We start from the raw sequence: 288,358 nt of genomic DNA, 5'->3' as shown, positions 1-288,358 counted from the left end.
CTTTTTTGCATGGGAAAATTGCTCTCTGCGCTGATAACTTCTCCGCTGGAACCCGAGCACGTTAAAGCCGAAATAAAAAGTGAAAGAGGACGCGCGTATTCTACAAACATTCTGCGTGAATGTATAAAATACACTGTATTATTTTCTTTTTTTTGAGTTGATTACAGAGTGACCCGTCAGTTTGTACTTACTTAGAGGCAGGAATACAAAGCAGAAATTTAAATGAATTGGCTACAATTTTAAAGAGTGCCACAGAAACAGTAAATGGAAGATAAAAACCTCAAACAGACGGGGTTAGTAACACAACAATGAAGAGTCAGCACCAGAGAAAGTGTATTTGGGGAGATACTTTACCCACAGTGGTTCTAGTGTCATATACATGTAGTCATTAAACGTCTGTAAATTGATAGCTTTCTCCAGGGGCGTGTCTTAAAAGGAGCTGGGGGTGCCCTTTCACCCCCACCCAGCCCACACTTCTAGGAATATAGAGTGCTCCCTCCATCCCAAAGCCACTGAATCAGTGAACGTTTTTCCATTTTTAAGTGTGTAAATATTCTGATACTCCACTTTACTTTGCTGTAAAAATTGTTACTTATAGTTGTTTTTTGTTTTTTTTTTGCTGTATATAACTGATGCAATGTTACTAAAGATTAAACACAAAAAGGCATGAAGTAATACAAAATTGCTCCAGTTTCAACATAAAAGTGGAACATAAGGGCATTAATGTTTATGTAATGTATTAGTAGATGACTGAATAATATCATATAAATGATTTCTATATAGCTGTTCTGCATAATGAGTGTCTTTACTGTAAATGCCTATATTTTCAACATTTTCAACGCTTATACTATTGTATTTATGATTTTGTTAAGTGGAAACTTTCTAGAAGATTATTATTACACTGTAGAATTGCTACTTTTGAATAAGAACTGAATCTACATGGATCTTCAGTCAGCATGAAGGAGTTTTTTGTTTTGTTTTTCAAATACACAATTATCTTTAGACTTATGCAGTAAAACGTCGCACATAATTCCCTCTATATACAGCACAAGCCACTGACTAAATGCTCAAAAATTCTGGCCAATGTTATCTAAGATAATTTTCAGCACAGTATTTATTTCTGATTAATTGTATTATTAACTATTGGCCCCATACAACTGGTTTTAGTGTGGATTGTGCCATCACATTTAGATAATCCAGGAATTACCCCTACAATTGTCTTTAACAACAAACAGCAGTGGTCAGCTTTAATTCCCTCTAATTTTTCTGAGTAACATCAAACCAGTGTATCAAGCTAAATATCTTATGTCCTTGGTAAACCTCTTATTATATAGAGTACCATAAAAAATCTGATGCTCTGTGTGACATGTACGTGTTGCATCTTTCACAGATTGTAATGAAATTAGTTACGCAAATAATAATATTTCTGATGATTCCTTAATTGTTTCCTTCACATCATTATATGCGAGGTCCTGTTCAGATATTCATATAAAAACACAGAAAGGATTTTGCTCACACTTAGCCAGATCCAGTATATACAGTATGTCTATGGTAGTCACAGATCTGATTAACTTCATCTCATATTTGATCCCGACACCTGCTCTTTTGTGACCTATTAAAAAGGAACATGTTACTGGTACCCTCAAAATACAAAATACACTGTGATGCACTAAATCCCACTATCAGGGAAGCATGGATCCAACATTTTAGTCCAGATATCGATACAGTCACCTTGTCTTTGGCTATAAGCCAGTAGTAAGTATCAATCCAATACCACTGGAAAAATTATAAGCTATATTGTTTACTGTGAACAAAAGACAGCAGATCATTCTTATTTGTGGACGACATCAGGCTTGATTTAAATAATAAAAAATACAATCTGATAAAAATGCACACACAGAGTGGAGCAGACAAGAGACCGATGAAGTGAAGATAATAAAAGAGTTGCTGGCATATCAGGATACTGAGCCTTTGTTGTTAGTTCCTCACATGTTATTTTAGCTGAATTAAATAAAATTCTGACTGATATAGAGAGACAATAAGCAAATATAAAGACAGAGATAAAATATCTTATTGGGAATTAAATATTGGAATTAAGTATCTTAAGGGAAGGTAAGTCTTACACAACATTAACTTAATGAAAGATAAACTGATATAAAAGCTATAGACAAGATGTCAACTTTTCTTTTGATGCACAGTTTGGGAAATTTGCAGCTATAGCATATGATATCTGTTTTGGCCATTCAGTTAATGGATGTCTGCCAGTAATTCAGCTACAGGTGCCAATGGTTGCAAAGAATACACTATTTGTGGCTTGCAAATGGAAAAAGTCTCAAAAGGGACACTTCTTGTCACTCTGTCAGCACTTATTATTAACTTATAGCTTGCTGAGCAACTGGCACAAAAACACAACTTGCTGCTCCAACAACAGTTGCAGTTTTAGCTGTAACTGTGGCTTTGGTTACTACTGTGACTTCTGAATATAACAAAGTATTTGCCTATGTGATGCAATACCTTAGATAATTGTGAAACACTGCCCAGAACAAATTATCTTACCTATCTTACCTCAATATGGCAATAAATACACTTAATGCTACATCATTTAAAAGTGTGTGTTACAGCTATGATTACATCATGAATTTAAATTACAGTTACTTTAGCTAGTATATTATAAGTGCAGTAGCTAAGATTGAAATCTGAGTGTCAAAATCTGCAATTAGCCAAAATGACATTTAAGGCCAAAATAGTCCAAAAGAATAACAGTGTTTAAGAATTGTATGTTAACATACTTACCAGTCAGAAATTAACATTTTTACTGCTAGCATGGAAAAAGGTTTCTTTGACCTGCATAGCTGATTTCCCAAACCAAGCATGCACAGGGCACTGACCAGGCTCTATGAAGTTACTGCAGAAAAAACAGACATTGCATTGTATTGATATTGATAGAGGAATGGTACCTGGTTAAAGACCAAAATAAATCCAATTTTTCTTGCTTTTCTTACTACTACTACTGGAACATGGTCAACTCTAGGGTGACATTATTCCCAGCTCTGGCAGCCAACTTCCAAAGTAAATGGAATGCACCACAAATGTATGACAAACTAGAGTGGAAAGGATATTCCTGACTAAATGTAAAATGGAATGGGGCTCAGTTTTCAAATCCATCGTTCATGTTGGAGTTATGAGATTTTTACTTTGAAACCAAACCAGATTGATATCAATATACTATTTATGCCTCCTCACAGCATTAAATGTTTCACAATTCAGTGCCAGTGCAGAGCATCATGGTGATGTAGTGGTTAGCACTGTTGCCTCCCAGCAAGAAGGTTCCTCAGTGCGATGCCACCTAAGTTTGGATGTTCTCCACATGTTTACGTGGGTTATCTCTATTTTCCACCACTACAGCAAAGTAGGTATGGAACATTGTCCACTTGGACTCAGTGTTGACAGCTTCCCTCTCAGTATGCTGTCAAAGCACTACTGGATATATGAGCTAAAGATCTCTTGACCAGGGCCTCTTCAAGATGATCCCAGCATACCCTCACTACATATTTGGGCACACAAGGAATATTCCAGTTTCCCCACCACCTGATACTTCTCATCAGTTGACAGCTCAGCTCCTCTCTTCACCTCAAGTTTTCAAGACATGTGATCACAGTTCTGATGATAAAAATGGCAAAATCTGTTATTAACCTGCAGCCAAGTGCACATATGAACGCTTCCAGTTTCTTATCAAGCAGCCCATTCCTACCAGTCATACCCCCTCTAGGTTACACTAGTATTGTCACAAAATTGTTGTCCCCCAGTAGAACAATGGCGTCCCTTCTGGTGCACTGTCCAGCTCCCCAGTGGACTCCATCTGAGTATCCAACTGACCTGTTGTTCATAGAAACAAGCACTAACAACAGTGATGAACTGTTTTCTGACTTGAAGGCACAAGGAAAAAACTTTTCCATCTACAGGGTGGGCCATTTATATGGATACACCATAATAAAATGGGAATGGCTGGTGATATTAAAGTCCTGTTTGTGGCACATTAGTATATGTGAGGGGGCAAACTCCTCAAGATGGGTGGTGACCATGGTGGCCATTTAGAAGTCGGCCATTTTGGATACAACTTTTGTTTTTTCAATAGGAAGAGGGCCATGTGACAGATCAAACTTATTGGTAATGTCACAAGAAAAACAATGGTGTGCTTGGTTTCAACGTAAATTTATGCTATCATGAGTTATTTAGAAGTTTCTCTTTGTTCACAGAGGAGCGGATCGAAATTGTGTTGATATCTGGTGAACGCAGTAACCGGGTCATTGCAGCAGATTTCCTACAAGATCACCCATCTCCCATGCTACAGTTAGCAAACTGCTTGCTAAGTTTCGTGAAACTGATTCAATGTTGGATTTGCCAAAATGTGGACGCTAGAAAACTGTCACCAATGAAGAAACATCAGTGGCTGTCCTAGCTTCATTCAGCAAGAGCCCACAGCGTAGCACTCGCCGCATGTCACTGGAGAGTGGCATTAGTCGAACATCCCTTCGGCAGATATTAGCTACTCACAAATGGCACCCTTACAAACTCCAGCTACTGCAGCATCTCAACGAGGATGACCCAGATCGGTGCACAGAATTTGCAGAATGGGCAAAACAAAAATTGGAACAGGACCCTCAGTTCACGCAGAAGATTTTGTTCAGTGATGAGGCAAACTTTTATGTGAATAGTGAAGTTAACAAACAAAACCACCGCTATTGGTCTGATACTAACCCACATTGGATGGATCCCTCCAAGACTGTTGGAACAACAAAAGTGATGGTTTGATGTGGTATATGGGGTACAATGATAGTGGGTCCATTCTTCATCAATGGAAACCTCAAGGCCACTGGATATTTGAAATTGCTACATGATGATGTGTTTTCCTCTTCATGCACTGAAGCTGGCACGTTCCCTGAGTTTTTCCAGCAAGATGGTGCACCACCACATTATGGGTGCCAGATCCGAGCATTCCTAGATGAACAGTTTCCTGGAAAGTGGATTGGTCATTGTGGGCCAGTTGAATGGCCCCCAAGGTCTCCCGATCTGACCCCCTTAGACTTTTATCTTTGGGGTCATCTGAAGGCAATTGTCTATGGTGTGAAGATACGAGATGTGCAGCACCTGAAACTACGGATACTGGATGCCTGTGCTGGCATTTCTCCTGCTGTGTTGCTATCAGTGTGTGAAGAGTGGGAGAAAAGGGTTGCATTGACAATCCAACACAATGGGCAGCACATTGAACACATTTTATAAGTGGTCAGAAACTTGTAAATAACTCATGAAAGAACAAAGTTACGTTGAAACCAAGAACACCATTGTTTTTCTTGTGACATTACCAATATGTTTGAAGTGTCACATGGCCCTCTTCCTATTGAAAAAACAAAAGTTGTATCCAAGATGGCCGACTTCTAAATGGCCACCATGGTCACCACCCATCTTGAGGAGTTTGCCCCCTCACATATACTAATGTGCCACAAACAGGACTTTAATATCACCAGCCATTCCCATTTGATTATGGCGTATCCATATAAATGGCCCACCCTGTACTGTGGAAAACCTCAGCATACAGGGGTTTGCTCTGTGTTTGTGGGATGTAAGCATACTCATCCTGCTCAGAACCTTTAACCATGGCGTACTCCAGAGCAGAATGAAGTCCACCCCTCTACAGGAAACTCATGATGTGCATTGAGGTGACCCCGCTGTCTACTTGATCCTTCTCCAACAGAGAAGTGATGTTCAATGTCACCAAAACCAGTTTAAGCAGCAGGGGAGTTGAACCACCAAGGCCTCCACCTTCAACTTCTGCCCAGTCAACAAAGCATCGGACACTCTCAAACAAGCCCCTGCCCCAGAACTGGCTGCAGGGTAAGACCCGGTATCCCTGGTCCACATGAGGTTTCTTGACTGCTGTCATCATCATTATAGAAATTTAGAATATATAGTCTAGTCTATATAGAAGCCTTAAGTCAAATTTTGCCACAGTCTTGGCTAGAGGGTCTATAGAAAGTACCTTAGCAGAGTTACTACCAGACAAGACTTTATATCACAAGTCTTGTCTGGTAGTAATGGCATATTGTATATGTCTTACAGCCATATACAATATGCCTGTAAGAACTGTAATTACTTTTAGTTTAAAGTTGCAAATGGAACTCTGACTGCACAGAAGTATATGACAAAACAACCCTTTGTTTGCCTTTCTCCATGTAATAAAGAAAGGCAAACAAAGAGCAGAATGAAGTCCACCCCTCTGCAGGAAGGGGTTTTATCTAGCTGATGTAAGTTTCATCAGTTAGATAAAAAGCATGTATTTACACATGGGTGACTTTGATACTATTTGTAAAAAAGAATACAGTCACACAAAGGAATTTTTTATGTTTGAAATTGAGATTTTCTGTACGTGTTTTCTTGTTGGTAGCTTCCCAGCTTGTACTGGTGAAGTTCTGGTCTAGGAACTGAAATATAGATTAGCATGGCAAGTTTGGTTAGGCCATTTGATTGATTTAGTTCAGCATGTAACAATACACAGTGGTATGGCTTGGGGTTCAATTAGTAGCAGTCTATTAAAGGCTGCCAGTTAACATCAGAGGCTGCAGAAAACAAGTGCCACCTGTGCACAGCATCGCTTTATTTTATTTCGTTATTATTTTGTGTGTTCTTTACTGGTGCAGACCAATACTTGGTTTGACTGCACCTTATCTCTGCCTCAGGCCTGCTACTTTAATTCAGCCACTATTGGCCATTCTAACACTTCTGATGAGGGCTCTGTCACCAATGTCAGGTTTTACTGAAGAAGTTCTACTTTATGTTGGACAAATCACTACCGTATGAGTGTTTAATGTCCCTCAGTTTTAAATTTAGATTGTGTATATATGTAACTGCTCAGGTCAAAGCTTCAAAAATGGTAGCTCACAAACCAGCTGGTGAAAACATGGTGGCATGTCATTTTTTTTTATAGACATTCTATATAATCTCATTAAAGCCTGGAAAGCTAAATGAATATTTAAAAAATCAGTATATTTAAAATAAATACATAAATCTAACATGCATTCAGTGTACTTGTTCCTCGGTCTAGACAGAGGATCCTAGAAGCCCCACAAATGACAAGCCTCTGTGCCTAATCCATTTATTGGAAAGTGGGCATACAAGTGTATACAGAACTTTCAGGTCACATTGTGTTGGAAACCAGTGCATCCCATCAAAGTTTAATTAGAGCATGGTTAATGGAAAACGTGAGCCATTTAAATTTAATTTCCATCATTTTGTAGCTCATCTACATGCAGCACCATTATTATCTCCCCCAAAAGATCTCTGAAAGCACTGTACAAGACGCTGATTTTAAGACACCATTGTAATTATCAACTCTTCCATCATGTTAGTCTAAGCACATATCTGTTAGTTTTGTCCAGAATGAGTGAATGCCACAGTTTGGACAACTAATGCATCTCCAGGGAAAGAGACTGAAGACCCAAAACGCAATGCTGAAAGTCTCTTTGGTCAGGCAGTGGCCTGGGAGATGTGTAATTGACTTTCAGCCATTTCGGCCACCAGCTTTTCTTTCTTCTTTTTCACCCATATGGAAAAGAAATAGAAAAAAACTTATAAAAGACTTACTTGCATAAGATGTGGCCTACTTCATATAATGAATCATATAAGGCTTATTTGATTTACTCGTGAAAGTGGCCACTTTCTCATTACTTTCATGTATTGTTTTAGTAAGTATCCAAAACATACAAGTTTCATTTATATAATTTTTCAAGGGATCTTATATCTGTTTTCACTCTTGTATGCTTTTCATACAAGTTTCACACAAGACAGATACAAACTTTATAAGATTTATATATTTTCCATATGGGCACTCTCACAAACATGCACCTATATATATACAAATAAATAAATAATTAACTCCAGTAACAACAGCTTGGCCACATGATTACTTACTGCCCATTACTTCACTCCAAAGTGAACTCATCAACTGTTGAATGATGGCAACATTTTCCTTTGTTTTAGATCAATCTTTATATCAGTAAAAATTCACTTGTCTTTTCTGTGAAACCACCATACACTTGACTTTGACTGAAATGTCTCAAAAACTCTTGGATGGCTTTCCAATAAATTCTGCATGCATTAATTTAATTGTGGTGCTTCAGCAATCTAACTGGCATTCAAGATAAACTTGACATTAAAATAAACTTGGGTGCACATTCCTTTCATTGCAACTAAATCAGTATTTAAATAGCAATTAGTGAAAGCAAACTTATATTTTTTCACATGCTCTGTACAGGCTGCCCAAGGATGGAAAAAACAAAGTTTAATGATGAAAAATCATAAACATTTTTACCTCTTTTCCCCCCAGTGAATGAATTACAGATGATTTTCAAAGCAGTTTTTTTTTCATGAATTAAACAGAAACGGCATGGTGTCTGCCATCAAAGCAATTTATAATGTACTTACTGGAAGTACTGGAACATGTTTTTTTTTCTTTAATTAATTCCACTTTTTCATCTTTGTTTTCAGCAAATAATGGGCATTTTTTATCCACTCTAGCTTTTATTGAGCACCCTCAGGCTAGTGCTGTGTTCACATTCCCACTAATGAATATCACAGCTATATAGTTAGCTATATTGGTAATTTTATGTGCAACCACAAACGAAAATATAAACATGGGAATTTTCAGCTATTGGCAGTTTGTAATGTTTGTTGAAGGGTATATGGGAACATATTGCACAAACTAAATAAATATAATGCTTGCTTTGCATTTGAAAAAACCTTTGTTGCACAGTGAAACACTGTAAAAACTGTTAACACCTACTATAAAATCTGTACTTTATAATAGCATGAGAACCACTAGCACATTACATTAATTTGGCAGACAGTTTTACCTGGAGATATATATTTACGGCATAAAAATGTAACAGTGCATGCACAATAACCATTTTGTATTTAACGTTGCAATTACTGAGCAGCAAGTACTACTAATATCGATACACTATCCAGTATCAGCATTATGTTCATGTCGTGTGCATGTCAGACGGGTTACTTCATTTGCTGGATCACACGCTCAGTTTTTACCATTCAGTCTGTCACTGAAATCAAGAAATCGTTAGAGGGGGAATTAATTCTCTCTTGCATATGTGTACCGGGTGTACATAGCTTAGTTATAAGGGTAACAGTAAAATGTACAGTGCTATGAAAACCTATTTGTCCCCTTCCTAATTTCTTTTTTTGCTTGATCTTCTCACACTTAGATGTCTCAGATCAATAACAAAAAAACCCCATATTTTTTATATTAGCAAAAGATAACCAGAATAAATACAAAATACAGTTTTTCAATGGTTATTTATTAAGGGGGAAACTTATTTAAACCTACTTGGTCCTATGTAAAAAAGTAATTACAAAGCAATTTCTAAGGACTTGGGACTCCACAGAACCACAGCGAAAACTATTATCCACAAATGAAGAATTCGTGGAGCAGCAGGGAACCTTCCCAGGAAGGAACATAAGACTAACCTTTAGAGAAATTATTCTGTGGACTGATGAGACAAATCTTTAACTTTCTGGAAAGTTTATGTCCTGTTACATGTGACCAAAACTAACACACCAACAATCAAGCATGGTAATGGTTTTGTGATGGTTTGGGGCTGCTTTGCTGTTTCAGGACCTAAACAACTTGCTGTGATTGACAGAACCATGATTTCTGCTCTCCACCAGAAAATCCTGAAGAAAAAAAGTCCTGAATCCCAAGGTTGTGCAGTAGGACAATAATCTGAACCGCCTCAAAATGAAGGTTTTGGAGCGGCCTAGTCGAAGTCCTAACTCAAGTCAGATTGAGATGCTTGGCATGACCTCAAACAGGTCGTTGGTGTTTGAAAACCCTGTAATGTGGCTGACTTACAAAAAAGAATTATGCAAAAGATAGTTAACCAAAATTCCTCCACAGCCATGTGAAAGACTCATTGCCAGTTATCATAAACACTTGACTGGAACAACCACTTAGTGTAGGTTTAGGGGGCAATTACATTTTCCCATAAGACCAGATAGATTTTACTAACCCTAACCCCCTCCCCCACCTGTTAATAAATGAAATCATTATTTAAGAACTTAATTTTTGTATTAACTCATGTTATATTTGTCTAAAATTAAAATTAGTTTGAGTTTCTCACAACTTTGTACCAGGCTTCATGAGCCACAGACCAAACTCCCGTGAAGGCCCCGGTGTGCTCATGCTCCATGCTGGCTCTTCGAGTGGACACTCCCCCATCTTGGCTGACACACCCTCCGTGCAAAGACAGGAGCGACTGCCACAGGCTGTTGAAACAGGACAACACAACTTTCAAGGTAAGTACACCAGTCTCTGTCAAAACACGGAGCTGTTATTCATTCACTTAGCACTTCTATAATTTGGCCTCGCTTGTGTGTACAAACTCTGGCGAAACTTGGCGACCTTGCTTTAGTTATCTCGGTGAACTGCAGGGCGCAGTAGTGTTAGCCCTGCAAGCTAGCGATTACACAAACTTAGCTGCAACACCTCAAAGCTAATGTATATGTATATGTGTATTCATTTATTATAGGCTATTTAGTACATGTTGGCTGAAAAAAGCGATATAAAAAACCTGTGAGATAACTATTAACGTCAGCTCGATTCTTGCTGACGCCTCCGGAAAGTTGTTTAGGTTTGCTAATTTGAGCTAGCAAGGACAACCTACTTCAGCTTAGTCACTGATGAAGTTTAATAAAAAGCGTTTAAGTGTGTTTTACAGGTGATTTAAGAGGATTGGTGTATGTTTTCTAAACGTCAGTCAAAACATGTACCTATAGCTGTTAACGAGCCGCTGAAGCTGTGAACGCTCCTCTGTGATTGTTTGGAGCTGCTGTTGCACATACATATACAGAAGTACATGCTTTATAGCTCTACAGTTTAACTAAAAATGAGCCTCACAGAAAAAGTATTATTAAAACTTCTGGATTTATTTCGGGAATGCTGTATTATACTGCGGCAGTTGTTGCACAATGTACCTAATACATTGGCAACCGAGTGTGTATTCACAACTCATTACTGCTGTCAACAGGTGGAGAGGTAATTTGTGAAACGGCATCAGAGGAGGGTCCCAGTAACAGAGTAACCTACACTCCTTCCTCTTCATCAACATGGGGGCTGCGGTCTCACGGTGGAGGGTTTGTATTCAAACCTTTATTAACCATGTCATGTGAAACAAATTACAGTGCAGTTAGTTAGTGTTACTTCTGCTTTTTGATAGTTTTGAATCATTTTCAGTAAACTCTTACTTTGGAAGCATGACTTTAACAGGCACCATTTCTACCACACCAAACGTAATACACAAGCAATGATCTCATGGTTGGATAGATTTACATAAATTTTGTATGTCTAAACAGTCCATCTGTGTTCTAGTTGGCATGACATGATGCACATTTGCATGATCAGGGTAGCCTGTTAGTAATAGAATAACACACATAATGCACGTACAAAAGTAGGAAGAAGAAAAAGGAAGTTTCCAAATCTTTTCTCTCTCTCTCTCTCTTTTTTTTTTTTTTAAAGTTCCTCACAAAGAGCGCTATTGTTTTGGAAATCGTAATTGTACAATACCTCTTATTCAAACTTTTTGTCTTATAGGCGAAACCATCCACTGTGGAGATTTTGGAAGGAATTGACAAGGTACGCTTAACCTATTTTAAAAAAAAAACAAAACAAAAAAAACTATTTCAAGCTACAATATGAACTTCCTGTCTTTTATTAATGCAAATCTATGATAAATATTGGTTATTGCACAATTGGTTTTTATGCTCAATCAAGGCAGATTTTGATGCAGAAAAAATGACTTAAATGTGTTGTATAAGCACCGACCTTCAGTGACTGCCATAGCAGCTCCTTATTTGCTAAGTGATAGAGCTTTACTGCTCTTCTGCATTGCAGCCAGTGTCAGACTATTTAAAGATCCTGTCCTTGGAGCACGGACATGATGACATCTTCCTGTCACAAAGACATCAATGACATTGAAGTTGCAATGCAATGGGTGTTGCTGCTTTTTGTTTAGCTTCAATTATTCACCTGTGAAAGAAATATGTTGTGAGCGTGTGTGTGTGTGTGTGTGTGACATATAGCACACAGCACATTCGTAAACACAAACAGACCACTGTGAGGTTAAATGTGAGACCAGCTTGTGCTTAGAGTGACACACACACATGTTACAGTGCAACCATAGTGGCCAAGAGTGGTCCCATTTTTGTCCAGTAGCTATTTTTAGAATATGTAGTCAGCAGCCTGAAGCAGTGGTGTCACATTTCAGTTTAAAAAAAGCATAAAGTACCTGTTTATGTGTGACGTAATAATGGTTGAGGTGAGAGAAAACTCATGTTCTGACCAAATGATTCATTTCCAGTTAAACCCTATGTTAGATTACACATCTCTTTAGTCTGGTGAGCTTAGGTTATTTGCTAAAATGTAGTGAGAGAAATATCATAAAGGGAGTGATGCAAATGCTGAATGTTGGATGAAATTCTGCACTTAAAGTTTGCATCTAAGAAAAATAAAACTGTTCCAGTATTTATAACCCTAATAGTTCCCCACTGCAAGATTGCATCTAGCTGTTTTTCCACAGCATCTTACTGCATTTATATTACCTTCTATTAAATTAAATTAAGATAATGCAGGATCATGCCCAAGTCGTAATGGAAAAGCCTGTTGTGAAATTTTCAATACAATTTTATTTATATTAGACCAAACCAAAAGGGCATTTGAGGCCTTTTATTTTATCACTATAAAGGCAGAAATGCAGTGATCACTTGTGAGCAAGCACTTAGCTACAGTGGAGAGAACAAAAAGAAAAAGACTACCTTTTAACAGGATAAACCAGACTCAGGGAGGCAATCTGTCTACTGGTTGGGGTGTGAGGAAAGCAAAAAAAGCAGACCACAGAGAGACAGAGTCAGTGTGCATTTGCATTGATTCTAAAAGTCTAGGAAACTTGGCACAAGTTTTCCAAAAGATGTATTTGGTATGGTGGCGATGGGGCTTGGTTCCAAATGTTCAGTGCATGTTAAATTGGGTTGTGAACTAGTTAATATATAATCAAGGCCATAGCTGGCTCATAGTGGGCCTTTGAGGGGTTTCTAGTCAGTGAGTCTGTTACATGAGCTAACTGAAGAGTGAGCTTTATGCTGTTATTTCTGGCTGACAATAAACCAAAATGTATGTTTTGCGTAAATGAAACCCCACTTCAAAACAACAACAACAACAACTCAGAATAACTTGATACTGATTTACAATGACTTCCTTCTTGGGACACAAGTGGACTTTACAGTGTCCTTGTATTGTCATAACATTACCACACAAATAGCAACAGTTTTTTGTTTTGTTTTTCTTCACATCCATCTCTGTAAAAAGTTGTAAAAACAGCAGTTTGCGTACAACATTGAGGGGGCTCTGAGCCTAAGAATTTCATTGCCAATGTTATCTGTATGTGACAAATAAAGCTTGAAACTTAAAGTTGATGGCATGTAGAAAACCAGTTTAGTAATGATCCAAAATAGGTGAAATGGCGTTAACAAAATGTTAATAATTTTCCTAATAAATATATAAACTGCATTTGAATGACTTGCATTACATGAGACTGAAGTTAAAATATGTTCAAAACATTAATGGTTATTTTTATAAATATGTTAATAGAAGTTTGAATATAAAATGTAAGTTCAAACTCCAGTTTTGTTTTTTTAATTTTTATTATTGATCCTTTCATGATCCTTCCATTTTTCTCCACAGGGCATACAGGTTCTTGAAGAATATAGTGAGAAAAATCAAAGGCAGCTGAAGATATGGGTTGGACGACTGCTTCTCTACTCGTCGCTTCTCTACTTGATCACTTGTGTAGTTGTGTATTTCTGGTATCTGCCCGAACAGTTAATGGGACGGCTCATATTGTCTCTTCCCTTTCTAATAGTTCCGTTATTGTAAGTATAAGAGATAATCTATCATATTTTCACTAAACTGTAATTGTTATTTATTGAGATGGCTGTTTTTTCTCTTCTGTTTAGAGTGTGGTTACTTCGAAAATTGCTGATAAAGTTTTTTTCCAGAAGAACTGAAAAAAATAGTAAGTTTTTTTTCCTCTGTTGTGCAAGTTTTTTTTTTTTTTATAAATTTATGTTTAAACAGATGTTGGATTTCCTAACGTTTTCTTTCCAGATGAAAAGTTAGAGGATCTTAAAGCAGAAAAGAGGAAAATAGTAAGTGATGTTTTTATTTATAATACAGAAATACTTTTATGTGCAGTGCTGTGCAGAATTGAGACACTGTTGGATGCCTGGGAAGAAAATTATGAAGTGAAAATAATAAGTTTGCCTGATATGATTTATGTTTACTGATGCTGTTGTGCTAAATTTTATTTGACTCAACTTGAACGTGAATTCTGTCATAATGTCGATGATTCATAAAAAGTTTTGCGAGGTTGAACATGACCTTTTTTCTTCGGGAGCTTTTGAAGATGGCCTTGGCACAATAGAGAACCTGAGAACACCATCTATTACAAGGCTCACTGTGCTTGTCTTTGAAGATGATTTATTTTTATATTTGCTTTTTGTTTTTGATTGTTTCAAGTAGTTATAAAGCCTCTAAGATTGTATGTATTCAGCCAAAGTTAATAACATCTTTTAAACGGGCGACATTCCAAAAATCTAACAAAAGTGTCAGCAATCAGTTACGTAAATTCAAAAACACATTTCAAAACAGATATTGCCATGCATCGTTGCACAATGATCTGTGACTCTACCTAAGTGTGTAATGTAAGATTTCAAAGGCTTGATCATTGAAAGCCACAAAATGTGTGATCAATTATTTGTTGTTAGTGTTTTATTTTTTTCTGTTTAGGGGATGGTGATTTATATTGGTAATTATAATCTTTGCAGTGGTTTAGAGTTTTAACTATAAGTAGGGCTGCTCAATTAATTGAATTTTAATCACGATTACGATCTGGGTTTTCAACGATCATTAAAAATGACTGAGCCGATTATTAGCCCCTCCCTCATGCTTTACTCTCGCGCTGCTCCGTGTGACCCGAGGGAAGCTCGGAAAGTTAAGCAGAAGTTATTTGGAGAGAAGAGTGACTGCCATTGGTTGAAAAGAGGTAAAAAAAAACTTCAGTGGTGTGGAAACATTATGGGTTCGCGGAGTCAGACGTGGATCAAGTAGACACAGTGTGTAAACTTTGCTATGGTGTAGTAGCTGCACCACAGAGCAACACTGCAAAGTTCACTAAACATAGATGTTTACATTTTTCATTTATTTCTTATATTGCAAACATTTGCACTGTTATCAGTATTTGCACACTATTTTATATTATTTTTTAAAGTCATTATTCAATACATTGTTATTGTTAACCCTTTAAAGCCGGTCAGAGCAGCAAGCTCTGTTTTGTGTAACTATTTTTAAATCCCGCTAAGCCGCTAAGCTAGCACAATAAATTTTTTTCCATATGAAACCAGAGGAGTTGTACTTACATCTTATGCCATCAGCTTGTCCTCGGTCACGGTTTCCTTCCACATAAAGTTTTGCAAAAATTGCATAAAAAGCGCTTGCAGGAACAAAAACATAATACTCCAGAAACACGCTTTGCCGATCAGCTGTTCGTAACACTTCCCACATTGAAAAAGACGTCAACGCGAACTATCGCATTTACTGCCCGAAACCGGAAGTGACGTCATTTTCGCGGAAAATGTAGTTTTTTACTTTTAGGCCTTAAAAGCCTATACTGGTGTTTTTATAAGTCATGTTTGACTTTTCTGAATAGTTTCTGTGATGCTTAGAACTCTAATTGCACTGCTGGAAATAGTTTATTTTGATGCACCTGCTGTTTTCTTTGCAAATTTGCATCATAGGATTGTTTATTTTTTTGTTTTTCCTGCAGTATATAAAAATTGCTGTATCTCCAAAATAAAACTGTGAAGACACTCAAAATAAATTTCCTGTTGTTGTAAACTATTTTTTGCAACTTTTTTGTATTTAAAGTTTTGAGGGATAAACCTCTTAAATTTATCCAAGTAGAAATATATGTAAAAAACAAAACAAAAACGATTTTCAATTTTTTTCTAGTTTATTGCACTTTTTTGCAATTAATGTAATTACTATGGACTTAATACATACATATTATTAAAATATGGGCTATAACAGTTGTATTGATGTATAGCAACTTGAAATGCTCCCACAAATAGCACTACAACATGTAAAAAAAAAAATAATATAATCTCTGGCCGACTTGGTTCTATGGTAGGTCTTAAAGGGTTAAATAAATATCGTCAAATAATCGTGATCTCAATTTCAGTGAAAATAATCGTGATTATCATTTTTGCCATAATCGAGCAGCCCTAACTACAAGTGAAATGGCTTTTACATTCTTTACACTTAGTGTTTACCCACCAACCATTTCATTAGGTGCATCTTGTTAGTACTGGTTTGGACCCTCTTTTGCTTTTCCAACTACCCCATTTCTTCATGGCACAGATTCAACAAGGTGCTGGAGATATTTCTCAGAGATTTATATTCATTTTTATATGATAACATCACACACTGCAGATTTGTTGGCTACAGAACCGTGATCTCTTGTTCCAGCCAATTCCCAAAGATACTCCATTGAATTGAAATCTGGTGACTGTGGAGATGATTTGAACTTGGCCCTTTACGCTTTCTTTTTTTTTATATCATTCACTGCGGTGTAAATCCTAGAGGCGATTGCATGGGAAAATTTCAATACATCAGCAGTTTCTGACATACTCAGACCAGCCCCTCTGGCACTAACAACCATGCTGCATTCAAAGTCCCTTTTCTTCCTCATTCTAATGGTCAGTTTGAAATGTAGCGGGTTTTTATATCTACATGGCTAAATAAACTGGGGTGTTGCCATGTGATTAGCTGATTAGATACTTGTGTTAAAGAGCAGCTGAACAAGTTTGTAAAGTGGTTGATGGGTGTATTTGTCAGTGTTGAGAAACTTAAGTCTGCTATGAATATATGAGTTGAAATTGAGTAGAACAGCTCAGTTGGTTTTGTCCTGTGCTGCTACATCCTTGATGTGACATAAACAATGAATGAGTTAAATATAGTTTGGCATTTTTTTTATTTTTTTTTTACTTGTAGCCTGAAGTCCACTTAAAAAAATTGTAATTTTGATTCTTCACGGTCCACTCGTAAAGCCAGGATTGACATTTAATGCCTTATAAAATTAGTTTTGGTTATCTTCTCAGCAATTTTCTGTAAGATACTCTAAGCTCTGTGAAGACAACATTTGATTGGTACAAAACCTTGATCCAGTAAACTACTCTTCTAATGTCACTTTAATTAATTGCATTTACTACAGGAAAGAAATAAATCTGAGAAATTGCTTGTCATCCTCTGTCAAGTCTAATAACTTTCAATAATTAGGGCTGATGGATTTTCACACTCTCCATTATCGAAGTAGTGAATGTAATTATTCCTCATATTATATGTAAACATTAAGAAATGTTCTGTACTCACTCTAAATGAAGATGTACAATGTAGTGAAGTTGCTTTAAGGGCTTCTTTTCTCAGTCACTTTGACATGCGATGTTATTGAAGGTGATTCTAAGATATTTGTGTGTATTTATAAATGCCAGTTTATGACACACATGATCAGCAAATGATTACTCTGATATGTTAACAGTGATAAATACTTTCAGGCAATAAATTAAAAGATAATTTAAGTTTATTTCTTAATGTTTTTGCATTTATTTCCAGCTTGAAGAAGTTATGGAAACTGAAACATATAAAAATGCAAAAATGATTCTGGAGAGATTTGATCCTGATTCCAAGAAAAATATTGTGAGTTCTTTTTTGTTTTTTTTCTCTGCTGTATAAATTGTCTGATTGCGTTCGGTTTATATATATATATATATATATATATATATATATATTTTTTTATATTAAAGCATGTTCTTGTACACTCCTCTGTTCTGTATGAAGGAGCTTGAATCGACTCCAGTTGCTCCTCAGATAACTCCAAAACCAGGACAAGGTAGCAGTGAGTTTTGAACATTCTCAGGAGACAATACTATTTGCCCTACTTCGACTCTGGCATTTCCTATTATGCTATTAAAGCATCCTGCAATGTTTTCTGTGTTAGAACTCCGCCATCGGAATGTCATCCCAAAGGCCCCCCCAGTGGTGGTGAATCCTGCAAGCGAAGCTGCTGCCCGCCCTCCTCTTGCCTCCAGGCCCACCTATCCTGGAAGATCTTCCCACTCTGCTCCAGGTGGACCCCCAGAGAGGAGCCTGTCAGCTATAGCTGCTCAGCAGAGCTTGATGAGGAAGCCTGTGACCCCTGGAACACCTGTTCCAGGAGTCGGTGAGTTACCTGCACACAGGGGGACCAGATCATAATGTGGTCGATTAAGGTGTGATTTACTCTTTCCTGGCTCTTTGTCCCCAGTTGTTCAAAGCTCTGTGGTGTGTGTTGTCAGAAAGGATGTAGTATGTTGTACAGTAAGGTAGTGGATAATTGTGGAAATGTATGATAACAATATCTAACTATATGGTCTAACTTTTGTCCACTAAGTGTCTTACTTGGGCCTGAGATTGCAATTGATAACTTTTGTTACTATGACCATAATATTTGTATAATATTTACCTCAAGAGGATATGATCTATCATCATTGGCTGCTTTTAAAGATTGAAAAGGAACAACCAGAAAGATAGATGAAACATTTCTCATAAAGCAGTTGTTTTATATGGAAGACATCTGTGGGGTATAGGGGTATTGAATATTCAATATCAGTAATTTCTGGACTGACCACTCAATAGAAAAAAAAATGCAAATAACTGCAAACAGTAAAGGAAAATGTGCTCCTAGAGTAGTGGAAGCTGTATGCTGTAATTGCCATGTGGAATGCCAACTGTGAGGTATGCACGATGCAGTATTACATTAACTATGATTAATTAGCCAGACCTGCATTTGTTCTCTGGGCAATGGTGGTAGAATCTCACTAAATGTCTTTTAATGCTTAGTGAAATTGCCTTTGGCATTGGGAACACCTCACAAATGGTTTACATGAGTTGATGTTATCACCTGCTTCTGCTGAAAATTGAAAGTGAAAAGCAATTTGATACAAAGAGTCACCACAGAGTTTCCATATGTTGGTAAATTAATAACCAGCAGGATACTGAGACTCTGCCAAGTCTCACAGAAATGACCAGTCATCTTCCTATGATTGCTCTTGATGTTGGATTATATTAATTACTACTCACCAACGCAGCAGGGATTCGGGACGTGCTTTGCAAGTGCGATCCGGTGTTAAGACATTAAGAAAAAGAGGCAGCTTTTTGTAAAATTAATCATGGTTTGTGCACCACACTATTTCACAGATTTATTACTGTAAGCAGCACCTGTTTACTGAAGTATGCATTCCAAGCTGCAGAGTGCATCTAACAGGCAAAGATGCTATGCTTTAACAGGGATGCACCCCCCAGGCCCACCGCTGGCCAGACCTGTGATCCCAAGGGAGAGAGGTGCTATGGACAGAGTCATAGAGTATCTTGTTGGAGATGGCCCTCAGAACAGGTAAATAAAATGGGAAAATGAGTCTCTTCAGTAATGCAGTAAAGTAAATGCAACCTGTGTATCATGTCATGAAAAAGTTGTAAACATCTAAAGTGCATTAATTTGATAAATATTAGACGATCGGAATATAGCTGTGTTGAAATGTGTAAATGAATTTTTTAGGCAGAATCTGCTTTTTTTTTTTTTTTTTTTTTTTAAATGCTAAACCATTTAAAGTTACGTTTATTAAACCTTGAAAGAGCTCTTAAAAAGGCGAACTGAAAACAACTCTTATTCTTCTTGCACCGATCCTCCTTTTTAATATATGATGATCATGCTTCCCTTAAACATTAATTTAAACTTGTCCATCATTGCAGCTGCTCAACACTGACTGAAATATAGTACTCTTTTGTAGTAGCCTGCAATAGTTGTAGCTTTATCAGCTAAAATCATATAGTCTGTTTTAAAACAATTTTTTTACAGTTTGTAGTTGTTTTTTTTTATGTTGCACATTACTTTATCTGGAAATTTTAAATCTACTTTGTAGATTTGTGTTAGGAGTGGTAATACTGAGTTATCCAGTGCCTGTTCACATGCTATGTAATATCTTACTAGATTGTTTGTTTGTTGTTGTTGTTTCCCTTCTTCATAGATACGCTCTCATATGTCAGCAGTGTCTGTCCCATAACGGCATGGCATTAAAAGAAGAATTTGAATATATTGGTGAGACTTTGAGAATCACAGCACACTTTGTCAGTCTCCATCAAACACTGTGCCTTCATTTGCCCTCTAGCATTTGGCAGCATAGTATATCATATGGCTCTTAAATGCCTCTGCCACTACCAACTCCTGTAAGCAAAAAGAAAGCAAGATTGAATATGCAAAGTAGTGCTACACATCAATCTGAAATGTTTATGCATCTGAGGCATTTTTTTCCCATTGGTTCATATTCATGTATATTAATCTATGTCTGTTTCACAATGTATTAGCATGGTTACATAAAATATATGCGTGGGGTTTTATTTGTTTCTTTTCAGCCTTTCGATGTGCGTATTGTTATTTCTTGAACCCTGCAAGAAAGACGAGGCCTCAGGCACCCAGGCTCACCGAGGTCGCTGGTAACCATAAGATGTCACCAGAGGCGACTGGTACTGATGCAGATGATAACCAAACTGTTTTAGGTAATAATGAACTGCAAATGTAAATCAAGTTATTAAGGTGTATTACACTAAAATGTTAAATTAATTAATCTAATACAGATACAGATCTAAAATGGATAAAATAGCATTCTTTTGTACGCATACAGTAGTAGTCATTTTCTTATCTTCACCCTTTTAAAAAAAATACTTGTTCATATGCATTTCAAATCTAAACGTAAAAAAAAAAAGAGAAGAAATAACTGTTTCTAATTATCAGAGAACACGAAGCTTACTGATGTCCCTGCTGGTTCAAATACCCAAGAGCCGGCTATACCAACAGCCACAGAGCCCAGTTCTGCATCAGATGGCCAAAACACCCCAGAGTCGCAAGACCTGCCCTCTGAGAAATCTGACGGAGAGCAAGATTTGTCTGCCATGGAAGTGGAATAAAACAGCGGCGCGGTAATTTCACCACAAGTCAGACTGGAACATTTTTGTTTTCATTGAGGAAATGTAGAAATGATTAGCTTCCAAGTAAATGCCGTAAGTTTGAAGAGCACAATAACAGATGTTAATGCAATCTTCAGCTTACAGAGTGTTCTTTCTTTTGAAAATTGCAATAGTAATTAATTAAACATTGAACTTGCATAGTAGTAGCATTTGATAGCAACTGCCAAACACTCTTATATTTTTAGCATGTTTACAGGTCAATAACAGAGCTATGAGGGTTAAGCTTGTCTCAGTGTTGCATAGGAAAAGTCTCTCTCTCTTTTTTTTAACAGGGTTTTGAAGGAGTTTCTGTCTTTATTCTAACAAGGTACAACTTCAGAAACAGAAATATTTTGTGGAAAAATTATTTATGGGAAATTATTTATAAATATTTTTTCTATATTGCTGCGCCCTTTTCTGACAGTGTTGAATGGAATACTTTGCAGCTTGGAGGTGCTTACATGTTTACACTACCACTGTACCAGAATGATGATGATGATAATAATAATAATAATGCACATGCACTATGTATTTTTTTGCTAAAGGAGGAAAACAGGTTTGTCAGTCCTGTTATACTGACTGAAGTGCCTTTTTATATGTCAAGTCCCTATTTGAGAACATTGTCTATTAAATGTTTTTACATGTAGACGGTGAAGTCATTCAGCTGTTTTAAGTCTTAAAAGGCAGCGTCTGTTTGCTAAACAAGTTCCCGGTATGTATGTATGTATAAATGATATTAAATAAACGTTTGAGAAAATCTATTTATCTGTGTTCACAATCACAACCACTTTGTCTTCATTGCTATATTTATGAAAGCACCATTTATTTCTGTTGTATTTTAAAAGTGATTCTACATCAGCATTAAATTAACATTTGAGCAACAACATGAGAAACAACTCCCCGGGATCTCTCTAACCTGTATTGTTTCTTCTTGTATATGTTGTATTTTAAATGGGTACCCATTTTCTTCTTTGGCTGTCTTCTCAATCAGGCCCAAATTTAAGCAGTCCGTTTTCATTAGCAGGCCAGTTTTAGCTTGTGATCATTTTATTTTAGCTCATTGATCATTTCAGACAGTGTAAGATAATGGTGCTGACACAGAGCCTGACCAGTCTTGATTGCTTGACCCTCTTCATTTGCAACAGCAAAGTCATTGCGGCTACAAAGTTGTTTTCTACCGTTACATGACCCTTTTCCCCTGAAGATACACCGTAAACTATTGACGAGTTCAACATCCCACATCTTCTATGGGTTTTGATAATGTATGTTTACAGAGACGTGACCTCCCGGGCCTTGTAATGCATCAATCTGACACCAACAGTAACGCCTGATTCCACCGCATACTGTTTGAGGTTGACCTCTGACAAGAGCCAAACGGGGGAAAAAAAATGGGACATCAATAGGACGATGTTTGGATGTTTTCACACCACTGGGAGGTTGTTCAGTATACAAAGTGTGTGTGTGTGTGTGTGTGTGTGTGTGTGTGTGTGTGTGTGAGAGAGAATCATCACAAGTAATATTTCATGAAAGATCTCGATGCTGTGTGGTTTGAAAATTACGTGTGTGTGTATGTATATATATATACACTTTTTAATTCCAAAGCACTGAATCATTTCATGACAGTTTGTATTATATCAGCCAGTGAAATTGTGTGTGGGGTTATCAAATCTTCGTAACAGCTTTCAGTTTTTTGTTTTTCTTTCGTTGTTTTTGATGCATGAAGACTTTCACAAACAGATGAATGATCGCAGGGAGAAGAGTAAAATTGTGGTCTCAACTGTTTAACATGCCTTTAGAGGGGTTGCAGTTACGCTGGTACTAGCATTTGCGTAGTGTGATGATTTTTATCGGGTGCCAAATTGAAGGCCTATTTAAGTACAATCAATACTTGGGATAGCCCTTCAGCTATCTGATTTATACTGTAGTTATCATTGTCCGCACCTAATTGACCACCATCTCAAAATCTATTATATGAACAAAGAGTATTTCAAAGAAATACTGTTTACATAATGCAAAATCCAAAGGCACATTTTTAGTTTTTGTTTTGTTTTTTGTTTTTTTTCGGGGTTCTGCTTGATTGTCCAACCAGTCAGAAGATTACATCTGGATTGCTATCATGGAAACACTTAATTGATTTTCAAGGATGACAAATGACACACAAAGCCCCAGTGCCAAGGTAATTTTGAGCAAGAGATGAAAATGTACATGGTGCTGTCCCAAGGTTCATAGTTCTTTTCATACTCATCTCTCACATGTGCATTCGAGGCCACTTGACTTAAATTTATACTGATCTTTTATTTATACCCAGAAAAAATGGCAGATAAGAAACATAAGTGTTCTTGATATTGTGTTTTGTCATATCTAGCAGCCAAAGATTGAAATCCTGCGAAACAATTTTCTGAAGAAATGAAAGAGCGTGCCCTCCTGAACCCTGGAGGAAAATAACCCCACGGTGCGAGGCAGAATATGAAACAGAGGCACAGAATAAGTAAAATAGACAAGTGCACCAGGCTTGTCACTTTTCCATTTGCTGCCCCCGAGTGTGAGCACTTCAAAATTCTCCTCATCTCAGCTAAGACCTTCATCGTTATGCTCTATCTACTGTACTGAATACGAAAAAAGTACCATATCAGGCAAAGGTAATAAGGACGGGAGTTTTAAGCATTTACCATGTTTCTGTCAGTCATGAAGTAGAAAGCAACAGGAAGAACAACAAAGTCATAAATATGCAGCACATGCCATTGTGCACTGGAGACAATGTGGAAGAAAAAAATGCTGCAATGAGTGTCACAGAAGTAGTTAACTTGGTTGTGATATTAGACATTACCAGTGGCTCTTGACAACAGCATCATTACACAGAGCACAATCTCCTTCAGAGAAGCATTAAAATCAAATTAGATTATACAAGCGCTTGGCTTGATGAGCTGCGAGGGGTGATGGTTCCTAAAGAGTGGCTCTCTGGTTATTACTGTAAAGCTCTTCAGGTGCTTGGGCTTGAATTGCCACTTGATAAAGCTTACCACGAAAGGTCATCAGCTTTCAAGAAATTAGGGTTTTCGTTTTTCTTTTATTAATAATTCAAGTCAGATTAAACTTTCACACCCAGATGGATGGGCTTCCGTTTTTTCCCCCCACATTCTATCTGTCATATCATTGCATGCTGCTGAATGCATGATGCCAGCAATAAACCGCTGTGTTGTGGTTTATACCAGAGTGACATTCAGGGATCAGAGAGCATTGTCATTCTCTGTCCTATCTTGAACTCATTATACCACTTGAACGATGGCATCTGTTCGAGCACTGATGCAGTTTGACAGTTATTACAGCAAACAATCCACTTTCCTACATATATGCTATACTGGAAGAATAATATAGAAGTAAACTTTTGGAAAGAGTGCATGCAAGTGAAGTGGATAGTATCAGAATCTTCTGTATTATAGTGCTGTAGATTATTTTGATTTTAGACTTAGTGGTTTTAATGTTCCCATGCATGCATGATTTTGTGCATGAGGACACACGTATGTATAAATGTGTATATATATTGATTCATTTAACGCAGTGTAAGGATCCAACATGCCACAGGAATCAATAACATAGAAACAAGGTTATCCTGAATTTACAAATCCTGTCGTGTGCTGGGTAACATTTCAGCAACTATAGAGCACAATCAAATCACACAAAAAATTACATAGTTTAGTATGTAATGCATTTAGAACATATTTTGATGGAAAGACAACCAAAAAGAGAAGAGAGAGGAGAAGAAATGGAGAGCTACGACAACATAGCCCTTCACTATCTCATGTGGAAATCATACAAAGCATCCTGCAGGCAGCAGGTTCATTTTATAGCTTCATCTATTACCACACTGTCATTGTTAATTGTCTTCTTTTTACCTCTGCAGGATTCTCCAAATTGGTCCTATCGAATGTGACAGGAGGAAGAGCATTAAGCATCTGACAAGATGATATCTAAGTTCAATTTCCTACTCCTCACCTGATTTATACCTGCAGCAGATCATTTTCCTTTCTGTCATAAAGACCTCTATAAATCAGTGGTGCTTATGGAAGCACTACAGAACAGGGTCCCTGGATTTGTTTCCCCTGTGTTTGCTATTAGGAAGCCATTACAGCCACATTTTCCTCCTTCAAACAAAAATGATCAAATCTAATACTGGCAAGATTAGAGAGATAAAGAGAGAAAGGGCTGGCGGAGCCGTTCAACACAGTCCCCTATCTAAACAATATGCTCTAAACTCAATAAAAACAGGGCTTTTTGCTGGTGACACCATTATCCATCTGTTTGGACAAAATTGCTGTATCATGGTATAAATCTGCGATACAAGTGACATATCCTCTAAAATAAAAGGGAACATTAACTGCTCTATCTTCTAGAGGCCATGGGACTAGCTGGCTATAAGCTCAGTCAAGTGTGATGGCAGTTATACTGTGTTTTACTAGACTGCAGACAATTATACTTTGCTCCTATCCCCTAAGAAGACAAACTGCCTTGGCTTCAACTGAAATGATTTCAAATAGATTTTCCAAAATGTCTGTCGCCAGATTGCTTCCATACATTATTTCACTTAAATGGAGAGAAAAAAAGAGGGAGCAAATCCACAAATCAATCACAAAAGCCCACTTTACCAGATGGAAAGACGGCTTTCAGTGCATGTGTGTGTGTGTTTGTGTGAGTGGGTGTCTTGTGGAACCACAGAGAAGGACAGTTATAGGATGTGCAGTCCTGTCTCTGTTATGTCTCACTCATACTGAAGGATAACATAGTGTATCTGTTTCCAGTGTTGAGCTGGCAGTGCTGTGAGAGTGAAATAATGTGCCCTATAATGAACTGACCCGCCTGAACTTTTAGATTCTTAAACAATTACTTAATTGAATTACCAATCATGTGTAATCCAATAGGAAAAAAAAAACCCTTTAATGCAGTTATCTCACACATGACAGACAACTCACTGTTCACTGAGGAAGGTACTTGGTATCACAATTTGTCTTTCATAGTACTAAGCTTATGCTACAGAAAATACAAAGGTTCTGTTTTTTAAGAACAATGTGTAAGAAATGTAGACTTATATATTGACAACAATACTCAACGCAAACTTAAATTGCTGCATGATCAATGTAGAGCAAGCTCAACATTCAGTTTAGCTTTATTTGTACAATTACAAGTGTCTACAGCACTTAGGAGACAAAAACGCTTAGTCTCAGCCAATAGGAAAACTGGATTTCAGCTCGGTGGCCCGTACACCCAATCAGAGCACGACTTTCGAGGTGAAAGTCAATAGTGTTAGCATTAGCAACAAGTTTTTAGCTGTTAGGGATTTATGTTATGTCAACATTACAGAATGCTGAAAGACATAGCATTTGAAAAAATTTTCTAGTCGGGAAAAAATGTAGCTCTGTTTTAAAACTCCTATCACTACTTTGCTAACAATAGCATAAGGAGCGAAATGAGCTAACCTTTGGAGCAGCTCTTCAAAGACTGACAGGTTAGTGCTTTTAAAATAAGTCTTGTATGTTGTACTCTCTGTGGGGGATTTTGTACACTTTATAGCAACTATGGTAAAAACTCTGCTTCTAAAGTCAGTGCTTAAGTCTTGGACGAATATAAAATTAGGCATTTTAAGTAATTAAAAGTTATTGCTAGAGGTATTACTATGTTTTTTGGCCATTTATATTGGAATGTGTCTCATTAATAACAATAAAGTCAATTGTTTATTTGGAGGACAAGAGCCAGGTTTTTGTGATTTTTTCTTTAAATAGTAAGTATAATTTTATAGCTTACCATCTTTAATGTGATCCATAACAATTGAAAATAATAAAAAAGGAGATATCTTTAGGGCAGAAAAATGAATTAAAAAAATGTAATTCAGCATTTAGTCTCATTGGGTAGGAGTTCATCTCCATTGCACATCTTTGCCTGGCAATATTTGCACACTATTTTGTGTAAAATCACTCCAAATTTGTCAGATTGTGAGGATTTTGTACAGCCCTCTTTGGGGCACCATTCACATTTTTTGAAAAGTCTGGGCTCTGACTGGGCCCTTGCAAAACTTTAATCTTCTTCTACTGAAGCCATTTTTTGTCATCATTGTTGTTCTGAAAAGACAAATTTATCTTCAATTTATATATAGTGTTCAGCTTTCTATCAGATGTCTTTTTGTCTCAGAGTTGACTGGTATTTGGAGCTGTTCATAATCCCCTCCACCTTGACTAAAGCTTAAGAAAAACAACCCCAAAGTTGCCATCAGCATGCTTCTCCATAGGTATGGTCTTCTTTTGGTGTTGTGCAGAGTTGTGTTGGTGCCAAACGTACCTTAAATAACCATGTTTTTGCTAAATTTTTAATAATATGATTGTTTTATTATTATTATTGTTGTTGATTATCTTCATTGGGCTTCCTGGTACATTTTGATGACTTAGATAGTCTTTTGTACCCTTCATCTGACTGCTGACTTTCAACAATGATATCCTGTCAATGATTTCTAAGCTCTTTGCAGATCATGGCTTTTGCTATGAGATTCAACTAAATAAACCTCCAGAAAGTCCTAGAACAGCTGAACTTTACTTGATTTTAGTCATTATTTTGCAACATTTGGATTATTGGGTCAGAATTTGGTAATAAACAACATGAAAGCATTGATCCATTGTGCCTCGATCATTAACTGAACATTATTTCAAATTCACAGCATACTTTTCGTTGCTGACCGCGTCCATCCATTATCACCACAGTGTACAGTGTTTCCAGCACCTTACTGAATCTTTGCCACGAAGAATTAATGCAGTGAAGGTAAAAGAGGGTCCAATCTGGTACTAAAAAAGTGTGCTAATAAAGGAGCTATGGATAGGAGCTATCCATATTTAGCAGTTTTTAATGTAGATTAACTGTATAATGGGTTCAGTAGCCTAAACATTTGGCATAAAGTTCTATATTTGCAGAGTACAGCTACTTCATTATGTCTCCTCACTATCAAATGATTGCTAAAACGTTGCATGGTATTAGTTTTTTTTGTTTGATAATTTTATCAAGCTGCACAGCACCACTGTGCACAGCAGATTAAATATAATCGAGCCTGCTAAATACATTTTTCTGTTAGTTTTATCTCTGCTTTTTAATTCACCACGAAAACAAAAAAATAGGGGTGAAATAAAGAAGACGTTTTCTGTTTTTACTGTTTTACTTGTGCACTCATTTTATGTGTTTCACTTGGTTCCCAGTTTAATTCAGTTCAGATACTTTGTCCCTTGGGTGACAGTTTGAAACAAGCTAAACTGAAAATATGAAAGTGAGATAATTAATTCACTTTCATCTATTATTTTTAAGTAGAAACAATGCCCAATGACTTAAAATTGAAGTCAAATTTAAAAGGCAAAAAGTATCCAATACTCCAAAGTTAGATTTAATAGAGTGATTGGAACATCCGCTTGAACAGCAGCAGATGTGTTCCTGTTTTATCATCTTATGAGATCATGCTTGAGCAAAGCACCCACATTTTTAAACAAACATCTGCATGAAAACTTTGTGCCTTAATTATATCTTCCAGTCTGCTCTGTTGTCGTGTGTTGAAAAACAATTAACACCCTATAAAAGGATATAAAAGGACATTGTGACACGTTAAATTTAGTTTAAATGTCACTGACTGCACGGTTGACACATTAGCAGTATGCTTACAGAAGTCTTAGGCCTGTTTTATAGTAGGGTGATGTTTGATCCAATTCTCACCCCTGTGTAAGTAATCCTCATGTACACGCCTTACAAATACTCCACCTACTTTTTAATGTTCTCTGCTTGTACAGAGGTCCTATGTGTGATGCACTAAGACAAAGTGTTTAATATTTTATTGATATCATAATTCGTGCTCTGCTAAAATTATTTAAAAATTAAATACAAATGTATGACCAGACTAACTATAGCATAATGTTTAGTTACTACATAATGACCTGTGTAAAAATATCTAAATTACAAATGTGTACACTGTTATCATACACAAGGAAGATCTTATCTGCCTTTAAAACTATGAAAATTATGGTTAGAGAGTATTATTGAATTCATGTGATGGTGTCAAATTTATAAATGTCTCCATTGCTAAAGTCTATTTAAGTGGCATCCATTGTTGTGTTTATATTTTGATGTCATGTTTTGTAGTTCTATGTGCAGGCATGAACATTATCTTGTAGCATCTTTTAACCTGCAAGGATGCAGTGCTGCATATTAAAGGTGCTGCAGTTCAGCATTAGCCATGAACATTCATTACATTTACTCTGAATAGCTTAAACAGCCATGCATGACTTAATCCATCTCTGTTTTTTGCAGGTAGGAGTTGTGTGAGATAAATATATGTAAAAAAAACAAACCTGCCACAAATGTGCAAAAATTTGTGCTGAATTGAAACAACAGATAAATTAAAGAGCTGCATCGGTGATTTCCATTTTCTAAATGACAGAATTACAGCCTCTCATGGTTCTTTATCATCATTTTGACAGTCTGTGCCTTTGTCATAATGTCTATATTTTATTGTAATGTCTGGAGGAAGATGCACAATCATCTTTCATTTTAACCAATCTTATGTTTGACCTGTGGTTATTCCAAATATACTACAGCTGAAATGAGCCTTGAAAAGGATTAGTTCAGGACAACATGATTACAGTGATGCGAGGATGTAATTCTGTGTATAAATTAGGCAAAATTGCAGTGATGGAAAAAAAATGTCCAGTGTTATGTTTGTGGCAGTGAGAAATATAATAATAGTCATTAATGGTATCAACAGAAGAGTCATTAATATGTAATAACTACACAGCAAAATCTCCAGTGTTAAATTAACACTGGAGAGTGTCTATATGGGTCCACACCTCTGAGTGTTAAATACAACACTGTTGAGTGTTAAATTAACACTTTTGACAGTGTTATATGTTTAAAAGTAACCTAGTCAGTTTTGAAGATTAACAATGGCTAACACTGAGCAGTGCTGATTTTCTAACACTGGAAAATAACTCAAAATGTTAGAAATATTAGAAAATCAGCACTGTTGTATTTAACACTCAGAGGTGTGGACCCATATAGACACTCTCCAGTGTTAATTTAACACTGGAGATTTTGCTGTGTACCAGTACACAGGGTTTATTATATGCACATAATTCACCTCAAAAGAGAGACTTGCATTTGCTTGAACAAGTTAAACCGTGTACTGCAATTATTTATATATTTCTGTCTGAAGTGAGTGTGGTCATTTGGCACTAGGTGATCCACTTTGTAAAACCCTCTTGAAGGAGGTCAAGCTAATGGAATCAGTGCTGAATCTTTTCTCACGACCCATAGTATTCCACAAACATGCTTTTATGTAATCATGTTTCTCTTTTCAAAAGCGGTTGTGTCTTCTTTTTCTTGTGAATGTTATCTCCTCAACTGTGACCTTTCTTTAAAACAGTCATAAAAACTTCAAAACCTTTTGAGCAAATAACAGCTGATTAGCTATCAGTTTATGACAAAGGGGGAATATTAATTTTCATTGTTATGAGCTAATATTAATAGTAAATACATACAATAGAAACAGTATTATGTATATTATCTCTATCTGCTCTGTCATTCTTATTGTTATGGATGTTTTTAAATTTGTACACTTCATAGACTGGTTGGTATTTCAATTTAGATTTGGTCTGGTAATCACAAAATGCAGTTAGTTCTTGGTAAAATTTACCCAAAAATAATTGTGTAAAAAAAAAAAAGAAAGAAGAAGAGAATACTAATATTTCAAACATGATGAAAAGTAATAAGAGGCAAAGATAAGAGATTAAAAAAATTGACAAAATATTTAGTCAATATTTGAATGCCTAGCCCAATTGTGCATTGTCTTTTGAAAGGTTGGATGCACAAGTGCAGAAATGATTTGTAACACCCCTGCCCCCCCAAACTGCTTTTTGTTTTGGTTTTTAATGTTATTTTTAGAAAAAAAAATGTAAAAAACAGTATTTGGATATGTTAGCAGCACAGTGGTCAGCACTATAGCCTCTAGCAAGAAGATCTTGGGTTTGAATCCACCATCTGGCCAAGGCCCTTCAGTGTGGCGTTTGCATGTTCTCCCCGTGTCTGTGTGGGTTCTCTCTGGGTACTCCAGCATCCCACACGGTCCAGAAACATGCAGTTAGTGTGATCAGGTTAATTGGTGACTCTAAACAGCCAGTAGGTGTGAATGCAAATGGTTCTCTGTCTCGCTGTGTTAGCCCTTTGACAGATGGGATAGCCCCCCAAAAAACCCTAAAAAACCACACACAGCAAAGCAACCCTAGAGGTTATTTATGGAAAGAAGGGGAATGTTCTTCAATGGCCAATCTGAGCACGAGTTTGTTTTTTTGTTTTTTTACTGAATACAAAACTGAAGAAAGATCCACAAAAATCCACAAAAAGTAAAGGCCTAGCAAAGGGCCCCCAACAAGAAGATTTCATGGGTTCCCAACGTCAGGCAGCCACTGATGGCAAAAGATTTACATCAGTGTTTAAATTTAATCTTTATTATTTTGTCCATTTACTTTTGACTCTGTGAAACAAAAATCTTCTGTATTTTCTTAACAGTTAAAGCAAATGGAAGCCAAAACCATCTATGAGGATGATAGAAGGGAGGCAACAAAATTTTAATGTCACTTTTTTTTATTAGATTACCAATTGTATGACAGCCTGAGACAACATTCATGACTGTAAGTATCTCAATAAGGGATAGAAAAAAAAATCAGTGCATCTTCTTTGTGGACATTAGCCTGTTGGCACTGCTGTGCTGTGACTGTGCACCAGATAGTCCTTTACAGGGACATTCCCTGTTGCCAACTATAATTAATTACTTTACAGTCTTTGAGGCCATAATGCTCATCAGTTATTAATTAGAAATTCATTTCACTGAATAAATAATGCTCATGATTGATGATGAAACTTGTAATTAGGTTCTCGGAGTAATGCACTAGGGAGAAAGCCTTTACACTTGAATCCAGGCTATTAAATACTGCTCATTTAAGGGACCGCAATACCTCTTGTCATAAACCTGCAGCTACTATGGCAGCATCTGGATTCAGGGAGCAGGAACATTAGTTTTAATTCACATAGGTTATGTTACACTACCTGCATCAACACCAACTAATGATCTTTCATGCTACTAAGTCCTTTTGTTGTACAATACTAAACGAATAGTTCCCAAGCATCACGTTAGAGTAACAATAACCTGCTGTCTAGTGTGAATACTATGTTAAAAAAGTCGTGTGAGTCCTTCCATCATGTAGTCTACAGTCTTTTTAAATGACGAGAGAGAACTGTGAAAACTCAGCTCGTCTATGGCTCACTATTGATTCCACACAAAAGACCCAACCATTGTTGATAGCCTTTTTGATATATTTTCTTGCAGCCACCAACCCCTTTGTGGAAAATAAACCAGTCAATATACACCTATTAGGATTTCTTGATCTGAGCCTATAAAGCGTTTCTCCTGCTCGTTGTGTCATAATAGCACAGAGACCAAAAGCTATGACTTTTGGAGGACAAACCATCAACACTTTAATGGCCTGCAGTAATATTCAAGTTTTGGGCCAATTAACCCTGCTGACCAGCAGAACAGAGAAAGGTGCACCATGTGCCCCTCAACTACAGGAAAAAAAAGGAAAGAAAACAGCTGATGGCGTAGCCTCATCAAGCAAAAATACTGTAATTGGTGCTTTTCACCTGTCATTGGGGTGGGAGTGAGAAATGGTAACCTACCCTTCTCCCCCCTTTTGTTAACCAGTATCTGCTCTATTAGCAGTTTATAATGGAGATCAAGAAGTAGTCAGTGGAGAATGAAGACAACTGTCTGCACCCATTCCTAATTGGCTTTATGTTCTGTTTCTGATAAATAACTCACACCGACTATAGAGTCCCGTGGATTTTGTTGCCCTAATAGGGCTCGGTAACTGGATTTACTAACAGATAGTGGGTCAAAAAGGACATAGAGAGCAAAAATGTTAATTAATATCAATAATGGCCAATTATTATTTTGACAGAAGGATCCAAGCTAGCTGTGTGCTCTAATGACTCTGAGCTAACTTGAAGGGAAACACTGGTGAATTAGCATAACTGTGTATGCACACTCCATGGAGGTGCCCAGCAAACATCTGTTATGTTAGAAATTCAAATAGAATTCCTATTAGTAACCCTGGCTGTGGTTGCATAATCAGTCATTCTTCTCTGGCCATTTTGGAGGCGCTAACAATGCCCCTGTGACTGGTGGAACTCCTCCCTCTGGGCTTTCCAATCAAATTTGGTCCCATGTGGACCGGGTCCTAACAACAGACGAGGCAGCGTGGACTTGTGTGGGGAGCTTTGTGCTCTGACAGGAGCTCAATCCACCCATGACACATGACCCAAGAAAGGAAAACTGTTATTTATTGGAATATAGCAGATTCAAGTTAAGGAATTAATGTTAGCTTTTTGACCTCCTGGGATATATCTGCATATTTTCCTATACACTGTGTTTTTACTCACACACATATTATATTTGCATGAATTTTACTGTTAGAAGGATGAATTCTGCTTTAATATTGAATAAACAGGCAGTAAGTTGCTAAGGTGGAATTTATTAAATGATACTGAGAGCAGCTTCTCTGGGATATTGAAAATTTAATATATTCTGCTAAGGAATTGATTTTCTATCTGAAGCAAATAATTAATTCCCATAAGGAGGAGTACGTTATCTCTATCTTATGGGAATTAAACTGCATATTACTGTAATATATGGATGGTAGCGGGAATTTTGTGCTTATAGTTTAAGCCTGTCTTTGTATTCAATAGCAGCTGTTATGAGAATTATGGAATCAAAACCAATAAAGATCAAAGATCGAAGCTCAATATTGGAATTAAATGACAACCAACAAAGAAGAAATACAGTAATCATATGGATTTTATTGTTTTCTCTTGTAAGTCTGCTACAGTGAAAATAAATAGCAATCTGTTAAAATCAGTTTCAATGTACTGCTTTACAATGAAATCACTTTCTGTGTTATTTATTTATTTTTACTTATATTTTTATGCATTTGTTATGCATGGAATTTTAAAATTTTGTAGAAACTCCCATAAACTTCAGTTTAAAAAATAGATAATGTACTGGCAGAAAATTATGTATAATGCTATGTTATACTCTAGTTGAAAGAGTGGACTATTCAGTACAACATTTATCGCTTTAATATATCAGTTATTCAGTTACCTTCTTCTTCAACCAATCCATATTCAAAAATCAAAAGCACCATGATTAGTTCAATCTATTGATTTTAGTATACCTATTGTACTTCTTAGTTTGAAATAGCTTTTCATTCATATGCTCCTGTTGTGTTGGACATTCACTATGAGCCTGCATTATCCTACGCTTTATCTTTGTCACCCATTGTGGTTGCTGGATGTGTAAGGGAAAAGGTTGTAATTACTTACGCTTAAGGGTGTAAATTCTTTATATGTCAGGGACATTTTTATCCAACCTTAAATTACCAGCCTCCTTGACAAGATTTGGAACCCTGTTTTGTGCCAGGGTTAATGTCACTGCATTAATGTTTAAAGTAATATTACCCGTCTCTAACTGCAAAATAGTGTGACTGCTGTCATCATCTACAACTCGGTGTGACCTTCTCCTGTATAATCTGAGCATGTAATTCCCTCCAGTGTAATGTCATGTTGGATCAGAGGAGGTACCAGTGTCCTGATCTGAGCAGCACACAGCAGGAGGTGTGGAGAGTCAAATGGACAACCAGAGGTTCCCCTTAAGGGCAAAACTGATGTTGTCTGCATATTCTCCCTTCACTGCGGTGGCCTTTGTGGGGTGAGTTCATAGATCTAAAAATAACTGGGATCAGTTATTGCTTGTGTGCTAAATGAAAGTGCATAATCTGATTTTTTTAAAAATTTTTTTTATTTGAGTAGTTACTTGAAATTACTCCAAAGAGGGGGTTTACATATTTTTTGTTTCAATTTCTGAACATTTAAGTTCAATGATTTTTTTTATTTGCTTAGCTGTAGTTTTTTTTTCATATTTGAATTAATATCTGACTCCTAAATGAATGTCTGTTTGTTGCTAAAAACAACATATGTTTGGTGCACAGTGCTGCATCCAACAGATTTGGGTACAGTATACATGACTGGGTGACTCCATGGTTGTATATATGAAATAGCTTCAGCTTTACGCTCCTCTCCATTCCACGGCCTCGGGTGTATAAATTTACTTGATGGTTTTCGTTTCTCTTTCTTAATTCATTGCAGTCGGATTCCTCTTTGATGCAGTTCTGTTGTCCCCCAAACAATTGAAGTGGAGACAATGGAGGCATAATGATAGATCCGTGTACCCACCATCTGTAAGAGCAGCTGCTCCCTTGCATCTGTACAATATGCTGGAGCGGGGAGCCTCAGTAATCTGCATAATAAGGAGAGGGCTTATCTCAGTCTAGTTAATAATCACAAGCAATCGATGCACTTCATTCCCTCACTCTTGACTGATGAAAAAAAGCTGCAAAGTTTTGGTATGTTTGCTGTATCCTCAAGATAGGCAGGGGTCACGGAGTAATGCCAAGCTGTTGATTTTGCCTGCAGCTAGAGATTTAGTCTGCACTCACTTTCATCTTTTCATGAATACCATAATTACAGCAGGACATTCTGAGTTATCATACTGCATCTTCCCTCCTCAGTCCCTTATAGGGTTTGTAGCATTTGTAGCAATGCTGGAGCCCACATCAGATTTGGGTGTATGATTGTAAGTCTGCGATAAACACATAGCTTGTGAAGTGTTGATGAGAGTCATTCTGCAACAGCAGTACTCTTAAAGCAGAAGATTGTCCTTGTAAAACACTAAAAATTCATTTGGAAATTTCACCTGTCTGAAATGGCTTCTTAGATATTACTACCTCTGTGCATGTTACCACAGACACAACTACAGCAAGTGATATTCCACAGGGCATAAAATCTCAGCTCAAGGATATGTTCGTATCTTGAATTCAGAACAGATAAACAACCTTTGTATACTGAATCTCCTCTATTTTCACCTTTTCTAACTTATCAACTCTGTGCAGATCAGCACAAATATGGCTGTGAATTCTTAAATTTTATTGGAATAAGTGCTTCAAAAACAGCACTATATAAACTACAGGAAATAAAAACAATTCTTATAGTTCCTATTATTCAGCTGGAGGATTTGAAAGTCAATTTTGGCTTGTTGACACTCAAAGAGTGAACAATCTATCCATTGAGCAGGCTTTTCCCCATATATGACATTGGAAAAGTCTCCATGAAATTTAATAAATACCCCCTATTCATTACTCTTGGTAATGGCTCCTAAGCAGGCACCAAATTGATTGGCCAGAAAATATGCAATAGTATCGATCAACAAAGTCTCCCCTTGGTATTCTCTTTTTAAATATGCTCAAATGTGCTCATTAAATTAAGTCTTTTTAATACTCTGCAGTGTGAATAAAATTGAATACACAAAATATGAATATGCTTTAAATCATTCATGGTTGTTTAAAATAATAGTGGAAAAGGTGGCGATTGAGAGAGGAATACTACATACAAAAGGACAAAAAATAAGGAAAAAACATTGTTTTAAGTTTGTAGGCAAATGTGTTACCAGAGCACTTTCCTTGTGCCATAGTATTGATGCTACAAGTCGTTTGAGCTTTGCTTGTGGGAAGAAACATGAATAGTCCAACTGTTATTCCATTATGTGGTGAGGTGCAATGCCTAACACGCTGGTCCTCTACAGGTGATCAGTTGGACAGAGATCACAACAGCCCCAAAATTTTATTCTCATTGTTCTTAAATCATTTGGTAACCCCCTATGTCCTGTGTATAGGAGCATTGTCATCTTGGATGATACCACTCCAATCAAGATAGAAATCATTCATCCCAGGATAAAGACGATCCATGAAAACAACTTTCTATTGATTTGCAGTGCCTCTTTTCTCAACAAGGGAGGGTGAGTGTCATTCCAGCAAAATGCTCCCCATTGCACTTCAAATTGTTAAGAGTATATATAAGATGCATAAAAAAATTGCCTCCTCCCATGGTTCCTCGATCCTCCTAATTAAGCATGCATGATGTTTCTCTCCCAGCTGCTAGACTGCTGAAATGCACTAGGCAGGTGTATTAAGCCCCCCCAGTGAGGCTCGAGAATGAAACTGGTATATGTAGAAGTGCAGGTGTGACATGTTAGGAGGAGTCCAGGTGCTTATTGAGTTATCAGAGGCAGCCGCTGCACGTTTGATTTATCATCTGGGGCTTGGCAATGCCATGTCTGAGCTTCAATAAATCAGATAACGAAATAAAATGTTCTGAAAATTACCTTCCGGGGCGCCGCAATCGTGATAACTTACATCTAGCACAGAGTTGGATATAGTGTAGCACCTACTGACAGTGCTTATTGAACCTGTATATTGACTCCATACACTAAATCATGAATGCAAAGGTTTTAGCCAGACTGAAGATTCACCTTGAATTCACCCTTTAAGTGTTAGGATTTGTCACTGATTTGTGGTTTCTTTTTTGTTTGTTACAGCAAAGCTACACTGGGATACAGGTGTCATTAAAAATACATTAAGACGATTAGATTATGTTTGAACATCTCGTAAACTTGCCCTCAGGACCTCGTAATACAATGTTTACTCTTTGACATGAATGCCATGCTTACCTCTGCATTCTTGAAAGCTTTAAACTCAGAATGAGCCAGCCAGTCTCCATGAGCACATAAAAGGTACCCAGATTTATGGGGAGGTTTTTATCCTAGACTCAGGCACCATCTGATAAACCACCACTCTTTGCTTGAGGCTAAATAATACTCTTTGAGGTCCTGATTTACAATGCTGTGAAGGATCCATTTGTGGTTCAGCTCTGAGGCATGCAACTCTTTGATTGGTCATCCGTAAGCTCAAAATTTGGCCTCAGATCTGCAGCTCACGAGCTTGAGGATTCCTAAATGGACAAATGCATAAATGATGGTAGGTTTTTATTCAGAGTTAATAGATGAAGAGAAATGAACTTTCCAGAGATGTAAAAGGCTCTTAGATTTAACAAAATCCTCCTCAACTCCCTCTGATTGAGGCTAAGACTGTGGCAGCATGCAACCAATCTATTCGGAGCTTTTTAAAAGCAAACTCATTGGGGTATTGGTCTAGTACATAGACTCCTAAGAGATCTGATTAAAGGGAAATCCCTCAATGTTTTACCCTCACCTTCTCCATAATAAATCAGTTGCACATTGCAAATGCCTAAATTCATCTTACTGTGCCTGGCTTGACATTAGGAAGAAAGTCTCCAGTATCAGTGCTCAGAAATACTAATCGTAATTTAGCCAACATTTTTCCATAACTCGAATTGTAGATTTTACGTTGACAAAAAAAAAGGCACTTTATGTTGGGCCATTGTGACCTTCGAGACCTTAACAGGCACTGATACTTTGATACTTTACATCATCTGCAGAGTAAAAAAACATTTCCTCAACATTTTTTTCATTAGATAGTAATCAACATGCAAACATTGCCACATAACGCATAGAAGAACAGACACAAGATTGTGTGTTGACAAGTACTTGTGCATTACAGACTTCTGTAGTTTAGAAACTGTGAATTAATTCAGAGTGAATTAATTTAATTTGAAAAATCTATAATAATAATATCACAAATCATTTAAATAATTACATTTACTTAAAAAGAAGACACAATATTAGGTAACAACTTTTGCTTTTACATTTTAATTAAATAAACAGTTTAACTGCAAATGAAGTTTTGTCTAAACAAATTTCACAAAGGCCCAACCTGTTACTCTCTTAGCCTGAACAGGCCCTAACATTATTAGGAAATTAAATGTGTCTAAACCCTCCCATACCTGCCTTAGTGACCTGCAGCTGTTACACGTCACCAAAAGCAGCAGCAACCTTGACTCGTTTTACAAAAATGAAAACGCTGTCACTGTAGTTCGAACAAATCAAATTTAACTCGTGTTTTTTTTTTCTTTATTTGATGCTTAGGGGGTTGTGAGAGGGTCATGACATTGTTTGGTGATATTTTGACACATTAATTGGACTAAGGGCTTTTCGTCACAGCTGTTGGGAAATTAAGAGGAGATTGAAAGCCCCTGATGTCTTGTAATTACTGTTTCATGTTGTGTAGCCACACTTACCAGAAGCCGTGCTTTCTGATGAATGGGCAGTAAAAGCAACAATAGAGTGTCTATAATGCAAAGGATTTGATCTGGAAATGAGTGCTTTTTGTATCAAAAATTAAGGTCAAGAAAAAAGAAGAAATTTAGTTTGTGTCACGTAAAAATGAATGCAAAGTTATATTTTTATGCTCCGAATAAGCAGCGGTAATGTCAGTAAAATTACGTGGTTAAATCTGGCGTGACCACAATCAAGTATTAGCACAATTAACTACACAATTTTGGCAGTGTAATCGCATGCTTGGCAAAGGAAATGTTCCGCCCAGCGTGTTTCAGGCCATGCTGCACAGAGAAGGAGCGGCATTCAAAACAAACCGCTGTCCTTGATATCAGCTGGTTAATCCTCTGCTTTTAGTGGCTTTATTGGTTCATTCAAGAGAGTCTGTTGACATTCCCCCTGCCCTGTTAAAAGGCGACTGCATCTCAAGTGAAATCTGGAGTGTTCTTTACACAGGCGGGGAGCCCCATGTGGCTCCTGCCTCCCAGTGGGCCCGTGATTTTCCTGCTTTAAGTGTCTACTGTCAACACTAATTTGTCCCACTCCTCCTCCGCCCCCCTCCAGAGAGGGACGCTCTCCTAAAGTTTTAATAAAAGATCAGCTATAACTCCCTGTTTTCTGGGCGTGAGACAAGAGCTTTAAAAGCCACAGAGGCAATAAGATGCCAGGTAATGATTACAAGGCTTGAACAGAAGCAGTTACCAATACCACATACTGTTTTACACAGCACACTGCAAGTGTGTGGTACAGCTTAAGGCTGTCTCCTTTACAGGGTTCATCTACAAATCAGTGATGGAGGCTCAGCGTTATATTATCGGACTTGTAGTTTTTTTTGTTTGTTTGTTTTTAAGGACTACACTGTAATTAAATGACATTGATAAAAAACTTAAACATGGTTTAAAATGCTTAGCGTTGGGTGTGTAGTGGGATGTCTTCCAAACAAAAAATCTTAATCTCAGTGGCATGCCACTTAAATAATTTTTTCCACTTACAATGATCTCAGAAACCAATTCTCCTGTGATGTTTATGTAAGAACTTTGTTAAAAAAATTTTTCCCTTCATTTACTCTGCGTGACTGCACGTGTTTCTCAACACTGTTTACGGCCTAATACAGACTGAAAACGTGTTGTAGCCCAGTAAATCCCTTTGTGCGTTTTCATTTATCCATTTTTCCTCAGGATTAATAAGAGCAACATGATTGCAAATAATAGTTTCTGACATGTTTTTCTTGAATACCATTTCAGGGCCTGATAAAATAAATTGCTCCATTTCATTTATCTGTCTTTGAAGTCTAAAGGAAAATCAATGAAAGAAGTAATTTCTCTCCTGCCATTTAACCAAATTCCCATCTACCTGAATGATAGGTCCCAGGGAAAGCAGTCAGGAGACTTTCTTTTCAATTATCCCTGACTTGTTTACAGAGTGTTTTGTTCACTGGCCTAGATGTGAACATACAAATCTCATATGGGTTTTGCTGTTATTGAGGAAGCTTAATACAATTCCACTTCGAAGGTAGGCAAGAACCATGTAGGAAATTGCTCAATATCTCAGTCGAAGCCCAATTTTCACCGCATTGTTTTGTCGCACGGTGTATTGTAGTGTTATGGTAATGTAATATACATAATTCATACACCTAGGGCCCCCCTCCTCATTTTTGATTCTGCTGTCCTGCCTGTTCATCTGAAGCTGAATTAATGCTACATTGTCCATTAGGTGGCCATAACACAGGGCAATACTGTCACACGTTGTGGTTAAACTGAAATTCCCTTGAGGCGAACGGTATTTGTTATTTATTTAATTTTTATATACAGTCTACACAGGAATTGTTTTGCAAAACACAGCTTTTCTCATTTTGGGTCAAGACTGATACGTTTTATTCCTGGGTTGAGACAATAATTCTGCGTAGTAATTGAAAATGTTTTTCTTAGCATCCCGAGTCCCGAGAATTTTGCTTTTCTGTGTGTTATCTTTTAGCTTCTACTATTCTCAGGTGAATCAGTGGCTGTGAGAGCACAAAGAGAAAGTGTTAGATGTGGCTTGTTATCCTCTCCAGGGTTCACTTAGAGAGCCCCAGACTACTGCAGTTTTGACCTTCATAAGGCACTGTCTCCCTGCTGGGAACACACACACATACACCAAGCACATCCACTCCACAGCCGGCACTCATTGGGTCATGATGGGGCTAAGCAGCCCCATTAAAGCATGCTCATCTAGGCTGGGATCACGTGCACAAAGCGTAGAGATGGACTCTGGCCAAGAGGTCTTGGTCCTATAGTAGATAGTTCCACAGCACAAGTGTGCCGCACGTAAAGTTGCAGGAAGAAGTTGCGTAGCCATAAGAAACTGCAAATTAATATTATTTTTTCTATTCTGTATCTGTGTCAACTTTTCCTCAGGATACCACTCTTGTGATGTTTCAAGCTGTGCTCAGAGTATTATAAATCCATTTTTTGGACATGCTGTGGTCAGTTTAATGATCATTATGTGGCTCAGATGGAAAAACAAGGGAATAAGGTGAATCAATGATCGATTTTACTGCGTGACTTGATTCATGGCTACTGCTGTGATAAATGGCCATTGTATCGAGCTTGAGGGTAACTGTTTTGAGATAATATTTGTATGTCGTGAAAGAGACCTCATAGGATAATACTTTTGCCTTTGCTTTCAGTGTTTCATTAATTGATTAGTCTCAACGGCTCATAGCATCCTATGATGCACTCTGCTGCTCAGGAGAAGATACTATGTTAGCTAATAACTGTAGATTATGCAGCAGTACTGCATAAAGGTAGCTATAAATCATTTTAGATATTTACTATGGAACTGTTGCTGCAGATGTGATGTGCCCACCAAAATCTTTCCACATCCAAGCTTTAAATCCCCAAACTCCATATCACCCCGTGTTTTTCCCCTGTTTTATTTAATTAGTCAAATGAGATACAGAATTGCCTTCCTCACTGTGGTAGCTGTGTAGCTTCTGCGCCAGCTCTGTAAAAACACGGGCATGTACAATATCAAGCAGGGGATCTGTCTTTGATTCTGGCTGATGGGAGGGCGAGCTTCACCTAAAGGTACTGAAGCAAAGAAATAATGGTATACTACACTGCTTGTGAAGAGCAATAGGAGAACGAAGGGGGGTTCACATTAAAAGTGTCTCTCTAGGTAGCTGACATGACGCGACTAGTCAGACGTAAATAATGACAGACGGAAACTATCATGAGGTCTGTGAAGCATCCGCGTGCTGCCATCATTTTCTGTCTAACCTTGCATTGCCAGCAGCTCACCAGCTCTGGAAATCATTTAAAAGGCAGACTAACGATGCTGCCAGACCTAACACCAGTCACAAGGATTTGCATCAGTTCAGATCAGCTAAATAGATTTCTAGTTTAGCCATAGGTGATTTTTTTTTCTTACCACCTAGTGACTTTTGCGTTGATTTACCATCATATAATTTACAATAATTCATGTAAAGTGTGGTTTTTAAGTCTTATAATTTTAAAGGGTTTTAAAAGAAAGATGCGGCTAGTGTGGCTTTTACTGTTATATGAATGTTTACCAAACTACTGCTGATGAGGAAAATTGGATTCATTTTTCTTTTTAAGTGGATATGTCACTTTTCTAGTGAGGCTAAAATGATGATGCAAGGGGACTAAAAGTTAATATCAATTCACTGAATGACGTGGTGCTTCCATGGGCTGGCTTTTTAATTAGATTTAGCTCATATGACATGCAGTACCTGTAAATCAAATTTAGATCTGATAACATGAAGGTTCAATTGAGAAAGATGACCTAATTCTAAAATGTTTATTTTTCTGCTGCATTGGAAGAGACAAGGCGAGTGAAAGGCTTTTCTGTGGAAAATAGCTTTCCTATGCTGCTCTCTGTCTGTAATACCTTTATAGTGTTTTTATATTCCTGATTAGGTCATCTATTTGTAGCTTCAGCCAGTAAGCACATGGCCATATTTCATGCAAAGAGTATGTGTGAGATATGTTGCATTTAAATGATATAAAAAATAATTTGAATATCAGTGTACACTCTCATTTATTGTTCCAGTTAACTGGTTCCTTACTGTGGGACAATAACAATGCAAAACAGGAGACCATTCTGCTATATAATTAAAATCATCTTTGGGGACATGTTTTTGCTCTGCAGATTTGAAACTTAAAAATTGGCACAGTGTTGTATTTGCATAATACACAATGAGTCCCACTCAACAAATTTATTAGTCTAGATCCTCAAAAAGCCATGGCAAAGCAACTTTCATTCTATAATTGGCATCTTGTGGTTTGCTTTCCTGAGGAGAAAGTGAATTGTATATGCTTTTATAATAAATAGCATATTTAAGCACCCAGGAAATCACTGCAAGACATCCATCCTACACGGTTTCATTTATTCTAGTGTGTTTAATTAAAGCTGGGAAACTATAAGCAATGTGTCTGAACGGTGTCTAATGTCTAAGACTGGTTATTAGATATTAAATTGATGCATAATTCAGGCAATTAAGAAAGTAATCACACAAAGTAATGTAATGGAAGTTAATTATTACTGCATAAGCAAACAGTTCATCAATGCTAGTTAACGCTGCGACTGCATCCCTAATATGCTCACCAAGCACGGAAATTCCTCTCCCTCAATGTTTTGATGTGCTGATTAAACATTGTGGAGGCAGATTATTTGAGACAGGAAGTGGGTCTCTCACCTCTGCTTTTCTTGAGTGGCAGGATTTATTGTTCTATCTATCTATCTATCTATCTATCTATCTATCTATCTATCTATCTATCTATCTATCTATCTATCTATCTATCTATCTATCTATCTATCTATCTATCTATCTATCTATCTATCTATCTATCTATCTATCTATCTATCTATCTATCTATCTATCTATGCTGCATGCATGTTGCCTTATGTGTGTACAGGACAGCTCAGTGACAACACAGCCCTTTCCTCTGTGGGTTCAAAGATCCAAAATCACGTAAAACTAACAATTGGCCAGCCAGACGTGCTCGCTTTCTCTCTCTCTTTTGAAGACATCCGATAAAACAAGACCTTCCAGCCTCGGGTTGTTTTCCTGAGTAAACATGCGTGTCACTGTTGACCTTTCCCGGGGTCAGGCTGCTTTTATATTGGCTGACATGTTTCCAACTTAATAGAACTGTTTAGCGCAGATCCCTTGGGCCCCTATATTTATTAAGCTGCAATGAGTTGCATCTGTCTGGTTGAATCAAGAGGACCAATCAACCGAGGTCAGACACATAGTAACAGAGAAATATAGACATGTAGCTACACACTGATGCATGCTTTTTATGGACACACACATGTATGCAAGCACGCACGCACGCACGCACGCATACACATGTAAACGTGTAGACAGATGCACGTTCGCATGTGTGCGTGTGGACAGTTATTAACAGCTTTTTTTATGCACTTACACAACTATTGTGTTAATTTTAGTCTCCCTTTATTTTTTTATTACTTTATGTGTAGCACTGTGTATATGTAGTAGTATATCATGAGGGATTGCAGCATGGGGTCCATTGTAACTCTCTTTTGTCTTGTTTTGTAAGCAGTTTCTGAGGTGTATTGATTTATCTTTGTTCAGCCATTGTACAACATCCCATAATGCCGGTCATTTTCTTAGACTGATTTTAAGCCCCTGTCTGGTAATCAGGGATAATTGTCAATTATCACAAGGAACCATCAGATCAATTACTGCGAAATCAATGCAGCCACTTGGCTTGTACTGCCTCTTGTCTTCCAGCAGAACTACCACCTGGAATCGTAAAGAAGCCTGTAAATCTAAACATGCATATAAAACAACTAAAAAAGTTTCTAGCATTGTTTTGTGATGCTGGAGCATCAGTGGCAGGTAGTGTTTTACAGTCATGTCTCTGAAATGGGGAGGCACCAGATGCACTTCTCACTGCTGTTGTTTTATCGCATCTAATGGAGACAAAACTATTGTTACCTCTTAAACTGAAGGCTGTGTATTATATCTTTTCCTTTTTATGAGCAAGCCTGAGAGAGCCTCTATCGCTGGTGGATGAGATGACTTTTGTGATGAAAGTTAATGTTGGGGAGTCCTGATGTCCTTATTTTCCTCTCAGAGGCAAGATTCCACTTTCACCTCATGAAGGAAAGACGCTATCCGCTGAATGGCTTCCTCCGTGTAGGGAAACAAATGTGCTGCCGTAATGGAATAGCCCGGTCAGCAGCCTAATGTATTATCTCCTCCTCAACATATTTATTTACACTCAACTACTCCACAAATTGTCTTGTCATCTTAATGGGTGAGGATTAATCTGTTGCCATGCTGGCTTAGGTGAATGAAAGAGATTGACTTTTTTCAAACTTTGTGGGCTTATAGGGCAAGTTAACACTTTAATGGCCAGGTTTTGACATGCTATACAGTGTGTTTAGTTCCCTTTTGTTGTTTCTGTTTGATCCACACACAAGCATCCCTCATACACTTCATAGTAAATAGCCTGGTGTATGTTAAACTACAATTAGCACAGAATAACAAATGGAAGACTTGCAGTATATAGACTTAATGCTTTTTTCATTGTAACCATAAAGTGTGTTGTTCAAGGACAAACCTTATGATTCACCAGTGAGGAAGGACAGGCTTTATAAAGACAAATGGTAAGGTCATCATTAAATCTATTGCAGTATCTGTAAGGTTTATTACAGAGCATATTGTGTCTACATATTAGATATTGAATCCTTGTTTAAGACGGGGGCCCAAATCATGCTGTCCATTTCGATACATGTCAATTGTACAATAATCATTTTCAGTGAATTTAACAGAGATTGTCATTTACCAAGTGTCCAAACTGCTCATATTTCATCCCCACCTGAAAGAGGCTGCCATTGAGTATAATCACATACACACCTACTGCATCAGACCAAGAGAAAACAGAGTGTGCACTTTGTGCACAGCTATTTATATCAATAAGTCCCGTGCTGAGAGGCACAAAATGAGCGTTTAAGCTCCAGGGCCCAGAGAGCTCAGTAGCAGGTGGGCAGGCTGCTTTGAGGTGCCTGGGCGGAGGGGGTATTCACTCCTTTACAGGTGTTGCCCATCTCTCTGTGAGTCCACGGTTCTGGGAAGGTTTAGGTTTGGGGAGGGAGTGGGACAGCTGGAGCAGGAGGCGTTGGGGAGATAGAGAAAGAGCCTCTTCACACTGTCGGGGCCTCCGCAGGTCAGTGCCTCTACCCAAAGGGACGGCAGAGCGAAACGCCATCAATTCACAAACAAAGGAGCCACTTCACCCGCCACAAAGGAAACATATGTGATAGAGCTGACTCCCGAGCCGCAGCTCACTTTAACATGTCAGCCTCTCCTAATTAGCTTTGTTAACTCCCTCTGCTGTCTGCCCAACTGAGGCCTCTCCCAGTCACATGTGGGCTTTGTGTTTACAAGGGCAAATGCTCGGGCTCACCCCTGAAACAAACATTTTTCTTTTAGCTTGATATATTGGATTGTATAATCATTCCTAAAATGAGAATTATCTTGCAGACGACCCCCTAAACAACTACTCTATTATATATGGATTCTATTGATGCAGTATTGATATATTGATTTCTTCAGGGCAAACATGCAAAACCTTATAGTCCTTTTAATGTTTTACTACAGTGCTTTCCTTCATTGTGTGTGTGAGTGTGCATGTGTTTGTGTGTGTGAGATGAGATACTTTAGATGAAAACAGCTGCCCCTCAATCTTTATCGGGATGTTTTGGAGTCATTACAGGCCAGTCTTCAGACTGTGGTCTGCCATGCGTTACATGTTGCAGTCCACACTGAGCCTCATGTGACCCCTGCTGCTTACCCACTGGCAGTGCAATTTAACCAGGCTGATGACATGCAGCATGACATCCCTTAGAGAAGCGTCCCACTCGCAGCCGTAGTGGGGGTGCGAGTGAATCTTAGGAACCCTTGCTGACCTCTCTGGAACACAAATAAAAATGGTCTTTGATTTAAGGGGAATATTGTTTGGTTCATGTAATTTTTCACACTGAAGCCATGCATAGCAGATATCCCCTTTTAAAAAATGCTTGTACAGACAGAATGAAACTGCATCCTTCCTTTCACTAAGTTGAGGAAGTTTCAGCTTAATGAAATGAAGGGGGCATCCTGTATACATACAGCAGATCGTGCTGTGAATGAATCTTATTATCATAAGTCAACCTCAGTTTGAATTCAGCCATAACTAGATGTCTCGGGCCTGAACACTAGGTGGGTCTGACAACTGACACGGCTGAAATATTTATAGCTTTCGTGATGTTTACAATTTGCTCCACTCTGTTTACCTCCAAACAGTGGTGGTAGATTTCTTTTGGTATAAAAAAGGACACCGCAAGCCTAGATGTTTGGACTTGAATTGAATCCTTGCTTAATAATTACTAAAATGACAATTCCTTAATTACAAATGGATATTACTGGATTATATGAACATAGCTTTCATGTTTGTTGCAGTACATTAAGAGGATTCCTCTGGACTTGTGAAACTCAGTCTCTGGCTCTGCTGGCTGCTACATAGTCCAGCACTTGAGAAGCACCCGGCCCAGAGCTGTGTGACTGCTGCTGACTGAGTGTCATGATCCCAAGATCTCTGCTTTCTCTTTGACAGGAAGGTTTGAAATTCTTGGGTTAAAAGTTCTCTGAGATTATATCTCAGAAGGCTTTTGTGATGATGGTTCATGACAGGTATTGCTTTCAAGTGGGTGAAGGAATACTACTGAATGTCTTTACTGCAGAGAACTTCAAAGAACTACATCAGTTGAATATATTATTAGTAAACAATACATGTTATTCAGTTTCTCTTTTACTTTTTATTTTATTTTAAAGCATGATTGGACTGGTGTATTGATTAAAATTGAAGTTTACATTTGCTTAAACCCATTTCCTGACTTCACTCAGTAAAATCAGTGTTTACATAAATTTCAGGTCTTCTGAGAAGTGTTTTTCTTCTCAGCAATAAAGATTATTGTGCTCCTAAGAGATGAGCCACTAAGTAAATTATTTCTCCATGGATCCAAAAATAATAGGCATTACTGTGACCTAATGCACTGCAACTGCATTTGTCTCACACTGCTTATATTATTTATCACTCAGGTATGTATTCATTAATATGCATGCTTATATATAGTAATGTTCTATATCACGATTGCAGAAGCTGAGGGTCTTGCTAGAGAAATGTAATTAAATACATTTATTTTACAGATTATTTGGAGGTTTTTTTAAACTGTGCTTTTCTGCAGTCAAATCCATTTTATAAAGAGTAAAAATAAGAATATTTACCAAGCAAATGTGTATCAAAATATGGCATTATTCTCTGATAGGTGAAGCATACTTACTTTGACATGCCTCAGCAACCCAATGTATTCTACACACTCACTGCCAGCCATGACAGCAGGCTGCTTTTTGTTCTTTTTCTCCTTTTTCCTGAACACTTAGAATAAAAATCAGAAGTACTGTTGTGGAGGAATACCAAGGTAACAGTCTGGAGATGTCTGGCCAAAAGGGATTTGTCCCTCTCGGTACAAGGCAGGGGATGGTGTGCCCTACTATTTTGCATTTCTGAATTGCTTAGCTGCCCAAGCATGCTTTATGTGGGCCGGGCTCCTGAAGTGTGTCATAGCATCCTATGACCGCTGTATGGGAGGCTTGCTGTTGGACTTTACCCAACAAATATGGATTATGTTAAAGCGGGCTGTGAATTGACGAGGATATGCTAATATGTCCCAGATGGGTATGTGAGAAGCGGACGGCGGGGACATGCAGACAGTATATAGCAGAGGCAGTGTTTGGCAGGTCCATCATTCCGTCATTAAAGGCCACATTATTACTTACAACAAGGCTTGCATGACAATTGCTGGAATAAATGCAGTCCCTCTGAGAGCACCCTGTTGTGCCCTTCAATTCCTCTTTGCGTTTCTTTTTTTCTTTTTTCTTTTTTTTTTTCCTGTTGTTTTCTTCATCCTTGCAAATCTCCTCTCAGCTGCTGATGCTGTGGATCCCGGTGCTGTGTAAGGGGGTTTGTGCTTACCTTGTTCAAACATCAATAAGACAGGCTATTACTAGCTGAGGCCATTCATTAATATAATGAGATGGTTTTTGCTTTAATTGATAACCGATTTGTGTTGATGAGGCATTATGCACTTGTGGATACAATATTTTTGTGTATTTTTTCAAGTTGAACCGAAGCACCTGCATATTTGTTTTAGAGAGGCAGCACTCCTTTGGAGCCATTATTCTGTTGTACCACTGGGCTACCAATGAGCTGTCCCCTCTGCATTATTATTGAACTAAGGTATTAGGTTTTCAGCTGCACAAGCAGAAAGATAATGGTGGCTTATGTGTAAGTACGCTTTTGGGACAGTCTTTGTGCTTTTGATATAAGCAACCACCTAAATGACAAGATTAAAGAAAGCAGTTAAATGATAAAAAAAAAATAATAATAACGCTGTAGTTTACTGCTGAGATTTTCACAGGATTCATTGTAAAATTTTTCACTGAACAGGAGACAGAGGTTTAACTTAACAGTTTAACAGTTTGACTTTCTAATAAGCCTAAGTTACAGTGACAATTTTCAGCATCCACACAGAGATTAAATGTTTAACTTTATCTACTTTTTATAATTTAGTAATTAGTAAGTAAAAATACCAAAAATATCATGTCTTCCAGCTTCTCAAATGTAAAGAGTTTTTTAGTAAACCAACGCACTGACACAAAAGATGTGATGACTTTGCATCAAACGCAGTTGAAATTTATCAAATTTTATAGACTGAAAGCTGAACAGAAAACATTTGTTAGTTGTCTTCTTATTTCTCTAAAATGTTTTTTTTTTCATGCACTTTTTGACAAAACACACACAGATTTAATCTTTTATTAATCGACAGTATTTTTTTGTGCACCACAAGCCTGTGTAAAGATGTACTTTGGTGGGGAGCAAATGACTGCAGACAGCACATCCAAGCACATCAAGGATTATCATCACAAAAATTACAGAATTAAAGATGTCAAGACTGGCTTTGAACCTCCCTCTGGAGACATAGCTGGGTGGGTAGAGAATGAGGGGCTGGTTAGGGGGTGTTGACATTTGTTATACACTTCTACATGTTGTATTTGCTGGGGGCATTGTTAGCACACACCGCCTCCAGCATAGGATTTAGGCAGGCCCCCAGCAGATGCAGACTGCCCTGCACACACACACACACACAGACACGGTCTCTACCACCACCTCACCCCTGGAAGATGAAGAATAGATGCCCTGGGGCAATTCAGCTAGTGTGGATCAGTTCAGATGAGGCACATTAAGTGGCTAGTGATAAATTTGGCATGACAATTGCAAACACCATCGCTTTTGTCTGTAATTAATTCCAGTGGTGCCTGAGGCCTTCCCTGTGTTACTACTGGTGTGGGCCAGCAGTGCTTTCCTAACGAGGGCACATTACAGCCAGGATTATAGCCCAGATAAAGGTGCTCTTAGAGGGAGGTTAGTGAGATGTATTTCTGTGTTGTTAAGTTAAGCGAAGATCTGGAAGTAATTTTTTGAATGCCTTGTGCAGGAACAGAAACAGTAGCACGAAGCTGGAATCAAACAGCAGTGGTCGTTAGCTGTTCACTTACTTTCAACTTCATGCACTCTTAAAAGCAACCTATGCATAATAATAAAAGGTAAACCAATATGATAATTTAAACCCTTCCTAAATCCAGTCTGAGTCTAATAAGGAATGATTTGCAGCGCAGTAAGTTTCACAATACTGGTTTAGAATTTTTAGTACAGGCATCTTACTTAAAGGCTGAAATGATGAATAGGCACAGAGCAGTGGAAATTATGACTCCACAGATTGCACCTTTAATATTTGGTCCAATGGGTCCCACAACTCAGTTATTTTCATTCAGTGGTAATGTGGATGCATTAATTAACGGCTTGTACTTCTGAGTAGTTTTATTACAGCTAATGTCCCTCATTAAGTGAAATATAGTTACTGAAGGACATAAAAGAATCCCTCAGCAGCACCATTAATCTTGATTTCACTTGTGAGAGCACTTGGATATCTTCTGTAACTTGCTCTGCAACGTGGTATCTCTTGTCGTGGCTCAGGCAGTCTCGTGTGTTTACCATCTCCTCTGTTGCCTCCAGCAGAGGGGAAGCTGAACACACCACCAATCTGTGTCATTACTCTGTCATTGCATCAAATCACATGATTAGCTTCATGGGGCAGTGGAGGAGGCCCGGTTGGAGCGGCTGGCCGTTACAGTCCCTGGGTAATGGTCCGGTGGCACTGTGATGGAGGGTTGTGTGCTGTCCCCCATGCAGGGCCAAGGATGCACCATCATTCAGCCTGCTGGAGATGGCCTCAGGGTGAATCGTCTTCTTTACTGCTCAGTCCTTTCACTTATGTTATGACTGTAGCAGTGCAGTTTCCTTCTAAAAAATACTGTTTTGGGGTAACAGTTCTTTTCTTGGACATGCTATCGTAAATAAAGGAACAGAGCTGTTTGGAAATGGCTGATACTTTGAATCATTTGCTTGGATCTGCTACATCTGTGCATAGAAAGGCTTTCCAGTTGATGTTAAAATAAATTACGAAACCATTAAATGGGATAAGTGGTAACCTATGTAAGAGTACCTAACAGGGCTAGGTGCCTCTGTGGAAGGCCAATCCGACAGTTTGTCGATGCAGCCTTTTATAATGCAAAGGCTTATAATTATCTCACGCACGCTCATTTCACACTGACATATCGCTTTCCTAAATGTCAGTAGGAACAGCCAATGCACTTCTCTTCCCCCAACTCAAGAGAGCCTTCTCTGCACCCTGCACACAGCCATGATGATGGCAGTGCTTTAGCCCTGAACGTGTAGTTCTCCGCCAGGGAATAGCAGTTCAGGCATCACCGATCGTTGACCTGGCTATTGTTGTTTGTGATACTTACTGGTAAACTTTTGCAATCAATACAACATCAGCAAGCAGAACCCCTGGGAATGAAAACCTGAAACAGCGCACTTAATCTTGGAGCCGGCCCCTGCTCCCTGCTCTGCCGCTAAACTAGGTAGTTGGCCTACTTGATGCGGCATTATTGCCGCAGAGGTCAGATGTGAGCTGTCTTGCACAGCGCCTGATGAATGGCTGTTTTTGATAAAGCGCCTCTCCCATCCAACAAGAGACATTTAATAATGATGGACCATAACTGCACACAAAAAAATCCTTGTAGAAGGAAGAAAAAAAAATCCCCTCCTGCCTACCTTTCCCCATATCAGACAGCAGCTAGCTATAGTCAGTGCACTTCTGGGCTTTGATATAAAGTACTGCAGAAATGTGGAGTTTACAGTCTCTGTTCAGTGGAATTTGCATGGGCAGCTGTGCACAGATACACAGCAAAATATCTGTTTTAATTGACTATATATATTTACTATTTTTTAAATAGTACAAAAATAAATTGTGAATCATTTATTCGCTTAAATGTTAAAATTAAACTAAGCTTTTATTTGATTGTATTTTATTGCAGATATACCGACTTAATTGGGAATTAATATGCATTGTACTAAAAAATATCAGTGTGCAGTGCCACAGAAAAGTATGGGCGTATGCACTGTTTTACTTTGGAAACAAAGCTCACAAAGCTAACAATGTTAAGTGCTAGCATTATATCCACAGTCATGCAATTTAGCATCCACTCAGACTGTAGGATCCTCCTCTCAGCACTCATCTCTAGAGGCACACATAGGATAATTGAATGTCTTTTAAACTGTGGATGATCATAGCTCAGTGGTCAAGGTAACAGCTAGCAATTTTGCAATCTGCCATTGTGATGAGCAATCAAATCAAATTTAAGTGTCTCCAAATAAAATGCACACCTTTTAAATGAGTATAGTTATGAAAGTATACAGCGAAATTAAATGCCATTCTCCAGAAAACAAAGCCCAAAGCGCTGTGACAGTTTTGACATAGACAATGCCTTTAGTGACAGGAATAACAAATTAATTGGAACCATAACACATTCTCTCTAAAGGTGAGGTAAACACACCTGACTGTGTATTTTTCACCATCAGTTAAATCTCAATTGAATCTAAAAATAAACCCCAAGACATTGAACAGTTTAATGGATTTTGACGTCTCTGCATTATGCTGTCACTCCAGTATAAATGAATCATAACTTTGCTCTGCACCAAGGAATTACCATGCATTTTGAGAAAATGCATTGTGCGCCAAGCTGTGAATTATGATGCAAGATCAAAATAAATGTGTAATGACTCTGGAGATGCCCAGAATAATTTATTGGGTGGAGATAGTTCCATATTGAAAAGAGAGCCTAAGTGGGATACAGAAGCACTGTGCACTGACACTGCCCCGAATGTGTTTGAATTCTGAAATGTCAGCGTTAGATAGGCAAAGAATCTAGCCTGTTTACTGAAGCTTGGTAAATGAGGGCTTCATTTGAGATGCAGCAGTATTCAATTATATGGTTATTTATTGATCAGAAACAATATATGTCTGTCTGCCACATGTAAGGATGAATTCAGAAGATAAAAAGAAAGTGTCAGTGAAATTGGCCGATGAAGGATTGCATTTGATCTGGGTGGGAATTCAAGAATGGAGACAGAATACCCTGGTGTTAAAAATGGGCAAGGAGTGTATTTGCAATTAAAGTTTTCAACAAAGAACTGTCAAGTGGGATTTAAAATGAGAAAGAAAAAACGCATAACAATACCAAAATAAGCCAGCGGGAAAACTTTCTAAGAAGAAAAAAAAATACTATCCATCTACTATAATCCGTGTTTACTTTATTGTAGAAGTAAAAAAGAAAATGTTTGTGTTTTTTTTAATTAACAGATCGTTTAAATTAGCTCAGGCTTAATTTTCCCACTTTGTCATCAGTTTTATTACTAACTAACATTTTTTTTATTTGCTAAATACCCCTGTTAATATCAGAATACCACCTTCCAACTAAAAAAAAAAAAACTGATCAATTTTTAAAGCAGTTGCAACTCAATATTTCTTTCATTCTCCACCCTTTGCTTTCCTTTCTTTTGCTGTTTGATGATCAAGAAAAAAGTTATGAAACAATTCATGGCGAAAACCCTCTGCATATTAATCTATGATTATGTTTTATTAGCGGCAATAATAATGACAATAATAATAATAATTCAAAATAATAATCATCAAGAGAAAAATGAACTAAACACCTTGTGAGGGTCATCTTTGACTGTCCGTGGCCAACCCGTTCTCACTCCCAAAGCGTAACATTTTACGCTAGGTGACAAATCGTCACCATATTACGTTTTCGGCTACCCACCACGTTCCTAAATGACGACCTCGGAAAAAAGAGGACATATGAGAACCATCTGGACTGAATCTACACATGTTCGCTCTTTTTCTTCAAATCGCTTAGAAACACGCTATTTAACATCATTAAAGACCTGGTTAAGGTCAGGAATAAGGTTATGGTTAGGGCTAGGGATAAGGTTAGGTTTAGGGCTGGAATACAGGGCTGGAACGTCTATTACCGCGGGAGTGTCATTAACTGGATTTCAGCCATAACCCGCCGCGTACCATAAGAACGCCGAAGGTCTCCTTTCGCGTTCCCCAGGAACGCCGCGGGACGTGACAAAACGTCGACATGTTATGCCTCGGGAGTGAGAACGCTCTGCCGTGGCACTGGGCCATCCCAGAGCTTTTTGTCGAATAAACTGTGAAACTTTACATCCTCTGCCCCTCTGTTAGCTCATTTACAGGGCTCAGCTGAAGTGTGCTGGGGTGTGTGATGCACCAGCGCACTCACTTTACATCCCCACTGTAAACACTGTCTATTATTCACAACACTGTCCTCCAGAGAGATGGATCCCGGTGAGGCCTCTCTGAATATGGAACACCAGCTATTGTGCTTACCTGCTGCCCCATATCAGCGTGGCCCACAGTGGCCCTTAGATGGTTCTCGTTCAGATCTCTTTAGCTGGGCTGGAGGGTAATCCCTGGGCAGCCAGGGCTTCTCTGTTGTCTCCTGGTTGTTTTCTGTGTAGTTCATAAATTATAGATGGGCCATGTCGAGGGCCATCATGCTGCCTGATCCCTGTCTGTGCTGACAGCTGTATGATGCGCACTGAGTGCAGCAGATTGGGAGCTCAGAGTTTCATCAATAAATATCACTCTGACCCTCACACTTGGCCTCGTGTCAGCGGTCAAGGTAATGGCTTTTTATTATCGTGAAGGGCAGCCCAGCGTGGGGTAGTCTTAAGGTTGCTCGTCCATCTCAGGTTTGGAGATGCAGCAAAGACAGACAGAGAGGGAGAGAGAGGAGAAGAGTTGCTAGCCTGAAGTTAAATGGACTGGGTTGTTATCGTGTGAAGCCCGAGGATAAGTGTGGATGCGTTGTGTGGTTCACTGTGAACAGTGGGGAGCTTTTTGTGTGATGCTCTAGAGGAAATAGTGATTTTCATGGACACATTATTGGATTAAATTAACCTTATTAACCAGCTGTGATGAATTCTATTGAACTAACAGCTTCACACACATCTTCAAAGAAATCGTGTGTGTGTGTGTGTGTGTGTAATAGTGTGCAGCCCGTTCTGCTTTTAGTGTGTTTGTGTTTGATTGTGGAGCCTATCTGTCTATGTGTGCGTTAGCTGATGGTTACCTCTAACTGCCTGGCTTATGGATGACAGGGCTTGAAATGCCATGATTGTGTACTGAAAGCTCAGGCAGCTGTACATGCTGCATGATGTCTTCAGAATACAGGTTTTTAGACAAAACAATATAGAACAGAACATCATTTTGTCTAAAGTTCATTCATCAAAAAAGCTGCATATTTTGAAAAGGGTAAAAGCCACACACAGCCCTGTCAGGGAAGTGCAAAGGCTAGATACTATAGATTACCTTAATCCCCTGCCAGATATAAAAAGGATAATTACATATTTGTGGTGGAGGCTGTGTGGTGAAAAAATCAATACAGCCTTTTTTGTATGACACTTCATTAGTGTGAAAAAATCTTGGAGCTGAGAAGAACTGCACTGCAATTAAATGGTTCTGCTACCTTAGACTTTGTAATGGCTCTATATTATTATCCAGTTTATTTGAAATAGTGGTTGCACTTGTGGAGTAATTGGAAACCATTGATTATGTACTTTTATGTCTACACTCTTGCACATCATTATGGAGAGAAGCAATAGTTAGTTAGCCTCTCTAATGAAGCACTAATTGCACTAAGTAGGTTAAGATGTTAGTCAAACTGCACTCAACTGAAATCACAACACAAAGACTTCCAATTAATCTGCATACTCCGACAACCAGATGTTGTTTTGGACTGCATATCTTGCAGATTTTATTTGCTTTGTGTCTGATCCTGTTGCGTAAATAGAAATTGTATTTGTATCAGTCCATTGGCAGCAGATGGAATTGATTGGAAAACGGGGAGATAAGGGGTGGCTGGAGGAAAAAAAAAACTAAGGTGATGGAATATAAAGTGGCCGCTTTGCTGCCGTTTTCAAGAGGAGTACCATTTGTAATGTAGATTTCCTTCTGATAATGTCAGCGGTGTAACCCTGGCTGGTAATTGTACAGGAGTGTCTGTTAACTCATATCACTGTGTTAACATTTATTTAAGGATGTGAGACCCTTGCACTTAGTTTAGCCGGAGACATAACTCCAGTGTATCCTGATGTAATATAATATATTGTATGGATGTCTGTATATAATAGAATGTGAGATAGCATCACATCAGACAGCACAGAACAGACTCACAGCATAGTAAGGACATAGAGAAGACGGCAGGGATGAAAGCCAACACAGGCCACAAGCCAGACCTAAAACCACAACATGACAACTTTTCCCTGAGCCTTGTAAATATAAAAATAATAATAATCATTTTCTTTACGACATCCTAACCTCGGCTACCTCGTGCAATTCCTGGGTTTAGTGTATTGTGGCTATAGTAACCCATAAATAATGCAATACAATTAAAGCTGTTAGCAATGTTAGTTTTATAAGTTGATTGAGCTCGTCCTTTTCCGTTGATAATAATTTAGATTATGTTTTTCTCTCACCTTTAAACCATCTCACTGTCAAATGAGGCTATTATATGCCTCAGCAGGGCATCTTGCTTCTTTAAGTATCACTTATAGAAATTCCACTGTAGCCCTATTGATTTCTTTTTTTGAAAATACCCAATTATTTTTCAGGATTGTATCGAAAACTAAATACGGCATTCATTCAGCGTGGGCCAGAATTTATTGTGTGCAAAAATGTGATTGATTGTCCATTTGTGCAAATGAATTACCCCGTCGAAATCTGAGCGCAGTGCATTAGCTATTGAGGTCATTACAGGAGACACCGGACACCTCTGCTAGTGGTGTGGGGGTCCACATCAACTGCCCACACTCTGTCCCCCCATCGTGGTCCTCTGTGAAGGGGAGTGACGCTGACAGTACACTCCTGGCAATCAGTCAGCTCGCCACCCACCACTATGCGCTATTTGAGATGTGGAGAGCAGGGTCTGTGCTGGTTACAGCTTAAACCCAGCAGCAGCAGCAGGACTTGCCGCCTTTGATCTTTTTTCTTTCAAAGGGCTCAAATGCTCACGCTATTGTACGCTTGAGAGACACGTCAGCCTTCACTACCCAGGAAGAAAAAAATATATAAAAGTCCCGTCTGCTTGTTACAGATACAGAATAATTCAAATTCAAATTAAAAGGCTAAGTGGAATTTTAAAAAATCACAGTATTGTTGATTTTATTAATAAGAACCATCTGTTGAACACGTTGAGCAGGGTAGGTTGGCGTAAACTGGAGTATAAAATGTGAGGTGGAGACCTCTATCAGGATCTCTTATTAACAGAAGCTTGTTCTTGGTGGGATGTTAAGAAATCTCCTGGCTTTATATGGCTGTCTGGGGAGAGGGTCAAACCCTGTAAGCTGTCATTGCACATGAAAGGATTAATGTCATCTTATAAGAAGGGGGGGAAAGCCGTCTTATAGTTATTTATTCTGTTTCATTCACATTCTGCTGGCTCTGTAAAAGAAAAAGGCTAATGTCAGGTCTAATTTGTAGCCCTTTAAATTCCAGACAGAGATTCTTTACATATCTCTGGAGCTCATGGCTCCTCTTGGCGCAGCCCCTCTCCTCCTCTCCATCTGGGATTCCTCTTAAACCCGACCAATTTACTATTTGAAGCAAAGTGAAGATTTACATGAGTTTGTACTTGAATGGCTCCAACTCTGGCTTCATGCACTAAACACTCCCACTGTAATTACCATTCGTGGATCTTGCTCTCTGATACCTCTCTCTCTCTCCTCTGCACCTAGGCCAATTGAAGGGGAGAGAAAAGGAAAATACTTATTCCCCAATGCTGATTCTTAGTGCTCCTTGTTCAGGATCTGTAATTGGATCTGTGTTTTCGACTCCCTGCTAATAAGCAGCTTACTTTGGCTCCCTCTAGACTTGACCCACCACATTTTTGTTTTATGAATTTTACAAGGGGATTTTAATAGATGCTTTAGGCTATGCAAAACATAGGCTGAAAGGGAGGCATAATGTGGGAGCCTTGACACAGAGTACGCCTGAGTGGCTGCTTATCATTGAGGACAGGTCTCATAACTTTCATTAAGATTGATGTAAGACAAAAGGGAATGTGTAAGAAGAGGGACATGAGAGAATATTAACCTGTGCTCCTGTAACTAACTATAATTGTTTTGCATTCAGTCTCTCCTCAGGCAGCCGCCCTCATTATCTTTACCCGTACATGACGGCACAGCTGATTTTAGTAGCCGGGCTTGTTAGAGGAGATTGGAGGTCAGGGCAAACTGTAATCTGCCTTTGGTTATTTTTATGGTAGAATCCGACGGCCGGAGGCTGAAGCAGTGTATCAGTGTATTTTACAAACATAAGACCTCATTTCTTTTCATTTTACATCCATGTAATTGTTTCTGAAGTTCACCGCTTGTGGCTGTCGGAAGTTCAAGCAGGTTAGAGTGTGTTATTTCACAGTGGAGTTTGTTTTTCTATATGCTTTGCCTTTTCTTTCACAACTCGGTAGAGTAAAATGTTTCATATTTTTTTTAAAAATCCCCCCTTTTGTGCTATTCGTTTAAACAGACCCCAGATAGAGAGGTGTAGTCTTCATCTCTCTTGCTAATACGGAGTCTGGTGTTAGTCCAGTGCTCATTTGGAAAAGGCAGAATGACAGTGTCACCCATTCAGGGTCAGTGAAATGAGAGGGAATAAAAAAAATGTAAAGACAGGTGCTGACCCGTAGCCTACCCACAGTTTCTTCAATCATTAAAATACTTCCAGAAACCATGAAGGATTCCATTATTCATTATAGGTTATCGTATTATAAGTGATTTTTATCGTGGCTGTCTACATCTCTACATTGAGCCAGTTCATTTGTCTCAAAAAGGAAGAGAAATTAAAGAACATTTCCAACATATCTCCCGATGAATGAGGCAGGTGCAGTCACAGAGGTGAATATTCGGTGAAGATGAAGCTTCCCTCAAAGGTACTAACTAAGACACTCTGTTGGGTATAGGAGCACTAATGACCAACACAATCACCTATCTTGACATGAATACCAAAGATAACAAGGAGAGGTGGGAATAGGTGTAATGCTCTCTTTCATCCTCTCTCTCCTTCCTTCTCTCTCTATGGGAATCTACCAAGCACGCTTTACTTCATCACAAAACTAACGTGGCATAGAACTTTTAAAACCCGCCTCAGCTTTTGTATCCACACCCCCACACCCCACCCCCATGCTCCCTATCTCTCTCTTCTCCCTCTCTCTTCTGGTTGGTAATTCTCCCATCTGGAGGATGTTTGAGAGAAACAAAGAAACAATAAAAGGAAGTTGGGAGAGGGGGTGTCAGGCTGTCAGTAATCTGACAGCTATGGTAACTACCCTCTAATCCAGACGGCTCCAGCCACGCTCCGGCCTGACACCCGCGCCTCTGACTGACAGCTGAAGACCGGGCACATTCCACAGGCAGAAGTGACATCCAGTCTATTAAGGCAGACAAGCACAAAGCAGAGATTTGCCCTGACTGCCTAGTACTGAAGCCTACTATGGGGGTGATTGGAGAGGTCCTGGAGAAGGTGTCAGACTCAAGCTCAGATGATAACCATATTGTAATGATGCTGCTGGACAATGAAGTGCCATGATTGCCCATGCTGACAGCAGAAGTTTATGTCTGGATATCCCCCGTCTGCATTCGCAGGCAGCTCACAACACACACAGTCTCCAGGTCCCAACTGCCAGTCAAAAGCCTGGCCGCAAACGGGTGCACTTCTTATTCCAGCACAAGAGTGCACCAAACAGTGATCTCTAATGGACTGACCCAAGGCATGCTGTGCTGACAGGGAGAGCAGTATAATTGTTGTTTATCTTCTTCCTCTTTAGATATCTCTCTGAGCATAAAGAGGCTTCTCAGTGTCCATTTGTTGCTACAGAATAGCCCCGAATCCTCTACTTAGTTTCTTTATCAGCAAAACATTCCTGGGGAAAGCCATACATGATTGCTTTTGGAGGCTTTCACGATGGCAGAAAAGTATGTAATTGGTTTCACTTAAGGTTAATTATTTGCACTGGCAGGTCACATTGTTGTAAGCCATTCATTAGAATACACATCCAACACACCGAGCAAATGAGATGAGCTGGCTGTGCTTTATTGTAGGTTTGCTTTTAAAAGATTCCCAAAACCAAGCCAAACCTTAATGATGCTCTCAGCAGCCTATATAATGGAACAAGTTTACATAAATTAGACCACAGAGCTGCAGTGGCATCAGACAGGCTGGACTGTTTGTATTCAAATACTTTGGCTAATTATAAGTGGTTTTTAAAAAAAGTGAACTGAAAACATATACTCTGCTTCACATTCTAGTCCAAGTCTGTACTGCATACATAAAACATTTTCCCCTTGCTTTCCTTTATCAGATGGCTATGGTTTCAACTTTATTTTTGTATGAAGCCTGATGGTTTAAGACATAGATGATTTGATTTCCTCTCCTTCTGGTGTAGTTTGCAATGCCAATGCATGGTAGGAGATTTAAACAGGGAAAAGATGAGCTACAATAGGGATTTTCCTGTGAGTGCTTCCAGCATGAAGTAAATCCCTCAAACAGCCATACCCTAACATTTCTACAATAGAAAGTGAAAGACACACGCTCTGTAGCCTCTCACCCTTAGCACAACATTCAAATAAGTCTGAGAGATTTGGGTCCCAGGCGAGTTCACCAAAGGTGGCATTTCCCGTCTCCTTTCCAGCCAAAGCCTGCTCGTCTTCCATCTTACTTAGCTCGTCTTGATGGAGACTCAGGGTGCATGCCTTTCTAAGTGACAGGGAGTTAAGTATACATTCACACCATCTTGGGCTGCTAGTTAAGCTGACAGAGAGGTTCTGCAACCAGTCGGTCACCGTGAAGCACATTCACACTCCAATCAGACCAATGATAGAGAACAGGGTTGTTTTAGAATTTCATTTAGAATTTTGTGTTAAAGTGTCTTATTTGCTTATCACACTTTACGGTGCTTTCATGTTTTCTCGCACAAAAGCAATCACTGCATATTTGTGCTATTCTTGCTGTAACTCTAATGAATTTGATTTTTTTCCCCATTAACTTTAACTACTTAAATGTAAATAGATAAAGTCAACGTTAAAAAAACAGAAACTTGTTTTTGTTGGTCATTGTCTTTGCTCTTTACACATGCAGGCCAACATAGCCATAATGAGACAGATAATTGAGGATATTTTTTATTCAATGGCTAGTTAATTGGTTGCCACCAGTGTCCCGGGAAAGGTTAAATTTATGGTAGCATGTCGCTAATTACAATCCCAGCTGGCTTTGTTCATCTGGAAATATTTATGGCAAAAAGTCAATGTTTTGGGCGACAAATGACAGGCTGGACGTGAACACAATGCACAACCGCGAGCCGCGTGTTACATTCTCTCGCAGCATCTTACGGTCTGAGCTGCGCATAATCTTTCCTTTTTGAGTGTAGAATCAATGTGCGCATAATCAAATTCCTATTGACAGCGCTCATATCCTTCTCCCTGTGGCAGAAAAGAAGATCTTGAGGTGGAGAAGGATGAATGCATTAACATCCTTTCAGTCAGTCTAGCAGATAACAAAGCTCCTTGCCTCTGTGTTAACACTGCAGATTAGGTCAAGTTTTTACCCCTCTGAGTTTCTCTCCTGTAAATGACGAGTTTTGATGTGAAACAAGCAGCATGTCAAGGCGAGTTGAAAGATGTAGGCATTTTCTGCCATGTCACAATGACAGGCTGCTGAATATTTGGGCCATTAGGGGCTTATTAGTGAATAAATGACCAGATGGTTCAGTGATGCACAGAGATGGACAGAACTGGATGCTACTAATCAGCAGTGCCTGTAGCTCGGTGTCAAATCACACGACATGGTAACCCATGGCAACGGAATAAAAGTTAACATTAGCAAGTCAATTTGAGATCTGGGCGCTGTAAACAGGGCTTCGCATAGCCCTGCTTTGCTTGCTTGAAAAATAGAGAATAAGTATGTTCCCAGACAGCAAATTCCATTTGAAACAACTGAAATCTGTGTTTTTCTTTTTATCCTTTTCCTTCATGCAGGTCTCCATTTCAATATTTTTTCCTTTCCAGTGAGACTTTTCATAATCTTGCAGTAGATATTATATTGCAAATGCTCATCTTTACCTGGCTTTACAGTTATCAGTGACCAGTGAAACACTAGTAACATTTGCTGTATAGAAAGCCTTTTCGGTGATGCTTTTTTCAAAATAAAAGGGCCATTTTTAAAACTTCACCATTCGCATTTAATGCACAAAGACAGTAGGATGTCTCGCAACATCTCACACTTGTTTAATTTGGCTGCACCTCACTTTTGCGTTTGTCAATACATCCATTCAGTTTCTACTTTTGAGGTGCTTTGATTAGTTTGATTCCAAGATGCCCCACCATCTTCTTTACAGGAGGTAACCGACAAATTTCAAAAGCGGCCGTGTTTGTGCTTCAGTATAATTGGTGATGGGTTGTTTTGTGACAGATGTGGAAACTAAAAAAATAAATAAAAAATGCATCGTGTGCTGCATTACGCAAAACACAATACAAGATGCTCCATGTTGGAGCTGCATATGAATGTGTGTGGGTAAACATGCGGGGTCTCTTTAATTGTATGGTTTTCTTCCAGACCCACAGCTGACACAAACAGGCAGCCTGTTTAATGGATGAGGAGAGCCGTTTGAAGACGGTCTGTCACTTCTGATTGCTTTGCCTCTGTTCTACAGTATAATTGATCACTTGTCTACTAATACCCCTCCGTTTAACTTGAGTTCTTGCAGTCATTATTTTTAATAGATAAATTAGGAATATACAGTAGGTAGGAGGAGCTAAAAAAAAGACTCAGTAATTGCCTATTTGACCCATTAACTCGGCTGCTATACAGGTTTGTGTACATATTGCACTTAAAGGTTTAGCAAAAAAAAAAAATCTCTGTTTTTCACACATACACAACAAGGCTGAAGCTCTCAAAATTAGATCAAAATTTGCTTCTTTTGCCGCGGAGTATAATTAAACTACGGTCAGGCTTTTTGCAGATTAAGCACTTTGATGTATTGTAATTGTGATATTTCCCGATAAACATATTAATTTGAATAATTTATGCACACGCAGTACACACCACTCCATTATACCTATGAACAACAGCGTAGGCAATAAAACATAGATATCGTGAGCTTTATGTAGGCTTGAAACAGTGGGATTCCATGTTATTATCCTACCCCCCCTCCATTACATTGAATGGGTGTGCATTGTTATTATTTGTCATCATATGCTAATTACACATCATTAATGTTAGACCTTAATGGCCCCAAGAGTGGGTAATAGTCTGTTAGGCTGAGCTGGCTGCTTGCAGGGAATCTGAGTCTAGGGGGAGAGAACACATGCTAATGAAGCTGAGACCTTTTATCTTTGCAGATTAAAAGGGAAAAGATCACAACCCTCAAAATAAGCGTTTTGACATCTGTAATTGGAAGAGACAACAAGCTTTTGTTCTATTATAGGGAGCAGGAGGCGTCAGACTGGATGTATAAATCTCTCCAGCGAGCTTTACTCCCTCAGTGCCTTCAGTCAGTTAGCCAAATGAAATCTCACTGCTGCTTTCATGCTTTTAGCTGCAGTTAGACAGAAGATGGAGTGCTGCTGCTTCCAAAGCAGTGCGGAGTCTGTGATCTAGGTGCATACATGTGTGAGCATGGTAGCTTAGCCTTTTCAAATTAATGGATGCCCTTGTATGCTGAATGGGAACACAGAACTGTGACCGTGTCAATTATTGGAGGTATACTGGAACTGCGTTCACACTCTGTGCTGTTATGCAGAGAACCAAAGTTGGCAATGATCATAACAAATATGTCTGATTATTTGTTGCAATGATTTTGGCAAAATAATGCCAAAGCACTCTGGTCAGATAGCAAAACCTATTTTGCAGTGAGCTGTAGAAGAGTGACTGAGTTGCGCATCTGGCCCCCTCCAACGGGCTTAGCTCAGAGCTGGGGCAAACAGCAAAGCGACAGCTGGTCCAGCATGGCTCCATGTTTGACCCCCAGCACCATGTGTAGTCCCGGGCAGCCAGCAGCACTCCATACCCTGAAGACATGTATGCCATCCTGAACACCTGGTGGGAGGGAGTCCACCTCAGAGCCTAGGGTCTAGTTGTGCTTACATCGGGTTAGGAATGGTGTTGAAGTGTGTGAGGCTGGATTTCAGGGTCCACGACCCCCTCTTACCTTGACACCTCAACGACCCAAAAGGCCCAGAAAGCAGGGGGCCTGCTGACTGCCCATTTGCTCTGTCTCTGAGGTCCAAGCCCAGAGGTCCTGTCATCATGGAATGGCTCGGCTGGAGGCCATAAGTGTAATGACCTACATCTATCCTTATAGAACAATATGTATGGCATCATCAGTCTGTTAGCTTGACTTGACCTTTGCCAATTGTACTTGCATTTCATATCACAGTTCTAGACTGAACATGCAAATATCTAAAAGATTTAAACTGGAAAAAGTCTGATTTACTCAGAGGAACTTTGCAAGCTGCTGTGTGCTGGAAATATGATGTTGAGAAATGTTCTTACTTAATTTATGAAATCCTGACTTTGATAGCCCCCGTGACTTTCCTCCTTGTGTCTGTTTATGATAAATGTTTTATGCATGAAAGCAGAAAATGTTGATCAGGGAAATTGTATAGAATTTGTCTCCATTATGCATGCTTATCATAATCAAGGCAAGATTATGCAGTAACAAAAAAGCAATGGTAATACAATAAATCTCCTTGATAAGACAAAACAATGAGGAGAAAATGATGGTGTGTGTGATAGGCACACCGTCTCCATTCTTTCTGTTTTCACCCTTAAATACACATACAGCTTTTATAATTATTCTTTAGCGTAATGCAAAAAGAAGAGAAGTATTAGGGAAATGATGGTGCTAAGATGTCAGTTTGTTTAATTATTGCTAGTTATCACAATTGCCTTCTCTTTGACTTATGCATGTATGTAATAAGAATGTTTCAGAGTGCCTCAGAGAAATGTGAAAGGTCAGATGTCAGTTTAAATATGACTAGAGCACCTCTAATGAAACACTGTTGCAATATGTGTTGAATACGAATGCATTAATTTCTTAAATGTCTTTCATATTTGCAGGCGCCTCAGCCTTTTTAACTGGGATAATTTGACAGCAGCCCCCTGCCTTCCTCTGACAGCTTTGAGAAGCTGGGGCTCAGCACCTGCGTCCACCCAAGCATTAAACCTCAGATCCTGAACTCTCCTCACAAATGAACTGTCAGATCATTACTGCGCGTGATGCAATATAATCTGTCTCAGAATTAGCATTTGGCCAAGTCCACACTGAGTTTTTTTTCCTCCCATCTCTCTCTTCGTAAATCTATCCCCCTCAGAAGGTACTGGTTTGAATATGCATCTCTTCACATTTCCATGAGGGACCCACGGGAAGTACAGGCAGAGAGCAGCTTTCAGCATTAGCATGTCAGGAGGGAAGGGTCCTTTTTGTTCAGGGTCCCACTGCAGATGCTCTGCCTCACTTGTTCATTACAATTGCATTTCATCAGCTTGATGATGTCCACATGTCAATTGAGTGTGAGGATTTTGCACACAAAGGAGCCTCTGGGAGAAGGACTTCGCTGGCTAATCAGCTGATTATCATACCTCAAATGGGGCTGTACTGTTCTGTTACAAACGGCAGCCAGAGAGAACGAGGTGCAGGAGACAGACATACGATGGGTGAGTCCAGCTAGGAGGGCAGCAAGCAAAGCTGATTAAACATGCTCTCTTATGAACACAGATAGAGGAATGCAAAGTAAGCAAACAAAGCGCAACTCAAGCAGAAGAGAGCATTAGAATATTTATAGTTATATTTTTTCATTCTTATGACCTTAAAACCCTAAAGTGTAAATCTGAGTATGACTATGTTATCCTGACATTCATTTTGATGCCTCAGACATTGAAACTTTTGGTTTTAAAACTGCCTTTTTGACCTACAGCAGGAAGGAAGTGCATAAATCAAAGCAGGATGAATATATACAAATGTAAGTCTGGCATCACCGGCACCTGGAGAGGGCATCACATGGGGATCACATAGTTCTTCTGGGGGACCTCTGTGCTTATGTGACTAATGAAGGAGAAATCTAGAGAGTTGCGACTGGGAAGTCGTGACTGTAACAATATCATTCCTATGGTGAGGCTGAGGCTATTTCTAAACCTGAAACCAAGCTTGAATCTCAGGGCCAGCTCTTGTTTCACTGATAATATTTAAAGAAGCATGTGAGTAAGTGCTTTTCTTTCTAGTCTAATTTTCTTACCAATACTTACACCGATCAGGCATAACACTATAACCAGCTACCTAATATTGCGTTGGTCCTTACCCATCGAGGCATGGACTCCACCAGATCAGAATCAGAATCAGAATCAGAATCAGAAAGGGGTTTATTGCCAAATGTTGAGCAGGTTTACAACATTAGGAAATTGCTGCGGTGCTTCAGTGCAAACATAGTGTCATAAATAGCACTTAAATAGACATGAAAAAATAAAAGTAGGAATAAGAATTAAAGTGCTACGTAGAAAGATATGTGCATGAGATATACATGAGATATATACATGAGAATAAGAATTAAGAGTGCTACGTAGAAAGATATATACATGAGTGCAGGTGGTGATCAGTGCCAAACATGGAATGATGCAGTGAACACAGCGTAGGGTCATGTGTTAGTGGCGGGGACAGTCATATGGTTATTGTTCATGTGTCCAACAGCAGAGGGGAAGAAACTGTTCTTATGGCGAGAGGTTCTGGTGCGAATGGACCGGAGCCTCCTGCCTGAGGGTAGCAGGTCAAACAGACTGTGTCCAGGGTGAGAAGGGTCAGCTGAGATCCGAGCTGCACGCCGCAATGTCCTGGAGGTGTACAGGTCCTGCAAAGATGGGAGTCTGCAGCCAATCACCTTCTCAGCAGAGCGCACAACACGCTGCAGTCTCTGTTTGTCCCTGATAGTGGCTCCAGCGTACCACACGGTGATGGAGGAGGTGAGGATGGACTCGATGATTGCAGTGTAGAATTGCATCATCGTCCGTGTTGGCAGGTTGAATTTCTTCAGCTGCCTCAGGAACTACATCCTCTGCTGGGCTTTCTTGATGACGGAGGTGATGGTGGGCTCCCACTTCAGGTCCTGGGTGATGGTGGTACCCAGGAAGCGGAATGAGTCCACAGAGGTGATGGGGGTGTCAGTCAGGATGATGGGGGGGAGTGGGGCTGTGTGCTTCCTGAAGTCCACAATAATCTCCACTGTCTTCTGGGCATTCAGCACCAGGTTGTTGTGGCTGCACCAGGACACCAGACGTTCAACCTCCCTCCTGTAGGCAGACTCATCCCCGTCCGAGATGAGCCCAATAACGGTGGTGTCATCTGCAAACTTGATTAGCTTGACAGACTGGTGGGTGGAGGTGCAGCAGTTGGTGTACAGGGAGAAGAGCAGAGGAGAAAGAACACAGCCCTGAGGGGAGCTGGTGCTGATGGTCCGGGAGTCCGAGACATTCTTTCCCAGCCTCACATGCTGCTTCCTGTCCGTCAGGAAGTCAGTGATCCACCGGCAGATGGGATCAGGCACATTCATCTGGGAAAGCTTGCCTCGGAGATGGTCTGGAAGGATGGTGTTGAAGGCAGAGCTGAAGTCCACAAACAGGATCCTGGCGTAGGTTCCTGGGGAGTCCAGATGCTGCAGGATGAAGTGTAGGGCCATGTTGATGGCGTCGTCTACAGACCTGTTGGCTCTATATGCAAACTGCAGGGGGTCCAGGAGGGGGGCCGTGAGGGTCTTGAGATGGGAGAGAACTAGGCGCTCAAATGACTTCATGACCACAGATGTCAGAGCCAGATCCCTGAATGTGTGCTTTTGTATCTGGCACCAAGATGTTAGCAAAAGAATTTCCTTTTGCTAACATCTAATTTTTCTTATCAATGGCTTTTGTTGGTCTTTTAAGTTGCGAGGTTGGGCCTCCATAGATAGAGTTATTTGTTGCGCACGTCTTACAGATATAAATTGGATAAAGGCCTGGGAAATTGGGAAACCAAGTCACACCTCAAACATTGTTGTGCTCCTCAAGCAATTTCTGAACCATTTTGCTTTGTACCAGGGCACATTATCCTGCTGAAAGAGGCCACAGCCATCAGGAAAAAAAATGTTTCCCTAATGCCTTAAACCATACATGGTCTGTAAGAATGCTTGGGTAGGTGATACATATCAAAGTAACATCAATGTGGATGGCAGGATCCAAGGTTTCCCAGAAAAACAGTGCTCAAAGTATCACACTGCCTCCCCCAGGTTGCCAATTTTCCATAGTTCATCCTGGTACCAGGTGTTCCTCAGGTAAGCGACACACCCAGCCATCCATGTGATGTAAAAGAAAATGTGATTCATCAGACAGGCCACCTTCTTCTATTGCTCTGTGGTCCAGTTCTGATGCTCAGATGCCCATTGTTGGCACTTTTGGCAGTTGACAGGGTCAGCATGGACACCCTTACTAGTCTGCACCCATACAGCTCCATACACAACAAACTGCGAGCCAGCATGAACTTTTTAGACAATTTGAGCTACAGTAGCTCGTTTCTTGGATCGAACCACATTGTCCAGTCTCCACTCTAGCCATCACAATCTGGGTTTTATCAGACTCGCTTAAATCCTTACACTTGCCCATTTTTCCTACTCCCAACAGCTTTGAGGACAAAATGGTCACTTGATCCATGATATAGCCCAACCACTAACAGGTGCCATGATTAAAAACAATATATCAGTGTTACTCACTTTACCAGTCAGTGGTCATAATATTATGCCTGATTATAATAGTGTTATAAAGTGTATTATAACTTTACAATAGTATTATAAAGTCATAATATTATGCCTGATTGGTGTACAACAAAATGTCCTTAATAAACTACAGTCAAACTGCATTTGAATGTACTTAGTATTGTGTATTTGGAGTACTAGTGTTTGTACTCTACTTGTAATCTGAATTCTATTAAGCAATCAATGAGCAAGCATTGGTTGCTTGTAAGTAAATAGTCTATGTGGAGAACAAGAGTGATTCTGGCTAATGATGTTAGCTTTTTAAAAATTGACTATTAGATTGAACAGGAAGTCTTGGAAAAGACTGCCAAAAATTTATGATTGCATGGTATTTTCATACTTGTATTTAGTAATTTTGGTGTCATTTTATTTTATTGTTTTTTTATTCATATATTATCTATTATATATTCTCTGTATTTCTTTATTCATAAATTGATGTCCTATGAAATTTGTTCACTGTTGATCATGGTGTTCAGTACATTAGGGCATGTATAGCATAATCACAATCTGGTGGAGGAACAGCTTTCTAGATTTAAATTTGGGGCAAATGTTGTAAGGATTTTGGCTAATGTTTCTATGCATGTACCTTTATGTTACAGTAATTAAAGTTATGTTTTGCTGCCATTCATTTAGATAGGGGTGTCAAAATAACTGCCTAGAAGTGGTACAAAGATTGCTGCTAAGTTTTGAGGCATACTTGTGGAAGGATTTTGGTAAACTTAATTTTCAACAACTATCTATGTATTTATTTAGTTATTTACTGCATATTTGAGTATATATCCCTCTGCTTGCCTTGCTTTGTCTTCTGGGATTCATAGAGTATATGGTTTCCATTTCAATGACTTTAACAATTTTTTGGAGATTTTGTTTTGCTTACTTCATACTGAAATCACCCACACCAGTTTTGAAGCTATAATAGTCTCTTAGAATATAGTGAATTTCCTCCATTGAGCTGGGACTCAGTTGCAGTGAAGGTTTTCAAGTACCACATGATCCTGTGAAGTAAAAGTAAAATGAACTTTGACAGCAGTGAAGTATTGGCAGTGATTTACACATTGCAGCTGACAGCTGAGTTTAAAAAAGAGAGCTTAGATTAGAAGCATATCTCTTCATTTGCCACTCAGTCTATATTCTACCCAATCATAAGCTCTTGGTAGTTGGGAACGGCAAGAGTTTTAATATCTGGGTCAGACCTAGACCACTAGTGAGCTCAAAACACCTCGGGATTCCTCCAGAGGATTAACTTTTTAAACAAACATCTCAACAATTCGCCATCCATCCATTCTCTTCCGCTTATTCAATTTTGAATAGTAGGGGGGCTGGAGAGTACAACAATTCTTTAGTCAACTTTAGTCACCCTCTTTACTAAATGAGAGGTAGTGATTTGGACATCATCTCTTTGTCTCCAGTGACCTCTCGGTCTGCTGACACGATCAGCTCACATTCACCTTTTTTCTCTAAGTTACCTTTACATTCTATCATGTGGTAACTAGTGGTAATACATAAAAATATATTTATATTGAGTATTATTGGTATAGATTGAAAAATGCATTTTTTTTTCATTCAAGATTGAATTAAGTCAAGCAGCACCAGTGTCATTGTGCTAAGAATATCTGACTTCATCTGTTTCTGTTGAATAGTTATGCTGTTCTTTGAGTTTTATGGTGTGCCTTACAATCCATGGACATTCTACTAATTCCATGAGCTTGGTGGGAATGTGTTTTTGTTATCAGCTTCTTTTGTTTGAATAGAGATCATCAGCCACACATAGTAGAAGTGAAGTCACAAGTGACCTGAAAGCCCAATTATAAAGTCTGCAATCTGCATTGTTCTTGGAGCGAAAAACAATCAATGTGCTGAAGGCATATCCCCATCAGAAGACCTAATGATGTCTTTCTGGACCACAGCCTTGCACACTGCATAGTAATCTTCTGCTAATTAGGTTTATAATGCCTAGGCAGGCCTCCGCATCAGCACAATTCCAGGGAGGACAGTGAAGTTATTTATTTATCTAACTGTGGCTCATTGTTATAATTAAAGCAAAATTATTTAGATAGGAAAAGGGCTTATTGGAATTAGCGATGCACTTTGCAAATGCATAGACTTCAACTGTGTTTTCAATCATAAAGTCACATTAATTCAGATTGATTGTCTATTAGTCATGCAAATCCACAGAAAGATATCCTCTTACAAAACCTTGCTCTTAAAGTGACACTCTTAAATAGAGTATCATTGAAGTTAAGAAGCTGGAGCTACTGGAGAGATCTATCAGTTAATCTCGAAATATAACACTCAAGCACTTGAGATCAGTTTCTCCATGAGGCTCGATACAAACAGATCAATAAGTCAGATTCATTATTTTAGTCATGAAATCATAGTGATTAAGTGGCATACATTTTTGGTCACGATAGGTTCTCATCAAGAACAGCAGCACTTGCAAAAGTATGACTTCATGTTCCTTGTTAAATTCCATATCACTGACGTGTTAGGGCTTATTTTCTTTGTGTTTGATTGTCAAACTGCATCATTGGCTTATGGCTTATGTTACTAACAGGTCTCCAGAGAACCCTTTTATACTAACATTGTTTGAAATAAAATAAATGTAGCATGTCTTGATTGAGCGATTTATGCAATGCGTAAATGCAAACAAAGCTTGTCATCGCCTCTGTAGATATACTTTAAAACAAGATCCAGAAATGCCTTCTCTGGATATGAGCTCATTTTAGATCGACTGAGGTGTGCAAATTGTCCTGTGGTCTGACGAATCAAAAATTGAAAATAGGAGAGGGACCTTCCGGCTTGCTATCAGCACACAGTTCAAAATCCAGCATGCGTGATAATGTAGGGGAGTGTTAGTGCACACGGTATGAGTAATTTATAAATCTGTGAAGGTAACTTTAATGCCAAATGATATTTACATGTTTTGGAGCAACTCTGGTGCCTTTCCAGATGATGCTAGTTCAGCTAAGCAAATCGAGACCACATTCTGCACTCTTAACATCAGCATGGCTCAATAATAAAAGAGTCTGGTTGCTCCACTATCCTTCCAGCAGTTCAGATATGTCAACTATTTTTAAATACTTAGAATTAAAATGACGAACACAATAAGGCCTTGAAATGTTGAGCAGCTGAAATCCTTTCAGCCGATCGAGTTAGTTCTTGAATGCTTATGGATGCTTTTAAAATTATAGGTGATGAATGTAGACCTACTCTTATCAGTTTTTGATGTCACATCCAAAATAACCATATATTTTTCAATGTTTTATACTTTGTCTTCATAAAATTTTCAGTTAGATATGCCAATCATGTTTTATAAAGTGTCTTAATGTGTTTCAAAACAAGGTTGTAACTTCCATATGTCTTGTAGATTGTTAAAAACATTGATGAAAAACTTTTAAAAACTCTCCTTGGATCTTTTCTTTTAAAACCATCAAACCATTTTATCTTGAATTTAATCAGTGTAAAATACTGCTAATTATTTTTCTCAAGAAAGTCTAAACTTTCTTTTTATTGTTCAAAACTTACCTTCGGCCTTTGTCTTTTCTTTGAGAGGTTAGTAACTGTCCACCTTTTTTTTCTGGCAGACTGTTAACTGACAAGCTTCGAGCATTTGGCAAGATGTTATCCAGCAGCAGAGCTCATCTACAGCTCTGACAGCCCAAAGCACCTGCCAAAGGATCTCCTTACCTTTGCTATCTGCTGTGAGTGAGCAATGCTCAATGCTGAGGGAACTATTTCAGGCTCCCTCATGTTGGAATTTTTCAGCTTGTTCCTGTGTTTCCTTTCTCTTTGATTAGACCGAGGAAGCCAAGAAGATAGTTTCATGGATAATGAGACACTGGACAGAGGTTTTATTTGTTTCCCAAGCTAAGGTCTCCATTGGTGTGTTGGCAGATGTGCTGAGTCTAGAATGACAAAAAGCTGCAGTTTGGTTGCTTTGCTAATAATTAAATGGAGATAGATAAAATATATAACAAGAATTTCTTTTTATTATGGGGAGCAAACATAAGACAAAGACTTACCCCTGAACTGCTAGGTGCCAGTTTTATCCTCAAGAGATCCTCTTTTTTTTGACTGATGCAATCTGGACACAGCTGAGGAGGTAGATGAGAAGAATTTAATTTGCTCTTCTTTGTGCTTCAGTGCCTACAAACTTAAGGTCTTATGTCTAATGCAGTCGTGACCATGATAGATAAGCCTGCATAAGTCTACAAAGCCAGCTTCAATGCATCAGAGATTAGCACATCGTCTCTGTCTGTATCTTCGGCAGCAGTGGAGATGACCCTGGCCTTGGTGACAGGACAGCTGGACATAAAAGTCTCCAAGAACCCAGGCAGTTCTTCATAAGATAAGATAAGATAAGATAACTCTTTATTGTCATTGCACAGTCATACATAGTACAGTAGTACAATGAAATTGGAAAAACTGTCCTACGTCGGCACTACATATAACACAACACGACACGATATGACACATCACAACGTAACAAACAACACAACACAGTATATTAACTTAGTATAAAAAAGAAGAATAAGTGTATGTGTATTGCACACTGTTATTATTGCACATTAATTATTATTGCACCTTGTTATAAATATAAATATTATTGTTATCGTTTTAAACATTGTTACCTCCCCCTAAAAAGTCCAGGGAGGTATCCAGTCAGGTCAGCTATTTACATTGATCAGGGCTATTCATAAGAGCATGCGCCATAATTAGAGCCATAATGGCATCTGAATGCAGTGCAGGTTAATGAAACTCTGTCTCTGCGAGGGAACAAGGGGCTTTTGGGTAAAGAAAACAGCAGGGTTCTGCCAGGAGCCCGATGATAGCAATTTGCAGAGTGAGTTATGTCCTATAACCTAGAAGCAGCCAGTACTTTGAGCATGTTTTGTTCTTAAATGGGGTATAGTTTTCCATTTCCCACCCATTAATATGCATAGAACAGCTAATGAGGCTGAACCAACTAAGATAATAAGATTCTGAGGCTGCAGCACCACTGACTGCATTAATGGTGTATGACTTTATGGTGAGGCATTTGTCTCAGATGCCTTTAGACATAAGCACAAAACGGAAACCTAAAGAAAGTGAGTGATGAATACAGTGAAGATTTGATCTGCATTTTGCAGTTATTGCCCTGCTGGCATGCTCCAGACAAAAAAGGAGTTTTATCAATTAAGATGATCTTTTAATGAGTATTAAAGGACTCATTTAATTAGTTCTCTTTTTTTTTACATTTTAATTTGTCCCTGCTCATTATGTGTGCAAACTGCAATCACACATTTAAGTTATGTTCCTATATGTATATCATTGAATTTGAAATTATAGGCCTTCTAAGTATTTTGTATCTTTAACCTTTAAAATCCTGTCTTTTCTTTTTTTAACCTGGTCGTAAAAGGTATGTAGGTTTTACCACCTTGAAGACATGTCTTTACTTTCATATGTCACTGATTGACCTCATCAGTGTCAATGCACTCCTATTGTAGAAATGGAGGGAAAAAAAGTATTGATCTCCTCAGATCCAACACCTTGTAGTTGAACCGGCAATGAGAAAGCGACTGTGGAGGTTGTCTGGAGGTGTATTGACAGACTGTGGGATGCTATTAAACATAACTATAAATATAAAAGAAGTGCAACGTCCTCTAGGAGGGAAAACCTATGATTTTTGCCCTCTTCCTGTCAGCAGTTTTCTGCAGCCGTGTATTAGCGTTGTCTCCTCTCGGTAAATAATGTGTCCTCATTCAGTCACAGTGAAGAGAAAGAGCATTTGACTACAATGGGCTATTATTGGCTATAATAGGGATGAAGCAGACTCTCAGGAGAGACTGGGAGTCTTGTGAACTGGAAATGTCTGCTGTTCATCACAGCATTTTACAGCCAACGTTTTCTCTGCAAGAGCAGCATCACTGCCCCAGGATAGCTTACACTGATGCCTCACTTCATTTACACAGTGCAGTTTTGCTTCTGCTTGAACAGAAACTGCTGTTAGATGTTGGAAAAACTAGACAACTAGACCATTTGACCAACTCCCTGTATAGATCCATATATAATGCTGGAAAGAAATCCCTCCCCCTCCCCCCCAAATTTGAGCCATCCATCTTTGTGAATGAGGATCCCCATCACTCTCTTACACAGACTGGACCTTCCTCTTCTTCTCATACAACTTAACCCAAGAGCTGTCTTCTTCTCTTCTCAGCTCTGTTTTTCTTCTACGGTGTACCACCCAGTAAGGTAGCCTCACTCACTTTATCAACTCCTGTTTCCTTTCTTTCATGCTGTACGTTTAGCAGCCTTAATACAGCCGTGACCATCACTATTGCGCCCTCTTTAGCTATGTCTCATCCCTCCCTGCCTTTGAAGCCCCCAACCTCCCCCCTTTTCAGAACCCTCTCCTTGTTTTTTCTCCCTCCCCCCATACTGACCCACCTCTCTCCACCCCCTTAGCTGGACCCCTCTCTCTGGTGCGGGGCCTGGCTGTCAGGCCCTCTCCTGTGAGTGCGGCTGCTGTGATTTCCTCTGGGCCATCAGGTGGGCTGCTGCTAACTAGCCAAGCCTGAGACAGGGTGACCTCAAGCCTCAACATGATGGGTCTGAATCAACAATGTGTTCGCCTAAACAGGGAGGGAGAGACCAAACAACTTAGAGGGCTGCCTGCCAGCAAGTAAACCAACAACGCTGCATCTCAAACTTGTCTACCTATGGACATTTTTTTAGTGCAAGTAAGCATTTAATTCTTTTCCCTAAGAGCGCCTATTAGATCTAACTTATGTCGTTTTAATCTATACTAAACTGTTTTCACTTGAGTCTGTTTGCTGCAGTGGCTGTCGCAGTGGTGCCTCGCAGTAGGTGTATTGTAAATCAACTGGGTGCTGCGTGAACTGTCATTATAGTGATCATTAACACTCGTGATATCATCAGCGCATGGCAGATACTTAATTATCAGATCCCCTCTTCTGTTTCAGAGGCCCTGGTGTATTTTTCTTTTTCAGAACAATTTCTGATGTCTGCAAAATCCATATAAGCCTGTCTGATTAGAACAAGCTCAGTTTAATGAGTTTCTCCTGTGCCACTGTTTCAGATGGATCTCATTAAGGGTAATCATACTGTAGTATGAGTTCTAAGGAGGACTTTATACACAAGCCAAGGCTATCTAAATTGATTTCCCTTCTCAGTATTGAGTATTTAACAGGTGTGATTCTGTTGGTCATGAGAAAAATGTCATTCTACTAATCAGATATAAAGAGTGATCAAGTAAATGTTTCTGTCAAACTCCACTGTGGTGTGACTGCAGAGCATTTGCCAGCATTTAGGTAATAATCAAATTTAATGATGGCATTACTGAATAGCTGAGGCTTGCTGCAGTCGCTCTTTTCTCTGCTGGGTCCTCTTCTGCTCCTCAAAATGTTTCAAAGTTTTTCTTTTCCACAATTCCCTGGAGCTAGCCTCCCATCATATCTGAAATGCGCTTACAGCAGTGGCCGTCTTTTGCTTGAGAGCTCTTTGCCTTATGCTTCCATCAGAGGAGACTGAGTCTCACAGATGCACTGCTTAACAATGCCATCCCCTGCTCCCATCAGAGGGGGGAAGGTTGCGGAGCTGCGCCCCGCAGAATAAGGGGGGCAGGTCCCCTGTGATTGGCGAGAGCTGAACATCGATGCCAGCTTCCATCTGTCATGATAGCCTATCTCTGAACCTTCAATCTGTCAAAAGCTTGCTGCCTAGCTGAAGGCTCCAGGAGATTTGGCGTGCTAAACAGATTTGACAACAGGCATTATCACTGTGAGGGGCCCGGCGAAAAACGCCATCAACGTGTTAATTGTGGCTGGAAATGTAAACTGTCACTTCTCATCTCATTTAACACTACCTTTGCCAGTTTTTTTCTCACCTCCTTTTCCCTTATGTTAGCAAACATATGGAAATATTTAGGCAGATGCTTTAATCCTTGAACTATATCAGCTTTAGGATATTGACTTGTACTCATCACCTACAGGCGGTGAGACCTAGAACCACACGCTCTGTTGTCCTTGGTGAAGAAGACCGTTCGCTCTGTGCTCAAAGAAATGCAGTCTGAATACAGCTGTGTTATTTAACTAAGTACAAGAATCTGTTGCAGTTTCTGAAAGATAGAAGCAAAGCTACATTTTAGCCAGTTGGGTTTTAGCTGAACCAAATCTTACCTCAGCCCATTTTCCCCTGTTAGCATCTAGAATGTACATATTTGAAGAGCTAGAGGTTAAGAAAGGAATAGGTTTATTTTTCGGATCATTGGGCACAAACAGTAGTAAAGATTTGGTGTATGTATTATGGTGCTTACATCATTATCTTGCAAAAAATTAAGTAAAATAGCATTTTAGAGTGAGTAATGTGACAATTAGTTGATTATCCAAGTGACAGAAAAATTATCTGCTACTATTATGATAATCAGTAAGTAACTTTCAAAGTAAAAAATGTCAGCAGCTTTTCGTTTGTGAGGATTTGCTTCTTTTCTCAGTCTAATGGGTCACTAAATTTAATATCTGGGACTGTTCAAACATGGCAGTTACATGAGTGTGCCTTGGGTGTTTTCAAGAACACATCAAATTAATAATTAGTCTAGAAAATAATTGCTGACTGATTGACCATGTAATACTCTTTCTTAGATTTCGATCTGTACTTCTTTAAAAATAAGGTTTATTGTCTTTAATAAAAACCTTAAATCTAATTTCTCATCAACATTTTTTTGCTGTCTTTCTTACTATTTCCCTCTTTCTGGTACATCTCAGAATGTCAAGCCTGTTCCTATTATCTCTAATTGATTATCCTCTATCAAAGCACCTAATTATTTGTCAGTTGTAGCGATCAGCCCTATTATTTGTGGGCTTTCCCCTGACAGGCCTTTAATGGTGATGGTTGGTTTAACCCCCAGGCCTTGCTAATAGGATTTAGCAGCAGGTGACTGGTAACACAGACACACACACCCCTCTAACCCCTTCACCCCTAGGAATATCAGACCCTCCCACTGCCTGTTCACTGAAAAGGCGTACAAACACTGCACTAATACAGCCTTGTCATTCCCTCTGAGCTGAATGTATCTGTATGTAGCAAGGCAGGACTGTAGTGTCACGCCTGGTTCTCCCCCTTTGTTTTGATGCTGCATAGTCACACCGTAAAAAAAAAACCTAAACAAACAGTAATATTCCGGCAGCTGGGGCAACAAAATAATACCAGAAAATAACAGAAAACAACTTTCCCATGAAAATACGGTTATTTTCAGTAATGACAATGCAGTTTGTTGCCCTAATCTTACATGGGATTTTGCCTTTTTCAAGTGCTTTTAAACATTAAATTAGGAACAATTTAATGTGATTAAACAATGAAATTACCTATTAAAAAGGTCAATGAATGCAGCAATATGAATAATAATACTTAAATGTACAGAAATACACAGTTAACTTAAATAATAATGGATTGCATTCATATAGCGCTTTATGAGACCCTCAAAGCGCTTTACAATTCCATGTTATAATTCCCCTTTGGCTGTCACCAGTAGGTGGTAGGTGAAGTGTCTTGCCCAAGGACACAACGACCGAGAGTGTCCAAGCCGGGGCTCAAACCGGCAACCTTCTGATTACAAGGCGAACTGCCAACTCTTGAGCCACGATTGCCCTGAATAACAATAATAGTTCAAGTTCAATCTTTCAAATAACGGACAAATATTTGTGAAATTATGATGCATTTGTGAATGTATTTTAACAATCTAAATAAGCATATGTACAGACAGATACATTTAAAAAACATGAAAATTATGTTGTATTACATTTACAGTGATTTTACGTTAATTTACATTTGAAATGTAAAATCACTGTCTATATATGTGAATTTAATGATATTCTAGAAGAAGAGTACAAAACTGTGAAATAGACAGTAAAATACTTTTATATCACGATTTTTTTTTACAGTGCAGGATTCATGCAGCAACGCATACGTATGCAAAATGCCAATGCAAATAAAGCCGAAGCAGACACGGCGCCATCTTGGAGGTGACAGACGACGGCTAGACGGAGAGGCCACGGCCTCTATGTGCTGGTCGTTTCCTGACGGTGATGTCCTTACAAGCTGCGCTGTTTGCAGTGTCATACAGTAAAGATTTGAATGTTTATTAAATATAATTTCTGGACACTTGAAGCAAGAGAGCATAGATTTAGTGTTGCAAAAATATTGCTGTGATGATGTAAGGAATGATTTAGTATTATTGACAGTTTATTAGGATGATTTACCTGTAAACTGCTCCTTTATCCCGGTGAGGCCTTTCTGTGACTATAATGTCTGCCCGTCAAGCACAGAGCTGCTAACTCAGACAGTCGTTCCTTCAGCTTTTGTCACTTTATTTGGTGTCCATCCATCCACTCATGGCAAACAGCAGCAAATGCCATTCATTTATACTGATTGGAAGGAAGAGCGTAGGAAGCCTGGGAAGTGATGGCGTTGCCCAAGGAGTGGGGGTACTGTGAGGAGAACAGGACAATGAGGAGCAGGGAGGGGATGGGTTTGTTATCCTGGTAATTAAGGACAGAGTGGCTTCCATGCCTGGTGTGCGGACAGGATGTGGCAAATTACTAGAATCTTTGTGAGGAAAAGCTGCTCCCTCTCTACTCTGTCCATTCTCAGGGGACCTCATCATCTTCTCTAACAGTCAGGATGGGATTTTGTACCCTCTATTCCCTCACCTTCTCCTTCTCTCTTTCTGTCTCCGTTCATTTCCTTTCACTTCTCTCTGTCAGCTTCCTCCTGAAGTGCAAGTCAAAGTCTGAAGTAACATTGCGGGTTTAGAATTGTAGATTAGTATGCCGACTTCTTGGTAATGAAAACTTCTGGCAATTATTCATGTTTATCTTTTTCGGTATTTACATGCTGAGGAAGAGCTAGGCAATTTTTCTAACATCTTGAGACAGATTTTGATAATTAACTGTGTGTGTTTCACAATGCAATTCCCCTGACATGCAGAGAAGGATAGAGAAATAGACAAACCATAAACAGTACTGTATGTTCTGTTCCCTCTGTGAAACTCTGCGTGCGTGTCTCTCACTGACACTGCTGTTACTTTGATATCATATATTAGGGAAAAGAGGATATTATTTCTTCGTTTCTCTTGGCATTTTGCATTGGGATCCTCGGGCTGTGGTGCTCAGGTGGGGTTAGAGAAAACAGTGGCCCTCACAACGACAGGATAAGCTAGCAGCAGCATGGCAAGACAGCAAGAGAACACTCTGGGGTTTAAAAGTACCCAAAGCATCCTGGGTAATTAGCCATTACAGTGCTGTCACAGAGGGTTCTGCAGTCAATACAGAGATAATTTGGGCAATGGTGAATGACAGTGCTGTCCAGGCTTTTGGGATGATCAAGGACAGATCCAGCTGCACCAGGCATCTGTCAGGCCCATGAATCACTCCTCCAGCCAGCAGCTGGGTGAGTGGAGCAGAGAGAATCGCTGGAGAAGCATGTGCAGACACACAAATAAACATGTTCCCCCTCTCTCCCCTCGCCACACCGGGAAATGGCTATTAAAGGTCTGCCGTTACAGAGCACCGAGTGGAAAAGGCTTGTTACCTTCAGTGGCAAATGAATGACATTGGGAATAAGGTGAGGAATAAAAGTCAGACCAAGGGGACATTTTTCACAGTTATTTCAGCTGTGTAGCTAAATCCAGGGAATGCAGTTAGGATGCATTTTTTCATGTTATAGTGATATAAGTAATATGTTTTACACAAAATAACAACAAGGCTTTATGTTATTACAAAGGAAATCTGGAAACTATACCTTGTTCTCTCCATTGCTCATTGGTAGTTGAAGACTGTTTGCTGTATTCAGGTTGCAGATTCGAGATATTATGTAAAGTGTCAACCAAATCCATAGTAAAGCACTTAAATTCTTCCCCGTTTTTCCTGTAATCCCCACCAAAACAGGGAAGAATATAAAAGGGACTGAGCAGCATGACAGATCAGGGCTTGTGTAGCAAAGTATACACATCACTATATAAAGCCCAAACCTGCCAGGATTGAACAAAGTATTTCAGGTAGCATGAGTTTCTAGTTGCTATTTTTCATTTTTACTTCAAACGGTTTCTTTTAGCACACCTGCTGTCATTAGGTTGTGCAAATTACAGGTACATTTTAATATATTTTAATCCTCTGCAAAAGATTTTGCAGGAGATTCAGTATGATGATACTTGATGGACCATACTGGTGTGAGTTTTACATACAGTATCAGTTCTCATGCAGTAGCTTATAAGAGTTTATTCTTAGGCGGTGACACAACCTTTGTTGGCTTGATCAGATCACAATAACCAAACTTTCATATTTATTTATTAAAACTCTTTGCTTCAATTTAAGATTTTATACACCAGTGTTAGATGTATATTGGTGTGTTGTACATAATAGTAGAACATAATTATATTTTGATTATGAAGCTGAGCCTCAACCATTTCAGCACAACAAATATGCATGTATGCAAACGTTTAGGAAGATCGTACTGATGGCATTTATAGGTCTCTGAAAATATCATTCCAAAATATGTAATATAATATTAGATGTCAGTCTGAGATAAATGATCATATACAAGCTCTACTAAATGAAAAGTTTGGTAACATAAACATTTTTGTGAATTGAGGTCATTTCAGAAACCGAACAGCAGAGTGATGCTTTTGCTGCAGTCTTTAATATGCCTGGAAATTCTTCTCTCTGTTGCTAATGATTATGCAGATGCTCACAATCTGTAACACAACACTAGTTTATTAACAGTTATTTTAAATGTCAGAGTAGTATGTTAGTATACTAACTTTTTAGAAACCTTTTCAAGGGTTTGGATTTCATCATTTCAGTTGTTGTCTTATTCCACAGACAAGTTACGACCCAAAGTTGAACCCAAAGTAAGGTGCTATAATAGACGCTATTTTCTTTAATGTGAAAACAGCTATTTTTAGGATTAGCTCATATGCTGTATATAGATGCACAAGGTTGGCTTGTGTGTGAGATATAGGTCCTATCTCTGTGCACCCTATTTAATCATAACTGTGGAGACTCTGCCCTGGGACTGGAGCTTTTTCTTATCATACTTTAATCAATATCTTTCTCGCTATGTTAACACAAAGCAGTCCTCTCAACACTGTGGAGCTGCAGTGTCCTTATTTTGTAGTTGATGAGTCTATGGAAATGCATGTGTATATTAAGCATGATTCTGCGACCTGTGCCAATGCTGAAGCACTTAATTTGTTTAATGACACTCAGAGTACAATGAGCTAGTTTTGAGAGTGCATTTAAAAGGCAGACATTTCTGTATTCGTCTTGTTAATACACAGATTGTCTCTGTTTTAATTTCAGATGATTTTCAGAGCACATCCTGTAAAACCACAAGAATAAAAGCAGCGTATTATGAAAAAGGGAAGCTGATTTCGAGTAAGTCACCTTTCTTCAGCGTTATCACTCCAATTCATCTCAGAATGGAATTAACTTCATGATAGGCAGTGAAAGTACCTATCCATCTTTGATACAATGAATTCAAAGATGCACAGCACTGACAGTCAATTAAAAATGAAAGATAATCCACCCCTCCCTCGCAGAGGAATATTCAGTTTGGCATATGCACTATAAATACCTGCCATCATTTTACATCAGTTTGCTATTTATCTGTCATTTTAATTTTTTTCCAAAGTGGATGAGCACACATCTGAATGTTTACCTGCTTTTCAGCAGGGCTAGTAGCTTCTTGGTGACTGCTGTATTACCACATTTTAGTATTCCCACGGGATCCATTACCATATATGTGTCTATAAAGGGAATTTGCAGAGAGCAAAGTGAACATGTTATGTCGGTCATTTGCTGTGCAAGGATATTTTCCTACAAACTGCATTTTAAATGCTATGTTTCTCCCCATTACTCTACACCGAGAAACATTTAAATGCCCTTTAATTAGTGTGTCCTTCCTGCTATCGATAGGCCACTGGTAATCACTCAGAGGACTAATGACTCCTAATTGAATTGCTTTAAAGAGGAACACAATTGGTCCTGTCATCAGTACCCAGACAGCAAGATTTGGGAGCAAACCCAAAACGGGGGTCATTTTGTTAAGCATCGCGCTAATCGAAGTTACATATTTTCACAGTGGCAGAGAAAAGCCTGATGCTACTGTGGTGATGTCAGATCATGTTCTCTCAATAGAGCCTGGGGAAGGAGGGACTGGGGGGGAATGGGGAGGTGGGAGTGACTTGTGGATCATCAAAATTTCAGTAGATATTGATTTGATCTTTTCATATTGTCAAGGAGAAATCTAATCATAATAGAGCAACATATGATATCTCCCTCAAACACCTTTTAACAAGCTATTGCAGCTTATTATCCAGTTTGCCTGCACCAAACCCTCATATCATATTACGAGCACTGCAGGACCTGCGAGGATGTCCTTTTCATCCGCATGTCCTGAAATTCAAGCGCTGCAAAACTTTCATCCTGTACTTACATTTCAAAACAAGACTAATGGCTTTGCAAAATAACTAAGACCGGGCAGGTGTGCCAAAAAAAAAAGGATGAAAAGCAGCCTTGTATTTGTCCAGGAGGTCAAAGCAGAAATTATGCTAAATATATTCACAGGTAGTTATAAAGATAGTTAAAGTGCCTACATTCTGACATTTTTCTAAAACAGAGGTAAGGGCTGCACCTTAAGTTAAACAGAGCCTGGTTGCAATGAAATGAAAAGTTGTAATAAAAAGGATGACTATGACGAGCAATTTTAAATAGATACACCGTACAGTGATTTTATATAGAACTTAATGATCCTATATCCTGTAGAGTGTCATTGGCATTGCAGAAACTTTCTGTCCTAATTATCCATTTCAGCCTGCCTGTTTCACATCTCCGCAGTCCCTCATTATCCCCACATCCACCTCACAGTCTGCTCAGTGTTACATTAGTAAAATAGAGCCTTTGATTTGTCCTCAACAGCGCAGACGTTTGAAAAACAGAAGAGCGAATGAGAGCGAGAAAGTAAAACAAAGAAGGAGAAGAGTAAAGTCCTCTATATTAGCCTGGAAGTGGCCTTGAGTGTTGAATATATTGACCGTGTCACCCTCCAGTTTTGGGGGGAGAAACTAAATTCAAGGCCACACCAGGGATTTGATGCATCACAGACATAATAGAGGATATTTTGGTTTGCTCTCTGAAGTATGAGAAACATTTTTTTCCCTCCCACCCGATGTAGGGAGTGTGAATTGCTGGAAGGCATTTGTAAAACAAAATACTTTACTTGACTGTGGAAACAATGAGTGCCCACACCCCCTGCGGTTGTAATGATGCAGTGAAAACCAATTCAACGGTTCTTAAAACAAAACCGCCCTTATTCAGAGAGCCTGGCGCTCGCCTTATTCAGATGTTATGTTGAACACATTAACCTGTGTTTCTGAAACCAAGTTGTGCTGCACTGAAATATCCCTGGGCTTCATTTGCACTACATTAATAGTATTGGACTGACTTGCTATGACATTACGTTGGAGTTTTTAAAGCGCTGCCTGTACCTTCCTGGCCATATTTCAGCACAAAATGACAGCAATAAGAATCTGATCATGTTGGGTCACTCTGTTTGAAAGCAGACCCTGCCTCTGTTTCCCTTAATTAAACTCACACAGCGCTCTTTCATCTTTGCATATTCCGCGGCTGGGACATTGATACTCATTATTTCTTAAGTCTAAACACCAAGACTCTGTCAAGAATGCATCCATCACCGGCAGGCTGCTCGGCGTCAGCAGAAATTTTTCGCACTCTGTCAGCAAATTTAGCAATTTGCAATTTTCTTACTAGAGGGTTGTGACGTATTTTTATCTCCGAAGATGACTTTCAAATGCACAGATCATGAGGAAGTTGGCTTGTTAGTCCTTTCTTCTAACCTCGGCTCTAATGACAGTAATTAACAGGGCCACATTAGAGAGCCACCTCAGGAAGCATCTGACTGTTCATTTGCATGGCGTTAATACAGGAGGATGCCGTGCTGTGAAAGGCTTGCCACGAGTGCAGCAGTGCAGCTCTGCCTGTTTGGCAAGCCCTCCTGTTCTTAACAGCGCCAGGGCCCATTCTCCCATTCATTATGTGCCTAAAGCTTGAGTTATCCTCTCCTTGGTACGGGGATGAATGTTATTAAAGGCATAGCTGTCTGACACAACTCTAATGAAAAATAGGATGTTTCTGAAGGTTATGTTGCCAGCGAGCTCAGAAATGCCTGCTTCATTTTCCCACCCCAGCACAGGGCAAAGTAATTCCCACCTCTTGATAGATATTTTTTCTTAAGTTTTTTTTTGTGGCTCTGCACGCAGGAGCCTCATCATAAAGAGACCTTTATTATCCGTGTTTCTTCCTCTGGTGATGCTCAACAAAGGGCGAGGCTGGACTTTTTGGCAGATCATACAATTGTGAAAAACTACATCTGTGTTTTCTGAAGCGACGGCTGCTACTGTGTGGATTTAATTAAAAGGCATTGCTTGTATATGGTTTTTGCACCGATATTTGTTTTCATTTGCTGTAGCTTAGAGATATCATCGCGATCTCATGTTTTACTTCTTGCACAACATTGTACAAAAGCTCATGATTTACAAGTTACACAATCACACACCAAAAAATAAAGGATCATTACCAAATTAAAGTAAAAGCTCTCTCTTCAGATGACGCAGGCTTGTGACAGTGAGAGATGGCTGCTCAGCAGCAGGGTCACATTGCACTTTTCAGAGCTCCATCAGAGGTGGCAGGTCATGCTGAAGATGACCCGATCCGCCCACACTGACGGATCCCAGCTCTGGCCTTAAGTGTAAATCCTGCTCTCCCCCTCACTCTCTGCCCTGTTTTGGCCTTGCCAGTCCCTAACAGCCCCATCAGAGCCACATGGGAGGCCGCTGACAGACACGCAAGATACCAGGCTACTCCAATTTGCCCCAATATTCAAATAAAAGACTGCAAAGTCGCCATGTCGACATCTTCGTAAGCTCACGATGCTTGGTCCATTTCCATGAGCAACTGAGGATGTTGCAGAATTATAAACTGCACCTAGCTGCATGGTGTGCTGTTCACTATTGATTTTTTTTTTAAAAAACAAACATTTTGAGGGCATTTTAGTGCTACATACGTGCTTGAATTTTAATTTACGCCTTCCCTATAAGTGGATATAGCGACTGTCTTTTCTTAAAGTGGAAATTTACCTCAAGGTAAAAATTGTGTGTAAATATCAAAATTCAAAAGAAAAGAAAAGAAAAGCTGCCATCAAATTAAAACATAAACTATGTTTTTTAAGATCCACATTTGCAAGCTGAATTAAACACATTGTCACAGTAAACCACTATATTGAAATAATTTCACAAATATTGGAAATCTTTAATTTAATCTTGGTTGAAATGGTAAACTCTTATGGAAAAATAAGCTGTTTGAAAAAAGCGAATTAATGGGGAGAAAGCGGGGAAAGCACAACCACAGATATAAGAAATAAACAAAAATATTATTAATAACAATTTCCTATAAAGAGTGCTAATTAAAAAACTCTGAACCCTTTTTAAAATAAATTACAGATTTATATTTAGTTGTTTGTTTTTTTTATCCTTAAACTGAGTTTGAGGATAGTGGCTAAAAATAGTCCAATCACATCAGTTCATCATTTTAAACTGGAAAATAAGTGTACACTATTCCCTATACAAAACAACAAAAATCATTTGTTACACACAGCTGTGCTTTAAGCCTGGAAACTCACTGTGGCAGTCCTGGCTGAGAGATTTATATCATTAGCATCAGAAAAAGTGTTAGCGTCAAAGAACGGGGAAATTCACCTTCAGGCATAAAGATTTACCAGCAATTATTAATCTTTGAAAAATTATTTTTGACAAGACAGCAGACAGCATGATGTAGTCGCTTCAGTATATGTGTGTATGTAGATCTTTTCATAAAGACTTTTTCTCTATTTTTTAAAATAATGTTAACATGTGTCAGCTTCACTGAAAATGACATTAAAAATCATATTATTTCTTGCTGCCATTTAAGGAAAATACTTTTAACTGCTGTCTTATCTGTTGTGTAACAAGCAACAGACCCTGAACACAGATGTTTCAGGGTCAGCCAGAAAGCCCTCTAACAATTGGTTACCACCTCTTACTGTGTGTAAATCACAGCCAAATTCAGTGTTCCTAAAAAACCACAGGCATGCTGGTGTTCCCCTTGCCAAAAGTTAAAAAAACAAAAAAAAACAAAACCCCAAAACACGAGTCATGAGCTGATATTGGTGTCAGGTCACTTTTCTTTCTGACTTGAGATTTTCATACGGTGACCCTTGTTAGCCTTTAAATACGATATCCACTGGAGAATGAAGAGAAAGTTCAGTCGTGAAAAATATATTTAGTTTTTTTGTTTTTTGGGGTTTCTAATCCTCTTTCATTAGTTACATACCTGGCTAATTTTGTTGACTTTCAGGTGGCTGATATTATAACTCGATCACCTGTGGAGCATTTAAAAACATGCAACCATGGTCGCTGTTGTCTGGATTCGTGGTTTGTTAGGGATGTTTTTGAAGCGGCAACTCACCGTGTCAGATTATGCCACATATCCATTTGACTTTCATAAGCTGTTTACGCTTCAGAAATTGTGGCAATGGCTTCTCTCTTGTGCAAAGGTTTTTACATATGTTGTGTGTCTCAGAAATGCCGCCCCAGTTATAGCTATCATTCTGAAAAAAAAGAAAAACAACCCCTGAAGGCTACATGAGGCTTGTCATTTTGTGATTTCTCCACTTATTTGCATTTTGTTTGGCTTTTGGATGAAACATGTGACGATAATTTCAGTGCAAGGCAAAAATAAAAGTAGCAATGAATTCCTAAGTTGTGCCATAAAACATTTATTTTAACTTTATTATTGTTAACCTAATGACAGCCCCATTAGTCCTCCTTTCCCATAAAGAACTATGGTCTTGGGTTTATTTCAGTGAATGTATTTATGGCTTATGTCTTACACAAAGCTCACTAATAATGTGTTTAATGTGGACAATATTGCTTACACATGGGCTCTTATTAGTGAGTGGTAGTCTGGTCTCAGGATCAGTGGCAGTATCCTTAAGGGATGGCCTCTCTTAGGAAAGGATGAAACAAGTGCATGTGAAAAAAACCCAGCGTGAGTCCTGTTCAAAGGCACAGACGAGTTCTGACTGGATTAACATTTATTGACCGCTCAAGCTTTCCTTTTTTTTCCACCCACTTTTTTATTTTCCTTTTTTTCTTTTCTTTTCTTTTTTTTTTTTTTTGCTCCAGGACAAAGATTCAAACTTAATTGCAGTGGCTGTTCCACCAACTGATCACCAATGTGCCAACAAAAGCCTCCCTAATAGGCGCTTCATTAAGGATTAGAAAGTCTCTATTACAAAACAAATTAAGCATGCTCTGATCTTAACCTATAGGTCGAACGGCATTACAGCAAAGTTTAAGCTGTTAGATGGCTGAAAAACTTATTACGGGTTAGCGCTGAGGTAGCAGTTTGGTATTGATTTTACGATAGCTAGGTATGATGATTTATGGAGTGCTTGTGTCAGTATAACAAGCTGAAGGACACACAATATCATCTCCAACATCATTAAAATTCAGAGGTCTCCAGAGCTAGCTCATCAAGTACTGTTCACCTCCTTGGAATTTCATACGCACACACATGCACGCACACATGCACACACACAGCTATATATATATTTATATATAAAAGATCGGGGGAAAGGTATGTATCTACTCAGAAATTTAAGTTTTTTGCACCTCTTTGACATTGCATGATATTACATTATGATTTTTTTTTTTCTGTTTTAACTATTGTTTACCCCATTTTGGATTTAATTTGCACTGGTTAATGCTTGTATCGATTGTATAGCGTAGCAGTTCAAAAGGTCTACCCTTAACACAATCACTGCCTTGGTCTCTGAGCTGCACTTAACAGATTCTGAGCAGTAAAATCTGTGGTACACTAGAGCCCCCTGTGGGCACATGAAAGTAATACCAGCTGGTTATAATGAGTTCTACTTATTTATATTTGGATGAGGATTTATTGTTGAAAATTTTGCCCAGGGCTAATGATTAATATAATGCGAAACACTTTTTTTAAATTGTTTCCAGCCAGTTGTTACAAATATTCTGCTACAGTTTAACATCAGTCAGGTTTCTTAACACGCGACTTGCTGTCTAACTGAAAACGTGGATGTAAAATGTGGTCCTCTTTGCTTTGTAAGTTAGGGCTCGCTCAGACAAGACATGTAGCAGAACGTGGTGCTTCTCAAACTTTGCTCGTTTGGTAAATCTTCTCCATAAATAACTATGAAAAGATTACACTGTGTTAATGGTATTCCTAATAATAATTCATTAGAAATGCATTCTCAGCATGAATACCATCTTACAGTTTTTGTGCTAAGAAAGATGCCTGTAGACTCAGTAGCACAGAAATACGTGAAAGTGATCATACAGAACCAAGTAAGTCAGCTGTCATTTCACACCCCTTTTGCACCCTCGCAAAGAAACCCAACAAGGAGAGATTCAGACTACCATTTAAGGTCGGGCTGTCCGAGGATCGGCCTGTGGGATGAAGGTAAGCTTCTGGGCTTCTGTCTGTCTTTCTCTGTCTCTCAGATTCCTTTGGATCCACCACCCCCCTCCAGGATCCCAGATTCTCTCCATCATCTCCTCCAACCGTGAGGTCTAACTGGCAGGGCAGGGGCGTGTGGGCGGACATGCTGGGTGCTGGCAGCATGCTCCGTCTGCTAGTGAGTAATGCGAGTACAGCAAGGACCCCCTCCACCCCCCCTAAAAAAACACACACACACATACACACACCTCACACTTCTAGAAAGAGATGGGCCATAGATGGAGAGGCAGGCACTCCTGCTGTGACTTGGCGCACCCCACTGGACAGCTGGAGACTTAGGGAAAGAAGACGCTGCCAAACATGCCCGACAGAACAGGGGAGTGGTGGAGGTGCAAGGCTGGGCAAGGCCTGAGGTGGCTCCCATACCTGCAGCTGATCACCAGCCCATCATCTGTAATTATCTGCACTTATATACCAGTGAGATAAACAGTAAGACACACGTGCACTCAGACACACAGTCATAACCACATTAAAAAGGTATGATAGGGAAGGGCTAGATTGTTATGCTATGATTATGCTTCATATACTTGTGCAGGTGTAATAGCCATAACGAGCTCCTGTGTTGTTTAGCTGATGAAAATGATATTGTGTGACGAATACGGTTCGCTCAAAATGAGATACTTAGTATTTATTTAAACTAAGGCAACAGCTAGATCTAGTACCGTCTCATTTGGGTCATAAATATTATATATATTAAACAATTTTAAAATTTTGTTTTTTGGTTAATAGCAGCATAGCACCCCCAGATATGTTGTGAAACATGAGTAACATGAGTACTTGATATATTATTGTTATTGTTATTTTCTCAAGAATATAATCCAGAAAAAGGTGCTTGGGTTAATCTGGGTTAATAGAAATGGTTTCATCACATGGTTTCTCCAACAGAGCTGCCTTTGTTTAAGATACTGTCATCGCTTGTGTGCAGCGCATGTAACAGAGTAGCATAGCAGCTCCAGACACGGGGATGCAGAGTCAAGCAATGGCTTCACTTTGAATTGATAATTGTGGAATACATTGGTGGATAATTAATGCACAATTTAGATATAACTCCAACATACTATATTTATATAGTAAAATATGTATAAAGAAAATAATTTGCAGAGCAGGAAATCTTCATGGAACCTGATGTGACAACACATTTTCTCATAAAAAAGAAATTTCTAGAGAAAATATAGCGACATTATTGTATGACAATATATGAGGATTCTTTATCGGTACTGCAGATCCATGCACAGTGCTGATACTCTTTATGCTGCAGTCGGGCTGAAGCTGTTTTCCACTCCAGATTTCCAAACTGCATTAATCCCTCTCTGTGAGGAATATCACCACTTTAATGTTATGAATATTAGACTAAAGCCCCCTGCAACATGGCTGAAGCCCATTTTCTCCTCCTTCATTCTCAATCTAGTGCTTAATCTTGATTCATCAGTTACTGCAGCTTATTATGGAGCCTTGACAGCATGCTCAGGTTCTTGATAAATGACACCACTCAGGCCAGATTCAAAATGTGAGGCTCAAGTGCCAATTATCTATGCAGACCTGGTTAATAAGGGGATCTCTTGTTAACTATCTGATCTCAGCATGAGCATCATTTGTCATGAGGGCCCATGTTTACCTCTGAGACAGGAGTTCCTGAGACCTCCCCTGCCTAACATATGTAAAACCTGGATCTTTGTTCCTTTAATAACCTTTTATTAACAGCCTGACATCATGATTAAGTTTGGTCCAAACACGTGCACAATGAGGTACACAATTACCCACACCCGCTCGCAGAACTGCAGCAGATCACAGTCAGAGAGAGTAATGAATATTGAGCCGACGTTTGAGCCATTCCACATTGGAAGCCCAATTTGCTCGAGCACCTGGAGCTGTGCCACTGCATGCAGTTTTTTGAGGTGATGATGGATACTCATGGGAGCTTATTTCCATGCGCACATCTTCTCCTGATTTGTAAAGATGATAAGTGCTTTGACCTTAGCTCATCATTACAGCTCATTAAAGCTTTTGTTTGTACCACCTTGGAAGAAGAAGATGGTTTTAAATCAGCTCACAAAGCATTATGGCTCTTGACTGTTAAGAAGTTGGATTTGCTGCATGTCTCTGTTTTAGTTTTTATTTAGCAACTTCTCGGAGGTCTCAAGGTCTCAGATTAATAAACACTCGCTGTGGTCAGAAGTGCAGAGCAGCCCAGGGAGGCGAGATGCCGCCTGTCCTCTCTGAAACCCAGCATTTCTCGTGGCTATCCTGTCAGCCACATCTTGACGTCTGGCTCACAGGCTCGCTGCTCTGTCTTAGTATGTATTCACTTCCTGGGAAAGTAGCAAATAAAACCTTTTGCAAGGCTGCCTAGCCAAGGGACTTTGTCTTCCATCAAGAAACACCTCTACCTCTTAAGCACAGAAGTTGTAAAATACTTCCAGACAGCACTTGGAACATTCCTTTTAACCTTAGTTGTCGAGCATGAGATACAGAAAAAAAAACAATATCTTGAAATAAATAATTAATCAGTGTGTTTTCTATTATTGCTTGGATATGGAGTCAGTAGGAAGCCAGGTGGAGCGATCAGATCTTCACAGCATCCCCACTTCCTGTCCCCCACAGAACGCTAGACTGTCTAGGTAGCATCTGCTGAGGAAAATAAAGCCCCTTTTCCTTCTCATGTAGAGAAGATGATTTGCATAATATCCCCCTCTGTAAGGTGAAAACAGAATAATAATTGGTTTGCCCTTTTCTCTCTGTGTGTTGTAAAACAGTTAGGAATTAATTTGAGGATAACTGTGCAATTAATTCTAAATGCTAAAGATGGTGTGGGGGCTTTGATTCAAAGGAGGGGAAAGGATACACAGACTGAGGTCATGAAACAAAGACTTTGTGTTTCTGTTGCTGCCAGAAAGTACTCTAACTGCATTTAAAGAGCGCATAGGGGGTCTTTGAATATTTCATTGACAAACAGGGGCAACATGCACACACACTTATCCCTCCACATTTACTATTCCACTTTAGTCCTTGCTACTATATATATATTCAGCTGTGTAGTTGGATATACTTGTCTTAATGATGAATAATAGTACTGCAGGGGGGGAAAAAAATGTTGCGTGAATACTAGAATTCATGAGGTTGTTTTAACCTTGTTACACAATGCTGTAAATTCCACATGTATCCCCATTATAGCTAATGAGCAGCACTGTAATCAGTACTGTTTTTATAGTGAGGGAACATGTTCTGGCTTCCTCAGACAGATGCCAATAACGGCCCCTGTGTGCACACCCTTGAAGGTCAACATCAAAAAGGGTAGTCTGACATGACAATAGACTTGGTTTGACATTAGAGTTAAGGGGATTTGACACATGCACAGATCTCGCTGAGCTTCCATTTAGGCCAGAAGTGTGATATCAGGACACAGTGTTACTGCTGTAGCAGTGGCCTGGACGTGTCTCCCTTCTGTAGCTTTTTTCTGTACCTATTAGAGGAGTAGCAGCTCCATTCCTGATACTTCCACAGCAGAAAAAAGAACATGCCTCGCCATGAGTCCCAATTACACCTAATGATAGCAAAAGGATGGAGCACATGCAGATTGTGCTGCAGTTCCTTTGTCATGCCAGGCACAAGGTGTGATCATTTATCACACTAGTCATATCCTGCACTCCTCCCTGAGCACAGACAATGGATCCCAGCACATCATCCATGCTGTTATTTGTGTTTAACTGCCAGGAAAAGGAAAATAAAAGCCCAGTTAGAAGGCATTGCAAGAACACGTTTGTATCCTGTAAGCAGTCGTGAGAGTCGGGGAGGAAATGCTGCCATCCTCTAGTCCTCAGAATAGATCTGTGCTGACAAAGGCACACAACCGGCCACCCTCACCCCTCGTGTTTAGATAATTTTGTTTGCAATCAATTTTGGCTTTGAAATGTAAATGAGATGACAGCGAGGTCTGCGTGTTACACGTTGCAGGGTGAGAGTGAGAGCTTAGTGTGAGATTTGAGCGGTGCCGTGTGAGCGTGTGCGCTGCGGCAGCAGAGAGGCGGCTCTGCGCTTGTCAGTGGCTTTCTCCTAATCCTGGCCTGATCTTTGTGTTTGATCCGCAGCGTGGTCCTGAGACAGCATGAGCAGCAGCTATTGCTGTAATTTAAAGTCAATATTGTACTCATGATCCCTCTCCCTGGGCTAACAGAACAGCCTCTCACCGCGATAGAAAAAGTCATCTCTGCTGCTTTAGAGGGAATCCTCAGCTTGAGCAGTTCACTTCTCTGTGATTCTCAAAAGAAACCTCGCATGTGGGTTGTGTTAGTTTGTGGAAAAGACAGAGCTGAGATTATAGCTGATGTTTTTCTATTTGCTAGCGTCCTACCACACCACTGACATTCTTTTTAACACAAACAATGCACTGAACTAAATCTCAAACCTTTCACATTTTAAAGCTTTACCATCTTGCATAATCAAGTGTGTGTTACTCTTTTAGAAGCATCTGTTTGCATGACTCCAAGAATCAGCTAACAAGCCTCCACTAACATCCACAAGCTTTCATGATTCATTCAGAAAGACTCGGAAAGATCTAAGATTAGCAATGGGGGTCTCATCCGCAAATCTTCTCCTTTGTTATTACACCGACCGAGAGCTAAGATATTTATCCTGTGTGAACAACGTGACATATATAAGGATGGCTCAAGGGCCCATTAAATCCATACATGTCATGATTTGCAATGTGTTGCACTAAAACTTTCAGCAAAACGCGTTGCTGACAAACATTTTGATAGAGGCTGCACAGAGCAGTAAATTTAAGAGCCAGGGTCAGTGAACTCTTTATAGATAGAGGTGAAATGTCAGAAATTGATTCCTTTAGTGGCTACAATTTGTTTTGTTATAGTGAGCCTTTTGTTATGGAGCTATTGTACCATTTAGCATTTAGTGTCTTTTGGCAGTCTTTGTTAATTTTAGGTGTTGGGAGATTAATAACACTCATGTATGTTCATGTTTCATTGCACTGATTACAATTACCTGAGAGTGTGGCTTTAAACAGACCCCTGAAAATGTGTATGTTCCCATGCTGCAGATCTGGTAGGTGAAGAGTCCACCTGAAATATTTTTTTTCTGTTACTGCATCCTGACAAATTCATGTAAACATGAAGTATAATGGAAATAAATTCCTCATAAAATTACAAATGTATTCAGGTATTTTGGGCAAATACTAATCTCTATAAACACGTCTCCACATGAATATGCAGAGTGTGAAGGCAAGGGACAGGAATTTTGGTATTTCAGGTTTGCAGCTTGCTTTTACTTCTACAGGTTATTGCAAGTATTACTTGGTATTGTTGACCTACATTAACATTATAAAACACTGGGCCATAAAATTGAAGACATCAACAACCTAAGTATGATTTATTCAATTAGAGTCCACTTTACTCTGTGCAGGCACTTCTACTCTATGCTCATGTACAGATTTACTGAGGCTGTTTTCACTTTTAAGGCACACGCACACAAAGCTAAACTGGAGATAATTAAAAAAATTTAATTCTTCCTCTCAATCAAATCAAAGATAATATTCTTAAAACATCTTTCTCTGAATTATCAGAGAAACTCCACTGCTCTTATACCTTGTAGACCTGAAAACACTATGAAAAAGTCAAAAACAATATAATCCTACACATTGATAAAAGTACTAGATAACATTTCGAGTTATATTCTATACAGCTGATGGCAGATAAATCCTAAAATATGCTAAACGTCCTGTTAGTGCTGTGACATAATTTTGCTTATATGAAAAATACCGTCACAGTCTTAAAGACTGCATAACCACAGGATGCCATATAAATAATGGAACCACCTAACGGGATGTGAATATCAAGCTCTTAATCAACAGTTGTCCTTGTATGTTGTCATGTATGACCTGAACTGTGCAGTGAACTATTGGGCTGTTCATCGGGGCTGTTTTGAAACCTCGAATTTGTGTAATTTATGTTGTTGTGGCATTTTCATTCCGTAATTACATACAGAAGCATCTTGAGTGAACAGTGCTGACACCCTTGGGTGCACCCATTCCTGGAAAATATCCTCGTATTCCCTATCTATTAAGAAACCTTATAGAGCTAATTATGAGTGCTAATGACTCCTGCGAATGGCTGCCCTCGCCAATCGCAACACTCTGTTTTAAGTGTTTGTGATTTTAGGTTTCCTCTGTTAAGCTCGTTACATGCAGTGAAACGAGAGGCTGTTATTTAACCGTATTCAGGGTTGTGAGCTTGTTACAGCAAATTATGCATTATGGCATTTTTAACACATGCTGTTTTATTGCACAGCAGCAGCCCAGCTATAGGATGATCATGGTACATAGATTTTCTTGCATTAGGATTTTAATGCCTTTGTTTTTGATGTTGTATCTTTAAGTACATTTTACATTTCTTTGCACTCCTTCTAGTGAGCCTCTTCATTATTGCTGTCTGTCTGCTTCTTTGTATGCGCCTTTGTATGGGTCTTGTCCACTTTATGCACAGGAGCAACCTTTAACTTTTTCCCAGCGACAGTTTAATGTAATCCTCAATTTTTTTTCCATCCATCACAAAATTATTTAAGTCAACATGAGGCTAAATCCAGCATAATGTCTATGAAAAGCAGCTGGAGTCAGCGCAGCACTTGGCATAATCCATATCTGTGTATGCAAACATACGCCAGTGGCCCACTTATAACTTAAATGACTAGTTTAGTTAACCTTACTGTTTAAGCGTAACATATTGTTATGACAGCAACAGAGCACTGCATAATTTCTATGGCATTAGCATCAGTCATCGGGCCGCCTGCTATAAATACACCTGACAGCACAACTGTTTCAGAGGTGTTCGTTGCAGGATAGCGCGCAGGACTCCAGAGGTGAGGTACTTTGATATTGCAGCTCATGAAATATTTGCTGACTTCTATCACCTATGGGACTACTGTTCTGATGGAGCCAATGATATGTGCCCCTATTAGTCTCTAAGGATTTTTCCTAGCCCACTTTCACCCGATCTGTGCCAATTAAGTAGCAGAATTATGTATATTAGTTGAAGTCACTTGTACTTCCATGCAAAGGGGTGCATATAGGGAAGGATGACAGAGGGATACTGTTGAATAATTAGAGTGAATTTTCACAGCCCTGGAAACTCAATCATACGCTGCCATATGCTAACTATTTTTAACCTATTCTTTCCTCCTCCCCTACCCTCTTTTTTTCATATATGCTGCTGCAGAAATGAAGAACAAACTTAACTCTCTTTTCATACGGCTGCTGTTACTTTGCCAAAAGTAATTGTTCAAAAGGACTTTATGAAAACAAAGGGCGGAAACAGTCACTTCGAAAAAAGCTGCTTTCTAGCTGAAGTTGAAGGCATAACAGGTGCTTTCTTAAAATAAACTTGTTTTAATCTTTTTTCTCTTCTCATGCCTAATTTTCATTTCCCTTCATCGATGATAAACAAGTAAATGGATCCCAAAAGTTACGCATGAAAAAACCGTAATTGAGCTCCTCAGAGTTTCTCTAAACTCATTAAGTCATGCTTGACTTGCCATCCATACAATGCTCACAGCAATAGCTCCTCAGTCTTCTTTATGTTGCCGGGTGGTTTGTGGAAATATGGAGTGTCACAAGCAGACCTCTCCTCCTCACAGACACTTCCCACAGTCATCAGCATTCTAATGACTCACCACTGCCGTCCCAGGGTGTTTATTTTTAGAGATAGAGAGATTGATGAGATGCTCATATCATCCTTAACCACCAACTAATTAACTAATTAGGACATTCAAATGAAGACTTGCTCTGGATAATGCAGCGTGGCTTTGGCATGGGCAAACAGCACTTGATTCTAACTGCTTGACTCAGCCGAGGAGGGGTTCAGTGTCGTGGTTCACGTTTGCCTCGTTGGTGCCAAATAGTTCAGCCGCATTATTGATGTAGGCGGGTATCGATGAGACAAAATGATGCCGTATCGGGTGACCAAAGCAGCAGCCGTGACACCGACATTATCAACAGAGCATCTTTTATATTTATGTATTCATGCACTAATCAGAGCATGTGTTCCTCCTTACAGTTTCTCACGCAGGTGTTCATGAAGAGGGCTGTGTGTTGATCAATGAGGTGTCATCCAAACCCGACCAAACCGATGCACCACTTTCACTGTCTGAGGCGTACTCGTATTTGTCCAAGATTTCCAATGATTTTCAATCAGGCTCCACTTAGGCTGACTTTGAACTTTGAACTCTTGCTTGCTCAGGACTCTGAAGCTTACCGAGGCAAATATCTCACTGTCTGTATTCTAATGAGTTTTTTACCATTGACTCGTTCACCCTTTCGCCTTGTTCTCGCCACGATTAGATCCTCTGTGGTCAGATCTCTATCATTATCCATCTATTCACACTGATTGCTCACCCACCAGGTGTAATGTGTCAGCATTTTGTGGACTTTAATTGGAAGAAGATATAGATGATGGCTTATAGCTGTTGTAAGTCAGTTCCTTGAAAAGGCTAACATGTAGTGGAGCCATGAGACATCTGATCAGCCCTGTAGTCTCCTGATTATGATTGATATGATGCATCCCATTCTCGGCTCACTTTAAAAAATAGAAACAGAAAAAGCTTTTGACACCAGCGTTTGAGGGTTTAATCCCACATGTCTCCATTTTAAAGGTTAATAATCCTTTTAATTAAAGGATAAGCCTGTATTGAACACAAAATGTAATCACCAAAGGATTACAGAGAGAGATGAATATAGCCGTAGCAATTAGTCCAATAATTAAGGCTTTAGTGCCGGACAGAGACGAGAGAGTGCTGGTGATGTGTCATAAAATTCATAGAGTTGTTAGGGCGCTGTGAATGCGTTTGGTTGCAGCTTTACAGCAGCATGCCTGCATGTGCACTCGGGGTGTTGGTGAAACATGGCGTCCCAGTGGATGGAGCTGCAACAGCTGTTCTTGCCTGAGCCTGGTGTTTCGCACAATATGATCGCTCCATCAGCGAGCCCGCTCTCCTAACTGCCGCATCTGCATTCATCAAACACACTTATCAATAAAGAGGACCGTGCAACAATAAATGATCTCTGAGAGGAAACAAAGTAGCCAGGGTGGAAAAAAATGTCAGGCGCTCATTTTAATCACTGATGTTGTTAATCAATAAAGCAGCTTCATATCTTTTAATTAAAGTTTTATTCCCAGCAAATGTTTGCCGACTCTGCCTGCATGTCTTTTGGGGGGGTTTTTTCTCCTTCATTAATGGAACCAGTTGGGACTGGAGAATGGAGGTGGCAGCTGCTGATGACCAGTCACGATGGGGCACTTGTGTTTGTAATTGCATTTTGTCACCTACAGAGGGTGTTAAGAATCCTTGTTAAAAGCTGGGGGAAAATCTCACAGTAACAATTATTGTAGAGCAAATTACCAGGTAGGCAATATCTAAGCTGTCAGGAAAGGTTAGGAGAAATGAGAGGAAGAAGATGGACTATTCAGACATTCATCATGGCCATAGTTGCCACTTCCAAATTGAAAATTGGACGGAATGCATCCTCCATTTTCTCAAAATCTGAATGAGTTAGTTCTGATTATTGCTGTGATTGACAGAAAGGCCTGGATAAATAAATAGGATGGTAATTCATTTCTGTGCTTGTGTCTTAGATCCTTTCCCAGACATCACCTCTCACTGTTTTGGCATTTACATTAATGATTCAGCCAGGATCAGACAGCCCACACGGACATGTATGTGAGCAGGAACATGATAGATGCACATGAACATGTATTAATGGATCTAATCTGGCCTTGGATGGTTTGGGGAGGATTTCTTCATTGGCACTAGCTGCACTGGTACCATTGCAAGGTGTTGCCATGTGAGATTTCCCCTCTACCATCTGTCTCTTTCAACTCTGTATATTACATTTACACCACATGCTTGGAAATGTAGCTTCCTGGTTTTAATGGGAATGTGAGGGAACCGTAAAATAAATATTCTCCTTCCTCTGGCACGCAGGGTGTTGCCGGAGCCAAGAGCATCGTCTGTGTTCATTTGCAACAGCACTGTCCTTTGAATTCTATTTATGGCGAGCTATAAATTGAATTATTGAAAAGCTATTGTTTGTTGCATGAAATCAGCGAAGCAGTAAAGGGGTTAAAGTCAAAGCGTTATAAAAACAATAAGCAAGGGCGTGAAAAAAATCGACTCCAATCAGGACTGGGTCAATATTTAGACCCTCACCATATCACGGGATTTAATAGGACATGCTCCATGTGTATTTATAGATTGCAGACATCTGCTGAAAATGGGAAAAGGTTTAGGCAGTATTGATTCAGATTTTTTGTTTTGTTTTATTCAGTAGCACATACAGTATGTAGCTTAGTTTTGGGGAGGGGTACGTTTTGGGACATGATCTAGTTTGGTGGAAAAAGTAGGCCTGACTTAGAGGAAAAACTTGTAAAAAAAAAGAAATCCTGTGGGTACCGAGGACAGGCTGAGTTTTACCTGCTGTACGTCAGCCTGAAGTTTAAGATCATTTTTTTATTCTTGTAGTTTAGGTGCACAGTATTGTGGTAGTGCACTGAATCAGCTGTCTGTTTGATCTGTAACTGATCTAATAATCAAGAAAGGCCAATCATTCCATCATTCAGTATTTCCAGCTTGAGGACTGTTATTGAGATGCAACAGGAACATGTAAAGATGCTGATTTTAGGCTTTTTGTACCATGGTCTGAAATTTTATGAGCCAGACAGTTAATTGATTTATCCAGAAAATAATCAGCAGTAGATTAACTAATAAATAAAGACCTCTCAAGCGCCATATTCCTGCTAAAATGATCTCGTAAAGACCTCCTCTTTCAGCTCTTAGCCATTTGCAAGCTGTGGCCATTGTTGATTCAAGGTGAGACCTGATATTATTGCCTTATAGGCTTGTGTTTTTATTGTTGTTATTTTCAAGAATGGGCCCATTTTGTCATTTAATTGAGGCTCATGGGCTCGGCTGCGAAACGGCGCACAGGGGAATAAGACGTCAAGCGGCTGAATTTCCACAGCCATTAACTGTTCCACACTCAATTAGAATGCATAGGATCCTGACATTTCATAACTTATGGGTCTCCAGGCTGATATAACCCCCCGCTATAAAGGAAGCAACATTGTGAAGACACCGAGCCAGATACTTACATCCTCTCTGAGGTTTTAACCAATTGCTTTGTGAATTTTTGCAGTGTAAAAAAAAATCATGGTTGGTTAAGAGCAATGCATGATGTGATTTTTAAAAAAAAACCATTCCAGGGGCTCCGTGTTGCAGCTGCTGTTTCTGTGTAGGTGTGGCGTAAAAATATTGTGCTGTTTTGCTCAGAAGAAGCCAGATACTGCTGTTTATATGCTACATCATCTCAAACTATCAATTAGATCCAGTTTCATGGCAACATTCCCCTCTTTCCTTATCTATTAAATCACACTGCATACCAGAAATAACAAGAACGGAGGATACACGTATGACACTGTTGTAATGCAGCATAAATATGAAATATGAACGGCAGCAAATTGAGCCACTTAATAAAAACTAGGATTTTTTATGCTATGAGCCATCTCGGGGAAGGTGATCCTGACAATCAGAATTATGATGAAAGAAATGTAGTTTGATTGCTGTTTAATTTTCTTTGGTGATCTCTCGCCGCCGCTATAGCTCAGGTTGAAAACAGACAGGTTCTATTTGCCAGGTAATTAATAACAGTCCGCTGAGGCAAGATTCAGCTATTATTTCTAATATGGTGTGCGATTGTAAAAAGTACCTTTTCCAACGGTACGATTGCATTCATTTATATCTTGTTATATTGTAAATGCTTTTCCAGAGCTCTAATTTATACAAAGTGAAGGCAAAATTTCACCAGAACCATCAGTAATCGAATTTAAAGGGAGGCTGCAGCTATCTGAAGGGTTACCAATTAATTCAAATTGATTGCCTATAATAATTTAGTCTATTACAGAGCAGCATTAAGCTTTCATTACATGGGCCGTGACTGTTCCTCCTTTGCGTTTTTCAACTTATTTTTCATCAAACAGGTCTGACCCTTAATAACTCAAATCATGAATACCTTTATGTAATGTAGAGGTGATGAGTTTTAAGAGAGTTACTGCGAACATAAAGTACTGAGCATGGATAGGACGAGAGCAGAGAAATTGAAGCCAGAGGTTGGGCAATAGATCACACTTTCTTTGGGCTCTCCGTTGGTGGCAAACCAATAAAGTTAAAATAGGTGAGGCCCTCTGCCATGAACAACAAAGCACCATCAGCAGTGCCTCCAAGACGGAGCCTTCTATAGGTCACCGCTGCTGTGACTCTCGACAAAATGACAGATTAACGACAACAGGTTGAGCCCCGTACTTTCGGCCGCCCACAATCTCAATTATGTCTGTCTTAATGTACACTGAACAGCCACAATCGCAGGGCCATGGACAGGGTAAACACACTTGCAGGAAGCAGACTAGTGACAGGATAATAAAGTGCCATGATTGATTCAGCTTGCTGTGTGCCACATCAGTTTATTGTGTGGGAGGAGTGGTACCAGATTGTGTGGGGTTCTGTGATGAGCTATCTGTTGTCTGGGGCTCTGAGCTGGGATTCTATGTAAATGTAAAGATCAAGCTCCTTATAGCTGCTGTGTAGTGTTTTGTATTGTTTTCAACTAGTCTTTAAATAGCTGTTGTATATTATCAGTGTTTATGGTAAGAGTCAGATCTAGTATTGGAAAATTAGGAAGAGCCGAGAACTAGTGAATTATAATAAAATAGCTAAAATTCATAAATGCGCTTCCACCAATGTATTAGGATATTTTACTTAGTCATGTTTAGGCTAACCCCCCTCCTTTTTTTTTTAGATCTCCATAATATCTTTTCATAGTGCAACAATGTAACATGTTTTCAAAAGGGTTTTAAAAATCTGTTACCTAGTTAATATGTGGCCAGGAGCAACTGTTTGGCTGTGCACGTACACTGGAAAAAGAGTTAATGCATATTAATGAGGCCTATAAAAGCAACTAATTGAGCATTCCGGATCTTGCTGAGTTGGGCATCTGTGAGTGACATTGTGCAGCACCAGGACCTACACCAGACTGCCCTTTATTAGCTCTCTGAACTGGGATGTAGGTCAGGCCATTAAAAGCAGGAAGGGCTCTTTCAGTAAATATTGCTGTGACAGCCTCATACTTGACACCACAGTATGTGAGCACTGTGCGGGCGGCGTTTGCAGCAGCCACACGGTAAATACCTCTAAGTAAGGAGACGTTGTCGAATGAATTGCCGCACCAAAAAGTTGATCCTAGTTTAAAGCAATTTAATTGAGCACAATAAAAAGCAGCCATATGCCTCCCATAAAAATCAACAGCGTTCTGTGTCAGTGCTAAGTAAACACGCCTGGAATTTCAGTTTATGCCGAACATATTATAAGTCTCATATCCACTAATTTTGCTGATGATTGAAACAAAACTCCCATCCACTTATTGTTTAGTCATTTGGAGGTAATATTCACATTAGTTAAAGGGCTGCTTGTCAGTTGCATATCATAAACCCATCATTATTTTAAAATAGAGACTTGTTTTGTTCATGAGGAGTACAAAGCTTTGTCAAAGCATCGCCACACTCAGGTAAAGACACATTTAGCAGTTAAATGCACTTTAAATCAACACCCAGCCATTAAATTTCAGAGTGATGACTGAAATAAACCGAGCTAGACAGAACACTACACTAAATCACCATCTAAAACTATAAGTAGTAGGGCAGTAATATCTCAATAGGGGGCAGCACACTGTCATTACAGATTGGCCTTTAAATCATATTTAATTGCTCTTTTGTGTAGTAGACTGAAACTGCAGTTTTCCTCGAGCTTGAAATACACCTTTCTTATAATCTACTATACAGTGTGCACCATATAGTGTCTGTCTATCAAATTCATTCTCCATATGCCATCCTTAACAACCTTCTGTCTGCTCACGTGCATATCTGTGTTGGTTGTTGTAATAAAAACAGACGGCAGCACATCCAGTCATGGACCACACTGTGAGGTCAAGCAGATTCCTCCAACGCCATCGCCTTCGTTTCTTTTCCTGTCATCAGCTTTGGCTGGTTTTTACTAAAGTGTCATAAGCCATTTGATTGTAAATCTTAGTGACCTTGAAGTCACTACAGAAAGCAGAGATCCGTAAACCAATCATCGCACGGCTGCCCCTGTCAGCCACGCTCCTGTTCACGCAGTCGCTGACTGAATTTCCTGATGTTAAACAGAGAGAGGAAAGGGGATTAAAGCTCGGTTCAAGCTGGTGTTTTGTGAAAAACAAAATGTCAGTTTTTAAACTTTATTTAAAATCCAGCCAATATTGGCCAATAGAGTACTTCTGCTAAGGAATAATTTAATAAAATCACCCTGTTCACTGGAATGCTCGTAAGAACAGGGCATGCAGTGGATGCAGGGGTGTTACAGACTTAGCTAAAAAGTCAGGATGAAGACTAATGATACTGCAGCCTTCAGCATTTCCCAGACCACGTCCAACTGCTCTGCTCAGCAGCAGCGCAAACATGAGTGTTATTATGGATTCGCAGAAAAATTGATTTCTGTGAATGTCCTTTAAATCTTTTCGAGATAAAGAATGCTTGCTTCATTTCTGTGGGATGATTTTCAGCTGTATCAGGAAACTGCCTGCATACTCCAGCTCTGGATTATTGGAGCCGCTGCTTGAAGGCTGTCTGTACTCTCGCTGAATATGATTCTCAGAATCTTTCCACACGAGTTAAAGAACTGCTAAAATTTTTCACAACCTGCGGCTCTGCAGAGCTGTGACCTGGATTCAGTCGCCACCTGATTTCACACCTGTTCTCCAGTTTGCTTAGGGACTAAAACTGCAAGTGTTATGATAGCGTATGATCATCAGTGCATTAATTACCAAGTGTGCCACCCACGAGAAATGGAGCAGTCACATTTTTTAGCTTTGCTGGGCTTGGAAATTTTTTCTCGTGAACATATAATGATTAATAAACTGAGACCACTTTTCCTGCTACATATTGGCTCTTAGCATTCGAAAATGTGAAAGTGGTTTGATAATTATAGACCAAACTGCATGAATACATTTAGCCAGAATAGTTTCTTTCACTCAGGATTTTTTTCATTTGTGAAGCAAAACTACAAGCACCAGAGCTACCTAATTTTGTGTTAGTACTAGAAAAAAACTGAAGTTATAGGCACTTATTTCTTTAAGGACTTTGTGTTTATATTTCTTTGAATTCGAATAATATTTTAGCAAAAATGATTGGTTTATGTGCCTAAATTGTTTTGTTGCTATATCAACTCTTGTTTGTTCTGTTCTGATTCTCGGGACAAGCATTTGTATGATGTTGTGAGAGTGCAGTAGGGATGGGATACAATATCACTTGTCGATTCTCTTATCTATTGTTATTGGGTCGTCATTGGCTTTGTTTTGAGAGTCACCACCATTGCTAAGCAGCATTCATGCAAATTAAATGCACGTTGGAGGTGAAATGTTTCTGCATATTTGTTGAGGTATTTCCCTTCTTTGTTTTGTTGGAGTATTGTGGTCGTTATTCAAAAAGTCATTGTTACACAGAACCCTTTTCTTAAAAGCAAAGCAATGAAAAAGTAATTTGTTATACTACTCGTTACATTACTTTAATGTTACTCTGTAAAATGTTCTGAAACACAGTCATAATCATAGTCACCATTTAACAATATAAACTTGAGGCTAGAACTCCAAACCAACACAAATCCCTAATGGGGACACACTTAGCTAAGATCTTTCTCTTAGTAGAAAACAAAGTTGACCACACAAAGCAAAGATGAACCCCAGCACAAAAAAGCAATTTCCATAGTAATTCTACTTTAGAAATGTGAACAGGTAGAAAGGAAGGCTGCAGCCTGACTGCTCATCTGCTTGTCACCTGTTGAAGTTAAGGATCTGGCTGCTGGATTCACTCAGCTTTTACTCTTGGTTCTTGGCTAGCTTAGCGTTAGCATGCTGTCTTGGCAGATGCTTGTAAAGAACCGAAGTTTCGTTAGCACCCATAATGCAGTTGTTTCTGTCCTTGATGCAGTTTTCCACTTCCATTCTTCTCGTCCTTTTGTGCAATAAAATAAATGTCCATATCCACGCTCTAGACTCCATCACTATTTTCCTCCTCTGACACACAAACTGTAATCAGCTGATAATACTGCAAGTGCAAGAAATGATTAGCAGGATCAATAGGTAGGCAGACTAATGATTCCAAGGAATTGGACTACTAGGAACCGGTTCTTGATTCCCATCCCTAGAGCGTAGGCTATGTTGGTTGCGGCTTTTACACATATAAACACACAGAGATAAGAAGGAACCAGCCCAAGGAGAGATTTGTAGATAAAAGTCAACCAGTGGGAAAGTCTATGGATGTACAGAGATGACCATTTAGCAACAGCATACAGAGAACAGTTTCCACAGCTAGCAATAAAACGTGAAGCACAAGGATAGACAGCATCCAACCTTTATAAGTACTGGCCAGGTGCATTCATAAAAAGCAGATCACCATAAGCCAATACAGGTTAGAAAAATTGAGAGGTGCATAACTGCACATGCACAGTTGCGCCATGTGACAGGGGTGTACGGTGAGCATAAAAACACGGCTGCATCTGTCACCCGCTTTGCAACCCACCAAGCCCCCCAGCTCCTCATTTCATGCTGTATTTGATTTCATTAAAACCTGCCCTGTTCAGTACTCGAGAACCTTGCTGCTAACTATTAATTGGCACAGAAAGAATAAAACAGGCTTATCAGACTGATGTGTTGATGAACACATAGGGCTATATACTTGGTTCCCTTTAATTTACATTTTGGCTACACAAACAAATAAAAATACTGAATGAATTATTCTCAGATAGCTAATTGGTACAATCACAGTCTCAGCATAAAAACCGAAAACATTGAGAAATGTACTATTGCTTTTTTCCATCATTAAAGGTCTGCAGATTGCTTGTTTTAACCCACTTCCAGTTTAAAACAAGCATATATTTGTAAGCTTAAAGCAGACAAGTAAGTAATAAGTTAAGAAACTCTTTGTTAGATTGAACATGTGTTTATGTGATCTAAACCATTCAACAAGTGTTCCCATCCTACAATTTACTGCTTTTTTCTCTCCACAGACAGATTTTAAAAGGTTTACATATGAGTAAAAACACCAGGAGCAGAACACAAGTGAACTGTAGCCCTGCAGGCTGTGTTTCCCTGTTCTTGACAAAGAAAGGAGCCTCAGTAGTTTAGTGCAGGATCCAGCGATAGAGATTAGCATGGAGCCATCAGCAGCGCTGCAGTCCCTCCCTACCTTGCTTCTGCTGTCAGACCGCCTCCTCCCTGCTTGTCAGAAGCTCCGACGAGGAGCTGTAAAAACCTTTTCCCCTCTCCTTAACAACTGCAAAACAACACGCACACACCCCGGCTGAGGTGCCTGCTTTTCTGAGGCCTCTGACAGGACGTGCTGCAGGCACAAATTGTAATTCATAAAGGTTAAGGGGGTCAATGCCTTTTATTACCAGTCTGAGTGCATCCAGCTTGATGGGGCGGGCATGCAAATGGAATGTCTCAGAGTGTTCTATGCAAGAACTCAGACAGCGAGTGCGTGCGTGCCTCTGAATGGGAGGAAGTAAAAGGTGGGTAAAGGGTGTCGGGGGGAGGGGGGTGGGATCGGCTGCTCTCTCCACCCTCCACAGCCATGTAGGACCACACAGCCGCTGCCCGGTTAATTAGACAGTATGACATTGACCTCAGGTAGTTAACGGCCACTTTGATGTGTGCCGTCTTGCAATTAATATATTGTAAATCTTCGTGTTTTATCATACGGTTAGCTCTGACCTATAAGTTGCTGCGCAGCACTTGGACATAAAGTGTGTTCTGTCATTCTACATTGTGCATTAACACAATTCAGTTGCAACGGGGTAAATTGAATCTGTCAGATGGTAATTTTGCCAAGAAAGCTCTCTATTCATGCAGGGCAGCTGTGGCTACAATGTAGCTTGCCATCGCCAGTGTGTGAATGTGTGTGTGAATGGGTGAATGACTGAATGTAGTGTAAAGCGCTTTGGGGTCCTATGGACTAGAAAAGCGCTATACAAATGCAGGCCATTTACCTATTTGTCTTTTGTGCAAGAGCTCTAGTCCAAACCAGACATAGAATCAGAAAAATATATAAAAAGTATTTTACCCACAGGAGTGTTGCTATGTCACAATTAATGACTAATTCACTAGGAAATTTATAACAGTGTCACTGTGGAATGGGTTGGTGTCTCTCCTCTTTTGTGCTGTTACCATGACCCCAGCAACAAAGGCTCTGATCACATCAGACCCTATTGCTCCCTCTGCTGGACCTCAATGAGAATGACCTTGTTCTTCGTTAGAAAATCTGTACATGTTTCAGGCTGTACTCACCATACAATGGTTCAATAACAAGATAACAAGTTTGTAATTTGAGATATTGCCAATCAGTGTGCAGGTTGGAGACAGCGGCAATGAGAAAAAGACAGGAGGGCAAGTTGGAGGTGTTAGAGTTAAAGATATTAGCATTTACATTGGGATTGACCAACATGGAAAAAAATGAGAAATTAGTATATCAGAGGAAAAGCTCAGGTTGAGCAGTTACGAGACAAAGTTAGAGAGGAGAGGGGGAAATGATGTGCAGAGGAGGGATAGTGGATACTTTGTACAAAGGGTGTTGAAGATGAAGCTGCTAGGCAGGAGAACAAGAGGAAGACCACAGAGAAGGTTTAGAGATGTAATGAAGGAGGACATGCAGAAGGAGATTGGTGTGACAGGTGGATGATGCTGGGGATAGAGTGAGGTGTGGCAGATCCACTGTGGCGACATAGATGCTTGGCTCTGGTCTGTAATGCAAGCTTCCAAACACCTTTCACTTCTGCAATGTAAAGTTCAAATAAACATAGGTCACAGATTCTGATCAAATACAAAGATATAAAGATATAAAATAGAACAGAATGGAACATTTAAGAACAGAATATCATTAAAAAGAAGTGCATACAACAGTATAGAACAGAACAAAATAAAACTGAATGGGTTAGAATAAACAGCAGTACAATTGTAGATCTGAAGGGAATAGTACATAACAGAATAAAACGAATTATACCAGAACAGAGTCAACACAAATACAATAGAATGGAGTAGCATGCAGCTGTTATGTGTTTCTCAATGCATAAAATCTATCACTGTCTTCCTCTGTGTTTCTGGTACATATATGATCTACTGACTGATCCCACTCAATGGTTATGAGGTCAGAAATCTGTGGTTTCATGTTCATTGTAAAACTGAAAAGATCATATCTGAGGAGCCAGTGGGACTTTCCTTCCTTTAAGCCAGCTTGCAGCAAAGGCATGCTCCCCATGCTCATTACCTTTCCATCACAGACCAGCTGCTGTGGAGTCATTCATCACGATTACAAATCTGCCTGGTGCTGGTAGCCTGCAGCTCCAACATCAGCCTGTGAGGAGCATAGATAGGCCCTAGTCATCAGTCCCCCTGGACAGAGTGTTAAATTCACACCACAACAGGTGATAGAGGTGGACAGCAGCGGGCAGGTTTTGTTATGAGAGAAAAACTAATGCTGAAATGTGGGGTTGAATTCTACCTCTACCTGAAAAATGGTCTCACAGTGTTGGCCGTGTTAAATTCAAATATATTACACGAGAGAAAGAGAAACTAATCATGTATCTGCACTTAAAAAAAAATCACTCATTTTCACAGCAGGACTGAGGATGTGTGTGGGTACACATAAATATTTAAGAGTGGATAAATTGATGTTAAGTATCCCTACTCAAAAACTTAGCATTGCCACTTAATTATTTGAGTTAATTAGTTACATGATTTTGTTCAGTAATGAAATACATCCTTCTTCTAAACCTGTTTAAAAAATATAGAAAAGTATCAAGTAATGCTTCAGACTCAGTGATTGGTGATAAGAAAGAATTGGAAAAGCAGATAAATGTAATTGGGGTTTTTTTTTAACTTTAAAAAAACCTGATTTCTTAACATTGAATGTAGTAGAACTGGCCATTTCCAATAGTATAAAACATTTTTAAATGTCCATCTGAACTTTTTTTTCTCACATTAAAATTTAAAAAAACGTACTTAAAACATTTATTGATAAAGTTTCTTCCCGGCTGATTTTCAATAAAGTTTAATTGAAACGACCTGCCCAGTCACCATCCGGGCATCTTACGAACACCCCATCGCGCATGCGCACTCTTCCACTGTGGTTCGACCTCTGCAGTCGGTAAGTGTGTAATGGCAGTTTGAATGAGAAACGTATCTTTATAAATCCCTTTTCATCCTCTCTTTAAGCTTCGCATTGCAGTGGGCAAGTGAGGATAACATACAGAACGGATGTGAATGCACTTATGAATGCTGTTATTTTCTCTACTGGGCATTTTTACACCCGTTTGACCTTAATTCTCTCCGATCTTCCCTCCATAGAGAAACCCGGGATTCAACCAGATTTGACCGAACCGGTTAAAACTACCTAAACTAGAAAATGTACGCCTGCGCTAAGTTCGTCTCCACGCCGGCTGTGGTGAGTTTCTCCTCGTCTGTGTGTTTCTTTGAGTCGGACTTCTCTTAATGTAGCAAATAAAGCCGGTGGGCCTCTGGTTGAACTTGACTGCAGCTTTCCTGCAAGGGTATCAGACTAGGCCGGGAGCTTAGCCGGCTAATGCTAAACCAGTAATTCACATTCCTTTTTAATGGCAGCAGAATGGGTGCAATGTTCATGAAATTTACGCATGCGATTTTTAAAATTGTTAATAATAATGCATCTATAATCCTGCGTTAGCCTTTAGCACGTAGCTCCCATTATGGCCGCTAGCTAAGGTCATTTAGGCCTTCTATTAGCAGAACAAGGCGCAGAGTGCACAAGACCTCGCACTTTGCAAACAATACAGAAATGGTTACATTTTCCGTTTGGGCTGCCAGCTTGCACGTACATATATCCTGGAGTGTCTTTATCCAAGGTCATGATACTGGTTTTGGAGGCTAACCAGTTTGAATGACAACACAAATGGGTGTTAGCTAACTTGCACTGGATTTTTATTGTAATATGCCAACATCATTGCTCAACAGTAAACTTTTAATACTACTTGCAGTCATCACTAAGCGCCACAGGTCACACATTGCAATGAATTACACTGTGACATTCAAGGAGTCATCCACCTTCAAACATATCCACAAATGGGGAATAGTTGCCACTGTTAAAGCACATGTGTTGTATGATACTGAGCATACATTCATGTAAATTGTTTATCTGGACTCATTATTCGTGTTTTTGGTGTTGTTGTTGCAGGTCCGTGCTGGTTCCCGGGTTCTTTACCGACCTCTGTCTGCCTCTGTGCTGTCCAGGCCTGATGTCAAATCAGAGGTAAGAAGAAATGCAGGCTTTCTGCAACTTCTACAGCCCTTCTTAACAGTGCAGTGTTGGAAATTATTACCTAAATTACCACTGTCAATTTTGTATAGCACATTTCATAATACGTAAACTCCGTGTGCTTACCATAAAAGATAAAGACCAGCTATGCAAGTCTACAGTGTCTGAAAGCAACAGATCAAAGTTTTAAAAGAAATAAAATACAAGTTAAAACACACATGCAATAAATAGTTCAACCTTTATGTGTGGATTTCTGCTCTGTAGTTTATCTTTACGTTTAAAACTTGCCAGTAAAATGGCAATTTTTTTGATTAATGGTGTGACAGAACTGCTTAAAATTTCCCTAAATTTCAGACTGTGCCTCCTATATTACTCCTGTCATCTGTTGCCACACTGTTTTAAATGTCAGCTGATGTTTACATTGAGGCGGGCAGCGAAAGGACAGTGTTTACAGTGCCTCTTCTCTTGTTACAGAGCAGTGTTGCTCTGCTGCCTCAGAGCCCCCTGAGCCAGGCTACACTGAGAGGCTTCCAGACAAGCGCTATCAGCAGGGACATTGACACTGCCGCCAAGTTCATTGGTGCTGGAGCCGCCACAGTCGGAGTAGCTGGATCTGGTGCTGGAATTGGGACAGTGTTTGGTAGTCTCATCATTGGCTATGCTAGGTTTGTTTTAATTTTAGTGTCTTTATTCTTCACTATAACGCTAATTGATTCCTTGTGTGTTCTGTAAATGTGCTGATATCTTTCTTCCTTTCTTTGCAGGAACCCATCTCTGAAGCAGCAGCTGTTTTCATACGCTATCCTGGGATTCGCCCTGTCTGAAGCCATGGGACTGTTCTGTTTGATGGTGGCTTTCCTTATCCTGTTCGCTATGTAAAACTCTGCTGTCAGACAAAATTTTCATTACAGATGTGACTACATATTTTATTGTGGCTACCAAAATTGTTCCGTGTTGGTGTCATGGGAAATGTACATTTTCAAGTCTTTTAGACACTGTCAAAAAAGCCAAGACATGTATTGTACAAATGTAAGAAATTACGTGATTAAAATACATGTGTTTGACTATTTAACAATGGCAGTAACTTTTATGTCTGGATTATAAATGCTAACACAACAGAAAGCACTTGGCCTTCATGAATGTCATCTTTTCTGTGAAGCAGGTGCTTAGACTTGCCATTACTCAGCCTTGTTTTCATAGACTATAACATGCAAGCTTTTTGGGGTCCACCTTAATGACTTTTTGGTTCAGCTGCACTTAAGTAATATTGTATTCAGACAGCAAGTGAGTGCTTGCTTTTGTAAATGCCACTGAATAAATCTAGCTGATTTTAATTGAGCTAAGTAATGGGTTTTGAATTTTTTGACTTGTGATGAAAGCCCCCGGTTTCAAAAGCTGACAGATTGTAGTCATTACACCTTTATTGTTGGCTGCTTTCACTGGCTGAGCTTAAATTTGAAGAGGTAAAATCAGTCTTAAAAAATGCCAGAGTTGATAATCATTAAGTCACTTATCAAGCAGAAATGCTTAACATTCATTGTTAAGGGTGATCTTTAAATATCTCAGTTTAAGATTTGGCTCACACAAACTGTTGCTGTACAATCCTTTACTATGATAAGGTAATATTTGTCACTTGTCATGACAAAAAATGATCAGCATAGATCCAAATGTATAACAATATAAAATGGTGATCTATATTGTGTGTGTGTATATATGTATGTGTGTGTGTGTGTGTGTATATATATATATATATATATATATATATATATATATATATACATATATGTATGTTCAAAATGGAGTGTATATTGTAAACTAGTGCAGTTAACTAGGGATGGTTTATGGTTTATATCCACCCTTTTTCTCACACATCCAAAACAGGTCATGGGGGACCGGAGCCTTTCACAGATTGCCTGAAATCATGTTTAAAACCTTGAAAGTCTTGAGCATCAGCAGTGACAAAAGGATTCTGGTCAGATAACATATCGGATCTGTTACTTTTTTAACGCTTAAAAAAATTCTTGGAAGGTTACAACATTAAAAATAATAGTAATGAAAATAAAATGATTAGAGATTGTTTTATGTATAAAAAATAATAAAAGGGATTAAGTTGGAGCCTCCAGAAAACACTGAAAACTAAATCAGTAATTTTCTGGAAGGAGAAACATCAGAAATATGACTTTTGTTAGCAAGGATATTTTATATGCCTTAAAACATGTCTGCTCCTAATTCTTTTCCAAAACTACTTGAAGGTCAATGACAACAAGAGCAAAGTGTATGTGGCTCGTCGGTCCGAATGTGACGTTTACGGAAGAGTCATAGCTGTTCTCGCGATGCTTTAGTACGACCGTGGGATTTTGGAAATCGAGGGTTGTGGCTGAGGGGGTAAGTGACCACATAAACTGATAGCGAATGGGTAAAAAGCTGCGGTAAAAGACATAATTACTGGGACCGTGAGGTACTCGTGCTCCGTTACGACGAGACAGCCTCGAAACAAACGCTGACATCTCCTTTGTTTACAGTGATATTTAGCTCCTAATATGGCGACGCTAGTATGTTAACGCAGGGCTCAGGCTATTCCGTGGAAGCGACTGGAAGAGATGAGCGCTACATATGTAGTAACGTAATAGTGAGATGTTCATGTGTGTGATGTCTGTTAAAAATGAGCTGCTATATTTACAGCACAGAAGCTGTCAGATGATGGTAGCCCTGGATGCGTGGCTCAGTCGCTTGTTGTGCCAAAACAAGTGAAGCGATAATCCTCTTTATGATGACAACGAGTGTAAACAACCAAAGCAGCCGCCCTGCATCCATAGGCTTTGTCCAAATTTCCAGCTCTGCTTTATAACCACTGCATCCTCCAACCACCCTGTATTTACACATTTATGAGCTACATTTATTCTCACTAATTATTATTTGCTATAGCCCTATTTGTATACCGTCAGCTCTTGAACTATACATCATTGCATATCTGCAGGTGTGATATTTATTTACATATATATATATCTATCTTTTATTTATTTATTGTTATTTCAGGGCGAGGTAACAGGAATTCCTTAATATGAGTGATGATAAACCTTTCCTATGTACTGCTCCTGGGTGTGGACAGGTAAGTGTTTGATCACAGGTGTTTCATAAATCTCACGGTACAGATGAACATGACTGGATCCACATTTCCACATCCCCCCAAAAATATATATATACATTGATATACATAGATATATACATTGCAAACTGGTCACTTTTTCATTGACGTAGTATATAGACCCAAACATTTTTTTTTTTAAGTGCCATATGAGCACATTATAAACTAAAGCAAAAATGGTTTTAAATAACTAAGTTTAAAACCTATCCCATCATAGCAATACTGGAAACATTAACAATAGGGTACACTTCCCAACACCTACTCATATACATTGATTTGGGGCTCTAAGGGACTTAATCACAATGCCTAGCTGGTAATCAGGTGCTCTGTTTTTTGTTGTGATTTTTTTAAAGTAATTTTGACATACTCTATGTATTATATGATCTAAAACCCACTAAAGTGTAGGTTTTGGTCAAAATTTACACTTAACTATTTCATTTTTGTGCTAAAATACATAAAATTCAGATGAACTGAATTCAAAAAGTATTGAAATTTTCCTAAAAGACTCACAACCTGTCATCTAAAAAAAGATGCTCCACTTGTGAAATGTATGCAAATACCATTGCCAGTGATTTAAATGACAATTTGACCAATAAGCAATGATAATCTGCATTTTTCAAATTTAGTTTTACTTTGTAGTTATTCCCTCTTGTCTGCATAGGAAACAAACAAATACTCATTAGAAAAATAAAGTATTTTGGCTCATCAAAGCAAAATTAACGTGACTAAATAGATCAAAATAAGCTTCTTAATTTATTTACTTACTGCTCATCTAATATCTGGAGATGCTTAATTTGACTTAATGTATATAAATGGGTCTTCAGAGTCCTGAGATCCTTTTCACAGTTCTGAGGGCATGTCTAGTGTATCACAGGTGTTAGATGTGTATTTGCTGTACTCAGTGAGTTTTCTGATAAGTACATACGTAGATCGTGCTATTAACCTTATGAAGTCCAATGTCCAGTGTTTGTTAGAGTCCATTTTACTTAGTCAGGTCTGCTTTCATAGTAACATTAGAGTTGCTTTGTTGCTGCTCAGTTGCTCGTGGTTTTGGTCAGCAGGATTTGTTTCTGTTGTTTAGTCAATACTCATAAAAATAAACGGGTTGGGCACAATTATATAACAGCTTTCGCAGTTAAAGCTTATAATGAGTTTCGACAGCCACACATTAGAGGCCGTAAAGCTGTCAAGCTAGAATCCAGCCATGACGTAGAAGACTAAATTATTGGTCAGAATTAAAATTTTAAGGTTTAAGTGAGACTTCTTTCAGTCACACTTGCTGTATTTTTTGAAACCTTGCATAGAGATTCACAAATGAAGACCACTTGGCTGTCCACAAACACAAACATGAGATGACCCTGAAGTTTGGCCCTGCTCGGAATGACACTGTTATCATTGCAGGTGAGTGCTCTGTTAGATGGAATATTCAGAGGTGATGGATGCTTTACATTTCCATCTCTGTGCTCAAGAGTTTCCTCCCTTGCAGACCAAACCCCAACGCCTACTCGCTTCCTGAAGAACTGCGAGGAGGTCGGGCTCTTCAATGAACTCGCCAGTCCTTTTGACCATGACTTCAAAAAAGCCACTGAAGATGAAATTAAAAAGGTGGTTCTCGCTGTTAAATGTGTAAGCAGATCATCTGAGCCTTGTCTGTGTTCATTCTTGTGATCATTTTTGGCTTGTTGTTGTTCCACAGCTACCCCTGGATTTGTCACCTCTTGCGACACCTATCATCCGCAACAAAATTGAGGAGCCCACAGTGATAGAGACACATCGAGATAGCCCTCTGCCTCATCCTGAGTCTACTACAAATGATGAAAAGGTAGGCACTTTAAGCTGCCTCTGGCATTTTTTCTAACCATAGAGCATTTACAACGCTCTAATGAAGGGCGTTCTCTACTCCTGCGATCAGAAATTTGCAAATCCGCTTTGTGAAGCATTGGGACTTTCTGCTTAATATAATTTAATTTTGAACTCTTAACTTGTCTTATTCTGTTGTTAATACACTAAAACTGAAAAGATTAGCAGTACTACACAAATATTAGTTGGATTCAGACAAATACCTTTTACTTGATTGCTCATATTATTTATTCCTGATGTTGAGGAAAGAGTAACAGCATCTTATTATAGGAAACATTCAAGTAATCTGGTGTCAGTTAAACACTTCATTCAGCTAAGATCTTCTATGATGTTTCCAGGATTTATCTTTGCAGCCAGCCTCACTGCCAACATCCACTATAGTCCATCCTGCATCCCTCCAAGTTCCCAATGTACTCCTAGCAACCTCAGACGCTAATGTTGTAATACAGCAAGCTCTCCCATCGCCAACATCTAGCTCTGTTATTACCCAAGTCCCATCTACTAATAGGCCTATAGTGTAAGTAACCAAATGTGTCCGTTTCTTAAGATCCTAGTTCTATTAAATCATCGTTTCCTTTTCCAAATCATTTTTGTGCAGTTTTGCCATGGTGAGCTCATATTTCATGAGGCATGTGCTTATTTGTTTTGGGATTTATTTGCATTCTGCAGGAACATTTTCTTTTGGCTCTAAGTTCCGTCTTTGAAGAACAAAATCAGTGTTGCTCAAATATACAAATATCGATGAAAAATCTGAGACTTAGAGAAAAAAACATGAACGGGGTTTTCACATAATCATCACCGTCACAGCAAGTCTTGTGCTTTATTTTCCTCCAGTATCCTCTGATTATTGTCTTTGGCAGAGAGCCAAAATCAAAACCTAGTTAGAATTATTTATTTATTTATTTTTCACAAGGCTAACCGAAGAAAACTTCATTCAGTCGGTCGCAAAATGCTAACTGCACTCACAATTATACTGAGTGGAATGGTTTTCTTCCTGCCGATGTCCCACATGTTAGTCCATGCAACCTCTTTTCTCTCTTGAAAGACTAATTTTTTTAGTTAATCAGTTTATAAAAACCCACACTGCAGCTTTTCATCCAGCAGATGAAATTGACATAGCAGCACCTTCATTACTTTCATTATTGTGCACATGATTTACTAAGCAGGGCAAATTAGCATGGAAAGTTCTGCAGGCGATCTGCTAACAGTGTTCATGTTGTTCATCTTTGAACACAGATGCAGCTATTTCATTTTAATAATGACCAGTGTGATGTACCAAGAGCAGTGGGAGTCACAGGCACACAGTAGGAGCTGTAGGTTGTGGGCTTTGCACTTTATGAGTTTCTTTCCAGAAACTGCTTAAAAAGTCAGATAAAAGAAAGATGGCTGAAGGAGATTTAATATGTTCTGAAAAAAGGATGAAGTCTGATTCATTTGCATTCATTTTAGATTTGAGCTCTTTATTGTGTCATCTTTAATTTTGTGAGCTCATCACTTTTTTTGTATTTCCTTTTTAACTGAGCTCCCTTTTTTGTGGAAATTCTAAACTTTCCGAGCTTCATTTTATTGAACTTTATTGAGTCTTTGAGAGCTATAACAAGGTAATTTCCCAACTTTGGAGATAAATAAAGTCAGAGTCTCAGTCACAGCCTTTGACACTGAACCTTAAGCTCTCAGTGAAGATGTGCAGGAGAAAGCCAAAACTTTGACACCTGCACCCAAAGCTTTGAGTGACCCACCCCAAGCCAATTTATCCTAAATTAACTCTCCTATACACAACTATCCTTGCTATGTCAGGCACTGAAAAGGGCATGCTTATTTCAGGGTTAAATAGTGTATGCCACAAACCACAATAAGTCATGTTTATATAATTCATTGAAATACTCTCCTCTCAGATTTCTCTCTCTAAAAGGGAAACACCTTTCAGTCACAAACTTAATGCTAAAACAGGATTTTTTCGCTGGCATAGACGGTCAGTGAATCAGGTGCTAAATGCTTGTCGTACTCACAGTAAGGCTTCAAGAGGCCTTTCCCTTTAATAGTAGATATTCTTTAATATTTGAAATCCTGACACAGATGATTTAGTGAAGCCCTGTGTGTTTTCTTGACAGTGAAATCAACTTGTTACCAGAAGTCAATATCTGGGCAATACTGATGTCATTTATTAGGTCATAATATAGCAGTAACACTGGATCTTTTGAAGATATTGTTTGACTCTTTTTCTTACGGGTGCTTTTTCTGTTTGTTTGTTTGTTTTTTGTCTTGATTACACCTTAATTTCCATCAGTTTGCCTGAATATGACATCATGTCGTATATTTGTAGTCGCTCCTGTCTTTAATTTTGTGACATATTCCATTTTGTGTTAATCACAAAGCTTACTGTTTGCCTCACTGTGATTTCCTCTTTCCTCTTTCAGCCCAGTGTCTGGTACCTTCCCTGTGCTCTTACAGCTGCCTAATGGCCAGACCATGCCAGTTGCTATACCTGCATCTATTACAAGCTCAAGTGTACATATTCCAACTACAATTCCTGTAAGTTTTATGCCCAGTAATATTCTGTCAGCATTGTGTTTCATTGTGCTTTTATGCTACTTTCACACATGCACGGGGCAGAACTTTTCCTGATATCGTCTGGCAGAGGTGCTTTTGTGAATGTGAATGTTAGCCAGTCTTTACCCTTAACCTGCCAGCTCTGTGATACAAAGTCTTGTGTTGATGTGAGAAGCACAGGTAATATTTCTGTGAATTCACAGCTAGCAGGTAGTCGTCTAGTACCTGTTACCTGCATGCTCCAGTTAGGCAGCTCCCCCACCGAAACCACACAGAGTATTTCAAGGAGTGAGAATGCAGCTGAAGGAAATTATCTTATGCCGTATGCTGTATTTAAAAAAGTAATTTTTAAACGGTGTTTATCCTGACATTTTCTGGAGTTCATGTGTGAAAACACTTTTGTGTAGAAGCTGAATATTTTGGTGTTTATTTGATTAAACGGATCAACGCGCAGCACCCATTATTTACAGGACAAATAGAGGAGTCAGAGCTATTTATTACTGAAATAATCTTGTTGTGAAGTTTATTTAGTAGCTGTTGTGCAGCTTTTGAGCTTCTGCGGCAGATGTAATGTGCCCGGTTGTCAGTCGCCAACTGCTGTTTCCATGGAAAAGAAGGAATTAACTAATGAACGAAAGCATTTGTTTTCACCAAATGAGTCGATTGATTTCATGCTCGACTGATCACCAGTTTACATATGAAATGTTGTTTTCCATTTAACGTGAAAACACAGGAATTCCACTGTTGCTTTCAAACATTAATGGACAGCAACGCGAGTGATTACAATTCAAATCCCTCTCGGATGACATTGATATTGAGCTATTGCGATACATTAAATTAACCTCTTTTTTGTTTGTTGTTTTTGTTTGTTTGGGGTTTTTTTTGCTGTAGTTGGACAGAGGGACTGTTTACAAAGTTGGCACCTCAGATTTGGCAGTCAGTGTAAAGCTGGAGAGGCTGACTGAAATAATGGACTTTAGAGTTCACTTGTGGCAGAGACACAGGATTTGGATGAGGTGCAGCGGGCTTCTGTCCAGCACGTTTTACTCCTGTTTTTTCTTGTACAATCAAAATCAGCGCCCGTAATTTAAAGTGGAAGCCATAGAAGATGCCACTCGTTTATTTTGCGAACAGCGCGGCTGCGTGTCATCTAGAAATATGTTGTAAATGAAGGCCTTGTTGGTATTTCTTGAACTCTCCCATGTGGTTGCCTGTCTTATTGTTCACTGTAGTCCTGATTATCTATGTGGAACACTGAGCAGCAGTCGATTATCTCCTGATAGAGGCACAGCAGGGAAAACCTCTGTCTTCCTGGTCTGTGGGGATATGGAAAGCCTTTGACAAGTAAAGGAGGGCAAAAGTAGATGGAGAACATGAGCCACCAGTGGGCCTCCCTTTCACTCGATCAAACCCCCTCCCCCCAGCTCTTCCCATCTCCCTCTGTCTCATTGTCAGCGGCTGCGAGAGGAGGCCCAAGTCTGGCCTTCTGACTCATGTCTCTCCATCCTCTCTTCAGCTTCCCTGTCCATATGCTCTCACGCAGGCAGGCAGAGGTTCATTAGCGTGCACACTGCATCTCCATGTGGCGCTGCCTCCACAAAATAACAGGCCATCCAACCTAATGAGGCTGAGATATGAGGAAACTCTGAGAGCCTGCCATGGCTGTGTGTGTATGTGTGTGTATGTTTACGTTGTGGGGGGAGCACTGGGTGCCTTTTTACTGCCGAAGACTAATTTTCTCTGTGCTGATTTGTGTCTGTGTGTCTGCTGTCAGCTTGTCAGACCTGTCACCGTAGTGCCTAACGTCCCTGGAATCCCAGGACCTCCCTCGCCACAGCCTCAGCCGGCCCAGTCAGAAGCAAAGCTGGTATTTATTATCTCTTCTTTAATTTACATCAAATGTTATTTCCACACCGAAGCTGTTATTCCCCATTTGAGAGAGGTGATAACAGCCAAGGTAATGAGAGAGTCTAATGAGTAACAATAAGACAATAAGGTTGCTTTCTTCATAAGTGATGAGCAGAACTGGGTTTGTGGTATCAAAAAAATGGTGCAGATGATTTATTATTCCATGTGCAGTGTGTCCATTGGCTGATTTACTCAGTATTTTGTTACATAAATAAATGATTAATCAATTATTTGAGAAAATAATTTGCAAATTAATCAGGAACAGAATAAAAACACTTGTGCCTGCCCCGCTAATTTAACATAATCCATCTACAAAAAACCAAAAATGCTTCAGATATCTCTCTGTAGGGAGAACATGGTCGTTGTTGTCCTGTTTTAACAGTGATAGTTGAAGGGCAGAGATACAAAGTGTTATGTGGGAAATCAGTGGCAATGTGATGAAGCACGGATCACAGAACCTGTAAGTGTTCGCAGCATGCTCCGCCTTTGGAAATTAGCAGCTAAACTGCAGAGAGGAGGTGTGTGTGTTTGTGTGTGTTGGGAGGGTAGGATTGATCCTGACTCGTGAGAAGGAGGAAGAGGAAGGAGTAAAGGGAGGGGCAGGGAGTTGTCGGGGATCATGGGGTATGGAGATGACAAACGCAGAGACAGCGTTGAGCTCAGCACGCCGTCACAAGGGCCAACCAGAGGGGGGCTACCTGCGAGAGCCAGCTGGGGGCATCCTGGCACACGCTCAGCGAGGCACATTAAGTCGGCCTCACCCTGCATGGAACCTTTTGTTCAGCAGAATCCTGCCTGACCTGCATCCCCCCCTCTTACTCGCGGCGCCTCCCACCGTACTCAGCTCATCAGCAAACACCTAATGAGCCTGCGTCAAGAAAACAGACCCCCAGCTCAACCTGCCTGCTCCCCGCCCCCACCTAGCTCTCGGGGGGCGCGGAGACGGCACTTTACAAGGACTGATGATGCTGCAAAGACCACAATAATGATAATTAACTTGCTGAATTTAGAAGATTATGCTGTTAATTAGTTGCAAAATAAAGATAAGTAATATAGTAGCAGATGGTTGAATAACACCCATGAGATGGAGGGTTATTACACTGATGAGGTTTCCATGGCAGAAATGAAATATGAATCTGACTGGCTTTTCCCTCTTTCTGTGGGCCATTCCAAGAGAATAATATCTTGTTTCTGCCAGAAGAGCTTCTGGAAGGGTATTACACGATAAACTAATTTGGTAGATAGATTGGTCTGGCAAAGGTAGTTGCTAGAATAATGTGGTCCTCTGTTTTCTCATGTAAATGCATTCCCTCTCACTCTGTTATTGCTTCCAAAGGCTCATTCACTTTCACCTTGTTTGTTTGCGTCTTTGATGCTAGAGGAATTGACCTGTGAATTGCAGGGATTGTTTGTGTGTAACATGGTTAGAGGTAGTGTTAAAAGACTCCTTTATTAATAGTTTTATCCAGATCACGTTTCAACATGTGCAAAATAAAATTAAGAATGCGGGAAATGAAAAGCTTAGGATGCAAGTACATTTTAAGCATAGCTCTAAAGATGTCATAAACATTCTGAAACCCTTTCACAGTAATTTTCCTCTTTACGTTATTCATTTTAATACCCTGTTTCACTATATTATTCCATATTAATTACTACTTATTTCCTACATTGTTTTACCTATTTTACTACTCATACAGTTTGTACATACACTCAATGTATGGGTCCAACATGAAATCACTGGTCCAGTAAATTCATTGATACTGCTGTAGACCTTGGCTTATGTGTTAGCTACCTTTACAGCAAGCAATAGAAATATTGTAGCTACTTCATATCATCAATTGACACTAAGCCCAAATGTTTCCTGACCACATGCTTAGCAAGTTGAGGTCTGTGCTGTAACTTGACACAGTATTCCACTAGTTCAAATATGGCTATTTTTAAGATAAATAACATTTCAATGTTTTTATGTGTTGTATTAGCTTACTGCAGTGTTCTTAGAAAGTATTCAGATCTTTTTTCATGATCCAGTCCTGTTTCCTGAAGTTGATCTTTGAAATGTATCACAGCTCATGTCCAAGCCATGAAATCATAGAAACTGTCTGTAGACCTGAAATTGTGAAGTATAGATCAGGGAAATTTCTAAAGCCACCGTCACCTGACTAACAACGCCTCTACAGTGGAGGCAGCATAGTGCAGCGGGACTGTGGAGGGGGGTTTGTGAGCAGTGCAGACAGACAGACTGGTTAGTTATAGTATAGATTATTACAGCTGCAAGCTGAGAAGAAAGGAAACTTGTTCCAGATTACATAAGAACTGAGACTAGGGTCCAAGTGTCCAACTATAACCCTGTACTATAAAACATCTTAGCATACAGCCACATTTAAGAACGAGAACCTACCCTGTAAGTCTACAAAGACAAAATATCAGGATGCTTTTGTAAATGAGAGATTTTAGTTTGTTTATTGATATGTTGTAGAATAAAAATTTTGGTCCACATGAGTAACCTTTCATTTTCCCCAGTAAAAGTAAAAGTATACAATCCGTAGTTTTTGTGCTCTGTTGTACATCACACTGTGATAGACAGTGAATTTTTCAGAAATACAACTTTTTAATGGCCACACCTTTTAATGTGCACTTTAGCAGACCATATGGCCTCCTTTTTTACATCACTTGCTTTTTACATAATGTTTTCCTTCTTGTACTAACCGGTGCTTGTTTTTATTAACCTGCTTTGCCAAATTCTGTTTCCAGAAATTGAAAGCCACATTAAGCCAGCAGCTTCCTCAGGTAACCAATGGAGATGGTGGTGAAATCCAAAGCAGCGCTGTAACACACACCGCTGCCCCTGCTTCTCCTGTCCCGACTCCAACCCCAACTCCAGCCCCGACCGCAATCCTTACTCCGGCTCCTCACCTGCCCACAACCGAGGCACCTTCTCCACATTCTCTGCAGCAGCCAGCCACCTCCACGACAGAGACACCTGTAAGTACTTATATCTTCACAGTTTATTGTTTTATTAATATTTCATATAAGAAGCTACTCTTGTGTGTCTTAAATCTTCAGCTATATTTGAATGTAGACTAATGCAAAGAGATCATCCATTTTTGTTGCTTATTAAAGTATTTAATCACGGCTGCCGTGTCCTTTGGTTTTAAAATGTTGCAGAAGTTCATACAGGTAACAGGTACAGTGAGAGTGAGGGTAAATCTTAATATTGTGTGCGATTACCTGTATAAACAATTTATTTTTAATTTAAGCCAGTACATCAGCAGGGCCATTATATCGACTGATATTAGCTGTTTGCAGATAAAATATCAATACAATTATACATCATAAATATCAATGCAAATATTAGCTGTTTGTATTGACATTTCTAATTAGTGCTAAATAAACATTATAAAAGTCATTGTGTAGTGTGTCCACCAGACACAACAATCAGCTGTTCAAACAGAGTTGGGCAGAATATAAACGAATAATCTCCCTTTCCTGTTGTGTTTAATGGCAAAGAGTGATGGCAAAGTGGTCACTCAGTAGCAGGACCACTTCCAATTATACTTTCCATTATTAGTATTGTTGTTGTTGTTGTTGTACAGGCTTCCCCGGTGCCCCCTGCACCAAACCCACCAAGCACAGGGGGTCGGCGGCGCAGAACAACGAGCGAAGACCCCGACGAAAAGAGGCGTAAATTCCTGGAGCGGAACAGGGCCGCAGCTTCTCGCTGTAGGCAGAAGAGGAAGGTGTGGGTCCAGTCTCTCGAGAAGAAGGCTGAGGACCTCACCTCCATGAACGCACGCCTACAGGTGCTTTTTACGTATTTCTTTCATCTGCTGCATGTAAAAAAGACCCAAAACAAACCACTCTTTTGTCTCTCTTTGTTGTGCGCTCAGATCTATTAGTGTGTCATTTTGTGTATGTACGTGTTCGTACTCTGTGGTGTCTGTTTGTCATTGTACGATGTTAGCGTATGCGTCCGTACACAGACTTTTCCCTTCTGCGGTGATGAAGTCATTAAAGCCGATTAAGAAGAGCTGCCGTGTGACAGCAGCGGTGTGTGAGCCCTTTACATCGATGTGTCCCTGTCAATAAAGATGTATCCTCCAGATGTCAGCCGCACACAAGCGTGTCTTCGCTTCTGTCTCAGCAGTTTACTGAATGGCCTCAAAAATCTCCTAGGGAAAGGTGTCTTTTTGAACCTTCATTTCGCTGGAAGCAATTAGGATCTGATGCTGACAAGTTCGAAACAGTTCATGTATCTGCTGTCTCTGTTGATAAGTGTGAGCCGGGGGTGCGGCACATCGGTGTTCCAGACAATTAAATGAGATGTGGTGTTTATTTGCTCACTGTCTTATTTTTCTATGAAAGCAGAGTAAGATGTGCAGGGTGGAGGAGGGAATACACAGCAGCACAAAATAAATGGGTTCACGTTGTTAATATCGTCTGGTTCAAAAAGAAGTTATCAGCACTTGTCAGGCGGCGCTACTTAGGATTTTATTTAAATAAAGGCAGATGAAAAGGAAAGGATAGGTGAGTGAATAAGGTTATGAAATCAAAGAGTTTTATCTGTTAACTGCAAAAAAAAACGGAACAACATGTGGCTGAGAAGAAAGGACGCTTCATACGAGGGCATTAATCAGCGGTGCTGCTTTCTTTTTTTTAAACCCATGCTGACATGGCCCAGCTGATCAGCAAAACTGCCTCTAATGATGCACAATTATTTTAACATCATCCTTAACTGGCTTTTTAATGAGGTGTCAGACCAGGCAGCTCACAGAGCTTCCAGCATCACCGAAGGCCCATTTGCTCGATTTCGATTAAATCACAAAGTTCCAGATAAGTTTTTCACTCTCAAAAGTCCATTTTAGTAACCGTTTAAAATACAATGTCATAAAATGACGCAGTTTGGCGTTACTGGAGCTGGAATGTTTGGCACATGTTTGTCTCTGTCGTGAACTAGTGGGCATGTTTGAAAATAGTGCCTGTTTTCTATTGCCTGTAAATGAAATCGGTCATGGTGGAAGCACACTGAATACAGTGTTGGCTGGATGTGATACATACGCTCCTTCCAGCTGTGTTTAAATCTGTCTTACGATAGCTCAACCCTGCCAAAACCAGCTAGACTAAACAGATGGAATCAAATAAATTGGCTGCTTTTAGACTAATAGATTAAGCCACCCATAGTCCTTTAAAGGAGAAGAGCCCGAGCTTAAATCTGCCATTGGGTGTTCTGTGGGCCCCTGGCCGCTCTAAATCCAGTTAAAGTCACCTTCAACGTAATGTGGCTCTCTTTTACGACATGCAGAAATCCTCACCTCCCTCGGGAGCTGTAACGACGCGAGAGCGTAAATCTCAGCAACATCTACAAAGTTGCTCTGACAATCCGAACAGCTCACCTCTGACAAATGCGCTGGTCGCTAGCCAGTGAAGGCTCATAATTATTGTGCAGGAAATACATAAATGAAAAAGTGCATACTTGATTCTGAATTCATTTGTTGTATTGTTACCTTCCCCCTGTGTTCACCAGTTCTCATCTGAGTCTTTAGAAGTTTGACTGGTCGTGTGGGCGAGGTCTTTAAAATTCAACTCTGCATTTCCAGTAATAATTCATTAGCGATAGAGTTTTTCATATAGAGAGGGCACACAGCCACATTCAAGTTGCTTTTGGTGTGTCTTCATGCATATGTGAATTTATTATAGTGTATATATGCAGATTTTGGGGTTCATTTTTTTGCAGTAACATTCCCACTGTAGCATATTGTGTAGCTTTGCTAAACCTGGAACTCATATTTACCCAATTTAGCTCATTGCTTACAACAGGAATAAAAATAATAATCATAATATTTGCATTTACACAATTACCAGCTAACCTTTTATCTAGTTTGGAAAATCATTTCGTAGGATTTGATCTGTGTGCACCTGTCGTTTATATATCTGGCATGCTGTTTGCTCCAGTGGCCATTTCACTGATCGCTCTTGTGTGTCTCCTCACTCCTCAAGACTGAAGTCACCGACCTGAGGAACGAAGTGGCTCGGCTGAAGCAGCTTCTTCTGGCTCATAAAGATTGCCCTGTAACCGTCATGCAGAAGAAATCTGGCTATCACAGTGAGTAATGCTCCATTATTCTCAGCCCGAGGCTTCTGGAGAAACGTGTCTAAAAATGAGCTCCGGCTAACCACTAGAAGGACGTGTGGCCAAACAAAAAAGAGCCGTTGACATATTGGCTTCCTTTCTTCTGTTAGTTTTTGACAAACTTTGCAAAAGTTTGGATATTTATGGGTGCTGGTGTATGAGACAAATTCTCACTGGCGTTGTTGTCCCATTCCCGTGAAGAGGCCACAGGTGGTATTCGCACTTCCTCCTCATTTGATACCAACATAAACATTTGTTAGATGAAGTGAAATGTCTGCTGAGTGCGTCTTGACGGATGTTCAGGAGAAAAAAAAGGTGCCAGGAACTGAATTATAAAGGATGATAAGGATGCTTTTTATGTAAGCATTCATTTATTTGTTGTTTGAACATCTTTAGCTTACAATAATCGTTTTAGTGGATATTTGAATAAGCAAGAAGAGTGTGCCATTTGTTTATTTATTCAAATTGCTGTTGTCAACCCAGACTGTACAGCATCATCACAAAGTCTCATTTAGAAACATATCACCTATTTTTCTTTGTTTCCCCAGACCGGGGCTCTGTCGGTCTGATTTTTTGGTCATAACTCACCTTCCTTCACAGATGAGCCAGCATGCAGCCAGAGCAAATGGGCTCCAAGTCACTTCTCCACTGCTCTGAACACCTCTGCTGACTTGTATTGACAATGATTGCCACTGAAATGAGTCTATTAAAGCAGCAAGCTTGACAGTGCTGCAGACCATTCTCATTGTGGGGTGGCCACCAAGCTCCACTGTTCATTATGCATCTCTTATTGCTAACCATCCCACAGACGCATGTCATGTGCATTATGGGACTGATGGTTTCCAGGCTAGAGTGGGCTGTCATAGCCAAGTCTCATTTGGTGCAGACATTTTTAGCAGAATCCACAGATAAAGTGGGTCATCTTTCTCACATGGTTGCTGAGGGTGTCAGCAAACACGTTTGTTACACTTTATGGAAAAATAGAACTTTATTCTAATACCACAGTTTATTAATTTGGTTCATGCTAACAGGTGTGTTTGAGTTTCAGAAATTCTAGAAGGAATGCCAACTATTATGAGAGTGAAAGGAAGTAAGGTGAACTCTGATTGAATGGCAGAATACAAAGATTCCCAATAGTTTATGATATCCACCTTAAAAAAATAACACCCTTGTGTTCATTTAAACTAGTTTTTCATTAGTTGTGGGACAAAGCATCAACACAAAATTACACTCAACAGCCACTGTATTAGCTTGTTAGCGCAACAGTCTCTTCAGCCAATCACACAGCAGCAACTCGGTGCATGTGGACATGGTCAAGATGACCTGCTCAAGTTCAAACTGAGTATCAGAATGTGGGAGAAAGGGGATTTACTTTGCTGACAGGCTGGTTTGAGTATTTTAGAAACTGCCAATCTTACTGGGATTTTCACACACAACCACCTCTAGGGTTTACAGAGAATAATCTGAAGTGAGCGGCAGTTCTCTGGCAAAAATCCTTCGTTGATGCCAAAGCTAAAGCTCTTCTGCATATCTTATAACTAAATTATGCAGAAGAGCATCTCTGATGACTTTGAACCTTGAAGCAGAAGACCACTCCTGTCAGCTCACTAAAATTGAAAAATAGAAGACTGGAAAAATGTTGGCTGGTCTGATGAGTCTCCATTCATTCATAAATTGTGATGGTAGGGTCAGAACATGGTGTAGACAAGATGACAGCATAGATCCATACTGCCTTGTATCAAAGGTTTAGGTTGTTGGTGTAATGGTGTAAGGGATGTTTTCTTGGCGCACTGGGCCCCTTAGCACCAAGTGAGGATTGTTTAAACACTACAACCTACCCAAGCATGGTCACTGATTATGTCTGTCTCTTTATGATTAGAGGGTACACAACTTCTGATTACTGCTTCTACCGTGAACCATGTCTCAAAGCTGAGATCATCTGAAAATGGGTTCTTGAAAATGACATGCTGTTTGACAATAAAGTCAGTGCACTCATAACTGTATGTGATGAGTACAGTCATGTCAGTATAGCACAAAATTTCTTCCAGCACCTTATTGCATCTATGCCTTGAATCATCAAGGCAGCTCTGAAGACAAACTGGGGTCCAGCGCTATACTACCAAGTTGTACCTAATAAAGTGGTTAGTCTCTATATATCACATAGTGATACTTAATGATACACTGCTAAAGACCTAGATATGTTCATTTGAACAAATTTTCTTCAATATTTGACTGACTAGAGCCGTTACTTTATTTCCTCCTGTGGTAGTTTTAACTAAATGGATGAGCTGAAACACACAAACAGAAGTAAACTAACCTGAATTGAAGAAGTTTTATTTTTGTTATTTTTGTTTCCTTTTTCATGTGTTTGACAGTCACATTTACTAACTTTAACCTGTGATGGTTTTAGCTCTCTCTCGCAGCTGCTTTTGTATTAAAACTGAACTGTTTACTAAGTGCTGCTGAGATATTTCGGTCCATCCATCCACGACTAATAGCGAACATCTCTCCTCGCTTGCTAACTGCCATTCTCACACTTAAAACTGCAGCATTAACAAAGGGGTAATTTTCTTTTAATTTGTGTTTATTTCAGATTACTCCACAGTCCTCCATTTATTCCCCGACACCAACAGAATTACCCCCTGGGGCTTGAGCACCCCAGTTGAGAATCACTGAAATAAACTATTTTGCTAATTAGTAAAGCACGTTATTTAATTGTGAGTGAGTCATGTAAAGCGCTCCGTTTTCTCAGTGTTACATACCCCATAAGGCCACACTGGCCCTCCAGAACCTGTAATACCCTTCATCGTCCTGCCCAAGCGTAGACATGGCAGGTGGGAGGAAATTACCCAGACTGCCCCACAAACAAGCCAGGCCATGCTTTCACTTGGCACACTAAGCTGTCCATCTGTCTACAGTGAACCCCACTTCAGGAACCAAGAGAGCGGAAAGAAGCTCCTGTCGGTCCAGGGAACCAGAATTTTAGAGCATTATGAAATATCGGGCAGCCAGCACTTGCCGTTGTTAGGAGCAATAATGCTCACTTGAACATGAAACAAAAACCACCAAGCTGATTTATTCCGAGGCTGACCTTCTGCGCAGTAAAGCAGCGAGGGAGTTTATGGCTCTTTGACATTCGCTCGCACTAAATCACACGGTCAAAGTCCAGCCAAGAAGGCAGATGAAACCTCTAATGTGGAGACATTTGTATCGCTCTTTAATTGCGTCTTCCTGCTACGGAATTTCTATTTTACGTTCCCGAGTACGAAACCCAGCCATTAATTACAAAGTGCCATCACAAGTGACTTCATATCATTAGCAATATTAATTATCATTGTGCTCCTTATTCCTTTATGAAACAGAGCATGAGAGTGGAGTCTTTTTTTTCCATCAGGATCCAATTAATTCAATGCAACTGCCTAACAGCTGGTGGCATTTCGACTCCAAGTCTTGCCTACTCTCCAGTGTGAGCATCATTAAAATCAGGTGCTGTAATCATCTGTCGCTGCAGTAGTTGGCAAGGTAACAAAAAACAAATGAGAATGCAGTTAGGGATGGGAAACACAGCCACATGCCCCAGAATGTAATGTACCCTTATGATGTGGGTTTAAATTGACATTGGAGCTTTAATTAAAGGAAGGGGTGCAGAAGTAGCATTATGGGGATTAATGAAACAGTTTGCATACGCTACATGCAAATAGCTGTTTTACATCTGATTAGGCCTGTGTGACACAGCTAGCCCAAGCCTTCTGAAGAGTATCCGGTAAAATAAAAACGGCTGCTCCTCAAACCCCCTTTATTTCAGTTTTTTTTTCTGACGTCGTTGCAGTTACCGACAAAGATGAGAGCTGCGAGGAGATGTCCGTCCCGAGCAGCCCCCAGAGCGAGGCCATTCAGCACAGCTCCGTCAGCACCTCCAACGGGGTCAGCTCCTCCTCCACGACCCCGGCCGTCTCCGCCCCGTCCGGCGCTGCCGCCACCGCGTCAAATCAGAGCACAGAGGAGAGCCAAACGCGGAGGGGCGCCAACCAGTCTCAGCCTTCAGGGAGTTGATCGTCCCAAACTGTGCCCGAGCGTCATCGCCGGAGTGCCGTCGCCTCTACAGTCTCTCTGACGAGCAGAGCAAAGGGATTCTCTCTGAGCTTCAGTTCGGACCGTACTGTTTTTAATTTATTCCTGATTTCTTTTATGTTTTGTCCATTTTGTAATTTATAGGCAATGCTTTTAAAAATGCAATGTTTTCTCTGGAACCGATGAAGACAAAAGAATAGGCACTTTAGGTGTAAGATGTAAAACACGTGGTTCTTAAGTGTTTGGAGTTTTTTTTGTATTTGTGTGACTTATTTATTAATCTTATGGGTTTTTTTCTTTTTAATTTAAAGGCTATCAGCTTCAGCGGTTGATCAGCGAATCGTTAGCGACCGTACCAAAGCGTGCCGTGGCTCATTTTGCAGTTTGTTTTCTTGTTTCGTCTTCACGACGTTTTGTAAGCACTATCTTTACAATGAAGTAGAACTGACACTTTTTATTTAAAAGTAACTTTACTTTGTTCCATTTTGCACATATTTGAGAGATATGACGGGTTTACTTTAAAGACAGTCCGTACATTAAGTACAGGCAGCTCTGTTTTTGTTTTCCTTTAGAAGTAGATTAAAGTACTGTCGCATCACACAAACGTAAATGTCTGAATCAGATTTGAACTTTGACTGATTTTCTGTGAGTGAGGTCAGCTGTAGTTGTGCAATTTGAATGTGTGAGCTCGCCTCTGCCTGTAGGGTAGTCTTCTGGAGGTGAGCCGATTAGGAAACGTGTGTTATTTCATTAACATTCCACCTGTAGTCTGATTGTTCCTGAAGCAGTGATTGTAGGATTGCAGTACCTTATTTTCCATTACTCAATCATGGTGATGTTGACTTCATTCAGTGCCATTAATGTTTTTGTATAAATGACTTGAGTACATTTTTAATGCAGATTAGTTTGAGTTGATTGCCGTAATTTCCGATTTTAAGGGTCTCAGTAGAGGAGATCTCCTGCTTTGTATACTGTCTCTGCTTTATAAGTGACTCTTAATGGCTTTAGCGTCTAATGCGGAGCACGTAATGACATTAGGCTGTTTTCATGGTTGCAATTCTAGGTGACATTTTTAGAAAACATTGTAAATAACATCAACGATACGTTGTACGTGATCTTTCTTGGTATTATGTACTTTGTTTTTATAGGATTGTCCGGATTCAGTAGCTGAGCCCTTTTGATTACATTAACTTTGTAAGCAGTTTAAAAAATGACCTTAACAGTCTTATTAGGATATGCATTTTTTCTTCCAATAGGTCGTCATGTAAAACGAAAGCATTGAGATGTGAACTGGAATCACATCATGTATATTAAACTACTACAAGTCTGTAAGAATTGTGAGCATTTCATTCAAATAATTGTAAGAAGTCAAATTACACCATGAAGTCAGTTTGCCTTTTTCTCTTATAGTCTGTACTGGCTTACTACTGTGTAGTTTTACAAGAAGCTAACTCATTGTTTTCCTAAAGTATGATTTTACTGTTATGTGCTATCTGCATGAGATAATAATTCTCTGCGAGAATTTAACTGTTTATTTGATAATGTCTCAGATAAATATAATTAAACGAGTTATTACAACTTGAGTTGTGAAAACTTTGGTTACTTGTTTTACTTTTTGGCTTAATTGCTAAAAAAAAAAAAAAGGGGTGTGATACTGTGTTGAAAGTGTACTTGTAACGTGAAAGTTCTGTATAAAATTTGAATTGATAAGTTGTTGTAATAAACCTTTTAATATCTCTTTAAAGTCGATCTCTGCTTCTGATTAATTTGCCTGTGATGTCACATGAATTAAGCACAGGTGGGATTAAACTCCGTTAATATGCTTCTTATACGAATCTGTAATTTGGTATGTGACAAACCCAGATATGAAACCACAGTGTAGAGCTGTGATAAGCTCGAACATTTACTGTGGTGTAGACTGCCACCTTGTGGAAGATCTGCAGGTGTATTTGTGATCCAGAGTCCGTGCAAAAAAAAAAAAATATATGTGACTAAACAATACATGCTCAAACATTTTACCACCACCCCTGTAGTTTCTTGTGTTTTTTAAAATCTAATGTTCTTGTTCAGGTCAGGTTAGCAGATGTTTTACTCTATGAGTAAATGAAAGAACTTCGCAACCACTAAACTTTACAGAATCATGACTGTGAAAACTGTACCCAACTTCAAAATCTCCCTTTCACAGTAATGACAGTTCATTAGGAACACTAACACCCCTATTGTGTGGAGTTTAGCTGATAGTACTTTCACAAGAATCAGTATCTTTGAGCAGAATTTATTGACATCATCAGTGCTGAGCCATAAAACCTCCAGGAAGCAGGATTAGAGTCCAGCTTCAACATCCTTCACTTGCAGCACTTCCACAGCAAGTCCTCCTCCTCCTTCCATTCAAATGTGATTTTTCTTTATTTTTTGGGATATATTTTGCCACAAAGAAAAGGGGCAGGTTGCTCTTGTACTTGTTGTACTTGTGATGCTTCATTTTCATTTTCTTTCCTTGGTAAAGTATCAGTTTGACTGCTATTGTCATTTTCTTTCACTTATCTTAGGAGGGACAGTAACCGGGGTAAAGCATGGATTGAGACAATATTCATACATATGGCCAATTTAGAATAAGCAATAAACTAAATCAATGCATGTCTTTGGAGTGTGGGAAGAACCGAGAGAGAACATGCAAGCTCCATACAGAAATGTCCCAGAGTGGATTCAAACCTAGGACCTTCTTGCGGAGAAGCATTGTGTTAACTACTGCACCGCTGTTCATGTCAACTTTTAATAAAAAACAAACAACTCCCATCAAAAGAAATAACAAATATGCTCATGAGTCCATCTAACATTTCCCAGAACACTTATTACTTGTACAGATACTCAGTACTCCAGAACAGTCCCGCACTCAGTTCACTGTAAAATGTATCAGCTTGTTTACACAACAAAATATCCGATCTATATTTATCCCTTGAATATGCTAAACGTTAAATACCATCAATCAACACTTGAGACTAAAAGACACCCAAATAGTCATGGATGAGCTGATGATCTTTGTGGCGATTTTCAGCTCCTCAAAGATTGAGGCCCTAATTCAAAACAACCCAACTGAGATTTTTAAGAGGGATAAAATTCAGAGGAATGAAACATTTTTGCAGGGTTCAGTTAAATTTAAATAGCAATGGCCAAGAATTGTGTGCAGTTTCAGTAGGTAGGAAAAAAGAATAGAATATCTCTTTATTGTAATTTTACACGTACAACAAAGTTATGTGTGCAGGAGTAAAATATAAATAGTAAGGCAGCAGGAATAAATAGCAAACACAAGAAATTTATACAATCAAAGCACATTGGCGAACGAAACAAAGTGACTAAAAAGTTAATAAATTGCTTAAACTACATGCAAACACAAAAATCATTGAACTATTAGAAAGTTACTGTAAAATGCAGTTGAACTAGAGGCTTTAATTACATACCTCACTGCTCCATTACACTGGCTATGATGAGACTTATTAATTCACCAGCACCAGCTCAAAGTGGCCAGCAGGTGGCGTTACATCCAAACGCAATAGAAGAGACTTACTTTTAAGGTATGTACCACTACCACTAATGGTAAAACATACATAAATTATTGTTAAAAGGAATCGCCGAAGAGCAGCACTGTTTTCTAAATTAAGGGAGATCAACCCCCACATTAAAATAAACACATGTTCATCTTTTTTTAATTATTTTTTTTTATAACACGTGGTGAACAACAGACTGTTTGCTTTATATGATAAAGTTTTTTTTCATGTACAGGAGACTTTTGCAGAATTTTGCCCGGCAACACTGCCTGCACTCTGGCGCTCAGTAACATTGCCTAACTAGGGCAGCCTTGATTAGCTGCTGATCACAGAGGGACAATTGTAAATTCTACTATGTAGGTCACAGCACTGGCTTATAACACTTTTCCTGGATGCTTCAGTATATTTTTACAAAGCTGGAAGTGTATAATCTTAGAGCACCTCCTGCATATTCGACAGTAAATCAAAGCACTGAAGAAAAGCAGAGCACCACCGTGAACTGTTTCACCACACACAGAATTTTGATTGTTTAATTAAATTCCCCTTGGCAAACAGCTCGGTGTTATTCATTATTCATTCCATAATTATTTTAATGCTAATTTGATGAGGTTTTTTATTAATTAATGCAGAACATTTCAGAGGTATCGCCATTTTTTGGCTGCTGCAGCGGGAAGAAAAGCTTACAGACAGTTAGTCTTACAGCTTTTTGGGTGAATAATCCACAGAATTTCTTGTTTTCCCAGCATCAGATTCCAGGAAATTATTAGCCTAATTGGGAAAGAAAAGCAACAGAAATAAAGACGGCCAACTGGAGTTGAGAGTCCCCCTGTTTTAGGCTCTCGATAAATGAGCAGGATAATAATGTGGTGCTGATCTGCTGATCTCCAGCTGTTCCCATAATTCGACAGGTATTGCGCTTTGGCCCTTAGCAGTCTGCCTCAGCAGACTGGCACTTAATTAGGCAAGGATTAAGGCCAAACTGCCTCATTTACGTGAATTGTATCACAAATACAAACTGGATGGCCCTTTTCCTTCAAGGGGGCATCTGGGCTAGATTTTTAAAAACGCAGAGGAAGCTGAAATGAAGAGGCTCCAGGCCTTTAACTCCAGATTTTTCAACAATGGGGATCACCCCCACCCACCATGCTGAGAGGTGCTGTTTTTGAGCACACGCTTTTTAACCCCTCAAATCCAGGGAGACTGATGCAGGCAGATGAAACGGCTTGATTTACATTTAATTCAGATTATGTAAATACACTGGTTGGGTCCCAAATCAAACATGGGACACAATACAAGCTGCCTGCAGCGCCCTGCAAAGACAGACTCTATTGTCATTTAAATGCATTGAATTAAATATTTCTTCCACACATGGTCTGGATCATTTAATTAAAGTCTTGATCAGATTTAATATGTTGTTTCTGCAAATACTGATATCTGCTCATTATTTTCAGTTGGCAACCTCTGCATGTTTTCAGACTGAGTGTGTGTTTGCTTTTGCTCTTGAATGGAGGGCAACTGGGCATGGCATCAGGGTCTGTCACCAGGGATGTTCATCTATGTAACAGCATTATAGGGGTATATCTGCATGGCTATCGCTAAGTGCACAGTGGAGGGAAATCCCCAACAGGCATTTGCATGTGTGTTGAGTGAGCTCGACTCTGCCAATCCCTCCCCTGGGCACCTGGCTCTCCATGGTGCATCTGCAGGCACCAGGATGCCCCTCCACCATTAGCCTTTACTGGCATTATTATGCATGAAGGTCTATTCACAATAGTAGGCTTAACACTGTATATGCAGTACTTAGCCTATACTAAATCCTGCCTTGCATATGATTTTGCCTATTTTGTTATGAATATTTAATGTTGGTCAGGTCCACTCTCAGCTGTGTTGGCACAAAGGCTGTGCACGCTGGAAAAACTCACACAGAGCTGAAGGTTGTCTTCTTTAATCAGCATCTAGTCTTTGCTCAAAGAAGTACTATTTCCCTGCCTTAATACTTCAGTGTACATGTACCTGTTTGGTCATGCATTTGAAGTATTTATTTAAAGGGGGGATATTATGCATTCCCCTATTTTCTGTCAAATATATAGGGTTACAGTGGTAGCAATTCATCATAATGAACAACTAAACTGTCAAAACTTGATGTGAAAAGGGGTGTTAGTGAACTGAAATAAAAGTAAATGTATTAGATCGAAGAACCTGCCTGAGGCTTTGATGAGCATGTTTATTGAGACTCTGGATGTCTATAAGACTAAGAGTCAAATGCTTTAAAGAAGGCCTTTGTTTTTATTTAATACATGTACTGATTTTTCCTAAATATTGCTTCCAGCACATGTCCTCTATGTCAAAGGACTAAAACTAACACTGACATGAATACAAACTGAACTAAAACTAAACATTTTTAAACAATAAAAACTAAACAGAGAAAAAAAAACCCTTTAAACTAATTGAAACTCAAAAACAAAAAAGAACTTTAAAAATGAAACTATAAAACTTTAACAACTGACAGTTAATATAAAGTAGCATAAAATCCAATATTTGAACTCTAATAACATTTACACAGCTTCTCATAAGATAGATTTCCATTAATAGTTTATACGCAGAAAGACTGTAAAGGGACATCTCCAGCTATTAGTGTGGCCATGAAGCCTCAGGTTGAGCGTTTTTGGTGTCGTCATCTTAGTTTTTAAGAACCAGACATACTGAGTGTGGAGCAGCTCTGTATGCGAAACCAAAGGAATTATTTACTGATGTGCAAAGTTAAGCATTTAGTAGGAATTATAATTGCTGACGGCGCCCATAAACTAATCCATTGTGTTTACTGAGGTGATAAAACAAGGGAGGACTGTTTTCCAATAGAGTTCTAAACAATCTTAACTCTTTTGACAAACACAGTTTTCTTCTTCTGGGCATTAAAAGTAATGCAGGTTTTACCCTTTATCGCTTGATTTTGTGAGTAAAGACAGCTGGAGGTCCCACAGATGAATAGTCATTCCTGTTATACAGGTCTGCTTGATGTCCACTGCCCAGGGTACACGCTCACTGTTACTATATAGACACATTTTAAGATAAGATAAGAAGAACTTTATTGTCATTGTAATTATGCAATGAAATTTGTTTGGTAGCTCACAGAGGCCAGCAGCAATAAAACAAGAAGCAGCATAGTAATAAATAACCGTGGTAAAAGTATAAGATATAAAGTAAAAGGAAGGCACTTAGCACAGTAAATAACAAAGAAAATATAATATAATAGTATTTACAATGTAAATACTCTGCAATTGTGGGTACCTGCATGGACTCTCGCGCTCACTGTCTGATCTGGTGACTGTGGAAGCCATTTGAGCACACACTGTGGTCAAAAAGGGACAGATTTGGTCTTTCAAGCATAGCTTGGTTAAAATGAGTTTATCTGAGCTGCTCTTGCCTTCCTATCAGCTCAAAGTAGCTCGAAGCACTCTGGCCATTCTCCTTTGACCCCACGTATCAACAAACCATTTTCACCTAGAAACATGCCGCGCACTGGACATTTTCTCTTTTTAAAATCTTTCTCTGTAAACCCTAGAGATGGTTGTGTGGGAAAATCCCAGCAGGTAAGAGCACATTCAAAGTCACTTACATCACCCCTGGTCACCGTTTTGAATCTCAGTTTGAATATTAGCAGATCATCTTGACCGTGTCTACATACCTAAATGCAATGAGTTGTGATCATGTGATTGGCTTTTTGATGTCTGCTGGCGGCATTTATTGCCCTTAATGATTTTTGGTGGAACCTTTTCACTATTTTTTTTTTATTGTGAGTGAATTCAGGCTTGAGATTTTATGTTTCTTATATATACATATAGTTGTTTTGTATTCCCTCCTCCCAAAATGAGCTGCTCTCTAGTTATCTCTGTAGAAAGGTCAAGACCCCTAGTCTGAGAATCACTACACTACAGTGCCTAATGTGTATTGATTTTGGGGTGAAAATAGTTTCCTGGTCACCCTTGTGGCTATGGTTTGACCAGCAGCTCTGGTATGTGTTAGCTACAACGTACTCTAACTACAGAAACATGCCAACCTTGGTTGATTTGTTGTGAGGAAGAAAAAAGTTTTTTTTCAGTCCCACTCTGTAAATATTTGCAATTAATAATTGATCAGTATTGACTGAAACAGAGGCGGACTGTCCTCTGATTTCAGCACGAGGACTAATGATTTTTAAATGATTTCAAAAAGGTGCTGTTTAAGTGCCTCCCTGCAGATGCATCTGGACTGAAGTGTTGATTGACCTTCTGCTTCAACTTGCTTACGCTTGGGAATCTTCCTCACAGTGTGCTGATCAGAGCAGAGCCGTATTGATTTTTCAGACAGGATCCAAGGACAGTCTTTACCTGGAAAAGTGCCATCAAAAATATAATTGTAGTGATTATCACATTTATATATATTTAGACAGGAAGTTTTTACTGAATGATTTCCCCATTAGGTGCTGACTTCACACTGAAGCTATGCTTTTCTAAAAGACAAATAAAACCAGGATATTCTAGACATTGACTTGCATTAAAGTGTCAACCCCCATGTCTGCCTCCCCTCTCCGTTCCCCAGCCCCCATCCTCCCTCTGCTCCCTGCGCACTGACCAGCATTACTGATTGCTCCTGTATCATTGTAGGCACAGTTGTGTTGATTTATTGGCTCTGCAGCGATCTTGATCCCCCTCATTAGCTTCTTCATTACACCGTCGATCATTTCATGGCGGGCCATATTGGACGCTGAGTTTTATTGAGCTGGCTCTCCTGGCACATTGTTGTGGTCGGCGGTTATTGTGATAATTCCTTTTTTTGTTACATTGGATTGTCGGCCTTTAAACACGTTTCTGCCAAAAATGCATGAAAACAAAATTTCCCACAAGCTTTTTCTAACACATACGGGATATTTCCTATGTGAGTCTCATCCTTGATACACTTTTTGTTTTTTGAAGTCACTTTTCTATTCAGTGCACAAAATGTTAAGATTTGAATAGTTGTAGAAGGAAAAAATTGAGAATATTTGTATTTAGAAGCCATACTGAACTTTTTTCTTGCAAAAACTATTTAAAATTATTACAGAAACTGTTGCTGATTGTGGGTTAAGCAATTAACATTGTTGTTACTGTTTCCCACTGCTGTTGGCAGACTGTTTTTAATGCAGTTTCATGACTTACTGTATGAAACAATGTCATCTCCTGATTGCAGTGTATTTGGTGCCTATTTCTTTAGACTGCTGGCTTGCTTGTGGTTCCAAGGATATTTAGGAAAAAAGTAGAATGGGGGGTAGAGCCTTCAGCTTTCAGGCCCCTCTTCTATGGAACTAGCTCCCAGTTTGGATTAAGGAGACACATCATCTTATCTGCTTTTAGGCTTAAAACTTTTCTTTTTGATAAAGCATATAGTTAGGATTAGATCAGATGACCCCGAACCTCCCTTAGTTACGTTGCAATAGGTCTAGGCTGCTTGGGGGCTTCCCCATGATGCACTGTTTCTATTTCACTCACCTTCTTTCACTCACTGTGTGTTTAAACATCACTCTGAATTTAATCATTGGTTAGTATTAATCTCTGCGTCTCTGTGTCTTTGCCCTGTCTTCCTCCCCTCTCTCCCAGCCAGTCATGGCAGTTGGCCATCTCTCCCTGAGCCTGGTTCTGCCTCAGGTTTCATCCTGTTGAAAGGGAGTTTTTCCTTCCCCCTGTCGCCGAGCACTTGCTTTTAGGGGGATCATCTGATTGTTGGAGCTTCTCTATATTATTGTTGGGTTTTTACCTTAAAATATATAAATCACTGTTATTGTGATTTGGCGCTATAGAAATAACACACCTTACTGTTACATTTATATAGCTAATGGATGTTGCATTTATATTTATGTGTCATGTTGTTTGTAAGAATTTTTCACATTGTACTTACACATCCTTTAAGCTATGCCAGCAGGATAGGTCTGGGCCTGGCAATGCTGATGTGTGTCTGTCACAAGTTTAAGCTTTTTAAGCTTTTCCTTCATCAGATTTATAGACATGGTTATTTGCCACACGCCCATCGCTCTCTGGCACATTTTAAAAAATATATATATTTTAAACTGAAATAGTTTAAAACACAGGATAGACTGATGATTTTGGCAAATACTGTACCATCAGGGTCCCTCATGGAGGACTGACATACCCAGCAGCTTCAGCTGTGCTTCCATTAGCATTCATTCTCCTCAAAGTAAGGTGGCAAACACTGTAAGTATTACAACTGCTAAACATGGGTGCACTGGCTTTATCGCGGTTACAGTGTTGGTGCAGATGCAGCCTCATATTTAATCGTAATTAAATATGAGGCTTAATTAAATATTAATTTAGCTAATTGTTTGGGCATCATATGGAGTTAATTCAAAGTGAATGTCATAAAAGACACAGCTCTGAGAAAGATCTGAGAAAGATCGGCTGCTGTTGTTTTCATTGCAGCATCCCACATCCCCCAACAAGCTGTTTTTCTTTTCTGCTTTGCATTTTTCAGTGAAAATACAAATTTATTCTAGATATCAAAAACAAATATTTAGTATGATTTCTAAATATCTGCCTTACAATGCCCTTTAAATCTATGAAGCAGTCATGTGTGAAAATGACCTTGCAGGTAAGTGAGAATTTCCCATTAGGGAAGACAATATGCAAAGCACCTATTTCCTGCTGTCACTCTGCTTTACAGCAACCAGGATGCATTGTGCTGCTTTATTTTTTTTATCCTAATGTATTTCATGAAGTTGTTAACTCGTTTTCATCAATGGCCACAAGGAGTGAGGTCATCAGGCATCTGTCTTTTCAAACTCTCTCTTTCTCTTTTTTACAGTTGTGCTTCTACAATTTATTCATAGGACGTTGTTTTCAAAAATGAGCCCAGGCAATTTTTGTCACAACATTGTATCTTCCAATTTCAACAGCACTGACTTCAGTCAGTTACACTTTAATGGGATTTCCATAAATCTGCTAAATGGCTTTAAAACAGCTTTGCCCAGATGTGAATTTCAGAAATCCTTATGTGGACTCTGAAAATATGTTCCAGATGCACACAATTTGGCAGCCATTTCCTCCACCAGTAAGGCCTGAGCTTGATGAAGCTAATGGGATTATAGGAGAAGAGGCTGCTAACCCAAGATTCAGCTATCAAATGTTTAAGCTAATGAGGGCATCTCATGAGGGGGAGCTTGATTACTTTGGCTTATCAGATGACACCAGGGACTGCGAGGTCACTGTGTTTACTGGTTGTAATAACGCACATACAGCACTTCTCGTGCTCATAAACCGAACTATCAAGATGAAACGAGGATTGTGTCTGCGTGACAGACCTACAGAGGCAACAGAAATCACTTTGGATTTGTTGTGCAGTGCTGTGAATCCAAACACTGAGCTCTTTGAAGAGCAGTCAGGATTTCAGGAGATATACTGTCACTTTTATACAAAAGCAGTTGTGTTAATTGATAAGCATATCAATTTACCAATATTTTACCTTTTTTTTCATTTTTAATATTATCTGAAAACATTAGAGATGGCACGATACCACTTTTTTATGTCCGATACCGATACCGATATCATAAATTTGGATATCTGCCGATACCGATATGAATCCGATATAGTGTTTTTTAATCAACAAAACTGTTTTTTAAAATATCTTGCTGCATTTTGCAAGTCTGCAAGTTCATACTCAAGTTTAAAACAACAACTACACTAAAGCTATTCTGTTATACCTGTATACAAAAAAAATATTTCATAGTTCAGCAATACTGATCAATCTAATAAACTTAAACCTACACCATCCTCCCTATTCTGGTATTTTAAAGAGTACTTAGCGTAAATATTAAGCAACCTAACTAATAGGGTTCCAACTCCCAGCAACAACAAAATTAAATAAATAAAAAATAGGGAACCACCCCTCACGCGCCACCTCATGATGCTTAATCGACGTAATCAACCTTAATTTGATGCAGTGTGAAAAAAAATGCACAGAAATCAATTATTTTTCAAGAAATATTAAATAGATTCAACATCTTTCTTCAACAAAATTGCAGACTGCACAGATGGTACCTTCCCAAAGTAAAAAGTACTATAGCTTACTAGGGTATATATATTAGACTTAATAGTCACTATATACAGTAATTGACTTCTATTCATTTTACATCAAATTAAAACTTTGGGTGTCAGATAATTATTTATTAAAAGCTAGACATTTTAAATGAGAATAAGAAAGAAAAGTATGTCTTTGTGCCCCCTTTTCCCAGTTAATGCCCTATCGGCCCCCCTGGCTAAACTTTGCTAGATCCGCCCCTGCACAGTTACCAGCCGTCAGCTGTAGAAAAAGATCCTGGTGTAGAAATTAATATTAAATAAATTCTAACAACAGCTTATCAAGCTTAAACGTGCTGCTGTTGTTCAGCCGCTGGTTTGCTCTTTCTGGCGCAAAGTGGACCAAAAACAAACTAGAGACAGACTCGCGACAGAAAAGCCGATCAGCTGATTTAAGCAGTTTCACGATTGAAGTAGCAGCCGGAGAGCAGAGGCAGTCGCTTGTTAAGCTTAACGTGGGAATGCTTTACAAACATTCAGAGATGGACTTACACACTTGCTTTACTTCTCTCGGGGATAACTTTGTCGGAGATGAAATGCCAGGTTGCTAGCGAAGCTCCACATGCTATCCAGACCACCAACAGGTCCTGCATGCCACAGCTGCTCTATCACGTGATGCATACGTTCTGAGGTGAGTTACGGCGTGTTGCAAGTTTTGTGAGGTGCTTTCGTGATATTTAATGGATCGGATTACATTTTTTATTTTTCTCCGATATCCGATCCAGTAATTTAGGTCAGTATCGGACCGATACCGATACGTAATATCGGATCGGTCCATCTCTAGAAAACATACTTAAAAATCGTGCCCACATCCAAATCCCAATGTAGAGTAGCTAAATAAAGCTTATTAAGCTTATGTCTGTACTTGCTATAATAAGCACATTGCAAAGTATGAGTCATTACAGTAATATATGTTGAATTTTTTTTACATACACACAAGTGTTCAACTGCAATAAATACTTGGGACAAAATTTATTTTAATATGGACACAGCAAGGTTTGCAATGTGAAATCACTTTGCAATAAATTATTTCTAAAGTGAAATCATATATTTGTGACATGATTTAGTTGAATCACAAACAAAGAAAACATGAGGGGTTACAGTGAGAGCCACAGATAAGTTAGGAGAGTAAAAAAATGAGAGGCTTTGATGGTTTTGGTCATTTTATGCACATGCGCTCTGTCAGTATAAAATACTTGTCAGTGCACAGGCCAATGTTGACTTCAGTCTTTTAACATTTCAGCCATTTATAATTGTTATTATTTAAGGTTGAGGTTTACCTGCTGTGGAATGCCAACTTGCATTTAGAAAGATCAAAATCTGTTTTTACTAAGTGTAATTTCAGTGACCTGTTGGAGCGTAGAAGTTAAATGAGCTAAAGTTGTGTAAATGTTCTAAATCAAGTGTATTTTAGCCTCTATATATGTGGGCAGATTTGAAATATGCTGCATTTGTACTGGATCTTTAAAAAAGCCAAAGCTGTCTTATTTAAAAAGTATCGCGCTGAACAAGACTGCAGTCATTGAACAAGACCAAACCAAAGATGTAAAATAATAATATAATCATGAGCAGTGAGAAGCTGAACAATTTCTTGAACATTAAGTTAATTGTTAGGAAATCTAATTGAGTCACTTGTTTTAGTGAACCAAAGCACACAGTATCGGGACTTTGCTCACATAAATTTAAGGCAATTAAAATCATTTCCAAGTATAACCTTTGAAGTTTCAAAAACTGTAGTTCCTCTAATGGCCACTAGAAACTAACTAGAAAAGTGAGTCAGTCACCATAAACTGCCATGTTAAAAATGCCAGCCCCTTTGAGCAGATATAAGCACGTTTTCAGACTAGTACAAAAAACTGTTTTTAATAATCTTCCCATTTGGCACAATTGGTCAGTGGATCACCGTTTTTTATTGTATTGTATTATTTTGTATGTGTTCTTGGCCATGCTGAGTGAAAGGTGGGCGTTAAGCTATCTGCTAGGCTTCATGGGTACTAATTCATGTCACTGAAGTGGACCTGCTGACTGTGTTGTTGCTGAGTCCTTTGAGGCATGTTATACGCAAATATTTGGCTTACTTGTTGTTAGATTCATTGTAAGAGTGTAAGAGATGTGCATGTCTGTGCAATGTTGCCAAAGATTAAGAAAACCTTCCACATACCCCCCTCTCATCTAAATACGGTCCCTTCTGGCCCCAAAATGTTATGATGCAAAAGTTGAGGCTTTATCCTTTTCAAACACAGCAATCCTGTGGGTAATGTTACAGTGGCTACATTTATGCATGTATGTATTTTGTATGTATGCTAACGTTGTCATTTGTTCTTTTTGTGCTACAAAAAATAGGAAACTATAATTTATGCACAACAAAAAAAAGTTGCCATACTGAAGAATGATTTGATTACTAAGTTAATGTCACTTATCTAGGGTAAAAAATTCTGTCTGATCGGTTTTGTAGAAATAATTTTAAAGATTTGGATGTAGGTATGAACATTATTTTCATTGACATAGTGTCACAACATTGTTATGTAAGTCAAAGCGAAGAAGGAGAGACAAAAGAACTGTTCATAAAAATGTATTTTATTCCTAAAAACCGTACCTTGCTTTTTACTTAGTGAACAATAGTTTATGTGAAAACCTCATCTGCAAAACGATGATGCCATGTAAAACAAAGGACGTCCCTTTGTTTTACATGGCATCATCACATGATATCTCTTTAAAACCATAAGACATCTGTCCTTTAATCCTTTGAAGCCTTTCGAGTAACTCTCAGGAATCAGCGTACATGAATTTAAAGCTCCAGTCGCTTCATTAGTTGCAGTATGAGTCATCCTGATTTTTTTCTAATCCTTTCATTTTTATTTGCTTCACTCAGTTCAGTGTTGATTTGCTTGTGAGGTTTGAATACTCATCGATGTCAGAACACGTGATGTATAAAGAGCATCGAAGCCATTCTTGGCACAACACTTAGACATGTTACTGGCAAGTGGAAAATGTATTTAGTCACAATTTTACACGTTTAAATGTAAAAATATATATGTAGATTTGATATGCTTTTGTCTAAAAAAAAAAGATGATCGATAGTTCTTTGCTGAATATTATCTTTTCCTCACTCAGATAGTCATTAAGATTACAGTGTTGTGATGATTGTTGCCACTGATTAGCAGACTTGCAGCTGCTTGCTTTCACGCCAGCGAATGAATTAATCAAGTCAACAAAGACAGGCTAATCACTGTTTTAACATTCCCCCATTAAATGAAGTGATGGCTAATTACTGCTTGTGCTTTAAGACAGCCTTTCAGGAATTTTTAAACTGCTTTGGAGTCAGATATCATCTTTGTCTGATATCAAAAAGATCTCTTATTCTAACCTTTCATGGATGATAACTTTCATCCTGTTTACATGCCCAGAGATGCAGAAATACACAGATATTATTCTTTCTATGAGCTGTGAAATTCTGATAAAATAAGATTTGCCAATGGGTTAGTTTACCCAAATTACCATAAAATTTTTCACTTTTTTTAAAACTCGTATGTACAATGTAAATTGTTTAGCTTTAATTATTTCAGGGGAGTTATGCCACTGACTGAGATGTATGTCTTCAAAGAAACTAAATGTCATTGGATCATGTTCTGTTTTTGGCATTTGTAATATATGTATTTGGGGAAAAAAAAGAAAGGTAAAGCGAGTAAAAGACACTGCCATCTTTCCCCTATTTCTATGTAAAATGAACCCTACCCTGATAATTCTCAACACTATAGTAAGATTTGTTTAATATCAATATAATGACTTAATATTGCAGGTTCGTGTCAGCAGCTGTTCCTGTAATCATGACACACTCTGGCTGGTCCCTGTGTAAACCTGCAGTTCTGGTAGATGTAAGCCTGACAGATATTGATCGATGCAGACATTTTAATGACACGTTGAGCTTTTTATTACATTTTTGTCACGCTGCAAACAAACCTAATGCTTTTTTATGTTGGGTCAGGTCTTAAATTGTACTTCTCATCTTTTCTCTGGAAAGAGAAGTAATAACAGGGGAATTAGGTTGATGTTAACCACCATCATTCTATCCACATCATAAGCCAGCCCCTGTAAAGATAGCCAGCTCAATGAGCTGTGCATTGTGTGCAGTAGCTGACTGTGTCGTTACATGGTGGAGTTCTTACAGTGCCAGGAAAATGTATATTTATTTTGCATGCAAAACAATATTTTTTAGCACCCTGCATTTGTCATTTGATCCATTTATAATCAATTCTGAGCTTCTTAGAAATGATCTGAATAGCATCAGTGTCAGACTTGTGGAGATGCTTGGCAGAAGGAGCACAAAAAGAGAACCCGATAATCAAAATGAAAAATTGTTTCCACATCGGTGGTTTCCCAACGGGGAAACCATTCGTATGTCAGCTCAGGAGACAAAACGGGTTTCTGCTTTATGTGGTTTGCTATCTTGACTTGTGCCTGTTGAGATTCAGTGTTTGTTCATGTCATTGTCATTATTGGATACTGTTTATAAGGCCACGAGTTTGAACCTTGACTTTTTCAGCCATCATGGATGGGTTATATGTACTTTTAGAAAAGAAAAAAGTCATTAATTAAAAAAAAATATGCGTAACATTTCCTAAAGTCAGCCAACACTGTGAGAGGAATAATGTGTCATTTTTTTTCTCCTAAACGTTAGTTTGTCAAGCTTAAAAGAAACACAAAAAAGAGGAAAGAAAAGAAAAAATCAGGATTTAAAAGTCAGTTAAAACTTCACTGCAAAAATAAATCTATCAGCTAATACTGATCATATAATTTAACAGTAAACTCAAGAATGGCTACCTAGATGACCTTTTGGTGTTGTCTTGTCAATCTGAAATGTAGGGCTGCATATGAGAAGCTAAGGCTAAACTAAGTTATTTATGGGATATTGCGACAGAAAGTTACTTTTTGATGTAAACTAAAAATGTATATTAGTAGAGCATGTCACAGTACCACAACAGCTGCATCATGTCTACTCAGTAATATTACTGAAACGCTTAAAGATTATCAGCTTTAGGTGGATCACTGATCTATCAGAAACATTCAATTCATGGCATCAATATATTCTCAGTCAATAGATTGACTCACTCTTAGATTAAGAGTTCTCTAAATGGTTTCATGTAGAGGAGGGTTCAGGTCATTTTAACAGGCGTTCCACAGGGAACCATTCTTGGATCTGTTTTTTTTTTTCACCTTGTGTACAAACAATATTATCTCTACCAGCCAAAACTGTAATATGTGTATTTATGCAGATGACACTATTATATATTCCACTCGCTTGTTGTTTAAACTGAACATTGCAAATCTCGTCTGGTTTTGATACATTTCAAAAATCTCTTATCAAGCATGAGCTTGTTTTAAATTTCAGTAAAATTAAGTCTATGATATTCATAAGGTCACCTAAAAGTAGCCTCCATTCTCTTCATAGTCGTAAAACTGAAACTATTGATTTTGTTTTAAATACTTAGGATTCTGGCTGGACCTTAGACACATTTTTAAGATACCTACAGTGGGGCAAAAAAGTATTTAGTCAGTCACCGATTGTGCAAGTTCCCCCACTTAAAATGATGACAGAGGTCAGTAATTTGCACCAGAGGTACACTTCAACTGTGAGAGACAGAATGTGAAAAAAAAATCCATGAATTCACATGGTAGGATTTGTAAAGAATTTATTCGTAAATTAGGGTGGAAAATAAGTATTTGGTCACCTCAAACAAGGAAAATCTCTGGCTCTCACAGACCTGTAACGTCTTCTGTAAGAAGCTTTTCTGTCCCCCACTCGTTACCTGTACGAATGGCACCTGTTTGAACTCATCATCTGTATAAAAGACACCTGTCCACAGCCTCAAACAGTCAGACTCCAAACTCCGCCATGGCCAAGACCAAAGAGCTTTCGAAGGACACCAGGAAAAGTATTGTAGACCTGCACCAGACTGGGAAGAGTGAATCTACAATAGGCAAGCAGCTTGGTGTGAAAAAATCCACTGTGGGAGCAATCATCAGAAAATGGAAGACATACAAGACCACTGATAATCTCCCTCGATCTGGGGCTCCACTCAAGATCTCATCCCGTGGGGTCAAAATGATCATGAGAACGGTGAGCAAAGATCCCAGAACCACACGGGGGGACCTGGTGAATGACCTGCAGAGAGCTGGGACCAAAGTAACAAAGGTCACCATCAGTAACACACTACAACGGCAGGGAATCAAATCCCGCAGTGCCAGACGTGTTCCGCTGCTGAAGCCAGTGCATGTCCAGGCCCGTCTGAAGTTTGCCACAGAGCACATGGATGATACAGCAGAGGATTGGGAGAATGTCATGTGGTCAGATGAAACCAAAGTAGAACTTTTTGGTATAAACTCAACTCGTCGTGTTTGGAGGAAGAAGAATACTGAGTTGCATCCCAAGAACACCATACCTACTGTGAAGCATGGGGGTGGAAACATCATGCTATGGGGCTGTTTTTCTGCCAAGGGGACAGGACGACTGATCCGTGTTAAGGACAGAATGAATGGGGCCATGTATCGTGAGATTTTGAGCCAAAACCTCCTTCCATCAGTGGGAACTTTGAAGATGAAACGAGGCTGGGTCTTCCAACATGACAATGATCCAAAACACACCGCCCGGGCAACAAAGGAGTGGCTCCGTAAGAAGCATTTGAAAGTCCTGGAGTGGCCTAGCCAGTCTCCAGACCTCAACCCCATAGAAAATCTGTGGTGGGAGTTGAAAGTCCGTGTTGCTCGGCGACAGCCCCAAAACATCACTGCTCTCGAGAAGATCTGCATGGAGGAATGGGCCAAAATACCAGCTACTGTGTGTGCAAACCTGGTAAAGACCTATAGTAAACGTTTGACCTCTGTTATTGCCAACAAAGGTTATGTTACAAAGTATTGAGTTGTATTTTGTTATTGACCAAATACTTATTTTCCACCCTGATTTAAGAATAAATTCTTTACAAATCCTACCATGTGGATTCATGGATTTTTTTTTCACATTCTGTCTCTCACAGTTGAAGTGTACCTCTGGTGCAAATTACTGACCTCTGTCATCATTTTAGGTGGGGGAACTTGCACAATCGGTGGCTGACTAAATACTTTTTTGCCCCACTGTAGGTATCATGAAAATGAAAGTAAAAAATTGGATTTTTGTAATGAAAAAAAAAAAGATAACTGTACAATCCACCTTTTCTTTATCTGTATCTGCCTCTTTCTTAATTTATGTACAAAGTGCATAATATTTGCTTATTTATATGAAATCTTTCTTCCATTTTGAGTTTGAGCTTCATCTTTTGATGAATACAGGGGATGGTAAATGAGCTCAAAGAGACAGGCCTCTTCAGGATAATGCATTCCTCTGAAAACATGCAGGCAACCAGCTGACGGCAAGCAAGGCAGCATGTCGACAATGAGCGCAATTGTCCTTGCTTCACTTACGTAGAAAGTGACAATTTCACATCGTCTTGAAATAAATTCAGAGGATGGAAGATGGTTCAGGGCGATCTTTCCAGTTGAAAAAATTCTGTAGCAAACCCTCCCTTTCTCCTGCAGTGTGCGTTACGTATTCTCGCAGCACAGGGGACTCATAAACAAGGTTGGATAACAGTGGCGGTGGCTCAGAGTGGAGCGGTTGGGGTGGTTTGTTTTCAACTTCATCAGTTAAAAACAAAGAGGAGCTCTGTCTAAAACTGGCTCATGCATGTGTTCTTCTGGAGGTTATGTAAACTGAAGGCACTTTTCTGAAATGTTCAAATAAAACAATAATCTCTGTTTAAATGATCTGTTCTTCTTTGGAAACATATGCTACGTGCTATTTTCTGTCTCTGGCTGAAAGATGCATTTCTCTCTCTCTCTCTCTCTCTGATATGCTAACAAGCAGGCAGCAGAGCACAAGCACCAGTCGACCAGATGTCCGCCAGTCGCTCTCTTCTGCGTAATTCTGAATGATTTGATATTCATGGCCTGCTGATTTGAAAACTGCCTCAAGCCAAATGCCTTGTTTTGGATGGATATAAATACATATATCTATCAGTTGGCTTGTTTATGCGGCAATCAATGTCAATCATCTTGCCTTTGCCAGCTGCCATGATACTACAATGTTGCAGCATAAGGAGAATTGCAGTTAGTATAACTTTTGTACCACTGCTAACAACATTCTTAATAACGGATAATTCCCTGTAACTACAAACTGGATCACACAGTAGCCCATGTTTAGCTTTAAGAAAAAATTCTCAAAGCTGATTCCTCAGCACATAAAGTGACTGGTTGTCTAATTTCTTGATCCTTCCTCCACTCACTTTTGCCATTTTAATATTGTTTTTTGTTTAAATATTTTACAAAATATAGTACTATATTCATTAAAACAGATTATGGCAAAACATCAAGCATCCCAGCTGGTCTAATTTGAATTAAAATCTAAAAATGATCACTAGACAAGTCACATGCTTGTTTAAAATGTTGTTTTTATTTCATGATTTTAGTAGCTTTGTTCATTTTCACATGGATGCGAAAATTGGAAACTGATGAAAAATACAGGGGTTGATTTATTTATTTTAATTTAACAAACTGAGCTATTTTTTTTTTATATAAGTAAGTTCTTAATTAGTTTCTTTATTTCAAGATGAACTGCTCTGATTTCAGTAGTGAGAATCCGTGCTACAGTGAAATAATCACTTTTTATGATCTCAGGCAGATAAGGTAAGCAAGCCCTAGGTGTTTCTGGTTCACACACTTTAGCGTTTTCTGACTAGTAAATATTACGCTACCAGGAAATCTGATTATACAGCTGTGTAAAAACCAAATTTTCACAGGACTCTGCGCAGTCCTGTACACCCCTGGTGCTTTCAAAGGAATTTAGATGGTATAAATCAGCCAGATGTTGCCAATCAAATGTATGAAGACCATTCTAAAGGTCAAATGTGAGACTACAGGTCTGTCAGCTAAAGCTTGGCTGAAACTGGGTATGCAGCAGGCTAATAATACCAAACACCAGCGTAAATTTACAGGATGGTTCAAGAAGAAAACAATCATTGTGTTGCAGTGGCCCAAAGTCCACAACCTCATTTCAACCTGATTGAAATCTTGTCTCTGGACATTAATAGACTTGTGCATAAATTGTCCAAATTCCTGCTCAATGATATGAAAGACTGATTAAATGATAACAAAAACAATTACTTCAAGTTATTGCTGCCACAGGAGGTTCTACAAGCTACCGAATCACAGAGTGGGCTTATTTTTCCACCGGATTACAGAGAGTCCTGTGGAAATGTTCTTTCTCATATGACTATATCTTCATGAGTGAATAATTATGATGATGAACCTGCATTATAGTATGTCAGCATCACCACAAGCCTGTTAATATGTTGATAATAGCGGAGTGGATAATTATAGTGGGGTTTTTTTTATCTTCTCTACCTTATAACATATCATACAGCATTATGAACTGTCTATAATGCTACGATTGCAACATGTTTTCCCTGTAATGTAGTATAAAGGATGCTAATCTAATTATTCATACCTCAACACCTCTGAAATATCTATTAACAGTGCCTACTCATGGGACTAGTCTGATCATTTCAGCTGGTAAGACAACCAGTGGTGGATAAAAGAAGTCCACTGGCTCAGAAACGCTGCTCTCATGGGAACCTAACGCTCCAAACAGATGTTGTTCTTCCTCAGAAAGTGAAACCTAATAAGATGCAATATGGTCAACACTCCACAGGTTTGTGTCCTCCAGCCAGAGCAGACAGTGAGCAGATTACTGATCAGAAAGTCAAGACCTGCTGCCAAAAAGTGACTCTGGGCCACCTGTCCCCAAACACTGGAAAACAAGCTACAAGAGCAGCACACACATGGTTTCCAGTGCACACTGTCTGTGAACAGAACTGATAGTTTTCATGGGTGTGAAGCTGGTAAGGAATCACGTTTTTGTATGTTACAGAGCACCTGCTTGTTGACCTTTGGAAAACTTCAAACTGTTATTGGCTCTATTGTTATTTAAAGATACACTTCACTCATCTAGTGTGACAGACATGGTTTGTGTCCATGCCTCTCAACACTTACTAAGAAAATGAATGTTTACAACTGATTTACCACTTAAGTGCTGGATTGAGTTGATGTAAGGCTCTATGCAGGCCAGTCAAACTCCTCCGCACGTCACTTTAAGTTCAGCACAGAGGGACTGTATCTAAATGGACATTAACCATTTCTTTGTAATCAGCTGTTTTAGAGCCTGCGGCCGAAGGAGCGGTGGCTCTGAGTAAGAAACCAAGAATGTAGCACATTCATAAGGAAAAGACTTGCCAATCACAACCAAACCACACCTTAAAGAATATAGATAGGACTTTATTAATCTTTCAGGTAGGTTCCTCCGGGAAATTCAGTAAAGCTTTATCGTCACGAACAGGGTTCGAACCTGTGCGGGGAAACCCCATTGGATTTCGAGTCCAACGCCTTAACCTCTCGGCCACCGCGACTACAGCACACATGTTTATGATTTATCATAAATCATATTCATACAATATGAATTATCTTCGCAAGCAGTGGAAATGGGAAGGAATTAAGATTTCAGACACCTCTGTGGAGCCTTGACTTTTTACTTACCTGAGTTGTGTTGGATTAAAATCAGCTGATAACTGAAAAATTGTACATTTAAATTAAAGTAACTGGTTTTCTCTGATTTATTACTAGAAGTTTGTGTCTTTGTATTTTTGTGTTTTTACTTGTATATACTGAATTACTAATAGATAACAATATTTTCTCTAAATGCTTGGATTTTTTATTTTACTATTATCAAAACAATACTCAGATTCTTCTATTTGAATATAATTTTCTTTTTCTAGAAATTTGGACTGAATGTTGAAGCTTTCTAATGCTGTAGTCGGGGCCTTTCTGAGTACTCTTCACTTCATTCAGCCATAAATGCAAACAATATCAAAATACCTTCACGGCAACTGGCATAACCGGAGGATATACCATGATGTTGGATGTTATTATAAACCCTGATTCATTTTACATCTCCAGGTTTGCTTTCTGTTCCTGATATAACCAAACCTGAGCGAACTAATCATGAAATCAGGGAACTGCACAGAGTTCTATCCTTCCCCTGTCCAGTGAGGCGGAGGAGTAAAGTACAGTTATATAACTGTGAAAAATATATAGCTGCACCATAGTCTGTGATTATGAGACCAGCATGCCATGTCCTACTTCAGATGTTACACAATGGGCACTCTCACTAAAAGGCATTCATCCATACAGTTCAGCAGGCATTTAGTACCTTTAGTGTAATACTGTTGAACAATTGTATTTGGGTTTTAAGAACACAATATAAAGGAGAGAATAACATGCACATCATTGGTTACACTTTCTAATACTGAGGTTGACCCACTTTTGCTTTAACTAAATTCTTCATTGCATATCTTCAACTTTGTGAGCTTTGAGACATGATGTGTTATTCTGCTGAAGCAGCCAACAGAAGGTGGTTGCACTCTGGTCACAAAGTGATGGACTTAGTCAACAACATTACTCAAGAGGGCTCTGCCACTTAAACAATGTCATCTTGTTACTATGGGAGACAAAGTGTGCCAAGAGGATTTAAGAGAGCCTGTGTCATTCGTATCCTCAGTTTCCTGTTCTTACCTGACAGAAGAGGCACCTGATGTGCTCTTCTGCTGCTGTAGGCCGCCTGCTCCAAGTTTTGATGTGTTGTATCTTCAGAGATGCTTTTCTGCAAATTTTTGTTGTAATGAGTGATTATTTGAGTTTCCATTGCCTTCCTATCATCCCGAAACAGTGTGGCCATTCTCCTCTGACCTATGACTCCAACAAGGGAATTTTTCCCTGGACTGCTGCTCACTGGATATTTTCTCTTGGTAACTCTTTATAATATGAACCGCAACTGAGGCCCTTTCTTTTTTTCAGACCATCTTTAAAAGAGATGGTTGTGTGGGGAAAATCCAACCAGATCATCAGATTCATATCAGAATTTAAGCACGACTTAAATCCATTTAGGGATAAAAACAGGCAATTACATTTTGTGGCAATTAACTGTGCACAACAAGAAGCCTAAAATAACAGTGAAATGGCAAAAAAGCATTTAGCAACGTGAATCTTACGTATAACACAGTGTTGTAATTTGGTGTAGGAAATTGTTTGTGCAGGAAACAGTAAGCAAACCTGCTACTCTGATTTTACAGCGAAGGGTGTTATCAAGCTTTACATTTTGAAACTAACTTCTTTCTTTTTAAAAAGAAGAAACAAAATTATCCAAAAGCTTTAACTGATGAAATCCTTTGTTGATGGAAAAGTAGATGAAGATGACTCTTTTTTTAAAGATTTTCCACTGGCACAGGATTTCTCTTTTAAGACACTTGAAAGCTCACCGAATATTTGAGGCATTAACTAACTCATCTAGTACCATCATCATCACTCTGTTGCCAAAATAGCTGAAGCACAATGACTCATTCATCATGCTCTAAACACATACTCACACTGATGTTGCAGGGGCGGTGGGGGCGTCTCTCAGCAGAACCTCACAAAGAGATAAAGGACGATTCAAGCCTTTTAATTATTCTTCGCAATCATTTCTCATTCCTATGTAATAACCAGTCGCTCTCTGTAACAGAAGGTGATTCCTGGGTAGATGAGTTTGAGGTAAGCAAATTGTTTCTCCAGACAGGATTGATGACAGTATTTGCTGATGACTGCCGGTAGCTGTGAGTTTAGATTGGCTGTGGGACACCCACTACTGATAATAAATTAACATAAAGTGCTATGTGTTTAATTTTGTTCTATTGATATTACAGTTTAATATAACTTTCAGTTCAGGTAAACATAGAGCAGAACAGAAGATGTTTTTATTCTGGCGTTAGGTCCCTGTGTGCGGCAGAAGTGTGATCACTGATTTTCTTCCACGCCACTGAAGCAGAGTGACCATGACATTCAGCACCATATCTGACATTTTCAGCCTGCACTTCTACTCTCAGAGCTCCTGCATCCATCAGGAGTGATTTCCTTTGTAATCTAGAATTTCCTTTAAATCGCGGCAAAAATTGATTCCTATTTAAAAAATAAATAAATAAATAAATTGTAAAATTACAGCCAAGTAGACAATTGCACAGATGCTGTAACCCACTCTATACTGTTGTTTCTGTGCACTTAAAGCTTGCCACATGTATGTTTTGACCTTGCAGTGTGAATAGCAAAATGTGATAGCAGCCTACCATAAATCAGTGTCACAGCACAGACTGTTCCAGCCACATGCAGGTAATCTATTTGTGCCAGTGTAATTTGTTCTGGGTTTCTTGCAGGCCCAGCAAAAAAAAAAAAAAAGGCATGCATTTGTGCTGCATCTTATGCATATGTGGTATTTCCTGGCAGTGAAGCTTTAGCCATGCACAGTCTTTCGGTACTTCTGATTCACATTGTGAAAATCTTTCTCCACCATGATGCTATTTTATGCATTTACTGTAGATAGCTACACAGTGCTTAAGTAACAAGACTACTGACAATGAATTTCTTTCTTGTTGTGCCACACATTTAATTCTGCAGAAAGTTTTCTGTTCCTAGTTCTGATATTAGTGGCCTGTACTCTAAGATTTTGCAGGTAAATCCATAATTTGTTGGGCAAAGGCACAGTTTTGTAGTTTTGCCTCTGTACACAACTGCAGTGGATTTTATATCAAACAGTTAAGATGTAATAGAACTGGAGATTTTCAGCTTTAATTCAAGAGGCTCTACAGAAAAGTTGGATTTACAGTTTAGGAATTGCAAACTAACATAATTGCAAATAGAGGGGTTGTTTTTAAACTCGCATGAGGTATAGAATGAAGTCTAAAATTGGCATACCAAGTGTTATTTTTCCTCCTTGAGATGCTCTGTCAGGGCTTTGCTGCAGCCTCCAGTGGCTAAGTGTGGGTCTCTCTGCATTCAGAGTTGTTTTCAGTAACTGATTGGACTGTGAGGTGCCATTTATTCAGTTTTGGAACATTTGGCTGAATCTGCACAGCCTTGCAAACTTCAGAATTCGTCCTGATACTTCTATCAACGCTCACATTATCAGTTAACTCTAATGACCCGATTGTGCCGGCATGCCCATACCATAACTTTGCCTCTTTGGCAGATAATGTGTTATGCTTCAAATCACAAGCTGTTTCTTTCCTTCCCCATAATTTTTCTCTTTCCATCATTCTGGTATGAAAGTTAATCTTGGTTTCATATGTCTTTTTTTTCAGGAGCATGTTGCTGTTTTATATGTTTTCTGGTAAAATCTAATCTTATTTTTATGTTCTTGAGTGTAACCAGTGGTTTTACAGCTTGTTGTAAAACCATTCATAAAGGTGTGTCTGGCTTATAGACTTTGACAGTGATATCTTTGGGCTGAAACACATCAAAATGAAAATTCAACACTTTGAATCGACTTCAGATATTATGCCTTCCTCATTTGTCATGAAATATCACAGGAACAGGCCTGACTAGGTCATGAAACAGCTTGTCAGTCAATTGTCCAATTAATTTTGAGCTTCTGAAGATGAGGCTGTATGCATGAAAATGACTGCAATTCCTAAACAGTTAATTTAAAACGTATGTAAAACCCCACTAATTAAATGTTAAAATCCACCGTGGTGTTGAACAGAGGCAAAACTACAAAAACTGTGCCTTTGTTCAACAAATTATGGATCTAACTGTATTAAAACATCCCAGCTTCTTCAACCTTCGAATTACATAACATCATCACATTTCCTTGAGATTGAGGTTTGTAGATCAGCATTAATTCAAAGCCTTTTGGTGTTATATAAGTAAATGGTTGTTCTGCTTTTTTGTGTGTTTTGACATTCGCTTTGATTTTGAATGATGGATTATTGCAGCTGTACCTTATTTATTTTAAACATATGAAAGTGTCCAAATGACTAGAAAAGAAATCATAGCCGTGAGAGTTCACATTCAGATCTTGCCATTGTCCACTTAATGGGTCGTCGTGTTTTGTTGGGTCAGCAGTGCATTAGAGGAAACTTTCCTTACGTAACGACTTTCTTACCTCACAGAAGTACTTAGCGACACCAACAGCTTAATGGATCAAATGGGAGTGGGAGGGAGTGAGTGAGGAAATTAAGTTTAAAAAAAGAATGTGAAGGCTTTGAGATTTTGCTAGTTTCTGGGGCAAATCAGAATAAAACTGTTAATCTAGAAAGATTGAGTAACACTTTAAACCTCGAATGTGGAGAAGCCTAGCACTCTGGCCTAGGCTGGCCACAGATGGACAGCACGGAGGATACTGAGTATATCCATGCATCCATTCTCAGGGGTCCCATTTCTGGGCATGTCTGGGAAACAAGCAAATCAATCAGTGTCAATTAGAGCTTTGTTCAAAGTAAACCACATCCTGGATGTCAGACGTTCATTCTGCACTCAACAGCAGGCAATGCAATTACGCTGCAAAACCTCTGAAGGGCTAAGGGTCTGAGAGGATGAAGTGGTGCATATAAAAGGCTCTTACTGTCTTTTATCTATCCTCTCTCAGGTACCCTCCTGAGCAGAGACTTTCACTGAGCATGAGAGAGGGTAGCCACACTGGAAGCCCTCTGTTTCATGTTGTGAGCCTGTCCCTGTCAGACACCACTGTTTGGGATGCCATTCTACATAAGTACGCCGATCTTCAAAGCCTCTTTCCTGCTCCCCTCTGCTGCTCATGCTCTGATTTTGATACCTCTGCAATGAGATGGGAGCAGCAAGAGCCTTTAACAGTCATTGATTCCTGAAGTCTACAGTCTGTATAGTCACTTCCTCTGCAGCTGGAAAAGGTGCGAATGTTACCCTTTAACAGCCGAGTCTGAATTAGATTCTGAGACGTGGGAGCATAATCGCACTTGACTTGCAGTGTGAGTTACCGAGGTAGGTTGCACATCCTTTCTCTCACATTGCCACCACGATGCTATATTTAATACTTCATTTCTATGCAGACAACAAGCTTACATCAGTGTATACCTCAAGGAAATGAACAGTCAGACAAAGGCAGCAAAGAAAGAAAATCCTCCCAGCTGGATCCCCCACGCCTGGCACAGACACATGTTGTTTAATTCTTTATTGTATATTTTATCATAATGTAAGGGGGTGGAATAAGCTGGTAACGGTGAATATAGATGTGTGATACAAAATATGATAGTGTTGCTACTGTTGTTACTATGCTATTTCAATTGCAGTGATATCTTCTGGGTCATGTTTGTATTGTTTTTGTTTATTTTTAGAGTATATATAGCTTAGCTAATGGTAATTCAAGGGTATTCATCTAATGTAGGAAATGCAGCATTAAAATGTACACAAAGCACATCTTCCGCTATGGTGCACACTAATGCCAGGGTTGAAATTTCAGTCCCTTTTCATTATGGTTGGTGTGTGGTATAAACAGAGTTCACTGAGGCAGAATATTTTTCAAGAAGTGCTTTATTTATACAACTTTTTAAAAAAAGTTTCGTTGAAAAGCTTTCCATCCGAAAATGAATTTGTCTAAAACTTTTGCGCATCACTTCCTGTCATAGCATGCATCGATAACAGTGATGCCCTATTTTGGTTGAACGGTTGAAGCTTTTGTGTCGTGATCGGTTTCTGTAGCAACACGATTTTGAAAATAGCTCCCCTCTCTAACGGCCCACTGCTGTCGCAAGTTCTCCAGGCTGTAGCCCACTCCTGACGCATGACTCATTCATTGCTCATTATCATCCCACTCTCATTTCGTCCTACCCAGTCTCCCCTGCTTGGATATCTGATGGTGGTGTGGGGGCGGGGTACTGGCTACTATAAAGCTGGTGCATCCGTGCTGCGATTGGCTGGTGGGATTCCTTTAATCTGCTCTGACTACTATAGGGTCCACCCCCATACTCCTCCCCCTCTCTTTGCCCTCACTGACAGCATCCATACACAACAGTGCGCTGTCTCTGTTCCAGGGAGAATATCAGCTCTGCACAGGGAGGAGAGGATTAGCCACAGCCACTCAGCTCATCTGCATACATGTTCCCAGAGAACCACATGAGCACCCAAGGCTGCACCTCTTTTGTATAAAAGCTGGCACTCCTATCACAGAGTCTCCACTTCATCTACTCTCACTGCTGTGAGGAGATTCAAAAGGGACCACAGTTGTTGTTTATTTTGGTTTTTTTTCTTTTGGACTCTTTTGAATGATCTAAAGACTTGTTTATATCATTTAAAAAGGCCATGTCTCTTTTTAATTGGCAAAATGAAAGTAGTATTATTTGACGTATATCTTGTTTGAACATCAAGGAGTTTATTCCCATTTTTTTTTCCTGGGGTTGTGTTTTTTTTTTTTTCATCCTTTTTTTGCTCCAGAATGCCATCTAGAGAGTCCTATGAGGTTTGCCAGGAAGAGAAGCCTCTGGTGCAAAAGGCCAAGCGTGAGGCCAATCAGGAGGATATTCTGGCCGCAGCCCTGGGGATGAGGATGGGGCCACAAAAACCTTCAGCCACTTTTTGGCAGCCACTTAAACTGTTCGCCTATTCGCAGCTCACCTCACTGGTTCGCAGAGCTTCACTGAAGGAGAGCGACTGGCCCTCCAGATCTGAGAAAGCCCACAACTTTAAGGTGAGCATGAGTCAACTTAAAGAACGCTTGTCAGCTGTTGCATCTCTTGGTTTAATTTCATCATGTGTGGCCACAGGGCTGCTGCTCGAGCCTCCCTTGTGGGAGATCGAAGGGGAGGGGTGTGGGTTACTGACAGGGAGACTGGGGATGAAAAACAGAGCTGTTTTGGTCTGTCCAGTGAGCCCTAATCAAAAGAAAATCTGTTGGGTGGTCTGTGAACCACTGCTGTTAGTTTGAGCACCAGATGGAGAGATTAGGCCAATAGAGAGCAGAAAAAGTGGCGGACAGTATCCCCGTTTGGCTCAGGCTCACTCTCCTAGTTTGGCTGGTTAATGGGATGGAGAACAGTGAGCGATATATTACTGTCAAGGCTTTTAAACTGCTGATGCTCACTCATCTCTCTCTGCTGCTTTGTTCTCTTGTTTTGCTGAATGTTACATTTCGACCTTTAGAGAATTTGAAGCCTCTGCAGCCATAAAGGAGAAAGCTATGCGCGCGAAATCAAAATCAAGAGAATATTTTGAAGTATAATGAGTGAAACGTGCACTTTGTGTCTTCTAATGTCAGACTTTCCAGTTTAAATTGGGCAGACATTTACATTTACTGTGTTCAATTAATTAAAAGGTCCACATTAGATTGTACTTTTGAGAGTACGATGTGGTATGGTAACATGCAATCATGGCTAAGGATGACATCACTCCAGTCGATTGATGTCAGTGTTTTGTGTTTACAGTTTTTGGATATTTTATAGCACGATTGCCTCCACACTTCTACACATCTAACAGTCTAACAATACTACACAAAAGCCTTTTTATCTAAGATTGCTAATGGCTAAATGCAAAAATGCCAGGAGAGCTGTGGTTTGCTCTTTTTCCCAGAGGCCTCCCTGATTGGCGAGGCTGTCGTTAGCTCCTGGAGCGTGGGGCTTCCTCTGCTACACAAGAAGTTGTCTTTCCATAGACTATTTCCTGACAGCTCGCACCTTTTCTCTCGTGAGGTGTCACAACATGCTGCGCCATGATGGCAAAGCCTCTGCCACTCAGTGTCACGGCTGCACCCGCCAAAGCATTGTCATTTTGAGGGCCTGTTTAAACAACAATCCTCCTCCACTGTGTCATTTTAGGTGGCAGCACCCACTGGTCTCCTGGAGAAATCACTGCAACTACCCACTGTTTCCTTCTATCTCGTCATTGCACTTCATCGCTAATATCTGTCACTGTCCTCCTCTCTGTTGTAGGTCCATACCTTTCGGGGACCTCACTGGTGCGAGCACTGTGCCAGCTTCATGTGGGGACTGATGGCTCAGGGGGTCAAATGTACAGGTATGACTTGTTCTCAGTCGCATTACATAAACCCCTTGATTACTTTACAGCTTTCTTTCGTTGCGTTGGTGGTGGGGCGTCGCTGTAAATGGGTTACTTGGCTTTCAGTGCATCTGGAGCTGGATTATTGAGTAGTTTAAGGATTATTAATTGTGTAACAGAATGAAATGGGGTCTTTATGACTGTGATGTAACAGATATGTTACATGAAGTAAAAAGCTTCTTTTTTCTGATCTACTTCCTTATTTTTTGCTCTAAAGTCTTAAATAATATAATAACTCCACATAACTCCACAATCCTCAGTGCGTCTTCACATTCTCTCATCAGCGTGACCAAAACCAAAAGATTTTAAAGAACATTTGCAGTCTCGTAGGCCTGAAAGCGCACAGTACAGTTCTCGTTGCTTTCGTGGAAGATTTCTGTGTTTATTTTCTATGAATTATGGGCTCATTTTAAGAATATTCACCAATAGTCTACAAGCATTTTCAGTCTTTATGTGACAAATAACATTCACACATTCAGCTCTGCTACTGTGAGGGAAATAGTTGCAGTGTATTTACTTTGTTGTCTATCACATACTCAAACACGAGATTCCCATTTCATTGTAAGCATTCGTTCTCCCATCCCGAAATAGTACTATAATATGGTCTGATGCCTGTCTTTGATGTTTTATTGATGAAACAAAGTGTGTCACATAAATCTGCGAGAGCTCTGATATTAATTATTAATGCGCTGGTTTTGAACAACAATCCAAATAAAGGCACATATGTTTGGAGCCAACCTTTATCGACTTTAATACATTGCCATTCCTTCAGACTCAACCTCAGATCCCAGAATCTAGGGCAGCAAAGTCTCACACGATGCTCGAATTTGCATACCAAAAAAAAAAAATGTTCTCCCACCCCCTTTTCTTTTTGTGAACTGCTTTTGGCCGGGTGCCAGAAAGCCAGCCTCTGCTTGTGTTTGTTGTGCCACATTTCCTCATCAGAGTACACCCCCCAGCCTCATCCCATCATGCCCGTGAAGGAAAACAAAGCTGGCATGTCTCTTTAATGAGGAGTAGAGATGGGAGTGTGGGGAAGGAGCACTGTTTCCACACACATTAATATTCAGCCGGCTTCAACCTAAGAGCTAGGTCACACAGCTCAACCCCTATTTAACTTAAATACTTGGTAGGGGGAGAAAAAACAGTCCCTTTAACAAACACTTGTAATGCTTCTTGTTTTCACTTCCAGTCAGAAAGAGACCGGTTTCGACTGGTAACTGTGCTGATTAGACATGTTGATAATGTGCTGATTAGAAATGAGCTCCCAGCCACCAATGAAACTCTTCTAAAACACTGAGCAGCAGCTTCATTACCTTAGCAACAGAGACAGAGGTGACGGTGCACCAAAGCATCATCCCCTGTTTCCCAGTGTCCCCTGGGCTCCTTGTCACCCACCCCACCTGGGACCCAGGGCTACCGTTGAGCTCGCATGGACAATAGGAACTCAGCAGCCTTGTGTCTGATGACAGGCCCCCTCTGCGATTATAGTGCCTGTCTCATGTCCTTAAGAGAATCATCTCTTAAGGTAATTACATTTCAGCATCAATGCATATAAATTCAGGCAGTGTGAATTTCTCAAGGGGCCCATATTAATCAAAATATCATCTGAGGTCTTCCAGACATGTAGCTTTCAGAAGAAGCTTTTTTTAAAATTTAAAATTAAAACATAGCAGTTCTTTTGAGAGATTCAAAAGATGTCACATTTGTGAAATAAAGAAAAAAAAACACATGGCAATTGTCAAAAAACCTTTAATAGAACTTGAAGACGGCTCTGAAGATCTAAGAGCTCGAAGAGCTGCCCCATTTTAGTCTGGGAAACTAGGTCTTCTATAGCCCGCAGCGCCTCAATTGCTGCTTCCACAGCCATTGTGTGTGAGCTTGGATTTGGAAAAGAATAGAGCACACAGCAGTGCTGACTGGCCCTCCTCCGGGCCACAGCTTTTTCAGTGTTCGTCTAATTCCCAACATGCGTCTCTGTTACAAAGCAGCGCTGCAGTGTCTGCATCTGCTCTCCACGGGCACCTCTGTTCCCTACAAGGTGAATCCTGCCCTGAAACAGCTGTGCCTCGGGTCTTGTGACTGATGGCAAAACATCGTGTTGAGTATGCTATCATCTTGACTAATGTGCTGCTGGGCTGGCTATTTAAACACCCACTGAGGGCCAGTCGATGTCTGAAGTAGGAAAAATTTGGCTAAAAAAAGATATTTCCTCAAATTGGTGTATCAATTTCTTCTAACTATTTTTAAAAGGAGTATTTTGACATGAAATTTCTGTGGATGGTCAATGTCCTGTTTGTCCTTTTTTATTGCTAATACATTTCTACTAAACAAGCTCCCCTCTAGCGGTGACTTTAGCGAAGGTGAGCCCAATGCCATGCGTAGCAGAGAAAGAGCTCTCCAAAGCTCTCCAGTGGTCCTGTGACATTTCAGGGGCAGATATTGATCAAGGGGATTAACACTGCTTTGCAAGCCAAAAAACACATGAAACCAGCGAGCCAAATCAAAATGAACTCAGGGCTGAGCGCTGTGTAAAGGCTTTGGGTATAAAAACAAACTAGAAGCAGTCATTCATTACACTATATTGCCTTTTTCATGGTGACTTTAATGCTACAGATATGCCTGAACTTAACCATTTGTGTGCCTCTTTCTGTGTCTGTAGATTGTGGTTTGAACACCCACAAGCAGTGCTCATCTCTGGTACCAAACAACTGCAAACCCGACCTGAGACACATCCGGAAAGTTTACAGCTGTGACCTCAGCACGCTAGTTAAAGCTTGCAATACAGCCCGACCCATGGTGGTGGACATGTGCATAAGAGAGATCGAGTCCAGAGGTTAGTCTAACGTGAGCTCGTGAACTTCAGTGTGTTCTGTCTGATTCAAATATATGCAGTAGAGCTGAAAATAACAAGACAGGCACAATAAATGCTGTTTTTGTTAGTCCACAGCTGTAATCCTACACACTGATTAACTGACAGCTCTCAGGTTCAAGGATTCTGTTTCTCACTGTAAAACAGCTTCCCTTTAAATTTACAGTAAGCGATCTGCAATACTTAGGTTGAAGTGTTAAAAATCTGATTCAATTACTGACTGAGTTAATGGTTTTTGTTTTGTTTTTTGTCGGGGTGGATAATGGGAAGGGGCTTGAGAGGAGTGATGGGACTGCTGGTAATTGCAGATGTTTAATGAGGAATACATTACTCTGTTTCCTGCTGCCTTAGTTGATTGCATTTCAGTTAAATCATTCAACTATGTAGGAAACTCGTTGGTTCCCTCATTGTCTGCCCTCTAATATATGTCTGTAGCTAAGTTTGATTTATGTCTTTATTATTTTGCTCAGTGATGCAGAAAAGTATTTGCATCTGCCCATGTTGTTCCACTGTGTGACACTGTGGACATTTTATCCTCAATTTCTTATGCATATTTAAGACCGTTTAATGGCATTTCCTAAATTAGCCATGGAATTCTATGTGGCTGAATTTTTCTCCATTACTCGTGACAGCCCTTACAGTGACTGAAAGGTTGTTTATTTTCTGTTTGCTCCTCAAGGACTGAAGTCAGAAGGCCTCTACAGAATATCTGGATTCAGCGAATCAGTGGAAGAGGTCAAGTCCAGGTTTGACAAAGGTGTGTTTTACATGTTTTTGTACAACTTTCAACTCACAAATTACACTTTGTGCCTGCCTATGTTTATGAGACTCATGCACAACACTTTTTTATTATAAAATGACATATTTGTGAAAGGTTAGTGCTGCTTTGGTAGTTAAGATCCAATCCTGATATTTCACTGTGTGTGGACAGAGAAGGACAGCCTCAGGAGGCTACAGACCAGGCACTCTCCCTGCCTTAAAGACAGCCATGAAAAAAAATAAGATCCTTGCTGTGTTGGGATTCAGTAGTGGACTTAGTAAGAATAAAAATGTCTTGGCCCGGTGCAGTGTGAATTTTAACTGCAAGAAAAACCCTGCAGCAGTGGGCTAAACTCTTAGCCAGATCCGCATGTGGGAGATCATCCATGACAGAGTGTCATTCCAGCTCACAGCACTGTGATGTTCAGTCTGCCAGCACAAGTAGGCCATGGCCTGCTCTGAAAAGCATGCGCAACCCAGAGAAAGTCAGAATAAAACAAGCCAGGCGGATGATAGCAGCTACTTTGCAAAAATACTGAGCAAGACTGCTTTTTTTTTCTTTTTCTCCATGGCTGTCTTTATTCCCGAATTTACTCTGTGATGTGAGATTGTTGATGTGAGCCATATTTAGTGAGAAAACTCTCACTTTCTTCTCCTTGTCTCCCCCTTTCCATCACTCGTCTTCACAGATGGCGAGAAGACAGACATCTCAGTGAATGCCTATGAAGACATCAATATCATCACGGGTGCATTGAAACTGTACCTCAGGGATTTGCCTGTTCCTGTCATCTCATTCGACGCTTACCCCAGGTTCATCGAGGCTGCAAGTACGTCACAACCAGACAAATTAGTCAGAAACACACCTGTTTCACTCAGTTTGATTTTTGCTGGCAAACAGTTGTCGTTAAGCTCTATGCTGTTTCCTTCATTTGATCACGAAATGAGTCACATCAGAAGACATTACCTGCATTTATTCATCTTTTACTTTGCAGAAAATGTTTTACTGGATATAATGTACCAGATGTGAGCTGAAGAGTACTGGACTCAATGTAGTGAAAAGTACAACAGGGGTGTCAAACATAAGGCTCAGGGGCCCAGAATCAACCTGCTGGAGACTCCAATTTGGGTTGGCTTTGGAAAATGCAAAGGAGTGTATAAATTTTGGACATTTTAACTGTATTTATGCAAATTTTGCAGCTTCTCCTACCAATAAAGACCTCTCCCATGGCCATGGATACTGCACCAAAGCGAATAAATTTAGTATTAGTTTAGCTTCAAAGTTCTTTTCAACTTTCCCTTACGGTACTTGTCGTCTATCGGTCTCGTGCCGGTATTTAGCCTTAGATGGAGTTTACCACCCACTTTGGGCTGCATTCCCAAACAACCCGACTCCGAGAAGACCGAGTTTTATGTATGTCGCCCATAGTGTAAAATGAGCTTGACATCCCTGATCTGGAATAATTGTACAATATGAGTTCTGTAGCTGCAGCTGATGTTTTTTTCCCCCTATTTTTTAATATATATTCAAATGTAGTATGAGCTGCAATGTTATTTCATTGCAGCACAGCGATGAGCACTATGAAAATGTACAGCTGCTTTCAACAAGCATACAGTCAAGAGCACTAAGTGTTCATTTGGACACTCAGTGCCCCCCCCACCAGATTTCCTAATGGAAACTAATGGGTTTTACTTTTACTTCACCGGAAGTACCTCCGGTAATTTGTGACTGCCTGCTCTAGCTACACTAATGGCGTGCTCCTTTGTCTTTTGCAGAGCTCACAGACGCAGAGAAGAAGCTGGAAGCTTTCCGCGAGGCTCTTGCTCTCCTACCACCACCACACGCTGAAACTCTAAAGTACCTCATGGCTCACTTAAAAAGGTGAGTAATCCAAGGTAATTCTGCAAGAGCCAAAGAACCGTAAAAAAATAATTAAGAGGGGTTAGTGAAGGGTGTAATGCTTCTGCTGCGGGAGGGGTAGACTAAATGTCTAAAACGTTATTGGCATTTTTCAAACATCAGCCTCTCCTTTGCCTTTATTTCTTATCAGAAAGTAGAAAAAAAATTAAACATGTAAAGAGTTAAATGTGTTATGTATAAATATGATTTTATATTAGACTGTGTGTATCTTACATGTTACCTTTGCATGCGGTTGCTGAAACTGTTCCTTTGCGAGGGTGTATGTAGTATTCTTCTAACTTTGATAAATGTTGCAGGGTGACACAAAATGAGAAATTCAACTTGATGAACGCAGAAAACCTTGCCATCATTTTCGGGCCCACCCTCATGCGTGCACCCAACACGGACGCCATAACAGCGCTGAATGACATCCGCTATCAGAGACAGGTGGTGGAGGTGCTCATTAAAAAAGAGGATGTACTCTTCTAAACAAAAAGTAGGACTTTTATAGAACAGCCCTCTAATCATTTTTTGTGTAAAGACTTGAATGACTTTTTTATTACACTGATTGATGCTTTTTTTTTTAATGCCTTGTGTATGGACTAGTGCTAACCTAACATCTGTCCTCCCCTGTACTGGGTGTGGATGATGAACCTTACACTTGTACGTACCTTTTGTCTCCCCATTTTTGTCGGGGTTTTTTTGAAAAGCTGACAGACCAGCATGCATGGTGCAAGGTCTTTGTTTGCTTTGTAGTCGTAACCCAGCATGTGTTAAGATGTGTAGCGCTGTGATTTCTGCTTTTGTCTGTAACACAGTAGATTTTGTCCACATTCCCAGCTGCTTGCTGTGCAGCTATTTCTGTGAAACTTTATATAGTTGGATGTAAAAAACAAAAAAAATAAGCTACTAATTTTACTGGGGTAATTTTTATGATGCTGTATTTTTTTATCTCCTCGAATGTTTCTACGTCACCTGCAGTTCTTTGAATAAGTCTTTCTTCTTAATGTGTACACACTGCTGGATTTTCCTGACCTTAACATTTTTGTTGTGTTAGAAGCAGCATTATTTGTGAATTTGATTCTTTTTTTTTTCTTCTTTTTTTTACTGTAATGTTTTTTGTACAAAACTTGTGCATGGTCACTTTAATTTATTAAACCTTACTCTGATAAATTAAGTGCTTAATAAGTCATCTGAATTGAGATAATAAAAAATCAAAATCAATAAATATCTGGTTAAAAATGCAATTAAGTGATTTTCATTCTTTTAACTTACAAAAACTCTGTAAAAACAAGAATCTGGGCACAGTAGCGGTTTTTGATACGGGCGACACGGGCGGTTGCCCGGGGCGGCATCGTGGTGGGGGGCGGCATCACGGGCATTGGCAAAAAAACCCAACAAATTACTTGTACTCATGCTGCCCCGACATCATGCCAGCACATATTGGGAATCGCATAGGCACCGATTGGCTTTCTGTCGCCCATTTGCTGGTAGTAAGGGCGCCCTCCGTTTGCGAGGTGCGCCTGCTGCTTGTGGCAGATTTTAATATTAATTAGTCATTGTCAATTGTTGATTTGTCCTCTTCTCATTGTATGATGCATTATGATGGCTGTCTGGTAGCCATTTGCATACTATGCATACTCTCTCTCTCTACATATATGTGTGTGTGTGTGTGTGTTGGGGGGGGGACAGAGGGAGTGTTCGCACAGGGCGCCAAACAGGCTAGGACCGCCACTGTCTGGGCAAATGTATGGGTAACATTTTACAAACCACATACATACATATCTGCTCACCTTTGCCTTTATACTGTCTTTCAGGGGAAATGTCCCAACTAGTCATTAAAGCCTCTTGGAACCCTAACTGAGCAGTTAAAAGCCTAAAAACTGAGTCAAGCCGAGCCGAGCCGAGTGGGTACTAGTGAAAAAGGGCTAGAAGTCTGAGTTCTCACCCTGCAGAACAAAGGAGATCCGCAGCAGGGGTTGGGCATTATTTTAGCCATTTGTCACTTTTTCGCATTAGAAGTTCCTTTATTTCACTGACAATTTTTAAAAAAAGCATGAATTTACTTTCATTTTTCACCGTGACTTACACTATTGATTTCTTAAGTAATGTTGGTGTAATGCCTGTACTGCCTGTGAAATCACTTTGTTCAGCCATACTTCCTTATGACTCTCCCCATAGTCCATCGCTGAACAATTAAATTTTTGTACAGTCTCCATAGCTTACATATTTTGATCTATTTTTGTGTAGTTGTGGCACAACATCAGCAAATGAAGTGCCTTGAAGTGGCTCAGCTTTGATATGGGATACAGGAAGTGCTATGAAGACCAGATGGGGAACATATGTGACAGCACACCTGACATCTGGCTCATATAAAGTGAACTTGTTGCTCAGGTTGGGGCAGCAACATTCATCCTTAGTCAACACTGTAAGCCAAGGCTTAATATGGCCTTTAGAACAACTGCAGATGTGGGTTATATTTGGCCCGAATATCTACCTCAATCTGGGAACGTTATACTTCTATAGTTGCTGCACTGGGGCTGTGCTATAGATATGGAAAGAAAACTATTAAGTACAGACACGTTGCTGTTTTTTATTAAGAGATTTGTTGTTCATAGTAAGAAAACATACAATAGCTAGTCTTGTGCATTAAATAAAGAAGAGGAAATATATACTAGACATGGAGGGGCTGCAGTGATGACCCTGACACTCTTTCATTCTGCATATTCATGATGACGGGTTGTGCCTAAAAGCGCACATGTCACGTGTCACATGACTTTACAGAAATCCCTGTAACATCCCATCAGTCACACAGATTCACTGAGGAATTAAAACCAAACCCACATTACCTGCGGCAGCACCACTGCACTCTGGGGAGGTTGTTAATTACTGGATATATGTGCAAACAATGTCACATGAAATTTGTGGATTTTGAGTTTAATTACCCACAGGTTATGTCCTTCCATGCAATTTCCAAGAACCAGTCATGCACGTCACCAGTGGCTCATTACATGACCAGGATTTCATACTACTGAGGCCCAGAGAATAAATTTAAGTTGTTTGGATAGCGTGTTTATTCCACGTGATTTTAAATAGTGTTTTCCCTCTAGCCTTGGACACGTGAACGTTCAGACTGTAGTATTGTTTTCTATGTTGTCTGCAGCTTCATTTCCAGCCTTTCCCTCCATTTAGGTCTTTGTGCCTCAAATTTCACCACTAAGCATTTGAGAAGCAATCACTGCTTGACATTTAATCACTCCGGTGTTGTGGCCACATCACATTGAGTTAATGTAAGCTAAATTCAGACTTGTCTCCGGTGATAGTGTGGCAAAATTGGATTTTCATCCAACCGTTTAGTGCCCCCCCACCATTATCAGCCATTTTAAATATATCATAGTACTGTGAATGAGGGTAAGCCGCACAAATAAAGCTATCAAGCTTTCTATCACTCAGTCAGATGTGGTGATAACACCATGCTAGATCAGCGTCTGCCAAATGTATTGTGCACTGGATGTGCATTATTCACAGCATGAGAAATCTGAAAGGCTGTGATCCATGAGATAACTGACCTTTCTCTCTTAACTGCTGAATGGCAATGCTTCCTTCCCTGCTGAACGCTGACCTGAATACATTTACAAGTGCTGAAATATAAGTGCAGAATTTGAAATGGCAATGCTTATCCTTTTAATTAGAGGCTAATGCTTGACATTATAACACTGTGACTGTTTCTGTGGTTTAATTTATACGCTTTCCAAATGCACACAAATTTTCACTCGTAAAAGCTTAAATATTAACACATAACAATAATATATGGAAACAGGAGTAGTACATATTGAATTAAAAATCATGTGTATGCAAAATATGAGTCAGTGTTTCTACATTTACGTTGCCACAATTTGTAACAAAGCACAATGTTTTCTTTGTAATTTCTAATCCTCTTAATGTTCATCAAACCATAACCATTCAATATGGTGTCCACTGTTCATCCACCACCTGCAGGTATTACATAGGTGCTTTTATTTGTATTCGCTGAATATTTAATCACTCACAGAGCAGATGTAAACACGCAACTCACACTGTGAGGCTTCAAAGCTGGACAGTGCACCAGAAGTGTCCGACTGAGACAAGGCTGACTGAGCAGATACAATGAAGGCTTGTCCTGCATTACATGACAGACTTGGAGAAAGGCAAAGCGGTGCTAACACGGTGCAAATTCAAATGACCTGAGTGGCTAGTGGGAGAGCAAAGGGGGAGGGTTGAGAAGAATCTCTGTTAATTCAGATATTGCCAAAATGCTCATTTGTTCCTAAGTGAGATGAATGAGGCTCGTGGTTCAGTGGTTGGCTGATTGAACGGAGTAGATATGTGAGGAAATTGAGTTGCTTGACCCACCACTGGCCCGACAGGATGGGGGCAGTGCACAGCAAGAAAGAAATGCGTGGGTGTAACACCTGCCCTCTAGAAAGGACACGGTGTGGATTGACAAAGCTTTAAACAAAGCAGTCTCACAACGTGATCCATTCTGAAGGTGTTTCTGGCAGGGGCAGGTCCAAAAATGCTTTTCTATAGGGGTGACAAGCTGAGATCACCACATATTTTGTGGTGGTACCGAAGGCTAATCATTTTACTCAAAGGAGTATAAAGACAATGACAATGTGTCTGCATGGCAACAACAGTAATAGAGCTCTGGCTCTGCAAAAAAGCTCTGTGGGAAAAATGCAAGTAACTGGATGTAACTTTGATGACTTTAACGTGCTTTTTGAGACCCTCAAAGCGCTTTACAATTCCCCTCTGGCCATCACCAGTAGGTGAAGTGTCTTGCCCAAGGACACAACGACCGAGAGTGTCCGAGCCGGGGCTCGAACCGGCAACCTTCTGATTACAAGGCGAACTCCCAACTCTTGAGCCACGATCGCCCTGATGACTTAGTGGTCAGCCCTCCAGCAGCACTTTATTCTGAGTGGTGGCCATATTTAGTCTTTTGTGGCACTAGCCACCCCTGGCCACCACTTAGCATTGCCTCATGTGTCCTGAAACTTTTACTCATACTAAATGGTTTCTTGCAATGACCATTTTGCTCAAGTCTTCAGAAAAAAGCAACATTGAAAATGTACGCATAATAATTAGTTACCCCTAATTTCTTCATATTTTTCTATCAAAATAGAAAATATGTACAGTGGTGTTGTATGAAAAATATGCAAACATAAATGGAAACATACCATATAGCATGACCACAACATAGCCTGGACTCTCTGAGGCAAGCCATCTTGTAATTTCCTTAAGTAGCCTTCAGGAATAGTTGTAAGACATTTCTCCTTGTAAGACATTTAAAGCTTCTCTTTGGATACTGTCTGCCTTTTGTTCCATTCACTATCAACATGATCCCACACTGCTTCAATAGTGTTGACATTTGGGCTCTGGGGAGGCCAGTCTATGATGAATGGTGTTCCATTGTATCTTGATGCATGTTCAATCATCCAGGTAAGGAAATCCCAGAAAGTTGATTCTGCTCACAATAGATATGCCAAGTTGTCAGCTCTTCGGACGTTACCTTTTGGAGATTCAGTTAAAGAAATGGGAACATATTATGTGTTTTGTGACAGGCTGCTTGAAATAACGTAGCTAAAGATACTATTTAAAATGGGTTCTGTGATGAGTAGACACAAAAACATCCGTTTTGTTAGGTGCTTTTTATATGCTGGATTAATACACAGGTCAGTGTTAAATGGCTTAACAACCAAACAAAAGCATTTTTCTAAGAATGGTCACGTGCAAGGAATGGATTAAAAATGAGCGAAAAACCAAACAATGTCCAAAAGAAAAACTGGAGAACGATTGCTAAAGATCACTTAAAAAAAATTAAAAGAAACATCTTGTAATGTTGAACCAATTAAAATCATCTGTCACACTTGAATTTTTGTTTTTGTTTTTTTTTTTTGTCCTGTGGCACAAACTCATAAAGACAGATTTATCAGTGTGGAGACATCATTTTGATTTACACAGGTCTGTAGATAAGGATTTCAAAGCTTCAATAACAGATTATTAGAAAGAGAAAACGCACAGAGCAAGCATGCTCCGTGTCTTTGCACCTAGAGGTTGTGTGTGGCCAAGTTCATGATGCGATATTTCAGGGGTGGATTACTGTGGAATGTTGATCTTATATGTTGTGTCCCTCTCAAATAACAAGCGTTGGCAGGCAGTCTCTCACATCCACTGTGCCACAATAACAACCAGGCTGCCAGTGGAGAGCTTGAAGGTTGTACAGTAAGTCATTTGCCAGCGCTAAAAGAATCTTTTACGTGGTTCAATGCGTTTTAATTCTCGAGTCATCGACAGGCAGCGTGTCGAAGATTGATCTTAGTTTGGATGCCTGAGTTTACTCGCGACAATGAATGTTGTGATTTTTATTTTTCATCTAGTCACCCTAACAGGTAAGAAATTGTTCTAAACTAATGTGTGCTTGATAACTTTTGACATAGTGTACTCGCCTTTTTTACATTAATTAAATGTTTCAGACATCAGTTATAATTATACATAAATAAAAATACAAATAAATTCCTCATTAATTATATTTACAGAAACTTCTCTGAGGTCAGTGTAAACTGATCCAATTCACAGAACACAACTAATGAGCAAATTTAAGCTTTGTACAAACTGGCTCTCTTGCGAGGCCAAGTACAGTGAGGCTTTTTCTTCTGCGTTTCAACCCTTCATCTGCCTGTCACCACATGAAGTCATCTGCATAATTATAGACAGGCAATTCCTTAGTTTACTGTGTTGAATGTCCCGAGAATCATTCAAGCATTCAAACTACATGTTGCTGTAAAATGGCCTTCATTTCAAGGTCAAGGGAAACGAAAGGAGGTCCTGCTTTGGCTTGTGACAGATGCGTAATGGAAAATGGAAAAAGAATATCTCTGTTAACAACCCACACAGTGGAGCCATCACATGTTTCAATGAAGTGTTGCCAAAATTAAACTCTCTGCACATACACACTGTTTGTTGTGTTTACACTACAGGCAGTCCCTATGTCTCCAGGACACAAATATATTGACAAAAACGAAGCCAAAATGCAGAAGCAGTGCGTAAAAAAATTAAGTAATATCGAAGATTCAGTGCCCGAGTTGTCCAGAGCCTGTCCTCACCTCCTCACCACTCCACCATTGTATTTAACAGTTGGAGGATGTTTGTGCTGATATGCTGTGTTTAGTTTTCGCTCAGTGTGATGCCGTGCATTACTGCCAGACATCTCCACACTAGTCTTCTATGTTGTCCCAGAGGTCTTGTAGTTTGTTCAGATGCAACTCTGCAAACCTTGGCTCTGCTGTCATGTTCCTTTTCTTCCCTCCTGGCAAACCTTCCAAACAAGCAACTGTTAATTTGTACTGTTGTGAACTTGAAAATGAAATTGAACATGCACAGGCCAGTAGAGCTCTCTGTGCATTGCAAAGTCTAACTTTGGGATGAATTTGCTGGGACATCAACTCATGGGAAGATTGGTTTTCCACTTGCAAACAATCTTTCTCACTATTAACCCTGGAGAACCCATGGGGTCAGAGCCGACCCCATTGGTTTTCTAGGGAAACCATGGGGTCAAATTTGACCCCATGGGTTCTCCAGGGTTAAATGATGGATGATTGGCATGGGCCTTATAACCTCTCCCAGATTGATGGGCAACAACAATTCCTTCGCAATTCCTTAATCCAGTGCTGATTTTTGCTCCTTAGCATTCTATTAAAACACACTTGAATGTCCCAGAACAGCAAAATGCCCAAACTTCTGCTTTTATAAAGGTGCTCACACTTGCTGATGATTAGTTAACCAACTGCATTTTACTAGCAGCACCCGGCTGCTACCTATCCTTTTAATTCCTATGAAACCAGTCACAGTATAATTAGTTTTTTACTCACAAATTTTGCATTTTTACTCAACTTTTGTTAAATAAATAACAGAACAGTATATTTTTTCATGTCTGTAGTTCATCTGAGGTAATATTTAAATAACTTCAAGTCCTGCTAAGGAAAAAATAATAATGTCCAGATACAAAAACCCTTAAAACCCTTAGAACTAAAAGGTATACTTTCTTTTTACAGTCTGCATGTATACGTTTTATTTATATATCAAGTAAAAGTCTATTTTACATTGTAAAATTTCATGTCAGCACATTAAGAGTTATGCAGCACACATACTATAGATACTACACATTATCACGTCTGTTTTCCAGTCACATTAATTTAAGTCACCCTAAGTGTCAGGTGTTCTTAAAAACCATCTGATTTTCCAGCACTCAAGGAGAGCTACCAAGAGTGGTGTCACTGTTTAAATGACTCCAGACGTAACTCATCACAAAGCAACTATGTTGTCTGTTTCAGGCACGGCCTGGGGCTCCTTGGAAGAAACACTTCTATTTAAAACCCTTTTCACTGGTTACAATAAGGTTGTCCGTCCTGTCAGTCATTTCAAGGACAAAGTAAACGTTACTGTCGGTCTTCAGCTCATTCAGCTCATCAGTGTGGTGAGGTCTTAGTTCGCAGTATATCACCTGTCATAAGATTCACTGTTGTCACACAATGCTAATCTCTGTATGAGTAACACAACACATTTTTTGGATCCACAGGATGAGGTTAACCAGATTGTCACCAGCAATGTGCGACTGAAACAGGTTTGTTAATTTTTTGTTGTGTTGTCGTGTATGAAGGAGAAGGAAGGTATTCCTCTATAGTCACTTCTGGCATTGACAAAAAGGCCAAACTCAGTCTAATATTATCCTGCACTGACTTTGTTTTGATAAAAATTCTTCCTTTAATTCATTGGTAGGTGATTTTTGCCAAATACCCAGGATACTATTTTATATTTTATACTATTACTTCCTCTAGTATTGTTCAAAAAAGACAGATTAACCAAAAAAATCTGAATTCGAATTATTATATGCTGTCAGCTTGAAGAAACACAATGAAACACAGAGTAGCTGGTACTCCTCTACAACACTGCAAATTTTGGTATCAATCTGATTCTTTTGGAGAATTGGAATATAAATGTGCCTGTCTCTAAAACCCTTTGGATCAGTTTCTGTTGTTTAAATTATGGTACTTGTTTGGGGTAAATTATATTTTTTTGTTTCCAAAAAATAATGAATTAACCCAGGACAATGGGCTACATACTGACCATATAAGAAACAAAGTATTGATCCTGTCAGACTAGTATCGATGCAGTACCATAACCAGCATTGGTATCAATACTATGGGTATTTTGATAGACCCATCTACCTCTAGTAGCTGGACAGGGTTAGGGCAAATCCATCACTTCCTTTCAAACCAGGACCACAGCTATATTTTAGCTACCAAAGCCAATACAAGGAGGTTTTTCCCAGCTGGCTGGGATTTTTCCCTACCGACACAGGGTCGCCACAGGGACACCGATGGTCTGTAGGGCTGCTGACCACTAACCACTAACAACCAATTGGGGAATATAAATTTTCCCCTCAGGACAGGTTCCCTATAGCCTGTTCACTGACCAGTCTATAGGCCTGTGCGACTAGAGCTTTATTCACCTGTTCCTACAATGTTTGATTGTCGCACATCCGAAAAGACTGGTTAACATCATATGGTTAGTGATCACATGTCTGCAAAACCTCAAAAGTAGACAGCAATCATTCCCACGAGAACTGCCTGAGAAATGACAAATCATCATTATGTTTGGTCTATAATTAACTCACACTTTTCTAAGTAGTTTATGATAAACTATGATCCAAACACCAAAAATCACAGAACAGTAACTATTGATTCATTACTGATTACTTCAAGATAGTTTGTTGTCCTCCAAGCATTGTGCAAAATACTTTGTCCCTCATTACTTCAGGCTTGCTTCACCATCATTGTGTCCACTTTCAGCATGATGATCAGAATTTTCACTCATTAACAGCTTTTGTGATGTTTTCTGTTTTTTCCACTAAACGAACCATTTATACTGGCTGCTATTTTTGAAGTATAAACTATTGTCCTGGCTGTCCCTCTCTGTATTTCAGAAATGGAAAGATGTGAACTTGCAGTGGAACCCAGAGGATTATGGTGGCATCAAAAAGATCAGAGTACCTTCCAGGGACATTTGGCGTCCTGATCTGGTTCTTTACAACAAGTACGTATTCAAGCTATAACTGACCAATGCCAGGTATACATTTTTTTTTTTTTCCTAAAACAATTTCCTTAATAAAATTATACTTGACCTGAAAATTCTGACTGCAAGAAAACAATCAGCACACTCATTAGTGATATTTTGGATCACACATTTCTATACTTGCAGCATGTAGTGCGTGATAGCTTGGATTTCATTGTGCTAAATTTGGCCTCTGTATAGCAGATTCCCCCCCCCCCCGTGCCATATGCCGCATTGACACACTGCTGTTTTTTTCCCTTGACAACCAGCTCTGCTGCCACAACAACTTGTGCCAACCGCACCCTGTCCTCAAGTGCTGATGTCCCCCAGCGTGAACATTTAACTTATTATCTCCTGTGTTGATGCCGCCTGTGCTTGTCTGTACCCGCAGTGCCGACGGTGACTTTGCCATTGTTCATGAGACCAAGGTGCTGCTGGAGTACACTGGGATGATCACATGGAACCCACCCGCCATCTTCAAAAGCTACTGTGAAATTATTGTGTTGCATTTCCCCTTCGACCTCCAGAACTGCAGCATGAAGCTGGGTACCTGGACCTACGATGGGAACTTGGTCGTCATCAATCCCGTAATACATATTACCCCATTCACAGGCTGTTTCTTAAAGTTAGTTGAGGAGATTTATGCCACTCTCAACTAGTCTGCCTCAGTCCAAAAAAAACAAAAGTGTACACAAAACCTACAAAATAATGACAAATGATAACTTCTGTTTTGCATGAATTAAAGACAAAATTATTAATTGACACAAGAACTCAAGCTGTCATTTATACATACACTAAAACGGTGTTGCAACATGTAAATAATTTCGTTTCCTTTATTTACACTGGCAAGGGCTAGACAAGAAGTTCCCCTTCTAGTCTTTCTGATAAGCTTGTAGACAACTACAGTTTTAGCCAACTAAATTTGAGGAAAAGTCATGAATTGCATATAAAGGATTGACAGAGTGACTATTACATCAGCCATTAAATTATTAACTGCTGTTTTAAAGCCTCAATTTCTGACTTTAACCATGCTTTGCTTAAGAAACCAGATGTACTACTTGGACAAGAGTGTGGCGTTAATCAGCTAGCACTAGCTAACTAGCTTGGTTAGCAAAGTGCACATGATACAAATACAAGCTTAAATTAAAATGAACAAACTGAAACAATCAGTCTGTTAGTTTTTTACTTCAACAAAATACTGAACAGGCTAAGATGCAACAGACTAAGAAGGTGCTTAATCTGTATGCCCACATTATAGCCACTTGTCAATCACAGCCATGTCTTAATCTCTTCGCTATATCTAGCACCCATATTTTAAGAATTCAACTGGAAATGAATCGACATCTATATAGTAATTTTCTAGGCTTTATCAGCTTCCACTGACCACTCGAAGCAATCAGTTAAATGTACTTAATAATGCATTCATAGGGTTCTTTATTTAATACCTCCCTAAAGAACCTCTTTTCCATGGCTAATCTAGAATCTCTAATTAACCAAGCTTGTGATTGGATGGAGAACCTGGAAATAACCCATTCAGGTACAAGAAGAGCATGCAAACTCCACAGAGAGAGCACAAGTGAGAGTCTGAACCAGGTATTTTCTTGCTGTGAGGCAGCAGGGCTAACCACATCACCACCATTGAAAAAGACTTAAACCCAGCGAGCAGGATGATAAATTAATGAGATTATTTATCAAGTCAAATGCAGGGTTATTTTCTCACAAACACTGTTACAATCTGACTTTCTTTGCAACCAGATGAAAAGAATGGAAGCAGATTTAAAGCTTACTAATTTAACTTTCTTTATAACTTTCTTTACATTTCTCTAGAAAATTTACATAATAGGAATAATTATCATCATATTCATATTTCCTGACAGGACAGTGACCGCCCAGATCTGAGCCACTTTATGGAAAGCGGAGAATGGGTGATGAAGGATTTCCGTGGCTGGAAGCACTGGGTGTACTACGCCTGCTGCCAAGACACCCCCTACCTGGACATCACCTACCATTTCCTCATGCTGCGGCTTCCTCTGTACTTCATTGTTAATGTCATCATCCCGTGCATGCTCTTTTCCTTCCTCACTGGCCTTGTCTTTTATCTTCCCACGGATTCTGGTATGTTTACACTGAAAAATGTAAACCAAACAATAAAACATCTATCATAGATCATAATATACAGAAAGTTTTAAACACATCCTCTCACTAAAAAAGATATAAACCATAATTCTTATTTGATATACTAATATACATTAATATACTTGAGGAAGTTTCTCACAATCTTGACAAATATAGTACTAGATTTATCTCGAGCTTTGCTTTTGTTGTATGCTTTTCAAATATTTTCAAAGGGAATCATTACCTGCGAGCCAATACTTCAGCCTCTTTGGAAAAATGGTATGTTGTTTCCTTTCAAGAGGCTGACAGAAAGATTTATGCCACTTTCATGTCTGGAAGGAACAGCCAGATAGCTAGCTTAGAAGTCTACAAGCTAAGCTATGTATAACATGTCCAAAGGTAACAAACTCCATCTACTAGTACTTGTAAAACCTCAGTAACCTTAAAACCTTAAAATTGCATAGACAATTGCAATTTTCACCTAAAAAAAAAATCTGTTTAGAAAAGGAAACATTTAAAATGTTATTTAATCACGTTTTTCAAATCTGTTTAAGCACATTTGCTTGAGCTTCAGACAAAGCCAGCTCTTTTACTGTTTCTTGTGTATGTGTACATATATGCAAATGATGTAAATTGTCAAAATTAGACCATGGCCACTATTTGGTTTTCCTATTATGATATCAACTGAAACCGTGTTGGAAAAATCCTTAAATGCTGCCTGTCAGTCCAAAGTGTCTCTACACTGGCTTTTTCAGGAACTGCACAGCTTATGTGCACATCTGGCCATGTTCCCAGTGTGTCGGTCTGCTTCATTACCCAGAGTCCCTCTGTGCTGTCATGTCTGAAAGCAGGCCTTTGCTTTAATGTATAATACATCACTTGATCCCTGTTTCTGATATGGCTGCTGACAGGAGGAGGAGATGCTAGTGCCAAAAAAGATGCCCTCCCTGGGATAAATGCTCTTACTGAGCAACAACAAAAACAAACCCAAAAAAAAAGAACATGTCTCACATTTTACTCATGTGAAATGGTGTCAAAATCTCTTTATACTCCTGGCTTTATGAAAGAGGAAAAAAGTAGCCTATCACTGTTTGGATTTGATTTGCTTATTTGGGTGAACGATGCAAATGTGCTGCTGTATAAATTCAAATTAAAGTTAGTTGATGGAATTCAGGAAACAGCCCTCCCTGGTGGCAGTTTAATAAGATTGCATGTTCATGCAGTTTAATCTGCACGACATTTGCACCTATACCTTCATGTTTTTCAGGTCAAGTTATGGTCTAAACATGTTATCAGCCCTTCAGTGTATCGGGGATTAGTTATGGCATAAACATGGTGTCCTACATTTACCATCGTAGTTCCTAAGAATGTAATTACGTTATTTTCTTTCTTTTTTCTTTTTATTTCAATTATGTTTAGACTACTGAAGAGGTCAAGAATAGTAAACAAGAGAAAAAAAAGATCAGATGAACATCTACGTATCATGTTCTGATCAAAACTGCATACTGCGAAATGGAATTTGAACTGAAATAATTTAATAGCCAATTTTATGTTCTTTGGTTAGTAAGTCCCTATTGTCACATGACCAGAAATATTTACACAGCTGACTGTGTTTGAATTTCTATACCTCATGCGGATTTTTACACAAACTAAGAAAGAGTGAATGGTTACAATGGTGTCTTCCAGGTGAGAAGATGACCCTCAGCATCTCTGTCCTGTTGTCTCTGACTGTGTTCCTGCTGGTCATTGTGGAGCTGATCCCGTCTACCTCTAGCGCTGTACCACTCATTGGGAAGTACATGCTCTTCACCATGGTGTTTGTCATTGCATCCATCATCATCACTGTCATTGTTATCAACACCCACCACCGCTCCCCGAGCACTCACACAATGCCAAACTGGGTCCGCAAGGTGAGCACAAGAAAGCAAAAGACTACATTTTGATAGTGGAGCTGAATAACTAAAGGAGTAGATTTGCTCAAGCGAGGCAAGCTTGAGTTTTTCTCCTGCATTATATTGCCATCTAGTGGTAACAGACTTAAAATGTTTTTTTTTCTTCTTTATCCATCTTTTCTGGCATTGTACACTCACTGACACATTTTTCGTCTCCTTCATGATAGGTTTTTATCGAAACCATTCCCAACATCATGTTCTTCTCAACAATGAAACGCCCGGGAAAGGAAAAGCAGATAAAAACCATCTATGGTGCTGATTTTGATATCTCAGATATCTCTGGAAACCAGGCCTCTGCTGTTCCCTACTACTCACCCATCACAAAGAATCCTGATGTGCGCAGTGCCATTGATGGGGTTAAATACATCGCAGAAACCATGAAATCAGATGAGGAATCCAGCAGTGTAACCATCCTTATAATAAACTTTTTTCCTAATATGTTGCTAAAATCCAATCTAGAGTCCTGCAATTGATACATTTTCTCTAATGTTTTTTTTTTCAGGCTGCTGAAGAGTGGAAGTTTGTGGCCATGGTGTTGGATCACATTCTGCTTTGTGTCTTTATGGCTGTGTGTCTAATTGGCACATTAGCGGTGTTCGCAGGCCGCCTCATTGAGCTGAGTATGCTTTAAAGACCCATCCTTTATATTCTACCAGCTACACTTCTCAGGTGATCACATTCACCTTTGGTTTTTGAAGCTCCTGTACAGACCTGACAGCATTTACAGCTTGTTCTGCCTTTCTCTTGTTGTTTGTTTTTGGAGTGTGAACAATTGTATCCTGTAAGAACATGTAATTTGCAGTGTTTTCATATTTATATTCAACATATTTTGACAGAGTTACTTTTTCCCTTGTGTGTATGGACAGGAACATGTGTGCAACTGGACATAAATCTAATGTTGTGTAATATTGTGCAGCTTTACTTGACACCTTTATACTGTACAGCTGAATAAAATTGTTTTGTCCTGTTACAAGGTGAGATATGACTGAAGGGTAGACTTTATAGCGCAATAAGCAGAAAAACAGATTAAAATTGATAGCCTCCTTCCTGCAGCTCCTTGCTTTATTCTGTTCTATTGTCCTGATACAAGAGCACTGGCACGTGCTTCATACCACTAAAAATATGAAAATTCTGACCTACACCTTCCAGGGTAAACATAGAGATTAGGAAAAAAGAATCCAGTTCTAGCTAATGTACGTAGCAGCACACGGCAGACTGACAACTTCTGGAGCATATTTGAATGTCTTTAATATCAAATGGTACATGTTAGAATCATAAAAGCTATAATCAAATTATAGCTGGTAATTGTGTTAATTGTGCCTAAGTTTAAAGCACGAGGGTCTGATTTATAATCGTGTCACTATTATAAGTCAGACTTATTTTTCTGAAGCACTTCTGCCTTTTGTTTCCCACGTCACTGTTTACACTGTACACCTTATGTCAACTCTCTATTTGAAATTCAAATATTAATGCAAATCAAAATTCAAATTCAAATTTTATTTGTCACGTACACAGTCATACACAGTACGATATGTAGTGAAATGCTTGGACAACTGCTCGTGACCTAAAGAGAACAAAAAAGGAAAAGGCTATGAATAAGATAGGAAATAAATATGAAAAATTAAAAAGGGTAAATTTAACTAGGAAGGAATAAAATATAAATTAAGGTTAAAAATGAAATAACTGTACAACACAAATTAGAATGAAGGGTAAATTTAACTGGGAAGAATAAGATAAAGATAAATATATAAATTAAAGTTGAAAATAAAATAACTGTACAACAAAATACACAATACACAATATAGAACTATATAAGAATGTATGAAGAAATCTAAATATAAATAAATATATACACAATAACAGCAGCTGTACAAGTAAAAAATGCAGATTCTGTACCTGTCCACTTTTACTTGTAATGTGCTTTTACATGCTTACTTAGCTCTTGGCTCCTCAGTTCACAGCAATTATTTGACAGGTGCATGTGACACAGGCATTAGCTAACTTTTTTACTTAACTCTGTGGGCACACAGGAGACTAAATTTGTGGTATTTCTGGGTTTTATAGGTTGTATAAAATGTGCATTCCACAGTTAAGATACTTGGGAGAGTATATCAACATTTTAATTTCCCTGATATACTCCCACATCCCAGATAAATGATACTGCCATGCTTTGTGCTCATTTGAATGTAATACTAGAGATGTTGTTCTCCCCTGTTCCTTGCTTTACAATTTGCTACTGGGTCCACAGCAAGGTGCTGGAAACAATCCTAAGTGATTCTGGTTCATGTTGACATGACAGCATCACACAGTTGGTGCAGATTTTTCACCTGCATGTTTTTCAGTGTTTTAGCTGACAGGAATGGCTCTCATCTGGTTCAGAGTTCAATGTATTGTGCATTCAGAGACGCTTTTCTACATACCTTGGTTGTTACAAGGGATAGTTTTAGTTATATCTACCTTCCTGACAGCTTGAACCACACTCACCATTCTGACTAACATGCAACTGCAACAAAAGTCTGCATAGCTCGTGACCAAGAATAACAAAAAACACAGAAAGATTTATGATCACAGAAGACAGAACATTTCATGCAAAAGATAACTCGTACAGTTAAGTATATCTTGTATTAAAAGATTATATGGAGACAAAACAGGATCCTTCCATTCAGCACGTGAGAAGGGCTGAATGTTAACATTTTCCATCACTGTCATCATTTTTATGATGATAACTGTGGTTCTCGTCATTTTTAGATTAAAGCCTTTTTAAAACTATAATTTGGCATAACATGCAGATACACCCTTTTCACAAAACTTTTGCTTAATTGAAAATTAGCATTTAAATGCTTTTTAGTCATTTAAGAGTCTTCAGTCTTTCGTAGCGATGATTGGTCATGTGACTTGTAGACGATACTCTACCATACTTGGCTGTTGTGAGGTGGCGGTTGAATTTCCCCGTACAGGGGCTTTCCAGACTTTAAAGTTTTTAAGCAGTTTAAATTTAGGTAGGCGTCTGGTAAACTAAACTTTTACTAAGTTTATGTTTGGGTTAAAATGCATCCTTCAAGCCTGTCTGTCAGCACTGCGGAAATAAGTGGTCATAGTTATGCCATCTTTCGTCTCTTATACGTATTTACGTTGTTTTCGAAAAGGATAGAAAGAAGGCGCTACGCCACGCCTCTTTTCACTATCTTGAAAAATGATTGGTTGAGATGTGTTGACAAATCATGGCTAATGAAACTTGTGGGTTGGATATTAAGCAACGCGGTCACGTAACAGTAAGAAGAGCGCTAGTGTCAAGTTATTTTTAAGAAGTTAGTAAAGGTGGAAGGCGAAGTTTGGATCGGTAAGAAGCTCTGATTAGTATCTGCCTCCAGCTTCACGTTAGCTCGCTGGCTAACTGACGGCTACCTAAATATGACTAGCGCATGGGTGCTCAACCGCTGCCAGACAGGTGAGACTGCATTATTAAAAAGATATATACAAGTTATATCGGTTGCAGTGATTTTTAACTATGTGTAAACAACGTTAAAACCTCTCTAAAAGCAGTCTTGTTAATATACGATATTATTTCGGTTAACTGACGTAGTTAGCTCTACGTGTGTAATGAGATTACAGCTGAACCGGTGATTTTAAAGGTTATAAGTGAAAGTTTTCCTCTGTCTCTAGTGACTGACAGTGCCGACTGGTGAGGAGGAGGGGATTACCGTTACGGCAAACCAGACATGACAGCTGGCGGCAGAGGGAGGGTCAACATAATGATGGAGGCACCGGAAAGAAGCCGCAGCTTCAACTTTTCATCTGAGGAGCTGGACTCCTCTGCCCTGTCCTCCAGCATGTCCATCGACAGGCTCTTCCCGGCTCTCCTGGAATGCTTTGGGATCATTTTGTGCGGGTACATCGCAGGGAGGGCAAACATTATCACCTCCACCCAGGCCAAAGGATTGGGGAGTTTTGTTTCCAAGTTTGCTCTTCCAGCACTGTTGTTCAAGAACATGGTGCTGCTGGACTTTGGTAATGTCATCTGGCCATTTCTCTGGAGCATCCTCATCGCCAAAGTGTGCGTGTTCTTCCTCGTCTGCATCCTCACATTGATAGTAGCCAGCCCCGTCAGTCGCTACAGTAAGGCTGGGCTCTTCTCAATTTTTGCTACCCAAAGCAATGATTTTGCTTTGGGATACCCTATAGGTAAGTAACTTTTAATCCCAGCAAACACAAAGCTTGTCATTCAGAGCTGTGACGTGTAAACATGTTGTCCCATTGTTTGCCCATCCATCATACTCAGAGTTCAGTTCCCCAGGATTTTATTATTTGTTAGCAAACAGATTTTGATATCACTGCTTTTGCGGCTTTTCTTTTATTCACATCAAGTTCATCCATAAATAAATAAATAGAGTGGTAGATATAATGTGAATCAAAACTGCACCCAGTTGAAAAAGTCAATTTAAGTTCAAATTAACTGACTAGCATTAACTGTATATCTTTAATATTTAATTATATAATGTTTACGTGGCCAGAGATGCTTTTTGTTTTGCACTCACTTCAGCACTTCCATCCACTGTCTTCCTTCTGGGATGTTTCAGATTAAGCCTGATTTTCTGCTTTATGCTTAAAGTCAGAAATAGAATCAAGCTATTGCAGTGATAGGAGTTATGATCACCTGTTCATGATGCAGCACACTCACATTTCTTAATTTTACTACAAACTACTGTATAACATTTTGTAGGTATCCAGCTCGGTTTTGTTTTAAACCTTTTACACATTTCTTCATCATTTTTATTTTTTTTGCTTTATCTTCATCCACAGTTGAAGCCCTGTACCAGAGTACATATCCAGAGTACCTCCAGTATATCTACCTGGTGGCACCTGTGTCCCTGATGTTTCTCAATCCCATCGGCTTTGCCCTCTGTGAGATCCAGAAGTGGAAGGATCAGGGGAACCATCAACAGAGCAAAGTAGTGATTGTGGGAGTTGTAGTTTTACAGGTCATAAAGAACCCCATAGTATTTATGGTTGTTATCGGCATCATTGCCCACTTTGTGCTGCACCAAACCATTCCCGTCTTCATGGCTCAGTTTGTGGATGGCTTGGCTAACTCTTTCGGGGGAGCAGCTCTGTTCTACCTGGGCCTGTCCATGGTGGGCCAGTTGGGGAAATTAACCAAATCTACAGTGGTGACACTGATATTACTTACTACAGCAAAACTGTGAGTGGAAGTAATTTAGATTTTTATTGCACTTGATTTTCTAGAAGAGGGCGATATTAGTGTTATCAGACAACCTTGTCTTATTTTTATGAGGTGTACTATGGAAGTTTAGAGAGAGTCAGCATGTTCAGGCTTTTCAAAGTGCTCCCACCATGTTGTTTTGTGCTGATGCTTTAGATGAGTCAGACCTTTCTCTGACCAAAAGCTGTTATCAAATAGATGACATATTAAGTAGTCTCAGGCACAGCATGCTAGTCAGTGCATGTAAAGTTTGTATAGTTACACTGCATTTCACATCAGTGTTAAATAAAGCTTCAGGTAATGGTACATGACTTGATTTGGCTTTCAGGTTACTAATGCCCCTGATTTGTAAGGACATGGTGGATCTGTTGGACAAACGCAACACCAGCACTTTGAACCACTCCAGCCTCTCTGATTACGCCTTTCTTTATGGAGTGTTTCCCACTGCACCGAGTGTGGCCATCTATGCCGTTTATTATAACGCAGAGCTAGAAGTTGTGAGTTCTTTACAGCTTCCTGCCAACATACCATCTACCTTGTGCTTTCTCTCTCTAACTCACTGTGCATGCTTTCTTTGTTCTGATTCCTGACAGGTAACTGCTGGGATGGTGATCAGCACTTTCCTCTCAGCTCCAATAATGTATGTTTCTGCCTGGTTACTCACGATCCGTTGGACGGATCCTCAGCGTTTAATGAATTCACTGCAGAACGTCAGTTTCAACATAAGCATCGTGAGCTTAGTTGCACTGGTGAGTCACAGCTAGTTGACTAATCATCTATTCTTTATCAGCTGATCACTGTTTAAATGTATCTCAGTGGATGGGAACTAAGGTCATAGTGAACTCAAAGTTGCCTCTACTTAATAACGCACAGGGCGCTCACTGACTGTATTTTCTTTTTAAGGTCAGCTTTATTAATACTCATCTCCTGTTTATCTGCTCTGATGTTCTACCATTCAGGACAAGTAAATTAGAGATGCAGGCAGTCTTTGTAGATGTTTAAACCACATTGGCAAACTAACCTTAAAAGTCTATGCCACTAACAGGATATGCAAGTAGACAGATGTTTTAGTGACTTGCAGAGTTGCTTCCGCATTCTTTGCCTGTTGATATATCTTTTAAGGAACCTGAAACTTGTTGCCACGATTATCTTTTTGCAATGATTAAACAACATTGTTTTCTTTTTTTATTGTTTCCCTTCAATGTTTCCATTTTTTTAAACATCCACCAAGGAGATTACATTTTTGGAAGTGTTGTAGGAGTGTAGAGTGGGGTCACATGGTCAAAGTGTGCCACATTTGTATGGAACAATCATTTGAAGATTTGGAAGTTTTTCGTGTAACCCATATACTCATCTCTGCTCCTTAACCCCTATATGCCAATATGTTGTACTGACTACATATTGGCATATGGGGATTCTAAATACCATGTTATCTTGGACCTTTGATCACTTATCCAAGGTCAAACTTTCAAAAAATGCCCTTTATCTTTAAAAGTATGCCTGCATATCTGCTGCCTTTGTTTGTATTGGCAACAGGAAATGATACTGGTATATGTGAATTCTAAATGTCAAATGATAGTTTGCATCCAAATTTCACATTAGACCTGTGATCTCACTTTTTACTTGGCATCTGCCTTTTTTCACATTGAAAGAAAAGTTTTAAAGATAAAACCTTTGTAGCTTTAAAGAAAAGAGAATGTGCTGCCTATTAAGTTAGAAATATACTCTTGTATAATGTTACATAATAAGCTCAGGTTATAAATGACCTACTACCTAGTATCTATTACTTACTCTCACAAAAATGTTTTTCTTCGAGATATAATACTATCTGCTTAAAAGTAGATACTGCCCAGAGAATAAACTGTCTTGATGGAAGTTTGCTCCCTCAGAGTGCTTGTTGTTTAGTCATGTGTTTCATAGTTCTCAGTAATTTCCCATTTACTTTCTTCAGAAAATGAACAACCAGTCACCACTAGTGTACTATTTCTGGTAAAGTCTTTGTCTTTGCAATAATAGATAATTTACAATCCATGTTTTCTCTCACAGGTGTGGACTATTGCCGTCATGTTTTTAAGTAAAAAAATCAAAAGGCTGCCTCACTTGTTTACAGTTAACCTTTTCTTTGCACAGGTAAGCATGGTATTGCATTCATGAAAAACTAATAGCACCATTAATGTCTAATATGTCTAATGATTAAGTAAATCATATAAATCATATCTATATGAAGGAACTCACCTGTGGGCATTCAAAAATGACTAAGTGCCTGTATTTGTTATTTTGTTCTCTGTAGGTTCTGACTTGCATTGGGATGATCTTGTGGAACTTCGTAGTGAAGGAAAATAACTTCATTGGTCAGGTCCTGACTTTCACCTTATTATGTACCTCACTCTACAGCACTTTTATATGGCCAGGTACGCACACTACCATCTACCACAGGAAACCTACATTGAACTAATTCATGTTGGTTCATACTGGTGAGATGTATCTGTAGTGTGACTACAAATTTTGAAATTGATGTTTTGTTGTTTTAAGGTTTGATAGCACTCTCACTTGTGCTCTTGAAGTCTGAGGATCTGAAAGTTTCACCGGGCATGTTGGTCATTGCGGGCTGGGGGTAAGAGGAATGTGCACAGACTGGAAAACACGTCACTTTGGTTTAGACTGACATTCATGATGCAATCAACAATGTAAATGAATGAATATATCATAATATAATGTGATTTTGCATGACACCAACTCACTTAAAATTAAATAGTAAAAAAATGTATATCTGCAACCAAGTGTCATGCACGTTGTTCAGGGTAATCCCATTGACCTGGTTTTTATATTTTAATACTGTGACTGAATTTGAATTTATCTATGGTTGCAGGATTCCAGCTTTAATAACTGCAGTTTTGCTCATTTGTGGGGAAAAAATGTTTGGAGTCATTGATGCAGCTTTCTTCTATGGCAGAGCACAGGTAATAATACCCGGCGAAGTCATTTTCCTGTTTTCTGCCATGAAATTACAGATAATGAAATACAACCTGTATACAATTTGGATGTTTTCTTTCAGATAATCTGCACCACATTTGTAGTTGCCTTCAGCATATTCCTGGGAGGAGGCTCTCTTGTGTGTCTCAGCAGAGGAAGCTGGGCCCAAAATGTCCAAACTGAAGAGGTGAACTCATTTGACTCTCCAGAAGATCCTTTGATTGAAAATGAACCCGAAAACCAGACCGTGTTTGAGACTGACCCCCCACCAAGAGATCAAGGTGCGTTCTGGTTTGCCAGATGTCTGAAGCGAGATGTTATAATTTAAATCTCCTGATCAAGACTTGAGCATGCACATAGAGATGTCAGTTGTTTACAGCCAAGTTGGACTGGAAATCCAAAGTTCAAATTAACCCTTATCTACTAGTTTTCTACAGTATACTGCCGCACAGTGCAACCCCTTCCTCTCAGATAAGGTTTCAGTTAATCACGTAGACAAAGTCTCTGCAGTTACCAAAAAGCAAAATACACACACAAAAAAAATCTTTTTTCCCCAAGGACGTACTGAAGACACAATTCTCTACAGCAAGGAAGCTGGTTAATGCTGAGAAAGGAGTGTCAGAAAGGAACAAGTTCGATGCAGTGCTTTTGTTTTGCTACATGCCACTGATTCATGGTCATAGTTCCAGTAAGCAAGACACATTATTGCAAACTTGCAAACCAGTTCTGCAAGTAGTGAAGAGAAACTGTTTGAATGATTCAATACAAGAGTTTATTATCTTGTGTTGTAAGTACTTGTGTTGTATCAGCAAAAATATTTGTCACTAGTATTTTTGGGGGGGACTGTATTTTCATATGCATTATTCATAGTCAGTGAAAGTACTTTACTTACTTTCCTGGAACTTGTATTTTATTGAATATCTGCATCCTGTGTAAAATGAGATAAGCTGAGAATTGCTTCCAAATATTTCTTTTTACTTTATCAGCATGCCTCGTATGTGACTGTGCACCAACCCAGCCCCTGCCTGACATGATCATCAGTGCAGATATGAGCAGCACACCAGCCACACAAGCAGGTACTGCACTGATAAGAAACTGACATTAGTGTTTTTATTGTGAGACTTCAAAAAGCAGTAGGATTTAGTTCATTTTATAGTATATGAGCATCAAACTGAATATTCTTGTAATTTATCAGGTTTAATTATTTCCTTATTTGTTTCGCTGCCCCCCTCAGGTCAGTGTGAGAGCAGGTGCGAGTCCACAGACTGCCTCCTTGTCCAAGTGGAGGAGCTCCAACAGGTTGCAGACAGACAAGTGGCCCGTCATGTGCTCATGTGTCTGCTTCTGACTGTCAGCCTGCTTGCTGTGAGTAAACAACCACCTTTCAGTTCTACAGTGACATGAAGTCAGCCTTCATCCGCCTGCATTATTATATTTAGTGCATCTCAAACCAAATCAGATACAAATGGCTGAGCTGTGTAATTTCCAACTCCTGTCACTGGAAGACTTTAAGAAACACATTCAGAGACCCCATTAGAAAAGTCATGCGTCTGGCTCTTTATTTACTGTTACATTGAATTTTATATATTTTTATTACTGTACGAAGAAATCTTAAAATAGTGTATTAGGGACATCTAGATTAAAAAACTGAAAGTACAAGAAAAGATACTAGGTATTGCTGGTAGATGCTTTGGTATACTTTCATGTGTCAGCTGCCATGTAGTTCCTTTTTGTATATTATGAGAAATTACTGATTCTGGGCTTAAATTAAAAGCTTTTCCTTATTGCTGAAGCCAGTTTTAAAACATATAATTTGATCTCACTTATTCACTGCAGGCATATGAGGGAGGGACTCTTTTTGTTTTAATGAAGGTCCACTCAGCTGGTTCTACAAGCTGGTTCAGTGAACAGCGTTAGTTACTATTTCTAGTTCAAAGGTCTTCTTACATCCTGTTTTCACAGAATTTGTCCAGCTGCGTGTGGCTGCTCTTTAACCACAATCCTGGTAGACTCTACTTGGAGTTGCTCTTCTTTTGTGCTGTGGTCAACTATGGACAGGTTTGTGTTAGAAATATCCTGTTACCTATTCATGACTGTATACTCACACCCACAGCACTAAAGTCATGCTTCTCTTTTCCTGTTGACAGGGACTTCTCTCCTTTGCTCTTTTTGGGCTGGACAAACATTTGATTTTACTGCCGTTTAAAAAGAGGTAAATGGCTTTTATATGAAACTGCCAAATTATAAAGCACATGCAGACATTTTTAGACACTTACTGGCCACTTCATTAGGTACACCTTACTAGTAAAAGTTGGACTTTATTTTTCCCATCAGAACTGCTTTCAGTCTTATGCAGGTAAATCAAATTTACCTGCTGGTTTATATGCTCACTGGCCACTTTATTAGTTACACCTTACTAGGTTGGATTCATTTTTGTCCTCTTAACTGCCTTAATTTTTCATAGCATAGATTTAACGAGGCACTGGAAAAATTCCTCAGAGATTTCCTCCAAACTGAAATAATAGCATCACACAGTTGCTTCAGATTTGTCGGCTGTACATCCATGACGCAAATCTCCCATTCCACCAGGTTCAGCGACAATGTTCAGTTGGTAGTAAGGAGCCGAAAGACAAGAAATATCCCCCACACTATTACTTCAGCACCACCGTACACCTTTGATACAAAGCGGGATTGACTCATACTTTCATGGTGGTTATGTCTAATTCTGACTCTGCCATCTGAATGTGGCAGCAAATAACTCGCAATTGTCCAATTTTGGTGAGTTGGTGTTTATTGTAGCCTCAGTTTCCTGTTCTTAGCTGACAAGATTGGTGCCTGTCTGCTTCAGGGTTCAATGTGTTGGGCATTCAGTGATGCTTTCTCACAAATCTTGGTGGTTGTGAGTGGTTATTTGAGTAACTTTTGCCTTCCTATGAGCTTGAATCCGTTTAGCCATTCTCCTCTGACCTTTGACATCAGCAAGACATTATTACCCAGAGAACTGCTGCTTACTGGATATTTTTACAGACCATTCGGACCTTAAAGATGATTGTTCAATTCAATTCAATTTTATTTATATAGCACCAAATCACAACAACAGTTGCCTCAAGGCGCTTTATATTGTACAGTAGAGATAGTGTCTGTCTCCCGAATCCAAACTGGAAGCTGGTTCCACAGAAGAAGGGCCTGAAATCTGAAGGCTCTCCCTCCCATTCTACTTTTAAATACTCTAGGAACAACAAGTAAGCCTGCAGTGTGAGAGCAAAGTGCTCTAATAGGGTGATATGGTACTACAAGGTCCTTAAGATAAGATGGGGCCTGATTATTTAAGACCTTGTATGTGAGGAGCAGGATTTTAAATTCAATTCTGGATTTAACAGGAAGCCAATGAAGGGAAGTCAATACAGGAGAAATATGCTCTCTCTTTCTCATCCCTGTCAGTACTGTTGCTGCAGCATTTTGGATTAGCTGAAGGCTTTTCAGGGAGTTGTTTGGACATCCTGATAATAATGAATTACAGTAGTCCAGCCGAGAAGTAATAAATGCATGAACTAGTTTTTCAGCGTCACTCTGAGACAGGATATTTCTAACTTTAGAGATGTTGGGCAAATGGAAAAAAGCAGTCCTACATATTTGTTTAATATGTGCATTGAAGGACATGTCTTGGTCAAAAATGACTCCAAGGTTCCTCACAGTGTTACTGGAGGCCAAGGTAATGCCATCCAGAGTAAGAATCTGGTTAGATACCATATTTCTAAGATTTTCAGGGCCGAGTAAAATAACCTCAGTTTTATCTGAATTAAGAAGCAGAAAGTTAGCGGCCATCCAGGTCTTTATGTCTTTAAGACATTCCTGCAGTTTAACTAATTGGTGTGTGTTATCTGGCTTCATGGATAGATAGAGCTGGATGTCATCTGCATAGCAGTGAAAATGTATGCTATGTCTTCTAATGACACTGCCTAAGGGAAGCATGTATAATGTAAACAGAATTGGTCCTAGCACTGAACCCTGTGGAACACCATAATTGACCTCAGTGTGTGAAGAGGACTCTCCATTTACATGCACAAATTGGAGTCTATTAGATAGATATGATACAAACCTCTGCAGCACAGTACCTCTAATACCTACAGCATGTTCTAATCGCTCTAATAGGATATTATGGTCAACAGTATCGAATGCTGCACTAAGGTCTAGCAGGACAAGCACAGAGATGAGTCCACTGTCAGAGGCCATAAGAAGATCATTTGTAACCTTCACTAAAGCTGTTTCTGTGCTGTGATGAGCTCTGAAACCTGACTGAAACTCTTCAAATAAGCCATTCCTCTGCAGATGAGCAGTTGGCTGTTTGACAACTACTCTTTCAAGGATTTTTGATATGAAAGGAAGGTTGGAGATTGGCCTATAATTAGCTAAGACAGCTGGGTGGCTTTTTACAGTGGGGCAAAAAAGTATTTAGTCAGCCACCGATTGTGCAAGTTCCCCCACCTAAAATGATGACAGAGGTCAGTAATTTGCACCAGAGGTACACTTCAACTGTGAGAGACAGAATGTGAAAAAAAAATCCATGAATCCACATGGTAGGATTTGTAAAGAATTTATTCGTAAATCAGGGTGGAAAATAAGTATTTGGTCAATAACAAAAATACAACTCAATACTTTGTAACATAACCTTTGTTGGCAATAACAGAGGTCAAACGTTTACTATAGGTCTTTACCAGGTTTGCACACACAGTAGCTGGTATTTTGGCCCATTCCTCCATGCAGATCTTCTCGAGAGCAGTGATGTTTTGGGGCTGTCGCCGAGCAACACGGACTTTCAACTCCCGCCACAGATTTTCTATGGGGTTGAGGTCTGGAGACTGGCTAGGCCACTCCAGGACTTTCAAATGCTTCTTACGGAGCCACTCCTTTGTTGCCCGGGCGGTGTGTTTTGGATCATTGTCATATTGGAAGACCCAGCCTCGTTTCATCTTCAAAGTTCTCACTGGTGGAAGGAGGTTTTGGCTCAAAATCTCACGATACATGGCCCCATTCATTCTGTCCTTAACACGGATCAGTCGTCCTGTCCCCTTGGCAGAAAAACAGCCCCATAGCATGATGTTTCCACCCCCATGCTTCACAGTAGGTATGGTGTTCTTGGGATGCCATTCATACAGGTAACGAGTGGGGGACAGAAAAGCTTCTTACAGAAGACGTTACAGGTCTGTGAGAGCCAGAGATTTTCCTTGTTTGAGGTGACCAAATACTTATTTTCCACCCTAATTTACGAATAAATTCTTTACAAATCCTACCATGTGAATTCATGGATTTTTTTTTTTCACATTCTGTCTCTCACAGTTGAAGTGTACCTCTGGTGCAAATTACTGACCTCTGTCATCATTTTAGGTGGGGGAACTTGCACAATCGGTGGCTGACTAAATACTTTTTTGCCCCACTGTAAGTAAAGGTTTAACTACAGCCAGCTTGAAGGCCTGTGGTACATAGCCGATTATTAGAGATGAGTTGATCATATTTAAGATTGAAGCATTAATTAACAGCAGGACTTCTTTGAGCAGATTGTGAAGGAAATCCCTGTAGGTCAGCAGTTTCTGAAATACTCAGACCAGTCTGTCTGGCACCAACAAACATGCCACGTTCAAATTCACTTAAATCACCTTTCTTTCCCCATTCTGATGTTCAGTTTGAACTTCAGCTTGTTCTCTTGACCATGTCTACGTGCCTAAATGCACTAGGCTACAGCCATGTGATTGGCTGATTAGACATTTGGGTTAATGAGCAGTTGAACAGGTGTACCTAACAAAGCAGCCAGTGAGTGTACAATGAATATAGCAAATGCACAATAGACTATGTTTACATTATATTACGGTGTCCGCTGATTTAATTTTGTTCTGTGTTTAGATTATACAGTCTGTGGTATGGAAAACAAGAAGAGCAGCCACAGAGTGATTTACCTGAGGAGATCAGGATGACCTGCACCCAGTTCACCAAATACCACAAGCAGCAGTGTTTTCATGACATTGTTAAAAAGAGAAGGTGAGAGCACATTGTCTTACTGACCACTGCTCTGGTTGAACACTGATGACAAATGCGTTTTCCAGTAATGTCTAGGCAAACCTTTGCTGATGCTCGGTGACTCACAAACCACAATACCTTCAAAACAAAATTATTCCTGATTCAGTCATTTTTCTGTGTGTGGGTTCTGTCTGCTCCTCTGTTTCTTGTGGCTCCTTTTACAGACAACTATCCTTTGGGTGAATTCTTCTTTTCACTTTCAGGTGTGGAAAGAAGACTATGGTGGACTGTTTTCTTGGCTGTGAACTTGTTGAGTGGCTTCTGCAGGTTGGTTTAGCTCAGGACCGTGGCGAGGCAGTACTCTACGGGACACGGTTACAAGAGGGTGGTGTGCTCCAGCACATCAAGCAGGAATACAGCTTCCAAGATAGTCCGCTGTATTATCGCTTCATGGCATAAGCTGCTTGCATTAAAAAATGAGCTGCTTTTTTTTTTTTTTTTTTTAAGCCTAAAAGAAATTTCAGTCAAAACAGGAAATTCCTGTACAGCAAAAGACTCGATGTACTGTTCCCTTTAATGCAAAAAAAAAAAAAGGCAGCTGTGTGTAGATTGTCTCAAAGGGAAGGAGGAGTGTATAATAACCACCTCAGTCTCTATATCCAAAATGACAAGTTTATTTCTGAGACACTGTGTCAAAGCCACATTGCTAAAACTTGAACATGAGGCGCACATATATTCCTATTCATCCAAATCTATTGTTTGGAGGCAACATCAAAAGGAGATACAACTTAAAAGCAGCCGAATAATTCCTGACTATGTGAAAAAGCTGTGACTCGCCTACTGTTTAATGCAACACACTTCAGGAAAATCAGGTCAGGCTTCAGATTGTGATGGATGTTTACAGAGAAGAGGTATTCTTTAAGGTGTGTAGGTGTATACTGTATGTGTCACACTGGAACTTCACTGGGATTGTGATTCAAGGGAAGAAGCTTCCAAAAGTAGATTCTTTTCTTTTTTTTGTTTTGTTTTGGAGTGCGGGACACTTTATTTGTATGTTTTATGCCATTCTGTGAGTGATGAAGCACAAAGAGGTGTTCTCATTTAAAAAAAAAAAAAAAAAAAAGTGCGTGTGAGGGGGGGGAAAAAAAAAAGTCTCCTCTGCTTAATCCAGTCATTGATCTACTAGGACACCTTTGTGTTTCCTCACTCTTATCAAGAATATTTTATTTTGCCAAATAAATAAAGGGAAAGGACTCACATTTCACCAGTTAATTATTAATTTCGCATGAAGCAAAGGTATCGTTGCTTTGGAAACCTGTACTTGAACAGGTCTTGACAGTGATGTACATTATTCATACAGCTTTAACAAACAGCAACTGACTAGTTCGATCAACATTTTTACTTGCTTTTGTTTGTCCATTTCAGTAACCACATAAAAAAGTAAACGTTAGCAAGAAAATCTAAGTCTTCACCTGAAAATGGGTTTTGTTTTAGAAGTTTGAGATGCTGCAGTTATTTTTTCCCCTCTCTCAGGTAAACAAGCAAATTAATTAATTTTCTAACTCTGATATTAACAGAATGTATGTAAATATCTAAGTTACTGTAATATAATGTGTATCATCACACATTGGCTAATAAAATAAAAGGTTTATTACCAAACCTTAACTCGTGTATTCATGAATTTGTTATTGAACAATTGAGCGAAAACTTAAACCTGCATTTTATAATGTGGCATTTATGAATTTTTCACTCTGATCAATTTTATGAACAATGGTTTTGAATATTACTCAGTTGTTTCATACTAGTTCATTGTACAAGAAGGTTTTGGTTGTTTTTTTGTTTGCTTTTTAAAGGCCTGATTTAAAAAAGAGTCTAGTGTCAAACTGTGGAATCGATTTGTGGTTGCATGTAGATGTGGGCCTCTGTTTTTACAGTAAACAGACATTTCCTTCTGAACAGAACTTAAAAACAAGTTCACCCGAAAATCTGGATTGACGACACCACGTAGAAGTTGTTTTTCCATGTTTCATAAGCTACAGTACCTTATACCTTTTGTGATCCAGGTGCACACTTTTAGCAACTAGTGACCACAAAGGCCGAGTTACATATTTTGGTAAATTGTGGGCTTGAATTCATTGTGCAGTGGAAATGCTCCCAAAATGTGTTATGAAAAATGAGACTTTGAGCACTCATATACTTCAAAGGTTTTTACTGTGATTCTATTAGAAACATGGATTGTTAGAAATGTCTGCAAAGTATAGTCATTGTTTTACATTCAAGTTTATTACAAGGGGCACATCCATTAAAAACACCACACTGAGTATTTAATTCAGTAAATTAGTAAAAGTGGATGTCTTGTCAAATCTAAAATAAAACTTGCTATAAAGGTGAGAACGTTTTAGCCAAGTTATGCTTTTACATTTTGGCAATTCTAAAAAAAAAAAAAAAAACTTTAACAGCCCAATTAATTTAAACATTTTTAGCTTTCATCATTTACTTTCACAGGTTCACAACCGCTGAAGATGAACAGTTTAAATAAAGACCTGGAATACAAAGAAGAACCAAGGAGATCCCTGCTGGTAGCTGGAGTCAAAGAGTGCTTCAAGTGCTTGGGTTGAACTCAAGTACTGCACCTCAGGCAGATCGAAGTTCTGTGAGCACCACAGATGGCACACTTCCTGTGGTCATGAGCATGCCCTGATGCCATATCCACATCCCTCAGGATATTAGTCATTGTCTCTGCAGTGATATGACCTTCTGTAAATAAAACCATAGCATGCATAAACAGTGGTGGTGACCATAAAACCATTGTCCTGATGTTATCTTAGTTTCCCCTCGGTGCAGCTATTCATTAACCAGTACCCTTTTCCTCTCCCAGCTCCTGCAATCGTTCATTGTGGCTGCAGGTGAGAAGATGAAATGCATCCCACCAGCACTTACTTCATTCATAGGCCCTCATTTGTGGATGTTCCCATCTTAATTGTGATGCTACACTGCTTTGAGATGTTACGATATCCACCTATAGAAGAGGAAAATGTGAATAGCCATCAACCAAGTAGCACAGTGTTTTTGTTCTAAAACTCATGATGATACACTGTGTTCATGGGGTTCTCATTTAGTTCTGCACCACTTCAGCTACATTGAATAAATGAATGAGTTTATTGCCATTGTATGTCCAATGTAATTACAATGTCTCTCCTTTAAGAACTGCAAACAACCATTTACATTTGCATATTTACACGATTTAGACACTGAGAGTAAGGTTGTACTGAAGGCATTAACTTAGCCAAAAAGGTTTAATAAACTCAGAAGAACAAATAAATACATTTTTAAAAAGATCCATCCCTTACATGTACTGTAAGCGGGACAGCCAGCGCTCTCTTGTGGCTAAAATGCCCAAGTGCTATATGACATGTTTCATTTATTCTTTGTCCAATTACTTTTGATCTTTCACACTACAAAATGGCTACATCTTGCCCAAAAACTCTGTCAGTCTTTCAATTTAATTTGCTTATTCGGGTGAACAGTCCAGCTATTGTGTTGCAATACCAGCTGAATTCCTGGTGAGCTGATGGAATTTAGAAACAAGGTCTATGGAAATAGTTTCCCTTTGTGACAGTTTATCAACATTACATGTTGGTGCAGCTAAATCTGCTCTGGATTTGCATTTCTGGTTTCAGGTTTCAGTCTTTCTGTGCTTGAATGACGCAGGATATGCTTTTTCATAGTGAAGCTTTTGTTATAGTGAAAATACAGGATGTACCTCTACACTAACTTACTCTGTAAACATTTAATCAACTCAAGTTTTTGGACACAGTGTAAGTTGTGGTAAAAGGATATATGGCAACCTATTTGATCTTTAACTGTTTTTCTTTTTTTCATTTGACGACTTTTAGAGTCTGTAAGAGGTCAAGAATAGTAAAAAATACAATTATTGATGAAGGATTGAATTATTTAAACTTCTTTTGTGATCTGTTGATTATATCATATGAACAAAGCTCTTCTACTCTGTGCTACTTTGAATTGACTTTAAATTGAAACAGTTCATTATCAATACTTTTGTGTCATCTCACAGCTTTTTAGGTTTTTATCATCCTTTGAACTGGTCTCTAACTTCTCCACTGGGAACTAACATTCTGTCGTATTATCACACATATTTACACAAAAGCTGCCTGTGTTTCAGTTTCCGTACCTTCATTCATAGGTAAGTAACTTTTAATCCCAGCAAACACAAAGCTTGTCATTCAGAGCTGTGAGTGTAAACATGCTGTCCCATTATTTATGCAGAGATAGAATTATCCATAATATTATAATTTGTTAGCAAATTTGGTATAACCACTTCTGAGCCCTATATGCTTTAGAAATACTAAGAGCAAAGAAAAGAGTTGGAGAAGCGGTGAAGGGTGAAGGCAACAGTGGTGCCTGTGGTAACCAGAGCACTTGGGTCAATGACTCCCAATTTGGGTGAGTGACTCCAGCATCACTATCCGGCATAGTGCAGTCCTAGGAACAGCAAAGCTAGGGCACACAAGCACTCAGGCCTTTTAAGACCTAATCATCCAATGGTTACGTTTCCAAAAATATCTTTTGTTGTTTTGCTTTCATTTCAGCAGCTAACGATTCACATCCATCCACAGCTAGTTGTTGGGTAATTGTTTATTTGTTTTCATCTGATTTTTATATTTTTATGTTTGTTTGTTTTTATTTTAGCTTGACTAAGGTCTCTGTGAAGACTAAGTCCACTTAATAACTCGCAGGGCTTTCAATCACTTTATTTTCCATATCAAGATCTCATGTTTATCTGATATTATCACCTGGGACAAATAAAGGAAAAGTAAAAAGATAAACACCTGGTTGAACTACCTTGGAAAACGAATCTTAAAAGGTCCTGTTTTCAGCATTTTTAACTACACAGATTTTTTACCGACTTGCAGACTTACTTCCTCATTCTTTGCCTATTAGTAAACCTTTAAAAGAACTTGAAACTCATTTCTGCACTGACATAATATTTGCAGTGATGAAACATAACGTTTTTTTCTTCGCTTTAACTGTTCGCCCACAGTGTTTACTTTTTTGAGTCATGTGTTTCATAGTTCTCAGTAATTTCCCATTTACATTCCTCAGGAAACAAAAAACAACCAACTAACACTGTTGTGTACTATTCTTGCTAAAGTCTGTGGTTAAAATAGTGCATTGTTTACAATCCATGTTTTCTCTCACAGGTGTGGACTATTGCCGTCATGTTTTTAAGTAAAAAAATCAAAAGGCTGCCTCACTTGTTTACAGTTAACCTTTTCTTTGCACAGGTAAGCATGGTATTGCATTCATGAAAAACTAATAGCACCATTAATGTCTAATATGTCTAATGATTAAGTAAATCATATAAATCATATCTATATGAAGGAACTCACCTGTGGGCATTCAAAAATGACTAAGTGCCTGTATTTGTTATTTTGTTCTCTGTAGGTTCTGACTTGCATTGGGATGATCTTGTGGAACTTCGTAGTGAAGGAAAATAACTTCATTGGTCAGGTCCTGACTTTCGCCTTATTATGTACCTCACTCTACAGCACTTTTATATGGCCAGGTACGCACACTACCATCTACCACAGGAAACCTACATTGAACTAATTCATGTTGGTTCATACTGGTGAGATGTATCTGTAGTGTGACTACAAATTTTGAAATTGATGTTTTGTTGTTTTAAGGTTTGATAGCACTCTCACTTGTGCTCTTGAAGTCTGAGGATCTGAAAGTTTCACCGGGCATGTTGGTCATTGCGGGCTGGGGGTAAGAGGAATGTGCACAGACTGGAAAACACGTCACTTTGGTTTAGACTGACATTCATGATGCAATCAACAATGTAAATGAATGAATATATCATAATATAATGTGATTTTGCATGACACCAACTCACTTAAAATTAAATAGTAAAAAAATGTATATCTGCAACCAAGTGTCATGCACGTTGTTCAGGGTAATCCCATTGACCTGGTTTTTATATTTTAATACTGTGACTGAATTTGAATTTATCTATGGTTGCAGGATTCCAGCTTTAATAACTGCAGTTTTGCTCATTTGTGGGGAAAAAATGTTTGGAGTCATTGATGCAGCTTTCTTCTATGGCAGAGCACAGGTAATAATACCAGGGGAAGTCATTTTCCTGTTTTCTGCCATGAAATTACAGATAATGAAATAAAACCTGTATACAATTTGGATGTTTTCTTTCAGATAATCTGCACCACATTTGTAGTTGCCTTCAGCATATTCCTGGGAGGAGGCTCTCTTGTGTGTCTCAGCAGAGGAAGCTGGGCCCAAAATGTCCAAACTGAAGAGGTGAACTCATTTGACTCTCCAGAAGATCCTTTGATTGAAAATGAACCCGAAAACCAGACCGTGTTTGAGACTGACCCCCCACCAAGAGATCAAGGTGCGTCCTGTCAGGAAACCTTTAACAGACGCTGCTGGCTTCATTAGTCTGAAATCGTCAACAGTTAGGACGTTGTCAGATTAATGGATACTGAATATCTGAGGCACTAAATAAAGACCTTATCTACAGGTCATCTACACTTAAGTTCAACACAGTTCAACTTGTCTGTGGCATTCAACTCATTCCCATCAAAAACAATTTCAGTTAAAGTAGAAATGGTCTTCAGTTACCAAAGGACAATATATACATGCACACAGAATCATTCCTCAGAGGAATGACAGTAAGTTTCAGATTTGTTAAAATTCCATATCACCCACAAAATTACTCGCTTGTACAGGCAAAGAAAGGAATGTGAGAAAAGAACAGATTACATGCAGTGCTTTTGTTTTGACTAAATGCGAGAGTCATGGTCATAGTTCCACTGTAAACAACAAACTCTAGTATATGTAAACCAGTTCTGCAAGTAATGAGGAGAAACTATTTGAACCGCTTAATAAAAGACTCCATTATTTGATTGAAACACAAGCATTCGTAATTCAGTTTTTACAAGATCCCTCGTACCACTGACTGAAATGCAGCTCCAAACCCGATACCTCCAACATGTTTTACACATGGTTTGTAGACTGTCACAGTTGTACCCCTCTATCTGTTGCATAATTTGACGTACCTCAGCCTTTTCTCCGTGTTTAACTTCCTTCAGAATTACTTCTTTGCCAAGTTGTCTTTTAAGCATAGGCACAACTCTGGGTCATTCCTTCCATTTGGTGCTTTTTTTGTGTTTGACCGATTCATAGTAGAGTGTTAGGTCACAAAACATTTCTCTGAAAATGGCCAGGTACAGGGACTAAAAAAGGAGTGGAAAAAGCAACCGATGTCCAAAGAAAAACTTTGAAAGACCTTCTGAAAGCCTGAAAAACGGAGGCTTGAGACATTTTCACAGTAAAAGTCATAGTATATGTGTAATATTGTATAGTATATACTGTCACTGACCTGCATGCTTTTGTATTTTACAAGGGTTTGTATTTATCTATTTGTGTTCTGCTGCTGCCCCCCTCAGGTCAGTGTGAGAGTGGGTGCGAGTCCACAGACTGCCTCCTTGTCCAAGTGGAGGAGCTCCAACAGGTTGCAGACAGACAAGTGGCCCGTCATGTGTCTGCTTCTGACTGTCAGCCTGCTTGCTGTGAGTAAACAACCACCTTTCAGTTCTACAGTGACATGAAGTCAGCCTTCATCCGCCTGCATTATTATATTTAGTGCATCTTGAACCAAATCAGATACAAATGGCTGAGCTGTGTAATTTCCAACTCCTGTCACTGGAAGACTTTAAGAAACACATTCAGAGACCCCATTAGAAAAGTCATGTGTCTGGCTTTATATTTACTGTTGCATTCAATGTTACATATTTTTATTACTGTATGAAGAAATAGTGTATTAGGGGCATGTAGATTTTTTTTAAGAACTTACATGAAAAAGATACTTGGAATTCCCGCAGATAAAAAAGATGAATTTATGAAAAAAAAACCATTAACATATGTATAGAAAACACTTAAAATGTCTTTTTCTTTTAACGAATGCCCACTCAGCTGGTTCTACAAGCTGGTTCAGTGAACAGCGTTAGTTACCATTTCTAGTTCAAAGGTCTTCTTACATCCTGTTTTCACAGAATTTGTCCAGCTGCGTGTGGCTGCTCTTTAACCACAATCCTGGTAGACTCTACTTGGAGTTGCTCTTCTTTTGTGCTGTGGTCAACTATGGACAGGTTTGTGTTAGAAATATCCTGTTACCCACTCACACCCACAGCACTAAAGTCATGCTTCTCTTTTCCTGTTGACAGGGACTTCTCTCCTTTGCTCTTTTTGGGCTGGACAAACATTTGATTTTACTGCCAGTTAAGAAGAGGTAAATGGCTTTTATATGAAACTGCCAAATTATTAAGCACATTCAAAAGTTTTTATACAAAGATGCTTTTCTGCATATCTTGGTTGCTCCCTTTCTATCACCTCAAAGTAGTCTGTTCATTCTCCTCTGAACTCTGAGGAGTTTTTACACAGTGTTTTTACAATATATTACGGTGTTCACTGATTTAATTTTGTTCTGTGTTTAGATTATACAGTCTGTGGTATGGAAAACAAGAAGAGCAGCCACAGAGTGATTTATCTGAGGAGATCAGGATGACCTGCACCCAGTTCACCAAATACCACAAGCAGCAGTGTTTTCATGACATCGTTAAAAAGAGAAGGTGAGAGCACATTGTCTTACTGACCACTGCTCTGGGTAAAGACTGATGATAAACATGGTATTTATAGTGTCTTTCTGTTCTAATGGACACTCAACGCACACAAAAAGCCACATTCACCCAATTATACAAGTGCTTTTTAAAATTTCCTAAGCACTTTGTCATGCACACACAGTGGGTTCAGTATTTTGCCCAAGGGTACCTTTACGTGCAGGGATTGAATCACCGCCCTTCCGATTGGTGATCAGCTTGTGCTACCTCCTGTTAATGTCTAGGCAAACCTTTGCTGATGCTCGGTGACTCACAAACCACAATACCTTCAAAACAAAATTATTCCTGATTCAGTCATTTTTCTGTGTGTGGGTTCTGTCTGCTCCTCTGTTTCTTGTGGCTCCTTTTACAGACAACTATCCTTTGGGTGAATTCTTTTTTTCACTTTCAGGTGTGGAAAGAAGACTATGGTGGACTGTTTTCTTGGCTGTGAACTTGTTGAGTGGCTTCTGCAGGTTGGTTTAGCTCAGGACCGTGGCGAGGCTGTACTCTATGGGATGCGATTACAACAGGGTGGTGTGCTCCAACACATCAAGCAGGAATACAGCTTCCAAGATAGTCCGCTGTATTATCGCTTCATGGCATAAGCTGCTTGCATCAAAGAAAAAGGTTTCTTTTAACCTAAAAGAAAATCAAATCAGTTCGAACAGGAAATTCCTGTACAGCAAGAGACTCAACGTACTATTACTAAATTCACCATCGTGGCACAGTGATAGCAACGAGGACCCCTGTCGGCAATGTGAGAAATGTTCAAAGTGCTGCACACTCTCATTCAAAATGTTTGTCTTTACATCCAACATTTCAAGTTCATTTCTGAGACACTGAGTCACGGCTACAATGCTAAAACTTGAACACGAGCCATAAATAAATTATTTTAATCTAAATCCCAAAAAGTTCATTCTCATTATCAAGAAACTGACCTCACAGCCATGTTTGTCACATGTTTGCCAGTGGTGCCAGTGCAAATGTACTGTTTATGTTGGGGAAACCTGCCGTCAGCAGACACTGAAGAAGTCATTTGTATGAGTGACGAAACGTTTCTCCCACTGAAAACACAACGTCCAGATGACTTGGTATTCAAAGTGTGTCAGTGTATACTGTATGTGTCACACTGGATAAAAGGGGAATTCTAAATTTCAAGGAATGAACCTTTCAAAAGTTTAATGTTTTTGTTTTTACACCATAGATTTGATTTGACTTTGTTTCATGCCATTCTGTGAGTGATGAAGCACACAGAGGTGTATGTCCAAAAAGTCGCTCCTCTACTTAATCCTTTTCAATCCTAATTTCTACAAAGACACTTTTACATGTTTTGTTAGTTTTTTACTAAAAATCACTCACCAAATGAATAAAGGGGACAAATGATGTTATTTGATGTTATTTCTTTGGAAACCTTCACTGGATATTATTTATGAAGTTTTAACCAGAACTATAATTGTTAACATAGCAACTGCTGGCCAGTTTGATTAAAAAATGTCATTTTTCAGTCATCATATTGAAACATAATGTGGTAGCAATATACAATGAAAATGTATATCTTCTGAGCGTGATGGGAAAACACTTTTAGGAACAGCTGCAGATCTTCTTTTCTCTCAAGGTAACAAAATATATAAGGCGCATTTTCTGTGGCAAAATTTTAATAAAATGCATGCAATTCAAAAATGCATCATCACACTTTGGCTGTATATTCATAACGTGTTTAAAAACAAACTTTTATTACAAAAGATTTCATTCTTGCATTATGTAATGCATTTGTTATGGAACATTTCTCATCAATGATTCATTAAATAAGAGTCAAGACTTTAATGTCATGGGATTTAAGAACATTACACTCTCTTCAACTTTCTAAGCAATAGTTCTGAACAGTATCCTGCAAAGTGTGGAACTACGTTGTGGCTCTGGCCTCATTTTTGGCTGTAAACAGAAAGCTCCCTCTGGATAGAACTTGAAAACAAGTTCACCAGAAAATCTGGGCTCTCAACACCATGTAAAAGATGTTCCTCCATCTCTTTTATCATCTCCTTCTCCAGCTGCCTCATACCTTCTGTGATCTTCCTTCCTCTGTCCTACAGAGAAAGGAAAAAACACAAGTTGCACACGTTCAGAAAAAAGGCCCACACAAGACAAAATAATAATTTTACATAAATCGCAGGCTTGAATTGAATTAAACTGCAAAACCTTGTGGGACTCAATGATGGCAGCCACCAGTTCATGTTTGACAAACAACTCGTGCTTGCGGTCAGGCTTGCTCTGGAAGCGGGGTTTCTTCTTCACAGGGTCATCTAGGCCGTAACTCGGGGAAGACGTCTCCTTTAACGGGTGAAGGTTTTTCACGAAAATGAACGGTTTGAATACAGACCTGTTGTTACAAAAGAAGAACCCAGGAGATCATCAGTAGAAATGCATTGGAAGAGTGCTTTAAGCGCTAAAATAACATTAAGTACTATACCTTTCAGGATCTGGAGTTGCTGTAAAATAGTGAACCCCTGGCAGATCGGGATCCGTGGGTATCACAGAGACCATACTTCCTGTGGTCATGAACATGCCTTCCATGTTGATGCCACTATCTTTATCCCTCAGGATATCCATCATTGTCTCTGCTGTGATATGACCTTCAGTAAATAAAATCACACCAGTGGTGCAGATTATGTAACCTTTGTCCTCCTGTGACCCCAATTTTTCTGAGTGTGTTCATTGACTAACCGTTGCTCTTTTCCAACAACTTCTTCCCCTCACAGTATCGGCTCCCAGAGGCTTCTATTCTGGCTGTAGTCATAAAGGAGTAGACCGTGGCAAAGTTGAACTCAGTCTTCCCATCCCACCAGCCCTTACTTTGGGCATACGCCCTCATTTCAGGATGCTCCTTGTCTATCTTAATGGTGATGCCATACTGGTTTGAGATGTTGCGATATCCACCTGTAGAAGAGGAAAACATGAGCAGTCACTAAAATTAAATCTATTTTACTCTAACTTTCCTTTACTGAGGTAAAAAAAACAAACAAAAACAACAACAACAACCGTCCTTTAAATGTTAGAAAGTATTCTGAATAGGACAGCCAGCACTCTCTGGTGGTCAGAATGTGTAAGTACATCTAGGACAGGTTTTGGTCTTGTTAAATCTCAAACACACCTCTTTCTTTCCAGATATACTGAAATTAAAAGCTGAGACTTTGCCCTTTAATGTAGTAACCACTATTTTATTCCAAAGGACATAAAATGTGTGTAATTTTTGTATTTGTTCTAATGCCACGTATAGACTAATGTATCTAATTTACTTAAATTATCAGTGTAAATATCCAACTAATGTGCATTTTGTTATGAGGCTCACCTCTTGAGTCCTGCAAAATTTGCAGACTGCAGAGTAGTGAGCGATTCAGTCCTTTTGTGCTTTTTATGCCTTTTAATACCCATAAATGTGCACACACTGAAAATATTTATTCATCTTCTCTTCTGAATTTAACAGCTCCCATCCATTATTCTTTTTACTACTACTTATCACAAACATTATATAAAAGTTACTGGTCTATTTAGGATGTCTACTTTCCCAGAGTATTCCCTGAATTGGCCAAAGAAGTCTTATGTTCAGAGTGAACTTTTTCTTTCCAATTACCTTCGACTCTTTCTGCTGCCCAGTACTTTCCTGACGTTTCCAGGAGCCATGCTTCCTTCCTGTCTGAGATGAGGAAGCTGTTGTGGTAGGTGAAGCTACTTTCATCCTCCATGCACGATCCTCCCTGACCGTACTTCTCCAGCAGCTCGGTGATAACGGTCACTGCGTTCTCAGCTGTATCAGCTCTCTCAAGTCCAAGCCTGTGAAATTGACAAACAAAATTTTAAACGGAGACCATGCCATTACATTTTCTTTTGCACATCAGGATACATTAAGCTAAGTATATAGATACTTTAAAAAGCAGACAACTTCTATACAGGCGGGTTTACCTGACGAGATCCATGCCGAGGAGAGCCTCCTCGCCATCTGCACTCTGTCGGCCCCACACTGCTTCATTTCCAATGCACACTTGATGCTCATTTGCACCCATCTCTGCCCCCCACAGCCATGCTGGTCTGCTCAATACAACTGCATAAGTGTGGGCGACCTGCTCAATCTCTATATATGTGCACTTTTCACAAAAAGAAGAACACACAAGGGCAAAAGGTATTAATGGTTATCAGCTGGGACGCTCCGCAAGGAGTAGCACTGTGGTAGACTGAAGGTTGGAGGGCAATGATATGGTCTCTTTATTACCTACCTCAACCTTCTCCCCTGCAGCATAGTCTGTGGCAGGAAAATACACAACCTCCTGGACTTCATCGCAAGGCCTGTCAGAGTTTTTCCCAAAAATGATGCGCTGTCCCTCAGTGGATGGGGGCAGAGCCACAAAGGTGTCACACGAAGATGGGCGCATATTAATCTCAAACTATCTAAAAGAAAGGTCTTAGTTATCCAAGACAGTTTTCACTGGTGCTCAGATTTAGCAGATGTAGTAAACCGTAAACACACAAAGTCACTTGTAAGCCCTGTAATGTTAATATACTGTTGACGTATAGCGCTGAATAGCACATAAGCAGACTTACCCAGCGTTGTTACCATCAGTTTCTATTCTCGTGCGTTTCTTTCGTCTGTCAAAGTTCACAAACGCGGAAACAGTGCAGTCACGTGACCGAGATGAAGTCAGTTTCGTTTTCGTAGTTAAAAGAATTGCGCACAACTGTTGCTGTCAGTTTTATTCTTATGTACGTTTCACTTCACTTTATCAAAAGAGATAAAAACATAAGAAACTAGTGTTCCAGTTTCTCAAGGGGATTAAAAAACGTTAACAGAGAGAGAGTTATTGTGTTTAGGCCTGTGAGAATAAAACGGTTTTAAGTTTTCTTTTGAATTCAGACACTTTTCTTATTGAACTCAGGTCAGCAGGCACATGTTTCAGGACCACAGATCTGCACCTGAAGACCCGAGAAGTCTAGTTGGATTAAAAGCACTGAACAAGTCATTGGTCCTAATGTACTGGGTGGCCAAACCATTGAAAGTTTTTCTTAATTAATTAGTAATTAGTAATTTAAATATGGCCTGTATTTATATAGCGCTTTACTAGTCCCTAAGGACCCCAAAGCGCTTTACATATCCAGTCATCCACCCATTCACACACTGGTGATGGCAAGCTACATTGTAGCCACAGCCACCCTGGCGCGCACTGACAGAGGCGAGGCTGCCGGACACTGGCGCCACCAGGCCCTCTGACCACCACCAGTAGGCAACGGGTGAAGTGTTTTGCCCAAGGACACAACGACCGAGACTGTCCAAGCCGGGGCTCGAACCGGCAACCTTCCGATTACAAGGCGAACTCCTAACTCTTGAGCCACGATCGCGCCAAAATAGTATTTTCACATTCCCGTGTAAGGACTATGACTGCTGCTTTCTGAGCAAGATGAAATCATTCTTCTAATGATTCTACAAAAAACAACAACAACAACAAAAACAGCATTGTAGTAATCTAACTTGCTTGATATGAACGCATGGACCAAAGGCAGTTTCAGATAAGAATGTAACTTTTGATGTATTTTTCTAGCGATAGAAATAAATTCTGGTGACCTTACTAATATAATTAGCAAATTTGAGGTCACTGACAAATACGTCGAATGTCAAAGAATAGTACGAAACCCATAATGTATTTTTTATTTGTGTTTTTATACATAAAACTGCACACGCACAACTGCAGAGCTGCCTTTATTTCAGTCTCCATCTTTACAATTGACGGTCATTTACATTTTCCAAATACTGTGGCTGCAGTTTAGGCAACACTGTGTCACGTGATTTTTGCCATCCCACAGACCAATCAATCTGCGTGCCTGAATACGTCACGTGACACCAATACAAAACCATCTTCGTGACAGCGGTTTTGTTTACATGCCGAGGAAGCTACGCTACTACCTGCGTTAGCTAAACGTTTTTCACTCAGCTAACGCTATTGGCGCGCCACCATGGGGAAGTCGTTTGCTAATTTTATGTGTAAGAAGGATTTTCATCCTGCATCGAAGTCAAATATCAAAAAGGTAACTGCTTGATAACTGTTGACGCTGCTGAAACTACTGAACGCAAGCTTAGCTTCCTAGCTACTGCTACTAGCCTAGCTCGCTACGTCTGAAAAGCTTACACTATGCTGACTGCCTTATTAGCTGACTGTTAATTGTTGACTTCAGTGAGTAATTTTATTTAGTCTGTTTTATGTGAACCATAAGGTTGGATAAACCAACAAAGTTAGCTGGTAGAGATGTTTTATAAAGCTAGGAAGAGTGAGTGCTTTAGCTTCCCTGCGATCTTTAGCGACAGAGTGAACATTAATACTCTGAACTTTTTAATATAGCTCACAGTCACATGCTGCTCATTTGAAGTCTGGCCAGATGTGACCATTTATTTACTTTTATGTTGTTTCTTTTCATATTTGCTTACTGTTGGATGTACTTTTGACTACTTGATTCAATGTGAGTGTTTGAAAGTTATAGTATTGGCATCCATAGTGTATAGGGTGGGTTTGATTGTGCACCTCTGATGCAGTAGTTTAACAGCCAAAATGGTTACTTTGAGATCCTAAAGATACTATCACAGAGGGCAGATTGGTATTTAGTGTTTTATTCTTTTTTTAAGTGTTTAAAAGCAATCAAAATTGTTGCTCATCCAACTTCTTTAAGCAAACTAACCACTTCGTGATATTAAAAAAATCGTCTTTAGTTTAATATGGATTGAAGAGTTGGTAGTAGGTATATGAATATGATTTGCCTTTAAAACTTTCAATTCAATTCTGTTTTATTTATATAGCGCCACACACAACAGTGGCCTCAAGGCACTTTATACTGTAAGGTACAGACGCTATAATATTCCAAAGAAAACGCCAACAATCATATGACCCCCAAGAGCAACCGCGTTGGTAACAGTGGGAAGTAAAAACTCCCTTTAAACAGGAAGAAATCGCCAGTAGAAGCAGGCTCAGAGGGGCTGCCGTGACCGGTTGGAGGTGAAGGGCAAATTTTATTTTTGCTGCTGTAACTTTGCACTGTCCACTTTCTGCTGTGACACAACAAATTCCCCACGAGTAGGACTAAAAAAGGTTTACCTTATGGCTTCTCTTATGTCTCTCTTATGGTCCAAAGTTTGGACATTTATAATGATTGTTGTAAAATGTAATCATCAATATATCAAATACTGAAAAATTTCTTGAAAATTCCTGAAACTTTCACTAACCGTTCTTACCACAAAGAGGGGAAAGTAAATCAGGACCTGTATTTTGAGATAGATACATCAAAAACATCTGATATTTGGCTACTTAAAATTCAAAAAACAAATAAATAAAGCAGTCCTGTATAGTATCAATTGAGTACATACAAAAACAGTGATTCACGTTGCAAAAGACAGCTGGTGATGAGTTTTGAATGGTATATAGTTGTATTTCACAATAATAAAACAAATATAATACTTTTTTAAATGGAAGTCTTTGTCACAAAAATAAAGAAGAAATGGAAAAAAATATGACAAGTTGTACAACTAAATGAAAATATCAGCAAATAGTCTAATCCAAATAGAACAACAATGACTTTTCTCTTTCTTTCTTTCTGTTGTAGGTATGGATAGCAGAACAGAAGCTGACCTTCGAGAAGACGAAGCAAGAAGACCTAATGCAGGCATATCTGAAAGAGCAAGACACTTACAACAACAGGTTAGATAAATACCCAGGAAGATACCTGAAAGAACACGTACAACGCACGTTTTTGTACACTTATAATTGAATATTGAATATTTCACTCAGTAAACTGAAAACTTTTCTTTTGCAAGAACAAAATCTACAGTAGACATTGTCTTACAACATCCTCCAACTTCTTATTTGTAAATGTTGATAAATACTGTTTAAATAATAATTGCTTTTTTACCTAAAGGTTGTTGATGGGTGATGATCGTGTTAAAAATGGCCTGAATTTCATGTATGAGGCTCCACCCGGAGCATCCAAAGGTAGGTTGTATTTTATGAAACAACTGTAATGTGTAATAAAGATCTCAATTCTGAAAATGTGGTTGTTAAGAAAAAAACATTCCTTTAATGTAAATGCTTGTTCCTTTTTATTTTCTCCTCATAACTGTCTTCTGTCCTGAAGAGGAAAAGAAAGAGGTAAAGTAAAATTTTACTGTCATCATTGTTTCAGACCAGGTGTGGTGAAATTAAGTGAACACAAATGTGTTGTTGTCTGTAACTCACAGACCTAAATTAGAAATAATTATTTTAAAAAAACACCTTATGGTTAAACATCATAAACTGTGTTTTCAGGAAAAAAAAATCTTATGAATGCATTGCAAACTATATGGTCCCGGTGACCCTAAAACTATAAATATAAACTAATGCTTTTACCTTTATATTCAGTTACTTGTATGTGCATGATGGTTTGACAGCAAACAACTTATATAGGTTCATTCATTTATAATAAGAAAAGTTACTATAATTTGTAATGAAAGACTTCTGACTTTCAGGAGGGGGAGGAAGAGTACAAATTTGAGTGGCAGAAAGGAGCTCCTAGAGAGAAGTAAGTGGTTGATTTTCATACACAATGAAGTTTTCTGCATTGCTGCCAGAATTTGCATTACTTTTTAAATTGTATCTTTTTAGGTATGCAAAGGATGACATGAATATTAGAGATCAGCCCTTTGGAATCCAGGTGTGTAATGAGTTCTATTTATTTAAATTTATATTGCACAAATAATCCCCCAGCCTGGCAGTTAATGTGTAAAGCTGCTTTCACACATGAACTTGGGAGAATTTCAGGAGCGTCAGGTCGGGATGTTTTCCACAGTTGCCCTTTCTCACATGTAGCGCACAGCAGGAAACGGTCTGCTTTAGACACGTTTGCACTACTGGAAATAAACCGTGTGGTTTAGGTGAAGAAGCTGCATGGGTAGAGCGTGCAGGAGGTAGGACATAGGACAACCACTTTTCACATGTGCCTGTGTCGGGCAAGTCCTTGAAAAGTTCAGGGCTGCAGTTTATATGTGGAAAATGGCTTAAGAGTCATGTTAAGCAAGTGACAAAAGAAACTATGTTAAATTTATGCATTCAAATCCTACAAATGAACCTTTTAGAAAAATCCCTCTGTAGCCTATGACTACAGAGTCAGCTGTAGACAGTTATTTGTTTTTGTTTTTTAGAGGATCAGAAGCTAAAGAGAAAATGGCAAACACCGTCTTATGTAATGCTCTGTGAATTATAGTGTATTTTTCTTATTATTAAAGGGTTGCATGTGCCTCCAGTGTTCGGCCAATTCTAATTTTTGTTATTGCCCAACTTTCCAAGGTGCGCAACGTGAGATGCATCAAATGTCACAAATGGGGCCACGTGAACACGGACAGAGAGTGTCCTCTGTTCGGACTGTCAGGTATCAATGCCAGCTCTATGACCTCAGAGGATGGCGCAGGTAAATACATTTTTTTTTTTTTTTTTTTTTTTTAATCTTTTAAATGAGAAATTCTGTGTTAACGCTGCTTTGACATCTATATAAAGACACCACTATTATTGTTGGGTACAGTTTTTTATTTTATGGCAGGATAATCAATAATGAGTTTAGCTGTAGTGCACATATACAGAATCTTTTTGCAGTGGAAAAACTCAAATAATTATTACTACAAAAGAATAAAGCGCCAGAAAATTTGCGAGCACTGGGAAGCTTTGCCTGTCACACGATTCGCAGCAGGTACACCGACTGTATCGTCCCTCTCTGGCTTCTGCTGGAGCTCCCGGCCTTGAGCTGATTCTGACTTGTGCAATCAGCCAGTTGAGTAGTAAAGTAATAATGTTTACCCTGGGAGAGTCCAGTCAGTGGTGTTGATGGTGGAGTGCTGTAATGGTCCCCCTCCTGTGCCGGGAGAAAAAATGTAATTATTGTGTATTCTGATTCCCTTAACTGCTGCTTTGGCAGAGAATGATATTGTATGATTTGCTCAGCCGGAAGTGGAGTGAGTTGATTTGATGTCCCATTCTGTTAACAAAGCCGCCTCTGAAATTCCCACTGTGGAGATAGTGGATGGTATGGCTCTGACATCAATGGGACTCTGAGGCTGTGATTTGTGCCAACAGGTCCGTCGATGCACCCCTCGGAGTTAATGGCGGAGATGCGAAACAGTGGGTTTGCTCTGAAAAAATCTGTCCTTGGTAGGAATTCAACTGTTTGCGATCCATTGCAGGTAATTGTGTCTCACACTGTCATCTCCGTGCACACAGGACAATATACGAACACACGCGTACTGTAAACTATACCCTTGAACGGGAGAGAGAATAACTAACTACAGATGCGGTTTGTCTTTTGATCGAATAGATTTATAGAAAAGTGTAAAATAAAAAGTCAGATAAGTAGATTTAATAAAGAAGTGTTGTCACTGTCAAAGCCGATCAATGTAGATTTATTGTCAGGGCTTATATTTATTCGTAAATTGTAATGTTATGTGTGCTTTGTGATATTCCAGGATTATGTGGCCAGTGAGGAAGAGGAAGACCCCGAAGTGGAATTCCTGAAATCTTTAACAACCAAGCAAAAACAGAAACTCCTCAGGTGAAAAACCTTCACACATGATCACTTTTATTTCATTAATATTTAAATAAAATGTAAATATTTAGACAAAATTTAAAACATGGTGTGATATGTTTTAGTGTCTATAGCTATTGTAGGCCCAGTTTTCCTATTATGTTTATATTACATTTAGTTTTTTGTCTTGTATCTTAATGCATTTTTTAAATAATGCAATCACTACATTTTCCGTTTCTGGTGAAGTGTTTAACTCCAATCTCTGCAAACTTTGTGCCTAATCAGAATTTATTATGCACAAATTAAATGTCCGCTGCGTCACTGAAGAATTTTAATTGAATGCTTGTTTTCCTTTATTTTTTGTTTTGCAGAAAACTGGATCGGCTAGAAAAGCAGAAGGCAAAGAAAAAGAAGAGCAAAAAACAGAAGAAGAAGAGCAAAAGAAAACACAAGAAAAAGCATGAAAGCAGCGACAGCTCGAGTGACTCCTCCAGTGGCAGCAGCAGTGATGATAGTGGCTCAGATTCAGACAGTCATAGCAAGTCCAAGAGCCAGAAGAGAAAGAAGAACAAGAAAAAAGATTCCTGTCGGGATAACAGCTCTGAGTGCGAGCGACAAGTCAAGAGTCAGAGAAAGGCCTCTTCTCACAGGAGCAGGTCACCGAGCCCTCGCACTGGACAGAAGCAGACTAAAGAGGAGTCTGGAGATTATAGACAAACAAGGATAGAGAGGGGAAGGAGCAGGAGTCGGAATCGCAGCCCCAAGAACGCGATCACGCTGGAAGGAGGTCAAGAGAGAAAGAGGCACAACAGCAGGGACAGGCAGAGACCTAGCAGCTCCAAGTCTGGCTTGGACAGAAGTAGAAGCCACGAGAGAGGCAGGGAGGACGAAGGTAAAGACAGACGTCACAGTAGAGATGGTGAGAGGAACAGAAGTAGCACAGAAGGAAGGAAAGGCAGAACAGCAGATGGGAGGAGCAGAAGCAGAGAAAGGAGAAGAGAAAGGGAGGGCAGAGGAAGAAGCAGGAGTAAGAGTAGGGAGAGAAGAGACAGAAGTGGGGACAGAACAAATAGAAGACACTGACCTCCTTTCTTTAAGCTTGTTTTTCCTGCATATAGAACTAAAGGAAAAAGGAAAATCTCATGCATGTCTCTTGCACTATCTATTAAGTAGTAATTTTTGTTATGCATGTAGGGTCCCTTTATTTAAATAGAAGAAATTGTGTGTTGATCTCCGTTTCTTCCAGCAGAGGGAAGCAGTCAACAGAAAATATCTAGATGCATGTCAGTGCACACTGATGCTGTTTTGTACTGTATGAAAGGGTCTAAATGAATTGGTTACCATTAAAAGCAATTTGCATCTGATCCATTGATGGGAAAATGTTGGACTCCTTTTCAGGGTCACTACCAAAAAAATAAAAAATAATAAAATTCATCTGATGCAATTTTTAAATCTTACTTTTTGATTGTGTTTGTGAAAATTGTTTAGATTTTTTTTTTTTTTTTTTTTGTTAAAAGCAGGACTGTTATTTTCTGATTAAATCTTTAAATCAATTAGTTTATGGAGTTATTTATCGCGATGTTTAAGTTTAATGTCAAATTTCATGAAAGTGAAGACGTGGACTGATGAGCCGTCAGTCTTTATACCCGTGTGTTTTTGTGCTCTGGACACCTCATAGAAATTTCATACACTTTTTTTTTTTAAATCCCCAAATTATTATTATTATTATTTTATTTTTTTTAGTAATGGGCACAAAATTTTAAGACCAGTTTCCCCGAATTTTAATGGCCTTTAAAGTGCGTTATCCATGAATCTCTGTAAAACGCTCGTTGGGTTTTTTCCGGGCGTTAAATGAAAATAGACAAAGAATAATTTGTGTACAAATAGCCAGCGACACCCCGTTATAAGGCATGCAGTAGATGTGTATAAATTAAGGCAGTTACAATTGCAGTTATTTCATTGGCTACTTTTACATGAGACATTTACATTAAATATAACCTGTAGAGTTTTAAATAATTTTTGTAGCGATTTTTCTTTGACATTTAGACTTACAAATTGCAGATTTTGCAAACTGTTTTGATGTCGATAAAAATGACACATTTTGCCTCCCCCCCCCCAAAATAATAATAATAAAAATATGGAGGAAAAAACAGTTGCTGAACGTGTCGACAAAATATTAAATTTCAGCGTTATTATTTAGGCTGTTTATATATTTTTTGATTAAATTCAGATTGGAAATGTAGTAATTTGATAGTTTTCACTTTCTGCCCGTTTCCTTGAAGCCGCTGCTACACAAAAGGAAATGAAAATAATTTCCCTCCTATTGCCTTCTGGTCAATTTAACATCCTCCTTAAAAAGAAAAGGGAAAAAAAGAGGGTGTCTGGATGAGATGCTTTTCCGTGACGTATTCCTAGTCCTGGATTCATGCTGTAATTATTCCCCGGCCTTTTCTTTGAGAGTCGGACGCTGCACTGGGTAAGCACAAAGAAGTCAGAGAGCATCCTTGAACCCTTTCAGTGCGGGGCCACTGATATTCAAATAACATGCAGCTACCGTTTGACTGCGCCGTGCAAAGAGCATTTTAAAATTCAACATTTGCATGTGACTCTTTGCCCCCCGTCTTTTTCTGAAGTTTAAAAAACTGTTCCCATATAACGTGTTTCTGGCAAAGAGAAAGAAGCCACATCCTTATTCTCAGTCCATCGATTGCTATGCAAATGAAAGCAGTTAATTTGGACAATTAGAATAAATATTCGGGGACCTTTGTCAGCGAACCCCCTTGGAAACCCCTCGATAAAGTGAAACCGAACAAAAGATGTCTCGGAGATTAATTAGATATTTGATAAGACACGAATCCCTAATCGCAAATACAAGACACATGGGGCTGCGATGTGCTCCAAGTCATAATTAATACCATTTAACAAGATTTTCATTTGGGCATGAAATGTCTTTTCCGGGGCATTAAACATTGATTTATTCCATAGAGGAAATAGTTAAAGTCGACGTATTGTAGGTGATTTTAAGAAGGAAAAGAAAGCCTGTGATGAGCTGTCACACTTTAAAAAAGTAAAAAAATAAAAAATATATATTTTTAGATTTAAACCTAATAAATAAACAAAAAATATATAAACTCTACATCACACACTTAAAGCCTTTTTTAAGATGTTTTAATTACGATAAAATGAAAGCCTTATACGTGTGACTTTATACAGGTAAACATTTATATATAGATAAATTTTTTTAGCAAAGAAATAAAATGGTTAACCAAAGTTTAAAAAGCCGTTTACATACATATCCACAAAGTGCGTCGAAAGTAAACTCCCTGATTTCCAGGATACCAACACGAATAAAACAATCATAGCCTAACATTTACATGAAAATAACACATAGTTTAGTCGTCAATATACAAGGTGTAACTCACATTGTCCAACCAAAGTTCAACAGGTTTCGCGCATTAGCAAACATCCATTTCATTTTCAAGCTGTCTCCCTCAAATTTTCCGAAGGCCTACAGTAAATCACTCTTTTTTTCTTTCTTTTTTTTTTTTTTTTTGTAAAGATGAATTTACGAATGAAATACTCGTCACGCCTGTGGAGAATATATATTTTTTTAGATTTTGCTATCGCTTCTGGAAACATTTTCCCCTTTACTGTCCGTCAGATAAGACCCGTTTTCATTGCTGTGCAGTTTTTATTATTATTATTATTATTTTTTTGTGTGTTTTTTGTTTTAATCTGGATTGATTTTTTGGGAGATGCCTCAGGGTTCGTCGTGAGGAGACGGATCCTTAACAGTAATTCTGGGGTTCACCCCTTCCAAAATAAGTTCTGGGGACTCGGACCTCGGGGTCTCCAGGTTACTGGTGTCGGTGTCACTGTCGCTTCCCTTTTTGCCTCCTCCACCTGCCGTGTGTGTTTTGATGTGCTTGCTCAAATGATCACTCCGCATAAAGCGCTTGTTACAAACCGGGCAAGCAAACCTTTTCTCGCCGGTGTGGGTGCGCAGATGTCTCTGGAGCTCGTCGGACCGAGTGAACCTTTTGCCACAGAAAAGCCAGTTGCAGACAAAAGGCCGCTCGCCGGTGTGCCATCTCAAATGCGCTTTGAGGTGAGACGTCTTTCCGTACACTTTACCGCAGCCGGGAATGTGGCAGCTGTGGAGTCCCTTTCTCCGCAGGCTGGCCCCGGCGGGTCCCAGCCGCTCAGCCTCCTGGCAGTTCGGGCAGTCGCATGTTGCTCTGCCAGAGTACCTCCTGGACGACCTCGAGGAGCTACTTATTCCTGAACTGCCCCCTGAAATCATGGCGTTGGCGGCAGAAGCGTCTGTGTAAGAGGGGATGACTGTTTTGAAACCGTCCTGCGTTAACAGGTGCTGGCTGGTGGACAGTAGGTGAGACGCAGAGGGGCTGATTCCAGTGGAGCTAAACGCCGAGTGGGTCAGCGAGGAGAAGTCCGGGTTGTAGCCACTGAGCTGGGAGTGGATAGCCTGCGGGGTGCCGGAGTGCAGAGAGGTCTGAAGGGTGCTCGCGGGGTTCTGGACATCGAGCCACGACCCGGGATTTGTGTGAACGTCCCACCACGAGGACGCACCATTGGTAACGTCACCGGAGATGGTTGAGTGGAACCCCGACTTGTACCACGACTCGTAGGGGTGCGCCATCCCCACGCGCGGGTACAGAGTCTCTGCTGATGTGTGGACTTTGGAGATAAAAGCTGACTGTCCAGATTCCTGGGTCGTGACGCTGGCGGAGTTGGAAAACAGACCGCTGTACTCTGTGGAAAACGCAGACGAGGTCGGGGAGGTGGAGGCTAAGCAAAAGGCGCTGTTGCTCGTGCCACTGGTCTGTGTTAGTCCTGTCGAAGCGCGGCTCGTCGCTACCGTGAAACCGGGCAGACTGGATCCTAAGTTGCAGCTGGAGGAGGATCTTTTCCACGGGTGAAATCCACCTTTCGAGAAAGCGCTGGAGTCAGGTAAAGTTGTAAGAGGACTGGTGTTGCCAATTTTGTTACAAGTTGCAGCCAGCATCGCTAGAGGTGTAGTTCCAAACCGTGGTTCTTCCTGGGTGGAAAAAAAAGAAACACACAAACACACAGACACACACACACACATGGGCTTAGAACAGAGAATAACAAACGAGAAAATGAGGAAAATCATTTCGCTTGGCTTGGAGAGCACTCAGCATACATGACTAAAATTAATTAAATACGACAAAATTTCATAACTTTACTGAAACGTCTTTGGAAGCGAATGAACCCGAGATTTTCTTCTTAAAGGCGTGTATGTGTACAGAGTGTGTAACATGTAAGCAAAGCAAGGTAAGAAATAAAAGTGTTCATGGAGTTTCTAAACATGTTAAGAAAATCTTTAAACGACTGCAAAGTTTCATCTCCATGTTTTATACGTTTTGTCCAAGATTAAAAGTTTTAATTGTAGTAACTGAGAAAATGATAAATTCTACCCGTGGAAAACACGCGTGTTTTGAAAAGCAACAAACACATCCCGCCGCACAGCAAAGTGAGCGGCGACAACTTTACGCGCAACTTCTGTGCTTGGACACAAAGTCAGACTCACCCCAAGTATAGACGTAGCCATATCCAGGGTCTGTGCTGTGATGAGAGGGTTCGCGATTTCAGTGCTGTATGGCTCCAATTTGTGTCAGATTTACCGTGTTGACTCAGGTCACACGGTTTCTCTCTTGGCTCGCAGCTCCCAACACTACCTAGTTGTAGCGAGCGTGTTCTTTGAAGTACAGCTGGCGAGGACGCGCAGCCAATCTGATAGCTGCATTCATGGCCGGGGTTTCAAGTCGGCCAATGAGAGAGCCGACCACAGACAGAAACACCAAAAACCCCGCCGTCAATCATCTGTTTGTGCAGCCTCCGGCCAGACTGTCATACAAGACACGATTTGGTGTTTTTTCTTTTTTTAAATGCATACAGTTATTTTTATGTATTCTCACACGAAGGCTCAATGTCTCCTTTCATTCCAGAATTGAGTTTTTTAACACGTCAGTTCTCCAAGAGGTAAGCGTTTCACTAATTCTCTAAGGCTTTTGTAGATTGCGGCTTCTAAGGTGCAGCTCCAGGTTTTCCCTTCTGATTTTTTTTAAATATTCAGATCATGCGCAACACGTCATTGAGAAATTGTTGATTTAAGCGCAGTCTGTATGCTTGTGAAAGATAACTCGGAGATGGCTTTATCAGAGCGGTCTGCAGAAGTGCAAGCGCAAGTGCAAGCTGCTGCGTGTTAGGCACGGTGGGAAACGACTGGGGTTTTAAAGTGGTTGTGTTTATATTGGGAAATCAGAGACGGATTAAAGTTTAGCCAAGAAGTCCAGAAACAGGCCTGACAGCGCAGACCTCCGCTTCTCCGAGCGCAGTTAGATTATTTATGAGCCTGCTGCATTCGAGTGACTTTATAGGTGAAGGAAAGCAGATTCATGCAAGACTCGCAATTAATCAGTTAACTTTTTTCCAGCCAAAATCTCCACTTATTTGTGCCTATGCTCGTGTTTGCGCGCGCCAGTGCCACACGCGTACCTCCCTGCCCACTTGTTGGGGGGTGGAGGGACGCAGGTGAGGGGTTAATTAAAAATGACAGCTCACCTGATAAGTGAAAGCAGTAGATCTGTTTTAAAAGACAAGTATTTTATAGTCGAGGAGGGGGGAGAGAAGTTTCAGTATCCAGGAGATTCCTGCTGTAAGGCCGCCAGTCATCTCCATTAAACCGATTTATTAACGCGATGTCTTCATTGTAGCTGAGAAATAATTTTTTTTAACACCAGCCCAATCCCACATTTAATTAAATTGCGGACAATGAAGAGGATGCCGCGTTTCGCCAGTTTCTTCTTCTTCTTTTTATTATTATTATTCTCCTTTCTCTAAACTCGAGACTTTTATTTTTCTCCCTTTGAATATAACAATTCAATAAAGCCGCATATTTCATAGCTTGTTAAAAACGCTCAGGGATAATGGCATAATGTAAAATTGACCTGCTCTGATGTGAATCATCATCCTTTTAAAAGTTAAAGCAATTTTCCAGAGAAAGGCTTGACCGAAAGATGTGCATTACAGTATTCAAAACGCGCAAATAATGCTCTATTATAGAGTGTGAATGCTGCCAGTAAACACAGGCGCAATTTGTTCAAATACTCTTTTTTTTCCCTTCTTTTTTTTTGCTTTAAAGCCCCACCTTTAGAAGGGTGAATAAAAATCAGTCTCATCAAACAGGCTACTTGGCGCTGCCAAGAAAATGGAATCATTTTTTGCAATCATGACAATTTGGCAGAGTGCTGTTAACAGTATTAAGCATTTATTCTACATAAGCACAGTTTATTGTTGCTAAAGAAGTTAAACGAGTCTGAGGATTAAATGAAATTTAATGTAAGCGTTTATAATTTTTTTTCCTGCATGAAAAATATCTTCACCCTGCAATTAATTTCAGATTACCATTATTTCTTAGTTTTGTTTACTGTGTTTGTAATGAATTATATAGTTAAAATGAAATCTGCTATTGTTGTTCTTATATTAATATTTCTTCTTCTTCATAATAATAATAATAATGTATTACTATTATAATTATTCTGATGAGCAGTGTGACCGTTCACATTGCTCCTAACAAAGAAACGTGTGTAGGAATCACAAGACCCTTGTGCACTGATAAATGTTACCCACCTATATTTTTTATTTAAATGTACTAGTACAGAAATGTTTGTGTTAGTTCCATTAACCCAGGCTGATAAAATATGGGTGGTTTTTTCATAGCATGTTTATTTGGGACAAGAGGGGAGAACATGATCTTTCCTTGTCATTCAAAGGAAAATTCTGAGTTGAATCTGTAATTCTGGACTCCATTCGTGAGCACTTCTCTGTGGCAATTAGGAGCCTATTACAAGCCATTAGATTGATCAATGTACCTTAAACAATGGGAATGATTTATTTGGTCGAACAAAACGCTCTGCATCTATTGTGATGAGTCTAAGTGGGGGTGCATCCATCAACAAAAGATAAATGATTAATTCAGACCTATTCATTTAAATTCTTTCTACAAAGCCAGCCTCACTTGCCTCAAATCCAGATTATTAGAGCCTCATTTTCTGCATGTTAAACTAGACAGGCTGCTGGATGGGGCAATGGTTTTTGGTTGTGCCCCTGTGTGCTTTAATTTGTATTTCTGCAGCGGGAAGTTTATTTGAGGATGTTTAACTAATTGTTGTAATTTCGTGTGCTCATGTGGCTACACCTGTTTCTCTCAAAAGGGGGTTGAAGTGTAAACTGTGAGTGAAAAGGATGTTATACTTTACTTCTGTGGTGCTGAAGCTGTACATTTTTTTATCTGGGAAGTCCACTTGGATCACAATATCAGAGGAAGCCCAGTTTATAGAAAATAAATGGGTACAAATATGTCAATTTTATCCTTTTTTTTGTTATTTTATGGCTTTTTTGTAAAATAAATGTATAGATAACGTGTTATATATTTTGCATGGATTTCAGTTGTGTGTTTTCCATGAATTCTTATTGTTATATTAGTGACAACTAAAGAGAGACCACAGTCAGAAAATAGATGGCATAAACTGAAGTGCATTGGGAAATTAACCACTTGACAATCAGCTTTTATTTCCATGGGAAGGTAACAAGCTATAAAACAAGGGAACAAGACAAATTTGAGCAAACCTTTGAGCACTGAGACCCACAATAATTACAACTTGTGGAAGCCCCAAGTTAGACGAGCACCAAGACTGGCGATGGAAATGTTCATTAGAAAAAGAAAAATCAAATCAGACAATACAGTCAAGCCTCTGAGAAGGAAAAAATCTGCTTTTAGTAGCCACTTTTCTTCAGCACTGTAGTGCTGATCTTATAGGAGCTCATCGACCTGCATCAATATTATCGACAGCTAAATTTGGAGGTGCAGGTCAGCTCGCCAGCTTACAGTGTCAACTTTCATTTCCAGGGGCTGCAGGTTCTATTTTGAGCGCAGCGAGTGATCTGCTTAAAGTGCAGTCGACTGGTTGCATTTGAGGACTTAGCTTAGCCCATTTTCCTTCAATGAATGAGCTTTTCTTATAGCTGTAGTGGAATTCAGTGGACTCTTCTAGTGTGAGAAATGGCTCCAAAAAAGGTGGGTTTTATTAAGGAACAGATTTGTTTAAAAAAAGGAAAAAACTATAGCATACCCTGTAGATTATGCAATGACAAGTGCTTTTCTGACTGCGTGCATTTCCACATTGTCTTGATTAGGGCAAGGGAGCTGATGCACTAAAGCCACCACCATTGATTGGAAGGTTTGGCACCTCGCTGAAAATAGGGATTGTTGGCCTGCCCAATGTTGGGTGAGTAAAACCTTATTTATACAGACAGGATGGGCTTCTCACTACATTTCATGTGCCCCATGTCTACTGTTGAACTGCACCAACTTGCTGTATGTAAGACAAGATGTAAGCTGCTGCATGACAAGTGCAGACAACTTCTACCTTTATTTCATTGTTCCATGAGAGTTTCTCCATGTTACACCTTTTGCATGCCTTGCTACATGGTGATAAAAATAAATAAATAAATAAATGAATAAATGGCACGATTTTAAATCTGCGTGCCAGAAAGAGCTGCTCCTTGGATAACTGTGGGAAACGTTTCTGTGTTCCTGAATAACCACAACAATGTTTGAAAAGCTCTTAAATTCCTGGAGCCACATGTGTCCCTACTAGCAGGGATCAAACTCCGCAAGAGGTTTTCAAACCAGGTCTTCCCTTGCATGCATCTTAACCCTCTCTCTCAGCTACCCATCCTTTCACAAAGGCTTCAGATGTTACCGTTGTTTCCTTTTTTGAATGTTACAGCAGAAAAGTGTTATAAGGGTAGACCTGGGGCGTCAAGCATCTGCAGCTCATAAAAACCCACGGTGATAAAAAAAAAAAAAAGGTTAAAGTTTGCATGCCTTTTGTTTCCTCAATGTCTGGATTTATGAATGCTGAATATTACTATTAAATCAGTGGAAAAAGTAGAAAAAATAAAAGAGCAACACCTTACATGTGGGAGCGTGCTGCATTTGAACTGAATGACAGCATGCAAAAAAAAAAACCCTGCATTCCTCTTACTGTCTACTATTGTTTCTGTCCTTTTACTGAATGAGGGAGTGGGGTTCTTGATTGGTTTTGAAAGCTCACTTATCGCTCTGCAAAGCCCATTGCTGGTCAAAGCTCAGTGTACGTCTCAGGCAGTCTGTGAGTCAAAAGGCTGACATCACGTTTCCATGTCACACCTGGTCAGACAAATCTTTTTTGTCAGCATCTACTACATCTAAGACCTTCAGCAACATCCGTGACATAGTGTAATAACAGTGCAGACCCCACCATGACTTCCCTGTAGGCCCCTTTGAGTTACAGAAAGGGCTACGGTGATACATCATGTTCCTTTTCAGCTGTCATGTTCTCATCACTTTGCCCCTCTGTGAAACTTTTTTTTCCAGTAATTTTCAACAGAACAGTTGTTTTTTCGAGCAGTTTGGAAAGTTTTGGAAAACCAATGGCTTTTGAAAGGACATTGGAAACATTGTCCATGCTCTGTATTGTAATTAGTCAAATGAAAGTAAGCCTTACTGTTTTAGTTAAACTGTGGACAAGCTGGATTTCTTCTTCTGTTCTTTTCTTCTTCTTCTTTTTTAGCAGACACTTATTACTAGAGGGAGGAGATATTTATACAGAGCCTGTTTTCTGCAGCCATTTGTTCACATGTGGTGTGTATTGGTAGCTGTTTTGAAGATTATTGCACACCATCTCATCATCTCTCTAGTGCCCAATGTTTTCGTTTCTTACCCCAGCAAAACCACAATGTCTTCCTGGGTTAAGAAGTAGAACTCACTGAGGTTGCGGCCTGCCATACCACGTTTATGTCAAAGTACAACTTGTCAACCCTCCTATGGTTTCTTCCTGAATGAACTATGTTCAGATGCCAGCCAGCTGTTAGTTGGGCGTAACTGACCACTCTTCACACATGGGAAACTCGAGAGTGTGATTCAGCCAGCCTTTCAGCTATTCCTACACTTAGACCACAGCACATGCTCACTGTGTTTACTGCCATTCTCCTGCTCATAGGCTGGAAAAAAGTTTATTCTTGTCTGTTAAGGCTTAGAGAAACACACTATATGGTCTGCATAAAATCTCTTTCACTTCTCTTATGCTACCAATACACAGTATCTACCTTTTGCCTTATTCCGCAGCTCCATTTGACTTAGAAGGCAATGTAAAAACAAGACAATAACTGAATAATAACCTCAGATTGGTATGCCTTATATAAGCTATGCATTTTCAGCTGTTTTTATATAGTGAGTGGAGAAATTTGTCCAACTGTGTCATTATGACAATGAATAAGACCATTTGCATGATGCTAGCCAAGATTATCAAGATTAAAAAGGCATTCAGACAGAAGAACTGACCAGTAGACTATCATGAGAGTCTTAACTTCTGATATGACTTGTTAAAACAAGCATCCATTGCTCAAAGCATGTATATCCTGCAGAGATATAAATCCTTGATATACACCAAGTTACATGTTTGCACCAATCAAGGTGGAACCTCCCCGCAAAAGAAAAAAAAAGTTAGTATGTCACCATGTGCATGTGCTTTTGTCTCCCCTTCTGGCAGTGAAGAAATTACAGAAACACTTCCATCAGAAACTTTTCCTGGATACTTGCTAGATTCCCCCCCCCCACAGTCCTAGTTAGTGTAGCCTACCTTATCTCCATTGTTCCATTTCCACCACTTGTTGATTGGCTCAAACTGCACGTAGAAACTAAAGCTGCAATCAGCACCAGCGATGTCTAGGAAACAGTTTATTTAAAGGAAAGCAGAAGTGTATGAAATGTCTTTTTATGTTATATAAACACTGAACCTATGGCGCCTGATGCACCGCCTTTTGACACTTCTGACACCACCTGCCAAGCGAGAGAAAACATACCTCAAAGCCCATCGCACTACAGTTGGCATCACTTCAAGGAAACATAGCATTCAACCTGGAAAATGAGCTCCAGGTTTAAAACTCTAATATACTGTGAATTACCAGGATCCTTACCTTGCACTGATGGGCTTCACCAGCATTGTTGGACTAAAATCGAACTTGAATGAAAATGAAATTTAGATGTGAAAGTTACAAACTGTAGCTTTGACTTTATATTTACCAGATGATAAACATCCCTTAATATCCCTGTTCAAGTTCACATTTGGGCATTTTTTAATTTGAACACCAGTGACACATGCTATCTTTATTAAAAGATGTCTCATAATAACAATCCAGTGAGCAGCGAGAATCCTAGCCTATGCTAGCTAGTCATGAGATGTTTACCTTTAGCTCCGTAGCGGAGCTCTTTAACACATTTGTTTGAGTTACTGCACTTTAAATGTAAGTGTTAGTCTTTCACTAAAAAGATTGATTGATTTCATAGCTACAAATCTTGACTTCCTAGTTTCCATAACCCACCAGCTGAAAAAACACCCAAACTCTGGCTGCAAACTACTAATCTTCTTTTTGTTTTTTCTTTTACTTACTGTCACATCACCCTCAGATTTGCACTGCAGCAAGTGTGTGCATTGCTGTGCTGTTCTCTATATTAAGCATTAAAGTCTACACCTGAGAGATGTTTTAGTGTTACTTTTCTTTTTTACCCAAGGTGACCCGGGAAAAGCTTCAAGTATGTTAGAAAATCAATCTAGCTTTATATAAGGAATTAATACATGCACTTTGGCAGTCTCAAGCAATTTCATGCCTATAGGACTTAACAAACAATAATTTCAATGTGAAGCACTGAGTGAGGGGATAAAGATGGAAAGTCCTGGATTATAGGTAACTGCCATGCCATCATTACTCTTAGACACTCACCATTGTCTGTAGATTTTGAAGTACACTCGAGCTGCTTGTGCCATAGAAAATAAATCTCTCTGTGATCACAACATGAGGCTGCATTTTGTGAGTCCTGTTCAACAGCCAGTCGAATCCATTTACAGCAGATCTATTATGGGATTATCTAACCTTGTAATTGACGCAGGATTTTATATTCAAGAGCTCAAATATTCAGCCTGTTAGCGCAACCTTTTCTGCCTCGTGTGCAGATTAAAAAACAACAACTTCATTTTGCATAAATAACTGACATGTTTTAGGATCATGCTATTGAACCACCAGACCCTACACAGCAGCACTTTTAGATGCCTTGACCTCACTGCTGTTTTTATTTTCAGTAAGTCAACCTTTTTCAACGTGCTGACAAAGAGTCAGGCTGCGGCTGAAAATTTCCCCTTCTGCACCATTGACCCAAATGAAAGCAGAGTGCCCATTCCAGATGAACGCTATGATTTCCTCTGCCAATTCCATAAACCTGCCAGGTATGAGGTCTCATCGTTCCCGTATTATTCACACTTCAGATCTGTAGTCTCTGACAGTCCCCTTGCTATAGGTATGAGAAAACGTATACCAATGTTGTTGACATGTAGCTGTGAGCTTTTAGATTGCTTCTCTGCTTCTTTCAAAGAAGAGCCAAAGCATCTTTCATCACCTGGTTATCATACATACTCATGGAAACTGCTTAAGCAGGTTCAATTCAGATTTCCTGCGCTATGTTGTATATTAGATATACCGTAGCCATATGCATAGATGACACTTTTTATTACTAATTATCCCTCTAACCACACAATTAAACCTCCCCACCTCTCACAAGGTCACGCAAATGATATTTTGCATGTTTCTTATTTAAAGAATATAATTTAAAAACAACCATAAGCATTTTGAATTGATTCTGAAAATTATTACCTGTGCATCTAAAAGCCTCATATATGTTATTCTTAAGTGCCATAGACCTGCAGTGTTGTTCAGATTATAACAAACGCATCAGTGAGCCATTCTGCTGTCATAACCTTCCAATCAACCAAATACCATTTATTAATTATGTCTTATATTTGGTCTTGTCTTAGTACTACTTTAAGTGTCTATTGGCAGTGAACATTGGACTACAATACCTTTAATAAGCTGTCATTAATACGCGTGTGTGATCCTTAAAATGAATCTGTTGTCACTTTTATATTAATGTCATTTACAGTACTGTGCAAAGGTCTTGGGCCACCCCTCATTACTTTATCTTTTGTTATAAAAATGAGAAATAGGTGCAAATGCAGCATATAAGATAAAAAAAAAGAGTTTATATTACTCTAATGAGCTTGAAAGTCAATATTTGGTATGGCCAGCTTTATTCTTCTACACAGCTTTCTTGTAATTTCTTTAAGTACTGTTCCAGGCTTCTTGAAGGACATTCAAATCTCCTCTTTGGATGTTGGCTGTGTTTTGTTGTGTTTTCACACACTGCTTCAATAATGTTGAGGTCCATGGTCTGTGGAGGCCAATCTATGACGGTGTGTTTTTCTATCATGGCAGAGCCTCCACCGTGTTTGGTACTGCTGGATATGTACCTCAACAATTTCTCCCTTTCTTTTAAGTGGCTTCTTGATAGCCTTCCCTCTGAAGCCATTTCTGATGAGGCTTCTTTGGACAGTAGATAGATTAACTAAAGGGTATAGGGTAAATATGGTATAGGTTAACTATATTTCCCCACTAATATCTCTTTACCCACCACCTTATTAGTACAGAAAATTATATTTTATGCATGAAAAACTCTGTTCTCCTTGGAATCATTTTTAGAAATTGGAACAAATTGGAAGTTTTCGATTAACAAAATGCCTAAAGATTCCATTTAAAACTGGTTATTTGCTAAGTTGTCTGTTATGAATGAGCACAACACTGCTTCCTCCCTTGAGTCAGATGCTTTTTTATGTTTGAATGAATAATAGTGTCAGGTGGCTTTATAAGCAAAAAAAAAAATCATTCCTCTGAAAAGGGTCAGATATATAGTCTGGACTGAAAATGAGTGAAAAGCAGCCAAAAACCTTTAGAAAGTGAAGAACTATGACTCGAGTCAACTGTAACAAAAAATAGAAGAAAGTCTGGCTCGTTTGAGGCAACACATGAAAAATCAGAGGTAGCTCAAGACTTTAGCACAGCACTGTAAAAAATTAATAAAGTAAAATCTAGAAAAATAGTTTACTCTTACTCTGAAATGTGGGTAGATCCTGCTTTTTAGTGACTTGCGACTTGAATAACATTGTCATTGTAACATTATTATAATCTGATACTTTGTCTGCCTCGTACTACACCATCAGCTTTCAAATTTCACAGCACTTTATATTATATTGTAGTAGAAAACAGCAACACATCAACCAGGACATCCCCCCCTCCTGTGATCCATTAACCTGAGTGTACTTCATATTGAATTGTATTGGACTGAAGCACAAAAATATGTTGTTTCCATTTTCATCTGAATTATCTGACCGTTTCCTTTTTTTTCTTTATTTATTTTATTGCTTCTTTGGTTGCAGCAAAATCCCAGCTTTTCTTAATGTTGTTGACATTGCTGGTCTGGTGAAAGGTGCTCATGCTGGCCAAGGCCTGGGAAATGCCTTCCTGTCCCACATCAACGCCTGTGATGGCATCTTCCACATGACACGTGAGTATATATGTGCATATACATATAAATATATTTGGGATTTCGTCATTAGGAAATCATAAAATACTTAATATATAATATTTCATAGTAGTGCTAAAACAGTTGCACGGGCAACATTTGATAATACCAGGACTCCAAAACCAGACATCTGAAAGCAGCAGTTTTAGTGGAGTTTTGCTAGCGGGGCATCTTGTGTGGTCGGTGCCAAGATGAACATACCAGTCAGAATTAATGAAGTCAGGCCAAACCTCACATTCCTACTGGGAGGCTCCCTCAATGAGAATTACAGTAGTGGGGAGTGCCTGGTTTCGACTTCACACAATCAGTAGCATATTCTGAGGGCTGGAAACATCACAGGACTGTTGAGAAGGAGCGCTCCTTATTATTGTAACATGATCCCTAATGCCACTTTTGATTAGGTTTGGTTACAGAAGAGGTAAGTAAGTTATTAATAAATAAAATCTATGAAATTTTGTCCTTTCTTTGTTTGTTTAAAGAAAACCCAGTAAATCTATTCTAATCTATTGTCACCTATATCTAATGTTACTAATGATGTTTATTTGCTATGATTCTAAACGCTGCCTGCTGCTACTGTGAAAGTGCAAATGTAATTATCTCATCAAATTATTCCCAGTCTGGCCCTCAGCGAGACAGCCTTCAAACCACTTTCTAAGTCTTCTCCTGCCTCCAGTTCTTCTGTGTCTCTGACATGGTCTTTGTCTTAGACAATTAAAGTGTTACACGCTAGAATAATTCAAATTACAGCAACTGAAATGAATGCAGAGGCCCCATTTAAAAATAGCTGAATTTGTTTGCTGATTGTATGCTGTTATTGACTTTCTCACTGTGTGAAAGGAGCTCTGATTAAAGTCGGCTGTGACAGGCACAGCGCAGACAGACAGAAAGGGTTAAGATTAAGGCCATTTTTCTATATTGTTCCTAGTTGTCTCTGTGTATCACTGGCAAACATATTACTTCTGTTTCAGTGCAGTTTTCAAACAGCATTGCTGCATGGTGACTCTGTAGTATGTGAGACGTGGAGCTAGCAGACCACCTGCTGTAACTTCGTAATGATTTACAAAATGGATGAGACGTGTCAGGTGAGGTTAACTTTTGTCAGCTCAGTTTTTATGGACTTTTTCTGGAATCACAGGCATATAATCCTTTTGTGTTTTTTTGCTCTTACAATAAATCTGTTGGTCTGCTACTGATGAACTCACCCTTTGGTTTCCTATATATATCTATATATCTATCTATATATATAGATATATAGATATATACTGTATATACTATATATTTTTTTGTTTTAATTTTTAGCAAATCAAAGGAAAAAGACAGAATTAATTCTGCTCCCAAGGACTCTTTTGGATATTCCTCCATGCCACTTACTGCTGTCCAAGAGACACATCACTGAACCACACCATTGTAGTCATGGACATATTACTTTATTATGCAAAAAAATCCATACTAGTCTATTTACAAACAACCTTATGCACTGATATAAAGATAATATAGATAATAGATAATCACTTTTATCATCTTAGAAAGTGGTTTGTTCCACATGCGTGTATATTCAGTTCTGTTTACACCTCTTCACAAGTTTTTGGAGTTCTTACCACAACTTGCTGATTTGGGGCTGAATTTCTTTGAACTAACTGCAGTTTGTTCAGTACAGTGAATATTAAAACATTACTAACTCCCAAAATGAAAGTATCACATGTACAAGGTATTGAAAAGAAAAGATACAGACAGCACTGAAAGAGATACTGACAGAGATGACAGTAATCAACAGATGATAATGCAATCCAATCATCTGATATCGAGGCACTGAGCACCACAAACAGAACTACAAGAAGCCTGAGGGTTCAGCTGCAGTCAGTGCTCTGCAGTGCCAACTGAGGCAAAGTGTAGATGAAGCAGTGGATGTTTTGGAGCCAATGCTGCAGGAGCTAAAAGATGGGGAAGGCTAAAATGGCCTGTGTATGTTATAGCTACTACAGTTTCCCAATATAGCCGAGGGCTAGATTGTTGAACGCTTTCCTTGGTGAAAACATAAACTGGCAGCAGAACTGAGGATGCAGCTAATGTTTACGGTGCAAGCTGCTGTGTGTTCATGAGCATGCTAAGTGGCCACAGACAAATAAGCTAAAATAGGACTGTTTCATTTTTAATAAACAATATGGCATATCCTGATAAAACTGTAGTTTTTAGCAAATGTTACACAAACAAGTTTAAATAGTGCTTTTATTGGAGATTGCTTTCATGTCTGTTCAGGAGTCATTTATTTATTCATGCAGTGTTTAGCAGAGCTAAAGTGGTGTCACTCAATGCATAGCTGTGACTCATAGGTTAAATTAGACACTCTGCTATCTACACTCACTGACCGCTTTGTTCAAATGCTCGTTAATGGCAATATCTAATCATCCAATGACATGTCAGCAGTGTAATGCATTTAGGCATGTAGACATGTTCAAGATGACCCGCTGAAGTTCAAACTGAGCATCAGAATGGGAAAGAAAGTTGATTTAAGTGAATTTGGTTGTGGCATGGTTGTTGTACATAGTGTCTGAGCATAGGGAGAAGAATCACAGCTTACAGTAATTTCTAATGTGAGCTTCAGTAGATTTTCTTAGTTTACATGCTGTGATCAGCTGACCTGCTGCTCTTTGTGGATTTACACAACTGAGTTCAACAAGATGTCAGCAGCTTCACGAGCTATCCTGGCTGATTTCCATCTCATACACGGACACTGACACTATATATTTTTTATACTATCTTTATACTAGACAGTGCGAAGTTGGTATAATGTTGGAATTCAGTGAATTAATCTAAGTAACATCATTTTAAATGCAGATTATTCTCTGCTACACTCTATGTAACCTAACTCTGACCATGAACATCACAGCCACTGTGTGCCAGTCCAACACTATACTAACACAAAGTTAGTATAGTGTGGTTTGTTTTGCAGAATAAAAGACATCACACACAGATCCAATATGTGATAAAATTATGAGATTACATGTAAGCTTTAAATTTGCAGTTTATTAAGCATCACTGAGCAGTCCTTACCTTTTAATCTCTTCTTCCTTTCCTGTCTTTTCTTACATCTTTCTTTATCTCTGAGTGAAGTTATCTCACATTCTTTGCTTTGGAGACCTGACAGGACATTGGGTAAAAAATAAACACAGAAGCAACATGGGATTTTTTTCTCCAATGTCCCTTGTGGGTTTCCATACTTTTCACTTCCTGTGAAATATAGCAGTTGGACCTTTAGCTATCAACACACTGTGCAACAAACTGCACACAAACAGTTTGTGTGTTTGCTGATGTTTTTTGAGCTGATAGAAACATTGAACATTTGAAATTACCTCCCACTTAAAAAAGTCACTCCCTTCATGCTTCCTCCTTCCTGTATTAGTGATTAAGCCTGGTGGTGGTTTTATAGTATATGGGATATTTGGGCTACTCAGTATCAACTGAGCATTGCTTAAATGTCACAGCCTACCTGAGTATTCCTGTCGATTATGTCCATCTTGTTATGACCACAGAGTACCCATTCACTGATCGCTGCCTCCAGCAGGATAGCGTGCCATGTCACAAAGCTCAGATCATTTCAAACTGGTTTCTTGAACATGAAAAGAAATTCACTGCAGTCAGATGACCTCCACAGACACCAGATCTCAATCCAATAAAGACCCTTTTAAGCACTTTGAGGTCAGGGAGAGTAGAAAAGCGCTATATAGGAATGAGTCCATTTACCTTTGGGATGTGATAGAACAGGAGCCTCTCATTACGTATGTGCAACCAACAAATCTGCAAAACTGTGTGATGCTGTCATGACAACATGGACTAAAATCTGTTTCCAGGACCTTAATACATATGTATATATATATATATATATATATATATATATGACCTGGATGAGTGTGAACCTACACAAAGATATATCACTTTAAAAACAACAACAATAAAAACATATATTTTGCATCTTATTTTAAACAGCATGACCAGATTGTTGTCATTTTTGTGAGCTGTATATTAGTAATACTTTCATGGGTTATATGTGGTTAAAACGACCCAAAGTTGGGCCAAATGTAAAAACTAGATCCACACGCAAAACCAACTCTTTTGTTTCTAGTCGCACAAAGAAGACAAACATTCCTGACAATCGGAAATAGAAATCGAAAGCTTCTCTGTGTGTGTCTGTGTGTGTGTGTCTTCAACTATCTGTTCTGGCATACCATTGTTTCCCACTCTTGTGAAGTCCCTGGAAACAATGTGGTTTGTTTCACAAGTTAACCATTAAACATACCCGCTTTTGTTTTGTAATTATATCTATCTGGTGTTAAGCAGACTGCAATGCTGAAGCCACTGCTTTTATATAGCTTGATTATATGGTTGTGGGGAATCGCACTTTTTTGTGCCTGGAGTGGTATGTTTTGGGGTTTTTTGGAATTAGCACAAGAGTTTATATAGACACTATAGAGAGAGATTAATCAAGAAAAAAGGTCAGTGCAGTTTAATGATCGGCCTGAACCTAATGAAACTTTAAATATCAGAACAATTTTCTGTCTGGTCTTATTTTGCCGTATTTCCTTGTCTGTTAAGGGCTATAACTGTAACTTTTTCCAGGCTGTAGTAAAAACGTATTTTCCTTTGATTTTGGGTCCGCACATTATGAATATTTTTCTTCCCCTAATACCTTTGAAAAGGCTGTTTAAACGGAGGATTTGCTTTCAACAATGCCTTCCAAAATCTATTAGAGCACACGGTGACATCCTGAAAGCCGATTCTGCTGAATGCACGCCGTTTCCTGGTCTCCCAACAAAATACTTTGCAGTCTAACTGTTCCCAGCCCTTTTGCACTGACTGGAAAGTGTTTGGATCGTTACTGTCTGTGACAAGACACAGACATGTTCTACTTCATCTACTCCTCTGTTCCCCGCTATAACTCTGCCAGCCCACCTGGCCTTATTCCCAGATGTTTGGTTTCCAGCAATTAGATGTTTGAATGCTCACACAGTGCCCCACATCACTGCAGGAAACCTCTAGTTCACTTCTAATGAAGACTTATTTATGGTTGCACGGCACTCGGGAAGAATCTAGCCTAAAGATACCGGGTGCATTTAATCTTCAGGGACTTTCTTTGGTTGTGAGCAGCAGACTGGAAAGTAGCTGTTATTTTTGGCAACTTTTCTTTTACTGTGATAGCGATGCTTTCAGCACCTGAATTCCTGGTTAAGTTGAGGTTTTCCTACTGCCTGAAGGTTCAGTTTAAACATTTAGAAAAATAAAGTCGATCAATCAAATGAGATCTTAGTTATGATAGCAGTGTAGATGTTACATAGCTGTGGCCTTTGTGGAGCTGATGTTGTCTATTAATTTGTAAGTTATCGTTTGATGCCATGCTAGTAGTAATTAGTTAGCATCTGCAGAGTGTTGTTGGCAAATCAAAACATACAATAACATCAGCGTGTATATTGGGAAGTTGTGAAGAACAATTTTAGCAGTTCTATTCATAGCTGTTTTTTTTGTGGTGTTACAAAAGTAAAAATGTATTCATTAAAAAATAAACATGAATGTTTTGAAAAAAATCTTCAAAGTATTGAAGAAAACTGGATAGCTCACAAAACATATGATAAAGAAAAGCTTTTTTTTTCTATGAGCTTCCACAGGCATTTGGGTTTTTGACCTTAAAACATGAACATGAACATTGTACATATATTGTACATATATTGTACATATATTTATTAGTTTCAGGTTGGCCATTCTTGTATTTTGCTCGTTTGTGTTGTTGTGTTTGCACATCTCTGTTGCTTGTGGGGCTCGCACACAAGAATTTCACTCGCATGTGCTGTGCCAGTGTGCCTGCACATGTGATGTGACAATAAAAAGTGATTTGATTTGATTTGATACTGCACTTCTCCAGTTAAGACTGCCAGCCATTTATAAGTCAGCACATATAAATGGGATAAAAAATATCATATGACACTTCTTGACTTTCCAGATGCTACTGGAAAAAGGAAATTCTAAGGTTTGTGATGGTTAGAAAAATCTCGTTTACTGTTCAATTTCCTCCTTAACATTTGCTAAGGAGGAAATTGAACAGTAAGAAATGTTAAAGAGGAAAACTGACATTACAGACCAGTGTGCATCATGTAATGAATGAAGAAATTGCAGTTTGGCCATTACGCTAAAGGAACAGCGCTTCCTGGCTCTGATATATCCTCTTCTGGTTGTTTTTCAAGCTCAAAGTTAGAACCAAAGTTAAGACTCCCCGGCCAAGAAATAATCCAGCACTAATATCCCTGAATTTCATGTTTTTGATTGGATTAAAAACACAAGATACCATGTTTTCATTCGTAGGATTTAGTTGAGCAGGTAAAGTAGATTTTGGTTCCGTTTGGCAGAGCCAGGAAATGGCTTTTCCTTGCTAACAGTCTGTATGCTATGCTGCTTTATATTTACACAGTTGGTGCTGTTTGAGACATGTACAGATCTTTGCATCTACTGCAACCTTTACTAGAAAAAAGTTGATAAAGTCTGTACACATTGCAAACTAGATGCACAGTTAATGCACTGCGAATCAGAGCTTAGTTAGAGACCAATAACCAATGAACTTCTTTAATTCTGAGGATAAGTCATGTACTTAGTTTGAAGTCTTAGACACCTGGAAAACATAATTTATACTGCTGTTGTATAATCTGCAACTCACCGAGTGCAATATTACAAAGGCACTGGGTGGACTCCAAACTAGCTTGCATGAATGTAATAATTTTGTTAAGTCTATTAAAAATGTAATATTCATGATGTAAGACTAAATTCCTTAATTTCTTTTGTTTTTTAGACTTTGAAGGTGCAGGTCAAATCATCGTTTATTGGGCTATAATGTAAGGTGTAAGTATATTCATATATAGCTGATAATGTAAGTTTGAATTTTAAGCAGGAGCAGGTTGGATTATTCCAACCTATTGTAAGTGAAGGTAAAAGGTAAAGACAAATGAAGGGCAAGTTAGTTAAAAGAATCAGGAATTCATCAAAAACTTTGGGAGAGCTTTTATCTATTTCAGTTGTGGGTGGTGGAAGTTCTGGGATTCAAATCAAAATACCTTAAAAGTGACAAGATCTACAAAAAGTTGATGATTTAAAGACATTCTTTGCCTTCACTGACTTCCACATGAGTCACCCTTATCTGATGAATTCATGAAGGCAGGCGATGGCAGGTTAGTGAGACGTTTGTGTTTGTTTATTGCATCGTTCAGACGTCATCCCACACTTTGCTTAATGCTCGCAGTGAAAAAATCAAACCGATTGTTTAGCTACAGGCACTACAAGCAAACTGGATCAGCTATTCAGACAGAGATGATTTATGGCTGACTTGCCTCCCCACAGACGCCAGTAATGGCTGTTCTCCAAGAATTCAGCCCTATCACTCACCAGCTCACAAATTCTTAAACTTGACTAACGTCCAATAGACGTCACCTGGCCCAGCGTGCTCACCGTGTATGATGTTGTCAGCCGCTCAGTTGCAAAATCTTCTGTTGAACTAAATTAACTTTCAAAAGCTTTGGTTGTTTTTCTAAAAGCAATTTTAATTTTGTTAGCAGCCTTTTGTTAATAAAATAATGAAAAACACAGTGAAAACATGTACACATCGTGCAACATTACAGCACAAATACATAAACAAGTGTCCTGATTAATGTGTTACATGTGGTCTCTTGTCCAAAAAATAACTAAAAGTACACAAACTAGGGTATGTAATTGAGTTTATTTAGCTAATAGTAAACATATGCAGTAAAACTATTTTGTTTTTAGAGTAATATCTTTTATTTTCTTTCATGTCAAGGTGTATTTTCCCCCCCTTATCAGAACAAGTAAAGCAACAATATGTGAGTCAGCTTTAATATTGAAAGCATTTGTGAATTAATACTTCCAGACTTGCCTTTCCCATGGAAAATAAAAAATAACCATATAAATTCATTATGAAACATCGAGTCCTGATTAACAATTAAACAGCAGGGGGATGTAGCTTTTAGCAAACATTACAAAAACATAAGCATACGGCATTTTGGTGGGAATTTTTTTAAATTTATAGCAGTAGCATCATGAACATTTGGAACTCTGTTAACAGTGTGTGGGCCAACGTAGGCAAATGCAGAGGAAGTAATAAAAAGATACAAAGATAAACATTAAAAGAAAATACATATTTTTGTCTTTTTTAGTGATTTTCCCCCTTTTTCCTATAAGCTATGCTAAACAGTAAAATGAGCGTAATGAGTCCAGTCATGTTCTCACTAGCTTAGAAAATGTCAAATCATCAATGGCGCGTAATATAAACAGACTAAGAGAATCTCAGTGTGCTAACACTCAATATTGAAAAGCATTAAACTAGATAATATTCTTTATTGGAAATCATTGCAAAGGCTCGAGAATGCTTGTGAAAATTACCATAAGTGAGCATAAGCTCCAGTGCAAGTGGAATTGGCAAACTGTCCTGTTGTCTGATAAATCACTTTTATATAAAATCAATTTTATATAACATTATGAAAAACAAAAAACAGGCAAACAAAACAAAACAAATTAACAAAAAAAACATTTTAAGGACAAATCATTGTAAAACTTAGGGGACGTCTACAACGGAACCATTGTTTTGTAGCTGAAAGTTGGTTGCTGAGGAAAATTTCAACCTCCAGTTGCCTAGGCAACCTTGTATTTACAGTCTTGTCAAATGTTGATCCAGGGTATCCTTCACTATCACTGTCACTTTATTGGTTTCCCTCAGAGTTGACAGAAGTCTAACCGGGGACCTGTCCATAAGTTGCCAAAAGTCAGCGACTTTCTGTGTTCTCTGGTCACCACATCGCTGAGAATTTATTCCAGTGTGGAGGCCCCTTCACGCCTGAATTATTTTTCTACAGTAAATTTATGTAGAGCCTATGATACAGCCTGTACAAGTGGTAGAAGCCTTTAACAGCATTTATACCTTTAAGGGCCTCCTTAGATTTCTAGGGAAGTGCACAACAGCTTGAGTTTGGGAGTAATGTTACACAGAAGTATACATTCCCTGTTAGGCATTGTAGATGATAAACAAAGCAATTTAAAGCTGAAAACTACACAGTAAAAGCAAATCAGATGTAATTTTGGCACATTAAAACAAGTTGCGTATAGGATTAAAATCAAAGTCTACACAGTGTTGTATTCAGATTAAATAGTTTACAAGGAGAAAATGATCTACTTTCCTCGCCATTCTTTTGCAATGATTCACCTTGTACAGCCGCCTTGCTGGGTCCTGCCACCTGCCTTTCTTTCTATTCACTGGTAAAAAGTAATAATTGTTCATTTAAACTGGTGATAAAAAAAAAAATTCCTGACATGTATGCGAATCTTTGCTTTTCTAAGCTGTTGTTTTAACCAATACTCAAACTTTAAAATCTCCACCATTTAGTTGCCGTGGGATCGTCCTCCTTTTGTGTGTTTTCAGGCTGTGTCGAGGTGCTGTCACAGCATTTAAATGAGCATTTTGCTTCAGCGAGAATGAAGAGTTTTTGTCAGCCTCCACTCATCATGGATGATTAGAGAAAAATGTCTACCCATCTTGACTGGAGATCGCCACAGCTCCAGATAACATGCTCGGTGATTGAAGGTCGCAATATTTTGAATTCTAATGGGCCTGCAAGATGAATTGCCTGAAATAGACTGTAGAATCTTCCTGCTTCCTCCCCATGCCCCCCTTGCCTGTCCGCTGTGAAAAGAACCACTGGGAATGGCAAGGCCCGATGATCATAGAATTATTGGATGGTGATTCTAAACCCTTCAAAAGGGAGTTGCTATGGAGATCTCGTTCCAAACTGTGAAATGATTCACCTTTGAAAGGCTGGAGGGCCTGAAAGCTGAACACATCATTGTTCAGGTGGCGGTTGGTTAGGAAATTGCTGGTGTCTGTGCAATCAGCGGCACTATAGTAGTTAGGGATCTAAAAAGGTTTGTTCTCTGAATGATGTGGGACAACAGTGGTCTGCATATGACAGTTCCTTTCAATCAAGGCACTCTCACGCTCAGCGGTTTAACAAAATGAATGAAATGACAGAGGTTAAGCTAATGATAAGTGAATTAATACCGTTGTTTCTGTCTGTAGTCAGTTCGGGAGAACAGACTACCCACAACATTCAGTTTTCAGCTGCACACGGATCAGACATGTCTGAACGACTTTTCCCTACACATATATACTTTTTCACTCTGTGATATGAAACCTGGTGGAAAGATGCACTTTTAAAACTCAGTTTACCATTAGATTTTTCAGCTGTCAGTAGATTACATAGGAACTGGAGGCACTCTGTGAGGTACAGATATTCATACTATTGAGGACTATGATCTATTTTTAGCTGGAATCATGTAGAAAACATGAGTATATCTCTGAAGGGCTACAACCCACTATTTTCAGAAATCAAACTGCTTTTTAGCAGCCAGTGTATTTGCCGTAACTGATATTGGCTGAGAAACAAGGCAGAATCTTCCACAAACTCTGTTACTGAAGCCATGTGCTACAGATATGGCTGTCAGTTTCATGCATCTTAAAAAGAATGTCAAGAAGATATCTCCTGAATGAACATAAATACCCGTATGTGTATTGCCTGTGTTTTTATGTCGGGAAGACATCCATAATGTGCTTTTCCTGACAGACTCATAAAATAGCTTTTACTGCTCTAAATACCAGGAGAATTGCGGCACTGAGTTTGCATGAACATTTTAAGAGCAGCATGAGGAATGCAAGTTCTTCAGATGTGCTCTTACCTATCTTGCATGTGAAAACATGCGCAGGAAGTTAGAAGTCAATGAATACTGTAATTTGACTGAATTATGTTGACCACATATCCTCCCAGGTAGCAACATCAGAGGAAGCAGCTCAATCAGTATTGATCTTGACTTGACTCAGATGACTTTCTCGTCTGTGTACCTGGCAGATAAGTATTGTTGTTGTGTTAAACTTGGTATTTGTGAATTTTGTTGATGTGAAGTTTTGAAGAAAAAAAAAAGGTTTCTTCTGTTATTTTGGGTTTTTTTTTTGGTTTTGTCTTCTTAAATACTTTTCATTTATAAATATCACTTTGAGTTCTATCTTCTGCAGTGCTGCTGTAATTTTACAGAGTTTAGCCTGATCCCTAATCAAGCCATTGAACACTGCACAACCTCTAGAGACTAATCCTTTTGTTCTGTCAATAAAGGAGCACCTGTTAATGGTCTTTTCATAATGTACACCATTTAAAAAGAAGCAATAAAACTGAACTGCGAGACAAACCTGACTCCTGAAAGTTGGCCTTTCCAACCTCTTCTTTCTTTTTTTGTGTGTTTTTACTGTCTTGCATGTGGTTTTGTGTGGCGCCACAGTTTCATAAGGGCTGTCTTCACTGAGCCCTGCCCCGACCCATTTTTTTAAAGGCTAATTGTGGAGATTGCCCCATCAGATTTCCCTCCTTTCTTTCACTTTGTGCATTTGTTGCCAGGCTCTAAGCCTTGAATGGGAAGGCAGTAGAGTAGATGCAAATGTTAAATTAGGCGAGATTAATTAAAGCAAATTATTTTGGAATATGCGGTAGTCAGCAGAGAGTGGCAGTTGATGACTAAATAGTGAGTGATCAGCTGCTCTCCTTCCTCGAAAGCTTGTTTGAATTTACTTTTTTATTAACATATATAACAATAGTTTAAACATTGTTAATTACTTAAGACATTAAAAAAATGGGCTTACTTTAGGCATATAGGAACATACATGCATTTTAATGCTTTAATTAAAACCTACACCAGCCAAGACTGGATGTATCTTTGTAAACTTCTATGCTCTAATTAATATGTGCAAAATTAAGGAACAGTTTCCCTCTGCTACACAGTGCAAAACTGTACATCATGATTGTTTATAATGTATGTATATTCTTGCAGCTAACAAAATGATTACATTGCATTATATTTTCTGAGTTCATGCAGACACAATAGCAAATTTTCATTCAATCAGTGCTGAACAGGGAGATGGTAAATTGGAGCAGCAAAACAATAATTCCACTGATTAGCCCCTTTCTGTGTGGCGTAAGTGAACTGTTTATACTGTGGAGTACCTCTGCAAGAGGAGAGGAACCAAAACAGCCTGATTAGGCAAAGAGTAATTGAATAAGTTCATTTCACCATGAGGACAATGCACAGGATGACAGCTTGCACAAAAGTCTACAGCTTCTGTTGACTTGCATGGCTAATAAGATGTTGCTTTTTTTTTTGGTTGTCTATCATTTTCTTGTAGAGCTTGATTGCAAAAGTTTGCTTTTATGGAAAACCAAGGATTTATGGCTCCTTAACACAGTGAAAGATATAATATTCTGCGTGTACAGAGGTTTTGGTAAAAGTCAGCATAAAATGTGAAAAAGCTCATTGCTGGTATCAGAGGAACTGGTTCTTATTTGTCAAGTTTATAAAGCAGCATTGTGAGGCTGTACTCTGACATAATGTTGCTCTAAGCTAACAATCATAACAGTTGTAATGCTAGTTTGAATGCTTTACAGGTATGATGTTTACAGTGTAGCCGTCTAGTTGTAACAATGTAAACTGTGGGGCAGGAGAGAAGCTCAATTGCCAACTTTCATTTGCTCTCCAAAAAGGTCATTGGAGCATGCAACCTAGCATAAAACCTTCCAATACAAATACTTAATATGCATATAACTTAATTTTCCTCATCATGTTTTACTACGTTTTTCTTTTTTAATTTAAAATGCAAGAACAAGGCAGATGGAACCATGGGAAATCAGAATATTTCATCAAAAATAAAATCAGTGTAGAACATTTACTTTAAAAAAACAAACTACTGAGCACCATTTTAGCTACTTTTCTATTATTACCTACTCGGATCCACTCGGCACAGTTCGCCAGAGTTTTCAGGTTTTCCATTAGGTAATAGTACCTGGTATCACATACTTTCTGGTACCTGCTCGACCGGGATCCCAAGTGATCCAAGCAGGTGTTAAAATGTGACATGGTCAGACTGCGTGCCACCGATTGGCTAGTCAGTAGCGTCACTCGATGACTCATGAGAGCGTCTCATTCACAAAAATCAAAACCAACATTTTTGAAACTGGGCAACAAGAGAAATGGCTACAAATAATAAAACCGTGGTCCCTGAGTCTGACAAAAGAGCAGCACCAGATATATTCTCGACCACTGTTAAAGCGTTCATGTCGCATATTAATTACATTAATATCCGAGTCGATCCGTGGCGAGTCGGTCCAAGTAGGTACTAATGAAAAAGGGGGTTTTCAAGATGACGTTTGGCCCTATTACCTATTCTGACTTATAACATAAAAAGTGGCCGCGCAAGAGTTTTAACTCTTAATTGTTTATTAAATATTAGAAAAAAAATATTTAGACTGTTGGTGCCACTCCGTGCCCTTCCTCTGGACACACCCATGCGTAGGTGGCAATAAGATATAATGCGTCTGTTTACTTGGTGTACTTAACAAAGACATCAATTTGTTTTAATTTTAAAGTTCAAACTAAACAAACTTCTCTTTAGGAGCCTCTCAAGTGATCTACATGCGTCACATATGGTGATGTTTCATTGTACAGATAGACCTGAAACTCAGGTATGCTGTTGCTCATCATAGCTATGAATCATCCATATTTCCCATATATGTGACTGTTAGAACTTGTTGAGATTTTATCTCAAAGGGCCCTTCCTGTCGACAGTTCTCCACACATTCAGGTGTCAAAATATGAATATTGATTGTTGATAAAGTTTGGTAAATATACACATTCCAAACATCACTCACCTGACAGCCACTTCCTTGTTGAATGATATGGGATTCCTATTATGCTTCAGTGAAACCTCACGAGTTGCTGTTGTTGACTGATATATGACAATGTATGCAGCTACAGTGGGGCAAAAAAGTATTTAGTCAGCCACCGATTGTGCAAGTTCCCCCACCTAAAATGATGACAGAGGTCAGTAATTTGCACCAGAGGTACACTTCAACTGCGAGAGACAGAATGTGAAAAAAAAATCCATGAATTCACATGGTAGGATTTGTAAAGAATTTATTCGTAAATCAGGGTGGAAAATAAGTATTTGGTCAATAACAAAAATACAACTCAAGACTTTGTAACATAACCTTTGTTGGCAATAACAGAGGTCAAACGTTTACTATAGGTCTTTACCAGGTTTGCACACACAGTAGCTGGTATTTTGGCCCATTCCTCCATGCAGATCTTCTCGAGAGCAGTGATGTTTTGGGGCTGTCGCCGAGCAACACGGACTTTCAACTCCCGCCACAGATTTTCTATGGGGTTGAGGTCTGGAGACTGGCTAGGCCACTCCAGGACTTTCAAATGCTTCTTACGGAGCCACTCCTTTGTTGCCCGGGCGGTGTGTTTTGGATCATTGTCATGTTGGAAGACCCAGCCTCGTTTCATCTTCAAAGTTCTCACTGATGGAAGGAGGTTTTGGCTCAAAATCTCACGATACATGGCCCCATTCATTCTGTCCTTAACACGGATCAGTCGTCCTGTCCCCTTGGCAGAAAAACAGCCCCATAGCATGATGTTTCCACCCCCATGCTTCACAGTAGGTATGGTGTTCTTGGGATGCAACTCAGTATTCTTCTTCCTCCAAACACGACGAGTTGAGTTTATACCAAAAAGTTCTACTTTGGTTTCATCTGACCACATGACATTCTCCCAATCCTCTGCTGTATCATCCATGTGCTCTCTGGCAAACTTCAGACGGGCCTGGACATGCACTGGCTTCAGCAGCGGAACACGTCTGGCACTGCGGGATTTGATTCCCTGCCGTTGTAGTGTGTTACTGATGGTGACCTTTGTTACTTTGGTCCCAGCTCTCTGCAGGTCATTCACCAGGTCCCCCCGTGTGGTTCTGGGATCTTTGCTCACCGTTCTCATGATCATTTTGACCCCACGGGATGAGATCTTGCGTGGAGCCCCAGATCGAGGGAGATTATCAGTGGTCTTGTATGTCTTCCATTTTCTGATGATTGCTCCCACAGTTGATTTTTTCACACCAAGCTGCTTGCCTATTGTAGATTCACTCTTCCCAGTCTGGTGCAGGTCTACAATACTTTTCCTGGTGTCCTTCGAAAGCTCTTTGGTCTTGGCCATGGCGGAGTTTGGAGTCTGACTGTTTGAGGCTGTGGACAGGTGTCTTTTATACAGATGATGAGTTCAAACAGGTGCCATTCATACAGGTAACGAGTGGGGGACAGAAAAGCTTCTTACAGAAGACGTTACAGGTCTGTGAGAGCCAGAGATTTTCCTTGTTTGAGGTGACCAAATACTTATTTTCCACCCTGATTTACGAATAAATTCTTTACAAATCCTACCATGTGGATTCATGGATTTTTTTTTTCATTCTGTCTCTCACAGTTGAAGTGTACCTCTGGTGCAAATTACTGACCTCTGTCATCATTTTAAGTGGGGGAACTTGCACAATCGGTGGCTGACTAAATACTTTTTTGCCCCACTGTATATTTCAAATCTAACTATACAATGTTTACAAAAATGTCTCATAAAGACGCTCTATCCGTTTGGGTACAATTATTCAAGTAGCCTACAATTTTGAAGCACTTTTCATGTAGGACTGGCTGTAAAAATACTGAACATATTCATATTATGTAATAACTGATAATTGATTTATTGTTGAATAAAGCAAATATGCATGGCTTGGAGTGAAAAGGAAAACAAAAGAAAGGTGTTTGTGCATGCTGTGGATATTTGACATGGTTTCCATTGTTTGTGTGTAAGAGGACAGCTATAAAGAATTCCAGTAATTAACAGTGAATGGTTGTTAAGGCCTCACACACAGGCCTAGAGAGTGGAGCCTTTGTGACTTCCTGACAATCGCCAGTTGAAAAAAAAAAATTTGCTTACTTGTTTCAAATTGTCAAGTTATTTTGTTGTTGTTTTTTATAGTGTGCTGTTTTTTGCCTGCAAGAGTAAAATTCTACTTTAAACATTCATGATAATCTAGCAAGAGCCATATAGAAATATGATATGTAATACTTTTATGTATACATGGACATTTTTTTGGGGGGGGGGGGGGTTGTAGAATTGTGACCATTTGATGTCTTACTTTAGAACACAACACTTTTAGTTACCGGTAAGTAAAATATTAACTTCAGAAGTTTTGTTTGGAACTGAGTCAGTTTTCATGCTGCAGTGTTCCCAGTGCTGTAGAATGATTAATACACCAGTGAGGTGCTCTTTCTCCCCCCCCCCCCCAAACGCGCCATGTTGTCAAACAAGCTCTGCACAAACTGTACTTTGTAAATTGAAGAAAATATTTGCAAGACATGTGGGAGAATTGTCCACTACAGTTGCCAGTGTTAATGTTAAAGGCTTGTCACTCTCATGTGCCAGATGTACAACCCACCCACCACCACCCCACCAGCCCCACCCCCACCCGCCACCACCCCCCCTTCCAAACCCTGAGCACTGCTGAAGAATCAGAAGGAGTCCTAAGAGCCGCTGGTGGCTAAATGGTCTGCTTCACAGTCTCATTACCTAATCACCAGCATAGCCACAGCTAAGATGCAAATGATTGGAAAACGGCTGTCCTCTTTCATATAAGAACGCTGACATTTTCTCCTAAATCATGCTTAGTTTTCTGCGTTTTTTGTTGGTTTTTATGTTTTTTTTTCACTAAATGGCTAATAGTTTTAAAACGGAGAAGTAGGAAATGCAAGGCCAGATGCTCTCCGCTTCATGCAGAATGACAGACAGGCCTGTTTTAGTTGCACTTAAAGCCAATTTTAGTGGAACTTGGCTTGACACTGTGAGCTGGTTTCTAACTGTTCTGACACACTGAAAATAAAGATTAAATATATTCCTGAATATTGCATTTCTATGACTGACATTGTGCTTTTTTATGTGGATGCCTTTTTTTCATATTCTCTGCAAAAAATAATGCTTTTCCTGGGCTGAATCTAATCACTGTTTCACATTTGATTTCCAAAAAGTCAATGTCATTGATTCTGTTACCCCAATTTGTTGTTTGGATTATACGTGTTCATCTAAAGCAGTGCTGTTGTTATTTCTAAGAAGAAGAAAAAAACCTTTATCCTGATGCTCTCCCTATGTGTTTGTATCTTATCCCTGCAGGTGCTTTTGATGATGAGGATATCATCCATGTGGAGGGGACAGTGGACCCAGTGAGGGACATGGAGATCATCCACGAGGAGCTGAGGCTGAAGGATGAGGAGATGATCAGCCCTATTATTGACAAGCTAGAGAAGACAGCCATTAGAGGCAGTGACAAGAAACTCAAACCAGAATATGTGAGTCAATGTCCCAGCAGGCCCTTTGCTCCCCCTCACAGCAAGGCACAAATAATAACCCACCCACACATGGCCAAGGAAAAAAAAAGTATGTTTTTTTAATCTCCCTCCAATAGGTCTCACCCCTCCCCCTGGCCCATTTTTCCCTTTCTGAGATTGAAAGTGATCAGGGGTCAGGGGTTTTCTGCTGTAGAAATCATTAATAGAGAGTTACTTATTCAGCTACTGACCCTGGGTCACAGCACTGGGCTAATGAAAGTGTTTCCACACAGCTCTTTTCATCTAAAGTAATACTCAAATCATGGCACAGCTCTGTCTCATGCTTATACACCTACAGCAGCTCGGGAAATTGTGTGAGGCCATATAGTGGGTGACACATATGCCTATACCTTGCTATCAATACAGTAAATGTTTAGAATATGCTTTGACAGAAGATTCTCAGTTCTCGGTGGTGCAGGGCAAAATGCAAGGCAAGATGAGAAAAGAATCCACATCTTGGATGCTAGATCAAAATATATATGGATGCTCGCACACACTCAGGTGGTTATATTGTTCCGGTAATGAGGCTGAGCAGCTAACTTTAGCAATGATTTGGTTGCAAATGTCACATGATGCCCTTCCATCATTGGAGCAGGTTAGGATGGGCCAGCAAGCAAGGGGGATCTGGCCTTTCACTTGGAGCAGCATGCCCAATTTCAGGCCCCAACACACCAAGGCTCTGACCACTCATTACACTAACAAGAGGGGCTATTTCACCTGCTGCAGAGGCCCCCGTGACTGGTTGGTTTCCCTCAGACGAAACCCCCCCACCCACCCACCCCCTTACAGCCAGCAGCACTTCCCCACACCCCTGTAGCCCCGCAGACAGGAGCCATTCAGGCTAGGCAGGTGGCCGCTTACGCACATAATTGCTAACAATTTTAGGCAATGAATAAAAATGATCTACATTACTTGTCAAAGGTTGTGCACGCGTCGGCAAGTGAGAATCTATAGAAGACCTCTTTAGATGGCAAAGAATGGTGCTTATCAAAGGCTGCACTAAGCTTTTAGATGGGAGGGATTGTGTGATTGTCTCACAGGCTGAGCCTAGCGTGTGACATGCTCAGCTGTGTGTAGGCACACGTACGCACGTCTAATTCAACATCTATATGCAGAACATCGAGACTAAGTCTAAAAATGTACAGTTTAGTAGAAACAATGGTGCTCGTTCTTTCTTTTGCAGTGCCACGAAATAATGTGAAATAAAAAGGATATTGTGTGCAGCCTTTTAAAAGGTGATTGCTTGAAAGACCTTTGAAATGGGATTTAATTTCCTTTGTCGCACTCATTTGTCTATATACTCTAAAGGTCTGCGTGTGGTGTGAAAATTCATGAATAAAAGCATATTTTATCCTGTTCCTAACAGATTTGAAGAATTCGTTTAATGGGATTGAAATGTGAGAGTGTCTTATTGTACTATTTAAGTCTGTGGTGATTATCACAGTGGTAAATATGACATAATTCAGGATGATGCACCCTGTTTCTTGTTAAAACATGGCCTAAAAATTCAAAAATCAGGGGAGGGTTTTTTGCACGAAAAGCAGCAGTGTATTTTAAATAAAATCAAGCATCTCAAAGCCCACAAGTTGCTGTGTTAGAAAACTGAAAATATTCTTAATTTGAAAAAAAGAAGAAGGTCAGCATTGAGTTCATGTGAATTTGCTTCTGTTTGCACTCATCAAGTGTTGGATTGAAAGGGCAAAGTGTTGTCTTGCAGAAAAATGCAGACCTTTGCCCTGTTACATAGAAACACAGTGCCAGCATAGTGTATTACTCTGAAAGAAAACTACTGTGCAAAGCAGCATATAATTATGCAGTATAAGATAACACCAAAAGGACAACACTGAATAATTGTAGTTTGTGACACAAATCAGCCTAACTTCCTGCTGAAACCGGATGTCGGCACAAGACAAAATCCTTAAAGACAAGACTGACATTATCAGATTAAAGGATTTGAGTTGTGACGAAGTATGCAGTTTTATCGAAACTGTTAAAAAAAACACTGCTACACAGATGATGTTATACTATTTAGGAAAACTAAAGACATATATGGAAATTACTGTAAGGTTCAAATTCCTAAAAGTTCTAATATTTTGTTGTGCTAAATTTATGTGCACGCACCACTACAAGGCTCAAATTTATGCATTGTTAAAAAATGTAAACATGTTTTCTGGTGCTGTGTTTACAAGAACAATGTTTCATTGCTTTTGTCCAAGTGAATCCTCAAATCCCCTCTCCCTGCAAAACAATAATAAGAAACCGGCCCACCAGCGGCGCTTCATGGTGGCAAGCGTATGTGTTTGACCCCTGTGGGACCTATATGCCTTTTATTAACACCTGCCTGTTAGAGGAGCTCTGCACGGCGGCTGCGAGCTGATGAGGGAAACCTGGAGCGGGTTCAGCCTGTGTCACTGGCCGTTTGCTGTTTCCATTTCACAGATGATTAATCTCTCTGTGAAGACTTGGGCCGGCGCGGGCGGAGTGTATGCAGCTCTTCCTGCGCTCTCTCCCGCTGGCTGCACTCTGGCTGCCTGACTAAAAGGCCTTTAGAATTCCTGTGGAGAGAGATGTGCAGAGAGTGAATGCAGCTGGCTGGGGGTCAGTGTGTGGAGCTTTTTCTGCCATTGTGTAATTGAGGCTCTGGCAGGATTTTTTCCTCAGTTCTTTCAAAAGGGAGTATGATTGTGAAGTGCTGCAAGGGTTTGGGGAGGGAAAAGGAGGTAGGGGGAGTGTTGCAGGGGGTGGGGGAGTTTTTATATGAAGGGGGAGGTCAAGTTGACAGGAACAAAAAGAATGTGTTCCGCTAATTTCTGTGGGGCTGGATCAACAATAATAGGCTCAATTTCTTTATTACAAATTTTATAACTACCTCCCTCCCATTTTCCCACCCTTTTCCGCTTCCAGATCCTGTCAAGACCCAGTCTTGCCTGTGGTCTCAACCCACAAGTACCTCAGTAATGAATGTGGCATACATAGCTGGAAATGCTCAATATTTTCTCCAGAAGAAACACTGAATAATTAGCTCTGTACCTCACTAGTCCTTATTCAGTAGGACTACATTCTGCAAAGTGCCTGAGGAGGGACCAATAATTTACACCTTACTAACCAACTTCCAATTAGTTCCCCGCTCTTTCCAATTTCGTCTCCTCTCTCTATCCTTTTCATTAAACAGTCCCGATGGAATATTGATGTATAAAGCTGAGACTCTGAGAGAGACACCCCAGAAGGCATTTTGTCATGATTTAAAGGAGGGAAGGGGGTCTTGTGCATGCCATCCCTGTCAAAGATAGGCCACTCCTGCTTGAATGCGAGCAAAGGCCATTGTTCATTTTGGCATCAGGATGCCATGCATTTAGGAAATAATTAGCCCATACCCTGCTGGGTTTATATTCTTTTTCATCTCCTTTAATGGCTCCTTGTTCATTCTATTTTAACCCCATACAGGACATTATGTGCAAAATCAAGAGCTGGGTAGTGGATGAAAAGAAACACATCCGCTACTATCACGACTGGAACGACAAGGAGGTAAGCCTTTGATGTTGCTGTCACATTTATTGGCGCGATTTATCATGCTAATCTTTTCATCTGACCTAAAAGTACAACTGCTGTTTCCTCTTCTTTTGTTTTTTGTGTTTTGTTTTTCAAGCAACATGTTTTTTGTGCAAATCGCAAGTTAATATTATGCACAGTTATATTTTGACATTGCTTTTGTACAAGCTAATGACATCTGGCCATGCTGATCTTGATTTAGAGGCTTCCTAGTTGCGCCCCACAGAGCCTATACACCAGACTCTAATTTGATTTGGCTTCGCTTGTCTCTGTGTTGTCCTCAAAGGCTACTTTGGAAAGTTGTGGATTCTCAGTACTTGCCTTGTCTGTCTTTTTCTACAGATCGAAGTGCTGAACAAATACTTGTTTTTGACATCCAAACCAATGATCTACCTCGTTAATCTCTCTGAGAAAGACTACATAAGAAGAAAGAACAAATGGTGAGTACTTCGAAGAAGGGCGGGAGCAGATTCATCGCTCTCACTAATCATCGCTAAAGAGCTTTCCTTCTACTTACGTAAGGAATAGCGTTCATTTTTACTTAGTTTAATCTAAACGTGTGCGCATTTGCCGTTGTGTGAGACTTACTGTGGTCTCCTGCTGACAACAACAGTCATATCTCTGTGAGAGAATCTGCCTGGAGGTGGCACTAAGTAAGCTCTAACACAACACCCAGCCCCAGACTCTGCACTTCATTAAGCCCATACGAGCATATGGTCTCCATTTCCAGCAAAATTTCTCATTTCCATATGATATCAAAGAGAGCGAAGGCTTTAAATGACAAAACAAAACAAGCGTATGTACATTTTGAAGCCAAACAGCTGATTAAAATCATCTGGGCCAGTAAATCATAGGGGCAAGACTCCTTAAAGATTATCTGAAATTGTTTTTGCAAATATTTGGTTTTGTCTTCACATGTTGTTGCTCTTGCTTTACAAGCATCTCTTCACAGCCATGAAATTCCCACAGTTCAGAACGACAGCCGAGGCTTCCTAGATGTGTTTAACTGACTGTATTCCATAATAATGCGCATGTACGGGGAATTGCATGACTCATGCTTTCAGGTACAACACTGGTCACGATGTCAAAGGGCTAAAGATGACCTTGAAGGCACTGATATAAACTTCCAGCTCTGTGATCCTTACAAGCACTTTTTTGTAGTAATGTTGTCATGTGGCCTCAGTGAGAGCTGATCCAGAAGGCTGGTGTTTGACATCCAATATGTCTGAAAGGGCTACTTTTCCCACACTGCAGCCATTTTGTCAATAATACCAACTTGTGGATTGTTATCACACTTTTCCAATTGCCCTCCAGGCTGGTGGTGTCACTTCTTAGAAAATTTGTTTTTGGCGCTTTACTTGGCAGCATTGTATTACAAGTGAAGTTGTTTACCTATGACTGTTTGTTAAAATGTTCCTGACACGAAAGTATGACTGTCAGACGGAGGGAGGAGGAAGAGAACTCATAAATCAAATGATTCATGGCAAGTGGAACATCCGTCATCAGTAGGAATAGAGGTTCCCCCCTCCCCCCTTTTTTTTCTCATGTTGTGTGTGTGCGTGCATGTTTCTAACTGTGTGAAATGCAATAAATCGCGGAGTGTTTTAAACAGTAGTGCTCAGATGTCCCGAGGGCTCCGCGATGAACAATGCCGACATCAAAGTGTTGATGTTTGACAAGTGATGAGTCACTTCCCTTGTCCAGAGAGGAGCTCACACCTGTATGGAGATGATTACAGGTAGATCTAGCTGTCCCTAATTGTACAATAAATGCTGCTCTCAGCCCTAATGGCAGCAAGTCTGCTGCAGAGACGCCAGACTGCCATTTGGCTGTCGCCATGCTCCCGTGTTTTTCCACCAGCACAGTTGAGATGATGATACGGTTAAGGACTATTCAAAGCAAACAGCAAGACAAATTGCAATCCCAGGTTTAATGTGTTCAGGGAAAGAAGGCGAATCGTAGAATGAGGCAAATAAGCCAATTTTATCTGTGTCTCTCAGGACACCCATTCAGGCCTTTTCACAGGTTCACTTCCCTGCTTCTTTTTATTTTTTTAAGCTCTTTTATATTTAAGGTGTTTTGCTGAGATGCTGCCAAGCAAGATTGAGGTTCATGCTATTTAATCTCAGTTACACGATCCTGATATTTTTAATGTATGCATTATAATTTAGTTTTTTTTTTTATTATTCTAGCCATTTAATAGCATTTTCTCAAAATAGTTATGGCAATTGCATCATCGTTTGCAATAGTTTTATTTAGTATTGTAAGTCTCCAAAAACATTCTGTTGTTAACCGGGATCATCCTGTTTGGAGTATGGGAACCACATACCAAGCTGGCCTTGTTTAGACAAGAATACAGAGTATTAGCTTTAGAAAGCCATCATTAATGGAGGGATCAGACAAGGAGCAAGGCCTCCTTTCATCCCCAGGTTCTCTGCTGGAGACAGTACATCATTTACTGTTGAGAGGAGCACATGGCTCCAATCCTATACAGTGTATGTGTATGAGAATGCGTACATGTGCATGTTTGAAGTCTGTTTCAGAGGCGACTCCATGCTCATTTGGATGCTGGTGTAATTGCGGTGTGGAGATCAAAGGCGCGCTGGCCGAGTGATGTTCCAGAGGAGACTTTACCACACAGCCCTCTCCTCTGTGCAGAGGGGGCCGCCTGCTGCTCACCGCTCCCCTCTCCCCTCTAGCCATGCACTGCCCCCTGCACATCCCCGCTCGTAAAAAATGATTAAGGCTGCATTTGTCATGTGTTTATGACTGAGAGGCATTGCGTGATAGGGAATGGCATCTACAAGAGTCTATCAAGAGGCTTTCTCCTCTTTCCCCGGCGTCAGTGAGCTGCCTGGAAGACTATTCAACAGAGCGCAGTGTGTGTGTGTGCGTGTGTGTGTCTGTGAGAGCGCTGTTGATAATGTGGTGGCTGCAGTCTGCCCAATGCTGGCATCTTTACTCGTCATCTAAGACGTTGTGTATTTTACAAGCACGTGGCCTCGCCAATTTTAGGACTCTTTCTTTCTTTTAATAGATTTGATATCAGATATTTATTTAATCTTCTTCTTAATCTTCGAAGAGTATTCATATTTTGTAATGACAGAAGACACAATTAGAGGACACTTCAGCTATACTGTGATGTTTTTTCCTCCCTTGTCATTTCTTTTTCTGCCTTTTTCTTCTCCTTCTTTTGGACAATGTGCATTAAAGTAAATTGGTGCCTCTTAAGTAGATGAGTTGACCTTTAAGGAAACCGGCAAGCGTGACCTGTCTGTGAGTGCCTCTGCCGTGTGGGCTCTCCTGGTGAGTGTAAGAACTGCAGGGTACCACTGCTTGCAGCTTTTATTAACTCTGTGCGTGTGTGCGTGTGTCTGCGTGCGTGTGTTTGCATGTGTGAGCATGTATGTTAGTCAGGGTCTGTTTGTCTGCCTGTATACAAGTGGGCATAGGTCTGAGGATGTGTACTTTTCTCTTTAATCTCCAAATACTTTTTTGTTGTTGTACTCTTCCAAACGTATTCGTACTTTATCTCTCTTAAGCATTGTTTGCCTCCAGTGCGTGTTACGTTTGGTACCTCTCTCATTATTCTTTATGCCGGGAAGCGCCAACTTTAACATGCCACAGCTGCTCTTTCTGTCGGTCTCTACCTAATTGTGTTTTCCTACCACAAATGCATCCATATCTATAATCTACTTGCTAATGTTTTCTTGTCGTGATGTAATTCAGAAAATCTTCTGCAATCCTGATTCCCCTCGTTAGCCATTTCAGACAACGGTGATGCTTCAGAAGACCTGACCAGTCTGATTTCAGCACAAGGCCTTGTTTAACGCTGGTGTGTTCAAAGATAAGAAAGCAATATATGATTGATATATGCATTTTTTTTCTTTTTTTCTTCTTTTTTTTCTTTTTCTGCTCATTCTGTTGGTTTTTGGTTTTTGCCCTTCTCCCCCGTCCCTCTTCTCAGCTGTTTCTCTTTCCCTCTTTCTTTCTCCCCTTCTTTCCCCCAGTCAAGTCTGTCCCATGTTCAGTAAGTGAAAATAAAATAAACAATAAAAGGTGAATCAAATGGACCATTATGGCAAGGCTGGGATGGTCAATTTGGTAAAGTAAATCCGTTGGGCATCTTTCTTTGCCTTTAGACAACAATTCTGATGGCAAAAGAGCCAAACGGGACAGGCAAAAAAAAAAAAAAAAAGCAATATTTCCAGTATCTCTTATTTCACTAATTCCAAAGTAATAATAAGACCAAAACCAAGAAGACCAATCCTATTAATGTTTTTTATTTTCCAAGAGCAGTAAAAAAATATACATGGCCCACAATGTTGAGATACAATAAATAGAAACAGTGCAAAATTGTGGAAGCTGTCCTTATATAAAATTCTGTTTTCAGAAAATAAAAAATACCCCATGTATATATTTTAAATAGACTAAAAATGAACCCCAAAATACACCAAATTATAGTTATTTGACTAAAAAGTACAGCGCCTTTCTGTGGTGGAAAATTATATTAAAGCTTACATATGGATATGTATTTGTTTCAAGGTGTATCTTTTTTTGAGTAGGAGCAAATTGGTTTTGGGCTGACAGAGCAGGAGGATGAGAAAATACTGAGAGAAAGAGTCGGTGCACCAGTTTAAATCTCAGCACTGGATTTGTTGACAATGAGAAGAATGTAGATTTGTCCCCGGCGTAACCTTTGAGGCAAATGCGGTGTAAACATGAGGTAATATCTCCGAGTAGGTTGAGGAAATCCAGCCACAGAGGTTGTTATTTCCCCAGAGTCTGATACTCCGGTCTGCCTGTAGGAGGAGCTTTCACAATTGAAGTAAAGGAAGCCCCGAGAGGAGCTGCAGCATTGTGCCACTCTGTCTCACAGCAGACAACTCGATGTGGAGAAGGGGGGTATACTATGTCTGCTCAGCTTAAGGGTTGACTTGTATTTTGTTACCTCTGCTTTTTGGTCCTGAAGAATGTCAGTAACAACTTTATCATGCATTATTTTTTCGCTGTCTTATAATTTTGACAAACAAACACTCGTTTCAGGAACCACACCAACATTTAAAGACTGAAAAAAAAGTCAAACCCACAGACAAAGCCAGTCCATGAAAGAAATCACTGCTACCCACTTCAGCTACTCCAAACCATAATTCACACAAACACAAGTGAAACTTTATTGAGTGCAAAACCACTGGCTCCATCCAAGTTTTTTTTAGGAACTACTATCTAGGGAGTTAGAGTTCACTTTTCAAAGCCATGTGGGAGATATACGATTGCATACTCCTGTTTGATTTGTCCACTCTGTCCTTGTTCAGTGTGGGATCCCGAGAAACACTTTCCCATGGTAGGATGCATACCCTACTATCCGCAGTCGGTCCTAATGGATGCTGTCAGCTAGCTTTCAATGAGTGAAAACAACAGGAGAGGAAGTACAGTAAAACTGAAACAGATGTAAAGTCCTGTCGACTCTGTTACCCCAGTTATTGACTGTCCCCTGTCCAGGTAATGAAAGGGCACTGTTGCCGTGTACCACATGACCCCATTGTCTTTGATGTGCTTCGTGATGAATACTTTGTAGTAAAATTGAGACTAAAAGTTTTTCATCTTCTTTCTATATTCTTCAGTTTGGTCTCCAAACCCCGGTATAGATTACTCCCTCATTCCTCAGCCTCAAATCTGATAAATGCTGAGTCAGTCTGCCCCCAATAGTTCATAATCCACTTATTCTGAAGACACACACGGGGGGGATTGTTCTCCTGGCATTTTGCTGACATAGAAATAAATGTCTACGAGTTTCGCATCTGTGCAAACGCTAGATTTTGATAGTTGAGCTTCTTGAGATGAGCTTTGTGTTATCTTTGCGATAAGCTTAAGGCCAGGGACACATGCTGCAGTGAGTGGCCTGTAGCCTCGACAAGTTTAATGAGACAAATAAATGAATTTTACTGTTGCCACATACAGCTCCTGAGCGCTTATTATCAGGATTATTGTTGAAACTGTTATGAATGGACGAGGGGAGAAAAAAAGATGTCGGATTGTAAGCGGTGTTGGGGAGGGGGGGGGCATGATTGGCTGATGTTACATATGTCCTTGATTACCTTCCTTCTGCTTTTATTCTAATAAGTGGCATTCTTTGTACTCCCTAGGACAGCTAGACAGTCTGACACACGATGAGAATAAATATTGCATGTGGTAGACATTAAGCTGTCATCCTGGAAAAAAAGAAGAGATGGAGAAATCCGTGTGGTGTTCTTCAGCGCTACACTTTGCCTGCTCTTGTCACAATTGTCACATCTTGATGACTCCCCCCTCTCTACCCCCAGCCCCCTTATTTTCTCTCGCCCAGTCAACTGCCATGAATGACAGCATGGATACCCCATATAGAGAATTATTTTTGGGTGATGTAGAATGTACTCCTCTGGGTTACTGTTTGAATTTCTCATGTTTGCCTGTTTTTTGTTTGGTTTTTTTTGCACCCCCACCCCACAGAAATATCTTTAATGAGTTATGGCTTTGATATTGTGTCCTTAACGACCATCTTAAAGACAAATCTATGGCGGATGGGGTTGTTAAGGTTTCATCTATCATGTGCAAACGTTTAAAGTCACAATATTTAATGGGTGTAGTTATCAAAGAAAGGAAAGTTGTTTTAAAAAGCTTGTTACCAGCACACCCTCAAGGTTTGTTTGAGATACGATGTGAGATGATGCTCTTAATTAAAGCTGCTCCCATTGTGCGTGCGCCATGTTCTGTTTCCTCCAGCCCATGATTGCTTTGAAGATTGAAAGAAGTTGGTAATATTGCTGATAGTGTGTCTGTGTGTGCGCGCGCGTATGTGTGTGTATGTGTCAGATCTCCTCCCTTTCTTAAAGACGCGATGGGTAATGCCTTTCCATCCGGCTATGGCCACAGGGAGCACAGAGCGTCTGCACTCTTGTCGCTCAGGAGCTCACCACTGGGAGGATGAAAAGCTTCCCACAGAGCCCCCGACTTCCCAGCCTCAAAAGCCACCATGAGCTCATACCTCTCATTTCTCTCTCCCGCCACAGAGGAAGGGAAGAGGAGGGGGTAGTATATGCTGTGTGCCGCAACATCTTGGCCCCCTAGGTTGCTCATCCTTGTAACCTGGGACCAGACAAACAGGGGGGACTCTGGGTTTATTACTTGATGATTCTGTGCCTGGCATCTAAGCCAGTAGCTGTCAGGACATGTGAAGGGAGTAAGTAACACATTCAGCTGAGCTACCCGGACTCAGGTGCTGGGAGCTCACCTGTGGGTGTGTCAGTGATCGAGCTGTGGAGGATGTAGGTAGCGGATTACTCTTCGGGTCTGTCAGCACTCAATCGCATCGGGACTGAGCACTCAAACCGGAGGTGGCCGACCTTATACAGGCTTAACTGGCTCTGCACTCATGATGAAGCCAACCTGTTTGAGTGTATGTCAGACGCAGGCCCAGGTCATTTCTCAGGTAGCTGCCCCTGTACTTTAGATGTTCCTATTGTTTGAGCCATTTAAGCAGATCAAAGCTCTGACAAAGCCCAGGGAAGCCCCCAGGCATTCAGAAAAACAGGAATTATCCCCCTTTAGGATTCTCACACAAAAAGACAAATAGGCAAGCTCCGGAGGGTGGCCCCACCTGGGGAACATCTCTATTCAGAGCCAGTCTGTTGCAAAAGGTCCAATTGTGGGGATTTTTCTTCTTGTAATTGTAGAATATATTGTGTTTTAAATTACATGTACTTTAAATACAATAAGCATTAGATCCAAAGCTTGCAACAAATGGTGTGATGCCTATTATATTTTCTAGACGTAAGATGTAAGGTGTCACATGGTCTTGGTTTCATGTTGACTGTTTTTTACCTTTAAAAAATAATAATAATAATAATGCATACATGTTTGAGTTTTGCCAAAGTTTTTCTGGTTAAAAAAAACTATATTTTTCCATTTGATCTGAGAGCACAAACACAGCTTGTTCCTTGGACTTGTTTGAGCCTTCAAGCCAGTGAATGATTAGCAGAAATAATGTCTCTGTCACCCTTAATCACATTAAAACGTGGTTAACATTTAATTTTTCCCACTTGATATGCAAAAATTTCCACTTGATTTGCAGCAGAAGCCATTGGAATTCCATTATAAAAAGAATAAAAATTTCAGGCATCATTTGTTCAGAGAGGGATATCAAGAGCAGAAAGTGCTGAATCTTTCTATTAACCGAGCAGTGAGAGATGGCACTCAGTTCTGGGACATAATAGAGACTGACAAGACACATGCACTCGCACACGCGCTCTCTCACACATGCACACACACATGCACACACACACGCACACACACACACGCACACACATCTTTCTCACTTGTATTAGTTTAGAGTACGAGGTTGATGAAGAAGACCTACAGGGAAAATATTTTACTTACATCTTATTACTGATTTTAACAAAACTGCATATCTTTTCACTTGCTTATTTTTAATCAGGCAGTAAACCTTCCTCTAAAACAAAAGTCAGGCCTGTTTCTTGTGTTAAATAGGCATTTCACACTGTGAATGGGCCTCCACGAACAAGAACACCCCTTTATTCTTTAGTATGACTGAGAGCCATAAAGACACAAAGAAATCTGCAGCATGTTTTACATAAACATTTTTCCAAATTTACACATCCACATAAAATTTCACACAAGTAATTGGAAGGGACATAAATACAAATTGCAAAGTGGCACGGGTAGACAGTGGTGAAGTTGACAGAATTGGTTTTGGGAGTCATGTTGATGGCACTTCAAAGCTCTTAATTGACAGCGCTTTGTTTCTGGAGTTGTGGGAAGGGGGTGTTTCATGTTCCTGTGGCAAGGTGTTTGTCTGGTCCTGTGTCACTCAGTGCAAGGACCCGGAGACCCCCGTGCTCATTTGCAGCTCACGTTCTCCGTCTCGGCTTCACATTATTAAAATCATCCCTCAGCCTTCTACCAAGAGCCTCTTTGTTACTTGGCTGGCTTGGCTCAGCTCTGTCAAGTCTTCACCAATTACAGTCTCAGGTACAATGGTCTATTCAAAGGATCACAGCCCTTGACTGGTGTGGAGAGAGTGATTTGTGAATCATTATTCAGCCGCCTGTAGAGAACGCAATACCTGAGGAATGCAAATAACGTGCCACCAAATAGACAGCTGTGCTGCTAAAAGTGACAAACTACAGCTGTTATTATCTCAGATTGGATTTTTCCCCTCTTGGAGCGCCCTCCATCTCCTATGTTTTCAGGTTTTCTGCTTTGGCTAAATGTGTTTTATTTTTCTGTCCTTTATTGGCGAGACGTTGGATGCCACCTTATTGTGTGTTATTGTGGTGGCAGTCAAGCGTCAGATCTGCATACATGGTGTGAACAGTAAGGGAAATATTAGGTTATTCCTCTTAATAGATGTCCATCTGAAAAGGCAGACAGATGACCTGGCATATGAGGCATTTCAGATTTACTGCGCCGGCCTGTGGTGTTATTTTAACTTGTTGAGAAAAACATTCAATCAAAGCAAAACTGTGCTCTTCGTTTTGCCCGTTACCTTGTCATATATTGTATATTGATAATCATTAGGTAGGAGCAGCGATAGGGTGCTGCAGGTGATAAAGCGGTGACATTGTTATTGGAATAGATGTGGTATTGAGGTGGTGTGGTTCCTCCCAGTCTTTGATTCTTATGGGCTTTAAACAGGAAACTAGGATTACAGATAATGACAGGGACCCCTTAGAATCAATCCAGCCCAGGAGCCGCCGTGTGAAAATGGATTTGTGTGATGCTGCTCTTTGAGATCCGTCCAATCCCAGCCTCGGAGCTTGTGAGGCTAATCTCATAATTGCTCTAACCCCCTCGTATTGTTCTGACTGAGGGTTACCATTAGCTGTGAGGATATCTTTGTCCTGCAATGTCAGGTGTCCTGCTGGACAAGAACACGTAAAGGAAAAAAAAGATCATGCAGTTAAGAAAGTGCCAAAGATAACAGTAGGTGGTTAGTTGCAGTGCTTTCTCGTTGCTTGAATGTTAATGTTTATCTAACATTCAAAAAAACACTCGGCTGGTGGAAGATTTCTTTTTTCATAGTTTAAAAAAGTATATCGTGAATTTCACTTCCACATTTCAGAGAGAAATGTGTGACTTTTTGCTTGAGCGATTTCAAAATGCACTTATTAAGAACAGTCTTGTTGTCGAACTGATTATTTTAATGTCTATTTAAATCATTTTTAAATCAGCAAAGGTGTCACATTTATTCGAGAAGTGCAAAAAGGGAAGTCACAGCTATTGATTAAGTATAAAAAAAAAATGTGACCACAGTGGCATCATCTGTTTGTTTTTTGAACTCTTTTGAAAAGAAGCCATGAGGTGAACTGCTGACCTTAGCCACTTTTCCACCTAAAAGTGGCTAAACTGTCTTTCTGTGCAATTAATTTAAGAATACCTCAAATTACAACAAGGACAAAACAGCGTGAAATGACATACAAATGTCTTTAAAAGTCTGAATTAGGTTAATGATACAAAACACAACATTTAACACCATAAAGAAGGTGCTGAAAACAAAAAGAATCAGGTAACATATTTAACAATAAAATAAAATGAATGAAAACCCAAACTTCAGCAAAATTTAATATTCTTGACACTTTTTACTGCTTTATGTCTTAAAGTGGAAATGAATGCCCTCCTACTTTTGGCATCATTTTAGGATCACTGAAAATATTAGGACCTGTTTTATACATATATATATATATATATATATATATATATATATATATATATATATATATATATATATATATATATATATATATTTATATATATATTTATATATATATATTTATATATATATTTATATATATTTATATATATATATATTTATATATATTTATATATATATATATTTATATATATATATATATATATATATATATATATTATATATATATATATATATATATATATATATATATATATATATATATATAAATCCAGTTTTTGTATTTTTATTATGTTTCTTTCTCTTTGATAAAGGACGTGTAGTCAAGTCTGATTTTTAGTTGAGAACTTGAACGGAAAGAAAGTCAAACTCTGAAAGGAAATGCCACCTTTAGAGTGCAGTCTCCCACAAACACTCATATTTTCAGCTGCTCTCATGAATATGCATGCATGCAGCGAATAACAAATACATTCATGTTAATCAAGTCCTCCAACGTGTTTTGCGACTGCTGTTTTTATTTTTTTTTAATCAGGTTGGTGAAAATCAAGGAGTGGGTGGACAGTCATGACCCCGGAGCCTTGGTCATCCCCTTTAGTGGCGGCCTAGAGAGCCTGCTGCAGGACAAGAGTGAAGAGGAGAGGCAGAAGTACAGCACAGAGCACAAGACGCAGAGGTTAATTAGCATTCAGTCTCCCCACACTTTATTATCAGCTGTGTCCTCCATGCACTCCTTTAATTGCATGTGCTGATAGAATAATAAATGGCAGAGTAATTACCATTATAAAGCAAAGGATCCCTCTTCTTACTGAACAACTCAGTCAAAGGGTTTTCCTCTAAATTAAGTTTTTAACTGTCATCTGTCATCTGTAGGTATAATTATAACTTGGGCATTTTGGGTTTATTGTTCTTGTGTGAAAACCTCTATGGAGAGAAAAATTGTGACAGCAGATTTTTTTCCCCCTTCTTTCTCTCAGCAAAGATCGAGGCATTGGGTTGAATTCTTAAAAATGTTAAATGAGTCTACAAGCCTCCTAATTAATCAAAGAAACCATTGGAGAGTTGAATGTCTTATGCGAAACGAAGTGACCCATCTTATTCACTTAATGAGTTTATATTGGAATGAATGGGGCCTTGCCATTGAGGTGAACTTTGTCTAGGCAGCAGCAGCGATAAAGAATACTTAAACAGTTCAGACCCCTCGATTCAAGCTGAAATCTCTCCCCACCAGTGCCCTGAGCAAGATCATCAAGGCAGGCTACGCAGCCCTGCAGCTGGAGTACTTCTTCACTGCTGGACCAGATGAGGTCCGTGCATGGACCATTCGGGTAAGTGCCAGCTGCCTGCTGTGCGCATACGTACATGTGAGCGTGTGTATCAGACTCACACACACACACACGAATACACACAGTATCCCATGTTCCACCCTGCTGGCACCTTCACTGATATCGCACACTTTCAACTTTGTCATGGTTGTGCTTTAGCTAGTCATTACAGACCAAGGATAACTTCAATTACTGGTGAGCTGCTGAACAGTGAAACTGGGGGCTACATTGATTGAGGAGGGCAACAATTGATTTTGCCCATTACGTCCATGAGAATGTTTCCATCCTGTGCAGATCTGCCTGCCCTCCTCCTGCCGCTGGAGATAAGGAGCCTGTGCATTGTGCCTGCCTAATCTGTGTGACGGAGGTTGTCTGTGCCAAAATTGATGTCGCTTTTCATTCGACTGTTTGTGGGCCTTGCTGGGGGCTCCTCCTCCCCGTGTGTCTCAGTTTACTGAGCCCAGCCCGCCAAGAGCTTTGTGCAATGGGATCGCAGCATTTACATCAATACAGATGTTTGCTTTGCATGTTGGTATTGTGTCCACTTATATTTTCTTTCCTTGAGCAGATAGAAGTATCGAGTGCAGAAATAATAAGCTATTTTGTCTGAGTAACATTTATACGTTCATATCGGTGGTTTAAAAATACAACAAAGTAACTTTTGAGAAACTTCAACAACTAAAGATTTGGGTTGTATTCAGTCATACAAATTCATATCCATTCTTTCATCCCATCAGATATTTCAAAGGATTGTAATTTGAATGTTTTTTTTTTACGATACAGAATGCTTTCAATCTCATAAACATAACTTGTCCGTTTGAAAAAAGGAGTCCCATTTTCAAAAAAGCATTGCAATTTTCCACAATGGCATCTATTCAAAGAACTTGTCACCAAGCAGATCATTATGGTTTTGTTCCCCGAGTGTGAGACCGTTCACTGTTCACATTTTGTTGTTCAATTTGTTCAAAATCTTGAAATTGCCCACTATAGATGGTGGAGGCAATAATGGTAGAAAAAGTCTCATGTGTGGGCGGGTTACAGATTTGACCACTGATGGAAATACTGCTTAAATTTTTATCTTGCCCAAAGATGGCATCACTTGTCCACTTACAAAACACACATAAATAGGGGTGTTTGTTCTGCGTGTGATGCAGCTTTACCAAGATCATTTTCCCTTGACTTTGAATAAGCTCATATTGGCTTCAGCCTATTTTCAGACATCTACTTTTCAGTGCATGGGTGGATTATTTTGCATAAGATTTACGAGTGCACTGTTCTTCACGAAAAGATGAATCGATTTTTCACACAAACAAAACACTAATTTAAAATGCTATCTCGTGCTTCATTATTATTACTATTATTGTTGTTATTATTGTTATTATTAGATAGAGACGTGGCTTCAGACAGTTACATTATGAGTAATACACAGGTTTCCAAATATGTCCTAGAGGACTCCAATATGCATTTGTAATATCTGCTATAGCAAATTGCAGTGATAAATGTCCTGTTTCTTTTTTAACTAATAAGAAAGACATTTTTTTTAAAAAAGCACAAGATTTTTCCTTTTTCTCCATTTAAATATATTTATATAAATATATAATAAAATTGCATGTTTCTTATAAGGAACACAATGTTCACTTGATTTTTTTTTGGCATGAGAAAAAATGACACATACTTTTTTTTTAATGGGATCTATATGAATTTCTGCTCTCCACTAGACAGGGTCTCCTTTTTTTCCCTAATTCTTTTATATTGTGGTTGAAACAAAATTTAGCCACCTTCAAACGATTCACCAAAATCATATTTCGGGTGAATGTTAAATGTTTTATTGGAGATTATATGACACCCATCCACACATCAAACTTGATCCTTTATTTTTCTTTTCTAAGCATTTTTAAACTAAGCACAACCCAGAGGGGAAGATGAGCTCACTCGCTCTTCATCCTCACAAGACACGTTACATTTTAGTCAGATGACATCACCGTGTTTAGATGCACACGTCTCAGCATGACTGATGTCCTCGCTATTTAGAGCAAAGTCCCAAAACACTTCAAAGGCATCCTCGAAAACACGCTTGTCCTCCTCAGCATAACTGATTACAGCCAGCCTTGATTGTGTGTGAGGGGCATTTAGTCAGGTAAGCATCAGTGAGTAACTATATTAAGCCAATACATCTTGCATTGTAAAAACTACACTCAGTAATGTCGTGTTCCTAAGTCCTTTAACATGCTTTATTAGGCAGCCTCGAGGTGACCATTATCTATCAGCCTGCTCTGCATAGCTCTTAACTAGGACAATGTGGATCTCTTGTAATGCACCATATGAAAAAAATCCCTCCCTTAATCTATTTTTCTCCAGATAGACAAACCTTGATGCTGATTAATGGTAGTTAAACTCACAAGCACTCCGTCAATGAGATTGCAAGTAGATGGTAATGTATTAGAGTCATTAAATACGCATCATTCTTTTGGCATGAAATATGTTGACCCCAACCTGATTATATACATAATTAAAACTGCTCAACAGTTTCTGAGCACGGAGCTGCAGAGCAGAGAGGGAGCGAGCAGGTCGACAGGCAGGAGTCATAATGATGCACAGCAGCCACGTCACTTATTTGGGTCATTTGTCATTTCCACCCAGCATTATTTCAACGTCACTTATTTGGGTCATTTGTCATTTCCACCCAGCATTATTTCAACGCATATAAATTGCACATTTTGTCAGTCACCAGTTTTGTCTTGGAGTGTTAGAGAGGGCTCAAAGTGCAATATATAAATTATATATACATATTTTATACATCTATTAAACTGTTACATGTAAATTGAAATCTCAAACAGCTCCAGTTAATATCAAATCTCTGCTGTGTAAATGTAAAAAGTTATAATACTCCAAAACTCACAGGAGTACATTCAACATAGTGAAATACCACTGAAGGGTTGAGCTGAATTTGAATTACCAAACTCTCACAATAGTAAAGGCCTGATGCAGTGGGGTCTATACCACGCTTGCTTCTCACTGCAATGCTGGGTCTTCTTGCTGTCATGACCAGAGAGCCGAGCAGCGACCCACAATGAGGCAAGATTGCTTGGACAGAAATCAATACCACCACGGAATGGGAATCAGGAGGCATTGATAGCAGTGCTGGGTCCTTATCGGTATCCAGGCTACCCTAGCAGGTCACAACTGAGTGGAAAGCTATCCAGAAATCAGGACTGAGGCAAGAATACCCCCGACTGAAAATCACCCCCAGAGTGATCACAACGCTATCACCCCATCAAACACCGTGTCGCTCGCATGCTGTAATCCATCTTCTCCAAAACAATTCATTTGTCCTCTCTTTTCCTTCCTTGTGACAGAAAGGAACTAAGGCTCCACAGGCTGCGGGGAAGATCCACACAGACTTTGAGAGGGGCTTCATTATGGCGGAAGTAATGAAATTCCAGGATTTTAAAGAGGAAGGCAGCGAGAGTGCTGTCAAGGTGAGCAGTCAGGGTGCCAGAGGAGATGAGGGGAAGTCTCCTGTGATCAGTGGAGCTGACAGTCGCCACACAGCTCCTACTGAAAACTGCTCTTCACCTTTACTCAGGGGAAGAAATTACTGCACACACTCCAGCACCACTCCTGACAAGCCAGCTGATTCTGGCTCTAAACACTGCCATTCTGCTCCAGCTGTGCATATCTTTATCACAATGTGTCTTAACTGGCTGATGGTAGTTCTTGCTCGTGGCTCAGCGTAGTCGCTCCAAGGAAGCACTTCTTCACCTCACCAGGCATTGATCAGATCTACAGAGTGCGCTGTTAGCTTAGAGCTCTCTGTTACCAAATCCCCAAGCCACTGTAGGCATGTGACAGTGATATAAAGCGGCAAGTTAAATAAAGTGTGAAATTCCTTAAATAAGGACTGTTTCATGGTTTGCAGCACAGAAATGTGACTTGCATGTCTTCTGTTTTTATGGGCAGTGTTTGTTTTGACCTTTTTAACTGCACCTTGTGGACACACCTATCAAGTGTATTAAGTCATTTCACTGCTAAAGGCAACACAATACTTTTCTTTCCTGCTCCAAGTTGTACTTTGACATTGAAAATTTGTTTAAAATCTGCAAACTGCAATCAACTTATCGAATGCACACGGTTAATAATGAGTTCATCGACACTGTAGGATGCCTTTTAAATTAAAGGTGCACTTTTTTTCAATCCTTTATTTTCTTTAACGAGAAAAAAATCTACTTTTAAATCTCAGTTAATTAAAGCAGAAGTGACTCTGATTTTATGTGCAACACTTGTGCGAAGCAGCTGTAAGCCATGCTGTCGCAATCCCCCTATCACCACCATCAACTCCATGTGCCCACTTACAGACTCAACTAATGTAATTATGGTGGCACAAAGGGCCCACGGGGACCAGTGTGGAAAGGAAGCACAAAAAAAAAAAAACATTTAAATCTCCTTGCTATTCAAGTCCTTTTTAATAAATATTTGATATTTAATGCATCGGCAGTGTATTGTCCACACCCTCCATAAGCTGCAAAAAGAGAGCGAAATATGTAAGTCTCTGGGGGGTTTCGCCATTGTTATCAGAGGTTGAGATCTCAGTGTCAGGTCCTTACTGCATGCTCTCTTACTAATCCCTTTTTGAGCCTCAGAAGAACATGGAGCGTTTCTGACTGTGGCATTAAAGTCCATGCTATTTAATGCCAGTTGTGGGAATAGGCTGTCTGAATAGAGCCAGTGTACAGGGATATCACATTATTAGTAATCATATCTGCTTAAGCCAAGCTTGCTGCTCCAGATGGCTGCTTTCAAGTGCAAATGAACCAGTTAGACGTGTCTGGTTTAATACATACTCAGGAATCACAAATAGCCATTGATTTTTTTTCCTGTCTCCCTCTCCATCCAGTGTTTCTGGTGGTATTGAGCTTGGATTAAATGGTCTCCTGAGCCTTTAAAGGGACATTGATTCTTCTAATTAATTGTGCACTGTGCAGAACCAGAATGCATAAACCTGTCCGTATTAGCACTTCAAGTCAATTATTTTGAGTTTGCCGGGAAGGAGAACAAACACTTACTGTACACAAAAGAAATGTTAGAACTTATTTTGTTTCCTTGAGAAGTTTTATAGTGCTGTAATCAAAGACTTATTAACATTTTGTGCTTGTGCACATGAAACTGAAATGGGCAGAAGAGAGGATTAGCACTCAGTGGGAATTCAGGCACCCCTCAAACAAAACATGCGTGCACTTGTGTGTGCGTGCGTGCGCCTGTGCAGGCGTGTGTGTGTGAGTGTGTATGCATGTGTAGATGAAGATTTGCAAGTGTAATTTTAGTTCAAGTTAAATCTTTTCTAATATTATTTAAATTATAAAGAGTTTTTAATCTGCTCGAGTTCATCCACATGACAGACTAGCTATTTCTTAGCATACAGCTTACAATCTTTTATATTATTTTAATGATTCTTTTTATTTTTTTAACCCCACAGGCAGCTGGTAAATACAGACAGCAGGGAAGAAACTACATCGTCGAGGATGGAGACATCATCTTTTTTAAATTCAACGCGCCGAACGCACCAAAGAAAAAGTGACGCAAGAACAATGCGTTTGTTTGCACAACTGACTGTCTTGTTGCCTTATATCTGGCCACTTTTACACTTTTTGTTTTCCATGCTGTAGGACTGAATCCCCCACTCGTGTGCCAAGGCACAGGTTCAGTAAACTCTGACAGCTTTGCTATTTAAGATCAGGATCGGCCCCCACTCCAAATTGTAGCAGCATTTGAAGGAGCATATTACTCTCCAGATACTTCATTAATCTCCATCACGGGTGCCAGCACTGACACAGCTGACAGCGGGGACAATGCCACCTGCTCCTCTCCCCCTTCTGCAGATAATGCATGTTTTACAGTAGCCCAGATGTCTACACTCAATAAAACATTTGACAAAACCAATCTGTGTGTGTTTTGGGATGTCTGTATTGAGTGGGAAGCTGCATGGGGATAGTGATAGCGGTCCTGCCGACCGCTGATTAGAGAATTAAAAGACACAGCTGACACTGACTGTAGCATAGAGGGGACAATTATAATTAAATCTGTTAACTGAAGCTGATTTTGGAAGGGCACATGCTGGATGCAGGTGTCTTGGCCAAAAGAAATGGTCACTTTAAATGATTATTTGCAAAGAGACTGAGTTAACCTTTCATTTATCATTTTTATGACATTATTGTATGCTATTATACATGTGCTCTCTTTCACTATGCCACCAGCTTTTTGACTCTGTCCCTAAAAAAAACAAAAAAAAAAACAAAAAAAAAAACAAAAAAATAAGAATAGCACATTTTTTATGTTTAAAGTTTCCTACTCCCATCCTTGAACAACAAATACACATCTGCACACACACACAAAAATCCAAGAAATATTCATACAAGCCATATTTTTACAAAAATAAAAACTCCAGCTTTTAGTATATTCTGTATGGTATGAAAATAGAAGTTGATACAATCCACAAGCACAACCAGAAAACGATTCCTGTTGTCTGAAGTAGTGTTTTTCTCACCCCCTATACTTTGTGTGTAAGTGTTTGTGAAGCGTTTATGCTGATGGAATTGTATGGCTGCAGCCGCAGTGCTCCAAAGTAAGATTGTATTCTCCGTGGGAGTCCGAACAAAGAGCTGCAGATCAGCAGTGCTTTGCTGAATATCTTGTAACCATTAAGACTGCGGAGAAAAAAATGGCTTTTTGATGGGAACAAAAAGATTGAATAAAAATGGTCATTTTTCAGAAAGAGTATTGCATATCCAAGTTTTTTGGATGGGATGTTTTATGGAGTGGAGCCTGTGCTCGCACTACAAAGCATAGTGTTTGTCATGGAAATAAGGTGGATTATAGTTTTCAGAGTTTGAGATCAGTGGCAAAATATAGGATAGTGTTTATTGTGGTTACTTAGAAAGAATGACGGATGACAACATGTGTATCAAATAACATTAAGCTTATTTTTCTTGGTAGCTTTACCATTAACCAGTGGTTTTAATCACTGAAATTTCTTGCAGCAGACCAAGAATGTTATTGCTACCAACACTTAGAGCTCTCGCGTACAGTATATGCTTTTACGACGGACTGCTTTGAGTTGACTGGTTTCTAAGTGAAACCATACAAATCCTCTGGAGAGCACAATGGGGACTTGAGACTAAACTGTTTTTGCATTCTTCTCGGGGTGGTATTGGTGTTGGCCAACCTAAACCCAACACAGAAGATTATTCATCTGCTGCAGTTTTGAGGCTCGGGAATTGATGAGTTGTTCCCAGCGGTCTGGGTCATGGAGTATTTTGTTTTTCATAAAGTGACAATAAATCCTTTCAGGGCAAGTAATAAAGCTATTTAGAATCATGCAGATGCAGTATAGGAACAAAACACCAGACCGAAAAAGTCCTCAACATGCTGTTTCAGGATTTGATACCAATAATTTTGCTGTCACAGAAGAAGCAAGGATTCATGAATTATAAAGTCATTGGGTGTCCTGACATCATGGAACACATTATAAAATATATATATATGCACAACCTCACAGTTAATAGCAAAAACAAACCCGTGTTAAAGTATCCGTAAACATTACCGGGTGACATAGGTAGGACTGTAAAAACTGCCCGGCAGGGCTCATGAAACGAGCCCAGAAATGTGACAGAATCTCTGCTGGTACAAATGTGCCGTCAGCACCATCAATCAAGTGGTGCCACTCTGCCCCGAGGCAAACCACAGTGGCATCAAACCAAGAAGGACACAGAGTGGAAAGCTCACTTTAAAACACACACCCAACAAAACAGACTGCGGCCTGCTGCTGTAAATCACACGGACACCAAAGAGCTTTTAAGATTTTTTTATTTACTTTTTTTAAACGGAATGTGTGAGTTATAACAAATAAACATATAAATAACTATGGCATTTTTCAGAGCAGTAACTACACACGAGGGATCGTGTTGGGAAATTCAATGGTTATTATAAACATGCTGTATCATATTATTACTGTGAGGAAATTATCTCTATTTTGGATAACAATAAAAATGTTGCCATGTTGTAATTGCTGCTATTGTGTGACTTCTCTGTGTGCCAAATGCCGTACGCTGAATGGAGGTAATACGGAAGCAGGATTGGACTTTAAGGGGGGAAAAAAAGTTTACATTCACATATGATACTTCATGCAAGCGTTTCCTCTCCTTCATGTTGAACTACCATGCTTTGATTTATTGCTCCCACAGTCAGGGTGATAAAACATTGTCCAACGTAGTGCTGAGTGAAAAGAATGCCATAAACAGCTGAGAGGAAGCTTAGAAAAGAGTATTTAAATCATAACCTCTGGAATTTAGTTTCTCTTTTTCTTTATTGTTGCCACATCACAAATCTCCTTTCTGTGCCATCATGGTCGCAGTCTTAATAACAAGTTAGGTGTTTAAACTATCACACAAAATGCAGCAAACCATCATTTAAACAATAAACGGCTACATCGTCTATGTAATGTCCAAGAAACGACTCCTGTGCATCTTCCCACCTTTACTGTTACGTGCTGCTCTAACTGCTGTGCATATATACTGGCCTCTTAATTACACACACCTGCAAAATCTATTGCAATTCAGAGCACCAGCTCTGAAACTATAATTACTAATAGTTTAAAATCCATAATTATAATCTTATAGTTGATATATAAAGGTGACAAGTAAAGGTGTTGCACTGGACTAGGTGTTTTGTGTCCTCTATTTTGTCATTACTGAGCATAATGCCAGGCATCATTTACTATGCAAAAATATGGAACTGCATTACAATTAATTGTGTAGCTGTAACTGTGGCCACCGAGTTTAACCTCCTGAGACGTTGTGGCCTCATATGGAAACGCTGCATTTTGGCTTTTCTGCTACTTATACTTCATTCTTCTCAATAAAATGTTTTTACTCTGTTAAACAATGGTGACTTTTCGGTTATGCTGTCAGGTTGAATCTACTCCACAATGACACATAATGTGTATCTGAGAAACTTATACCACGTTGCTGCACTCTGTGCTGCACCCTTGCTCCGCTGTTTACCGCACTGCTGGTTGTCTAGCTGCTGTTTATGTTTGTAAATGTATGTCTTTTCATACTTTCCACCTTTGTGCCTGCTGGTCGTTGTTTAACCTTTGCTTTTGTGCCATGCAATCTACTATCAAAGAACCGTCTATCCTTATATGTTTAAATAAAATTCATAGGTTCGATTGTGATCCCGAATGGGAAATGCATCCACACATCCTCTGTGTTGACAGGATGTTGAACTTCCACAATAAGAATATCATAAAAAGTTTTCTAGTAGCTACGTTTGACCTCAGCCCTCATTGTATAAAGCGCCTCTGACAAAGAACGGTATGATTGTTCCTGTCTCAGGTGCTTCATAGTTGTGTCTGACACACATTTGATATTCCATCCACACTTCTTCATTCTGCACCAGTTTCAATTTTTTCTCTCTGGACCCATTTACAGTGCCCCCAGTAGGGCAGTTTCTCTCCGTGGGGTCACTCTCTCTTGGACTGGTCTTCATGAAAACAACTGTCAATATGTTAATACGAAACACTCAGAGCCATTGTGGACTCACTCAGTTATCTTTCTTATTTCTACTATGTGCCACATAAGCAATGTCCACTCCTAGAAGCTGCTGCAGAGAAGTTTTTGCATTGCAACAGACTGCTTTGCTTTTATAGACTTTCAACTATAATTTCATAGAGTTTATTAATAAAACATTGCATTTGCATAGTATTTTAAAGGTCCTAGTTAAAAGGTCATTTCTGCCCATGCTACACTGAACTTTTACAGACAAAATGAAACGTCCACTGGGTAACTGCTCTGCAGATTTCAGATTCATCTCATGAGGTGCATACAAGATCTGTCAATACAATCTAATTTCCTTTGTTTGTAGCTATGGCTCTAGAGAATACTCACAGGTTTAAAGACAAACACAAGAGCAGTAACCTGCCTCTTGTAGGCCACTGCATCCACCAGAGTGTTGCATTTGTGTTGTTTTTAGGATATTTGACTCTTCCCTTTAACTTCGAGGTCTGTAGAAATTGTTGATACGTTTCCAAGGACTCCTGGAGTAAGACAGACGTAGCTGCAAGGTTTTTCTAAAGCTGTTTCCATTGGCCTGTGTTTACCTGACATTTGGATTGACAGCAGAGTGATTGGAAATATCCACCATTCACTGCCGTGAGCTCCTGAGTGCACGGAAAGTGCTTTTGTAGTCTGGCTGTAATGGGCCAAGTTTGAATTGAAGGTTGGGAGAAATAGCCTCACTGCAGTCGCGCACTGTGAGGAACTGACACACCACAAATAATACTGAGAAGTGGGGTCCTGATAGCATCACAGCCACAGAGCAGATACAATAGCATGCAGACTCTCATTTCAATGCACTTTCACAATGTTGTAATACGCACAATCAGACGGAGGGGAAGAAATCCAGTCAAATACAACCTCAGATTCTGTCTCAAATGTGTTTTATCCCCAAGTAAATGACACAAAAACTTCCTATTTCCATATGCATCGTGGGAGAATTCAGAATCGGAATTTCACATATCATCGCCTTAAAGAGTAGAGTAAATCTCTTCCCTAAATTTTAAAATATGTATAAGCTAATCTAGCATTCTGACTCAGTACAAACCATCAGTTGTATTAGTTCAGTCCCAGCAGGCCACTAACTGAGTTTTTAGTCAAAATCCACCCTTTTGTTACTTTGCATGATGAGAAATTAAAAACCTTGTACACACAAAAATATTATATTCCTAAGTTATGGCACCAGCAAAGATAATAGTGGTTTGGTCGATTAAATTAGAGTCACTTTTTGATTGATTAACATTTTGATACTTGTGTTGTTCATCTTTTATTTCCATGGGTCCTTATATGTGTGTATGTGCATAAATGTGTGAGCAGGGAAATATTTGTCTGTGTGCTTTGCTGACTGATTTTAACTGCATCTTACTGTTTTTTATCTGCCCGGAAACTGCAGATGGAAATTAACTGGTAGCTAAATCGGATACAAACCATGCGATTCGTGTATTTTGTACATGGTCGCTGAAACTAATGAAAAGAAACCCAAACACCTGATATTTGCATTAGCTCGATTGCTTCTAAATGTGTGACTTCACAGCAGCCATCTCTAATGTTTTCTTGCAAAATGGTAGGCTGATCTGCAGGACCTGTGGTCCCATGATCTGTGACAAATGACAGAACATTAGCCACATTGGGACGTAACAAATATGGTTTTAGTACACCCTTTTTAAGCAACTTTATAAAATCTTCCTTCTTTAACAGGGAGAGGAATATTGCAAGTTTCACTTCACTACATTTGTCAAACAGTTGTAGTTACTTTTCAGATTACAGTTTGTAATATTTTATCTGTGTCCCATTTCTTTTTAATAAGAGGTGAACTTGCTGGTGTGTTTCCGGTCATTGTCCTGTTGCATAACCCAAGTGTATTGTACTTCATGGCACAAACTGATGGTTGGAAATTCTCCTTCCGGATTTTCTGGTAGAGAGCAAAATTCATGGTTCCATCAATTACGACAAGTGTTCCAGGTCCTGAAACTGCAAAGCAGCCCCAGACCATCGTATTACCACCACCGTGTGTGACTGCTTTTTACGGAAGCGTAGAGCTGCCACCCAGGCAATAGAAAAATACAGCTATATCACAATATAACTTGAAAACTTTATTGTTCTAACAATATACTTTTCATGTTAGTACAATATACTTTTCACATTTGAACAACATAATATCACGTATTACAATGTACATAATTATCACGTTATAACAAAAAAAACTTTCACGTTCTTACAATATAAATATAATGTGAATAACATGAATGTGATAATTATGTCAATTGTAATAACGTGATTTTATGTTGTTGAAACGTGAAAAGTATATGGTTAGAACAATAAACTTTTCGCGTTATAACGTGATATAGCTCTATTTTTCTTTTGCCTGGGTGGCAGCTCTACGCTTCCGTAGCTTTTATCAAATGCTATGTTAGATTTACGCCATGTGTAACAGGACACAAACCTTCCAAAAATGTCAACTTTTGTAATGTCAGTCCCTAGAATATGTTCCCAAAATTGCCTTGAGGAGCATCAAGATGTTTTTTTGGCAAATGTGAAACAAGTCTTCGTGGTTTTCTCCTTGAAACTTTCAGATAAATACCATTTTTGCCCAGTCTCCCTCTTATTGTTGAACACTGAAGTTGACCTGACTCAGGCAAGTCAGGTTTGCTGTCCTTCAGATGTTGTTCTAGGTTCTTTTGTGACCTCCTGTATGAGTCACCAATGCGATTTTAGAGTAATTTCCTGGAAAGGTTCACCACTGTTCCAAGGTTTCTGAGTTTGTGGATAGTGGTTGTAACCGTGGTTCTCAAGAGTCGCAAAGTCTTAGGCTTTGCATAGATGTCAATTACTTTTTTTAGATTGCGGCATGGTGTGTTGCTTTTTTGAGATATTTTTGCCTACTACTCACAGTACTTAAAGTAAAGGATATGAATACTCACTATTGATCACTGATGAACAGGTGATCTGGTGGAGAACAGCTGTAGGTGGCAGACAGAGCTCTTGAACTATAGTTAAGATCATACAGAGAGCGTGACTGCCATGCTTTGGACTAAAACAGGGTTAACAACAATGTAAATACAACCCTCAGTGCCACCAACACAGTCCAGCTGAAAATGCATACCAAACAGGAAAAGAAGCCAACAAAGGATGACTGACGTGTCGGCTGACAAATAATAACAAGGTAAAACAAACCAGCAGCCAATCATTTTATGTGGAACGGCGGGATTTCCTGTATGTGACGCAAATGCTCCCAGTCAACAGCGGAGGCCCCACCCTTTGTGTTACCTACCGCCCGTCAATCAAAATAGAAAAAATCAGACACTTATCACTAATTTCCACGCGTATACAATCGGTGTAATCTGTTGATCATGTCCGGTGGCTTGTGACTATCAAGACTCTCCGTTTTAGGACAAGTCACGCAATGACTGGTACGTAATATCCATTATTTTTCACCCACGCATGCTAACGAGCTATCTCGGGCATCCTCTGGCTAAATTAGCTCGCTAGCAGGCTAGTGGGGATTCTCGATGGTGATAGTGCTAATCATCGCCGGCTAAGTTGGCAGCAGCGGCTAACGCAGGGCTCGATAGCTTAGCTGTCTAGATTAGCTTGTGTAGGACACATCACTGTTTAGCCTTCATTTAACTAATCAGTGCTACAGCCCCGTTAAATGGAGGTTTGTGATATTAGTAACAGCGGATGTAGTTGTCGGTTTAGTGGCTAACTGTACTTTAACGTGGGTGTGAGTCACAGGTTTGTTTAGCTAACGTTAGCTTCGGCTGTTCCCACAGTAAATGTTTTTCACTTCACAGCCCCAGAACAGCCAATGAAAGCGGATGATATGGCTGCCTTAGACGTGGACAGCAGTAAGAGCGACTTTTTGCAGCAGGAGGAAGGCAGGGGCAATCAGGTAAGATTTTTCTACTGTATCGTGGTTCTCGTCATAGGTCTTGCCTGCGGTTTTAGTAACAAGAGAGTTTGCATTACATATTTGAAACCAGGTGGGGGTTATTATTGTACCCTGATTTGAACTTCTCAAGCAACACTTCCTCCCAAGCTGCTTACAAATCCCGCCTCCTTCGCTAGATTTGATGGGACAGACTCCATTCAGACCCAAGCCTTATTTTTTAGGTGGTGTCCACGGTTTTGTCTGAGGGGCACTGAACAAGACAGCCATTTAACCAGTACATTCACTTCTTAGCATCAGTCACATTTTCTGTGCGGTTCAGACTGATGTCCACACACTTTATTCCTTTTAAACCTGCCCCTTTTGAGCCAGAGACTTGGTCATCACCCTTCGACCTGCTAGACATGCTGACCCAACCTACACTGAGGTTGGGTCACTATATTCAGAGGTGGACAGCAGTACTGTCTGATGTAGTGAGCCAGCACCTCTGCTATATCTGATTCTATTTTAGCAGAAGGAAAGGTTTTGGTCACACCTGAGCAAAACTGTTGGTTGGACAGTAAATAAGCAGGTTCGGGTTACTTCATTTGTCCTCTTAGGTAGATTTGGTCGGCAGTAGTCAGTTACCCATCCCTACATGTGTATTTTCAATACAAACAACAGATAATCGTAGAAAAGATTAGGGGGGGAAAATTTGTATCAAAGCTATGATTTGTTTATGTGACTAATAGCTGCTGGAACAAAGCTGCTCTTTAGGCCTGAAACCTTCGTCTAGAAGGAGGAAACTGAAACACGATATGCAAAGGGTGCAAGTCGTTGAGTAAAACTAAACCAACCAACCAGCGTAACCATCGTGTGTACTGGGATGTTGGGTTCAGCTGTGGCTCACCAATCAGGCTCTTAGACCATTTAACAGTTTGAGTTCTTTACGACTCAATATCCAAACCATAGCATCAGGGTACGGGCTAAAACAGAGCCAATAAAAGCACAATCAAATTATGGTTTTATCGTTGTGGAAGTGAGCAAGCCATCTCAAACATGACAGGCTCTGGTGCCCTTTTTTACAAACAGCTCCACCATTTGCTTCAAAGTCCAGCTTTGAATCAATAAACAGACATTTGTTTGACGTATTTGTAGTTATAAACTGAATTAAGTAAACTAAATACTCCCTAATTCACAATGGGTCACGCCACTTGTTTTATTTGACAGGGATTTGTTTTGGTTTGGTTTAGACCTATGCCCTTCCTGATTCCTGAAAAGGATTTGTACCCATTTTACCCATGGCTCACTGATATATCATGGCAGGTTCATAGTCTATAGTATAATATTGCAATGTTTATCTAAAAGGCTATTTTAATACCTCTCCTTTTACTGTAGCCTAATGTAAGGGTAGTTTGATCACATTTAGCATAATGGTTGTCTTTTTGTAAGTCATTGCAAATTCACCTTCACAGCCCAAGGTCAAGTTAAAGTGTTTAGGAAACAAGGTTTGTTTTTTTAAACTATTCCTGTGTTAAACTAAGGTTGACTATAGCTTCTGTTTTACAACGGGATAAAGACAGGCCGTCCATTTTTCAATGTAGTTTTCAGTCTCTCATCTTAGCCTGTTGTTTTACACTTTAATCTGTTGTTAATGAAACTTCAACATCAATCAATCAGAGAAAAAGCTCTCCAACACCTTAAGATGAGCTGATAGACATTAGTTTTAATAAGCTTTAGTGTTTTAATTTTTCTGTAAATGTCTGTTTAATTTACTTCCATCACTCGGTCAGGATTTCAGGTTCTTGTTTTGTTAGGTCAGTACTGAAGACTTAACTGAAATAGACATACAAGCCTGCATGTATTTTTGTTGCTCAATTTCATTTATTCTTTGATGATATCAGTATGAGCTCTGAAATTTGTGTCTGTGAAGTAAGTTTGCAGTTTTTGTTTTTCATATTTTCATAAGAGAAAGTTGTTTCGCTATGTTCGGTTTCTGTTTCTAGCTGGTCCGAGGTTATTGATGTATTATGCATAGTATTGCTCAATATTTCTTTTATTAAAAACAAATGTGACCAAAACACTGCTGAGAATCAGCCATGTCTGCTTGAAGCAAGGCGTGCACCAATTCCATGCATTCACTTTAAAAACAAATCCAGCAGAGACAATGTATTATAAATACAACCTCAGCTCGTTACAGCTCGGATGAGAAAATCTCATATAAGAGATGTTTGATGCAGTCAACACAAACAACGACATGCCCATTCACTCAATTGAACTGTAGTGGAAAAACCTGGCGTGGATCAAACAATGAAATAAGACAACCAAGTACAGTTAGGTGTAGGGATGGGTATTGATAAGATTTTAACGATTCCGATTCCATTTTCGATTCTGTTTAATGATTCGATTCTTTATTGATTCTCTTATCGATTCTTCTTTTTAAAAAAGGAGAACACTAAAGTCGATTAGCTTAGAACTGTGTTTTATATCTTCTCTTTGAACAAGATAGAAATTTCGGAGTAACATGGCCTTACAAACCCAACAGTGAGATCTTAAGAGATCCACAGCCTACGGCTCTTCAATGGGGTGTCACAGGGTCCCCAGGAAAAAAAATGTAAATGTAAAATAATAAAATAAATATTCTCCTGTAGCAATAACAAAGTTTAACATAAATTATTCTGTAGCAATTACACAAGAATATCCAGTAATGTCCCTGCCTACAATTAAACACATTCACTTACCAAAGTGAAATCGGGGCATCTGCTGTGGCAAATGGGTGCAAACCTTTGACCACAAACTTAGTCACTGCTCGGTGACATTCGTCTATCCTGGCCTGAAAGGAGACGCTACCGGTAGACTGCAGCGAGAACTGCCAGCATCTGAGCCAGCCAGACTCTGTCTGTCTCATCATGGTCACCTAAATGCACAGTAATGGCAGGTTTTGTAATAAGGCAGATCGCGCTAACATAATATGCACTGTTAGTTGATTATTTACCTGCCGCATTAACGGGAGAGGACGTGCAGAGGACGTGTTGCCACTGCTGCTGGGTTGAGATTCACGAGTCCGGAGCGGAATTAAAAACACGACATTCATTTATGGTCATCGCGTGTTTTGTGAGCAAATGCTTTTGCATATTCGTAGTGTTTCCTCCCTTAAATGAAATATCTACTTTGCAAGTATTGCAAGTTGCCCTGTTGTCATCCGTTCTCGTAAAGTATAACCAAACTTTTGAGCATTTGAGCCGCTTACGCACCGTGTTTCCGGCCAGGTAAGCGACGCTCCGCAACGTGGTGACGTCATTCGGGGCGACTGGAATCGATAAGAGAATCGTTTGCAAAAATGGCAAACAATTCCAAGGAATTGAAACAGTGAGAACCGGTTCTCAACAAGAACCGGGTTTCGATACCCATCCCTAGTTAGGTGTGTTGTCCATATAGCATCGATGCAGGACACTGATAACATTGGGTAGATTGACTAGCGCTTGCATCTTCGAGGTTTGTGGTTCGACTCTCCTAGTCAGCTGTGGCGTTTGCGTGTTCTCCCTGTGCCTGTGTGGGTTTCCTACACATGTGTCAGCTTCAGTCTTCTTAGGTAATCAGTGATTCTAAATTGGCGGTGGATGTGAGGGAAATAAAGTGCTTGAAGTGTTGTATGAATGTAGAGAGCTTTGAGTGGTCACTAAGACTAGAAAAGTAATAGTTAGATGCCAGTATATCATCTATTATTGGAGTCAATGCTACAGTGCTAATAAAAGACAAAGGGAATCAGCTTAGTTACATTAGCATGAATAGGAATGGCAGACAGACCTCTAAATTTCAGCCAAACAAAAGAATTTTGGTCATTTAGCAAATGCAGGTTTTTATTTTCATACAGTCATCTTTGTACCTTAAAAGATGAATATAACTAGAGTTCTGAATCTACTTTTTAAATGTGTTTTATTTTATGTGATTTGTTTTCTTTCTCAGATCTCACATCCATCTACGCAGCTTACTGGGACAGAGAAATGGGAGGTGTTAACCCCCACAACAGCAGCAAAAGATGAGTCTGGAATAGTACAGATCCAAAGTCAAGGGATATTAACGTCAAATGGGCAGTATGTTCTTCCTATCCAGAACTTACAGGGTCAGCCAATCTTTGTGACGTCAGGAACGGACGACTCCTCTGCCAATTCAGTGCCTAACATTCAGTACCAAGTAATTCCTCAGATTCAAACAGCAGATGGACAGCTGAGCTTCTCCACGGCCAGTGTGGAAGGACCAACCCTGACTCAGGATGCTACGGGACACATTCAGATCTTGCCTGATGGTAGCCAGAGTCTCAGTGTGACATCAACTGCAAACATCCTTAACAACAACCAGAACCTCATTTCACAGACTGCTAACATCCAGCAGATCCAGGGGGTTTCTATTGGCAGCTCCACCTTCAACAACCAGGGCCAGGTTGTTACTAATGTGCCTGTGGGTTTGCCCGGGAACATTACCTTTGTTCCTGTTAACAGCGTAGACTTGGACTCCCTTGGCTTGTCTGGTGCTCAAACTATAGCAACAGGGGTCACTGCTGATGGCCAGCTAATTATGGCAAGTCAGCCTGTGGATGGCTCTGAGAGTCTGGCTAAGACAGATGACCACCTCTCACAGACACTACCAGTAAATGACTCGAATGCAAATCCTGAGATATTTGTGCCAACGTCTTCCTCTCTACACGTTACAGCAAGCGAAGCAGGTCTGCTAACCCAGAACACTTCATTACCATCAGTGGCTACGGAGCAAGCCAACTCAAGTTCTGGTCTCCAAGAAGGCTTCGTCCAGCAAAATCAGGAGCTAAATGTCCATGCGTCATCAGCTCAGCCAATCATCCAGCTGCAGCAGGTTCCTGTTCAGACCACCAACGGACAGGTGGTGCAGTCAGTGGCGGCAGGTGGGCAGAGTCTGCAAAATGTGCAACTGATCAACCCGGGAACCTTCATCATCCAAGCTCAGACAGTTACGCCATCAGGTCAGATACAGTGGCAGACCTTTCAAGTGCAAGGAGTGCAGAACCTCCAGAATCTCCAGCTGCCCACCACACCGCCCCAGCAGATAACTCTTGCTCCAGTCCAGACCCTGTCCCTGGGTAACATCAGCACAGGACAGATCCCCAACCTGCAGACAGTCACAGTCAATTCAGTGGCCCAGCAGGAAGGAGACACCGATCACCCTGCAGGTATAGTAGCTCTTCATATTGTCACAATACACTCGGGAGAAGAAAGATTTTGACCAATTTGTCCTTTTGTGGCATCTGTACATGTACCTTATTGGTATTTATCTCCTTTTTATGTTAGCTTAAATGCATCTTTTCAGAGTGGGACAAATTAGACCTTTGCTGTTGTTATTAGTGCGTGAACTTTTTTGCTCTCTGACAATTTTTAATGTAGTCGAACCCACCTACGAGTAAAGGTCTAATCAGCAATGGAACTTAAAACACATGTTAGACTGTCCGAGGCTCTTTTTAAAGGTTTTAAAGTCAAAATGCTCTTTCATTATTTTACATCCCATAATTATATTCTAATTCTCTTTAAGTTTCTTGCATATTTACTTTTAAATCTAGCCCGTTTAGCAGCTTCCAGAAAGGTCTTCCATGTGCAAATTACTTGTAAATTGCTATAATGTATTCAGTTACTAATTATACTAATGCAATGAAGGTCAGTGGAATTTGTTCTTGGTGCTCGGAGTAGACAATCCAGTGACGTCTTTGTATTTGTTTTACTTATTTATTCATAATATATTTATATAATAATCCATGTAACTTTTAGATTATGAGTTGTTGCTTAAAAGCACACTTGGAAATATCAACGTTGGTAATGGCTGGATTCCATTTAGATGCTTTTGTTTCAAGATCCTAAAGTTGTGCACGTGAAACATCGTCGTGTTTATGGGGACACAGGAATAACATTAAACAATTACACCAGTGCGTTTTCTCCAATGACCGCTCTGGTCCATATTGACATGATAGCATCCAACAGTTTCGGCAGATTTCACATCATAATGTGAATTTTCCATTCCCAGAGGTGCTGTATTGGGCTGAGATCTGGTGACTTGTGTAGGACATTTGAGTACCAAGAGCTCATTGTCATGTTCAAGAAACCGGTTTGAGATTAGCAAATTATCCTGGACATAGTCAGCAAAAATCCTCCTGTAGGGTGTGTTGTTTAAACAATGCTCAGTTGGTACAACGTGGCCCAAAGTGTGCCAAGAAAATATGGCCCACACCATTACACCAGCAGCAGCAGCCTGAACTTTTAATACAAGGCGGTCTGCATGCCTAAATGCACTGATTTGCCCCCATGTGTTTCCATTAAAGAGCAGTTAAACAGGTGGACCTAATAAAGTGGCCAGTGAACGTAGTCTGCTTAGTCTCATCAACACTCATTGTTTACGTCCTCAAAACGTCTTTGTGTTTCAACTTTATATGTAATTATTGCTGTCATAACATTGTGATGAAATTTCTGATTGTAGCAAAGTCCATCCACCCATTTTCTGTCACTCATGTGGGCCAAAAAGTCCACAGGGTACGCTTAATTAGTCATCAGAATTCTCACTGATACATTAAGTCTGCTGCCTTGCTGTCAATCACACACAGTTACAAAGCAGCTCTCACTGTTCAGGCTTTTTGGCCAGTTATAACTGAAGACTGTTAATATTAATTTTTAGATATTCAGATCAAGGAAGAGCCAGACTCTGGAGAATGGCAGCTTAGCACTGATTCTACCCTGAACACGAGCGATCTGTCCCACCTCCGAGTCAGACTGGTGGATGAGGAGGATCAGCTTGGCCAAGAGGGCAAGAGGCTGCGCAGAGTGGCATGTACCTGCCCTAATTGCAGAGAGTCGGGTGGCAGGTGAGTAATCTTGACCTTTGTTTCTTTTGTTTCTCTCATCTATGTATCAGTATCTTTAATGTCAGTGCCTGTGTTTCGCAGAGGATCTAGCATGGGGAAAAAGAAGCAGCACATCTGCCACATCGCGGGCTGTGGGAAAGTATACGGAAAGACATCGCACCTGCGAGCACACCTGCGCTGGCATTCAGGGGAGCGACCTTTTGTTTGCAGCTGGATGTTCTGTGGGAAGAGGTTCACACGCAGCGATGAGCTGCAGAGGCACAGGAGAACACACACAGGTGCCCTTTTTTTTGCTCCCTTGATGTTTGCACATCAGGAAAACATCCATAAAATCAGTAAAATGTGTTAATTTGTGCCCTGCAAAGCGTGAGTCACCTAAGAAATAACAGCGTTTGTCCCCCTCTGGATTTAAAATGTCAGGTTTGCGTATGTATGTACATATATGTACTTGTGTGTGTAGATATATATGTATGTATATGTATGTGTGTCTGTTACTTGTAGTTATTACTGCCTGTTACCTGTGGTAATGCAATTTATAATTTATATATTCTGTATTCAGTTATGAAGGCTCTAATTGTTGGTTGCGAGCTGCCGCTTAGATGCTTGTATCTGCCCGGGGCTGTTGATGGGTCTGTATGCAATGATGGGCGTGGCTGCGGGAAGTTTATTGTTTTTTTTTGTTGATGAGTGAGTATAGGGGTGGGATTTAATAAGTTTTCTTCGTCCCACTCCTTTTTCAGGCAAGTTTTGTTTTTTGTTTTGTGTATTTTATGTTCAATATAGGTATTTGTTGTGCCTGAAAATGAATTTAAAAAAAAAAAAAAAAAAAGGTTAGGATTGAAGACCATTGTGAGAAAAACACACATAGCTAGATTCACTGGCTTGGAGGGAATCTTAAAATGTGCTTTAAACAGTTTGTCCTGCAGTTGAAGGATCTGTTAACAACAGTGAAACTTTACAACAATAGTGAGCTGAATGTTTATTGTTTTGATTTTTAGTCATGATTCATGAAATGCAGGAAGTATGAGTGTATGTATGAGAATTCCAGATAAATCTACTGCCACAACGTTAATGGCAGGACAGACCTTTGATAGCAATATCACCACTTGGTCATACTGTTATCTTTGCATATCGCTGGCAGAGCGAGGCCTCTGACAAGACGGGCTAAAGTAGCCTTTTATTACGCTGTCAGCTGCAGGATATGAACAGTTAGCATTCACAGTTAACATTTCAAGAGGATGTTCGATGATTGTAGGCTTCTAATTGGTAATAATTGTAATCAGCTGTATAGCGTCAATTTGTCATTTCTGTCAGTGACAGACTGGCTTTAGGAAACTAATTCAGATTAAACATTGGACCCAGGTCATACAGCGTTCAGTAACAGCACACAATAAAACTATTAAGAATGTGCATGTCGCTGGCAGTTCTGCCTTTTGTTATTTTTGTGTGTTCCATCTATTCATGGATCAATCAATTTGAACTTTGCTTGGCACTTTTTTTTTTAACTTCTTGTGATCTGGTGATAGACGACATGCTTAACCCTCTCCAAATGAATTCAGCATCAAACTATCTTTGAAACTGTTTCCTCTCTCTCTCTCTGGCAGGAGAGAAGAAGTTTGTCTGCCCAGAATGTTCCAAGCGCTTCATGCGGAGCGACCACCTGGCGAAGCACATTAAAACTCATCAGAACAAAAAAGGCGTGAACTCTGGCAGCGCCGTGGTGGCCTCGATGGAATCCGCAGGGTCCTCAGACAGTATCATCACCACGGCAGGCACCACCCTCATCCTCACCAACATCCAGCAGGGCTCCAGCAACGCCCAGGACATCCTAGCCAACGCAGAGATCCCACTCCAGCTCGTCGCCACAGTAGCGGCCAGCGAAGTCATGGAGTGATTTACACTCCGCTTATGAACTTCTGCGACCTCCCTCATACTGTATACTCCTACCTGCATTTTTATTCACGTTTTGAAGGAAAAAACTAAAATTATAAATATATAAATATATATATTTTAACACAGAAATAGTCAGTCCGTGTCCATCCTCAGCGCATACTGAGAGAAAACAAGCAAAGGTGGAAAAAGACATTGCAGTAAACACACAAGGAAATGCCTTATTTTGTACAATATTGTGTAGTTGAAAAATGTAGGATTCCACTTTCTTTTAAAATTTACTTATTTGTTAATAATGTGATTTTCATGAAAATGATTGGTAAGTTGAGCAGTTTCTTCTCTCCTCACCTTTTGTTGATGGTGTATTTTGATGATGTCCTTCATAATAGGCAAGCCCCCCCCCCCCAATATTCCTGTGTGCAAAGACTAAATCTCACAGCAGAGCTAATTTTATCCAGCTGAAACAAAGTTATTGTTTATGCCCATGCAAATTTTACATTTTTTAAATTATTATTGTTATTATTATGCATTCTTGTTTCCTTCCAGTCTGCTTGCAAAGCCCTCCTTCCTCCCTTTTTAATGAGTTTCCTTAAGCCTGCTACATTTTGCAGGTGAAAATGGAAAAACAATCAAATTTTTTTGTATTTTAATTCCTCTTAACATTTACTCTTGATATGATACACATTATTTGCATATGAAATATTTTGACTGAAGAGCCATTTATATTGGGCTTTACATAAACGACGCGTTTGCGCCATTGAAGGTTCAGAACATTTCAAATGGCTCCATTATATGTAATTCATGTGTTTTTTGGGGGGGTTTGTAGAAAAAAGAAAAAAAAATCCTTTTTGGAGGATTTCCAAATGAAAATATGTTGTAATATTAAGAAAAAAAAGCCATTTTTCTGGAGGTAATTGCCAAATTGAAAACCAAACTCAGGGTGACTCGTGACTGTGTGATGTAAGTAAAGGTAAATTACCCCTGTAGCTTCTCGGGCCATAGCGGGATGTTGTGGGAACATTTGTTTTTGTTTTTGATGGACGGAAAAGCTGAGGCCAATGAAGCTGTCATCATGTTACCTATTTGATCCTATCATGTCAGCTGTGCTTTATATTATAATTTCTCTTTTCATAGCACCCACCTGTTCATGTTAGGAAGTTTTCACCAGGATCTGGCTCTATCGGTCCTATCGCGCACTTGAAAAATGTCTGTATTACTAAAAAGTGGTACTCTTTTAAACGTCACTGCTCTCAACACTTTAATCTTGTTCAGATTTTGTATAAAAATATTTTGTATGTTTCCCAGCAAACTGTCTGTTATACCCACTGTCAGTAAATGTGCATTGCTTTTTTTTTTTCTTCTCGTGTTGTATTTCTTTATCTGCATGTTACATTCCCCTGTAGTGGGTTATCCATTTATGTCTCTTATTTCTTTCTTCTACTGCCACCTCCCAAACTGCTTAACTATTAAATTGAATACACATACACACTGAACATTAAATTTACTTGTTTCATATTTATTCTTTAGTTTTTTCCCCTATTTTGAGACCTTCCTCTTCAAGAGAGATTAAAATGCCATCTGAGTCAAATAGCAAGAAACGCATGAAGAAGAATCTTCATATTCTGTGCTAAACACTGAAGGTTTATCCTCACTCCAGTCTTCTGTATAAATATGTCAATATAGCATCAATATAAATGTTTCTGTTATACTTGAATGCTCTTTATTTTTTGATTTCTTCATTTTTTTTAATGTATCTTGGTTGTACCATGTCTGCTGTCTGAGGGCAGTTTGATATTTAATACTAAAACGACTAAACGTGAGACCAGTTTGATTTTTTTTCTTTTTTCTTTTCCCCCAAAGACGCATCAGCTCTTTGCAAAGCGCATACTGTGGGTTAGTAGTCCAGTAGATGTCACTACAGCCAAGGGATGAGGACGGGAGGTACGTTTGACCCCTTGACCTTCCCCGTGTAGCTGCAGCTAAGATGAAGACAGAAGTCTCCGAGGCCAATGAGAAGTGCAGACCCCACAATTAACCGCAAGTTAATGTCACACAGAAATGTCAGGAACATATTCTGCTGCTGGAGAACCAACTGCTGTCTCGTGACTTTGAACAAACCCTGCAGAGAGGCACGAGACATAACAGCTGCTCTGCCTCCGACTTCAAAATGTGCACGCCATTTCCTGACCTGACATGTGCCGCATCACTATCTTTAACTCGTCCACTAAATGGGACATTTTGCTAATT

At 39.4% G+C, this 288,358-nt stretch overlaps 12 protein-coding genes and 1 pseudogene across 24 annotated transcripts; 11 read left to right on the top strand and 2 right to left on the bottom strand.

Moving 5' to 3' along the window:
• The first annotated feature begins 10,274 nt into the window (after positions 1 to 10,274).
• Positions 10,275 to 21,972, top strand: lnpa (limb and neural patterns a). Its single transcript, XM_082509289.1, has 13 exons — positions 10,275 to 10,362; positions 11,094 to 11,199; positions 11,657 to 11,698; positions 13,802 to 13,989; positions 14,074 to 14,132; positions 14,225 to 14,265; positions 17,786 to 17,869; positions 18,011 to 18,062; positions 18,171 to 18,392; positions 19,499 to 19,604; positions 20,236 to 20,306; positions 20,621 to 20,764; positions 21,000 to 21,972. The coding sequence occupies exons 2-13, from the start codon at positions 11,173 to 11,175 to the stop codon at positions 21,170 to 21,172; spliced, it is 1,209 nt and encodes a 402-aa protein (XP_082365415.1). The 5' UTR covers positions 10,275 to 10,362; positions 11,094 to 11,172; the 3' UTR covers positions 21,173 to 21,972.
• A 44,681-nt stretch (positions 21,973 to 66,653) lies between these two features.
• Positions 66,654 to 90,820, top strand: LOC309690462 (uncharacterized protein; the record flags this gene model as incomplete). Its single annotated transcript, XM_082507492.1, has 3 exons — positions 66,654 to 66,695; positions 83,164 to 83,238; positions 90,453 to 90,820. Exons 1-3 carry the CDS (start codon positions 66,692 to 66,694, stop codon positions 90,818 to 90,820), a joined length of 447 nt encoding a protein of 148 aa, XP_082363618.1. The 5' UTR covers positions 66,654 to 66,691.
• Positions 90,821 to 110,653: 19,833 nt separating this feature from the next.
• Positions 110,654 to 113,228, top strand: atp5mc3a (ATP synthase membrane subunit c locus 3a). Of its 2 annotated transcripts, none has more exons than XM_082508380.1 (5): positions 110,654 to 110,747; positions 110,948 to 111,044; positions 111,810 to 111,884; positions 112,365 to 112,555; positions 112,655 to 113,228. In XM_082508380.1, exons 2-5 carry the CDS (start codon positions 111,006 to 111,008, stop codon positions 112,767 to 112,769), a joined length of 420 nt encoding a protein of 139 aa, XP_082364506.1. In that variant the 5' UTR covers positions 110,654 to 110,747; positions 110,948 to 111,005; the 3' UTR covers positions 112,770 to 113,228. The 2 variants fall into 2 exon arrangements, with proteins under 2 accessions (XP_082364506.1, XP_082364507.1); XM_082508381.1 differs by lacking the exon at positions 110,654 to 110,747 and adding an exon at positions 110,811 to 110,835.
• Positions 113,229 to 114,234: 1,006 nt separating this feature from the next.
• Positions 114,235 to 131,641, top strand: atf2 (activating transcription factor 2). 4 transcript variants are annotated; one of them, XM_082508376.1, is made up of 12 exons: positions 114,235 to 114,275; positions 114,927 to 114,999; positions 116,340 to 116,436; positions 116,522 to 116,640; positions 116,732 to 116,857; positions 117,234 to 117,412; positions 119,313 to 119,427; positions 121,220 to 121,312; positions 124,105 to 124,335; positions 124,947 to 125,153; positions 127,348 to 127,453; positions 131,310 to 131,641. In XM_082508376.1, the coding sequence occupies exons 2-12, from the start codon at positions 114,952 to 114,954 to the stop codon at positions 131,531 to 131,533; spliced, it is 1,545 nt and encodes a 514-aa protein (XP_082364502.1). In that variant the 5' UTR covers positions 114,235 to 114,275; positions 114,927 to 114,951; the 3' UTR covers positions 131,534 to 131,641. The 4 variants fall into 4 exon arrangements, with proteins under 4 accessions (XP_082364502.1, XP_082364503.1, XP_082364504.1 ...); XM_082508377.1 differs by lacking the exon at positions 114,235 to 114,275 and adding an exon at positions 114,328 to 114,348; XM_082508378.1 differs by lacking the exon at positions 114,235 to 114,275 and adding an exon at positions 114,358 to 114,513.
• A 24,108-nt stretch (positions 131,642 to 155,749) lies between these two features.
• On the top strand, positions 155,750 to 168,939 carry chn1 (chimerin 1). The gene is made up of 8 exons (XM_082507812.1): positions 155,750 to 155,867; positions 160,554 to 160,806; positions 162,044 to 162,128; positions 164,833 to 165,006; positions 165,722 to 165,799; positions 166,491 to 166,628; positions 167,575 to 167,680; positions 168,016 to 168,939. The coding sequence occupies exons 1-8, from the start codon at positions 155,857 to 155,859 to the stop codon at positions 168,185 to 168,187; spliced, it is 1,017 nt and encodes a 338-aa protein (XP_082363938.1). The 5' UTR covers positions 155,750 to 155,856; the 3' UTR covers positions 168,188 to 168,939.
• A 4,982-nt stretch (positions 168,940 to 173,921) lies between these two features.
• LOC309691328 (acetylcholine receptor subunit alpha-like) lies at positions 173,922 to 182,969 on the top strand. The gene is made up of 9 exons (XM_082508942.1): positions 173,922 to 174,129; positions 176,071 to 176,213; positions 176,316 to 176,360; positions 177,723 to 177,832; positions 178,242 to 178,437; positions 179,728 to 179,965; positions 181,652 to 181,875; positions 182,085 to 182,321; positions 182,420 to 182,969. Exons 1-9 carry the CDS (start codon positions 174,087 to 174,089, stop codon positions 182,546 to 182,548), a joined length of 1,365 nt encoding a protein of 454 aa, XP_082365068.1. The 5' UTR covers positions 173,922 to 174,086; the 3' UTR covers positions 182,549 to 182,969.
• Positions 182,970 to 185,577: 2,608 nt separating this feature from the next.
• Positions 185,578 to 197,788, top strand: LOC309690731 (lysosomal cholesterol signaling protein-like). Its single transcript, XM_082508020.1, has 15 exons — positions 185,578 to 186,099; positions 186,718 to 187,117; positions 187,467 to 187,635; positions 187,732 to 187,887; positions 189,185 to 189,268; positions 189,429 to 189,549; positions 189,671 to 189,752; positions 190,008 to 190,098; positions 190,194 to 190,392; positions 191,098 to 191,187; positions 191,346 to 191,476; positions 192,074 to 192,169; positions 192,259 to 192,323; positions 196,010 to 196,144; positions 196,387 to 197,788. Exons 1-15 carry the CDS (start codon positions 185,637 to 185,639, stop codon positions 196,580 to 196,582), a joined length of 2,478 nt encoding a protein of 825 aa, XP_082364146.1. The 5' UTR covers positions 185,578 to 185,636; the 3' UTR covers positions 196,583 to 197,788.
• Positions 197,789 to 200,750: 2,962 nt separating this feature from the next.
• Positions 200,751 to 206,210, top strand: LOC309690734 (lysosomal cholesterol signaling protein-like; annotated as a pseudogene). Its single transcript, XR_014280760.1, has 11 exons — positions 200,751 to 200,771; positions 201,346 to 201,429; positions 201,590 to 201,710; positions 201,832 to 201,913; positions 202,169 to 202,259; positions 202,355 to 202,553; positions 203,611 to 203,733; positions 204,217 to 204,312; positions 204,388 to 204,452; positions 204,658 to 204,792; positions 205,232 to 206,210. The product of XR_014280760.1 is annotated as a lysosomal cholesterol signaling protein-like (transcript).
• Positions 206,211 to 206,628: 418 nt separating this feature from the next.
• scrn3 (secernin 3) lies at positions 206,629 to 209,491 on the bottom strand. Of its 3 annotated transcripts, none has more exons than XM_082508022.1 (8): positions 209,416 to 209,491; positions 209,091 to 209,262; positions 208,780 to 208,961; positions 208,451 to 208,650; positions 207,544 to 207,756; positions 207,290 to 207,452; positions 207,019 to 207,199; positions 206,629 to 206,906 (listed from the first exon to the last, which is right to left on the bottom strand). In XM_082508022.1, the coding sequence occupies exons 2-8, from the start codon at positions 209,244 to 209,246 to the stop codon at positions 206,745 to 206,747; spliced, it is 1,257 nt and encodes a 418-aa protein (XP_082364148.1). In that variant the 5' UTR covers positions 209,247 to 209,262; positions 209,416 to 209,491; the 3' UTR covers positions 206,629 to 206,744. The 3 variants fall into 3 exon arrangements, with proteins under 3 accessions (XP_082364148.1, XP_082364147.1, XP_082364149.1); XM_082508021.1 differs by having other exon boundaries at positions 209,091 to 209,258; positions 209,416 to 209,484; XM_082508023.1 differs by having other exon boundaries at positions 207,290 to 207,440; positions 209,091 to 209,258; positions 209,416 to 209,484.
• A 1,218-nt stretch (positions 209,492 to 210,709) lies between these two features.
• cirsr (corepressor of RBPJ and splicing regulator) lies at positions 210,710 to 216,846 on the top strand. The gene is made up of 10 exons (XM_082508017.1): positions 210,710 to 210,891; positions 212,455 to 212,549; positions 212,767 to 212,840; positions 212,983 to 212,996; positions 213,353 to 213,405; positions 213,489 to 213,537; positions 214,170 to 214,290; positions 214,950 to 215,056; positions 215,336 to 215,421; positions 215,766 to 216,846. The coding sequence occupies exons 1-10, from the start codon at positions 210,820 to 210,822 to the stop codon at positions 216,475 to 216,477; spliced, it is 1,383 nt and encodes a 460-aa protein (XP_082364143.1). The 5' UTR covers positions 210,710 to 210,819; the 3' UTR covers positions 216,478 to 216,846.
• On the bottom strand, positions 214,298 to 221,111 carry sp9 (sp9 transcription factor). 2 transcript variants are annotated; one of them, XM_082508019.1, is made up of 3 exons: positions 220,967 to 221,111; positions 219,375 to 220,453; positions 214,298 to 214,728 (listed from the first exon to the last, which is right to left on the bottom strand). In XM_082508019.1, exons 1-3 carry the CDS (start codon positions 220,985 to 220,987, stop codon positions 214,689 to 214,691), a joined length of 1,140 nt encoding a protein of 379 aa, XP_082364145.1. In that variant the 5' UTR covers positions 220,988 to 221,111; the 3' UTR covers positions 214,298 to 214,688. The 2 variants fall into 2 exon arrangements, with proteins under 2 accessions (XP_082364145.1, XP_082364144.1); XM_082508018.1 differs by lacking the exon at positions 214,298 to 214,728 and having other exon boundaries at positions 218,546 to 220,453; positions 220,967 to 221,110.
• A 73-nt stretch (positions 221,112 to 221,184) lies between these two features.
• Positions 221,185 to 269,805, top strand: LOC309690728 (obg-like ATPase 1; the record flags this gene model as incomplete). 5 transcript variants are annotated; one of them, XM_082508013.1, is made up of 12 exons in its annotated part: positions 221,402 to 221,418; positions 224,348 to 224,515; positions 224,635 to 224,726; positions 228,621 to 228,764; positions 230,805 to 230,932; positions 248,075 to 248,250; positions 251,734 to 251,814; positions 252,181 to 252,278; positions 263,079 to 263,219; positions 263,775 to 263,871; positions 267,225 to 267,347; positions 269,342 to 269,805. In XM_082508013.1, 11 exons carry the CDS (start codon positions 224,501 to 224,503, stop codon positions 269,441 to 269,443), a joined length of 1,197 nt encoding a protein of 398 aa, XP_082364139.1. In that variant the 3' UTR covers positions 269,444 to 269,805. The 5 variants fall into 5 exon arrangements, with proteins under 5 accessions (XP_082364138.1, XP_082364139.1, XP_082364140.1 ...); XM_082508014.1 differs by lacking the exon at positions 221,402 to 221,418 and adding an exon at positions 221,762 to 221,816; XM_082508012.1 differs by lacking the exon at positions 224,348 to 224,515 and having other exon boundaries at positions 221,185 to 221,418.
• Positions 269,806 to 276,692: 6,887 nt separating this feature from the next.
• Positions 276,693 to 287,931, top strand: sp3a (sp3a transcription factor). Its single transcript, XM_082507568.1, has 6 exons — positions 276,693 to 276,886; positions 277,271 to 277,368; positions 281,311 to 282,547; positions 284,035 to 284,221; positions 284,303 to 284,499; positions 285,826 to 287,931. Exons 1-6 carry the CDS (start codon positions 276,880 to 276,882, stop codon positions 286,113 to 286,115), a joined length of 2,016 nt encoding a protein of 671 aa, XP_082363694.1. The 5' UTR covers positions 276,693 to 276,879; the 3' UTR covers positions 286,116 to 287,931.
• The last annotated feature ends 427 nt before the right edge of the window (positions 287,932 to 288,358 follow it).

The sequence above is a fragment of the Aulonocara stuartgranti genome (genome assembly GCF_965226115.1).
Source record: "Aulonocara stuartgranti genome assembly, chromosome: 16".
NCBI classification, from domain to species: Eukaryota; Metazoa; Chordata; class Actinopteri; order Cichliformes; family Cichlidae; genus Aulonocara; species Aulonocara stuartgranti.
Note: the sequence above shows the minus strand (reverse complement) of the source record. Positions and strands in the feature narration are given on the sequence as shown.

Excerpts from the sequence above, each read along its gene's own strand:
- atp5mc3a (XM_082508380.1), top strand. The coding sequence starts at position 111,006 with ATGTACGCCTGCGCTAAGTTCGTCTCCACGCCGGCTGTG. Across the intron at positions 111,045-111,809 it reads TCGTCTCCACGCCGGCTGTG|GTCCGTGCTGGTTCCCGGGT; the intron begins GTGAGTTTCTCC and ends TTGTTGTTGCAG. Across the intron at positions 112,556-112,654 it reads CTCATCATTGGCTATGCTAG|GAACCCATCTCTGAAGCAGC; the intron begins GTTTGTTTTAAT and ends CTTTCTTTGCAG.
- LOC309690731 (XM_082508020.1), top strand. The coding sequence starts at position 185,637 with ATGACAGCTGGCGGCAGAGGGAGGGTCAACATAATGATGGAGGCACCG. Across the intron at positions 189,269-189,428 it reads TTAACCTTTTCTTTGCACAG|GTTCTGACTTGCATTGGGAT; the intron begins GTAAGCATGGTA and ends TGTTCTCTGTAG. Across the intron at positions 190,099-190,193 it reads TCTTCTATGGCAGAGCACAG|ATAATCTGCACCACATTTGT; the intron begins GTAATAATACCC and ends GTTTTCTTTCAG.
- chn1 (XM_082507812.1), top strand. Across the intron at positions 162,129-164,832 it reads TCAGGGGGTCAAATGTACAG|ATTGTGGTTTGAACACCCAC; the intron begins GTATGACTTGTT and ends CTGTGTCTGTAG. Across the intron at positions 166,629-167,574 it reads CAGGTTCATCGAGGCTGCAA|AGCTCACAGACGCAGAGAAG; the intron begins GTACGTCACAAC and ends TGTCTTTTGCAG.
- sp9 (XM_082508018.1), bottom strand. The coding sequence starts at position 220,987 with ATGGCTACGTCTATACTTGGG. Across the intron at positions 220,454-220,966 it reads TGGCTACGTCTATACTTGGG|GAAGAACCACGGTTTGGAAC; the intron begins GTGAGTCTGACT and ends TTTTCCACCCAG.
- scrn3 (XM_082508022.1), bottom strand. The coding sequence starts at position 209,246 with ATGCGCCCATCTTCGTGTGACACCTTTGTGGCTCTGCCCCCATCCACT. Across the intron at positions 208,962-209,090 it reads CTGCAGGGGAGAAGGTTGAG|TGCACATATATAGAGATTGA; the intron begins GTAGGTAATAAA and ends TTTTGTGAAAAG. Across the intron at positions 206,907-207,018 it reads CCATCATTGAGTCCCACAAG|GACAGAGGAAGGAAGATCAC; the intron begins GTTTTGCAGTTT and ends CTTTCTCTGTAG.
- lnpa (XM_082509289.1), top strand. The coding sequence starts at position 11,173 with ATGGGGGCTGCGGTCTCACGGTGGAGG. Across the intron at positions 11,699-13,801 it reads TTTTGGAAGGAATTGACAAG|GGCATACAGGTTCTTGAAGA; the intron begins GTACGCTTAACC and ends TTTTCTCCACAG. Across the intron at positions 17,870-18,010 it reads CTGATTCCAAGAAAAATATT|GAGCTTGAATCGACTCCAGT; the intron begins GTGAGTTCTTTT and ends TTCTGTATGAAG.
- atf2 (XM_082508376.1), top strand. The coding sequence starts at position 114,952 with ATGAGTGATGATAAACCTTTCCTATGTACTGCTCCTGGGTGTGGACAG. Across the intron at positions 125,154-127,347 it reads CCATGAACGCACGCCTACAG|ACTGAAGTCACCGACCTGAG; the intron begins GTGCTTTTTACG and ends TCACTCCTCAAG. Across the intron at positions 127,454-131,309 it reads GAAGAAATCTGGCTATCACA|TTACCGACAAAGATGAGAGC; the intron begins GTGAGTAATGCT and ends ACGTCGTTGCAG.
- LOC309691328 (XM_082508942.1), top strand. The coding sequence starts at position 174,087 with ATGAATGTTGTGATTTTTATTTTTCATCTAGTCACCCTAACAG. Across the intron at positions 176,361-177,722 it reads GCAATGTGCGACTGAAACAG|AAATGGAAAGATGTGAACTT; the intron begins GTTTGTTAATTT and ends TCTGTATTTCAG. Across the intron at positions 182,322-182,419 it reads CAGATGAGGAATCCAGCAGT|GCTGCTGAAGAGTGGAAGTT; the intron begins GTAACCATCCTT and ends TTTTTTTTTCAG.
- sp3a (XM_082507568.1), top strand. Across the intron at positions 277,369-281,310 it reads AGGAAGGCAGGGGCAATCAG|ATCTCACATCCATCTACGCA; the intron begins GTAAGATTTTTC and ends TTTCTTTCTCAG. Across the intron at positions 284,500-285,825 it reads GCACAGGAGAACACACACAG|GAGAGAAGAAGTTTGTCTGC; the intron begins GTGCCCTTTTTT and ends TCTCTCTGGCAG.
- cirsr (XM_082508017.1), top strand. The coding sequence starts at position 210,820 with ATGGGGAAGTCGTTTGCTAATTTTATGTGTAAGAAGGATTTTCATCCT. Across the intron at positions 213,406-213,488 it reads AAAGGAGCTCCTAGAGAGAA|GTATGCAAAGGATGACATGA; the intron begins GTAAGTGGTTGA and ends GTATCTTTTTAG. Across the intron at positions 213,538-214,169 it reads ATCAGCCCTTTGGAATCCAG|GTGCGCAACGTGAGATGCAT; the intron begins GTGTGTAATGAG and ends CAACTTTCCAAG.